At 42.9% G+C, this 260,335-nt stretch overlaps 13 protein-coding genes across 40 annotated transcripts in view; 2 read left to right on the top strand and 11 right to left on the bottom strand.

The window, feature by feature from the left end:
- Positions 1-11,309: 11,309 nt before the first annotated feature.
- On the bottom strand, positions 11,310-15,470 carry LOC309392016 (zinc finger protein 202-like). The gene is made up of 5 exons (XM_081952907.1): positions 15,032-15,470; positions 14,655-14,769; positions 14,499-14,566; positions 13,729-13,858; positions 11,310-12,586 (listed from the first exon to the last, which is right to left on the bottom strand). The coding sequence occupies exons 1-5, from the start codon at positions 15,344-15,346 to the stop codon at positions 11,616-11,618; spliced, it is 1,599 nt and encodes a 532-aa protein (XP_081809033.1). The 5' UTR covers positions 15,347-15,470; the 3' UTR covers positions 11,310-11,615.
- A 3,407-nt stretch (positions 15,471-18,877) lies between these two features.
- On the bottom strand, positions 18,878-30,382 carry LOC309392031 (zinc finger protein 202-like). Of its 2 annotated transcripts, XM_081952928.1 has the most exons (6): positions 30,338-30,382; positions 28,831-29,471; positions 28,454-28,568; positions 28,276-28,343; positions 24,987-25,116; positions 18,878-20,152 (listed from the first exon to the last, which is right to left on the bottom strand). In XM_081952928.1, the coding sequence occupies exons 2-6, from the start codon at positions 29,128-29,130 to the stop codon at positions 19,185-19,187; spliced, it is 1,581 nt and encodes a 526-aa protein (XP_081809054.1). In that variant the 5' UTR covers positions 29,131-29,471; positions 30,338-30,382; the 3' UTR covers positions 18,878-19,184. The 2 variants fall into 2 exon arrangements, 1 of the variants encoding a protein (XP_081809054.1); XR_014175377.1 differs by lacking the exon at positions 28,276-28,343 and having other exon boundaries at positions 28,831-30,339.
- Positions 30,383-31,707: 1,325 nt separating this feature from the next.
- Positions 31,708-60,064, bottom strand: LOC309391850 (zinc finger protein 202-like). 2 transcript variants are annotated; one of them, XM_081952649.1, is made up of 5 exons: positions 59,538-60,064; positions 35,598-35,712; positions 35,420-35,487; positions 34,654-34,783; positions 31,708-32,662 (listed from the first exon to the last, which is right to left on the bottom strand). In XM_081952649.1, the coding sequence occupies exons 1-5, from the start codon at positions 59,916-59,918 to the stop codon at positions 31,947-31,949; spliced, it is 1,410 nt and encodes a 469-aa protein (XP_081808775.1). In that variant the 5' UTR covers positions 59,919-60,064; the 3' UTR covers positions 31,708-31,946. The 2 variants fall into 2 exon arrangements, with proteins under 2 accessions (XP_081808775.1, XP_081808774.1); XM_081952648.1 differs by lacking the exons at positions 31,708-32,662; positions 34,654-34,783; positions 35,420-35,487; positions 35,598-35,712 and adding exons at positions 51,131-53,446; positions 58,283-58,412; positions 59,022-59,089; positions 59,196-59,292.
- Positions 38,764-48,204, bottom strand: LOC309384545 (zinc finger protein 202-like; the record flags this gene model as incomplete). Its single annotated transcript, XM_081938231.1, has 5 exons — positions 38,764-39,953; positions 44,360-44,489; positions 45,121-45,188; positions 45,302-45,416; positions 47,989-48,204. The coding sequence occupies 5 exons, from the start codon at positions 48,202-48,204 to the stop codon at positions 39,070-39,072; spliced, it is 1,413 nt and encodes a 470-aa protein (XP_081794357.1). The 3' UTR covers positions 38,764-39,069.
- A 3,238-nt stretch (positions 60,065-63,302) lies between the features above and the next one.
- Positions 63,303-73,348, bottom strand: LOC309391994 (zinc finger protein 202-like). Its single transcript, XM_081952867.1, has 5 exons — positions 72,803-73,348; positions 68,095-68,209; positions 67,914-67,981; positions 67,153-67,282; positions 63,303-64,531 (listed from the first exon to the last, which is right to left on the bottom strand). The coding sequence occupies exons 1-5, from the start codon at positions 73,118-73,120 to the stop codon at positions 63,315-63,317; spliced, it is 1,848 nt and encodes a 615-aa protein (XP_081808993.1). The 5' UTR covers positions 73,121-73,348; the 3' UTR covers positions 63,303-63,314.
- A 20,148-nt stretch (positions 73,349-93,496) lies between these two features.
- LOC309391609 (zinc finger protein with KRAB and SCAN domains 3-like) lies at positions 93,497-238,696 on the bottom strand. Of its 20 annotated transcripts, none has more exons than XM_081952261.1 (7): positions 220,753-220,885; positions 216,150-216,223; positions 213,981-214,578; positions 120,249-120,363; positions 120,075-120,142; positions 119,329-119,458; positions 112,812-113,987 (listed from the first exon to the last, which is right to left on the bottom strand). In XM_081952261.1, the coding sequence occupies exons 3-7, from the start codon at positions 214,398-214,400 to the stop codon at positions 113,935-113,937; spliced, it is 786 nt and encodes a 261-aa protein (XP_081808387.1). In that variant the 5' UTR covers positions 214,401-214,578; positions 216,150-216,223; positions 220,753-220,885; the 3' UTR covers positions 112,812-113,934. The 20 variants fall into 20 exon arrangements, with proteins under 20 accessions (XP_081808384.1, XP_081808383.1, XP_081808389.1 ...); XM_081952262.1 differs by lacking the exons at positions 112,812-113,987; positions 119,329-119,458; positions 120,075-120,142; positions 120,249-120,363 and adding exons at positions 203,085-205,704; positions 209,108-209,237; positions 213,090-213,157; positions 213,285-213,399 and having other exon boundaries at positions 220,847-220,922; XM_081952251.1 differs by lacking the exons at positions 112,812-113,987; positions 119,329-119,458; positions 120,075-120,142; positions 120,249-120,363 and adding exons at positions 203,085-205,704; positions 209,108-209,237; positions 213,090-213,157; positions 213,285-213,399.
- LOC309385024 (uncharacterized protein) lies at positions 127,267-145,324 on the top strand. Of its 4 annotated transcripts, XM_081939067.1 has the most exons (7): positions 127,267-127,440; positions 128,347-128,947; positions 128,997-129,022; positions 129,191-129,308; positions 129,434-129,516; positions 131,599-131,725; positions 133,468-135,151. In XM_081939067.1, the coding sequence occupies exons 2-7, from the start codon at positions 128,530-128,532 to the stop codon at positions 134,700-134,702; spliced, it is 2,007 nt and encodes a 668-aa protein (XP_081795193.1). In that variant the 5' UTR covers positions 127,267-127,440; positions 128,347-128,529; the 3' UTR covers positions 134,703-135,151. The 4 variants fall into 4 exon arrangements, with proteins under 4 accessions (XP_081795193.1, XP_081795191.1, XP_081795194.1 ...); XM_081939065.1 differs by lacking the exons at positions 128,347-128,947; positions 128,997-129,022; positions 129,191-129,308; ... (1 more) ...; positions 131,599-131,725; positions 133,468-135,151 and adding exons at positions 138,182-138,766; positions 138,962-139,076; positions 139,209-139,291; positions 141,594-141,720; positions 142,898-145,324; XM_081939068.1 differs by lacking the exon at positions 128,997-129,022 and having other exon boundaries at positions 128,347-128,943.
- On the top strand, positions 153,766-164,807 carry LOC309384544 (uncharacterized protein; the record flags this gene model as incomplete). Its single annotated transcript, XM_081938230.1, has 6 exons — positions 153,766-154,166; positions 154,408-154,522; positions 154,635-154,723; positions 157,276-157,405; positions 159,557-160,189; positions 164,749-164,807. Exons 1-6 carry the CDS (start codon positions 153,789-153,791, stop codon positions 164,805-164,807), a joined length of 1,404 nt encoding a protein of 467 aa, XP_081794356.1. The 5' UTR covers positions 153,766-153,788.
- On the bottom strand, positions 165,600-169,029 carry LOC309392054 (uncharacterized protein; the record flags this gene model as incomplete). The annotated part of the gene is made up of 3 exons (XM_081952999.1): positions 168,826-169,029; positions 166,576-166,645; positions 165,600-165,823 (listed from the first exon to the last, which is right to left on the bottom strand). The coding sequence occupies exons 1-3, from the start codon at positions 169,012-169,014 to the stop codon at positions 165,600-165,602; spliced, it is 483 nt and encodes a 160-aa protein (XP_081809125.1). The 5' UTR covers positions 169,015-169,029.
- LOC309391798 (uncharacterized protein) lies at positions 170,477-180,761 on the bottom strand. Of its 4 annotated transcripts, none has more exons than XM_081952549.1 (6): positions 180,733-180,761; positions 178,238-178,834; positions 177,911-178,022; positions 177,409-177,476; positions 175,972-176,101; positions 170,477-172,913 (listed from the first exon to the last, which is right to left on the bottom strand). In XM_081952549.1, the coding sequence occupies exons 2-6, from the start codon at positions 178,655-178,657 to the stop codon at positions 171,289-171,291; spliced, it is 2,355 nt and encodes a 784-aa protein (XP_081808675.1). In that variant the 5' UTR covers positions 178,658-178,834; positions 180,733-180,761; the 3' UTR covers positions 170,477-171,288. The 4 variants fall into 4 exon arrangements, with proteins under 4 accessions (XP_081808675.1, XP_081808673.1, XP_081808676.1 ...); XM_081952547.1 differs by lacking the exon at positions 180,733-180,761 and adding an exon at positions 179,520-179,601; XM_081952550.1 differs by lacking the exon at positions 180,733-180,761 and adding an exon at positions 179,520-179,601 and having other exon boundaries at positions 175,972-176,098.
- LOC309391984 (uncharacterized protein) lies at positions 190,078-192,451 on the bottom strand. Its single transcript, XM_081952857.1, has 2 exons — positions 190,468-192,451; positions 190,078-190,120 (listed from the first exon to the last, which is right to left on the bottom strand). Exon 1 carries the CDS (start codon positions 192,397-192,399, stop codon positions 190,510-190,512), a length of 1,890 nt encoding a protein of 629 aa, XP_081808983.1. The 5' UTR covers positions 192,400-192,451; the 3' UTR covers positions 190,078-190,120; positions 190,468-190,509.
- Positions 195,247-200,950, bottom strand: LOC309384543 (uncharacterized protein; the record flags this gene model as incomplete). Its single annotated transcript, XM_081938229.1, has 5 exons — positions 200,808-200,950; positions 199,834-199,948; positions 199,642-199,706; positions 196,461-196,590; positions 195,247-195,254 (listed from the first exon to the last, which is right to left on the bottom strand). Exons 1-5 carry the CDS (start codon positions 200,919-200,921, stop codon positions 195,247-195,249), a joined length of 432 nt encoding a protein of 143 aa, XP_081794355.1. The 5' UTR covers positions 200,922-200,950.
- Positions 238,697-259,237: 20,541 nt separating the features above from the next.
- The window catches only part of LOC309384788 (uncharacterized protein), a 14,592-nt gene continuing 13,494 nt past the window's right edge, over positions 259,238-260,335 (bottom strand). Inside the window, exon 6 of the mRNA XM_081938571.1 lies at positions 259,238-260,335. This exon is cut by the window's right edge and continues 848 nt beyond it. Within this exon, the coding sequence (XP_081794697.1) occupies positions 259,349-260,335 (987 nt within the window). The 3' untranslated portion in view covers positions 259,238-259,348.

Below are 260,335 nucleotides of genomic sequence, written 5' to 3'. Positions count from 1 at the left end.
TCTGCATACCCCATTTCTGGCCCATTGCAGGCGGTGGGGATTGCCGCCACCACCTATCCCCGCTGCTTGGAATAGCCCAATAACGGGATGCACGAAGGCCAAAAACAGGACATATGGTGGCTTAAAATGGGGGTTGCGGAGGCAGTGATACGTCGCAGCACCAACAGGCAGAAACGGTGATAGGCGGCAACAATCTCCGCGGCCTGGAACAGCTTATCGGAGATATTTCAAGAGGCAGATCCAATCACCAATCAGCTGCTCCTGCTAAATCAGGCTGTGGTGAAACTGACCACACTGTATACTGTTTGCTGCAAGGTGGAAAATTGCTGCAAGGCAGGGTCAGATTTTTTTTCTTGTCTTTCTCCCCCAAAAAAGAGGGTGTTTTATACTTCAGAGCGTCTTATAGTCAAAAAAAATATGGTAAAATATATAGAGACACAGTGGGGGAGTGGTTAGAATGCAGTACTACAAGCTAATTGGCCACAGCTAGGAGCTCGATCCTGAACGGCTCATCATTGATTCAGCCTTTCAGCATTCTGAGGTCAGTGAAATGAGTACCAAGATTGCTGGGGACAATCTGCTGACTTTGTAAACTGCTCAGAGAGTGTTATGAAGCATTGTGGAGTGGTAGAAAAGTCTTAAGTGGAATTGTTATTGCTATATAGTTTCTCCCGGGCGTGAATCCTTTTGTGAGAAGTAAGATGACCATTCAGAGCAAAGCTCTTTCAACATTGCGTGCATTTATATGGCTTCTCTCCTGTGTGAGTTTCGTTATGAGGAGTACTGCTCCGAGCAAATGCCTTTTCACAATTCATGCACTTACATATTTTTTAAACTGTGTGGATCCTTTTGTGGCTTCTAAGTCCATTGCTGTGAGGAAACATCTTTCCACACTCCATGCATTTAAACTATTTCTCCCCTGTGTGCATCTTTTTGTGGGTAGTAAGTCTACTGTTCAGAGCAAAGGTCGTTCCACATGCCATGCATTTATATGGCTTTTCCCCTGTGTGGATCATCTAATGAGGAAGAAGATGACTATTTTGAGCAAAGGTTTTTCCACACTCCATGCATTTATATAGCTTTTCCCCTGTGTGGATCATCTTATGGCGAAGTAGATTACCTTTATGAGCAAAGGTCTTTTCACATCCATGCATTTATACGGCCTCTTATTTATTTATTTATTTTATCAGACTTATTAGTCGCCCCCTCTCCCCACAGGGACTCGGGGCGACGTACACAAGCAACGGTCTACGGACTACAAGGAGGAGGTAAAAATAAATAAATACAATAATCAGAGAAGTTAAAACCCCAATAAGAATAAAAGTTTAAAAGCTAACATTGACAATTAAAATTAACCAAGGGGTGGAACAGTTCTCGAGATTATGCCAGGCCGGCTAGCCGAAACAGGTGGGTCTTCAGTTTACTGCGGAAGGAGCGGAGATCGGTTGTTGTCCTGATGTCTGGGGGGAGGTCGTTCCAAAGGGTGGGACCCGCCACAGAGAAGGACCTACTCCTGGGCACCGCCCTCTGACAGTCTCTAGAGGACGGCACCCGGAGAAGGCCCTCTCTGTGTGAGCGAATGGGCCGCAGGGATGTATGGGGCAGGACACGATCCCGCAGATAACTAGGCCCTATGCCATGGAGCGCTTTAAAGATGGTGACTAACACCTTGAAGCACAGTGTGGATCAACTTATGGGAAATAAGAGTACCCTTTTCAACAAAGGTCTTTCCACACTCCTTATATTTAAATGGTTTTTCTCCTGTATGGATCTTTTTGTGAATAACAAGACTATTGCTGACAGCAAAACTCTTTCCACACTCGATGAATTTATATGGCTTTTCCCCTGTGTGGATCATCTTATGGCAAAGAAGATTACCTTTTCGAGCAAAGGTCTTTCCACACTGTGCATTTATATGGCTTTTCCCCTGTGTGGATCATCTTATGGCGAAGAAGATTACTTTTTCGAACAAAGGTCTTTTCACACTCCAGGCATTTATACGGCCTCTCCCCAGTGTGGATCAACTTGTGGGAAATAAGATTACCACTTTGAGCAAATGTCTTTCCACACTCCATACATTTATATGGCCTCTCCCCTGTGTGGATCATCTTATGGGAAATAAGACTATGATTTCGAGAAAAGGTCTTTCCACACTCCATGCATTTAAACAGTTTCTCCCTTGTGTGTATCTTTTTGTGGGTAGTAAGTCTACTGCTCAGAGCAAAGGTCTTTCCACACGCCATGCATTTATATGGCTTTTCCCCTGTGTGGATCATCTTATGGTGAAGAAGAGGACTTTTTCGAGCAAAGGTCTTTCCACACGCCATGCATTTATATGGCTTTTCCCCTGTATGGATCATCTTATGGCGAAGAAGATCTCCATTTTGAGCAAAGAACATTCCACACTCTTTGCATTTAAATGGTTTCTCCCCTGTGTGCATCTTTTTGTGGGTAGTAAGTCTATTGCTCAGAGCAAAGGTTTTTCCACACTCCATGCATTTAAATGGTTTTTCTCCTGTATGGATCTTTTTGTGAATACCAAGACTATTGCTGAAAGCAAAGGTCTTTCCACACTCCATGCATTTATATGGCTTTTCCCCTGTGTGGATCATCTTATGGCGAACAAGATGACTATTTCGAGCAAAGGTCTTTTCAAACTCCATGCATTTATATGGCTTTTCCCCTGTGTGGATTGTCTTATGGCGAAGAAGATGACTATTTCGAATAAAGGTCTTTCCACACTCTTTGCATTTAAACGGCCTCTCCCCCGTGTGGATCCTATTATGGGAAATAAGACTACGATTTTTAGAAAAGGTCTTTCCACACACCAAGCATTCTTTTGTGTGAATCACTTTTTGAGGTGTACAGAAATTATTTCCAACAGAAGGAATGAATGTCCCATTATAATTTTCTCCATTGTATTTTCTTATAGCACCTTCTCTTTTGTTTTGGGTTAAATAGTGTCCGCTTACATGTAATTTAGCTTTAATTAGCTTCACACTTTTCCCGATATATTTGTTCCTTATTTTCTCTCGTTGGGCAAAAAAGTCATGCATCAGAGCATCGGGGGAAGATGAGCTTTCCTGATTCCAATTGTTTGGCTGGTTTCTTTCATGGCTTTCTAATTCCATTTGAATTCCATCTTCAATATCCGTTCCATCTTGAGCACTGATCACTTGGAACAGTTCACAGGAATCTTGATTCTCCTGCCCGTTATTACCTTCAAAGGAAAAGAGAAATGAAAATGATAAGAAAGTTAAAGAAAAAGATCAAACTGTAGAAAGTCTATGAATTGTCTTCTGAATTTTTCTGAAATTCCATTATGTTATATTTTGCATGACTACAGTGCTGTGATATGGACATGATTTCTATATTCATGAGTTATGAAAGCTTTGAAAATATCTAGAAAATATCTCTTTCCTTACAATTATCTCTATATATGCAAATCTCACTCAGTCAGTTTTGAGTTAAGGAATAATCAGGGAAAACATCTGAAGAGGAATTAGGAGAAAACCTAAGATTTATTGGGATGGGTTAAGGATATTTCACCGCCCAAAGTCTCATCGGCTTTCAAGGGCTTTTCTCAGTTTGCAGAGAAGAGACCCCTAAACTACTTTAGTGCGAGATCACATAAAATCAGTAATGCAATATCTCATGCTAGTACTTTAGGACTGTGTTCTCTACGAACTGAGGACTGGATGAGATCCGGGCAAAAGTGTTTGAAACCAAAGAGGTCTTTCCTCTGTTTGCAAAGTCTATTGCCCTGGATCTAGTGCAGGTCTCAGTTAGCAGAGGCCTAAAGTATATAGTGTGAGATCACGCAGGATTAGTAGTGCGAGATTTCACGCTACTGATCTCGCATGATCTCTCACTACTTTAGGCCTGATCTCTACAAATGCACCAAAGCAAGCAAAAGAACTGATGGCTCGCGACATTGACACACGTTTAGTCTCAGTAGGGTAGGTTGAGGGAATAAGTAGGGTGAATGTTGCAGCGCCTCTGCTGTCATTCATAACTTTGAATGATGGCCATAGTACTGCAACATTCGTAATTTCAGGGCTGTGTCTAAAGTACTTGGGGGGGGGGGATGTAGGTCCTAACTTTAAATAGGCCCTGTGAACAGTCGTAACTCGGTTATTACCTATACCAGTGGTGGGCAACCTTTTTTTTCAACTGAGCCAAATCTCGCCAAAACCACGATTGAAATTTATTTTGAGAGCCACATTTTTAAAACCAAAAATACATAGGATGTTTTTAGTTTCAATAAACTCTGGCATTTGAAGCACACAAGTCTTAAAGCTGTCAAGTTACAAGATCCTTGCATCCCTAACCCTTTAGGAAAAAAACCCCCAGGAGTGTTCAAACCTGACAGCTTGAAGACTTGTGGACTTCAATTCCCAGAATTCTGAGAATTGAAGTCCACCAAGGGCATCAATCATATTAGCCCAGGGATCTGCAAAATTGGCTCTTAAGACTGGTGGACTTCAACTCCCAGAATTCTGAGAATTGAAGTCCACCAGTCTTAAAACAGCCAACTTTGCAGACCCCTGTGTTAGCCCAAAGCCTGGTGCTGGGCCTTGCTCCCCCATTGGTGGAGCCCCAAGAAGCGAGGAGGGAGAAAAAGAGACGGACGCCAAGGAGCTTCCCCCCCCCCCGCCAGCAAAAATCTAACCGGGCAGCCGGGCAGTAGCAAATTAGCCAATCATGCGAGGAAAGCGAGGTCTGACCGGGTGGGCAGCGAAACTCCAGGGCTCTCTGTTCTAATTCACCGTGAAAACTGTTGCCTCTGAAGCGTTTGCTCTACTGTTTGAACCTTTAAGCGCCCCTTTCCCTTTTTTCTTTTCGACCCACAATGATTAGGGAGGATCCTGAAGTCGGGCGGGGACGAGAAGCTAGGAGACAAAAAAAGAAACGGAGGCTAAGGAGCTTCCCCCCGCCCCCTCCCAGCAAAAATCTAACCGGGGAGCCGGGCGGGCAGTAGCAAATTAGCCGATCACACCGCGTGGGCAGTAGCAAATTAACCGATCACGCGGCGTGATTGGCTAATTTGCTACTGCCCGCCCGGCTCCCCGGTTAGATTTTTGCTGGGAGGGGGCGGGGGGGAAGCTCCTTAGCTTCCGTCTCTTTTTCTCCCTCCTCGCTTCTCGTCCCCTCCCGACTTCAGGATCCTCCCTAATCATTGTGGGTTGAAAAGAAAAAAGGGAAAGGGGCGCTTGTTTTGAAGTGCCCGAGAGGAGGGAGGGGAGCGGGCGCCCGGCATACAGAAGAGCCGCATTAAAATGTGTAAAGAGCCGCATGTGGCTCACGAGCCGCGGCTTGCCGACCACTGACCTATACCCAAGGATTCTCTGAGTCACACTGCATGAAGTCTTCATTTTTTATATATATAACGTTTTTCATTTTTTCATAGCAAATAACCACATGTATACTATTACATAACCAACATCGTATTATATTGTTAAATGTTTACATCAATTTGTCTTGCCATCAACTCCCCAAAACAATTATTGGTTCTTCTGCTCTCCATACACCATATTTGTACCTTGTCCATCACTTTATTCTCCCTCTCTCCTCTTCCCCCCTACCTCCTTTCTTCCCTCTGTCGTCTTTCTCTTACAATACAATACAATAGCAGAGTTGGAAGGGACCTTGGAGGTCTTCTATTCCAACCCCATGCCTAGCCAGGAAAACTTATACAGTTTCAGACAAATGGCTATCCAACATCTTCTTAAAGACTTCCAGTGTTGGGGCATTCACAACTTCTGGTGAATGTAAATTAGTCAGAAAGAGTGAAGGAAAGAGTTTTTATTCCTCTTTTTCTTAGTCTATTCAAAATCCTTCTCGCTTACCCCTTCTCTACCTCCATCAGCTCCTCCTTTTCTTCTTGTTTATCCATTGTTCAGAGGAAGTTGCTTCCTCCCGTTTTAGACTCTCTTCTGAATTTGTAAAGACTGGGGGTGGGGGGGTTGTAGGCACAGAAAACTTGCTTGATGCTTAATAGTTGGTGTCTTGAGTATGAGATCCAAACTGAATCACAGAGAATAATAATAATTAATCAGAGAGAATTTCACCAAGGCTGCAGAGTTAAGCCTTGGTGAAATGCTTAACTTGAGGAGTTAATAAAAACAACGACATCACAATCCTCTCACATGACCTCCAGAGGACCCATTAAAGCACACCTCATTCTTTTCAGCCTCCACAGGTAAGTTCAAATAGAAATGGAAAAATACAGATAAGAAATGGTACAGAAAGCATCTAAGCAATTGAGCTCTTTCCTTCCTTGGAGTACGAGAAGGCCAGATCCTTCTCCCTCCCAGGAGACAATATCTGATTAGTGGTTTTTAAATAAAAAACTAACTATAATCTGTCTTCTTGAACTCTCTGATTGGGGACTAGAAAACTCTTACCCAGTGATACCACATTCCTATGATTTTCAAGCATGACTTCAGAATGGAGTACTTTTTGGTTAGGATCCAGTTGAGACCATTCCTCCTCAGAGAAATACACAGCCACCTCCTCGAAGGACACAAGGCTCTCCTGAACATGGAAAAAAGAAAACAACAGGAGGATTCGCAAGATCTGTTCATCTTCAACAATGATTTAGAAAAGGGGATAGAATGGGAAGTCATCACATTTGCAGCCGAGAATAAATTGACAGGAATATCAACACTCCAGAAAATAAACGCGAGATAAAGAAGGATCAACAGCTTGGGCCCTATCTAACAAAATGAAATTCAGTAGCGAGAAATGTAAGGTTCTACATTCAGGAAAGAAAAAACAAATGCACAGGCATAGACCAGGTGATACCTAGCTCAACAGTAGTAAGTGTAACAGGGATTTTGGAGGCCTAGTACAGTGGTCGGCAAGCCGCGGCTCGCGAGCCACACGCGGCTCTTTACACATTTTAATGCGGCTCTTCTGTATGCCGGGCGCCCGCTCCCCTCCCTCCTCTCGGGCACTTCAAAACAAGCTCCCCTTTCCCTTTTTTCTTTTCGACCCACAATGATTAGGGAGGATCCTGAAGTCGGGAGGGGACGAGAAGCGAGGAGGGAGAAAAAGAGACGGAAGCTAAGGAGCTTCCCCCCCGCCCCCTCCCAGCAAAAATCTAACCGGGGAGCCAGGCGGGCAGTATCAAATTAGCCGATCACGCCGCGTGATCGGTTAATTTGCTACTGCCCACGCGGTGTGATCGGCTAATTTGCTACTGCCCGCCCGGCTCCCCGGTTAGATTTTTGCTGGGAGGGGGCAGGGGGGAAGCTCCTTGGCCTCCGTCTCTTTTTCTCCCTCCTCGCTTCTTGGGGCTCCACCAATGGGGGAGCAAGGCCCGCCCAGCGCCAGGCTTTGGGCTAACACAGAGGTCTGCAAAGTTGGCTGTTTTAAGACTGGTGGACTTCAATTCTCAGAATTCTGGGAGTTGAAGTCCACCAGTCTTAAGAGCCAATTTTGCAGATCCCTGGGCTAATATGATTGATGCCCTTGGTGGACTTCAATTCTCAAAATTCTGGGAGTTGAAGTCCACAAGTCTTCAAGCTGTCAGCTTTGAAGACCCTAGGTTTTTTTTTTCTGAAGGGTTGGGGGTGCGAGGGTCTTGCAACCTGACAGCTTTAAGACTTGCATGCTTCAACGCCAGAGTTCCTGAGCCAACATGACTGGAGGAGGAATTCTGGGAGTTGAAGTCCACAAGTCTTAAAGCTGTCAGGTTTGAAGACCCCTGGGTTTTTTTTTCTAAAGGGTTAGGGGTGCGAGGGTCTTGCAACTTGACAACTTTAAGACTTGCATGCTTCAATGCCAGAATTCCTGAGCCAACATGACTGGAGGAGGAATTCTGGGAGTTGAAGTCCACAAGTCTTAAAGCTGTCAGGTTTGAAGACCCTGGGTTTTTTTTTTTCTAAAGGGTTGGGGGTGCGAGGGTCTTGCAACTTGACAGCTTTAAGACTTGCATGCTTCAATGCCAGAGTTCCTGAGCCTACATGACTGGAGGAGGAATTCTGGGAGTTGAAGTCCACAAGTCTTAAAGCTGTCAGGTTTGAAGACCCCTGGGTTTTTTTTTTTTAAAGGGTTAGGGATGCAAGGATCTTGCAACTTGACAGTTTTAAGACTTGCGTGCTTCAAATGCCAGAGTTTATTGAAACTAAAAACAGTGTACCATCCTATGTATTTTCGGTTTTAAAAATGTGGCTCTCAAAATAAATTTCAATCGTGGTTTTGGCGAGATTTGGCTCAGTTGAAAAAAAAGGTTGCCCACCACTGTCCTAGTAGATAATCACTTTTACTTCTTGTAAATTCATAGTTATAGGGGTACCTAGCAGAACAGGTTAACCAGCGGTCTTTAAAAAACATTTCCTAATCAGAATCTGAGGGTAGAAATGACAAACCATCATGTCCCAGTAATATTCTACGGAGGACGCTATGCTGATTGAGAGCAACTTGAACCTACTATTATGCTTTGTATGTCTTTCAGGAACACAAAAATAATCCTGTCCAAACAAGGAAGGGAAATAAAAGGAGAGAGCACTCTGCATCCCCGCTTTACTTCCTGAAGTAAAGGGAGAATACAAAACTAACAATTTCCCCCTTTCTTACTTGATTTGGAGGTTCAACCACTGTTTGAGCTCCATCATAAAAACCCGAAAACTTCACTCCTTGTTTCTCTGTAAGGAATAATTTCAAAATGCATAATTAACAAAATATGAGATTTTCTATAGAAGACAAGAGATAGTGAAGGTAAGACAGATGGGTAATCTCAAGATTCTTCAATTACCTCCTGAGCTGTCCCGACTTGGATCATCCCAAGGGATCCTCCTGATAAATGGCTCCTGAGGGACATTTGATGGATTCTTCTTTCCCGCAGGATCTCTGATCTCCACAGCGCAGCACTTCAAATTGGAGGAAGAAAAAAAGAAGCAGAATTAATGTAGTTCACATAAAATAAAGTGGATTCGTATATTTGGAAGTCAAACTCAAAGCCCCCAGAATCCATCAGTGAGGTTGAGTGAGAAAACAATGGAACAATGTCCTACAGGAATTGGGGGAACATCTCCACCTCTTATGAATGCCAGAAACGTTTGGGAAGGAGGGGTGAAGAATTCAAACACATTCTTTATTCTCTTTTAAGTTCCCTAGACTAAAGTGTCTCACCTGCAACTCAACCTGCTCTTTCTTCCCCTCCACCTGGCTTGAATGTTTGACCGCATGGTGGTTTCGATCGGAGATTGAACAGAGCGGAGGGCTGGGCACGTGTCTCTCTTTCTCCACGGCCTCTCTTCGCTTGGGAAGAGTCCCCACACAACATCAGGTCTCGATGCCTCCCATGCAAATCTCTCCTGCAGCCTTTTCAGTGCCTGCGGAGCTCCAAGGGTTAAGGAGAGCGAATACTGTTTTGTAGAGTGGGAAGCCTCAGGGATGTCCCTCCTTTCACAGGGATGTAGCTTATTTTGGAAAGCCAGCTGAAACCTTCGCCCTCTATTGGCCCCAAAGGGGAAGCGCCTCTTCTTTTCTCACATCCGAGGGCGCCCCCTGGTGCAATCTGAATCATCTAGATCGGAATAGAGCAGGAAGAGTAGAAAGGGATATTTTTCAATGGGGAAAAGCAGGAAGGACGCTGTTCAGTCTCAGGAGGGGTGAGGAATGGAGGGGAGAAAAGGGGAAAGGAAATCAGAGGACAAGGGAGGACAAAGGAGGGAAGGGAAAAAGAAAATGGAAATATATTGAGAAAGAAAAAGGGAAGGAAACATGAAGCAAAAAGAAAAGAAGGTTTTGGTGCAAGAGTGAGGCTCCTGGTAAAAGCAGATGGAGCTGCTCCAAACAGTCAAGAGAAGCTACCAGGTGGTGTCTCTGGGGCCTCTTCCAATGATGAGATTGTCCCTTGATGAAGTGGGCAGGGGGCTTTTGCTGCCCCAATTCTCCCCCACCTGCAAAAACATGTATCTTCACAATGACCTAAAAATGGAAAGTGTGATCGGCTGTGCTGCTGCCTTGTGTTGGAAGGGAGGGCGTCTGGTCTGTGACTGGAATAAAATTGGAATTGCAAAACAAAGGAAGGAAAATAGTGAAAAACGAATATAAATCTCAGATAGATAGATAGATAGATAGATAGATAGATAGATGATAGATAGATAGATAGATAGATAGATAGATAGATAGATAGATAGATGATAGATAGATAGATAGATAGATAGATAGATGATATGGATGGATGGATGGATGGATGGATGGATAGATAGATATAAAGAGATGTTTAATTAGGGATTGAGTAGAGAAAGAAATAAATAGAGAAAAAGAAAATAAAAAAGCAAAAAAGAGAAGAGCTGAAGAATCCACTGGGATGTAAAGATTCGCTCACGTAGTGAGTCCATACACAAAAAGAGATTCGGTACAAAGACGATTTAAATAGTGGAGAAAGTGGTTAAAAATTGATTTAAAAAGACTGGAGTTAACCTGATTTCGGGAAAGACTCGGAAAGAAGAAAATAAACTGGGCTTCCCCAAAGGAATTGGGGAGGGGGGAGGGCTTTGGTTGGAGGCGGTTTCTCCCCCCCCCCACTCCGAAAGGTTTCCCTGCTCCTTCCTTTACAGGAATCCCCCTTTCTCTCCCGCTGAAGGGAAGCCAATCCGGCCCTGGTTTCCCCAACATCATCTGAGGTAAATTTACCTCAGACTTCATTTCTTTGAATCTTTTCTGCCCAAGGAGACTTCTTTGCATCTTGTGTGCTGAGCCTATGCAGCATCACAAAGGAGAGCCTGGCAAAGGGCACCTTTAAGATGCTTATCATCTATTTCTCTCTCTCTCTCATCCATCCATTCATCCATCCATCCATCCCAGGGCAGCCCGTGTTGCTTCCACCCAGTGTACCCAATGTAAAGAGGAGAAATCGGGCCAGCGTGGCTTCGGCCTGGTCTACCTAATGCAAACAGAAGACATACCAGCAGTTTGGGGAGTGGTGTCAAACTAGCCACGCCCACCCAGGCGGCCACACCCACCATCAGCCATGCTCAGAGAGTGGTGTCAAGCTGGCCATGCCCACCCAGTTCACCACGCCCAATCATAACCCCTAAATGTAAGCCGCAATAAACAAATTTAAGAAAAAGATTATCAATCTACATCTACAAGTAGCATTGCTCATCTTCAAATGATAGTACCTTCAAAAATCTGGGGTTCATAAATAAAAATGCTTTTTGTTTTCCTCAGTCATTTCATCTCTCAGGATACCACTTGTGAGGATTTGGGAACCTTTTTTTAACCTTCCCTAGATCATCACACACATACAAGAAATACAAAAGAATTAACCAATAAAGTCTATGCATTCTCACTCAAATATTTTTAATGAAAAATTGGGTCATTACTTTTCCTGAAGCTCTTTCCAATTACTCATAGTTTCTGCTTTGTATAGATCCTTTTATGATATGTAAGAGAACTATTATGACTGAAGCCGTTTCCATACTCCATACATTTTTATATCTTTTCCCATGTGGATCCTTGTATGGGAAGTAAGATGACTGAACTGAGTAAAGGTTTTTCCAAACTCCATCCTTTTATAAGGTTTTTCTACTCTATGGATCCATTTATGTAACATCAATGATCAATTTTTGAAGAAAACCTTTCCACATTCCACAAATTTATATGGCATGTCCCGTGTGAATCCTTTTATGGGAAGTGAGACGATCGCTCCGACTGAAGCTCTTTCCACATTCCATGCATTTATAGGGCCTCTCCCGTGTGTGGACCCATTTATGTAAAATAAGGCCACCAGTCTGAGCAAAGGTCTTTCCACACTCTAAGCATTTATATGGCTTCTCCCCTGTATGGATCCTTTGATGGATCACAAGGTGACTCCTATCAGCAAAGGTGTTTTTACACTCCATGCATTTATATGGCTTTTCCCCTGTGTGGATCATCTTATGGCGAAGAAGATGACTATTTTGAAGAAAGGTCTTTCCACACTCCATGCATTTATATGGCTTTTCCCCTGTGTGGATCATCTTATGGCGAAGAAGATGACTATTTCGAACAAAGGTCTTTCCACATTCCATGCATTTATATGGCTTTTCCCCTGTGTGGATCGTCTTATGGCGAAGAAGATGACTATTTCGAACAAAGGTCTTTCCACACTCCATGCATTTATATGGCCTCTCCCCCGTGTGGATCCTATTATGGGAAATAAGACTACGATTTTGAGAAAAGGTCTTTCCACACACCAAGCATTCTTTTGTGTGAATCACTTTTTGAGATGTACAGAAATTATTTCCAACAGGAGGAATGAATGTCCCATTATAATTTTCTCCATTGTATTTTCTTATAGCATCTTCTCTTTTGTTTTGGGTTAAATAGTGTCCGTTTACATGTAATTTAGCTTTAATTAGCTTCACACTTTTCCCGATATATTTTTTCCTCATTTTCTCTCGTTGGGCAAGAAAGTCATGCATCAGAGCACCGGGGGAAGATGAGCTTTCCTGATTCCAATTGTTTGGCTGGTTTCTTTCATGGCTTTCTAATTCCATTTGAATTCCATCTTCAATATCCGTTCCATCTTGAGCACTGATCACTTGGAACAGTTCACAGGAATCTTGATTCTCCTGCCCGTTATTACCTTCAAAGGAAAAGAGAAATGAAAATGATAAGAAAGTTAAAGAAAAAGATCAAACTGTAGAAAGTCTATGAATTGTCTTCTGAATTTTTCTGAAATTCCATTATGTTATATTTTGCATGACTACAGTGCTGTGATATGGACATGATTTCTATATTCATGAGTTATGAAAGCTTTGAAAATATCTAGAAAATATCTCTTTCCTTACAATTATCTCTCTATATATATTCAAATCTCACGCAGTCACTTTTGAGTTAAGGAATAATCAGGGGAAACATCTAAAGAGGAATTAGGAGAAAACCTAAGATTTATTGGGGTGGGTTAAGGATATTTCACCGCCCAAAGTCTCATCGGCTTTCAAGGGCTTTTCTCAGTTCGCAGAGAAGAGACCCCTAAACTACTTTAGTGCGAGATCACATAAGATCAGTAGTGCAATATCTCATGCTAGTACTTTAGGACTGTGTTCTCTACGAACTGAGGACTGCATGAGATCCGGGCAAAAGTGTTTGAAACCAAAGAGGTCTTTCCTCTGTTTGCAAACCCTATTGCCCTGGATCTAGTGCAGGTCTCAATTAGCAGAGGCCTAAAGTATATAGTGTGAGATCACGCAGGATCAGTAGTGCGAGATTTCACGCTACTGATCTCGCATGATCTCTCACTACTTTAGGCCTGATCTCTCCAAATGCACCAAAGCAAGCAAAAGAACTGATGGCTCGCGACATTGACAAAAGTTTAGTCTCAGCAGGGTAGGGTGAGGGAATAGGTAGGGTGAATGTTGGGGCACCTCTGCTGTCATTTATACGTGTGAATGATGGCCATAGTGCTGCAACATTCGTAATTTCAGGGCTGTGTCTAAAGTACTTGGGGTGGGGGATGTAGGTCCTAACTTCAAATAGGCCCTGTGAACAGTTGTAACTCGGTTATTACCTATACCCGAGGATTCTCTGAGTCACACTGCATGAAGTCTTCATTTTTTATATATATAAAAAGCATCTAAGCAATTGAGCTCTTTCCTTCCTTGGAGTACGAGAAGGCCAGATCCTTCTCCCTCCCAGGAGACAATATCTGATTGTTGATTTTTAAATAAAAAACTAACTATAATCTGCCTTCTTGAACTCTCTGATTGAGGACTAGAAAACTCTTACCCAGAGAGACCACATTCCTATGATTTTCAATCATGACTTCAGAATGGAGTACTTTTTGGTCAGGATGCAGCTGAGACCATTCCTCCTCAGAGAAATACACAGCCACCTCCTCGAAGGACACAAGGCTCTCCTCAACATGGAAAAAAGAACACAACAGGAGGATTCGCAAGATCTGTTCATCTTCGTCAATGATTTAAAAAAGGGGAAAGAGGGGAAGTCATCACATTTGCAGCCAAGACTAAATTGACAGGAATACCAACACTCCAGAAAATAAACGCGAGATAAAGAAGGATCAACAGCTTCGGCCCTATCTAAGAAAATGAAATTCAGTAGCGAGAAATGTAAGGTTCTACATTCAGGAAAGAAAAAACAAATGCACAGGCATAGAACAGGTGATACCTAGCTCAACAGTAGTAAGTGCAACAGGGATTTTGGAGTCCTAGTGGACAAGCACTTTTACTTCTTGTAAATTCATAGTTATAGGGGTACCTAGCAGAACAGGTTAACCAGTGGTCTTTAAAAAACATTTCCTAATCAGAATCTGAGGGTAGAAATGACAAACCATCATGTCCCAGTAATATTCTACGGAGGACGCTATGCTGATTGAGAGCAACTTGAACCTACTATTATGCTTTCTATGTCTTTCAGGAACACAAAAATAATCCTGTCCAAACAAGGAAGGGAAATAAAAGGAGAGAGCACTCTGCACACCCGCTTTACTTCCTGAAGGAAAGGGAGAATACAAAACTAACAATTTCCCCCTTTCTTACTTGATTTGGAAGTTCAACCACTGTTTGAGCTCCATCATAAAAACCCGAAAACGTCACTCCTTGTTTCTCTGTAAGGAATAATTTCAAAATGCATAATTAACAAAATATGAGATTTTCTATAGAAGACAATGGGTAATCTCAAGATTCTTCAATTACCTCCTGAGCTGTCCCGACTTGGATCATCCCAAGGGATCCTCCTGATAAATGGCTCCTGAGGGACATTTGATGGATTCTTCTTTCCCGCAGGATATCTGATCTCCACAGCGCAGCACTTCAAATTGGAGGAAGAAAAAAAGAAGCAGAATTAATGTAGTTCACATAAAATAAAGTGGATTCCTATATTTGGAAGTCAAACTCAAGGCCCCCAGAATCCATCAGTGAGGTTGAGTGAGAAAACAATGGAACAATGTCCTACAGGAATTGGGGGAACATCTCCACCTCTTATGAATGCCAGAAACGTTTGGGAAGGAGGGGTGAAGAATTCAAACACATTCTTTATTCTCTTTTAAGTTCCCTAGACTAAAGTGTCTCACCTGCAACTCAACCTGCTCTTTCTTCCCCTCCACCTGGCTCAGGAGGAAGCCTTCTGCAAGGGCCACCGCCTGGGAGCTGGTCTCTGCTCCACACTCCCGCACCCAGCTCTCCATCTCTGGGGGAAGGGTAGCCAGGAGCTGCTCCAGAACCACCAGGTCCAGTATCTGGGCTTTGGTGTGCTTTTCTGGTCTCAGCCATCGCCTACATAAGCTGTGGAGTTTGCTGCAAAGTCCTCGGGGACCTTCAGCCTCCTGGTATTGGAGGCTCCTGAAGTTCCAGGCTTGAATGTTTGACCGCATGGTGGCTTCTTCCATTATGCATGCAATCCGGGATTCAACTCGGAGGACTGCTGGGCACGTGTCTCTCTTTCTCCACGGCCTCTCTTCGCTTGGGAAGAGTCCCCACACATCAGGTCTCGATGCCTCCCATGCAAATCTCTCCTGCAGCCATTTCAGCTCCTGCGGAGCTCCAAGGGTTAAGGAGAGCGAATAGTGTTTGGTAGAGTGGGAAGCCTCAGGAATGTCCCTCCTTCCATAAGGATGTAGCTTCTTTTGGAAAGCCAGCTGAAACCTTCGCCCTCTATTGGCCCCAAAGGGGAAGCGCCACTTCTTTTCTCACATCCGAGGGCACCTCCTGGTGCAATCTGAATCATCTGGATCGGAATAGAGCAGGAAGAGTAGAAAGGGAGATTTTTCAATGGGGAAAAGCAGGAAAGAGGCTGTTCAGTCTCAGGAGGGGTGAGGAATGGAGGGGAGAAAAGGGGAAAGGAAATGAGAGGACAAGGGAGGGAAGGGAAAAAGAAAAGTGGAAATATATTGAGAAAGAAGGGGGGAAGGAAACATGAAGCAAAAGGAAAAGAAGGTTTGGGTGCAAGAGTGAGGCTGCTGGTAAAAGCAGATGGAGCTGCTCCAAACAGTCAAGAGAAGCTACTGGGGCCTCTTCCAATGGGAAACTGTCAGAGGGTTGGAAACAATACATTGTCCCTTGATGAAGTGGCCAGGGGGCTTTTGCTGCCCCAATTCTCCCCCATCTGCAAAAACACATATCTTCACAACGACCCCAAAATGGAAAGTGTGATCGTCTGTGCTGCTCCCTTGTGTTGGAAGGGAGGGCGTCTGGTCTGTGACTGGAATAAAATTGGAATTGCAAAACAAAGGAAGGAAAATAGTGAAAAACGAATATAAATCTCAAATGTATATGTATGTATGTATATGTGTGTATATAAATATAAATATAAATGTATGTGTATGTATGTATGTATGTATGTATGTATGTATGTATGTAATGTATGTTGTATTTGTGCTGATAAATAAAGGGAGACTAGCATGGATCTATTTCAAGCTATTTAGCTCTCATCAGCTAGCCATACCCTTACTGGGAATCGAACCAGGGCATTTGGGCATACCAGGGGTTGTAACACAAATACATATATACATACATATATATGTTGTATTTGTGCTGATAAATAAATAAATATATATACATATATACATACATACATATACATTTGAGATATATATATACATGTATACATACATACATATACAATATATATATATAAATTTGTTTAATTAGGGATTGAGTAGAGAAATAAATAAATAGAGAAAAAGAAAATAAAAAAGCAAAAAAAAGAGCTGAAGAATCCACTGGGATGTAAAGATCGTCCACATAGGGAGTCCATACACAAAAAGAGATTCGGTACAAAGGGGATTTAAATAGAAGAGAAAGTGGTTAAAAATTGATTTAAAAAGACTGGAGTTAACCTGATTTTTTCCTTTATATATCTACTTCTTTATTTTCCAGTTTGACTCAGAAACTTTAATGAGCGATATTTGAAAAACAGCCTCAGCCCAGCAGAGAAGCCTTTGAAACCCTGACATTTGTCCCCCACCCAAAGACCTCCAAATATTTGTATATATTAGTTATGCGTGGATAGTAACCACAGCACTGATATTTATTGGGATGTATTGAAGCCCAATGTATACTTTGTCCTAGCACTTAGCACACCATAAAAAAGTAAAACATAGCCAGGCTTCTCTCCTCTCCTGCTGGGCCACCGCAAGGTCTCTCCCTCCTCCGCCTCCCTTTGCACGGGAACCTCCCCCTCCCCCGGAGCACGTCTGAACCTCCCCCCGCCAGACTCTCCCGTAGCCTCTCCGCCTCCCTATGGAGCCCAAGGGGTTATGGCGAGCGAGTGCACGGTCCTAGAGCGGCAAGCGTGTGTGATGTCACGCCGCCTCCAATGGGGAAGCGCCCGGCGTTACCTTATCTTGGCCGAGGTCGCCCCCTGGAGGAACCTCCCTAAATTTACAGGATTCCCCGTTAGGGCGGGAAAGAAGCAGAAAATAAACGGGGCTTCCCCGAAGGGATTGGGGAGGGCGGAGGGGTTTGGTTGGAGGCGGTTTCTCCCCCCCCGCCCCGACTCAGAAAGGTTTCCTTTACAGGAATCCCCCTTTCTCTCCCGCTGAAGGGAAGACATTCCCGCCCTGGTTTCCCCAACATAATCTGAGGTAAAATTTACCTCAGACTTCATTTTTTTCAATGTTTTCTGCCCAAGGAGACTTCTTTGCATCTTGTGTGCTGATCCTGTGCCAAGGGCACCTTTAAGATGTTTATCATCCATGCATCCATCCATCTTTCTATCCATCCATCATCCATCCAAAGGCACCTTTATAATGTTTATCATCTATCATCTTTATCATCTATTAGATGATAAGAGAAGCACACCAGCATGCCTAACATCCCTGTCCTACTATCTCGATTTATCTGTACCCATTTCCTGTTTTTATTCATGTTTATTCGTATTCCTGTTATCTTGTACATATGTGACTAAATAAATAAATAATCTATCCATCCATTCATCTCTATTCATTTGTCTATTTATCTGTCTGCTCTCTACATGTATTTATGTATCTATGTATCATACATCTCTAGCAATGTATTAGTTGATCTATCAATATTTATATATGCCTATCTAGGTATATGTCTGCCTTGTCCGTCTATTGATCGATCTAGCTATCATCTCTATCATCTATCAATCATCTAATATCTCTATCCATATTTGACTACCAACATCTTCTGAGGAAAAATTTACCTCAGACTTCTCTTTGAATCTTTTCTGCCCAAGGAGACTTCTTTGCATCTTGTGTGCTGATCCTGTGCAGCATCACAAAGGAGAGCCTGGCAAAGGGCACCTTTAAGATGTTTATCATCTATTTCTCTCTCTCTCTCTCTCTCTCTCATCTATCTATCATCTATCTATCTATCCATTCATCCATCCATCCATCCATCCCAGGGCAGCCCGTGTTGCTTCCACCCAGTGTACCCAATGTAAAGAGGAGAAATCGGGACAGTGTGGCTTCGGCCCGGTCTATCTAATGCAAACAGGAGACATACCAGCAGTTTGGGGAGTGGTGTCAAACTAGCCATGCCCACCCAGTGGCTGCACCCATCATCGGCGATGTCCAATGTGTGGCGGCAAGCTGCCCACGCCCACCCAGGCGGCCACACCCACCATCAGCCATGCTCAGAGAGTGGTGTCAAGCTGGCCATGCCCACGCAGTTCGCCACACCCAATCTTAACCCCCAAATGTAAGCCGCAATAAACAAATTTAAGAAAAAGATTATCAATCTACATCTACAAGTAGCATTGCTCATCTTCAAATGATAGTACCTTCAAAAATCTGGGGTTCATAAATAAAAATGCTTTTTGTTTTCCTCAGTCATTTCATCTCTCAGGATACCACTTGTGAGGATTTGGGAACCTTTTTTTTAACCTTCCCTAGATCATCACACACGTACAAGAAATACAAAAGAATTAACCAATAAAGTCTATGCATTCTCAATCAAATATTTTTAATGAAAAATTGGGTCATTACTTTTCCTGAAGCTCTTTCCAATTACTCAAAGTTTCTGCTTTCTATAGATCCTTTTATGATATGTAAGAGAACTATTATGACTGAAGCCGTTTCCACACTCCATACATTTTTATATTTTCTCCCATGTGGATCCTTGTATGGGAAGTAAGATGACTGATCTGAGTAAAGGTTTTTCCAAACTCCATGCTTTTATAAGGCTTTTCTACTGTATGGATCCTTTTATGTAACATCAATGATCAAATTTTTGAAGAAACCCTTTGCACATTCCGCAAATTTATATGGCATGTCCCGTGTGAATCCTTTTATGGGAAGTGAGACGATCCCTCCGACTGAAGCTCTTTCCACATTCCATGCATTTATAGGGCCTCTCCCCTGTGTGGACCCATTTATGTGAAATAAGGCCACCAGTCTGAGCAAAGGTCTTTCCACACTCTAAGCATTTATATGGCTTCTCCCCTGTATGGATCCTTTGATGGATCACAAGTTGACTCCTATCAGCAAAGGTGTTTTTACACTCCATGCATTTATATGGCTTTTCCCCTGTGTGGATCATCTTATGGCGAAGAAGATGACTATTTCGAACAAAGGTCTTTCCACACACCATGCATTTATATGGCTTTTCCCCTGTGTGGATCATCTTATGGCGAAGAAGATGACTATTTAGAACAAAGGTCTTTCCACACTCCATGCATTTATATGGCTTTTCCCCTGTGTGGATCGTCTTATGGCGAAGAAGATGACTATTTCGAACAAATGTCTTTCCACACTCCATGCATTTATATGGCCTCTCCCCCGTGTGGATTCTATTATGGGAAATAAGACTACGATTTTGAGAAAAGGTCTTTCCACACACCAAGCATTCTTTTGTGTGAATCACTTTTTGAGATGTACAGAAATTATTTCCAACAGGAGGAATGAATGTCCCATTATAATTTTCTCCATTGTATTTTCTTATAGCATCTTCTCCTTTGTTTTGGGTTAAATAGTGTCCGTTTACATGTAATTTAGCTTTAATTAGCTTCACACTTTTCCCGATATATTTGTTCCTTATTTTCTCTTGTTGGGCAAGAAAGTCATGCATCAGAGCATCGGGGGAAGTTGAGCTTTCCTGATTCCAATTGTTTGGCTGGTTTCTTTCATGGCTTTCTAATTCCATTTGAATTCCATCTTCAATATCCGTTCCATCTTGAGCATTGATCACTTGGAACAGTTCACAGGAATCTTGATTCTCCTGCCCATTACCTTCAAAGGAAAAGAGAAATGAAAATGATAAGAAAGTTAAAGAAAAAGATCAAACTGTAGAAAGTCTATGAATTGTCTTCTGAATTTTTCTGAAATTCCATTATGTTATATTTTGCATGACTACAGTGCTGTGATATGGACATGATTTCTATATTCATGAGTCATGAAAGCTTTGAAAATATCTAGAAAATATCTCTTTCCTTGCAATTATCTCTATATTTGGCACCGAGAGAATTCACTGTGTCGCACATATCTGGTTGTGAGTCTCTGGGCGTGAAATGGGGCCCAGGGAGTCAGCTGGGCCTGTTGATAGTATACCTGGCTCCCCGCCATACATCAACGGCCCTGCCCGGGCTCCTCGAGCGGATCGCGGAGATGGCGGTTGAAACCCCCAAGCTATTAGTGAGGGGGGATTTCAACCTGCCATCGACGGGAGAGGCATCCGGGGCAGCCCGGGAATTCATGGCTTCCATGACAGCCATGGATCTGACTCAAGTAGTTCAGGACCCCACGCACGAGGGAGGCCACATACTGGATCTTGTGTTTGTCTCCGACCAGTGGACGAGTGATCTGGGAAGAGGGAATTTAGTCATCACGCCCCTGTCATGGTCAGATCACTCACTTCTCCAGCTGGACTTCCCTGGCGCTGCTCCCCACCGCGGGGAGGCGGAACCAGACTATCCCAGATGGTTCCGCCCCAGGCGTCTGATGGAACCAGATAGGTTCCAGGCGGAGCTTGGGCCACCTCCTGCAGACCTGCCCCGCCCCCGGGCAGAGGACCTGGTAGCCGCGTGGAATAATGCGGCCGCCGGTGCCTTGGACCGTGTGGCGCCTTTGCGGCCTCTCCGACGGCCACGATCGACCCGGGCCCCCTGGTTTAACGGGGAGCTAAGGGCAATGAAACGCCTTAGGAGACGCCTAGAGAGCAAGTGGAGGTCCTCCCGCTCCGAATCCGACCGAGCACAGGTAAGAGCCTACGTAAGGACTTACCTTGTGGCAATAAGAGTGGCCAAACGTCAGTATTGTGCCACCCTTATAGCGTCCGCAGAGAACCGCCCTGCCGCCCTGTTTCGGGTGACCCGCTCCCTTTTGTCACAGGGGCAGCGGGACCCCCCATTGCTGGGCCGGGCAGAGGAATTTGGAGAGTTCCTGCAGGATAAAATCGATCAGATCCGAAGGGGATGGACCCATCTCAGTGTTCCAGTGGGGACGTCCGAGGCTAGTCTTGAGAGACCATGCTGGGAAGAGTTTGACCCTGTTGTCACCGAAGATTTGGACAGGTTGCGCGGGCGACTGCGAGCCACCACATGTTTATTGGACCCGTGTCCCTCCTGGTTGGTACTGGCCTCCTGGGAGGGCTCACGAGGCTGGCTACTGGGGCTGGTGAACGCTTCGCTGGGTGAGGGCCTTTTACCAACCGCCTTGAAAGAGGCGGTGGTGAGGCCCCTGCTCAGGAAGCCTTCTCTGGACCCAACGGAGCTAGCAAATTACCGTCCTGTCTCCAACCTTCCTTTCTTAGCGAAGGTTGTTGAGAGTGTGGTGGCTCAGCAGTTTCCGCGCCACCTGGAGGAAGCTGATTATCTAGACCCGCGCCAGTCCGGTTTCCGACCCGGTCACAGCACGGAGACAGCCTTGGTCGCGTTGGTGGATGATCTCTGGAGGGCAAAGGATGGGGGTTGTTCCTCCATCCTTGTCCTATTAGACCTCTCGGCGGCCTTCGATACCATCGACCATGGTATCCTATTGCGCCGTCTGGAGGGGTTGGGGGTCGGGGGCACCGTATTACGATGGTTCCGCTCCTACCTCTCTGGCCGGACGCAATGTGTGTTGGCAGGAGAGGAGAGGTCGACCGCGAGGCCCCTTATCTGTGGGGTCCCACAGGGGTCGATCCTCTCGCCTCTCCTGTTCAACATATATATGAAGCCGCTGGGCGAGATCATCCGTGGTTTTGGGGTGGGATACCATCTGTACGCTGATGACACTCAGCTGTACATTTCCACCCCAAACCACCCCAATGAGGCTGTTGAAGTGATGTCCCGGTGTCTGGAAGCCGTACGGGTCTGGATGGATGACAACAGGCTCAGGCTCAACCCCTCCAAGACAGAGTGGCTGTGGCTTCCGGCTTCCCGGTTCAACCAGCATATGCCATCGCTGGCCATCGGGGACGATCAATTAGCCCCGGTGGAAGGGGCGCGCAATTTGGGCGTCCTCCTTGATGCCCGGCTGTCTATGGAAGATCACGTGGCAGCCGTGGCAAGGGGGGCGTTCCACCAGGTTCGCCTGGTGCGCCAATTGCGGCCCCTTTTGGACCGGGAGGCCTTGCGCACAGTCACTCACGCGCTGGTGACGTCTCGCCTGGACTACTGTAACGCTCTCTACATGGGGCTCCCCTTGAGGTGCACCCGGAGACTGCAGTTGGTCCAGAATGCAGCCGCGCGGGTAATTATGGGGAGATCGAGGTTCTCCCATATAACACCCATCCTGCGCGAGCTGCACTGGCTTCCTGTGGCCTACCGGGTACGCTTCAAGGTGCTGGTTACCACCTTCAAAGCGCTCCATGGCACAGGGCCTAGTTACCTGCGGGATCGCGTCCTGCCCCATACATCCCTGCGACCCGTCCGCTCACACAGAGAGGGACTACTCCGGGTGCCGTCCCCCAGAGAGTGCCAGAGGGCGGCGCCCAGGAGTAGGGCCTTCTCTGTAGTGGGCCCCACCCTTTGGAATGACCTCCCCCCAGACATCAGGACAACAATCGACCTTCGCTCCTTCCGTATGAAGCTGAAAACCTACCTGTTTCGACTAGCTGACCTGGCATAATAGTACAACCTCTCCATCCCAGGGCATTTTTAATTGGTAATTTTAGTTTTAAGGGTTAATTTCACAGGGGTTTTAACTTTTTTAGGTATTGTAACTTATTTATTTATTTTTACCTCCTCTGTACGCTATATAATACTTTTGTATGTCGCCCCGAGTCCCTGTGGGGAGAGGGGGCGACTAATAAGTTCAAGTAATAAATAAATAAATAATAAATATATATATTCAAATCTCACTCAGTCACTTTTGAGTTAAGGAATAATCAGGGGAAATATCTAAAGAGGAATTAGGAGAAAACCTAAGATTTATTGGGGTGGGTTAAGGATATTTCACCGCCCAAAGTCTCATCGGCTTTCAAGGGCTTTTCTCAGTTCGCAGAGAACAGACCCCTAAACTACTTTAGTGCGAGATCACATAAGATCAGTAATGCAATATCTCATGCTAGTACTTTAGGACTGTGTTCTCTACGAACTGAGGACTGGATGAGATCCGGGCAAAAGTGTTTGAAACCAAAGAGGTCTTTCCTCTGTTTGCAAAGTCTATTGCCCTGGATCTAGTGCAGGTCTCAGTTAGCAGAGGCCTAAAGTATATAGTGTGAGATCACGCAGGATCAGTAGTGCAAGATTTCACGGTACTGATCTCGCATGATCTCTCACTACTTTAGGCCTGATCTCTACAAATGCACCAAAGCAAGCAAAAGAACTGATGGCTGGCGACATTGACACAAGTTTAGTCTCAGCAGGGTAGGGTGAGGGAATAGGTAGGGTGAATGTTGGGGCACCTCTGCTGTCATTTATACGTGTGAATGATGGCCATAGTGCTGCAACATTCGTAATTTCAGGGCTGTGTCTAAAGTACTTGGGAGTGGGGGGGGATGTAGGTCCTAACTTTAAATAGGCGCTGTGAACAGTCGTAACTCGGTTATTATCTATACCCAAGGATTCTCTGAGTCACACTGCATGAAGTCTTCATTTTTTATATATATAACATTTTTCATTTTTTCATAGCAAATAACCACATGTATACTATTACATAACCAACATCGTATTATATTGTTAAATGTTTACATCAATTTGTCTTGCCATCAACTCCCCAAAACAATTATTAGCTCTTCTGCTCTCCATACACCATATTTGTACCTTGTCCATCACTTTATTCTCCCTCTCTCCTCGTCCCCGCTACCTCCTTTCTTCCCTCTGTCGTCTTTCTCTTACAATACAATACAATACAATAGCAGAGTTGGAAGGGACCTTGGAGGTCTTCTATTCCAGCCCATGCCTAGGCAGGAAAACTTATATAATTTCAGACAAATGGCTATCCAACATCTTCTTAAAGACTTCCAGTGTTGGGGCATTCACTACTTCTGGTGAATGTAAATTAGTCAGAAAGAGTGAAGGAAAGAGTTTTTATTCCTCTTTTTCTTAGTCTATTCAAAATCCTTCTCACTTACCCCTTCTCTACCCCCATCAGCTCCTCCTTTTCTTTTTGTTTATCCATTGTTCAGAGGAAGTTGCTTCCTCCCGTTTTAGACTCTCTTCTGAATTTGTAGAGACTGGGGGTGGGGGGGGTGTAGGCACAGAAAACTTGCTTGATGCTTAATAGTTGGTGTCTTGAGTATGAGATCCAAAGTGAATCACAGAGAATAATAATAATTAATCAGAGACCATTTCACCAAGGCTGCAGAGTTAAGCCTTGGTGAAATGCTTAACTTGAGGAATTAAGACACCATGTTGTGGAGTTACTGACATCACAATCCTCTCACATGACCTCCAGAGGACCCATTAAAGCACACCTCATTCTTTTCAGCCTCCACAGGTAAGTTCAAATAGAAATGGAAAAATACAGATAAGAAATGGCACAGAAAGCATCTAAGCAATTGAGCTCTTTCCTTCCTTGGAGTACGAGAAGGCCAGATCCTTCTCCCTCCCAGGAGACAATATCTGATTGTTGATTTTTAAATAAAAAACTAACTATAATCTGTCTTCTTGAACTCTCTGATTGGGGACTAGAAAACTCTTACCCAGTGATACCACATTCCTATGATTTTCAAGCATGACTTCAGAATGGAGTACTTTTTGGTCAGGATGCAGTTGAGACCATTCCTCCTCAGAGAAATACACAGCCACCTCCTCGAAGGACACAAGACTCTCCTGAACATGGAAAAAAGAAAACAACAGGAGGATTCGCAAGATCTGTTCATACAATACAATACAATAATACAATACAATAGTAGAGTTGGAAGGGACCTTGGAGGTCTTCTAGTCCAACCCCCTGCCTAGGCAGGAAACCCTATACCGTTTCAGACAAATAGCTATCCAACATCTTCTTAAAGACTTCCAGTGTTGGGGCATTAACAACTTCTGGAGGCAAGCTGTTCCACTGATTAATTGTTCTCACTGTCAGGAAATTTCTCCTCAGTTCTAAGTTGCTTCTCTCCTTGATTAGTTTCCACCCATTGCTTCTTGTTCTACCCTCAGGTGCTTTGGAGAATAGTTTGACTCCCTCTTCTTTGTGGCAACCTCTGAGATATTGGAATAATGCTATCATGTCTCCCCTAGTCCTTCTTTCTCTTAAGCTAAACATACCCAGTTCCTGCAACCGTTCTTCATATGTTTTAGTCTCCAGTCCCCTAATCATCTTTGTTGCTCTTCTCTGCACTCTTTCTAGAGTCTCCACATCTTTTTTACATCGTGGCGACCAGAACTGAATGCAGTATTCCAAGTGTGGCCTTACCAAGGCATTATAAAGTGGTATTAACACTTCACGTGATCTTGATTCTATCCCTCTGTTGATGCAGCCTAGAACTGTGTTGGCTTTTTTGGCAGCTGCTGCACACTGCTGGCTCATATTTAAATGGTTGTCCACTAGGACTCCAAGATCCCTTTCACAGTTACTACTACTGAGTAAGGTATCACCTATACTGTACCTGTGCATTCCGTTTTTGTTGCCTAAATGTAGAACCTTACTCTTTTCACCATTGAATTTCATTTTATTAGATAGTGCCCAATGTTCAAGTTTGTCAAGATCCTTCTGTATCTTAAGCCTATCTTCTGGAGTGTTGGCTATTCCTGCCAGCTTGGTATCATCTGCAAATTTGATGAGTTCCCCATTTATTCCCTCATCCAAATCATTGATGAAGATGTTGAAGAGTACTGGGCCTAAAACAGAGCCTTGGGGTACTCCACTGCATACTTCCCTCCATGTAGATGCAGTTCCATTGAGAACTACACGTTGAGTGCGGTTGGTCAGCCAGTTACCAATCCATCTGGTGGTGATGCTGTCTAACCCACATTCTTCTACTTTATCTAGTAGTAGGTTATGGTCTACCTTATCAAAAGCCTTACTGAAGTCCAAGTAAACTATATCAACGGCATTCCTCTGGTCCACTAATTTTGTCACATTATCAAAGAATGCAATAAGATTAGTCTGGCATGATCTGTTTTTGACAAATCCATCATCTTCAACAATGATTCAACATCTTCAACAATGATTTAGAAAAGGGGATAGAATGGGAAGTCATCACATTTGCAGCCGAGAATAAATTGACAGGAATATCAACACTCCAGAAAATAAACGCGAGATAAAGAAGGATCAACAGCTTGGGCCCTATCTAACAAAATGAAATTCAGTAGCGAGAAATGTAAGGTTCTACATTCAGGAAAGAAAAAACAAATGCACAGGCATAGACCAGGTGATACCTAGCTCAACAGTAGTAAGTGTAACAGGGATTTTGGAGTCCTAGTACAGTGGTCGGCAAGCCACGGCTCGCGAGCCACACGCGGCTCTTTACATATTTTAATGCGGCTCTTCTGTGTGCCGGGCGCCCACTCCCCTCCCTCCTCTCGGGCACTTCAAAACAAGCGGCCCTTTCCCTTTTTTCTTTTCGACCCACAATGATTAGGGAGGATCCTGAAGTCGGGCGGGGACGAGAAGCGAGGAGGGAGAAAAAGAGACGGAGGCTAAGGAGCTTCCCCCCCGCCCCCTCCCAGCAAAAATCTAACCGGGGAGCCGGGCGGGCAGTATCAAATTAGCCGATCACGCCGCGTGATCGGTTAATTTGCTACTGCCCACGCGGTGTGATCGGCTAATTTGCTACTGCCCGCCCGGCTCCCCGGTTAGATTTTTGCTGGGAGGGGGCAGGGGGGAAGCTCCTTGGCCTCCGTCTCTTTTTCTCCCTCCTCGCTTCTTGGGACTCCACCAATGGGGGAGCAAGGCCCGCCCAGCGCCAGACTTTGGGCTAACACAGAGGTCTGCAAAGTTGGCTGTTTTAAGACTGGTGGACTTCAATTCTCAGAATTCTGGGAGTTGAAGTCCACCAGTCTTAAGAGCCAATTTTGCAGATCCCTGGGCTAATATGATTGATGCCCTTGGTGGACTTCAATTCTCAGAATTCTGGGAGTTGAAGTCCACAAGTCTTCAAGCTGTCAGGTTTGAAGACCCTGGGGTTTTTTTTTCTAAAGGGTTGGGGTTGCGAGGGTCTTGCAACTTGACAGCTTTAAGACTTGCATGCTTCAATGCCAGAGTTCCTGAGCCAATATGACTGGAGGAATTCTGGGAGTTGAAGTCCACAAGCCTTAAAGCTGTCAGGTTTGAAGACCCCTGGGGTTTTTTTTTCTAAAGGGTTAGGGGTGCGAGGGTCTTGCAACTTGACAACTTTAAGACTTGCATGCTTCAATGCCAGAATTCCTGAGCCAACATGACTGGAGGAGGAATTCTGGGAGCTGAAGTCCACAAGTCTTAAAGCTGTCAGGTTTGAAGACCCCTTGGGGTTTTTTTCCTAAAGGGTTAGGGATGCAAGGATCTTGTAACTTGACAGCTTTAAGACTTGCGTGCTTCAAATGCCAGAGTTTATTGAAACTAAAAACAGTGTACCATCCTATGTATTTTCGGTTTTAAAAATGTGGCTCTCAAAATAAATTTCAACCGTGGTTTTGGCGAGATTTGGCTCAGTTGAAAAAAAAGGTTGCCCACCACTGTCCTAGTAGATAATCACTTTTACTTCTTGTAAATTCATAGTTATAGGGGTACCTAGCGGAACAGGTTAACCAGTGGTCTTTAAAAAACATTTCCTAATCAGAATCTGAGGGTAGAAATGACAAACCATCATGTCCCAGTAATATTCTACGGAGGACGCTATGCTGATTGAGAGCAACTTGAACCTACTATTATGCTTTGTATGTCTTTCAGGAGCACAAAAATAATCCTGTCCAAACAAGGAAGGGAAATAGAAGGAGAGAGCACTCTGCACACCCACTTTACTTCCTGAAGGAAAGGGAGAATACAAAACTAACAATTTCCCCCTTTCTTACTTGATTTGGAGGTTCAACCACTGTTTGAGCTCCATCATAAAAACCCGAAAACGTCACTCCTTGTTTCTCTGTAAGGAATAATTTCAAAATGCATAATTAACAAAATATGAGATTTTCTATAGAAGACAAAAGATAGTGAAGGTAAGACAGATGGGTAATCTGAAGATTCTTCAATTACCTCCTGAGCTGTCCCGACTTGGATCATCCCAAGGGATCCTCCTGATAAATGGCTCCTGAGGGACATTTGATGGATTCTTCTTTCCCGCAGGATCTCTGATCTCCACAGCGCAGCACTTCAAATTGGAGGAAGAAAAAAAGAAGCAGAATTAATGTAGTTCACATAAAATAAAGTGGATTCGTATATTTGGAAGTCAAACTCAAGGCCCCCAGAATCCATCAGTGAGGTTGAGTGAGAAAACAATGGAACAATGTCCTACAGGAATTGGGGGAACATCTCCACCTCTTATGAATGCCAGAAACGTTTGGGAAGGAGGGGTGAAGAATTCAAACACATTCTTTATTCTCTTTTAAGTTCCCTAGACTAAAGTGTCTCACCTGCAACTCAACCTGCTCTTTCTTCTCCTCCGCCTGGCTCAGGAGGAAGCCTTCTGCAAGGGCCACCGCCTGGGAGCTGGTCTCTGCTCCACACTCCCGCACCCAGCTCTCCATCTCTGGGGGAAGGGTAGCCAGGAGCTGCTCCAGAACCACCAGGTCCAGCATCTGGGCTTTGGTGTGCTTTTCTGGTCTCAGCCATCGCCTGCAAAAGTCATGTAGTCGGTTGCAAAGTCCTCGGGGACCTTCAGCCTCCTGGTATTGGAGGCTCCTGAAGTTCCAGGCTTGAATGTTTGACCGCATGGTGGTTTCGATCGGAGATTGAACAGAGCGGAGGGCTGGGCACGTGTCTCTCTTTCTCCACGGCCTCTCTTCGCTTGGGAAGAGTCCCCACACAACATCAGGTCTCGATGCCTCCCATGCAAATCTCTCCTGCAGCCTTTTCAGTGCCTGCGGAGCTCCAAGGGTTAAGGAGAGCGAATACTGTTTTGTAGAGTGGGAAGCCTCAGGGATGTCCCTCCTTTCACAGGGATGTAGCCTCTTTCGGAAAGCCAGCTGAAACCTTCGCCCTCTAGTGGCCCCGAAGGGGAAGCGCCTCTTCTTTTCTCACATCCGAGGGCGCCCCCTGGTGCAATCTGAATCATCTAGATCGGAATAGAGCAGGAAGAGTAGAAAGGGATATTTTTCAATGGGGAAAAGCAGGAAGGACGCTGTTCAGTCTCAGGAGGGGTGAGGAATGGAGGGGAGAAAAGGGGAAAGGAAATCAGAGGACAAGGGAGGACAAAGGAGGGAAGGGAAAAAGAAAATGGAAATATATTGAGAAAGAAAAAGGGAAGGAAACATGAAGCAAAAAGAAAAGAAGGTTTGGGTGCAAGAGTGAGGCTCCTGGTAAAAGCAGATGGAGCTGCTCCAAACAGTCAATAGAAGCTACCAGGTGGTGTCTCTGGGGCCTCTTCCAATGATGAGATTGTCCCTTGATGAAGTGGGCAGGGGGCTTTTGCTGCCCCAATTCTCCCCCACCTGCAAAAACACGTATCTTCACAATGACCTCAAAATGGAAAGTGTGATCGGCTGTGCTGCTGCCTTGTGTTGGAAGGGAGGGCGTCTGGTCTGTGACTGGAATAAAATTGGAATTGCAAAACAAAGGAAGGAAAATAGTGAAAAACGAATATAAATCTCAGATAGATAGATAGATAGATAGATAGATAGATAGATAGATAGATAGATAGATGATAGATAGATGATAGATAGATAGATGATATGGATGGATGGATGGATGGATGGATAGATAGATAGATATAAAGAGATGTTTAATTAGGGATTGAGTAGAGAAAGAAATAAATAGAGAAAAAGAAAATAAAAAAGCAAAAAAGAGAAGAGCTGAAGAATCCACTGGGATGTAAAGATTCGCCCACGTAGTGAGTCCATACACAAAAAGAGATTCGGTACAAAGGCGATTTAAATAGTGGAGAAAGTGGTTAAAAATTGATTTAAAAAGACTGGAGTTAACCTGATTTTTGCACGGGAACCTCCCCCTCCCCCGGAGCATGTCTGAACTTCCTCCGCCAGACTCTCCCGTAGCCTCTCCGCCTCCCTATGGAGCTCAAGGGGTTATGGCGAGCGAGTGTACGGTCCTAGAGCGCCGACGTTACCTTATCTTGGCCGAGGACGCCCCCGGGAGGATTTTACCTAACCTTACAGGATTCCTCGTTAGGGCGGGAAAGACTCGGAAAGAAGAAAATAAACTGGGCTTCCCCAAAGGGATTGGGGAGGGGAGAGGGGTTTGGTTGGAGGCGGTTTCTCCCCCCCCCCCCGACTCCGAAAGGTTTCCCTGCTCCTTCCTTTACAGGAATCCCCCTTTCTCTCCCGCTGAAGGGAAGCCATTCCAGCCCTGGTTTCCCCAACATCTTCTGAGGTAAAATTTACCTCAGACTTCGTTTTTTTGAATCTTTTCTGCACAAGGAGACTTCTTTGCATCTTGTATGCTGATCCTGTGCAGCGTCACAAAGGAGAACCTGGCCAAGGGCACCTTTAAGATGTTTATCATCCATCCATCCATCTTTCTATCCATCCATCATCCATCCAAAGGCACCTTTATGATGTTTATCATCTATCATCTTTATCATCTATTAGATGCATGGAGAAGCACACCAGCATGCCTAACATCCCTGTCCTACTATCTCCATTAATTTGTACCCATTTCCTGTGTTTTTATTCATGTTTATTCGTATTCCTGTTATCTTGTACATATGTGACTAAATAAATATCTATCCATCCATTCATCTCTATTCATTTGTCTATTTATCTGTCTGCTCTCTACATGTATTTATGTATCTATGTATCATCTATCTCTAGCAATGTATTAGTTGATCTATCAATATTTATATATGCCTATCTAGGTATATGTCCGTCTTGTCTGTCTATTGATCGATCTAGCTATCATCTCTATCATCTATCAATCATCTAATATCTCTATCCATATTTGACTATCAACATCTTCTGAGGAAAAATTTACCTTAGACTTCATCTCTTTGAATCATTTCTGCCCAAGGAGTCTTCTTTGTATCTTGTATGGTGAGCCTATGCAGCATCACAAAGGAGAGCCTGGCAAAGGGTATCTTTAAGAAGCTTATCATCTATTTATCTCTCTCTCTCTCTCTCTCTCTCTCTCTCTCTCTCTCTCTCATCTATCTCTATCTATCTATCTATTTATCCATTCATCCATCCATCCATCCCAGGGCAGCCTGTCGCTTCCACCCAGTGTACCCAATGTAAAGAGAAATCGAGCCAGTGTGGCTTCAGCCCGGTCTACCTAATGCAAACAGGAGACATACCAGCAGTTTGGGGAGTGGTGTCAAACTAGCCATGCCCACCTAGTTTCTGCTTTGTATAGATCCTTTTATGATATGTAAGGGAACTATTATGACTGAAGCCGTGTCCACACTCCATACATTTTTATATCTTCTCCCATGTGGATCCTTCTATGGGAAGTAAGATGACTGATCTGAGTAAAGGTTTTTCCAAACTCCATGCTTTTATAAGGCTTTTCTACTGTATGGATCCTTTTATGTAACATCAATGATCAATTTTTGAAGAAACCCTTTCCATATTTCACAAATTTATATGGCATGTCCCGTGTGAATCCTTTTATGAGAAGTGAGACGATCCCTCCGAATGAAGCTCTTTCCACATTCCATGCATTTATAGGGCCTCTCCCCTGTGTGGATCCATTTATGTAAAATAAGGCCTTCAGTCCGAGCAAAGGTCTTTCCACACTCTGAGCATTTATACGGCCTCTCCCCTGTGTGGATCATCTTATGGCGAAGAAGATCTGCATTTTGAGCAAAGGACTTTCCACAGTCCTTGCATTTAAACGGCCTCTCCCCTGTGTGGATCCTATTATGGGAAATAAGACTACGATTTTGAGAAAAGGTCTTTCCACACACCAAGCATTCTTTTGTGTGAATCACTTTTTGAGATGTACAGAAATTATTTCCAACAGGAGGAATGAATGTCCCATTATAATTTTCTCCATTGTATTTTCTTATAGCATCTTCTCTTTTGTTTTGGGTTAAATAGTGTCCGTTTACATGTAATTTATCTTTAATTAGCTTCACACTTTTCCCGATATATTTGTTCCTTATTTTCTCTTGTTGGGCAAGAAAGTCATGCATCAGAGCATCGGGGGAAGATGAGCTTTCCTGATTCCAATTGTTTGGCTGGTTTCTTTCATGGCTTTCTAATTCCATTTGAATTCCATCTTCAATATCCGTTCCATCTTGAGCACTGATCACTTGGAACAGTTCACAGGAATCTTGATTCTCCTGCCCATTACCTTCAAAGGAAAAGAGAAATGAAAATGATAAGAAAGCTAAAGAAAAAGATCAAACTGTAGAAAGTCTATGAATTGTCTTCTGAATTTTTCTGAAATTCCATTATGTTATATTTTGCATGACTACAGTGCTGTGATATGGACATGATTTCTATATTCATGAGTTATGAAAGCTTTGAAAATGTCTAGAAAATATCTCTTTCCTTGCAATTAGCTCTCTATATATTCAAATCTCACTCAAAGTCAGTTTTGAGTTAAGGAATAATCAGGGGAAACATCTAAAGAGGAATTAGGAGAAAACCTAAGATTTATTGGGGTGGGTTAAGGATATTTCACCGCCCAAAGTCTCATCGGCTTTCAAGGGCTTTTCTCAGTTTGCAGAGAACAGACCCCTAAACTACTTTAGTGCGAGATCACATAAGATCAGTAATGCAATATCTCATGCTAGTACTTTAGGACTGTGTTCTCTACGAACTGAGGACTGCATGAGATCCAGGCAAAAGTGTTTGAAACCAAAGAGGTCTTTACTCTGTTTGCAAACCCTATTGCCCTGGATCTAGTGCAGGCCTCAGTTAGCAGAGGCCTAAAGTATATAGTGTGAGATCACGCAGGATCAGTAGTGCAAGATTTCACGGTACTGATCTCGCATGATCTCTCACTACTTTAAACTTGTTCTCTGCAAATGCACCAAAGCAGGCAAAGGAACTGATGGCTCGCTGCATTAACGCAAGTTTAGTCTCAGCAGGGTAGGGTGAGGGAATAAGTAGGGTGAATGTTGCAGCACCTCTGCTGTCATTCATAACTGTGAACGATGGCCACAGTCCTGCAACATTCGTAATTTCAGGGCTGTGTCTAAAGTACTTGGGGGGAGGGGGATGTAGGTCCTAACTTTAAATAGGCGCTGTGAACAGTCGTAACTCGGTTATTATCTATACCCAAGGATTCTCTGAGTCACACTGCATGAAGTCTTCATTTTATATATATATAACGTTTTTCATTTTGTCATAGCAAATAACCACATGTATACTATTACATAACCAACATCGTATTATATTGTCAAATGTTTACATCAATTTGTCTTGCCATCAACTCCCCAAAACAATTATTGGCTCTTCTGCTCTCCATACACCATATTTGTACCTTGTCCATCACTTTATTCTCCCTCTCTCCTCTTCCCCCCTACCTCCTTTCTTCCCTCTGTCGTCTTTCTCTTACAATACAATACAATAGCAGAGTTGGAAGGGACCTTGGAGGTCTTCTATTCCAACCCCATGCCTAGCCAGGAAAACTTATACAGTTTCAGACAAATGGCTATCCAACATCTTCTTAAAGACTTCCAGTGTTGGGGCATTCACAACTTCTGGTGAATGTAAATTAGTCAGAAAGAGTGAAGGAAAGAGTTTTTATTCCTCTTTTTCTTAGTCTATTCAAAATCCTTCTCACTTACCCCTTCTCTACCCCCATCAGCTCCTCCTTTTCTTTTTGTTTATCCATTGTTCAGAGGAAGTTGCTTCCTCCCGTTTTAGACTCTCTTCTGAATTTGTAAAGACTGGGGGTGGGGGGGTTGTAGGCACAGAAAACTTGCTTGATGCTTAATAGTTGGTGTCTTGAGTATGAGATCCAAAGTGAATCACAGAGAATAATAATAATTAATCAGAGACCATTTCACCAAGTTAAGCCTTGGTGAAATGCTTAACTTGAGGAATTAAGACACCATGACAGCACAATCCTCTCACATGACCTCCAGAGGACCCATTAAAGCACACCTCATTCTTTTCAGCCTCCACAGATAAGTTCAAATAGAAATGGAAAAATACAGATAAGAAATGGTACAGAAAGCATCTAAGCAATTGAGCTCTTTCCTTCCTTGGAGTACGAGAAGGCCAGATCCTTCTCCCTCCCAGGGGACAATATCTGATTGTTGATTTTTAAATAAAAAACTAACTATAATCTGTCTTCTTGAACTCTCTGATTGGGGACTAGAAAACTCTTACCCAGAGAGACCACATTCCTATGATTTTCAAGCATGACTTCAGAATGGAGTACTTTTTGATCAGGATGCAGCTGAGACCATTCCTCCTCAGAGAAATACACAGCCACCTCCTCGAAGGACACAAGACTCTCCTGAACATGGAAAAAAGAAAACAGGAGGATTCGCAAGATCTGTTCATCTTCAACAATGATTTAGAAAAGGGGATAGAGGGAAAGTCATCACATTTGCAGCCAAGACTAAATTGACAGGAATACCAACACTCCAGAAAATAAACGCGAGATAAAGAAAGATCAACAGCTTGGGCCCTATCTAACAAAATGAAATTCAGTAGCGAGAAATGTAAGGTTCTACATTCAGGAAAGAAAAAACAAATGCACAGGCATAGAACAGGTGATACCTAGCTCAACAGTAGTAAGTGCAACAGGGATTTTGGAGTCCTAGTGGACAAGGACTTTTACTTCTTGTAAATTCATAGTTATAGGGGTACCTAGCAGAACAGGTTAACCAGTGGTCTTTAAAAAACATTTCCTAATCAGAATCTGAGGGTAGAAATGACAAACATCACGTCCCAGTAATATTCTACGGAGGACGCTATGCTGATTGAGAGCAACTTGAACCTACTATTATGCTTTGTATGTCTTTCAGGAACACAAAAATAATCCTGTCCAAACAAGGAAGGGAAATAAAAGGAGAGAGCACTCTGCACACCCGCTTTACTTCCTGAAGGAAAGGGAGAATACAAAACTAACAATTTCCCCCTTTCTTACTTGATTTGGAAGTTCAACCACTGTTTGAGCTCCATCATAAAAACCCGAAAACGTCACTCCTTGTTTCTCTGTAAGGAATAATTTCAAAATGCATAATTAACAAAATATGAGATTTTCTATAGAAGACAAAAGATAGTGAAGGTAAGACAGATGGGTAATCTGAAGATTCTTCAATTACCTCCTGAGCTGTCCCGACTTGGATCTTCCCAAGGGATCCTCCTGATAAATGGCTCCTGAGGGACATTTGATGGATTCTTCTTTCCCGCAGGATCTCTGATCTCCACAGCGCAGCACTTCAAATTGGAGGAAGAAAAAAAGAAGCAGAATTAATGTAGTTCACATAAAATAAAGTGGATTCCTATATTTGGAAGTCAAACTCAAGGCCCCCAGAATCCATCAGTGAGGTTGAGTGAGAAAACAATGGAACAATGTCCTACAGGAATTGGGGGAACATCTCCACCTCTTATGAATGCCAGAAATGTTTGGGAAGGAGGGGTGAAGAATTCAAACACATTCTTTATTCTCTTTTAAGTTCCCTAGACTAAAGTGTCTCACCTGCAACTCAACCTGCTCTTTCTTCCCCTCCACCTGGCTCAGGAGGAAGCCTTCTGCAAGGGCCACCGCCTGGGAGCTGGTCTCTGCTCCACACTCCCGCACCCAGCTCTCCATCTCTGGGGGAAGGGTAGCCAGGAGCTGCTCCAGAACCACCAGGTCCAGTATCTGGGCTTTGGTGTGCTTTTCTGGTCTCAGCCATCGCCTACATAAGCTGTGGAGTTTGCTGCAAAGTCCTCGGGGACCTTCAGCCTCCTGGTATTGGAGGCTCCTGAAGTTCCAGGCTTGAATGTTTGACCGCATGGTGGCTTCTTCCATTATGCATGCAATCCGGGATTCAACTCGGAGGACTGCTGGGCACGTGTCTCTCTTTCTCCACGGCCTCTCTTCGCTTGGGAAGAGTCCCCACACATCAGGTCTCGATGCCTCCGTTGCAAATCTCTCCTGCAGCCATTTCAGCTCCTGCGGAGCTCCAAGGGTTAAGGAGAGCGAATACTGTTTGGTAGAGTGGGAAGCCTCAGGGATGTCCCTCCTTCCACAAGGATGTAGCTTCTTTTGGAAAGCCAGCTGAAACCTTCGCCCTCTATTGGCCCCAAAGGGGAAGCACCACTTCTTTTCTCACATCCGAGGGCACCTCCTGGTGCAATCTGAATCATCTGGATCGGAATAGAGCAGGAAGAGTAGAAAGGGAGATTTTTCAATGGGGAAAAGCAGGAAGGAGGCTGTTCAGTCTCAGGAGGGGTGAGGAATGGAGGGGAGAAAAGGGGAAAGGAAATGAAAAACAGCCTCAGCCCAGCAGAGAAGCCTTTGAAACCCTGACATTTGTCCCCCACCCAAAGACCTCCAAATATTTGTATATATTAGTTATGCGTGGATAGTAACCACAGCACTGATATTTATTGGGATGTATTGAAGCCCAATGTATACTTTGTCCTAGCACTTAGCACACCATAAAAAAGCAAAACATAGCCAGGCTTCTCTCCTCTCCTGCTGGGCCACCGCAAGGTCTCTCCCTCCTCCGCCTCCCTTTGCACGGGAACCTCCCCCTCCCCCGATGCACGTCTGAACCTCCCCCCGCCAGACTCTCCCGTAGCCTCTCCGCCTCCCTATGGAGCCCAAGGGGTTATGGCGAGCGAGTGCACGGTCCTAGAGCGGCAAGCGTGTGTGATGTCACGCCGCCTCCAATGGGGAAGCGCCCGGCGTTACCTTATCTTGGCCGAGGTCGCCTCCTGGAGGAACCTCCCTAAATTTACAGGATTCCCCGTTAGGGCGGGAAAGAAGCAGAAAATAAACGGGGCTTCCCCGAAGGGATTGGGGAGGGCGGAGGGGTTTGGTTGGAGGCGGTTTCTCCACCCCCCGCCCCGACTCAGAAAGGTTTCCTTTACAGGAATCCCCCTTTCTCTCCCGCTGAAGGGAAGACATTCCCGCCCTGGTTTCCCCAACATAATCTGAGGTAAAATTTACCTCAGACTTCATTTTTTTCAATGTTTTCTGCCCAAGGAGACTTCTTTGCATCTTGTGTGCTGATCCTGTGCCAAGGGCACCTTTAAGATGTTTATCATCCATGCATCCATCCATCTTTCTATCCATCCATCATCCATCCAAAGGCACCTTTATAATGTTTATCATCTATCATCTTTATCATCTATTAGATGATAAGAGAAGCACACCAGCATGCCTAACATCCCTGTCCTACTATCTCGATTTATCTGTACCCATTTCCTGTTTTTATTCATGTTTATTCGTATTCCTGTTATCTTGTACATATGTGACTAAATAAATAAATAATCTATCCATCCATTCATCTCTATTCATTTGTCTATTTATCTGTCTGCTCTCTACATGTATTTATGTATCTATGTATCATACATCTCTAGCAATGTATTAGTTGATCTATCAATATTTATATATGCCTATCTAGGTATATGTCTGCCTTGTCCGTCTATTGATCGATCTAGCTATCATCTCTATCATCTATCAATCATCTAATATCTCTATCCATATTTGACTACCAACATCTTCTGAGGAAAAATTTACCTCAGACTTCTCTTTGAATCTTTTCTGCCCAAGGAGACTTCTTTGCATCTTGTGTGCTGATCCTGTGCAGCGTCACAAAGGAGAGCCTGGCAAAGGGCACCTTTAAGATGTTTATCATCTATTTCTCTCTCTCTCTCTCTCTCTCTCTCTCATCTATCTATCATCTATCTATCTATCCATTCATCCATCCATCCATCCATCCCAGGGCAGCCCGTGTTGCTTCCACCCAGTGTACCCAATGTAAAGAGGAGAAATCGGGCCAGTGTGGCTTCGGCCCGGTCTATCTAATGCAAACAGGAGACATACCAGCAGTTTGGGGAGTGGTGTCAAACTAGCCATGCCCACCCAGTGGCTGCACCCATCATCAGCGATGTCCAATGTGTGGCGGCAAGCTGCCCACGCCCACCCAGGCGGCCACACCCACCATCAGCCATGCTCAGAGAGTGGTGTCAAGCTGGCCATGCCCACGCAGTTCGCCACACCCAATCTTAACCCCCAAATGTAAGCCGCAATAAACAAATTTAAGAAAAAGATTATCAATCTACATCTACAAGTAGCATTGCTCATCTTCAAATGATAGTACCTTCAAAAATCTGGGGTTCATAAATAAAAATGCTTTTTGTTTTCCTCAGTCATTTCATCTCTCAGGATACCACTTGTGAGGATTTGGGAACCTTTTTTTTAACCTTCCCTAGATCATCACACACGTACAAGAAATACAAAAGAATTAACCAATAAAGTCTATGCATTCTCAATCAAATATTTTTAATGAAAAATTGGGTCATTACTTTTCCTGAAGCTCTTTTCAATTACTCAAAGTTTCTGCTTTGTATAGATCCTTTTATGATATGTAAGAGAACTATTATGACTGAAGCCGTTTCCACACTCCATACATTTTTATATTTTCTCCCATGTGGATCCTTGTATGGGAAGTAAGATGACTGATCTGAGTAAAGGTTTTTCCAAACTCCATGCTCTTATAAGGCTTTTCTACTGTATGGATCCTTTTATGTAACATCAATGATCAATTTTTGAAGAAACCCTTTGCACATTCCGCAAATTTATATGGCATGTCCCGTGTGAATCCTTTTATGAGAAGTGAGACGATCCCTCCGACTGAAGCTCTTTCCACATTCCATGCATTTATAGGGCCTCTCCCCTGTGTGGACCCATTTATGTAAAATAAGGCCACCAGTCTGAGCAAAGGTCTTTCCACACACTGAGCATTTATATGGCTTCTCCCCTGTATGGATCCTTTGATGGATCACAAGTTGACTCCTATCAGCAAAGGTCTTTTTACACACCATGCATTTATATGGCTTTTCCCCTGTGTGGATCATCTTATGGCGAAGAAGATGACTATTTCGAACAAAGGTCTTTCCACACTCGTTGCATTGATACGGCCTCTCCCCGGTGTGGATCAACGTATGTAAGATAAGAGTACCCTTTTCAACAAAGGTCTTTCCACACTCCATGCATTTATATGGCCTCTCCCCCGTGTGGATCCTATTATGGGAAATAAGACTACGATTTTGAGAAAAGGTCTTTCCACACACCAAGCATTCTTTTGTGTGAATCACTTTTTGAGATGTACAGAAATTATTTCCAACAGAAGGAATGAATGTCCCATTATAATTTTCTCCGTTGTGTTTTCTTATAGCATCTTCTCTTTTGTTTTGGGTTAAATAGTGTCCGTTTACATGTAATTTAGCTTTAATTAGCTTCACACTTTTCCCGATATATTTGTTCCTTATTTTCTCTTGTTGGGCAGGAAAGTCATGGATCAGAGCATCGGTGGAAGATGAGTTTTCCTGATTCCAATTGTTTGGCTGGTTTCTTTCATGGCTTTCTAATTCCATTTGAATTCCAAATTTCTCCGTTCCATCTCCAGCATTGATCACTTGGAACAGTTCATAGGAATCTTGATTCTCCTGCCCATTATTACCTTCAAAGCAAAAGAGAAATGAAAATAATAAGAAGGTTAAAGAAAAAGATCAAACTGTAGAAAGTCAACAAATTGTCTTCTGAATTTTTCTGAAATTACATTATGTTATATATTGCATTATTATAGTCCATATAGTGATATGGACATGATTTCTGAATTAATGAGTCATGAAAGCTTTGAAAATATCTAGAAAATATCTCTTTCCTTACAATTATCTCTATATATGCAAATCTCACTCAAAGTCAGTTCTGTGTTATGAAAAATAGGGGAAACATCTAAAGAGGAATTAGGAGAAAACCTAGGATTTATTGGGGTGGGTTAAGGACATTTCACTGCCCAAAGTCTCATTGGCTTTCAAGGGCTCTTCTCAGTTCGCAGAGACCAGACCCCTAAACTACTGCGAGATCACGTGAGATCAGTAGTGCAATATCTCATGCTAGTACTTTAGGACTGTGTTCTTTACGAACTGAGGACTGCATGAGATCCGGGCAAAAGTGTTTGAAACCAAAGAGGTCTTTCCTCTGTTTGCAAACCCTATTACCCTGGATCTAGTGCAGGCCTCAGTTAGCAGAGGCCTAAAGTATATAGTGTGAGATCACGCAGGATTAGTAGTGCGAGATTTCATGCTACTGATCTCGCATGATCTCTCACTACTTTAGGCCTGATCTCTACAAATGCACCAAAGCAAGCAAAAGAACTGATGGCTCGCGACATTGACACAAGTTTAGTCTCAGCAGGGTAGGGTGAGGGAATAAGTAGGATGAATGTTGCAGCGCCTCTGCTGTCATTTATACGTGTGAATGATGGCCATAGTGCTGCAACATTCGTAATTTCAGGGCTGTGTCTAAAGTACTTGGGGGTGAGGGTAGGTCCAAACTTCAAATAGGCGCTAAGTGAACAATCGTAACTCAGAGATTACCTATACCAAAGGATGCTCTGAGTCAATCTGAATGAGGCCTTTGTTTTTGAAATGGTTTGGCTAAATGCTCTTCCATGACCTGATAATGAAAGTGCTGTACTCACAGAATTTTTGGAGGTTTCAGAGGAAGACCAATGGATAGGATAGGACAAGAACAGGGTAGGATATGGATAGAAGAATAGGAATAGGAATAGGAAGACACGACAAGACAAGACTAGGTTAGACTAGATTAGACTACAATAGAATAGAATAATTTATAGGCCAGGTGTGATTAGACAATATGCATTTGTCTTCAGTGCATAAGTTGTCAGTGTACAAAAAACCTATAAGTGATAAATCATGATCATCGTCATCATAAAAATACATTCATCATAAATCATAGAATACAACACTTAGTGATAGTCATAGGATACTAAATAACTAATCAACATAAATCGTGCTAAGAAACTAAATAAAACAATATAAATCATAAAGATACAAGCAGTAAAATTATAGTCCCAAGTAGAAAAAGAGATAGGTAATACTAAAGATGAGAAGAATAGTAATACAGTCTTACTAAATCGTTTGACAGTGTTGTGAGAATTAGTTATTTAGCACAGTGATAACATGGGGGAAAACTGTCCTTGTGTCTAGATGTTCTAGTGTGCAATGCCCCATAGCATCATGATAGCACTTCTATCACGAGGGTAGAGGTTAAAATAATGTATGTCCAGGATTGTGAGTGGTCTGTAGATATTTTCAAAGCCCTCTTTCTGGCTCATTGAGTATACAGGTCCTCAATGGAAGGCAGGTTGGTAACAATTGTTTTTTCTGAAGTTCTAATTGTCTGTTGAAGTCTTTATCTGTCTTGTTGGGTTGCAGAGCCAAACCAGACAGTTATAGAGGTGCAGACGAGAGCCTCAATAATTCCTCTGTAGAACTGTATCAGCAGCTCTTTGGGTATTTTGAGCTTTCTGTGTTGGCGCAGAAAGAACATTCTTTGCTGTTTTGATGTTAGGTGTCCATTTTAAGTCTTGAGATATCATAGAACCTACAAAGTTGAAAGTTCTATCTATCATAGAGGTATCTATGTTGATACTGTGTGGTCTAGTATTGTAAGAAGTGGTAGTATAGGAGGTTTTCCTAAAATCTACCATCATTTCTATAGTTTTGAGTGTGTTCAGTTTAAGATTGCTCTGGTCACACAACAAGGCTAGTAGTTCCACCTCCCGTTTTCATGCAGATTCTTGTTGTCTCGAATGAGATCAATCACTGTTGTATCATCTGCAAACGTCAGTACTTTAACAGAGAGATCTTTTGAGATGCGTTCATTGGTGTATAGAGAGAAGTGAAGAGAGCACGCAACTCTGAGGGGCCCTGTGCTTATTGTACAGGTGTCTGCTGTGGTTTTGCCTAGCTTCACCTGCTGCTTCTTGTCTCTCAGAAAACGTATAATCCACTTACGAGTGTGGTCAAGCACAGCTAGCTGATTTAGTTTAATTAGAAGAATATCTGGAATGATGGTATTGAATGCCGAGCTGAAGTCTACAAAAAGGACCCTTGCATAGGTCTTTGGAGATTCAAAATGTTGTAGGATGCAGTGAGAGCCGATCTTATGGCTCAGTAGGCAAATTGCAAGGGGTCTAACAGCAGATCCGTGTTGGTTCTCTGGCACCAGCCTTTCAAAAGTTTTCATAATTACAGATGTCAAAGCAACCAGTCTGTAGTCATTCAGTTCTTTGATGGAGGGTTCCTTCGGCTCTGGGATGATAGTAGAGCATTTGAACATCTCTAATGATTTATTAAAGATGCCGGTGAAGATGGGGGCCAGTTGATCAGCACAATTTATTTTATTTATTTTATTCAATTTATAAGTCGCTCCCTCTCCACGAAGGGACTCGGGGCGGCGTACAATTAAATATATAAACATACGGTATGGAGGAGGTATATACATAAAACATTTTTACAATTTCATAAATAAATAGCCATAAAGTTAAAACAGTACAATAAAATTAACAATTAAAATACCCCAAATTTACCATCTAAAATTGCCAGGGGGAATTCGAGAATATAGTTCTTATTTAAGCCAGGCCGGCTAGTTGGAACAGGTGGCTCTTGAGTTTCTTATGGAAGGAGCGGAGATCGGTAGTTGTCCTAATGTCGGGGGGGAGGTCATTCCAAGCTTTTAAGCAAGCAGGAGTTATCTTGTCTGGGCCTGGTGCTTTTCCTCGCTTTTTCCCATGAAATAGACCTTTCATATCATTTTCTATAGTCACCAGGGGTGCAGGGCCTAAAGGAATGGACTCAGTAGTCGGAGGTTTGTCTGTTGTTAGTATGTCCGAGATGGGGATTGTGGAGATAGGTGACCATAGTTTACTCTCAAACCTACAGAAAAACACATTTGGGTCATTTGCCAGTTGTCGATTTCCCTGAGAATGGAAGGGTTTGCTGTACCCCGTGATATTTTCAAGAGTTTTCCACATGTTTGCAGGTTCATTTGTTGAGAACGGATTCCTTAGCTTTTCAGAGTAGCTTCTTTTTGCTGCTCTGATCTCCCTTATTAATACATTTCTGGCCTGATTCTACAAGATTATATCGCCTTTTCTATGGGCTTCTTCTTTGGCACGATGTAGCTGCTTGAGTTTAGCTGTGAACCGAGGTTTGTTGTTACTGTATATTCGCAAATTTCTTGTCGGCACACATAGGTTTTCACAAAAACTAACTATATAAAACTATATGATGTTACAGTATCTCTGAGTTCATCCAAGTCTGCAGAGGTATCTTCAAAACAATTCCAATCAGTCCAGTCAAGGCAAGACTGTAGCTTTATATTGCAAAACCCAACTTATTAGCCGCTTAACGTAAATTAGTCAGAAAGAGTGAAGGAAGGAGTTTTTATTCCACTTTTTCTTAGTCTATTCAAAATCCTCCTCGCTTATCCCTTTTCCGCCTCCATCGGCTCCTCCTTTTCTTTTTGTACATCCATTGTTCAGAAGAAGTTGCTTTTTCCTGCATTAGAATCTCTTCTGCATTTGTAGAGACTGGGGGTGAGGGGGTGTAGGCACAGGAAGCTTGCTTGATGCTTAATAGTTGGTGTCTTGAGTATGAGATCCAAAGTGAATCACAGAGAATAATAATAATTAATCAGAGAGCATTTCACCAAGGCTGCAGAGTTAAGCCTTGGTGAAATATTTAACTTGAGGAGTTAAGACACCATACCGAGGTGTTAATGACAAAAAAATCCTCTCACATGACCTCCAGAGCACACATAAAAGCACACCTCATTCTTTTCAGCCTCCACAGGTAAGTTCAAATAGAAATGGAAAAATACAGATAAGAAATGGCACAGAAAACATCTAAGCAATTGAGCTCTTTCCTTTCTTGGAGTATGAGAAGGCCAGATCCTTCTCCCTCCCAGGAGACAATATCTGATTAGTGGTTTTTAAATAAAAAACTAACTATAATCTGTCTTCTTGAACTCTCTGATTTGGGACTAGAAAACTCTTACCCAGAGAGACCACATTCCTATGATTTTCAAGCATGACTTCAGAATGGAGTACTTTTTGGTCAGGATGCAGTTGAGACCATTCCTCCTCAGAGAAATACACAGCCACCTCCTCGAAGGACACGATACTCTCCTGAACATGGAAAAAAGAACACAACGGGAGGATTCGCAAGGTCTGTTCATCTTCATCAATGATTTACACAAGGGGATAGAAGGGGAAATCATCAAATTGAGAGTAATACCAACACTCCAGAAGATAAACTCGCGATATGAAATGATCAACAGCTTGGGCCCTATCTAACAAAATGAAATTCAGTAGCGAGAAATGTAAGGTTCTACATTCAGGAAAGAAAAAACAAATGCACAGGCATAGAACAGGTGATGCCTAGCTCAACAGTAGTAAGTGCAACAGGGATTTTGGAATGCTAGTGGACAACCACTTCTACTTCTTGTAAACTCATAGTTGAGGTGGGGTGGGGGTACCTAGCAGAACAGGTTAACCAGTAGCCTTTAAAAAACATTTCCTAAACAGAATCTGAGGGTAGATTTGACAAACCATCATGTCCCAGTAATATTCTACGGAGGACGCTATGCTGATTGAGAGCAACTTGAACCTACTATTATGCTTTCTATGTCTCTCAAGAACACAAAAATAATCCAGTCCAAACAAGGAGGGGAAATAGAAGGAGAGAGCACTCTGCACACCCACTTTACTTCCTGAAGGAAAGGGAGAATACAAAACTAACAATTTCCCCCTTTCTTACTTGATTTGGAGGTTCAACCACTGTTTGAGCTCCATCATAAAAACCCGGAAACTTCATTCCTTGTTTCTCTGTAAGAAATAATTTCAAAATGCATAATTAACAAAATAGGAGGAGATATTCTATAGAAGACAAAAGATAGTGAAGGTAAGACAGATGGGTAATCTGAAGATCCTTCGATTACCTCCTGAGGTGTCCTGACTTGGATCTTCCCAAGGGATCCTCCTGATAAATGGCTCCTGATGGGGATTTGATGGATTCTTCTTTCTCTCAGGATCTCTGATCTCCACAGTGCAGCACTTCAAATCGGAGGAAGGAAAGAAGAAGCAGAATTAATGTACATCACATAAAATAAAGTGGATTCCTATATTTGTTTTTTTTTTAAATATATTTTTATTATTTTTACATTTAAAACAATGCCATACCGCAGAGTCGGAGTGACCATACATTCACATTATGTACAGCTAGTTTCAACCATTAACAATTAATCTACTTAATACATTGTCTATCCTTCTGTCCAATCACAATATATACATTTGTTCCAGTCTTGTCATCTTGTCTTATACCGATCATAAAATCTGTTCCATACTTCAAAATATTCTGATTTCCCTTTATTTTTAAGTTCAAGAGTGAGCCTATCTGCTTCTGCACAGGCCAACACTTTTCTGATTATATCAAGCTCTGATGGTGTATTTTCTTTTTTCCCATGCTGTGCATAGGTTATGCGCGCTGCAGTTAGTATATGTATGATTAGATAGAGTGTATCTTTCTTAAACCCCTCCGGTATTATGCCTAGGAGAAAAGTTTCTGGTTTAAACATAATTTGTTCTCCCACTATTTGTTCTAACCATGATTGAATCATTTTCCAATATTTTTTTGCCTCATTGCACGTCCACCACATATGATAGAAAGTGCCTGGTGTTTTTTTACACTTCCAACAGTTTGGGGCCAGATTTTTGAACATTTTGGAAAGCCGTGCTGGGGGGAGATGCCATCTGTAGAACATCTTATAAAGATTTTCTTTATATGCCGTAGCCAATGTTAGTTTCTGATTAAGTATCCAAAGTTTTTCCCACTTAGCCAATTACACATTGTAACCGAAATTTTTCCCCCAGGCGACCATGGTTTCTTTGACATGTTCCTCCTCTAGTTTATATTCCAACAAGAATCTATACATCACTTTGATCAGTCTGTTTTCTGTCTGTATCAAAAGTTTATCTAATATTGTGTAGTCTTTGGCAATACCTTCGTACTTCCTATCCTGTGCATACCTTGATTGTATCTGTAAATAAGACCACCATTTATTATTATTTTATTTTATTTCTTAGATTTTTAGACCGCCCCTCTCCCTAAAAGGGACTCGGGGCGGTGTACAGTCAATATTATAAAACCAGTCATAATAATTAAATACATTTAAACTACATTTAAGATACATTTGGAGGGGGAGATAGGCTGTACTAAGAAATAAATAATTCTAATCTTAAAACATCACAATTAAAACCCCAAACCCCAAACCCTAAAATAAAATAAATCCCTGGGAGGTAAAACTAAGAAAGTGCCACCATTCCACTTGTACTCCTTGTGAGGTCAGTTCTGATCTGGTTTTGATCTCCCCCTAATAAAGAGTTCAATAACTCTTTATATGTGACTATATTTTCCATGTTGATTAAATTTGGGTGTATGTATGCTTCCATCGTAGATAGCCAAAGAGGTATTTTGGTATAGTGGTCATGTTTAATTTTGTTCCATATTAGTAACAGAGATTGTCTGATGTAATGTCTACTAAAATATTTGTGTGCAGATCCTTTTTCATACCAGAGGAAGGCATGCCAGCCTGCTTGGAGGTCATGGCCTTCCAATTTGAGTAATCTTTTATTTCTCAGCATTATCCATTCCCTTAGCCATGTTAGTATGGCCGCAGTATAATAGAGTTCCCAATCTGGTACGCCAAATCCTCCCTTTTCCTTAGTGTCTTGCATAGCCTTAAGTTTTATTCTTGGTTTTCTTCCCTGCCAAATAAATTTCGAAACCAATTGATTCAAATCCTTGAAGACACCTTTTTCTAATTTAATGGGAATATTCTGAAATAGGAAAAGAAATTTTGGTAATATATTCATTTTTATAACTGTGATCCTGCCCATTAGGGACAGTTGTAGGTTTTTCCATCTTTCTAGATCTTTCTTAGTTTTATTAATCAAATTAATATAATTGTCTTCTTTGATGGTCACGCACCTCGCAGATAAATGTATACCAAGATATTTAACTTTTTTGACAATTTGGATACTCAATTTCTTCGTTAACTCCTCTTTTGCTTTTGATGTCATATTTTTAGTCAGCATTTTGGTCTTTGTCATATTTATCTTCAGACCCGCTATTTTCCCATACTCTGTCAATTCCTCAATGAGTTTCGTACCAGACTTTATAGGATCTTGTAGCACAAACACTAGATCGTCCGCAAAGGCCTTAACTTAAATTGCTCCTTTTTAATTTCTAGTCCCTTTATCTGTACCTCTTTACGTACATTCCTGGCTAGTACTTCTAGGGTTAGTATAAACAGCAGGGGGATAGGGAGCTATATTTGGAAGTCAAACTCAATGCCCCCAGAATCCATCAGTGAGGTTGAGTGAGAAAACAATGGAACAATGTCCTACAGGAATTGGTGGAACATCTCCACCTATTATGAATGTCAGAGACGTTTGGGAAGGAGGGGTGAAGTATTCAAACACATTCTTTATTCCCTTTTGAGCTCCCTAGATTAAAGTGTCTTACCTGCAACTCAACCTGCTCTTTCTTCTCCTCCACCTGGCTCAGGAGGAAGCCTTCTGCCAGGGCCACCGCCTGGGAGCTGCTCTCTGCTCCACACTCCCGCACCCAGCTCTCCATCTTCGGGGGAAGGGTAGCCAGGAGCTGCTCCAGAACCACCAGGTCCAGCATCTGGGCTTTGGTGTGCTTTTCTGGTCTCAGCCATCGCCTGCAAAAGTTGTGGAGTTTGCTGAAAAGTCCTCGGGGACCCTCAGCCTCCTGGTATTGGATGGTCCTGAAGTCGCAGGGATGAACTTCTGAATGGAGGATGGTTTCCTCCATCATGCATGCGATCTGGGACTGAACCCGGAGGAGAGCTGGACACGTGTCTCTCTTTCTCCACGGCCTCTCTTTGCATGGGAAGAGTCCCCACACAACATCAGCTCTCGATGCCTCCCATGCAAATCTCTCCTGCAGCCTTTTCAGCCCCTGCGGAGCTCCAAGGGTTAAGGAGAGCAAGTGCTGTGTACTAGAGAGGGAAAGCTCAGTGATGTCCCTCCGTTCGCAGCCTCCTCTGGAAAGCCAGCCGAAACCTTCGCCCTCTAGTGGCCCAAAGGGGAAGCGCCTGTCCCTTCCTCCCATCCGACGGCGCCCCCCCCCCCCCCCCCCTGCAATCTGAATCATTTGAATCGGAATAGAACTGGAAGAGTAGAAAGGGAGATTTTTCAATGGGAAAAAGCAGGAAGGACACTGTAATGTCTTTTTCTTTTCTTCTTCTTTTCTTTTTAATGCTGAAGCTCATCTGAATTGGCTTAAAGGACTCCCATTCCCACGGACCTAGATTCTATTTTAGAATTACAATTCTAGAATAGAATAGAGCTGGCAGGGAGATCTTCCAGTCCAGCCCGCTGCTCAAGCATTTCAGATAAGTTGCTATCCCTTCTCTTCTTATAAACCTCCAGTGATGAAGGTTTCTTTTTCCACTGATTAGCTGTCCTCACTGGCAGGAAGTTTCTCCTTAATTCCAGGTTGCTCCTCTCTTTGATTAGTTTCCATCCATTGTTTCTGGCGGATGGGAAAGAGGAAGGGAGAGGGGTGGGGAGCGTTGAAAGGAGGGGTGAGGAATGGAGGAGAGAAAAGGGGAAATGAGAGGAGAAGGGAAGGGAAAGAGAAAAATGGAAATATAAAGAGAAAGAGGGAAGGGAAGAGGAACGGAAAGAGAAAGAAGGTTTGGGTGCAAGAGATGGCAAAGTGAGGCTGCTGACAAAGACAGATGGAGCTGCTCCAAAGATTCAAGAGAAGCCACCAGGTGGTCTCTCTGGGGCCTCTTTCAATGGGGAAGCTGTCAGAGGGTTGGAAACAATGCATTGCCCCTTGATGAGGTGGGCAGGGGGCTTTTGCTGCCCCAATTCTTCCCCCCTGCAAAACGCGCATCTTCACAATGACCTCAAAATGAAAAGTGTGATTGGCTGTGCTGCTGCCTTGTGTTGGAAGGGAGGGCAGAGGGCGTCCGGTCAAAGCCAAAACAGAAAATAGAGAATGTAAATATAATGGTGATATAAATAATTAATATTATAAGTGTTAGTACTACTCTTATTATATTATTGAAGAAGGTAAAAGCAATAGGAAGGCAATGCAGAATGGAGAACTATAAAGGCTAAACATGAAAGCTGATACAGAAGGCTGTACAATTACTTTATATTGTTATGTATGTTTTGTTTATTGTGTTTTTCTTTCTGTTTTTAAAGATTAAAATGTTTAATAAAAACTATTTTTTTAAAGATAGCATTAGATCATCAATAAACAGAGAAAAATAAAAAAATAAAAATAAAAAAGTTCTGAAGACTCCACTGGGACGTAAAGGCTCGTCCACGATGGACACAAAAATAGATCTGCTACCTTGGCGATTTAAATAGAGGGGAAAGTGGTTAAAATCAATTGTAAAAAACTGCAGTTAACCTGTTTTTTTTCCTTTATATATCTATTTCTTTATTTTCCAGTTTGACTCAGAAACTTTAACGAGCAATATTTGAAAAACAATATTTGAAAATCAGCAATGCCCAATGAGTTGCGTCAAGCTGGCCACGCCCACCCAGGTCACCACACCCAACCCTAACCCTACCCCTCCAAATGGCACCTACAATAAACAAAGTGAAGAAAAAGGTTTTCATTCCTCATGTACAAGCAGCATTTCAAATGATACTACCTTCAACAATCTGGGGTTCACCAATAAAACATCATGTGCTAATTGTTTTTGCTTTTCATTAGTCATTTCATCTCTCAGGCTACCACTTGTGAGGATTTGGGCACCTTTTTTAACCTTCCCTAGATCATTACACACATACAGGAAAAACAAGAGTGAACCAAGAATTGTATATGCGTTTTCACCCAAAAATATTTATGAGGCAGCCAAACTGGTCACTACCACACTGCAGCCCCTGCGTGCTCGCCCCTTCCCTCAAACCTTATCCTCTAATGAACGTGCTCCCCACCCTTCCCATTGCCGAGGCTGTTTTTGGCTACCTCTGCCACCACAGATGGGATGCAACAGGAGGCTGCAAATCAGGCCAGTGCATCTGGCAGGCCTGGTTGGATTCCTCTGCATGCTCCTTGGGGCTTCAGCCCAGCGGTCGCGGGGATTGCACCCACCTGCGCAAAGGTATGCATATTTCCACAACACTAGAACTATTTTGTCTTTGAGCAGATCGAGTTCAAGCAGTGCTTTTTTCACACAACTGTCTGGGCAAAGTTACCATGGCACTGAGAAAAGGATAACTGCAAAATGAGTGAACAGTGTAACCAGGCAGCTGTGAAGGCAAACACAATTCTGGGACGCATCACCAGATTTATCACCATCAGGAAAAAGGAGGTCTTAATCCATCATATAGGGCTTTAGTCAGATCCCATTTGTAATATTGTATCCAGTTCTGGAGACTTCACTTTAAAAAAATATTGATAAGTTAATTGTCCCCACCGTAAGGAAGATTCTTAACTCCGGGTTTTTTTTCTCCTTCATTAGTTCACATCCATTTTTTCTTGTCCTGCGGTGCTTTGGAAAAATAAACTGACTCCCTCCTCTTTGTGGCAGCTTCTCAAATACTGATATACTGTTATGTCATTCCTAATCCTTCTTCTCTGTAGACTAGCCAAATCCAAATCCTGCAACTGTTCTTCATGTTTCGATCTCCAGGCCTTTAATCATTTTAGCAGTTCTTCTTTGGCCTTTTTCAAAGTCTCTTCTTTTTTTGTAATGGGATGACCAAAACTGGATGCAGCATTTCATGTGTAGCCTTAGTGATGTTGCCGAAATCCCGCTTACCCACCAACTGCCACCCTTCGGCCTTTGCCTCCCAGCAATTTACCTCCTTGCAGCAAACAGAAAATACCCTGGGCAGCTTCAGCACAGCCTGATTTAACAGGAGCAGCTGATTGGAGGTTGGATCTACCTTCCAGATTACCTCCAATCAGCTGTTCCAGGCTGCGGGGATAGCCTCCACCCATCACCGCTACCACCTATCGCCGCCTTCACCCGCTCCATTTTAGTCTCCACATGTCCTGTTTTTAGTGTCCGCACACCCCATTTCTGGCCTCTGCATGCCACATCTATCTCCACCGCCTGGAATAGGCCAAAAATTGAGCGTGCGGAGGCAGCGATAGGTGGCAGTGCCAACAGGCAGCAGCGGTGGCAATAGGCGGAAGCGAAACCCGCAGCATGGAACAGCTTATCGGAGATATTCTGAGAGGCAGATCCAACCGCCAATCAGCTGCTCCTGCTAAAGCTGACCAGACTGTATGGTGTTTGCTGCAAGGTGATAGATTGTTGGGAGTGAGAAACAGATTTTTTTTCCCTTGTCTTCCTCCCAATAAGTTGGGAGTGTCTTATATTTCGGCGCGTCTTACAGTCCCAAAAATATTGTAAAAATATATAAAATCATGGTGGGGCAGTGGTTAGAATTCAATACTACAAGCTAATTGGCCACAGCTAGGAGCTGGATCCTGGAGCCTTCTGAGGTCAGTAAAATGGGGACAATATGCTGACTTTCTAGACTGCTCAGAGAGTGCTATGAAGCATTGTGGAGTGGTAGATAACCCTAAGTGGAATTGTTATTGCTATATAGTTTCTCTCGAACATGGATCCTTTTGTGAGAAGTGAGATAACCTTTCAGAGCAAAGCTCTTTCCACATTGCATGCATTTATAGGGCTTTTCTCCTGTGTGGATTTTGTTATGAGAAGAAAGAGTACTTCTCCAAGCAAATGTCTTTCCACACTCCATGCATTTATATGGCTTTTCCCCTGTGTGGATCATCTTATGGCAAAGAAGATGACTATTTTGAGCAAAAGACTTTCCACACTCCATGCATTTGTATGGCCTCCCCCTTGTGTGGATCATCTTATGGGAAATAAGACTATGATTTCGAGAAAAGGTCTTTCCACACTCCATGCATTTAAACACTTTCTCCCTTGTGTGCATCTTTTTGTGAGTAGTAAGTCTACTGCTAAGAGCAAAGGTCTTTCCACATGTCATGCAATTATATGGCTTTTCCCCTGTGTGGATCATCTTATGGTGAAGAAGATGACTATTTCGAGCAAAGGTCTTTCCACACTCCATGCATTTATATGGCTTTTCCCCTGTGTGGATCATTTTATGACGAAGAAGACCTCCATTTTGAGCAAAGGTCTTTCCACACTCCATGCATTTATATGGCTTTTCCCCTGTGTGGATCATCTTATGGCGAAGAAGATTACTATTTCGAACAAAGGTCTTTCCACACTCTTTGCATTTAAATGGTTTCTCCCCTGTGTGCATCTTTTTGTGGTTAGTAAGTCTACTCCTCTGAGCAAAGGTCTTTCCACACGCCATGCATTTAAATGGCTTTTCCCCTGTGTGGATCATCTTATGGCAAAGAAGATGACTATTTTGAGCAAAGGTCTTTCCACAATCCATGCATTTATATGGCTTTTCCCCCGTGTGGATCATCTTATGGCGAAGGAGGTCACATTTTCGAACAAAGGTCTTTCCACACTCCATGCATTTATATGGCTTTTCCCCCGTGTGGATCATCTTATGGTGAAGAAGGTCACATTTTCGAACAAAGGTCTTTCCACACTCGTTGCATTTATACGGCCTCTCCCCTGTGTGGATCATCATATGGGAAATAAGACTATGATTTTGAGAAAAGATCTTTCCACACACCATGCATTCTTTTGTGTGAATCACTTTTTGAGATGTACAGAAGTTATTTCCAAGAGAAAGAATGAATGTCCCATTGTGATTTTCTCCATTGTATCTTCTTATAGCATCTTCTCTTTTGTTTTGGGTTAAATAGTGTCCGTTTACATGTAATTTAGCTTTAATTAGCTTCACACTTTTCCCGATATATTTGTTCCTTATTTTCTCTTGTTGGGCAAGAAAGTCATGCATCAGAGCATCGGGGGAAGATGAGCTTTCCTGATTCCAATTGTTTGGCTGGTTTCTTTCATGGCTTTCTAATTCCATTTGAATTCCATCTTCAATATCCGTTCCATCTTGAGCATTAATCACTTGGAACAGTTCACAGGAATCTTGATTCTCCTGCCCGTTATTACCTTCAAAGGAAAAGAGAAATGAAAATGATAAGAAAGTTAAAGAAAAAGATCAAACTGTAGAAAGTCTACGAATTGTCTTCTGAATTTTTCTGAAATTCCATTATGTTATATTTTGCATGACTACAGTGCTGTGGTATGGACATGATTTCTGTATTCATGAGTTATGAAAGCTTTGAAAATATCTAGAAAATATCTCTTTTCTTGCAATTATCTCTATATATGCAGATCTCACTCAAAGTCAGTTTTGAGTTAAGGAATAATGAGGGGAAACATCTGAAGAGGAATTAGGAGAAAACCTAAGATTTATTGGGGTGGGTTAAGGATATTTCACTGCCCAAAGTCTCATCGGCTTTCAAGGACTTTTCTCAGTTCGCAGAGAAGAGACCCCTAAACTATTTTAGTGCGAGATCACGTGAGATCAGTAGTGCAATATCTCATGCTAGTACTTTAGGACTGTGTTCTCTACGAACTGAAGACTGCATGAGATCCGGGCAAAAGTGTTTGAAACCAAAGAGGTCTTTCCTCTGTTTACAAAGTCTATTGCCCTGGATCTCGTGCAGGCCTGAGTCAGCAGAGGCCTAAACTATATAGTACAAGATCATACAGTAGCGTGAGATTTCATGCTACTCATATCGCATGATGTCTCATTACTTTAGGCCCGTTTTCTGCAAATGCACCAAAGTAGGCAAAGGAACTGATGGCTCGCTACATTGACGCAAGTTTAGTCTCAATGGGGGTAGGGTGTTTATAGGCCAAGTGCGATTAGACAATATGGATTTGTCTTCAGTGCATAAGCTCTCACTCTCAAATAAGCAGGGGATCATGGTCCAAAATGCAGAACTTTCTTTAGAAAGGCGAATTGGGGACCCAGGTATCACACATCAGTCGCACAAGAAGATCAAGGTATGTAAAAAGAGAAGTCACCTTCTGGTTGGTGATTCAATCGTAAGGGATGTAAATTTAGAAAAGGATATGGAGATTTTAAAAGAGGTCAGGTGTCTGCCAGGTGCTACTACCAGCAGAGACACGAGGCGTATTCTTAAGAGTGTCAAGAATGCAAGAAAGAACTGTGATGTTGATGCTATTATACATCTTGGCACAAATGATTTGTCCCAAAAAGATGTACTTTCTCTGAAGAATGATTTCCAGAGCTTGGGGTATGAACTTAGTAGTATAGGTTGTAGGCTTATCTTTTCAGAGGTTTTACCAGTATATAAGGAACAAAAAGGGAAGGGCCAGTGTGTAGCAGAGTTTAATGTGTGGCTAAAGGAGTGGTGTAAAAGGGAAGGCTTTGGTTTTATTACTCATGATGCCTGCAACTGGTCTAATGAAAAACTGTACAAAAGATATGGTTTGCACCCATCCTAGAAAGGGACTGAGTTACATTAAATTCACAGATTTTCTGGATAAACATTTAAACTGAACCGCGGGGACAGATAATTAATTGATACAGAACATTTCTGTCCCCAGCAATCTAAAACTCATAGGGTTATCAGTGCATGTAACATAGATGTTTGTGCAGGTAAGATTATCACTCCCGCTGTCAAGCAAAACCAAGCATTTAATAGTGAGTGCCATACCATGTGCATGAATCAAACAAGTGGCAAGAAAATAGGGGCACTCAGGCATAACACAGGTTATGTAGACAGTAAACACAGGGTCAATAAAATGGACTCAAATGTCTATACACCAATGCACAGAATATGAGGAATAAACAGGGCGAATTAGAAATTCAAGTAAATGAGGGCAGATACGATATTGTTGCCATTACAGAAACTTGGTGGGATGAAACCGACAAATGGAACATACAGCTAGAAGGGTTTAAATTATTTAAAAGAAATAGACCAAATAAAAGAGGATGTAGAGTTGCACTATATATAAGAAATAACTAAGCCTCTACAGAAATAGAGCACAACAATGATGAGAACTATCTTGAATGCATTTGGGTCAATATTAAAGGGGGGAGGGGAATGACATTGCCATAGGTCTATATTACAGGCCACCCAACCAAGCAGAGGAAGTAGATGAACTTTTTGCTAGTCAGCTAACTAAGGTATGTAGGAAGCACACCACAATAGTAATGGGGGATTTTAAGTACACCAACATCAACTGGGAATCAAACTCTGCACCAAGTGGAAGATCCAACAGGTTCCTAACAAACCTAGCAGACAACTTTGTTTCCCAAAAAGTAGAGAAGGGAACAAGGGGATTGGCCATATTGGACTTAGTTCTCACTAGCAGAGAGGAAATGATAGAAGGTGTTGAAGCCACAGGAACCCTGGGGGCAAGTGACCATGCAATATTGGAATTCAACATTATGCAAACACAACTAGTAGAACAAAGTCAAAACTAGAGTCTTGGATTTTGAGAGAGCTAATTTCAATAAACTTAGAGAGAGCTTGGGAAGAATTCCATGGATGAGAATCCTCAAAGGGAAAACAATTCAAGAAGCTTGGGAAATTTTGAAAAATGTGATTACAAAAGCAATACCAATGAAGAAGAAAAATAACAGCTCCCAAAAGAAACCGGCATGGCTGCATAAAGAACTCTCTGACAAATTGAAAGACAAAAAAGTTAAGTATAAAAAGTGGAAAGAGGGGGCAGAACTAAGGCAGAATATCAGCAAATAGCCCGAGCATGTAAAGATGAAGTAAGGAAAGCTAAGGCTCACAATGAAGAAAAGCTTGCCACAAAAGTAAAAAATAACCAAAAAAGCTTCTTTCAACATGTTAAAAACAAGAAAAAGATTAAGGAAACAATTGGTCCATTGCTGGAAGAAAGTGGCAAGAAGGTGACAAGCAACAGGGAGAAAGCAGAACGATTTAACTCATTCTTTGCATCTGTCTTTACACAAAGTGATAAAACAGTCCAACCTATCAAAAACACCACCACAAAAATCAGATTAGGAACCCAAGTTGAAATAGGGAAGAAAATGGTGAGCACCTGTCTACCCTAGATGAGTGAAATCACCAGGACCAGATGGATTACACCCCAGGGTTCTGAAGGAACTGGCAGATGAGATCTCAGAACCACTGAACTATATCTTTTAGAGATCCTGGAGCACCGGGGAACTGCCAGAGGACTGGAAAAGAGCTGATGTGGTTCCCATCTTCAAAAAAGGGGGAAAAAATAGATCCAGGAAACTACAGACCTATCAGCCTGACCTCAATACCAGGAAAGATTCTGGAAAAGATAATCAAGCAATGGGGGGAGCAGATGGAGGTCGTGCGCTGGCATACCACACCCATAATGCTATGCATGTGACCCCCCCCCCCCACATGCTCATTTAGTATATAGGTCCTCAATGGAAGGCAGGTTGGTAACAATTGTTTTTTCTGCAGTTCTAATTGTCAGTTGAAGTCTGTGTCTGTCTTGTTGGGTTGCAGAGCCAAACCAGACAGTTATAGAGGTGCAGACGAGAGCCTCAATAATTCCTCTGTAGAACTGTATCAGCAACTCCTTGAGTAGTTTGAGCTATCTGTGTTGGCGCAGAAAGAACATTCTTTGCTATGCTGTTTTGATGTTAGGTGTCCATTTTAACTCTTAAAATATTATAGAATCTAGAAAGTTGAAAGTTCTATCTATCATAGGGATATCGATGTTGATACTGTGTGGTTTGGTATTGTAGGAAGTGGTCGTATAGGAGGTTTTCCTAATAAGATACCTTATTGTACAGGTATCTGATGTGGTTTTGCCAAGCTTCACCTGCTGCTGCTTGTCTCTCAAAAACGTATAATCCACTTACAAGTGTGGTCAAGCACAGCTAGCTGATTTAGTTTAATTAGAAGAACATCTGGAATGATGGTATTGAATGCCGAGCTGAAGTCTACAAAAAGGAACCTTGCATAGGTCTTTGGAGATTCAAAATGTTGTAGGATGTAGTGAGAGCCATATTAACAGCATCACCTGCTGATCTATTTGCTCGGTAGGCGAATTGCAAGGGGTCTAATAGCAGATCCGTGGTGTTTTTCAGGTGAGCCGGCACCAGGCTTTCAAAAGTTTTCATAACTACGGATATAAGAGCAACCAATCTGTAGTGATTCAGTTACTTGATGGAAGGTTTCTTCGGCACTGGGATGATAGTACAGCATTTGAACATTTCTAATGATGTTGAAGCAGGAGTTATCTAGTCTGGAACTTGTGCTTTTCCTAGGTTTTTCCCGTGAAATAGACCTTTCACATCATTTTATGTAATCATCAGAGGTACAGGGCCCAAAGGGATGAAGTCAGTTGTTGGAGGCTTGTCTGTTGTTGGTGTGTCCAAGATGGGGATTGTGGAGATAGGTGACAATAATTTACTCTCAAACCTATAGAAAAACACATTTGGGTCATCTGCCAGTTGTCGATTTCCTTCAGCATGGAAAGGTTTGCTGTACCCCGTGATATTTTCAAGAGTTTTCCACATGTTTACAGGTTCATTTGTTGAGAACAAATTCCTTAGATTTTCAGAGTAGCTTCTTTTTGCTGTTCTGATCTTCCTTATTAATACATTATGCTTAACTTGAGGAGTTAAGACACCACCTTGAGGAGTTAATTACAACAACAATCTTCTCACATGACTTCCAGAGGACACATAAAAGCACACATTCTTTTCAGCCTCCACAGATAAGTTCAAATAGAAATGGAAAAATACAGATAAGAAATAGCACAGAAAGCATCTAAGCAATTGTGCTCTTTCCTTCCTTGGAGTACGAGAAAGCCAGATCCTTCTCCCTCCCAGGAGACAATATCTGATTATAATAATAAATATTTATTTATTATTAGTGATTTTTAAATAAAAAACTAACTATAATCTGTCTTCTTGAACTCTCTGATTGGGGACTAGAAAACTCTTACCCAGAGAGACCACATTCCTATGATTTTCAACCATGACTTCAGAATGGAGTACTTTTTGGTCAGGATGCAGTTGAGACCATTCCTCCTCAGAGAAATACACAGCCACCTCCTCGAAGGACACAAGACTTTCCTGAACATGGAAAAAAGAAGACAAGAGGAGAATTTGGAACATCTGTTCAAGTTAAACAATGATTTGCACAAGGGGATAGAAGGGGAACTCATCAAATTGACAGGAATATCAACACTCCAGAAGATAAATTCAAGATATGAAATGATCAACAGCTTATCTAACTAATGAAATTCAGCAGCTAGAAATGTAAGGTTCTACAAGGAAAGAAAAAATAAATGCACATAGAACAGATGATATCTAGCTAAGCAGTAGTAAATGCAACACAGATTTTGGAGTCCTAGTGGACAATCACTTCTACTTCTTGTAATTCATTGTTGGGGTGGGGTGGGGTACCTTGCAGAACAAGTTAATCAGTGGTCTTTAAAAACATTCCCTAAACAGAATCAGAGGGTAGAAATGACAAACCGTCATGTCCCAATAATATTCTACAGAGAAAGCTGTATTGAAAGCAACTTGAACCTACTATTATGCTTTCTATGTCTCTCAGGAACACAAAAATTATCCAGCCCAAACAAGGAGGGGAAATAGAAGGAGAGAGCACTCTGCACACCCACTTTACTTACTGAAGGAAAGGGAGACTACAAAAATAACAATTTTTCCCTTTCTTACTTGATTTGGAGGTTCAACCACTGTTTGAGCTTCATTGTAAAAAACAGAAAACTTCATTCTTTGTTTCTCTGTAAGAGAAAAATGCATAATTAACAAAACAGGAGGATATATTCTATAGAAGACAAAAGATAGTGAAGGTAAGACAAATGGGTAATCTGAAGATCCTTCAATTACCTCCTGAGGTGTCCCGACTTGGATTTTCCACAGGAATCCTCCTGCAAAATGGCTCCTGAGGGGGATTCGATGGATTCTTCTTTCCCACAGTGCAGCACTTTAAATAGGAAGAAGGAAAAAAGAAGCAGAATTAATGTACATCACAGTGGATTTCTCTATTTGGAAGTCAACCTCAAAGCTCCCAATATCCATCAGTGAGGTTGAATGAGAAAACAATGTCCTACAGGAATTGGTGGAAAATCTCCACCTGATATGAATGCCAGAGAAGTTTGGGAAGGAGGAGTGATGAGTTCAAACACATTCTTTATTCCCTTTTGAGCTCCCTAGATTAAAGTGTCTCACCTGCAACTCAACCTGCTCTTTCTTCTCCTCCGCCTGGCTCAGGAGGAAGCCTTCTGCCAGGGCAACCGCCTGGGAGCTGGTCTCTGCTCCACACTCCCGCACCCAGCGTTTCATCTTTGGGGGAAGGATAGCCAGGAGTTGCTCCAGAACCACCAGGTCCAGCATCTGGGCTTTGGTGTACTTTTCTGGTCTCAGCCATCCCCTGCATAAGCTGTGGAGCTTGCTGCAAAGTTCTCGGGGACCATCAGCTTCCTGGTATTGGAGGCTCCTGAAGTTGCAGGGATGAACTTCTGAATGGAGGATGGTTTCATCCATCATGCACGCGATCCGGGATTCAACCCGGAGGAGAGCTGGACCCGTGTTTCTCTCTCTTTCCCTCATCCACCATCAAGCCTCCCATGCAACTCTCTCCTGCAGCCTTTTCAGCACCTGCGCAGTTCCAACGGTTAAAGAGAGCGAGTGATGCGTTCTAGAGAGGAAAAGCCTCGAGGCTGTCCCTCCGTTCGCAGCCTCCTCTGGAAAGCCAGCCGAAACCTTCGCCCTCTAGTGAGGCAAAGGGGAGGCGCCTGTTCCTTTCTCACATCCCTCCTTCGCATCCCTTTGCACGGCAAAGAGCCCCCTCACCCTCACCCTCACCCTGGACACGTTCTGGATTTCCCGCCGCCAGAATCTCCTGTAGCCTCTCCGCCTCCCTGTGAAGCCCCAGGGATTAAGGCGAGCGAGTGCACGATCCTAGAGCGGCGGCAAGCACTTGTGATGTCACGACTCCTTCAATGTGGAAGCGCCCGGCGTTACCTTATCTTGGCCGAGGCCGCCCCCTGGAGGATTTTACCTAAACTTACAGGATTCCCCGTAAGGGCGGGAAAGACTCGGAGAGAAGCAGAAAATAAACGGGGTTTTCCCAAAGGGATTGGGGAGTGAAGGGTTGATTGGAGACGGCTTCTCCCCCTCCCCCGACTTCGAAAGGTTTAACTGCTCCTTCCTTTACAGGAATTCACCCTTTCTCTCCCTCTGAAGGGAAGCCATTCCGGCCCTGGTTTCCCCAACATCTTCTGAGGTAAAATTTACCTCAGACTTCATTTCTTTGAATCTTTTCTGCCCAAGGAGACTTCTTTGCATCTTGTGTGCTGATCCTGTGCAGCGTCAGAAAGGAGAACCTGGCCAAGGGAACCTTTAAGATGTTTATCATCCATCCATCTATCTATCTTCCTACCCATCCATCATCCATCCTACGGGACCTTTATGATGTTTATCATCTATCATCTTTATCATTTATTAGGTGCATGGAGAAGGACACCTCCCTGTCCTACTATCCCCATTTATTTGTACCCATTTCCTGTGTTCTTATTCATGCTTATCCTGTTATCTTGTACATATGTGACAAACTAAATAAATAAATAAAATATCTATCTATCCATCCATTCATCTCTATTCATTTGTCTGTTTATCTATCTACTCTCTACATATATTCAGGTATCTATGTATCTTCTATCTCTAGCAATATATTAGTTGATCTATCAGTATTTATATATGCCTATCTAGGTATATGTCTGTCTTGTCTATCTATTGATCGATCTAGCTATCATCAATCTATCATCTATCTATCATCTAATATCTCTATCCGTATTTGACTACCAACATCTTCTGAGGTAAAATTTACCTCAGACTTCATCTCTTTGAATCTTTTCTGCTCAAGGAGTCTTCTTGTGTGCTGAGCCTATGTAGCGTCACAAAGGAGAGCCTGGCAAAAGGCACCTTTAAGATGCCTATCATCTATCTATCATCTATCTATCTATCATCTATCTATCATCTATCCATCCATCCATCCACCCACCCATCCATCCCAGGGCAGCCCGTATCGCTTTGGCCCAATCTACCCAGTGCAAAGAGGAAACATCGAGCCAGTGTGGCTTCCTCCCAGTGTACCCAGTGTGAACAGGAGAAACCAGACCCGTGTGACTTCCACCCGGTGTACCCAATGAAAAAAGAAGAAATCGGGCCAGCGTTGCTTCGGCCAGGTCTACCCAATGCAAACAGGAGGCATACAAGCTAGCCATGCCCACCCAGGTGGACATACCCACCATCAGCCATGCCCAGTGAGTGGTGTCAAGCTGGCCATACCCACCCAGTTCCCCACACCCAACCTTAACCACCAAATGTAAGCTGCAATACCCAAATTTAAGAAAAAGATTATCAATATTTATGTACAAGTAGCATTGCTCATCTTCAAATGATACTACCTTCAAAAATCTGGGGTTCACAAATAAAACATCATGTGCTAATTGCTTTTGCTTTTGATTAGTCATTTCATCTCTCAGGCTACCACTTGTGAGGGTTTGGACACCTTTTTTTAACCTTCCCTAGATCATTACACACATACAGGAAATACAAAAGAGTTAACCAAGAATTGTATATGCATTCTCACCCAAAAATATTTATGAGGCAGCCAAACTGGTCACTACCACACTGCAGCCCCTGCGTGCTCGCCCCCTCCCTCAAACCTCATCCTCTAATGGATGTGCTCCCCGCCCTTCCCATTTCCGGGGCTGTTTTTGGCTACCTCTGCCACCACAGCTGGGATGCAGCAGGAGGCTGCACAGCAACCCAGTGCATCTGGCAGGCCTGATTGCACCCACCTGCGCAAAGGTATGCATATTTCCACAACACTAGAACTATTTTGTCTTTGAGCAGATGAGTCCAAGCAGCGCTTATTTCACACAACTATATGGACAAAGTTACCATGGCACTGAGAAAAGGATAACTGCAAAATGAGTAAACAGTGTAATCAGGCAGCTGTGAAGGCAAACACAAATCAGGGACGCATCACCAAATGTATTACCATTAGGAAAAAGGAGGTCTTAACCCACTACATAGGGCTTTCGTCAGATCCCATTTGGAATATTGTATCCAGTTCTGGAGACCTCACTTAAAAAAAGATATTGATAAGTTAATTGTCCTCACTGTAAGGAAGATTCTTGTTAATTCCAGGCTGTTACACTCCTTGATTAATTCACATCCATTTTTTCTTCTGCCCTGTGGTGCTTTGGAAAATAAATCGACCTCCTGCTCTTTGTGGCAGCCTCTCAAATACTGGAATACTGCTATCATGTCATTCCTAATCTTTCTTCTCTCTAAACTAGCCAAATCCAAATCCTGCAACTGTTCTTCATATGTTTTAATCTTCAGTCCTTTAATCATCTTAGCTGTTCCTCCAGAATAGCTTGCCTCCAGAAGTTGTGAATGCTCCAACACTGGAAGTCTTTAAGAAGATGTTGGATAGCCATTTGTCTGAAACGGTATAGGATTTCCTGCCTAGGCAGCGGGTTGGACTAGAAGACCTCCAAGGTCCCTTCCAACTCTGCTATTGTATTGCATTGTTCTTTCCACTTTTTCCAAACATCATTTTTGTAATGTGATGACTAAAACTGGATGCAGTATTTCAGGTGTAGCCTTACTGAAGCTTTATAAAATGGGTTCTACTACTTCACGTGATTTTGATTCTATGCCTCCATTTATACAACTAAGGATTGTATTAAGGCTTTTTTGGCTGCTGCGGCACACAGGTGACTCATACTTAAGTAATCATCCATGCATGGAGGACAAAAACTTCAACTGCAGTGGCTGAAATTAAGGCAAGCATATGGAGGCAGCAATAGGTGGCGGCACCAACTGGTGGCACTGGTGGCGATAGGTGGCAGCGATCCCTGCAGCCAGAAATAGCTTATCAGAGACGTTCCAGGAGGCAGATCCAACCACCAATCAGCTACTCCTGCTAAATCAGGCTGTGCTGAAGCTGATCAGACTGTATGATGTTTGCTTCTCTCCTGTGTGGATTTTGTTATGAGAAGTAAGATGACTTCTCCGAGCAAATGTCTTTCCACACTCCATGCATTTAAATGGTTTCTCCCCTGTGTGGATCTTTTTGTGGGTAATAAGTCTAATGCTCAGAGCAAAGGTCTTTCCACACTCCATGCATTTAAATGGTTTCTCTCCTGTGTGCATCTTTTTGTGGATAGTAAGTCTATTGCTCAGAGCAAAGGTCTTTCCACACTCCATGCATTTAAACGGTTTCTCCCCTATGTGTATCTTTTTGTGGGTAGTAAGTCTACTGCTCTGAGCAAAGGTCTTTCCACACTCCATGCATTTAAATGGTTTCTCCCCTGTGTGCATCTTTTTGTGGATAGTAAGCCTATTGCTCAGAGCAAAGGTCTTTCCACACTCTAGGCATTTAAATGGTTTCTCCCCTGTGTGGATCTTTTTGTGGATAGTAAGGCTATGGTTCAGAGTAAAGGTTTTTCCACAATTCATGCATTTATATGGCTTTTCCCCTGTGTGGATCATCTTATGGCGAAGAAGATGACTATTTCGAGCAAAGGTCTTTCCACACTCCATGCATTTATATGGCTTTTCCCCTGTGTGGATCATCTTATGGCGAAGAAGATGACTATTTTGAACAAACGTCTTTCCACACTCCATGCATTTGTACGGCCGCTCCCCTGTATGGATCAACTCATGGGAAAAAAGACTACGTTTTCGAGCAAAGGTCTTTCCACACTCCATGCATTTATACGGCCTCTCCTGTGTGTGGATCATCTTATGGGAAATAAGACTACGATTTCGAGAAAAGGTCTTTCCACACACCATGCATTCTTTGGTGTGAATCGCTTTTTGAGATATACAGAAGTTATTTCCAAGAGAAGGAATGAATGTCCGATTGTAATTTTCTCTATTGTAACTTCTTATAGCATCTTCTCTTTTGTTTTGGGTTATATAGTGTTCCTTTACATGTAATTTAGCTTTAATTAGCTTCACATTTTTCCCAATATATTTTTTCCTTATTTTCTCTTGTTGGGCAGGAAAGTCATGCATCCAATTATTTGGCTGGTTTCTTTCATGGCTTTCTAATTCCTTTTGAATTCCAAAGTTCTCCGTTCCACCTCGAGCAGTGATCACTTGGAACAGTTCACAGGAATCTTGATTCTCTTGCCCAATGCCTTCAAAGGAAAAGAGAAATGAAAATGATAAGAAGGTTAAAGAAAAAGATCAAACTGGAGAAAGTCAATGAATTGTCTTCTGAATTTTTCTGAAATTCCATATGTTATATTTTGCATGATTAAAGTGCTGTGATATGGACTTGAGGGAACAGTCGTACCTTGGGGATTACCTATACCCAAGGATGCTTTAGTCACACTGCATGAGGCCTTTTTGTTTTTTTTAAATAAAGTTTTTATTTTCAGACAAACACATAGCACATATAACATAAAAGCCTCTTCAACTACACACAGTGTGTCGATTGTTTACAAGGTCTTTCTGTGTCTGTCTTGTTTGGTTGCAAAGCCAAACCAGACAGTTATAGAGGTGCAGACGAGAGCCTCAATAATTCCTCTGTAGAACTGTATCAGCAGCTCCTTGGGTGGTTTGAGCTTTCTGTGTTGGCGCAGAAAGAACATTCTTTGTTGTGCTTTTTGATGTTAGATGTCCATTTTAAGTCTTGAAATATTATAGAACCTACAAAGTTGAAAGTTCTATCATAAGGGTATCCATGTTGATACTGTGTAGTCTAGTATTGTAAGAAGTGGTAGTATAGGAGGTTTTCCTAAAATCTACCACCATTTCTATAGTTTTGAGTGTGTTCAGTTTAAGATTGTTCTGGTCAGACAACAAGGCTAGTAGTTCCACCTCCCGTTTGTATGCAGATTCTTGTTGTCTCGAATGAGATCAATCACTGTTGTATCATCTGCAAACGTCAGTACTTTAACAGAGAGATCTTTTGAGATGTGTTCATTGGTGTATAGAGAGAAGTGAAGAGAGCACGCAACTCTGAAGGGCCCTGTGCTTATTGTACAGGTATCTGATGAGGTTTTGCCTAGCTTCACCTGCTGCTTCTTGTCTCTTAGAAAACTTATGAAACTTTTACAAGTGTGGTCAGGCAAAGCTAGCTGATTTAGTTTAATTAGAAGAATATCTGGAATGATGGTATTGAATGTCGAGCTGAAGTCTACAAAAAGAACTCTTGCACAGGTTTTGGAGATTCAAGATGTTGTAGGATGTAGTGAGAGCCATATTAACAGCTTCACCTGCCGATCTATTTGCTCGGTACGCAAATTGCAGATCCGTGTTGGTTCTCAGGTGAGCTGGCACCAGCCTTTCAAAGGTTTTCATAATTACAGATGTCAGGGCAACCAATCTGTAGTTATTCATTTCCTTGATGGAGGGTTCCTTCGCCACTGGGATGATAGTAGATCATTTGAACATCTCTAGTGATTTATTAAAGATGCTGGTGAAGATGGGGGCCAGTTGATCAGCACAAGCTTTTAAGCAAGCAGGAGTTATCTTGTCTGGGCCTGGTGCTTTTCCTTGCTTTTTCCCGTGAAATAGACCTTTCATATCATTTTCTATAGTCACCAGGGGTGCAGGGCCCAAAGGGATGGAGTCAGTTGTCGGAGGCTTGTCTTTTGTTGGTGTGTCTGAGATGGGGATTGTGGAGATAGGTGACAGTAGTTTACTCTCAAACCTACAGAAAAACACATTTGGGTCATCTGCCAGTTGTCGATTTCCCTGAGAATGGAAGGGTTTGCTGTATCCTGTGATATATTCAGGAGTTTTCCACATGTTTGCAGGTTCATTTGTTGAGAACGGATTCCTTAGCTTTTCAGAGTAGCTTCTTTTTGCTGCTCTAATCTCCCTTATTAATACATTTCTGGCCTGATTGTACAACATTCTATCGCCTTTTCTATGGGCTTCTTCTTTGGCACGATGTAGCTGCTTGAGTTTAGCTGTGAACCGAGGTTTGCTGTTACCATATATTTGCAGGTTTCTGGTCCGCATACATAGGTCTTCACAAAAACTAACATATGATGTTACAGTATCTCTGAGTTCATCCAAGTCTGCAGAGGTATCTTCAAAACGTTCCAAAGAGTGCAGTCAAGGCAAACCTCTAGTTTTATATTGCTAAACCCAACTTATTAGCCGCTTAACGTAAATTAGTCAGAAAGAGTGAAGGAAGGAGTTTTTATTCCACTTTTTCTTAGTCTATTCAAAATCCTCCCTTTTCCGCCTCCATCGGCTCCTCCTTTTCTTTTTGTACATCCATTGTTCAGAAGAAGTTGCTTTTTCCTGCATTAGAATCTCTTCTGCATTTGTAGAGACTGGGGGTGAGGGGGTGTAGGCACAGGAAGCTTGCTTGATGCTTAATAGTTGGTGTCTTGAGTATGAGATCCAAAGTGAATCACAGAGAATAATAATAATTAATCAGAGAGCATTTCACCAAGGCTGCAGAGTTAAGCCTTAGTGAAATATTTAACTTGAGGAGTTAAGACACCATACCGAGGTGTTAATGACAACACAATCCTCTCACATGACCTCCAGAGCACACATAAAAGCACACTTCATTCTTTTCAGCCTCCACAGGTAAGTTCAAATAGAAATGGAAAAATACAGATAAGAAATGGCACAGAAAGCATCTAAGCAATTGAGCTCTTTCCTTCCTTGGAGTACGAGAAGGCCAGATCCTTCTCCCTCCCAGGAGACAATATCTGATTAGTGGTTTTTAAATAAAAAACTAACTATAATCTGTCTTCTTGAACTCTCTGATTGGGGACTAGAAAACTCTTACCCAGAGAGACCACATTCCTATGATTTTCAAGCATGACTTCAGAATGGAGTACTTTTTGGTCAGGATCCAGTTGAGACCATTCCTCCTCAGAGAAATACACAGACACCTCCTCGAAGGACACAAGGCTCTCCTGAACATGGAAAAAAGAACACAACAGGAGGATTCGCAAGGTCTGTTCATCTTCATCAATGATTTACACAAGGGGATAGAAGGGGAAATCATCAAATTGAGAGTAATACCAAGACTCCAGAAGATAAACTCGCGATATGAAATGATCAACAGCTTGAGCCCTATCTAACAAAATGAAATTCAGTAGCGAGAAATGTAAGGTTCTACATTCAGGAAAGAAAAAACAAATGCACAGGCATAGAACAGGTGATGCCTAGCTCAACAGTAGTAAGTGCAACAGGGATTTTGGAATGCTAGTGGACAACCACTTCTACTTCTTGTAAACTCATAGTTGGGGTGGGGTGGGGGTACCTAGCAGAACAGGTTAACCAGTAGCCTTTAAAAAACATTTCCTAAACAGAATCTGAGGGTAGATTTTACAAACCATCATGTCCCAGTAATATTCTACAGAGGACGCTATGCTAATTGAGAGCAATTTGAACCTACTATTATGCTTTCTATGTCTCTCAAGAACACAAAAATAATCCAGTCCAAACAAGGAGGGGAAATAGAAGGAGAGAGCACTCTGCACACCCACTTTACTTCCTGAAGGAAAGGGAGAATACAAAACTAACAATTTCCCCCTTTCTTACTTGATTTGGAGGTTCAACCACTGTTTGAGCTCCATCATAAAAACCCGGAAACTTCATTCCTTGTTTCTCTGTAAGAAATAATTTCAAAATGCATAATTAACAAAATAGGAGGAGATATTCTATAGAAGACAAAAGATAGTGAAGGTAAGACAGATGGGTAATCTGAAGATCCTTCGATTACCTCCTGAGGTGTCCTGACTTGGATCTTCCCAAGGGATCCTCCTGATAAATGGCTCCTGATGGGGATTTGATGGATTCTTCTTTCTCTCAGGATCTCTGATCTCCACAGTGCAGCACTTCAAATCGGAGGAAGGAAAGAAGAAGCAGAATTAATGTGCATCACATAAAATAAAGTGGATTCCTATATTTGTTTTTTTAAAAATATATTTTTATTATTTTTACATTTAAAACAATGCAATACCGCAGAGTCGGAGTGACCATACATTCACATTATGTACAGCTAGTTTCAACCATTAACAATTAATCTACTTAATACATTGTCTATCCTTCTGTCCAATCACAATATATACATTTGTTCCAGTCTTGTCATCTTGTCTTATACCGATCATAAAATCTGTTCCATACTTCAAAATATTCTGATTTCCCTTTATTTTTAAGTTCAAGAGTGAGCCTATCTGCTTCTGCACAGGCCAACACTCTTCTGATTATATCAAGCTCTGATGGTGTATTTTCTTTTTTCCAATGCTGTGCATAGGTTCTGTGCGCTGCAGTCAGTATATGTATAATTAGATAAAGTGTAACTTTCTTAAACCCCTCCAGTATTATGCCTAGGAGAAAAGTTTCTGGTTTAAACATAATTTGTTCTCCCGCCATTTGTTCTAACCATGATTGAATCATTTTCCAATATTTTTTTGCCTCATTGCACGTCCACCACATATGATAGAAAGTGCCTGGTGTTTTTTTACACTTCCAACAGTTTGGGGCCAGATTTTTGAACATTTTGGAAAGCCGGGCTGGGGGAGATGCCATCTGTAGAACATCTTATAAAGATTTTCTTTATATGCCGTAGCCAATGTTAGTTTCTGATTAAGTATCCAAAGTTTTTCCCACTTAGCCAATTACACATTGTAACCGAAATTTTTCGTCCAGGCAACCATGGTTTCTTTGACATGTTCCTCCTCTAGTTTATATTCCAACAAGAATCTGTACAGCACTTTGATCAGTCTGTTTTCTGTCTGTATCAAAAGTTTATCTAATATTGTGTAGTCTTTGGCAATACCTTCGTACTTCCTATCCTGTGCATACCTTGATTGTATCTGTAAATAAGACCTCCATTCTACTTGTACTCCTTGTGATGTCAGTTCTGATCTGGTTTTGATCTCCCCCTAATAAAGAGTTCAATAACTCTTTATATGTGTGCAGCGTCGCCAGCTGCATTAGGGAGGGCTCATACATGAGATGAAATAACAGGATGACAGCAAAGTTTCCTTGAGATGATATGAGCCCCGAATGTGTTCTGGAGCCTGCTTTTATTAAGTCAGAAGGCATTCAAAAAGTTTCCGTTATACATCGTGTGATTACATGATTGGTTACCTGCTTGTGGCAGGGCAGAACTAAACAGGTTAGCATACAGCCATATAATTGGTTAAAGCTTTCCATAGGATGTGGTTTTTTTCTCTCCTGTCCGGAGTTCTCTGGACAGGCTCTGTGGTTAGCATTTCTTGCATAAACAGCAGGTGTTGAAGCATAGCAAAGGATGTGGTTTTCAATGTCGTAAGGCTACCTTGTCAGGTTGTCTTTCATTTAATGTGAAGCAAAATTATTTGACCATTGCAAAAGATCCCAACATCTCCTCCTTTCTTTTTTTATTTCAATGGAAAGGCTGTGGCAGTTGGAGCCGGAGTGTGGCCCAGGCCCCTCCGGGCCCGAGATTCACTATCACTCACTGACCACTGGATACAAGGTCAAGTCCTCCGACTCAGCCTGTATCGTTGACCTTACCCTGATGTTTTTCTGGGGAGATGTTTGTATGGTTTGCAAAGTGAGCTAAAGGATTGACTCATCCTCTTCACTCACGATGAAATTATTTGACACCTCATCCTGAGGTATGGGTTGGTAGGTCCCTCTGCTTTCAAGGTCCCAGAGGGTATTCTGGGATTGCAACAGCATGGTCTGCAATGAATCTATTCTAGATGTGATAAATGTAGAAAAGCGATTAAATAAGCATGGACCAATTGTGCACGCTAATACAAGCAAAATTAATGGTCCTATAAGAGCACTTAGCAAAGTGTTGAGCCAAGGGGAAAGGTTATACCAGTTTCCAAACCATCCTTGTTGATCTTCCCTCTCCTTTTTTCATTTATTCAGGCCTTCTCTGAGTTTTGTCATAGAGTCCTGCACTATGTCAGAGTGGTCTGCATAAAAACAACATTCTTCCCTTAAGGCCACACATAACCATAAAAACAACATTCTTCCCTTAAGGCCATACATAACCCCCCCCCCCTTTTTTTTTTTTAAAGTAAATCGAGTCCTCTTCTGATTTGCAAAACCACTTCTGAGAGGGAGGTTAAAGATTGTCATGTTAGGCAAAGTATTGTTAGGAATACAGTCATGTGGATGTAACTTGGGATGGAATTGGCAAACATGGCGATCCGGAATTCACAAGATGTAGCCTGGGAGTATAAAGTCACACATCAATGGTTGCAGACTAAGGAGACGAGGAGGCAGGCAGCGGAGATGGGTGGGGTGCTGGTGCAAAGTAAGGCCGGATACAGCGACCAGGAACCCACAAGACTTTGTCAGGCAGTTGGACTGCTGCGTAGCCTCTTCCCCAGGTGATGAGATCAGCGGGCCCTCTCCAGGCAGGATCTGGGAGTTGGCGATACCAAACCTGAGGGCGGGGGAAAGAGAGGGAGGGGGAAGAAAAATGCCTTGTGGCAGCAGAGGAGGCAGGAGTGCCATTCAAGTTTTAAAAATTCAAGGAAAATAAGCATAAGTTCAAAATGTTTTGCACCGTTGGGAGGTTAGGGAGGTTTTTCCCTTTTTTGTCAATGTGTCTGTCTAATGCATGTTTTAAGGTTTGGTTAGCCCTTTCAACCAAGGCTTGACCTTGGCTGTTATAGGGAATGCCAAACTTATGAGTGATTCCCCATTTCGAACAAAAGTCAGCAAAGGCACTGCTGGTATAAGCAGGGCCATTGTCAGTTTTGAGTTCATTTGGACGTCCCAGCGATGCAAAGGTACGAATACAATGAGTAATAACATGCTTGGTGGATTCACCCCTTTGGGGTGAAGCCATGATGAACCCAGAAAAAGTATCAATAGATACGTGAATATACTTCCATGGGGAAAAGGAAGGATATTGGGTAACATCCATTTGCCAAATTTGACAACATTCAGTTCCTCTGGGATTGACACCCATAGGAATGGAATGAGACTGTTTACTACAAGTAGGACATTGTTGTAAAATTGCCGAGGCTTCGGCAGCAGTAATGCCAAATTGTCTAATGAGAGCCTTTTTGTTTTGATGAAAGTATGAATGACTTTCCCAAGGAGTGGGAGAGGTAAGAGGAAAGACAATTGTAGACGCAGAAGCAGCAGTGGCAGCTGCATCAGCACGGTCATTGCCTTCCTGGATGATGCCAGGAAAAGGTTGATGACTTCTAATGTGAGAAACATGAAATGGATTTGACCTAGTATTGATAAAAGATTGTAAAGCTAAAAATAATGACATCAAAGAAAATTCAATAGAGGGAGATAAATAAGACATGTAGACGGAAGAAATAACTTGGAAAACATACAAACTATCTACTATAAGATTAAAGGGTTGATGTTGAAAGTGTTGAAAGGCCAATAAGGAAGCAGCTAATTCAGACCGTTGAGCAGAAGTTTGTTCAGATGTGGTTTTAATTATCCATTCACCATCCTGTTGCCAAGTGCATGCACCAAACTGCTTGCTGCCATCAGCAAAGACAGTGACTGCATTAGCAAGGGGAACAGGTGAGTAGGGGGAGGACCACTGAAAAGGTACAGTTTTTGGTTTGGAGCTTCTTTGTAGATTGTTCCTGTTTGCACCGCCCCCAAGGGCGTGGCACTAAGCCTTGAAATGACCAGGTTTCCCACAATTAAAACAATTTCCAGTAGGGCGGGAAGAAGCAGATGAAGAAGAAGCAGAGGAAGAAGAAGCAGGAAACGCGCCATGTTGTTGCAACGCAGCAGCAAGAGCCCCCATCTTGTGGTCAGTTGTACCCACGATGCAACAAGCCTAAAGGAAATCAGCTAAAGTAACCCTGGGACGATTTGCTATAGGTTGAAGAACCTTTTGACAATCTCTATTAGTATTTTCATAAGCCAATTTCAGAGAAAGTTCCTCATTATCAATTTGTCTTTCTAGATTTCCTTGTAAACTGAGCTGGATTCAAACAAAAATGTTATTCACTCTCTCTGACTACATATTGTAATTTCTAAGTCATCTCTGTAAGAATTCCTAATAGGGCAGCAACTAGCGCTGCCGACAGACAGACAAACAAACAAACAATCAACCGCTATTTTCCCATACTCTGTCAATTCCTCAATGAGTTTCGTACCAGACTTTATAGGACCTTCTAGCACAAACACTAGGCCTGTAACTTAAATTGCTCCTTTTTAATTTCTAGTCCCTTTATCTGTACCTCTTTACGTACATTCCTGGCTAGTACTTCTAGGGTTAGTATAAAAAGCAGGGGGATAGGGAGCTATATTTGGAAGTCAAACTCAATGCCCCCAGAATCCATCAGTGAAGTTGAGTGAAAACAATGGAACAATGTCCTACAGGAATTGGTGGAACATCTCCACCTATTATGAATGTCAGAGACGTTTGGGAAGGAGGGGTGAAGTATTCAAACACATTCTTTATTCCCTTTTGAGCTCCCTAGATTAAAGTGTCTTACCTGCAACTCAACCTGCTCTTTCTTCTCCTCCACCTGGCTCAGGAGGAAGCCTTCTGCAAGGGCAACCGCCTGGGAGCTGGTCTCTGCTCCACACTCCCGCACCCAGCTCTCCATCTCTGGGGGCAGGATAGCCAGGAGCTGCTCCAGAACCACCAGGTCCAGCATCTGGGCTTTGGTGTGCTTTTCTGGTCTCAGCCATCGCCTACAAAAGTTGTGGAGTTTGCTGAAAAGTCCTCGGGGACCTTCAGCCTCCTGGTATTGGGTGGTCCTGAAGTCGCAGGGATGAACTTCTGAATGGAGGATGGCTTCCTCCATCATGCATGCGATCTGGGATTGAACCCGGAGGAGGGCTGGGCATGTGTCTTTCTTTCTCCTTGGCCTCTCTTTGCATGGGAAGAGTCCCCACACAACATCAGGTCTCGATGCCTCCCACGAAAGTCTCTCCTGCAGCCTTTTCAGCCCCTGCGGAGCTCCAAGGGTTAAGGAGAGCAAGCGCTGTGTACTAGAGAGGGAAGGCTCAGAGATGTCCCTCCGTTGGCAGCCTCCTCTGGAAAGCCAGCCGAAACCTTCGCCCTCTAGTGGCCCAAAGGGGAAGCGCCTGTCCCTTCCTCCCATCCGACGGCGCCCCCCCCCCCCCCCCCCCCGGTGCAATCTGAATCATTTGAATCGGAATAGAACTGGAAGAGTAGAAAGGGAGATTTTTCAATGGGAAAAAGCAGGAAGGACACTGTAATGTCTCCTTCTTTTCTTTAATGCTGAAGCTCATCTGAATTGGCTTAAAGGACTCCCATTCCCACGGACCTAGATTCTATTTTAGAATTACAATTCTAGAATAGAATAGAGCTGGCAGGGAGATCTTCCAGTCCAGCCTGCTGCTCAAGCATTTCAGATAAGTTGCTATCACGTCTCTTCTTAAAAAACCCCAGTGATGAAGGTTTCTTTTCCCACTGATTAGCTGTCCTCACTGGCAGGAAGTTTCTCCTTAATTCCAGGTTGCTCCTCTCTTTGATTAGTTTCCATCCATTGTTTTTGGCAGATGGGAAAGAGGGAGAGGGGAGGGGAGGGTTAATAATAATAATTTGAATTTATTAGCCGCTCCCTTTCCAAGTAGGACTCGGGGCGGCGTACAATGGAGCATATAAAACATAGAAGATGTATCAAAACACATAAACGTACATACATACAAAACACACATACAGGAAGGAGGGGTGAGGAATGGAGGAGGGGTGAGGAATGGAGGAGAGAAAAGGGGAAAAGGGAAAGAGAAAAATGGAAATATAAAGAGAAAGAGGGAAGGGAAGAGGAACGGAAAGGGAAAGAAGGTTTGGGTGCAAGAGATGGCAAAGTGAGGCTGCTGGCAAAGAAAGATGGAGCTGCTCCAAAGATTCAAGAGAAGCCACCAGGTGGTCTCTCTGGGGCCTCTTTCAATGGGGAAACTGTCAGAGGGTTGGAAACAATGCATTGCCTCTTGATGAGGTGGGCAGGGGGCTTTTGCTGCCCCAGTTCTTCCCCCCTGCAAAACGCGCATCTTCACAATGACCTCAAAATGGAAAGTGTGATTGGCTGTGCTGCTGCCTTGTGTTGGAAGGGAGGGCAGAGGGCGTCCGGTCAAAGCCAAAACAGAAAATAGAGAATGTAAATATAATGGTGATATAAATAATTAATATTATAAGTGTTAGTACTACTCTTATTATATTATTGGAGAAGGTAAAATCAATAGGAAGGCAATGCAGAATGGAGAACTATAAAGGCTAAACATGAAAGCTGATACAGAAGGCTGTACAATTACTTTATATTGTTATGTATGTTTTGTTTATTGTGTTTTTCTTTCTGTTTTTAAAGATTAAAATGTTTAATAAAAACTATTTTTTTAAAGATAGCATTAGATCATCAATAAACAGAGAAAAATAAAAAAAATAAAATAAAAAAGTTCTGAAGACTCCACTGGGACGTAAAGACTCGTCCACGATGGACACAAAAATAGATCTGCTACCTTGGCGATTTAAATAGAGGGGAAAGTGGTTAAAATCAATTGTAAAAAACTGCAGTTAACCTGTTTTTTTCCCCCTTTATATATCTATTTCTTTATTTTCCAGTTTGACTCAGAAACTTTAACGAGCAATATTTGAAAAACAATATTTGAAAATCAGCAATGCCCAATGAGTTGCGTCAAGCTGGCCACGCCCACCCAGGTCACCACACCCAACCCTAACCCTACCCCTCCAAATGGCACCTACAATAAACAAAGTGAAGAAAAAGGTTTTCATTCCTCATGTACAAGCAGCATTTCAAATGATACTACCTTCAACAATCTGGGGTTCACCAATAAAACATCATGTGCTAATTGTTTTTGATTTTCATTAGTCATTTCATCTCTCAGGCTACCACTTGTGAGGATTTGGGCACCTTTTTTAACCTTCCCTAGATCATTACACACATACAGGAAAAACAAGAGTGAACCAAGAATTGTATATGCATTCTCACCCAAAAATATTTATGAGGCAGCCAAACTGGTCACTACCACACTGCAGCCCCTGCGTGCTCGCCCCTTCCCTCAAACCTTATCCTCTAATGAACGTGCTCCCCGCCCTTCCCATTGCCGAGTCTGTTTTTGGCTACCTCTGCCACCACAGATGGGATGCAACAGGAGGCTGCAAATCAGGCCAGTGCATCTGGCAGGCCTGGTTGGATTCCTCTGCATGCTCCTTGGGGCTTCAGCCCAGCGGTCGCGGGGATTGCACCCACCTGCGCAAAGGAATGCATATTTCTACAACACTATTGAGTTCAAGCAGCGCTTATTTCACACAACTGTATGGACAAAGTTACCATGGCACTGAGAAAAGGATAACTGCAAAATGAGTAAACAGTGTAACCAGGCAGCTGTGCAGGCAAACACAATTCTGGGACGCATCACCAGATTTATCACCATCAGGAAAAAGGTGGTCTTAACCCACTACATAGGGCTTTAGTCAGATCCCATTTGGAATATTGAATTCAGTTCTGGAGACCTCACTTTAAAAAAAAAAGATAAATTAATTGTCTTCATTGTAAGGAAGATTCTTGTTAATTCCAGGTTTTTTCTCTCCTTCATTAGTTCACATCCATGTTTTCTTGTCCTGCCCTCTGGTGCTTTGGAAAAATATACTGACTCCCTCCTCTTTGTGACAGCTTCTCAAATACTGGAATACCGTTATCGTGTCATTCCTAATCCTTCTTCTCTGTAGACTAGCCAAATCCAAATCCTGCAACTGTTCTTCATATGTTTCGATCTCCAGGCCTTTAATCATCTTAGCTGTTCAACTTTGGCCTTTTTCCAAAGTCTCAACTTCTTTTTTTGTATTGTGATAACCAAAACTGGATGCAGCATTTCAGGTGTAGCCTTACTGATGCTTTATGAAATGGGTTCTACTACTTCACGTGATTTTGATTCTATGCCTCCAATAAGGATTGTATTAGGCTTTTTTGGCTGCCGTGGCACACAGGTGACTCATGCTTAAGTAATCATTTGGATTCCAAGATCTCTCTCGTTACGGTTTTTGAACCAGGTTTCATGTAATCTGTTTTTCCAGTCCATGTGTAAAATCTTACTTTTCTCCACATTAAATTTCATTTTGTTGGATTCAACCTTCTTTCATTTGGATCAGAAAGGCACAATGTGCGTACACCCACTGTATTTTTCAGACTATAAGACGCACTTTCCTCTGCCCCCCCAAAAAAGTTAGTGGAAATGTCTTTGTGTCTTAGAGAGCAAATGTTGCCGAAATCCCGCTTACCCACCAGCCACCACCCTTCGGCCTTTGCCTCCCAGCAATTTACCTCCTTGCAGCAAACAGAAAATACCCTGGTCAGCTTCAGCGCAGCCTGATTTAACAGGAGCAGCTGATTGGAGGTTGGATATACCTTCCAGATTACCTCCAATCAGCTGTTCGAGGCTGCGGGGATAGCCTCCACTCATCACAGCTACACCTATCGCCGCCTTCACCCGCCCCATTTTAGTCTCCGCATGTCCCATTTTTAGTGTCCGCACACCCCATTTCTGGCCTCTGCATGCCACATCTATCTCCACCGCCTGGAATAGGCCAAAAATTGAGCGTGCGGAGGCAGCAATAGGTGGCAGTGCCAACAGGGGGCAGCGGCGGCAATAGGCGGAAGCAAAACCCGCAGGATGGAACAGCTTATTGGGAGATATTCTGGGAGACAGATCCAACTGCGAATCAGCTGCTCCTGCTAAAACAGGCTGTGCTGAAGCTGACCAGACTGTATGGTGTTTGCTGCAAGGTGATAGATTGTTGGGAGTGAGAGACAGATTTTTTTTCCTTGTCTTCCTCCCCAAAAGTTGGGAGTGTCTTATATTTCAGCGCATCTTACAGTCCCAAAAATATTGTAAAAATATATAGAATCATGGTGGGGCAGTGGTTAGAATTCAGTACTACAAGTTAATTCGCCACAGCTAGGAGCTGGATCCTGAATAGCTCACAGTTGATTCAGCCATTAAGCCTTCTGAGGTCAGTAAAATGGGGACAATATGCTGACTTTCTAAACTGCTCAGAGAGTTTCATTTAAAACAATAAAATAAAAATAAAAAAATAAAAAATAAACTGCTCAGAGAGTGTTATGAAGCATTGTGGAGTGGTAGATAACCCTAAGTGGAATTGTTATTGCTATATAGTTTCTCCCGAACATGGATCCTTTTGTGAGAAGTAAGATAACCTTTCAGAGCAAAGCTCTTTCCACATTGCATGCATTTATAGGGCTTCTCTCCTGTGTGGATTTTGTTATGAGAAGAAAGAGTACTTCTCCAAGCAAATGTCTTTCCACACTCCATGCATTTATATGGCTTTTCCACTGTGTGGATCATCTTATGGCAAAGAAGACGATTATTTTGAGCAAAAGACTTTCCACACTCCATGCATTTGTATGGCCTCCCCCTTGTGTGGATCATCTTATGGGAAATAAGACTATGATTTTGAGAAAAGGTCTTTCCACACTCCATGCATTTAAACAGTTTCTCCCTTGTGTGCATCTTTTTGTGGGTAGTAAGCCTACTGCTAAGAGCAAAGGTCTTTCCACATGTCATGCACTTATATGGCTTTTCCCCTGTGTGGATCATCTTATGGCGAAGAAGATGACTATTTTGAAGAAAGGTCTTTCCACACTCCATGCATTTATATGGCTTTTCCCCTGTGTGGATCATTTTATGACGAAGAAGACCTCCATTTTGAGCAAAGGTCTTTCCACACTCCATGCATTTATATGGCTTTTCCCCTGTGTGGATCATCTTATGGCGAAGAAGATTACTATTTCGAACAAAGGTCTTTCCACACTCTTTGCATTTAAATGGTTTCTCCCCTGTGTGCATCTTTTTGTGGTTAGTAAGTCTACTCCTCTGAGCAAAGGTCTGTCCACACGCCATGCATTTAAATGGCTTTTCCCCTGTGTGGGTCATCTTATGGCAAAGAAGATGACTATTTTGAGCAAAGGTCTTTCCACAATCCATGCATTTATATGGCTTTTCCCCCGTGTGGATCATCTTATGGCGAAGGATGTCACATTTTCGAACAAAGGTCTTTCCACACTCCATGCATTTATATGGCTTTTCCCCTGTGTGGATCATCTTATGGCGAAGGATGTCACATTTTCGAACAAAGGTCTTTCCACACTCCATGCATTTATATGGCTTTTCCCCTGTGTGGATCATCTTATGGTGAAGAAGGTCACATTTTCGAACAAAGGTCTTTCCACACTCGTTGCATTTATACGGCCTCTCCCCTGTGTGGATCATCATATGGGAAATAAGACTATGATTTTGAGAAAAGATCTTTTCTCCATTGTATCTTCTTATAGCATCTTCTCTTTTGTTTTGGGTTAAATAGTGTCCGTTTACATGTAATTTATATTTAATTAGTTTCACACTTTTCCCGATATATTTTTTCCTTATTTTCTCTCGTTGGGCAAGAAAGTCATGCATCAGAGCATTAGTAGAAGAAGAGCTTTCCTGATTCCAATTGTTTGGCTGGTTTCTTTCATGGCTTTCTAATTCCATTTGAATTCCATCTTCAATATCCATTCCATCTCGAACATTGATCACTTGGAACAGTTCACAGGAATCTTGATTCTCCTGCCCATTACCTTGAAAAGAAAAATGAAATGATAAGGTTAAAGAAAAAGATCAAACTGTAGAAAGTCTACGAATTGTCTTCTGACTTTTTCTGAAACTCCATTATGTTATATTTTGCATGACTACAGTGCTGTGGTATGGACATGATTTCTGTATTCGTGAGTCATGAAAGCTTTGAAAATATCTAGAAAATATCTCTTTTCTTGCAATTATCTCTATATATATTCAAATCTCACTCAAAGTCAGTTTTGAGTTAAGGAATAATCAGGGGAAACATCTAAAGAGGAATTAGGAGAAAACCTAAGATTTATTGGGGTGGGTTAAGGATATTTCACCGCCCAAAGTCTCATCGGCTTTCAAGGACTTTTCTCAGTTCGCAGAGAAGAGACCCCTAAACTATTTTAGTGCGAGATCACGTGAGATCAGTAGTGCAATATCTCATGCTAGTACTTTAGGACTGTGTTCTCTACGAACTGAGGACTGCATGAGATCCAGGCAAAAGTGTTTGAAATCAAAGAGGTCTTTCCTCTGTTTGCAAACCCTATTGCCCTGGATCTAGTGCAGGTCTCTGTCAGCAGAGGCCTAAACTATATAGTACGAGATCATACAGTAGCAGTAGTGCGAGATTTCATGCTACTCATATCGCATGATGTCTCATTACTTTAGGCCTGTTTTCTGCAAATGCACCAAAGTAGGCAAAGGAACTGATGGCTCGCTACATTGACGCAAGTTTAGTCTCAATGGGGGTAGGGTGTTTATAGGCCAAGTGCAATTAGACAATATGGATTTGTCTTCAGTGCATAAGCTCTCACTCTCAAATAAGCAGGGGATCATAGTCCAAAATGCAGAACTTTCTTTAGAAAGGCGAATTGGGGACCCAGGTATCACACATCAGTCGCACAAGAAGATCAAGGTATGTAAAAAGAGAAGTCACCTTCTGGTTGGTGATTCAATCGTAAGGGATGTAAATTTAGAAAAGGATATGGAGGTTTTAAAAGAGGTCAGATGTCTGCCAGGTGCTACTACCAGCAGAGACACGAGGCGTATTCTTAAGAGTGTCAAGAATGCAAGAAAGAACTCTGATGTTGATGCTATTATACATCTTGGCACAAATGATTTGTCCCAAAAAGATGTACTTTCTGTGAAGAATGATTTCCAGAGCTTGGGGTATGAACTTAGTAGTATAGGTTGTAGGCTTATCTTTTCAGAGGTTTTACCAGTATATAAGGAACAAAAAGGGAAGGGCCAGTGTGTAGCAGAGTTTAATGTGTGGCTAAAGGAGTGGTGTAAAAGGGAAGGCTTTGGTTTTATTACTCATGATGCCTGCAACTGGTCTAATGAAAAACTGTACAAAAGAGATGGTTTGCACCCATCCTAGAAAGGGACTGAGTTACATTAAATTCACAGATTTTCTGGATAAACATTTAAACTGAACCGCGGGGACAGATAATTAATTGATACAGAACATTTCTGTCCCCAGCAATCTAAAACTCATAGGGTTATCAGTGCATGTAACATAGATGTTTGTGCAGGTAAGATTATCACTCCCGCTGTCAAGCAAAACCAAGCATTTAATAGTGAGTGCCATACCATGTGCATGAATCACACAAGTGGCAAGAAAATAGGGGCAGTCAGGCATAACACAGGTTATGTAGACAGTAAACACAGGGTCAATCAAAATGGATTCAAATGTCTATACACCAATGCAGAGTATGAGGAATAAACAGGGCGAATTAGAAATTCAAGTAAATGAGGGCAGATACGATATTGTTGCCATTACAGAAACTTGGTGGGATGAAATCGACAAATGGAACATACATTATTATATTAAATTATTTAAAAGAAATAGACCAAATAAAAGAGGATGTAGAGTTGCACTATATATATAAGAAATAACTACCTCTTTGGAAACTTTCCCCCGTTCCCTTACTTGGCTGAAAGGAAAAAAAAAGTTGCCAGCTTTTTAAAAAAGATTTTCAACTTGTTTTGGAGAAGCATGACTGGAGGGAGGGGGATTTTCCCCCCCCTTGGACAAGGGGCTTTAAACGGTTTTGCTCTCTGCCCCCAGAGGAGGAGGAGGGGGGGGGGAGCCATGCAACAAAATCACGCTCATAGCAAAGGCAGATTTTGGACTGCAATTGTGTAAATGAGGTGATGATCTGAAAACTTTGAAAACTTTTGGTCTTTGCCTTCTGATCCCGGAGCTGGCACGGCAAGATGGCACACTTCCATCGTCTTCATAGACACTGAAACGTGACTCCACCCATAGAAGCTTCAGGCATCCTGACTTTGTCTCCGTGACACTCAGACAAATCTCTTGTTACATTGGACTCTTGGCTTGGAACAAAGGACTTTATTACTTTATTGCCAGGAGCTGAATACAGAAAAGGTTCCTATCTGCTTGGACTCTCTGCCTCGTAACCTCCTTGGCAGTTTTCCTCCCTAATTTTTTCCTCTCTGTATTGACATTGTTATCTCTTTGCTCATTATAATGCCACCCAAAAGACCACCCCCGGGGAAGCCGGGCTTTGCAGTCTCTGCCCCGACATCCTCAGCGTCCAGCCCCAGCGGACAACAGACTCTAACCTCCCTGCTTCAGCCCAAGCCTTCTGAGGTGGACTTTCAGCATATGTTTCAACAGATTTTAAAGGGACAGGAGGATCTAAAAAATCAATTTAAGGAGATGAATGAGCAGCTTAGAGAGAACCAAGACCGGGCAATTAATAATTCAGAGAGACTGGATCTTTTGGAGGAGGAGACGGCTGAGATGAGAGGGGAGGTGGGGGAAGTGCAGAAAAGGAACAAGAGCTAGAGAACCACCAGATAAAAATGGAATTTGAAAGAATGTCCTTTTTCCTTAGGTTTCAAAATGTGATTGAGGCAGATGATGAAGATTTAAGGGACATCATGACAAACCTTCTGGCTGAATACATTAAAAAAGACAAACAACAGATGGGGTGGGACATGGACCTGGTTTATAGAGTAAACTCAGCATACGCTATAACACATAATATTCCAAGGAGGTACACATTAAATTCCTTATAAAGACTACAAGAGATGAGATTCTGAGTGCACAAAGGGGGCAAGTACTAAAATACCAGGATAGAGAAATAGCCATTCTGAAACAGATCCCTAAGAAAGTGAGAGAGAGAAGAAAAAACTATTCGCTACTAGCGAAGAAATTATACCAGAAAGGGGTGTGGTTTAGATGGCTGATGCCTGAAGGTATGCTAATTTTCTGGGAGGACACAAGAGTCAGAATTAATACAACCATAGAGGCTCAGGCCTTTATGGAAAAAAATAGAGCCCTCCTAGATAAGCCTGACGACACTACACCAGACACACAAGACACGGGAGGGGCCGGAGCTCTGCTGGCGGGGGGGGGAAAAGGGGCAACATCGAGAAAACTCAGATCACAAAAATGAACAAGAAAATCTGTTTGAAGTAAAGTGATTGAAATTATTTGAAGATAAAAGTTTATATGCTGACAAAATACTATCAATTTGTAATAATCTAATGTATTAATAAATGAAATGTATGAGTACGGGGGGAGGCACCACCTCCTGCATATTGTAACTGCCAAAATTTGTAACTTATTCCACTACCCCTTTCCTTGTTTATTTTTTTAAAAACCAATAAAATTTTGTTTAAAAAAAAAAAGAAATAACTACCTCTCTACAGAAATAGAGCACAACAATGATGAGAACTATCTTGAATGCATTTGGGTCAATATTAAAGGGGGGGGAATGACATTGCCATAGGTCTATATTACAGGCCACCCAACCAAGCAGAGGAAGTAGATGAACTTTTTGCTAGTCAGCTAACTAAGGTATGTAGGAAGCACACCACAATAGTAATGGGGGATTTTAATTACCCTGACATCAACTGGGAAACAAACTCTGCACCAAGTGGAAGATCCAACAGGTTCCTAATGAGCCTAGCAGAGAACTTTGTTTCCCAAAAAGTAGAGAAAGAAACAAGGGGATCGGCCATATTAGACTTAGTTCTCACTAACAGAGAGGAAATGATAGAAGGTGTTGAAACCACAGGAATCCTGGGGGCAAGTGACCATGCAATATTGGAATTCAACATTAAGCAAACACAATTAGTAGAACAAAGTCAAACTAGAGTCTTGGATTTTGAGAGAGCTAATTTCAATAAACTTAGAGAGAGCTTGGGAAGAATTCCATGGATGAGAATCCTCAAGGGGAAAACAACTCAAGAAGCTTGGGAAATTTTGAAAAATGTGATCACAAAAGCTCAGTCTAGCACAATACCAATGAAGAAGAAAAATAACAGCTCCCAAAAGAAACCGGCATGGCTGCATAAAGAACTCTCTGACAAATTGAAAGACAAAAAAGTTAAGTATAAAAAGTGGAAAGAGGGGGCATAACTAAGGCAGAATATCAGCAAATAGCCCGAGCATGTAAAGATGAAGTAAGGAAAGCTAAGGCTCCCAATGAAGAAAGGCTTGCCACAAAAGTAAAAAATAACAAAAAAGCTTCTTTCAACATGTTAAAAACAAGAAAAAGGTTAAGGAAACAATTGGTCCATTGCTGGAAGAAAGTGGCAAGAAGGTGATAAGCAACAGGGAGAAAGCAGAACTATTTAACTCATTTTTTGCATCTGTCTTTACACGAAGCGATAAAACAGTCCAACCTATCAAAAACAGCACCATAAAAATCAGATTAGGAACCCAAGTTGAAATAGGGAAGAAAATGGTAAGTGAGCACCTGTCTACCCTAGACTTCAAATCACCAGGACCAGACGGATTACACCCCAGGGTTCTGAAGGAACTGGCAGATGAGATCTCAGAACCACTGAACTATATCTTTTAGAGATCCTGGAGCACCGGGGAACTGCCAGAGAACTGGAAAAGAGCTGATGTGGTTCCCATCTTCAAAAAAGGAAAAAAAAATAGATCCAGGAAACTATAGACATATCAGCCTGACCTCAATACCAGGAAAGATTCTGGAAAAGATAATCAAGCACCGAATTAGCGAACACCTAGACGTAAATAAAGTAATAGCCCAAAGCCAACATGGGTTTGTCAAAAACAGATCATGCCAGACTAATCTTATTGCATTCTTTGACAAAGTGACAAAATTAGTGGACCAGAGGAATGCCGTCGATATAGTTTACTTGGACTTCAGTAAGACATTTGATGAGGTAGACCATAACCTACTACTAGATAAAGTAGAAGAATGTGGGTTGGACAGCATCACCACCAGATGGATTTGTAACTGGCTGACCAACCGCACTCAACGTGTAGTCCTCAATGGAACTGCATCTACATGGAGGAAAGTATGCAGTGGAGTACCCCAAAGCTCTGTTTTAGGCCCAGTACTCTTCAACATCTTCATCAATGATTTGGATGAGAGAATAAATGGGAAACTCATTAAATTTGCAGATGACACCAAGCTGGCAGGAATAGCCAACACTCCAGAAGACAGGCTTAATATACAGAAGGATCTTGACAAACTTGAACATTGAGCACTATCTAATAAAATGAAATTCAATGGTGAAAAGAGTAAAGTTCTACATTTAGGCAAGAAAAACGAAATGCACAGGTACAGTATAGGTGGTACTTTGCTCAGTAGTAGTAACTGTGAAAGGGATCTTGGAGTCCTAGTGGACAACCATTTAAATAGGAGCCAGCAGTGTGCAGCAGCTGCCAAAAAAGCCAACACAGTCCTAGGCTGCATCAACAGAGGGATAGAATCAAGATCACATGAAGTGTTAATACCACTTTATAATGCCTTGGTAAGGCCACACCTGGAATACAGCATTCAGTTCTGGTCGCCACAATGTAAAAAAGATGTGGAGACTCTAGAAAGAGTGCAGAGAAGAGCAACAAAGAGGATTAGGGGACTGGAGACTAAAACATATGAAGAACGGTTGCAGGAACTGGGTATGTTTAGCTTAAGAGAAAGAAGGACTAGGGGAGACATGATAGCAGTGTTCCAATATCTCAGAGGTTGCCACAAAGAAGAGGGAGTCAAACTATTCTCCAACGCACCTGAGGGTAGAACAAGAAGCAATGGGTGGAAACTAATCAAGGAGAGAAGCAACTTAGAACTGAGGAGAAATTTCCTGACAGTTAGAACAATTAATCAGTGGAACATCTTGCCTCCAGAAGTTGTGAATGCCCCAACACTGGAAGTCTTTAATAAGATGTTGGATAGCTTTTGTCTGAAAAGGTATAGGGTTTCCTGTTGGACTAGAAGACCTCCAGGGTCCCTTCCAACTCTGCTATTGTATTGTATTGTACATAAAAACTATGTGATAAATCATTGTCATCATAAAAATATATTTATCATAAATCATAGGATACATCATTCAGTGATAGTCATAGGATATTAAATAACCAATCAACATAAATTTGCTAGGAACCTGGATCTGGGGGGGGAGGAGGTCCTAACTTTAAATGGGCGCTAAGTGAACAGCCGTAACTCAGGGATTACATATACCCAATGATGCTCTGAGTCACACAGCATGATGTCTTTATTTTTGAAATGGTTTGGCTGAATGCTCTTCAATGGCCGGATAATGAAAGTTCTGTACTCACAGAATTTTTGGAGGTTTCAGAGGAAGGATAATAGATAGGATAGGACAGGAAGAAGAGGGTAGGATAGTGAAAGAAGAATAGACAAGACTTGACTGGACTGGACTGGACTAGAATAGAATAGTTTACAAAATAAATCGTGCTAGGAAACTAAATAAAACGATATAAATAATAAAGATACAAGCAACAAAATTATTGTCCTAAGTAGAAAAAGAGTAGGTAATTGTTGTGGCCCAGCAGGATCCGGCTGAGCTGCTGATGGACTCGGATAGTGAGAAACCATATGAGTCTGCCCTGGACGATGTGGAGGACCCTGTGCAGGGTTCAGACTCAGAGTAGGGACCAGAGAGGCTGGTTGGCCACCAGAAGGCGCCTGAGGCATGGAGCAGTGGGGAGGATCAAAGGCAGTTTGTCCCTGATGCTAGATTGAGAAGGGCTGAGAAACGGAAGATGATTACGCACAGGAGGTTGTGGATTGGCCCCTCCCAAGAGATTATAAGTGAGGCGTTGGGAGGGGACATTTGCAGGAAACAACCGTTCAAATTAGTAGTTAAGAAAATCTATATGTGTTTTCCAGCCGTGTCTGTTCGTGTGGACTATCTGCGTTGCTTCATTTGAATTATCTGGGTTGCTGCAGAGCTACTCTATTGAACGTGAGTTGTCTGGGCCCTCAGCCAAAGGATTCGTTATCTCAGTAATTAAACAGTGGCAAACAGCCAAGCCTATGTTCTGGTTTATTCAAAGGCGTGGGGGTGGGTGGGTCAGAATAGGTAATAGTAAAGATGAGAAGAATAATAGTAATAGTGTCTTACTAAATCGTTTGACAGTGTTGTGGGAATTAGTTGTTTAGCAGAATGATAGCATAGAGGAAAAGTGTCCTTGTGTCTAGTTATTCTGGTGTGCAATGCCCTATGGCAGCGATGGCAAACCTTTTTGCCATCGCGTGCCAAAAATGGGGGGAGGACAGGGGGGTCATGCGCTGGCATGCCACACCCATAATGCTATGCATGTGACCCCCCCCACACACACACATGCGCGACCCCTCCTCCCATGTTTTGCACGCAATGGACATTTTCACCCTCCCAAGGCTCCAGAAGCTTACTAGGAACCTTGGAAGGATGAAAACCGAGAGAGAAAGAGAGAAGGGGGGATGTATGCATGTATATGTATTTGGAGACAAATCAAATCAAGTCAAAAGTAAATGCAAGCAAGAAATATGGTTCAGATCGCTTGAGCCAATTCTGCTTCCCAGAAATCAAGTTCTTCGGAACAAGAATCATACGATTCTCAGCACAGCCATTTCGACTGCCCGTCCCTGTGTCTCTTGGGAGCGGAAAAGTCAGGGAGCAGGTTGAAAAAGGGCGAAAGCTGCCAGGTGTACTTATTTGAGTGGAAGGGAGCAGAGGGATTTCGGAAAGCTGGGGCATCAGGACACTGCCCCTGCATTGAGGAGCTTAACTTGATCTCACCTCCCTAACGGCGGGAGAATATTAACGATGGCAAGCAGTGGATCTCCCCCCCCCACCCAGTATGAAGTTGTTCTGGGATAACGCGGAGTAAGGAGTAAACATCCGAATTGAGGATGAGACAGTCACAAGTGGCCACAGCAATCCCATGCCAAGTTGAAATGGCTGTGCTGAGAATCATATGATTCTTGTTCCAAAGAGCTTGCTTTCCAGGCAGCAGGATTGGCTCTAGCAATCTGAGCCAAATTCCGTATTCCTAAAGGAGCTTTTGCACACACTCTCTTCTGCCGCCTACAAATTCCACCCCCTCACCTCTTCTTCCTCCTGGCCCTGCCAGTCTAGTCTGGAAAGCCCCTCCCCCAACCTTCCACTCCATGCTGCACAGCTCGACAGCCCCCTTAAACGCTGCAGAGCTCCACTTCGTGGCATATTGCAAAGCTCAACCTTTCTCTCTCTCCCCCCTCCCATGCCACTGCGCGCCACATTCCGCACGGCAATCAACGGAAAATTCAGTTTTCCTCCTCCAGTTTAGGGAGGGGTGGGGGGGGAAACCTTCCACTCAGGTGATTCACACCCTGTGGAAAGCTCCTGCACGAGTGAACATGCCGAGCAGTTACATCTGACTGACCTCGCAGATGTAAACTAAACCTCCAGCTGCTCCGCTCACATCTTCAGCCTCACTTCCAAAACCTCCCCATTGATAAAATGTTCTCCCCCTCTATTCCATTTAGCCCTACAGAGGCTCAGTCCAATAATACTGTTACTAATAACTCAGTTCTATGGAGTGTAACTATCTCCCTGAAGCCTCTGGTGGGAGAAAAAACATCCCCAATGTACAAACCGGAAGTCAGTTCCTAAACTTTAGGGAAGCCTCCGCAGAGCGAAAATGAAGGCTAAAAACAGCTGGTCAGCACGTGCATGCGCCTGGAGCTGTAAGGGTAATGCCTCATGTGCCCTAAGAAATGGTTCCTCTGGCACGCGTGCAATAGGTTTGCCATCACGGCCCTATAGCATTATATTAAGGGTAAAAGTTAAAATAATGTATATCCAGGATTGTGAGGGGGTCTGTAGATATTTTTGCAGCCCTCTTTCTGGCTCATTTAGTATACAGGTCCTCAATGGAAAGCAGGTTGGTAACAATTGTTTTTTCTGCAGTTCTAATTGTCTGTTGAAGTCTGTGTCTGTCTTGTTGGGTTGCAGAACCAAACCAGACAGTTATAGAGGTGCAGACGAGAACCTCAATAATTCCTCTGTAGAATTGTATCAGCAGCTCCTTGGGTAGTTTGAGCTTTCTGTGTTGGCGCAGAAAGAACATTCTTTGCTGTGCTATTTTGATGTTAGGTGTCCATTTAAGTCTTGATATATTATAGAATCTAAAAAGTTGAAAGTTCTATCTATCATAGGGATATCGATGTTGATACTGTGTGGTTTGGTATTGTAGGAAGTGGTCGTATAGGAGGTTTTCCTAATAAGATACCTTATTGTACAGGTATCTGATGTGGTTTTGCCAAGCTTCACCTGCTGCTGCTTGTCTCTCAGAAAACATATAATCCACTTACGAGTGTGGTCGGGCACAGCTAGCTGATTTAGTTTAATTAGAAGAATATTTGGAATGATGGTACTGAATGCCGAGCTGAAGTCTACAAAAAGGACTCTTGCATAGGTCTTTGGAGATTCAAAATGTTGTAGGATGTAGTGAGAGCCATATTAACAGCATCACCTGCCGATCTATTTGCTTGGTAGGCAAATTGCAAGGGGCCAAACAGCAGATCCGTGGTGATTCTCAGGTGAGCCGGCACCAACCTTTCAAAAGTTTTAATAACTACGGATATAAGAGCAACCAATCTGTAGTGATTCAGTTACTTGATAGAAGGTTTCTTCGGCACTGGGATGATAGTAGAGCATTTGAACATCTCTAATGATGTTGAAGCAGGAGTTCTCTTGTCTGGGCCTGGTGCTTTTCCTAGCTTTTTCCCCGTGAAATAGACCTTTCATATCATTTTCTATAGTCACCAGGGGTGCAGGGCCCAAAGGGATGGAGTCAGTTGTCGGAGGCTTGTCTGTTGTTGGTGTGTCTGAGATGGGGATTGTGGAGATAGGTGACAGTAATTTACTCTCAAACCTATAGAAAAACACATTTGGGTCATCTGCCAGTTGTCGATTTCCCTGAGAATGGAAGGGTTTGCTGTATCCCGTGATATATTCAGGAGTTTTCCACATGTTTGCAGGTTCATTTGTTGAGAACAAATTCCTTAGATTTTCAGAGTAGCTCCTTTTTGCTGCTCTGATCTTCCCTATTAATACATTATACTTAACTTAAGGATTTAAGACACCACCTTGAGGAGTTAATGACAACAACAAACAATCTTCTCACATGACCTCCAGAGGACACATAAAAGCACACCTCATGCTTTTCAGCCTCCACAGGTAAGTTCATATAGAAATGGAAAAATACAGATAAGAAATGGCACAGAAAGCATCTAAGCAATTAAGCTGTTCGCTACCTTGGGGTACGAAAAGCCAGATCCTTTTCTTTTTCCTCTTAGGAGACAATATCTGATTAGTGGTTTTTAAATAAAAAACTAACTATAATCTGTATTCTTGAACTCTCTGATTTGGGACTAGAAAACTCTTACCCAGAGAGACCACATTCCTATGATTTTCAAGCATGACTCCAGAATGGAGTACTTTTTGGTCAGGATCCAGTTGAGACCATTCCTCCTCAGAGAAATACACAGCCACCTCCTCGAAGGACACAAGGCTCTCCTGAACATGGAAAAAAGAACACAACAGGAGGATTCGCAAAATCTGTTCATCTTCAACAATGATTTAGACAAGGGGATAGAAGGGGAACTCATCAATTTGACAGGAATACCAACACTCCAGAAGATAAATTCGAGATATGGAAGGATCAACAGCTTGAGCCCTATCAAACTAATGAAATTCAGCAGCTAGAAATGTAAGGTTCTACATTTAAGAAAGAAAAAATAAATGCACAGGCATAGAACAGATGATATCAAGCTAAGCAGTAGTAAATGCAACAGGGATTTTATAGAAGGAGAGAGCACTCTGCACACCCACTTTACTTACTGAAGGAAAGGGAGACTACAAAACTAACAATTTTCCCTTTCTTACTTGATTTGGAGGTTCAACCACTGTTTGAGCTCCATCGTAAAAAACAGAAAACTTCATTCTTTGTATCTCTGTAAGAGATAAATGCATAATTAACAAAACAGGAGGATATATTCTATAGAAGACAAAAGATAGTGAAGGTAAGACAAATGGGTAATCTGAAGATCCTTCAATTACCTCCTGAGGTGTCCGGACTTGGATCTTCCACAGGGATCCTCCTGAAAAATGGATCCTGAGCAGGATTTGATTCATTCTGCTTTCCCGCAGGATCTCTGATCTCCACAGTGCAGCACTTCAAATAGGAGGAAGGAAAAAGAATCAGAATTAATGTACATCACATGAAATAAAGTGGATTCCTCTATTTGGAAGTCAACCTCAAAGCTACCAATATCCATCAGTGAGGTTGAATGAGAAAACAATGTCCTACAGGAATTGGAGGAAAATCTCTACCTATTATGAATGCCAGAGAAGTTTAGGAGGGAGGGGTGAAGAATTAAAGCATATTCTCTTTTGAACTCCCTAGACTAAAGTGTCTCACCTGCAACTCAACCTGCTCTTTCTTCTCCTCCGCCTGGCTCAGGAGGAAGCCTTCTGCAAGGGCCACTGCCTGGGAGCTGGTCTCTGCTCCACACTCCCGCACCCAGCCCTCCATCTCTGGGGGCAGGATAGCCAGGAGCTGCTCCAGAACCACCAGGTCCATCATCTGGGCTTTGGTGTGCTTTTCTGGTCTCAACCATCCCCTGCATAAGCTGTGGAGCTTGCTGCAAAGTTCTCGGGGACCTTCAGCTTCCTGGTATTGGAGGCTCCTGAAGTTGCAGGGATGAACTTCTGAATGGAGGATGGTTTCATCCATCATGCACGCGATCCGGGATTCAACCCGGAGGAGAGCTGGACCCGTGTTTCTCTCTCTTTCCAAGAAAGAGCCCCCACCCACCATCAAGCCTCCCATGCAACTCTCCTGCAGCCTTTTCAGCACCTGCGCAGTTCCAACGGTAAAGGAGAGCGAGTGCTGCGTTCTAGAGAGGCTAGACCCACCGTTCGCAGCCTCCTCTGGAAAGCCAGCCGAAATCTTCGCCCTCTAGTGACGCAAAGGGGAGGCGCCTGTTCCTTTCTCACATCTCTCCTTCGCATCCCTTTGCACGGCAAGAGCCCCCTTACCCTCACCCGGGACACGTTCTGGATTTCCCGCCGCCAGAATCTCCTGTAGCCTCTCCACCTCCCTGTGGAGCCCCAGGGATTAAGGCGAGCGAGTGCACGATCCTAGAGCGGCAGCAAGCAGTTGTGATGTCACGCCTCCTTCAATGGGGAAGCGCCCGGCGTTACCTTATCTTGGCCGAGGTTGCCCTCTGGTGGATTTTACCTAAAATTACAGGATTCCCCGTAAGGGCGGGAAAGACTCGGAGAGAAGCAGAAAATAAACGGGGTTTTCCCAAAGGGATTGGGGAGTGAAGGGTTGATTGGAGACGGTTTCTCCCCCTCCCCCCACTCCGAAAGGTTTAACTGCTCCTTCCTTTACAGGAATCCCCCTTTCTCTCCCGCTGAAGGGAAGCCATTCTGGCCCTGGTTTCCCCAACATCTTCTGAGGTAAAATTTACCTCAGACTTCATTTCTTTGAATCTTTTCTGCCCAAGGAGTTTCCTTTGCATCTTGTGTGCTGTTCCTGTGCAGCATCACAAAGGAGAGCTTGGCCAAGGGAACCTTTAAGATGTTTATCATCCATCCATCCATCTATCTTCCTACCCATCCATCATCCATCCATCCATCTATCTTCCTACCCATCCATCATCCATCCATCTATCTATCTTCCTACCCATCCATCATCCATCCTACGGGACCTTTATTATGTTTATCATCTATCATCTTTATCATTTATTAGGTGCATGGAGAAGCACACCTCCCTGTCCTACTATCCCCATTTATTTGTACCCATTTCCTGTGTTCTTATTCATGCTTATCCTGTTATCTTGTACATATGTGACAAACTAAATAAATAAATATCTATCTATCCATCCATTCATCTCTATTCATTTGTCTGTTTATCTATCTACTCTCTACATGTATTCAGGTATCTATGTATCATCTATCTCTAGCAATGTATTAGTTGATCTATCAGTATTTATATACGCCTATCTAGGTATATGCCTATCTTGTCTATCTATTGATCGGTCTAGCTATTGTCAATCTATATTCTATCTATCATCTAATATCACTATCCATATTTGACTACCAACATCTTCTGAGGTAAAATATACATCAGACTTCTCTTTGAATCTTTTCTGCTCAAGGAGTCTTCTTGTGTGCTGAGCCTATGTAGCGTCACAAAGGAGAATCCTGGCAAAAGGCACCTTTAAGATGCTTATCATCATTCTATCTATCTATCTATTTATCTATCCATCCATCCATCCCAGGGCAGCCCGTATCGCTTTGGCCCAATCTACCCAGTGCAAAGAGGAAACATCGGGCCAGTGTGGCTTCCGCCCAGTGTACCCAGTGCCAGACCCGTGTGGCTTCCACCCGGTGTACCCAATGAAAAAAGGAAAAATCGGGCCAGCGTTGCTTCGGCTAGGTCTACCCAATGTGAAGAGGAGACATCAGGCCAGCATGGCTTCGGCCTGGTCTACCCAATGCAAACAGGAGACATACAAGCTAGCCATGCCCACCCAGGTGGCCACACCCACCAACAGCCATGCCCAGTGAGTGGTGTCAAGCTGGCCATGCCCACCCGGTTCGCCACACCCAACCTTAACCACCAAATGTAAGCTGAAATACCCAAACTTAAGAAAAAGATTATCAATATTTATGTACAAATAGCATTGCTCATCTTCAAATGATACTACCATCAAAAATCTGGGGTTCACAAATAAAACATCATGTGCTAATTGCTTTTGCTTTTCATTAGTCATCTCTCAGGCTACCACTTGTGAGGGTTTGGACACCTTTTTTAAACCTTCCCTAGATCATTACACACATACAGGAAATACAAAAGAGTTAACCAAGAATTGTATATGCATTCTCACCCAAAACTATTTATGAGGCAGCCAAACTGGTTACTCCCACACTGCAGCCCCTGCATGCTCGCCCCCTCCCTCAAACCTCATCCTCTAATGGATGTGCTCCCCGCCCTTCCCATTTCCAGGGCTGTTTTTGGCTACCACTGCCACCACAGCTGGGATGCAGCAGGAGGCTGCACAGCAGCCCAGTGCATCTGGCAGGCCTGATTGCACCCACCTGCGCAAAGGTATGCATATTTCCACAACACTAGAACTATTTTGTCTTTGAGCAGATGAGTCCAAGCAGCGCTTATTTCATACAACTGTATGGACAAAGTTACCATGGCGCTGAGAAAAGGATAACTGCAAAATGAGTAAACAGTGTAACCAGGCAGCGGTGAAGGAAAACACAAATCAGGGACGCATCACCAAATGTATTACCATTAGGAAAAAGGAGGTCTTAACCCACTACATAGGGCTTTACTTAGATCCCATTTGGAATATTGTATCCAGTTCTGGAGACCTAACTTAAAAAAAGATATTGATAAGTTAATTGTCTTCACTGTAAGGAAGATTCTTGTTAATTCCAGGTTGTTACTCTCCTTGATTAGTTCACATCCATTTTTTCTTCTGCCCTGTGGTGCTTTGGAAAATAAATCGACCTCCTGCTCTTTGTGGCAGCCTCTCAAATACTGGAATACTGCTATCATGTCATTCCTAATCCTTCTTCTCTCTAAACTAGCCAAATCCAAATCCTGCAACTGTTCTTTGTATGTTTGAATCTTCAGTCCTTTAATCATCTTAGCTGTTCCTCCAGAATAGCTTGCCTCCAGAAGTTGTGAATGCTCCAACACTGGAAGTCTTTAAGAAGATGTTGTCTGAAATGGTATCGGGTTTCCTGCCTAGGCAGCGGGTTGGACTAGAAGACCTCCAAGGTCCCTTCCAACTCTGCTATTGTATTGTATTGTTCTTTCCACTTTTTCCAAACATCATTTTTGTAACGTGATGACTAAAACTGGATGCAGTATTTCAGGTGTAGCCTTACTGAAGCTTTATAAAATGGGTTCTACTACTTCACGTGATTTTGATTCTATGCCTCCATTTATACAACTAAGGATTGTATTAAGGCTTTTTTGGCTGCTGCGGCACACAGGTGACTCATGCTTAAGTAATCATCCATGCATGGAGGACAAAAACTTCAACTGCAGTGGCTGAAATTAACGCAAGCATATGGAGGTAGCAATAGGTGGCGGCACCAACTGGTGGCACTGGTGGCGATAGGTGGCAGCGATCCCTGCAGCCAGAAATAGCTTATCAGAGACATTCCAGGAGGCAGATCCAACCACCAATCAGCTACTCCTGCTAAATCAGGCTGTGCTGAAGCTGATCAGACTGTATGATGTTTGCTTCTCTCCTGTGTGGATTTTGTTATGAGAAGTAAGATGACTTCTCCGAGCAAATGTCTTTCCACACTCCATGCATTTAAACGGTTTCTCTCCTGTGTGGATTTTGTTATGAGAAGTAAGATGACTTCTCCGAGCAAATGTCTTTCCACACTCCATGCATTTAAACGGTTTCTCCCCTGTGTGTACCTTTTTGTGGGTAGTAAGTCTACTGCTCAGAGCAAAGGTCTTTCCACACTCCATGCATTTAAATGGTTTCTCCCCTGTGTGGATCTTTTTGTGGATAGTAAGGCTATGGTTCAGAGCAAAGGTCTTTCCACACTCCATGCATTTAAATGGTTTCTCCCCTGTGTGGATCTTTTTGTGGATAGTAAGGCTACAGTTCAGAGTAAAGGTCTTTCCACACTCCATGCATTTAAACGGTTTCTCCCCTGTGTGGATCTTTTTGTGGGTAGTAAGTGTATTGCTCAGAGCAAAGGTCTTTCCACACTCCATGCATTTAAACGGTTTCTCCCCTGTGTGAACCTTTTTGTGGGTAGTAAGTCTACTGCTCACAGCAAAGGTCTTTCCACACTCCATGCATTTAAAGGGTTTCTCTCCTGTGTGCATCTTTTTGTGGATAGTAAGTCTATTGCTCAGAGCAAAGGTCTTTCCACACTCCATGCATTTAAATGGTTTCTCCCCTGTGTGGATCTTTTTGTGGATAGTAAGGCTACGGTTCAGAGCAAAGGTCTTTCCACACTCCATGCATTTAAATGGTTTCTCCCCTGTGTGGATCTTTTTGTGGGTAGTAAGTCTACTGCTCAGAGCAAAGGTCTTTCCACACTCCATGCATTTAAATGGTTTCTCCCCTGTGTGCATCTTTTTGTGGATAGTAAGTCTATTGCTCAGAGTAAAGGTCTTTCCACACTCCATGCATTTAAATGGTTTCTCCCCTGTGTGGATCCTTTTGTGGATAGTAAGGCTACGGTTCAGAGCAAAGGTCTTTCCACACTCCATGCACTTAAACGGTTTCTCCCCTGTATGGATCTTTTTGTGGGTAGTAAGTCTACTGCTCAGAGCAAAGGTCCTTCCACACTCCATGCATTTAAATTGTTTCTCCCCCGTGTGGATGTTTTTGTGGGTATTAAGTCTACTGCTCAGAGCAAAGGTTTTTCCACAATTCATGCATTTATATGGCTTTTCCCCTATGTGGATCATCTTATGGCGAAGAAGATGACTATTTCGAGCAAAGGTCTTTCCACACTCCATGCATTTATATGGCTTTTCCCCTGTGTGGATCATCTTATGGCGAAGAAGATGACTATTTTGAACAAAGGTCTTTCCACACTCCATGCATTTGTACAGCCGCTCCCCTGTATGGATCAACTCATGGGAAAAAAGACTACGTTTTCGAGCAAAGGTCTTTCCACACTCCATGCATTTATACGGCCTCTCCTGTGTGTGGATCATCTTATGGGAAATAAGACTACGATTTCGAGAAAAGGTCTTTCCACACACCATGCATTCTTTGGTGTGAATCGCTTTTTGAGATATACAGAAGTTATTTCCAAGAGAAGGAATGAATGTCTGATTGTAATTTTCTCTATTGTAACTTCTTATAGCATCTTCTCTTTTGTTTTGGGTTAAATAGTGTTCCTTTACATGTAATTTAGCTTTAATTAGCTTCACATTTTTCCCAATATATTTTTTCCTTATTTTCTCTTGTTGGGCAGGAAAGTCATGCATCCAATTATTTGGCTGGTTTCTTTCATGGCTTTCTAATTCCTTTTGAATTCCAAAGTTCTCCGTTCCATCTCGAGCAGTGATCACTTGGAACAGTTCACAGGAATCTTGATTCTCTTGCCCAATGCCTTCAAAGGAAAAGAGAAATGAAAATGATAAGAAGGTTAAAGAAAAAGATCAAACTGGAGAAAGTCAATGAATTGTTTTCTGAATTTTTCTGAAATTCCATATGTTATATTTTGCATGATTAAAGTGCTGTGATATGGACTTGAGGGAACAGTCGTACTTTGGGGATTACCTATACCCAAGGATGCTTTAGTCACACTGCATGAGGCCTTTCTTTTTGTTTTTTTTAAATAAAGTTTTTATTTTCAGACAAACACATAGCACATATAACATAAAAGCCTCTTCAACTACACACAGTGTGTCGATTGTTTACAAGGTCTTTCTGTGTCTGTCTTGTTTGGTTGCAAAGCCAAACCAGACAGTTATAGAGGTGCAGACGAGAGCCTCAATAATTCCTCTGTAGAACTGTATCAGCAGCTCCTTGGGTGGTTTGAGCTTTCTGTGTTGGCGCAGAAAGAACATTCTTTGTTGTGCTTTTTGATGTTAGATGTCCATTTTAAGTCTTGAAATATTATAGAACCTACAAAGTTGAAAGTTCTATCATAAGGGTATCCATGTTGATACTGTGTAGTCTAGTATTGTAAGAAGTGGTAGTATAGGAGGTTTTCCTAAAATCTACCACCATTTCTATAGTTTTGAGTGTGTTCAGTTTAAGATTGTTCTGGTCACACAACAAGGCTAGTAGTTCCACCTCCCGTTTGTATGCAGATTCTTGTTGTCTCGAATGAGATCAATCACTGTTGTATCATCTGCAAACGTCAGTACTTTAACAGAGAGATCTTTTGAGATGCGTTCATTGGTGTATAGAGAGAAGTGAAGAGAGCACGCAACTCTGAAGGGCCCTGTGCTTATTGTACAGGTATCTGATGAGGTTTTGCCTAGCTTCACCTGCTGCTTCTTGTCTCTTAGAAAACTTATGAAACTTTTACAAGTGTGGTCAGGCAAAGCTAGCTGAATTAGTTTAATTAGAAGAATATCTGGAATGATGGTATTGAATGTCGAGCTGAAGTCTACAAAAAGAACTCTTGCACAGGTTTTGGAGATTCAAGATGTTGTAGGATGTAGTGAGAGCCATATTAACAGCATCACCTGCCGATCTATTTGCTCGGTACGCAAATTGCAGATCCGTGTTGGTTCTCAGGTGAGCTGGCACCAGCCTTTCAAAGGTTTTCATAATTACAGATGTCAGGGCAACCAATCTGTAGTTATTCATTTCCTTGATGGAGGGTTCCTTCGGCACTGGGATGAAAGTAGATCATTTGAACATCTCTAGTGATTTATTAAAGATGCTGGTGAAGATGGGGGCCAGTTGATCAGCACAAGCTTTTAAGCAAGCAGGAGTTCTCTTGTCTGGGCCTGGTGCTTTTCCTTGCTTTTTCCCGTGAAATAGACCTTTCATATCATTTTCTATAGTCACCAGGGGTGCAGGGCCCAAAGGGATGGAGTCAGTTGTCGGAGGCTTGTCTTTTGTTGGTGTGTCTGAGATGGGGATTGTGGAGATAGGTGACAGTAGTTTACTCTCAAACCTACAGAAAAACACATTTGGGTCATCTGCCAGTTGTCGATTTCCCTGAGAATGGAAGGGTTTGCTGTATCCCGTGATATATTCAGGAGTTTTCCACATGTTTGCAGGTTCATTTGTTGAGAACGGATTCCTTAGCTTTTCAGAGTAGCTTCTTTTTGCTGCTCTGATCTCCCTTATTAATACATTTCTGGCCTGATTCTACAAGATTATATCGCCTTTTCTATGGGCTTCTTCTTTGGCACGATGTAGCTGCTTGAGTTTAGCTGTGAACCAAGGTTTGCTGTTACCGTATATTTGCAGGTTTCTGGTCCGCATACATAGGTATTCACAAAAACTAACATATGATGTTACAGTATCTCTGAGTTCATCCAAGTCTGCAGAGGTATCTTCAAAACGTTCCAAAGAGTGCAGTCAAGGCAAACCTCTAGTTTTATATTGCTAAACCCAACTTATTAGCCGGTGAACGTAAATTAGTCAGAAAATGTGAAGGAAGGAGTCTTTATTCCACTTTTTTTATTCAAAATCCTGCTCGCTTACCCCTTCTCCACCTCCATCGGCTCCTCCTTTTCTTTTTGTTTAGCCATTGTTCAGAGGAAGTTGCTTCTCCCTTTATTAGAATCTCTTCTGCATTTGTAAAGATGGACTTGGGGGGGGGGTTGTTACAGAGAGCTTGCTTGATGCTTAATAGTTGGTGTCTTGATTGTGAAATCCAAAGTGAATCACAGAGAATAATAATAATAATTAATCAGAGAGCATTTCACCAAGGCTGCAGAGTTAAGCCTTGGTGAAATGTTTAACTTGAGGAGTTAACAACAATGACATCACAATCCTCTCACATGACCTCCAGAAGACACATAAAAGCACACCTCATTCTTTTCAGCCTCCATAGATAAGTTCAAGTAGAAATGGAAAAATACAGATAAGAAATGGCACAGAAAGCATCTAAGCAATTGAGCTCTTTCCTTCCTTGGAGTACGAGAAGGCCAGATTCTTCTCCCTTCCAGGAGACAATATATGATTAGTGGTTTTTAAATAATAAACTAACTATAATCTGTCTTCTTGAACTCTCTGATTGGGGACTAGAAAACTCTTACCCAGAGAGACCACATTCCTATGATTTTCAAGCATGACTTCAGAATGGAGTACTTTTTGGTCAGGATGCAGCTGAGACCATTCCTCCTCAGAGAAATACACAGCCACCTCCTCGAAGGACACAAGGCTCTCCTGAACATGGAAAAAAGAACACAACAGGAGGATTCGCAAGATCTGTTCATCTTCGTCAATAATTTAGAAAAGGGGATAGGAGGGAAACTCATCACATTTGCAGAGAAGGCCAAATTTACAGGAATACCAATACTCCACAAGATAAACTTGAGATAAAGAAGGATCAACACCTTGAGCTCTATCTAACTAATGTTATTGAGCAGTTAGAAATGTAAGGTTTTAAATTTAGGAAAGAAAAAACAAATGCACAGGCATAGAACAGGTTGATACCTAGCTCAACAGTAGTAAGTGCAACAGGGATTTTGGAGTCCTAGTGGACAAGCACTTCTACTTCTTGTAAGCTCATAGTTGGGGGTGGGGGGGTTACCTAGCAGAAGAAGTTAACCAGTGGTCTTTAAAAAACATTTCCTAATCGGAATCAGAGGATAGAAATGACAAACCATCATGTCCCAGTAATATTTCACAGAGGAAGCTGCATTGAAAGCAACTTGAACCTACTGTTATGCTTTCTATGTCTCTCAGGAACACAAAAATTATCCAGCCCAAACAAGGAGGGGAAATAGAAGGAGAGAGCACTCTGCACACCCACTTTACTTATGGAAGGAAAGGGAGAATACAAAACAAACAATTTTTTCCCTTTCTTACTTGATTTGGAGGTTCAACCACTGTTTGAGCTCCATCGTAAGAAACAGAAAACTTCATTCTTTGTTTCTCTGTAAGGGATAAATGCATAATTAACAAAATAGGAGGAGATATTCTATAGAAGACAAAAGATAGTGAAGGTAAGACAGATGGGTAATCTGAAGATCCTTCAATTACCTCCTGAGCTGTCCTGACTTGGATCTTCCCAAGGGATCCTCCTAAAAAATGGATCCTGAGCAGGATTTGATTGATTCAGCTTTCCCGCAGGATCTCTGATCTCCACAGTGCAGCACTTTAAATAGGAGGAAGGAAAAAAGAAGCAGAATTAATGTACATCACATGAAATAAAGTGGATTCCTCTATTTGGAAGTCAACCTCAAAGCTCCCAATATCAATCAGTGAGGTTGAATGAGAAAACAATGTCCTACAGGAATTGGTGGAAAATCTCCACCTGTTATGAATGCCAGAGAAGTTTGGGAAGGAGGAGTGATGAGTTCAAACATATTCTTCATTCCCTTTTGAGCTCCCTAGATTAAAGTGTCTCACCTGCAACTCAACCTGCTCTTTCTTCTCCTCCGCCTGGCTTAGGAGGAAGCCTTCTGCCAGGGCAACCGCCTGGCAGCTTGTCTCTGCTCCACACTCCCGCACCCAGCGTTTCATCTTTGGGGGAAGGATAGCCAGGAGCTGCTCCAGAACCACCAGGTCCAGCATCTGGGCTTTGGTGTACTTTTCTGGTCTCAGCCATCGCCTGCAAAAGTTGTGGAGTTTGCTGCAAAGTCCTCGGGGACCTTCAGCTTCCTGGTATTGGAGGCTCCTGAAGTTGCAGGGATGAACTTCTGAATGGAGGATGGTTTCCTCCATCATGCACGCGATCCGGGATTCAACCCGGAGGAGAGCTGGACACGTGTCTCTCTCTCTTTCCAAGAAAGAGCCCCCACCCACCATCAAGCCTCCCATGCAACTCTCTCCTGCAGCCTTTTCAGCACCTGCGCAGTTCCAACGGTAAAGGAGAGCGAGTGCTGCGTTCTAGAGAGGCTAGACCCACCGTTCGCAGCCTCCTCTGGAAAGCCAGCCGAAACCTTCGCGCTCTAGTGACGCAAAGGGGAGGCGCCTGTTCCTTTCTCACATCCCTCCTTCGCATCCCTTTGCACGGCAAGAGCCCCCTCACCCGAGACACATTCTGGATTTCCCGCCGCCAGAATCTACTGTAGCCTCTCTGCCTCCCTGTGAATCCCCAGGGATTAAGGCGAGCGAGTGCACGATCCTAGAGCGGCAGCAAGCAGTTGTGATGTCACGACTCCTTCAATGGGGAAGCGCCCGGCGTTACCTTATCTTGGCCGAGGCCGCCCCCTGGAGGCTTTTACCTAAAATCCAGGATTCCCCGTAAGGGCGGGAAAGACTCGGAGAGAAGCAGAAAATAAACGGGGTTTCCCCAAAGGGATTGGGGAGGGGTTTGATTGGAGGCGGTTGCCCCCACACACTCCGAAAGGTTTCCCTGCTCATTCCTTTAAAGGAATCCCCCTTTCTCTCCCGCTGAAGGGAAGCCAATCCGGCCCGATTTCATCAACATCTTCTGAGGTAAAATTTACCTCAGACTTCATTTCTTTGAATCTTTTCTGCCCAAGGAGATTTCTTTGCATCTTGTGAGCTGTGCAGCGTCACAAAGGAGAGCTTGGCTAAGGGTGATGATAAGATGTTTATCATCCATCCATCTATCTATCTTCCTATCCATCCATCATCCATCCTACAGGACCTTTATGATGTTTATCATCTATCATCTTTATCATTTATTAGGTGCATGGAGAAGCACACCTCCCTGTCCTACTATCCCCATTTATTTGTACCCATTTCCTGTGTTCTTATTCATGCTTATCCTGTTATCTTGTACATATGTGACAAATTAAATAAATAAATAAAATATCTGTCTATCCATCCATTCATCTCTATTCTGTCTGTTTTGTCTTTTAACTATCTACTCTACATGTATTCAGGTATCTATGTATCTTCTATCTCTAGAAATATATTAGTTGATCTATCAGTATTTATATATGCCTATCTAGGTATATGTCTGTCTTGTCTTATCTATTGATCGATCTAGCTATCATCAATCTATCGTCTATCTATCATCTAATATCTCTCCATATTTGACTACCAAAATTTACCTCAGACTTCATCTCTTTGAATCTTTTCTGCTCAAGGAGTTTTCTTGTGTGCTGAGCCTATGTAGCGTCACAAAGGAGAGCCTGGCAAAAGGCACCTTTAAGATGCCTATCATCTTTCTATCTATCTATCCATCCATCCATCTATCATCTATCGATCGATCCATCTATCTATCATCTATCATCTATCTATCCATCCATCTATCCATCCATCCATCCACCCATCCCAGGGCAGCCCGTATCGCTTTGGCCCAATCTACCCAGTGCAAAGAGGAAACATCGAGCCAGTGTGGCTTCCTCCCAGTGTACCCAGTGTGAACAGGAGAAACCAGACCCGTGTGGCTTCCACCAGGTGTACCCAATGAAAAAAGGAAAAATTGGGCCAGCGTTGCTTCGGCCAGGTCTACCCAATGCAAACAGGAGGCATACAAGCTAGTCATGCCCACCCAGGTGGCCACACCCACCATCAGCCATGCCCAGTGAGTGGTGTCAAGCTGGCCATGCCCACCCAGTTCGCCACACCCAACCTTAACCATCAAATGTAAGCTGCAATAAACAAATTTAAGAAAAAGATTATCAATCTTTATGTACAAGTAGCATTGCTCATCTTCAAATGATACTACCTTAAAAAATCTGGGGTTCACAAATAAAACATCATGTGCTAATTGCTTTTGCTTTTCATTAGTCATTTCATCTCTCAGGCTACCACTTGTGAGGGTTTGGACACCTTTTTTTAACCTTCCCTAGATCATTACACACATACAGGAAATACAAAAGAGTTAACCAAGAATTGTATATGCATTCTCACCCAAAAATATTTATGAGGCAGCCAAACTGGTCACTACCACACTGCAGCGCCTGCGTGCTTGGCCCCCTCCCTCCAACCTCATCCTCTAATGGATGTGCTCCCCGCCCTTCCCATTTCCGGGGCTGTTTTTGGCTACCACTGCCACCACAGCTGGGATGCAGCAGGAGGCTGCACAGCAGCCCAGTGCATCTGGCAGGCCTGATTGCACCCACCTGCGCAAAGGTATGCATATTTCCACAACACTAGAACTATTTTGTCTTTGAGCAGATGAGTCCAAGCAGCGCTTATTTCACACAACTGTATGGGCAAAGTTACCATGGCACTGAGAAAAGGATAACTGCAAAATGAGTAAACAGTGTAACCAGGCAGCGGTGAAGGAAAACACAAATCAGGGACGCATCACCAAATGTATTACCATTAGGAAAAAGGAGGTCTTAACCAACTACATAGGGCTTTAGTCAGATCCCATTTGGAATATTGTATCCAGTTCTAGAGACCTCACTTAAAAAAAGATATTGATAAGTTAATTGTCCTCACTGTAAGGAAGATTCTTGTTAATTCCAGGTTGTTACACTCCTTGATTAGTTCACATCCATTTTTTCTTCTGTCCTGTGGTGCTTTGGAAAATAAATGACCTCCTGCTCTTTGTGGCAGCCTCTCAAATACTGGAATACTGCTATCATGTCATTCCTAATCCTTCTTCTCTCTAAACTAGCCAAATCCAAATCATACAACTGTTCTTCATATGTTTTAATCTTCAGTACTTTAATCATCTTAGCTGTTCCTCCAGAACAGCTTGCCTCCAGAAGTTGTGAATGCTCCAACACTGGAAGTCTTTAAGAAGATGTTGGATAGCCATTTGTCTGAAATGGTATCGGGTTTCCTGCCTAGGCAGGGGGTTGGACTAGAAGACCTCCAAGCTCCCTTCCAACCCTGCTATTGTATTGTATTGTTCTTTCCACTTTTTCCAAACATCATTTTGGTAATGTGATGACTAAAACTGGATGCAGTATTTCAGGTGTAGCCTTACTGAAGCTTTATAAAATGGGTTCTACTACTTCACGTGATTTTGATTCTATGCCTCCACTTATACAACTAAGGATTGTATTAAGGCTTTTTTGGCTGCTGCGGCACACAGGTGACTAATATTTAAGTAATCATCCATGCATGGAGGCCAAAAACTTCAACTGCAGTGGCTGAAATTAAGGCAAGCATGTGGAGGCAGCAATAGGTGGCGGCACCAACTGGTGGCACTGGTGGCGGTAGGTGGCAGCGATCCCTGCAGCCAGAAATAGCTTATCAGAGACATTCCAGGAGACAGATCCAACCACCAATCAGCTACTCCTGCTAAATCAGGCTGTGCTGAAGCTGATCAGACTGTATGATGTTTGCTTCTCTCCTGTGTGGATTTTGTTATGAGAAGATAGATGACTTCTCCGAGCAAATGTCTTTCCACACTCCATGCATTTAAATGGTTTCTCCCCTGTGTGGATCTTTTCGTGGGTAGTAAGTCTAATGCTCAGAGCAAAGGTCTTTCCACACTCCATGCATTTAAATGGTTTCTCTCCTGTGTGCATCTTTTTGTGGATAGTAAGTCTATTGCTCAGAGCAAAGGTCTTTCCACACTCCATGCATTTAAACGGTTTCTCCCCTGTGTGTATCTTTTTGTGGGTAGTAAGTCTACTGCTCTGAGCAAATGTCTTTCCACACTCCATGCATTTAAATGGTTTCTCCACTGTGTGCATCTTTTTGTGGATAGTAAGCCTATTGCTCAGAGCAAAGGTCTTTCCACACTCCATGCATTTAAATGGTTTCTCCCCTGTGTGGATCTTTTTGTGGATAGTAAGGCTACGGTTCAGAGCAAAGGTCTTTCCACACTCCATGCATTTAAATGGTTTCTCCCCCGTGTGGATCTTTTTGTGGGTAGTAAGTCTACTGCTCAGAGCAAAGGTCTTTCCACACTCCATGCATTTATATGGCTTTTCCCCTGTGTGGATCATCTTATGGCGAAGAAGATGACTATTTTGAACAAAGGTCTTTCCACACTCCATGCATTTGTACGGCCGCTCCCCTGTATGGATCAACTCATGGGGAAAAAGACTACGTTTTCGAGCAAAGGTCTTTCCACACTCCATGCATTTATACGGCCTCTCCTGTGTGTGGATCATCTTATGGGAAATAAGACTACGATTTCGAGAAAAGGTCTTTCCACACACCATGCATTCTTTGGTGTGAATCGCTTTTTGAGATATACAGAAGTTATTTCCAAGAGAAGGAATGAATGTCCGATTGTAATTTTCTCTATTGTAACTTCTTATAGCATCTTCTCTTTTGTTTTGGGTTAAATAGTGTTCCTTTACATGTAATTTAGCTTTAATTAGCTTCACATTTTTCCCAATATATTTTTTCCTTATTTTCTCTTGTTGGGCAGGAAAGTCATGCATCCAATTATTTGGCTGGTTTCTTTCATGGCTTTCTAATTCCTTTTGAATTCCAAAGTTCTCCGTTTCATCTCGAGCAGTGATCACTTGGAACAGTTCACAAGAATCTTGATTCTCTTGCCCAATGCCTTCAAAGGAAAAGAGAAATGAAAATGATAAGAAGGTTAAAGAAAAAGATCAAACTGGAGAAAGTCAATGAATTGTCTTCTGAATTTTTCTGAAATTCCATATGTTATATTTTGCATGATTACAGTGCTGTGATATGGACTTGAGGGAACAGTCGTACCTTGGGGATTACCTATACCCAAGGATGCTTTAGTCACACTGCATGAGGCCTTTCTTTTTGTTTTTTTTAAATAAAGTTTTTATTTTCAGACAAACACAAAGCACATATAACATAAAAGCCTCTTCAACTACACAGAGTGTGTCGATTGGTTACAAGGTCTTTCTGTGTCTGTCTTGTTTCTATCATAAGGGTATCTGTTGTGGCCCAGCCGGTGCCGCTGTCACCAGACTCCGAGAGTGATACTCCATACGAGTCAGCTCCAGAGGAGATGTGCGATCCTGGACAGGATTCGGAGGCTGAGCAGGAATCCGAGAGTCTGGTCAGCCACCAGGTGGCGCCAGAGGCATGGAGCAGCGGTGAGAGCGAGAGGAGGAGGACTCCCGATGCCCTGTCTTGGAGCAGCGGAGAGGATAGTGACTCAGGACTTAGTAGGGCGTTTCGAGATGCTCGTTTCCGGCGCGCCCACAAACGCAAGCAGCGTGGGCGTAATTATAGGCAGTAAAGAGCTCTCAGGTGCTGTTGGGAGACGCCCTTTTTAGGTTATAAAAGGGTTGACTCTGGACAGGCTCTGCGTAGCAATCAACAAAGGACTTTTGACAGCAACTCTAGTCTGGGATCCTGGCAAGCTGGATTGCTGCTTTTGTGTGTTCTGTCTTTGTGAGTTCTGTCTTGGTGGCTTGCTGCCACAAAACCTCTTGTCTGTTGGTGTAATAAACCTTGTTCCCTTGTACTGTTCCGGAGTGTGTGTGCTGTGTGGGCAACGGAGGAAGGGGGGGTCAGAACAGGTATCCATGTTGATACTGTGTAGTATAATATTGTAAGAAGTGGTAGTATAGGAGGTTTTCTTAAAATCTACCATCATTTCTATACTTTTGAGTGTGTTCAGTTTAAGATTGTTCAGGTCACACAACAAGGCTAGTAGTTCCACCTCCCATTTGTATGCAGATTCTTGTTGTCTCGAATGAGATCAATCACTGTTGTATCATCTGCAAACGTCAGAACTTTAACAGAGAGATCTTTTGAGATGTGTTCATTGGTGTATAGAGAGAAGTGAAGAGAGAACGCAACTCTGAAGGGCCCTGTGCTTATTGTACAGGTATCTGATGTGGTTTTGCCTAGCTTCACCTGCTGCTTCTTGTCTCTTAGAAAACTTATGAAACTTTTACAAGTGTGGTCAGGCAAAGCTAGCTGATTTAGTTTAATTAGAAGAATATCTGGAATGATGGTATTGAATGTAGAGCTGAAGTCTACAAAAAGAACTCTTGCACAGGTTTTGGAGATTCAAGATGTTGTAGGATGGTTCCGGTTCCGGCGGCTGACGGCAACAGGCAAGCTTTGCTCCCCCCCGCGCTTCCCCGGTGGGCTCCCCACTCCTTGGGGGGCACAGGACGCCCCGTAGAGGCTCCTGCCGGAGGGGCGGCACCGCAAGGGATCCCCGGGATCGGCGGCGGCCGGTGGGGCCCCCCCCGCCTCGCTCCAGGCACTGGGGAGCATGATGGGGAGACGCTCTGGCGTCTTTGCTGTGAGGCTGTGCGGAGAATGAGCAAGCAGAAGGACGCGGCTGCGCTGCGGTGAGGCGTAGACTCCTTTCCATTCCCTTTACTAACTTGGAGAAACTGCCAGAATTCAAAACTTTTCCTTTCGGCTGATTTGGAGAGGCGCGGCTGGAGGGAGGGGGATTTCCCCCCCCCCTCGGACAGGCGGCTTGGAACAATTTAGCTCTCAGCCCCAGGGGAAGGAGGAGGGGGGAGAGCCAACCAATGATGTCACGCCCTTGCTAAAAGTGATTTTCTTGGACTTAACCTCATGATATATTGATGATCTGGGAACTTTGGGAACTTTGAACTTTGAAAACTTTGTTATGCCTCTAAACCCGAAGCTGGCAGGGCAAGATGGCACACTTCCATTGTCTTTATGAACTGTGAAACCTGACTCCACCTTTAAAACTTCAGGCTTCCGGTCTTTGTCTTCGTGCTACTCAGACAAATCTCTTGTGGATTGCTACCTTTTGAACTCCCTGGAGTGAAAAACCTTGCTCTATTGCCAGTGTGATTAGAGAAATTCTCTTCTGCCTGGACCCTCTACCCCCTGGACTCTTCTGGCTGCTCTGCCGCTCTGACTGACCATTCTCTACACTGACTGAACTCTTTATTCTACAAACAATGTCTCCTAAGAGACCACCTCCTGGAAAGCCTGGCTTTGCTACCTCTGCCCTGACATCTGCAACCTCCAGTCCTAGTACACAATCAACGATAACAGCTTTGATGCAACCTAAAAGTACAGAGACGGAGTTTCAACAAATGTTCCAGCAACTTTTAAAGGGACAAGAGGAAATCAAGAAACAACTAAAGGAGATGAAAGAAGAAATTAAAGAGAATCAGGCTCAAATCAATAAGAACCCACAGAGACTGGATCTTTTGGAGGGTGGGGCGGCTGAGATGAGGGAGGGGGTGGAAGGGGTGCAGAAGGGAAACAAAGAACTTGATACCCAACAGATGAAAATAGAGTTTGAGAGAATGTCCTTTTACCTTAGATTCCAAAACGTGGTGGAGGCAGATGATGAAAACATAAGGGACATCATGACAAGTATTCTGGCTGAATACATTCAGAAAGAAAAACAACAGATGGGGTGGGAGATAGACCTGGTTTATAGAGTGAATTCAGCCTATGCTAGAACACACAACGTGCCCAGGGAGGTACACATTAAATTTCTCAGAAAAAGTACAAGAGATGAAATTCTGAGTGCACAAAGGGGGCAAGCCTTGACATACCAAGATAGGGAAATAACCATTCTGAAGCAGATTCCCAAGAAAGTGAGGGAAAAAAGAAAAAGTTATTCGCAATTAGCAAATAAATTATACCAGAAGGGGGTGTGGTTCAGATGGTTGATGCCTGAAGGTATGTTAATATTCTGGGAGGAGACAAGAGTTAGAATTAATACACCCATAGAGGCACAGGCCTTTATGGAAAAAAACAAAACGCACCTAGAAAAATCAGATGATCCTACAACAGACACGCAGGACACGGGAGGGGGCGGAGCTCTGTCGGCGGGGGGAGATGGGGCAATACCAAGAAAGCTCAGATCACAAAAATGAACAATAAAATCTTTTTGACATAAACTGATCGAAATTACCAATTGAATTAATATGCTGACTATATACTACTATGTATTAATGATTTTTGCTTAGATGTATATTATGAGTATGGAGGGAGGGGGCACCTACCGCACCTTGCAACTGCCAAAATTTGTATACCTTTTCCACTACCTTTTTCCCTGTAAATTTTAAAAAAACCAATAAAACTTTGTTTACAAAAAAAAAAAGATGTTGTAGGATGTAGTGAGAGCCATATTAACAGCATCACCTGCCGATCTATTTGCTCGGTACGCAAATTGCAGATCCGTGTTGGTTCTCAGGTGAGCTGGCACCAGCCTTTCAAAGGTTTTCATAATTACAGATGTCAGGGCAACCAATCTGTAGTTATTCATTTCCTTGATGGAGGGTTCCTTCGGCACTGGGATGATAGTAGATCATTTGAACATCTCTAGTGATTTATTAAAGATGCTGGTGAAGATGGGGGCCAGTTGATCAGCACAAGCTTTTAAGCAAGCAGGAGTTATCTTGTCTGGGCCTGGTGCTTTTCCTTGCTTTTTCCTGTGAAATAGACCTTTCATATCATTTTCTATAGTCACCAGGGGTGCAGGGCCCAAAGGGATGGAGTCAGTTGTCGGAGGCTTGTCTTTTGTTGGTGTGTCTGAGATGGGGATTGTGGAGATAGGTGACAGTAGTTTACTCTCAAACCTACAGAAAAACACATTTGGGTCATCTGCCAGTTGTCGATTTCCCTGAGAATGGAAGGGTTTGCTGTATCCCGTGATATATTCAGGAGTTTTCCCCATGTTTGCAGGTTCATTTGTTGAGAACGGATTCCTTAGCTTTTCAGAGTAGCTTCTTTTTGCTGCTCTGATCTCCCTTATTAATACATTTCTGGCCTGATTGTACAACATTCTATCGCCTTTTCTATGGGCTTCTTCTTTGGCACGATGTAGCTGCTTGAGTTTAGCTGTGAACCGAGGTTTCCTGTTACCGTATATTCGCAAATTTCTTGTCGGCACACATAGGTCTTCACAAAAACTAACATATGATGTTACAGTATCTCTGAGTTCATCCAAGTCTGCAGAGGTATCTTCAAAACGTTCCAAAGAGTGCAGTCAAGGCAAACCTCTAGTTTTATATTGCTAAACCCAACTTATTAGCCGGTGAATGTAAATTAGTTAGAAAAAGTGAAGGAAGGAGTCTTTATTCCACTTTTTTTATTCAAAATCCTTCTCGCTTACCCCTTCTCCACCTCCATCGGCTCCTCCTTTTCTTTTTGTTTAGCCATTGTTCAGAGGAAGTTGTTTCCTCCCTTTATTAGAATCTCTTCTGCATTTGTAAAGATGGACTTGGGGGGGGGGGGGTTTGTTACAGAGAGCTTGCTTGATGCTTAATAGTTGGTGTCTTGATTGTGAAATCCAAAGTGAATCACAGAGAATAATAATAATAATTAATCAGAGAGAATTTCACCAAGGCTGCAGAGTTAAGCCTTGGTGAAATGTTTGAGGAGTTAATGAAAACAATGACATCACAATCCTCTCACATGACCTCCAGAAGACACATAAAAGCATATCTTATTCTTTTCAGCCTCCATAGATAAGTTCAAGTAGAAATGGAAAAATACAGATAAGAAATGGCAGAGAAAGCATCTAAGCAATTGAGCTCTTTCCTTCCTTGGAGTATGAGGAGGCCAGATCGTTCTCCCTTCCAGGAGACAATATATGATTAGTGGTTTTAAAATAATAAACTAACTATAATCTGTCTTCTTGAACTCTCTGATTGGGGACTAGAAAACTCTTACCCAGAGAGACCACATTCCTATGATTTTCAAGCATGACTTCAGAATGGAGTACTTTTTGGTCAGGATGCAGTTGAGACCATTCCTCCTCAGAGAAATACACAGCCACCTCCTCGAAGGACACAAGACTCTCCTGAACATGGAAAAAAGAACAGAACAGGAGGATTCGCAAGATCTGTTCATCTTCGTCAATGATTTAAAAAAGGGGATAGAAGAGGAGCTCATCACATTTGCAGAGAAGACCAAATTTACAGGAATACCAATACTCCACAAGATAAACTTGAGATAAAGAAGGATCAACAGCTTCAGCCCTATCTAACTAATGTAATTGAGCAGTTAGAAATGTAAGGTTTTAAATTTAGGAAAGAAAAAACAAATGCACAGGCATAGAACAGGTGACACCTAGCTCAACAGTAGTAAGTGCAACAGGGATTTTGGAGTCCTAGTGGACAATCACTTCTACTTCTTGTAAACTCATTGTTGGGGGGGGGGTGTTACCTAGCAGAAGAAGTTAACCAGTGGTCTTTAAAAAACATTTCCTAATCGGAATCAGAGGATAGAAATGACAAACCATCATGTCCCAGTAATATTTCACAGAGAAAGCTGTAGTGAAAACAACTTGAACCTACTAGTATGCTTTCTATGTCTCTCAGGAACACAAAAATTATCCAGCCCAAACAAGGAGGGGAAATAGAAGGAAAGAGCACTCTTCACACCCACTTTACTTACTGAAGGAAAGGGAGACTACAAAACTAACAATTTTTCCCTTTCTTACTTGATTTGGAGGTTCAACCACTGTTTGAGCTCCATCGTAAAAATCCGAAAACTTCATTCTTTGTTTCCCTGTAATGGATAAATGCATAATTAACAAAATAGGAGGAGATATTCTATAGAAGACAAAAGATAGTGAAGGTAAGACAGATAGGTAATCTGAAGATCCTTCGATTACCTCCTGAGCTGTCCCGACTTGGATCTTCCCAAGGGATCTTCCTGATAAATGGCTCCTGATGGGGATTTGATGGATTCTTCTTTCTCGCAGGATCTCTGCTCTCCACAGTGCAGCACTTCAAATCGGAGGAAGGAAAAAAGAAGCAGAATTAATGTACATCACATGAAATAAAGTGGATTCCTATATTTGGAAGTCAAACTCAAAGCCCCCAGAATCCATCAGTGTGGTTGAGTGAGAAAACAATGGAACTATGTCCAGAGGAATTGGTGGAACATCTCTACCTATTATGAATGCCAGAGAAGTTTAGGAAGGAGGGGTGAAGAATTAAAACATATTCTCTTTTGAGCTCCCTAGACTAAGGCCTCTCACCTGCAACTCAACCTGCTCTGTCTTCTCCTCCGCCTGACTCAGGAGGAAGCCTTCTGCAAGGGCCACCGCCTGGGAGCTGGTCTCTGCTCCACACTCCCGCACCCAGCCCTCCATCTCTGGGGGAAGGATAGCCAGGAGTTGCTCCAGAACCACCAGGTCCAGGATCTGGGCTTTGGTGTGCTTTTCTGGTCTCAGCCATCGCCTGCAAAAGTTGTGGAGCTTGCTGCAAAGTCCTCGGGGACCTTCAGCTTCCTCATATTGGAGGCTCCTGAAGTTCCAGGCTTGAATGTTTGACCGCATGGTGGCTTCTTCCATTATGCATGCAATCCGGGATTCAACTCGGAGGAGGGCCGGGCATGTGTCTCTCTTTTCTCCTTGGCCTCTCTTCGCGTGGGAAGAATCCCCACACAACATCAGGTCTCGATGCCTCCCATGCAAGTCTCTCCTGCAACCTTTTCAGTTCCTGCGGAGCTCCAAGGGTTAAGGAGAGCGAGTGTTGTGTTCTAGACAGGGAAAGCTGAGAGATGTCCCTCCTTTTGCAGCCTCCTCTAGAAAGCCAACAGAAACCTTCGCCCTCTAGTGGCCCAAAGTGGAAGCGCCTGTTCTTATTATCCCAGGGTGCCCCCTGGTGTAATCTGAATCATTTGAATCAGAGTAGAGCTGGAAGAGTAGAGATTTTTCAATGGGGAAAAGGAGGAAGGACGCTGTCCTTCCTGTCTCCTTCTTTTCCTGTTTTTTAATGCCCCATTCTGAAAGGTTTAACTGCTCCTTCCTTTACAGGAATCCCCCTTTCTCTTCCGCTGGAGGGAAGCCAATCCGGCCCTATTTCATCAACATCTTCTGAGGTAAAATTTACCTCAGACTTCATTTCTTTGAATCTTTTCTGCCCAAGGAGATTTCTTTGCATCTTGTGTGCTGCACCTGTGGAGCGTCGCAAAAAGAACCTGGCCAAGGGCATCTTTAAGATGTTTATCATCCGTCCGTCCATCATCCATCCTAAGGGACCTTTATGATGTTTATCATCATCTTTTTCATCTATTAGGTGCACGGGTAAGCGCACCAGCATGCCTAACGTCCCTGTCCTACTATTCCCATTTATTTGTACCCATTTCCTGTGTTGTTATTCATGTTTATTTATTCCTGCTATCTTGACAAACTAAATAAATAAAATATCTATCTATTCATCCATTCATCTCTTATTCATTTATCTATTTTTTTTCATTATCTATCTACTCTCTGCATGTATTTATGCATCTATGTATCATCTTCCTCTAGCCCTGTATTTGTTGATCTATGAGTATTTATATGTGTATCATCTATCCCTATCTAGGTATTTGCCTGTCTTGTCTATCTGTTGATCTTTCTAGCTATCATCTCTATCAATCTATCATCTATATATCATCTATTATCTCTCTCCATATCTGTCTACCAAGATCTTCATTTATTTGAATCGTTTCTGCCCAAGGATCACATCTTGTGTGCTGAGCCTGTACAGCATCACAAAGGAGAGGCTGACCTTTAAGATGTTTATCATCTATCTATCCATCCATCCTAGAACACATTTAAGATGTTTATCATCCATCCATCCATCCATTTCCATTCATCTATTATTATCTATCATTATCTATCTATTATCTATATGCATATACGTATCTATGTATTTTTCTGTCTATTGATCAATCTAGCTATCATCTCTATCTATCTATAGTCTATCATCTAATATCCCTATCCATATTTGCCTATGTATCATAATTACTTATATCTGGATACATGATTTTCCATCCTATGTAATCTATCTATATCATCTAAACTATATCAATCTATCTCCATATCCCCTCTCCCTCCCTCCCCCACCATCTCTCTCTCTCACACACACACACACTTTAGATGGACTCTGGGTGGCGTTCAGACAAAATGTTAAAAAAATAAAAAATAAGCATAAATATTTAAAATAGAGGTAAGGATTGTTAAAATATGAAAATAAACATTAATTAAAGGGGAGGCATGGGCCTTTGAAGCCTTAACTAACCTCATGCCTATACACTCCTCTAAAGGCCCCAAGCGAAATAGCAGAAAAGGCTTTACATATTTTTGAAAGGCCAGAGGGCCAACACCAGTTCTTTCCTGCCCCTCCAAGATTCCATCTCTTAAGAAGAAATATTTCCAGTAAAAGATGCTGTAGACCAGGGGTGTCAAACACAAGGCCTGTGGGTTGGATCCGTCCCAAGGGCCGTTCTGTAAAATGTAAGGGGGAAGCCCATATCGCTTCAGCCCAGTCTTCCCAAGGCGACGAGGGTGGCTTTGGCCTGGTCTACCCAGTGTGAAGAGGAAACGTCGGGCCAGCAAGGCTTCGGCCAGGTCTACCTAATGTGAAGAAGAGACATTGGGCCAGCATGGATTTAGCCCGGTCTACCGAATGCAAACATTTGGAAAATTGTGTCAAGCTGGCCATACCCATGCAGGTGGCCACACCCACCAGTGACCATGGCCAATGAGTGGTGTCAAGCAGGCGATGCCAAACCAGTGGCCACACCCACCATCAGCAATGCTCAATGAGTGGTGGCAAGCAAGCCATGCCCACCCAGGTGGCCACATCCACCATCAGAAATGGCCAATCAGTGGTGTCAAGCTGGCCATGCCCACCCACTTGGCCACACCCAACCATAACCCTAACCCCCAAGTGGAATCTGCAATAAACAAACTTAAGAAAAAGATTTTCATTCTTCATGTACAAGTAGCATTGCTCATCTTCAAATGATACTACCTTCAAAAATCTGGGGTTCACAAATAAAACATCATGTGCTAATTGCTTTTGCTTTTCATTAGTCATTTCATCTCTCAGCTACCATCTGTGAGGATTTGGGCACCTTTTTTTAATCTTCCCTAGATCATTACACACATACAGGAAATACAAAAGTATTAACCAAGAATTGTATATGCATTCTCACCTAAATATATTTATGAGGCAGCCCAAGTGGTCACTACCACACTGCAGACCCTGGCACTTGGTCTTTGAGCAAATGAGTTCAAGCAGCGCTTTTTTCACATAACCCTATGGACAAAGTTACCATGGCTCTGAGAAAAGGATAACTGCAAAATGAGTAAACAGTGTAACCAGGCAGCTGTGCAGGCAAACACAATTCTGGGACGCATCACCAAATGTATCACCATCAGGAAAAAGGAGGTCTTAACCCACTACATAGAGCTTTACTCAGATCCCATTTGGAATATTGTATCCAGTTCTGGAGACCTCACTTAAAATAAATTGACACCTTCCTCTTTGTGGCAGTCTCTCAAATACTGGAATACTACTATCACGTCATTCCTAATCCGTCTTCTCTCTAGACTAGCGAAACCCAAATTCTGCAACTGTTGTTCATATGTTTCAACCTTGAGGCCTTTAATCATCTTAGCGGCTCTTCTTTCCACTTTTTCTTAGTTTATACAACTAAGGATTGTATTAGGCTTTTTTTGGCTGCTGCGGCACACAGGTGACTCATTCTTAAGTAATCATTTGGACTCCAAGGTCTCTTTCATTGTTACTGTTTTTGAGCCAGGTTCCATGTAATCTATTTTTCCTGCCCATGTATAAAATCTTACTTTTCTCCACATTAAATTTCATTTTGTTTGATTCAACCTTGTTTCATTTCGATCAGAAAGGCACAATGGGCATATACCCACCGTATTTTTCAGACTATAAGACACACTTTTCCCATCCCAAAAAGTTGGTCGAAATGTCTGTACATCATGGACAACGAATGTTGCCGAAACCCCATCCACCCACCAGCTTCCACCCTTTGGCCTCGGCCTCCGAGCAATTTACCTCCTTGCAGCAAACAGCCAGGCAGCTTCAGCACAGCCTGATTTAGCAGGAGCAGCTGACTGGAGGTTGGTTCTACCTTCCAGAATACCTTCAATCAGCTGTTCCAGGGTGTGGGGATCGCCTCCACCCATCACTGCTACCACCTATCACCGCTTTTACAGGCCCAATTTCAGCCTCCGCATGTCCTGTTTTTGGCCTCCACACACTCCATTTCTGGCCTCTTCATGCCCCATTTCTGGCCCGTTGCAGGCGGTGGTGATTGCCGCCACCACCTATCCCCACCGCCTGGAATAGCCCAATAACGGGATATGCGTAGGCCAAAAATGGGACTTATGGTGGCTTAAAATGGGACTTGCGAAGCCAGCGACAGGTGGCAGCATCAACAGGCAGCAACGATCCCTACGGCCTGGAACAGCTTATCGGAGATATTTCAAGAGGCAGATCTTATCACCAATCAGCTGCTCCTGCTAAATCAGGCTCTGCTGAAGCTGACCAGACTTCAAGATTAAGTCTACTGCAACGCTCTCTACATGGGGCTCCCCTTGAGATGTACCCGAAGACTACAGCTAGTTCAGAATGCGGCCGCGCGGGCCATCATGGGGAGTACTAGGTACTCCCACATAACACCTTTCCTGCGCGAGCTGCACTGGCTGCCTGTGGTTTTTCGGGTGCGTTTCAAGGTGTTGATTACCATCTTCAAAGCGCTCCATGGCACAGGGCCTAGTTACCTGCGGGATCGCATTCTACCACATACATCCCTGCGACCAATTCGCTCACACAGGGAAGGACTCCTCCGGGTGCCGTCCACCAAGCAATGCCAATGGGCAGCGCCTAGGAGTAGAGCCTTCTCTGTGATGGGCCCAACCCTCTGGAATGACCTCCCCCCCCCGATATTAGAACTACTACCGACTTCCGCTCCTTCCGACAAAAACTTAAGACTCACCTGTTCCGATTAGCCGGCCTGGCCCACTTATACTTCCACTCTTACCTCCTGGCGGATATTTTATTTGGGATAGCTTTTAAGGTTAATGTTTTTAACTTTTTAAATTTTGTAAAAAAAAATTAATCTAACTTAACTAAATTGTACAGGGAATTTCTACTACCTCCTCCAGTCCTATATTTAATTTATTTATTTTATACTTATAACATGTATATTTACTGTTTAACTATTTTAATATGACTGTACACCGCCCCGAGTCTCTTTTGAGAGTGGGACGGTCTAGAAATCCAATAAAGTTAAGTTATATGCTGTTTGCTGCAAGATGGTAAATTGCTGCGAGGCACAGGCAGATTTTTTTTTCTTGTCTTCCTCCCCAAAAATTGGGGGCATCTTATACTTCGGAGCATCTTATAGACCAAAAAATATGGTAAAAATATATAGAGACATCGTGGGGCAGTGGTTAGAATGCAGTACTACAAGCTAATTGGCCACAGCTAGGAGCTCGATCCTGAACGGTTAATGGTTGATTCAGCCTTTCAGCATTCTGAGGTCAGTAAAATGAGTACCAAGGTTGCTGAGGACAATAGACTGCTTTGTAAACTGCTCAGAGAGTGTTATGAAGCATTGTGGAGTGGTAGAAAAGTGGAATTGTTATTGCTATATAGTTTCTCCTGGGCGTGAATCCTTTTGTGAGAAGTAAGATGACCATTCAGAGCAAAGCTCTTTCCACATTGCGTGCATTTATATGGCTTCTCTCCCGTGTGGATTTTGTTATGAGGAGTACTGCTCCAAGCAAATGTCTTTCCACAATTCATGCACTTATATATTTTTTAAACTGTGTGGATCCTTTTGTGGCTTCTAAGCCCATTGCTCTGAGTAAACATCTTTCCACACTCCACGCATTTATATGGCTTTTCCCCTGTGTGGATCATCTTATGGTGAAGAAGATGACTATTTCGAGCAAAGGTCTTTCCACACTCCATGCATTTATGTGGCTTTTCTCCTGTGTGGATCATCTTATGGCGAAGAACAGCTCCATTTTGAGCAAAGGTCTTTCCACACTCCATGCATTTATATGGCTTTTCCCCTGTGTGGATTATCTTATGGCAAAGAAGATGACTATTTCGAGCAAAGGTCTTTCCACACTCCATGCATTTATATGGCTTTTCCCCTGTGTGGATCATCTTATGGCGAAGAAGATGACTATTTCGAGCAAAGGTCTTTCCACACTCTGTGCATTTATATGGTTTTCCCCCTGTGTGGATCATGTTATGGCAAAAAAGATTTCCTTTTCGAGCAAAGGTCTTTCCACACTCCATGCATTTATATGGCTTTTCCCCTGTGTGGATCATCTTATGGTGAAGAAGATGACTATTTCGAGCAAAGGTCTTTCCACACTCCATGCATTTATGCGGTCTCTCCCCTGTGTGGATCCTCTTATGGGAAATAAGACTACGATTTCGAGAAAATGTCTTTCCACACACCAAGCATTCTTTTGTGTGAATCACTTTTTGAGATGTACAGATGTTATTTTCAAGAGAAAGAATGCACGTTTCAGTGTAATTTTCTCCATTGTATCTTCTTATAGCATCTTCTCTTTTGTTTTGGGCTAAATAGTGTTCGTTTACATGTAATTTAGCTTTAATAAGCTTCACACTTTTCCCAATATATTTTTTCCTTATTTTCTCTTGTTGGGCAAGAAAGTTCTTGGTTCCATCTTCAGCATTGATCACTTGGAACACTTCACAGGAATCTTGATTCTCCTGCCCATTACCTTCAAAGGAAAAGAGAAATGAAAATGATAAGAAGGTTAGAGAAAAAATCAAACTGTAGAAAGTCTATAAATTCCATAATGTTGTATTTTGCCTGATTACAGTGTTGTGATATGGACATGATTTCTGTATTCGTGAGTCATGAAAGCTTTGAAAATATCTAGAAAATATCTCTTTCCTTACAATTATCTCTATATATGCAAATCTCACTCAAAGTCAGTTTTGAGTTAAGGAATAATCAGGGAAAACATCTGAAGAGGAATTAGGAGAAAACCTAAGATTTATTGGGGTGGGTTAAGGATATTTCACTGCCCAAAGTCTCACCGGCTTTCAAGGACTCTTCTCAGTTTGCAGAGAACAGACCACTAAACTACTTTAGTTCGAGATCACGTGAGATCAGTAGTGCAATATCTCATGCTAGTACTTTAGGACTGTGTTCTCTACGAACTGAGGACTGCATGAAATCCGGGAAAAAGTGTTTGAAACCAAAGAGGTCTTTCCTCTGTTTGCAAAGTCTATTGCCCTGGATATTGTGCAGGCCTCAGTCAGCAGAGGCCTAAAGTATATAGTGCGAGATCATACAGTATGGGTAGTACGAGATTTCACGCTACTGATCTCGCATGAGATGGGGATTGTGGAGATAAATGACAGTTGTTTGCTCTCAAACCTACGGAAAAAGACATTTGGGTCATCTGTCAGTTGTCGATTTCCTTCAGCATGGAAAGGTTTTCTGTATCCTGTGATATATTCAAGAGTTTTCCCCATGTTTGCAGATTCATTTGTTGAGAATGGATTCCTTAGATTTTCAGAGTAGCTTCTTTTTGCTGTTCTGATCTCCCTTATTTATACATTATGCTTAACTTGAGGAGTTAAGACGTCATCTTGAGGAGTTAACAACAACGACATAGAATCCTCTCACATGACCTCCACATAAAAGCACACTTCATTCTTTTCAGCCTCCATAGATAAGTTCAAGTAGAAATGGAAAAATACAGATAAGAAATGGCATAGAAAGCATCTAAGCAATTGAGCTCTTTCCTTCCTTGGAGTACGAGAAGGCCAGATTCTTCTCCCTCCCAGGAGACAATATCTGATTGTTGATTTTTAAATAAAAAACTAACTATAATCTGTCTTCTTAAACTCTCTGATTGGGGACTAGAAAACTCTTACCCAGAGAGACCACATTGATATGATTTTCAAGCATGACTTCAGAATGGAGTACTTTTTGGTCAGGATTCAGCTGAGACCATTCCTCCTCAGAGAAATACACAGCCACCTCCTCGAAGGACACAAGACTCTCCTCAACATGGAAAAAAGAACAGAACAGGAGAATTTGGAACATCTGTTCAAGTTAAACAATGATTTGCAAAAGGGGATAGAAGGGGAACTCATCAAATTGACAGGAATACCAACACTCCAGAAGATAAATTCGAGATATGAAATGATCAACAGCTTATCTAACTAATGAAATTCAGCAGCTAGAAATGTAAGGTTCTACATTTTGGAAAGAAAAAATAAATGCACAGGCATAGAACAGATGATATCTAGCTAAGCAGTAGTAAATGCAACACGGATTTTGGAGTCCTAGTGGACAATCACTTCTACTTCTTGTAAACTCATTGTTGGGGTGGGGTGGGGTACCTTGCAGAACATGTTAACCAGTGGCTTTTAAAAATATTTTCTAAACAGAATCTGAGGGTAGATATGACAAACCATCATGTCCCAGCAATATTCTACAGAGGAAGCTGTATTGAAAGCAACTTGAACCTACTGTTATGCTTTCTATGTCTCTCAGGACCACAAAAATTATCCAGTCCAAACAAGGAGGGGAAATAGAAGGAGAGAGCACTCTGCACACCCACTTTACTTACTTAAGGAAAGGGAGAATACAAAACTAACAATTTTCCCTTTCTTACTTGATTTGGAGGTTCAACCACTGTTTGAGCTCTATCGTAAAAACCAGAAAACTTCGTTCTTTGTTTCTCTGTAAGGGATAAATGCATAATTAACAAAATAGGAGGAGATATTCTATAGAAGACAAAAGATAGTGAAGGTAAGACAAATGGGTAATCTGAAGATCCTTCAATTACCTCCTGAGGTGTCCTGACTTGGATCTTCCCAAGGGATCCTCCTGATAAATGGATCCTGAGGGGGATTTGATTTATTCTGCTTTCCCGCAGGATCTCTGATCGCCACAGTGCAGCACTTCAAATAGGAGGAAGGAAAAAAGAAGCAGAATTAATGTACATCACATGAAATAAAGTGGATTTCTCTATTTGGAAGTCAACCTCAAAGCTCCCAATATCCATCAGTGAGGTTGAATGAGAAAACAATGTCCTACAGGAATTGGTGGAAAATCTCCACCTGTTATGAATGCAGAGAATTTTGGGAAAGAGGAGTGATGAGTTCAAACATATTCTTCATTCCCTTTTGAGCTCCCTAGATTAAAGTGTCTCACCTGCAACTCAACCTGCTCTTTCTTCTCCTCCACCTGGCTTAGGAGGAAGCCTTCTGCCAGGGCAACCGCCTGGCAGCTTGTCTCTGCTCCACACTCCCGCACCCAGCGTTTCATCTTTGGGGGAAGGATAGCCAGGAGCTGCTCCAGAACCACCAGGTCCATCATCTGGGCTTTGGTGTGCTTTTCTGGTCTCAGCCATCGCCTACATAAGCTGTGGAGCTTGCTGCAAAGTTCTCGGGGACCTTCAGCTTCCTGGTATTGGAGGCTCCTGAAGTTGCAGGGATGAACTTCTGAATGGAGGATGGTTTCATCCATCATGCACGCGATCCGGGATTCAACCCGGAGGAGAGCTGGACACGTGTCTCTCTCTTTCTTTCCAAGAAAGAGCCCCCACCCACCATCAAGCCTCCCAGGAAACTCTCTCCTGCAGCCTTTTCAGCACCTGCGCAGTTCCAACGGTTAAGGAGAGCGAGTGCTGCGTTCTAGAGAGGAAAAGCCTCGAGGCTGTCCCACCGTTCGCAGCCTCCTCTGGAAAGCCAGCCGAAACCTTCGCCCTCTAGTGACCCAAAGGGGAAGCGCCTGTTCCTTTCTCATATCCCTCCTTCGCATCCCTTTGCACGGGAACAGCCCCCTCACCCTCACCCGGGACACGTTCTGGATTTCCCGCCGCCAGAATCTCCTGTAGCCTCTCTGCCTCCCTGTGGAGCCCCAGTGATTAAGGCGAGCGAGGGCACGGTCCTAGAGCGGCAAGCGTTTGTGATGTCACGCCTCCTCCAATAGGGAAGCGCCTGCCGTTACTTTCTCTTGGCCGAGTTCGCCCCCTGGAGGATTTTACCTAAAAGTACAAGATTCCCTGAAGGGAAGCCATTCCGGCCCTGGTTTCCCCAACATCTTCTGAGGTAAAATTTACCTCAGACTTCATTTCTTTGAATTTTTTCTGCCCAAGGAGACTTCTTTGCATCTTGTGAGCTGTGCAGCGTCACAAAGGAGAGCTTGGCCAAGGACACATTTAAGATGTTTATCATCCGTCCGTCTGTCTGTCCATCATCCATCCAAAGCGACTTTTATGAAGTTTGGCATCTATCATCTTTATCATCTATTAGTTGTATGCATTAACGTTCCAGTCCTACTATCCCCATTTATTTGTACCCATTTCCTGTATTTTTATTCATGTTTATTCTTATTCCTGTTATCTTGTACATACGTCACAAACTAAATAAATAAATAAAATATCTATCCATCCATCCATTCCTCTATTCTTTGTCTATGTATCATTATATATCTACTCTCTACATGTATTTAGCAGTGACATGTGGTCAGGGGAGGCAAGGGAGGTGGAGCCTCACCTCTCTTCATGAAATAATAGTATATAATATTATATACTATATATATATATATAATATTATAATATTATACATCCGCCCGGGAGCTGCGGAGGGCGGAGGCAGAAATGTTGTCGGCGCTCCCAGATGACGAAGGCACAGTCGACAGTCGCTTTTGCGCCTTCGTCATCCTGAAACGCCGACATTCTGCCGGGCGCGCATGGACAGAGGTAGGCAGAATGGCGCCGAGCCGAGCCGGCGGGCGAGCGACCGAAGGTCGGGCTGCCTCGCTCGCTCTTTCGTCCGCCCAGATCGCCTCGGTGTCGCTGTGGCTACCTCTGTCTGTGCGCGCCCGGCAGAATGTCGGCGTTTCCGGATGACGAAGGCACAAAAGCAACTGTCGACTGTCGCTTTTGTGCCTTCGTCATCCAGAAACGCCGACATTCTGCCGGGCGCGCATGGACGGAGGTAGGCAGATCGTCACGCTCTGAATCTGACCGATCACAGGTGAAAACCCATTTACGGACTTACCTTGTGGCGTTAAGAGTGGCCAAGCGTCAGTATTGTGCCACTCTTATTGCGTCTGCAGATAACCGCCCTGCCGCCCTGTTTGGGGTAACCCGCTCCCTCCTTCAACAGAGGCCGCGGGAAGCCCCTTTGCAGGGTAGAGCAGAGGAATTTGGGGAGTATCTGCAGGACAAAATCGCTCAGATTCGAAGCGAGTTAGTCCCTACTAGTGGTCTAGAGGGGACGTCGGAGGTGGGTCTTGAGGCTCCACTCTGGGAGGAGTTTGACTGTTACTTCCGACGATATGGACAGGTTGCGTAGGTGACTGCGAGCCACCACATGTTTACTGGACCCATGTCCCTCCTGGCTTGTGCTGGCATCCTGGGAGGTCACACGAGGCTGGCTCCAGGAGTTAGTCAACACTTCTTTGAGTGAGGGGTTCTTGCCGGCCATCCTGAAAGAGGCGGTGGTGAGGCCTCTACTCAAGAAGCCTTCCCTGGACCCAGCTGTGTTAGCCAACTACCGTCCCGTCTCCAACCTTTGCTTTCTGGTGAAGGTTGTAGAGAGTGTGGTGGCACAACAGTTTCCACGCCACTTGGAGGAAACTGATTATCTGGACCCGCACCAGTCCGGTTTCCGGCCCGGCCACAGCACGGAGACGGCATTGGTCGCGTTGGTGGATGATCTCTGGAGGGCCAGAGATGGGGGTTGCTCCTCCATCCTGGTCCTATTAGACCTCTCGGCGGCTTTTGATACCATCGACCATGGTATCCTATTGCATCGACTGGAGGGGCTGGGGGTGAGGGGCACCGTTCTGCGGTGGTTCTCCTCCTACCTCTCTGGCCGAGTGCAATTTGTGTTGGCAGGAGGGCAGAGGTCGACCTCGAGGCCGCTCACCGTTCGGGGCACCGTTCTGCGGTGGTTCTCCTCCTACCTCTCTGGCCGAGTGCAATTTGTGTTGGCAGGAGGGCAGAGGTCGACCTCGAGGCCGCTCACCTGTGGGGTGCCACAAGGGTCGGTCCTCTCGCCTCTCTTGTTGAACACATATATGAAGCCTCTGGGCGAGATCATTCAAGGGTTCGGGGTAGATTACCATCTGTACGCGGATGATACCCAGCTGTACATCTCTACCCCAAACCACCCCAACGATGCCATCAAAGTGATGTCCCAGTGTCTGGAAGCCGTACAGATCTGGATGGGAAGTAACAGACTCAAGCTCAACCCGTCCAAGACGGAGTGGCTATGGCTACCGGCTGATTCTATCACTGGCCATTGGGGGCAAACATCTGGCCCCCGTGGATCAGGTACGCAATTTGGGCGTCCTCCTAGATGCCTGGCTGTCAATGGACGACCATGTGACAGCCGTGGCAAGGGGGGCGTTTCACCAGGTTTGCCTGGTGCGCCAATTGCGTCCCCTATTGGACCGGAACGCCCTTCGCACAGTCACCCATGCGCTTGTGACATCCCAGCTAGACTACTGTAATGCTCTCTACATGGGGCTCCCCTTGAGATGCACCCGAAGACTGCAGTTGGTTCAGAATGCGGCCGCGTGGGCAGTTTCGGGAGTCGCTAGATACTTCCACGTAACACCTCTCCTGCACGGGCTGCACTGGCTACCTGTAGCTTTTCGGGTGCGTTTCAAGGTGCTGATTATCATCTTCAAAGCGCTCCATGGCACAGGACCTAGTTATTTGCGGGATCGTATCCTGCCCCACACATCCCTTCGGCCGATCCGCTCACACAGAGAGGGACTCCTTCGGGTGCCGTCCACTAGGCTGTGCCAGCGGGCGACACCCAGGAGAAGGGCCTTCTCTGTGATGGGCCCGACCCTCTGGAATGACCTTCTCCCTGATATTAGAACAACCACGGACCTCCGCTCCTTCCGCAAGAAGCTCAAAACCCACCTGTTTAATCTAGCCGTCCTGGCCTAATTCCAGCTCTCCCACCTCAGTCTGTATTTTTAAATTTTACGGGTTGGTCTTAAGGCTGAGTTTTTAATTTTTATACTTGTACAGGGGTTTAAAGTTTAATCCGATTTTAATTATATTTATTATTATTTGTATGATTTTTAATTTGGTACCTGTACACCGCCCTGAGTCCCTTCGGGGAGAGGGGCGGTCTAGAAATCAAATAAAATAAAAATAAATAAATAAATATACTGCTTTGTAAACTGCTCAGAGAGTGTTATGAAGCATTGTGGAGTGGTAGATAAGTCTAAGAGGAATTGTTATTGCTATATAGTTTCTCCCGAGCGTGAATCCTTTTGTGAGAAGTAAGATGACCATTCAGAGCAAAGCTCTTTCAACGTTGTGTGCATCTATATGGCTTCTCTCCTGTGTGAATTTTGTTATGAGAAGTAAGAGTACTGCTCCGAGCAAATGTAAAAAGCCTTATAAAACTTTGACATTTGAAAAAAAAAACCCTTCAGGATGAACAATCCCTGAATTTTCCATATACACATTATTTGAATGAGAATCCATGTAAATCGTAGGCTTAGTTGTTGCAGTACAAATATTTTTTACTTCGACCTAATTTGGAAGGCAAACATTTTTAAAGTTTGACCTTCACAAATATCAGCCCTGGAGAGCTGACTTTACTAACGGCAAACAAACACTGGGCATTTGTTGTTTTAATTATGAAAAGTGTATGTCTGAAATTAATGTTATTTGATCTTTGCCACTTCTATTTCACCTGAATAAGAGAAAATATTTTTTTCTTCACATTTATCCTATTTTCCAACTTCCACAAAAGCATCCACACATGAGAAGCCATATAAATGTGGAATATGGAAAGACCTTTTCTTGGAGCAATGACCTTAATTCCTATAACAAGATCCATATGCAAAAAGCTTTATAAATCTTTGACATTGGGGAGGGGGGGAAGCTTCAGGAGCAACAATGACTGAATTTTCCATATACACATTCATTTGAATAAGACTCCATGTAAATTGTATGCTTAGTTGTTGAACTACAAGTATTTTTTACTTACATATACTTAATTAGGAAAGGATTTATTTGAAACCTGACCTTCACAAATGTCAGCCTCGGAAAGCTGAATTTACCAATGGCAAGCAAATAATGGGAAAGTGGTGTTTCAATTATGAAAAGTGTATGTTTGAAATTAATGTTATGTGATCTTTGCCACTTCTATTTCATCTGAATAAGAGAAAATATTTTTTCTTCACATTTATCCTATTTTTCATCTGATCATTATAGAGGAGGCCCAAATTCCCAATTTAAAAAATCAATAAATGTTTACTTTTTGAGAGCAAGCATCAGCTTAGGTAACAAATTATAACTAGCCATGTTATGGGGCAAGGCATGAATCTGGAAAGACTTGCAGAAATTATAGCTAAATATGAATTACAGATATTCATTTTATGGTAAGGAAGTTTTCTTATGAATTGTCATCAGCAATCATTCAGTTGTGTGAGACCCGTGGCCTTGGATCACGATTCTCCATGCCACTCTGATTCGCAAAGCTTTAGTCAGATTTGCCATTGTCATACCAATGTCATTTTTTATAGCAGGAGTGTTAAACTGAAAGCACATGGACTGGAGCTTGCAACATGGCCAGATTTGGCCCGTAGGGCTGCCCTGGAAATTGTGACAGGTCACCCCAGCACAGCCAGACGCTCTGGGCAGAGTGAGTCAAGGTCTGGCAGAGTGAGGAAAAGCAAGGAGGTGATGAATGGCATTGCAAAGGTGGAAAGGTGGCGAGTGCACATAGACATGGGGGCTGGCATTTATCGGCAGCAGATTCGGCTTGTTGACCCCTCCACCTGGTCTCTCCTCGCCTGGCTTTGCCTCACTCTGCCCTGCCTGACCTTGCCTCATGTGGCACAGACAGTAGCAATACTAACCTCGAGGAGGAAATAAGTGTGGTGGTGGTGGTGGGGGGGGGCTTGGATAAGTGGGGCTGGGCTGGGCTGCAGGGTCCCAGTGCCCAGGGAGCCAAAGCCAACTACGGCCAGCCAGGCACACCCACCTCAGAGTCTTACAGGCAACTGGCCCTTTGAAGGCAACCATAACGCTGGTGTTGCCCTCATTGAAATTGATTTTGACACCCCTGCTTTAAAATCTCCAAAGCTCTTAAGCTTTCTGGTGTCCTGTGGTGAATTCATGTAAAACAGGTTTTATTTTGTCCCTTGTGTTTTCAGCTTTATATTCATTTTTCAGTGTCTGCTTTTCTTCGTCTGTCTTTTGTCCTGATGAGACGCCATGTTCCCCTATTTCATTTCTCCATCAAGGAGCCTTGTTGTGAGGTAAAACCTCTGGAACATCCATCAGTTTCAGCTTTTTCTCCAGTTTGGAATTGGCTTTCTTCTTCAGTATTATTTTCTTTTCATATGCTGCCACTCCGTCTTTCCAATTATTCTTAAGCACCCAGAGGCAAGAATTTGAGAAGGCAGCTGCATATATCGGATTAAAGAAATAAAAACCAATTCAGATCTGTGTTTGCCAGAGAGGCTCCTGGTCCTCATCTTCTGACTGCCTGACTGTTTCTGAGAGGATTTGGCCTCTTGATGCCTCCTTCAATCTGTGGAGCCTTCAGGGCGGTTGTTCTTGAGGGAAATGAGTTTGGATCCTCCAAGAGAGATTGTTCTCCCTCTCTACAGGAAGGAGATGGAGAAAGTGCCGCCTCTGGAGGTGCCCAAGCGCCTTTCTCGGGCAGGGAGGCTTCCCCCCACTACTCCCATGCCCATCACCCCTGCCTTCCTCTTTCCCTCAGACGCTCTCCTCTTTCCCGCCCTTATCACTTTTGCGTAGAATCCACCAGGGGGAGCTCTCCGTTTCAGGGCAGAACTGAGCATGCGCTAGCCTCTTCCGCTAATGCAAGACACGTGATTCCTGGGTCTTTAGTTGGGAGACACTAAAGGCGCATCTAAGCCTCCCCACCACCACCACCCTTCCCGGGGCAGGGGCCATCGCGGAGACCCAGAGGCTGCCGGGAAGCCTTGCAAGGATGCGGATCCAGACGAGATTCCCTTGTTCTGTGAGTTGCTGCTCTGCCCATGCAAAGGAGGCATGCGTGGAACCGGGCCATGTCTTCTTTCGGGGTTGGAGTCCGGGGTCCCATGTTCCCCTGCCGCTCTTCATGGGGGGTGGGGGGTGCTGTCCCGAAGTGTTCCTGCTGGCCCTGGGTGCAAGGTCGGTGTGCGAGGACTGGAACTGGGGTGATGCTTCCCAGCCTTTCCCCTCGACCGCAAAGGGGCTCTGCCTGCAGACAAGGGAAGCATTGCAGGGACGGAGATGCAAGTGGGGCTGAGATGCGCATTCGCACCATGAGCCCAGATGACACCAATGTTTGTCAAAAGCTGGCAGCTTTACACTCTGGGTGTTGGAGTGGAAGCTGGAAAAAGACTGCATTGAGTTAAGAAGTGGGGGAAGGTGTTTATAAGAATTGTGTGAATCATGTTTAATATATGGATTGTTCAGCTATATGCATTGGATGATGGCTTGTTAATTCAGCAAGTTCCCAAATAGAATTGCGCCAGATGGGCTTCTGTTGCTTTTATTATACATTCAAATCTTGATTTATTTACTTAATAAATGGGTTTATATAGCGCTCGTCTCAATTGTGACCTGTGATATTTGCGATGTAAAGAGTCTGGGTCTATTCACAATCACTGAAATCAGTTAAGTAACTCAGAAATAGGAATCCCCCCCAAAATACGTTATGTATTTCTCCAGTATTTTGAATCATTGCAAAAAGTTGGTCCAGAAAGGTTCTCCTGCATTTCCCCCAGACCAAAATAAATTAATTCACCTAATAAGATTCTCCTCCCTCTTTCCAGACTTTGGTAGGTTCGTTAGCCTTTTTATTTTACTTTGGAGAAAGGTGCTCAGTAGTTAAATTAGTTGTGCAATAATTACTGGAAATTTCTGTTTTCCATTTCAGATATGTGAAGTGGAAACCTTTCCTGCTCCATCTGAAAATGAAAGCACCTTGTAAGTGTGGAGCGCTGAATGTCCTTGGGAAACCTGACCAGGATCTCTTCGTGAAATCCAGGTCTTGCGAATAGGAAGACCTCTGGAGATCCATTGGCCCATTTTATAACTGGATTAGAGAAAAAAAGAGAAGATGGAAGGACAACACTTGGCAGATGTAGGAACTGGAAAACTCCCCTTTGTTGCTCGGCCTTGGAGCTGTGAGGAGAATGAGTCACGTCTTAGGCAGAAGATGGAGGAAGTGGGAACTAACACCTTAGAGGTCCAGGGCTGTCCCTTCAGAAAAGTACAGTTTCAAAAGGCAACTGGGCCCCGAGCGGTTTGCAGTCACCTTCACCGCCTTTGTCTTCAGTGGTTGCAGCCAGAAAGACACACGAAGGCTCAGATGCTGGATTTGGTGCTCCTGGAGCAGTTCCTGGTTGTCCTTCCTCCAGAGATGGAGAAATGGGTGCGGGAGTGTGGAGCGGAGACGAGTTCCCAGGCGGTGGCCCTGGCTGAAGGGTTCCTTCTGAGCCAGGAGGAGGAAGAGATGCAAGAAGAGTTGCAGGTGTGAGAATATACCCACGGCAGGTCTAATGATCTCCCTGAATTTGTCAGTGTCTGAGTTTTCTGGGATTATGAACTGTGTAAGGCCAGTTGTTCCATTCTTCTTTTAGAAGATGTGTTTGGGGAATTCATCCACCCTCATTTTCCATCTTCAGTGATATACATTGGGGTCTAGCTTGCGGGTGCAGTATGAGAATTCATTTCTTTCTCTCTGCTCTTCCTTGTTTCTACTGGGACATCATGTCCAGATACCCTTGGAAGCAGCCACTGAGTATGTCAAGGAAAGGAAAGGATCATCCAAACTCTCTCAAGAGCTACTGGTTGGGGAGATCTTTCAGAAAGATCAAAATCAGGATCCCATGTCAGGTAATAGAAGCTGCATCTATACTATGTGAGGTTTGGACATCCAGCTGATTCTTTTGCTCCTCTTGAGTGGAATTTCTCAATTTTTTTTAACAAATCTGCTTTCACACTTTTTTTGCCTTTTGCAGAGAACCAAAAGCAGTCCTTGATATTTTTCAAATCGCCTCTTCTTTGTGATGTAGCTGAAAGAACGACTGAATCGCTGCCTCAGGTAGGAGAAACATTAGAAAAGATCCATGAATCTTGCATACATTTTATTTTGTTCTAATTTTCTTTCAAATCCCTAGCGCTGCATAATGGAGTGAGCTCCCATTACTTGTCCCAGCTTCTGCCAACCTAGCAGTTTGAAAGCATGTAAAAATGCAAGTAGAAAAATAGGGACCATCTTTGGTGGGAAGGTAACAGCGTTCCGTGCACCTTCGGCGTTTAGTCATGCCGGCCACATGACCACGGAGACGTCTTCGGACAGCGCTGGCTCTTCGGCTTTGAAACGGAGCTGAGCACCGCCCCCTAGAGTCGGGAATGACTTAGCACGTATGTGTGAGGGGAACCTTTATAAATTTTCTTAAATAAATAAAGTTTATTAAATTTATACGCCTCTTGTCTCAGTATCCAGTGTGATTCTGGGTGGCTTAGAATGGCATAAAAGCATAAATATAAAACCATTAAAATTAACAATAATTAAATTGAAGGTTAAAGACAAGTAGCTGGACCATTCGTGGGTGGACTATTGTCTCTTACTCAGTCAATCGCCTCCAGCATAGTGCACCCCCATCAGGCCCCGAGCCAACTGGCAGAGCCAGATTTTCAGGCCTTTCTGAACAGACAGAAAAGTGGAGGGAGACGTCATCTCCAGTGGCGGAACGTTTTTTATTTTCGTTCATTATATTTATATGCCAGCCACTTCACTGACATGCAACTCGGCAGCATACAATCTGCTAAAACAATATGAAAGATTAAAACAACAATAGATACAGCATTAAAATTAGCAGAGAAATAGCTAAGGCAGGGAGGTTTATAAAGGAATGGAGGTGGGACCTTCTTTTTCACGCAGTAACCTCCACGATGACACGTCCTCATTCAGGCCCCAGGCCAAACAGCATAGATAACTTTTAAGGAAAGGTAAAAAGGGTGGGGCGCAGTGGTGGGTTTTGGACGGTACACCCCGGTAGGGCCTGCCCACCCACCCTCGTTCCTTACCTGTATTTAAGCCAACTGGCACCTGCGCAATACTCCGCCGAGCAGCTGGAGCGTTGCAGGGTGGTGGGTGTGTATGCACGCGCAGCTCGCGTGCCCGTGGTGGACGCCCGGCCCCGTCGCAGCATACCGGTTGCGACGGGATCTGGAACCCACCACTGGCAGGGCGGATTTCGTGTTGAGGAGTACCATGTTATAAAGGGCAGGGGTGACAATCAAAGCACTTAGAACTTGGTGAGGAATTTCTAACAAGCTGAGTACCTGGATGCCAACCAACACCTCAGTTTTGCAAAATCAGAGAAATGTTTTCTCGGGAATTGCTTTTCACTGCTCTGGTTCAGAAGGTCAGCAGCTTCCTTGGAAACTGAGGAGAACTAGACCTTCAGCTGCATCTCACCCACGTTTTGGTAGTCCTCACACAGATCCCTGTAATAGCTCTGTTAGCTTTTCAAGGTAGTCCAGACAAGAACCAGAACAATGAATTCTAGCTCTACTCGAAGCTCCAAAGATAAATTGCTTCTTACTTAATTTAATGCAGCAACTCTGAAAGAAACAACCCCTTGTTTTTCTCTTCTGAAATTCAGATTTCATTGAGCAGGCCGTTGTCTCCCATATGCAATTACAACTGCTCTTAGCACTTTTATTGCATGAGCATGATTGTCCCTAAGTGGATACAGCAGACAGTTGGAAAATATCAGATGGGTTGCTCCAATATTACCTTCTGCTCAAATAGAAAGAGTTGGAGCTACTGCTCAGACTATTTTAGTTGGCTTCGTTGAAAGTCCTGCAGTAAACCTGATGAAATGTTCTTTACATTGTGTTATCTGCCAAAATTTGTGAGATCTTATTTTGAATTACTTTACTTACTTTACTTTTACTTTATTTCAAATTTCTAGACCGCCCCCTCTCCCAAAAGGGACTCGGGGCGGTGTACAGTCAAGCTAAAATACAAATAAATACATATCAATAAATACATAAAAAAATTCTGTAGCAGATGCCCATTTCACTCATTGCAAATCTCCCTTGGAATGGAGGGAAGTCTCAAAATTCTTCTTGGGGGTTGTCTCTTATCGCGGAAATTTGTTTCCTTGCTTAGGATCTTGTGTCTTTTGAGGAAGTGGCTGTGTATTTCTCTGAGGAGGAGTGGTCTCAGCTGGATCCTGACCAGAAAGCTCTTCATGGGGAGGTCATGCTGGAGAATTCCAGGAATCTGGCTTCTCTAGGTAAGCATCCAACTCGCCTAGTGGTTGGTTGCCAATTTTTTTACTAACAGTTCAGGCGCGCATGCGCAGAAGCGTCCAGGTGGGTGGGCAGAGCCTCCTGGACAGAGCCACTACTATCGGTTCGCCCGATCCGGGCCAAATTGGGAGCAACCCACCTCTGAACTCGCTACAGAACAAGAGTTACACTAATATCAAAGAAACAGTGGAATAAAATTATTAAAGAAATCACTAAAGGAGGGATCAGGTAAAATGCGAATGACAAAAATTAAAATAATTTCGAAAAAACAGTGAAGTATCACTGTTTTATCCTGTGTTGAATTGTCCCGCAGTGAGTTGCCCGTGGTGGATTGCCCCATTCCTGAGAAGTATGACAAGGAATAACAGAATTGGAAGGGATCTTGGAGTCTGAACCCCTGCTCAAGCAGGTGACCCTATACCAATTCAGACAAGTGGCTGTCAGTCTTTTTTTAAAGCCCCCAGTGATTGAGCACACCCAGCTTCTGAAGCCAAGGCATTCTACTGGTTAATTGTTCTATTGCCCCCAAGAATCTGGCCTCTCATTTTACCAACCTCAGAAGGATGGAAGGCTGAGTCAACCTTGAGCCAATGAGAATCAAACTGCTGACTGCTGGCAGTCAGCATAAGTAGCCTGCAGTACTGCATTCTTACCACTGTGCCACCATGGCCATTAGGACTCATCACCACGATGAGAAAAAGGAAAGCTGAGATTAAATTGTAGGCACCATCACAGTCATGTGGTTTTCCACTTACTGTTCAATTTGCCATTCCTGATTGTAGTCACTCAATACAATACAATACAATAGTAGAGTTGGAAAGGACCTTGGAGGTCTTCTAGTCCAACCTCCTGCCTAGGCAGGAAACCCTATACCATTTCAGACAGATGGCTATCCAACATCTTCTTAAAGACTTCCAGTGTTGGGGCATTCACAACTTCTGGAGGCAATTTCTGTTCCACTGATTAATTGTTCTGTCAGGAAATTTCTCCTCAGTTCTAAGTTGCTTTTCTCCTTGATTAGTTTCCACCCATTGCTTCTTGTTCTACCCTCAGGTGCCTTGGAGAATAGTTTGACTCCCTCTTCTTTGTGGCAACCCCTGAGATATTGGAACACTGCTATCATGTCTCCCCTAGTCCTTCTTTCTCTTAAGCTAAACAATGAGTGCCCCAGGTTGATAGTTATTGGGGATTTAATTTGGCCCAAGGTCATAGAGTCATGAGGGCGAACCTGCGGCACGCAGAGCCATATTTGCCAGCACAACAGCCCTCAGCTAATTTCCGGAGCCTGGGGAGGGTGAAAATCCTCTACCACCACCCGCACACGGGGGTCGCTCATGCATGCGTAGTGGGGGGGGGGGAGTCACTCGCACATATACAGGTAAGTGGATATGTATGCCCGCAACAGCATGCACGCACACAGTTTTGGCACACCTTCATAGAACATAAGATGTAGCACAGGAGTTCATGGCAACATGGAACTGACCCATGTTATCAAGGGCCTGGCATATGCTAGTTGCCGAAGATTAGATCAGGGTTTTCTCTGAGGGCAATTATAATCCGAGTTGAAATTCATCTTTCGTAGAAGCTTAGATCAGATTCTTTTGTATAAGCCGGCAAAACACTCAAATTATATTGATGATACTTTGGCAAAATTTCAGGGGGAGGGGGGGAATTGATCATTAAACGTATTCCTAATCTTGCTATAATTTCTTGTTTCTTTTTGAAGAAAATAATGTCAAAGAGGGTAAGAATTACACGGAACAACGCCAAGCAATCCACAGGAAAAAGGAAAAAGGGAAGTTTGCCGATCAGCTGAAACCAAAAAGTGATGAGAGAAACCGATCACAAGGTGGAATTAAAAAAAGCTTTTCTTGGATCAGTCGACCTACTTATCATAGAAAGATCCATACAGAAGAAAGACCCTATAAATGCCTGGAGTGTGGCAAGAGCTTTTCTAAATCCAGTCACCTCATTCGCCATAAAATGACACATTCAAAAGAGAAACCGTACACTTGTATCGAGTGTGGAAAGGCCTTCCGTGATAATTGCTCTCTTAGAAGCCACCAGAGGAATCACAATGGAGAAAGGCCCTATAAATGCATGCAGTGTGGGAAAGCTTTTACTCAAAGCGGTGCTCTTGCTACCCATAAAAGAATCCACACAGGGGAGAAGCCATATAAATGTATGGAATGTGGAAAGAGCTTTACTCAGGGCAGTCATCTTACTTCTCATAAGTTCATCCACACAGGGCAGAAACCATATAAATGCATGGTGTGTGGAAAGAGCTTTACTCAGGGCAGTCGTCTTACTTCTCATAAGTTCATCCACACAGGGGAGAAACCATATGAATGCATGGAGTGTGGAAAGACATTTAGTCAAAACAGTAATCTTAATTCCCATAAAAGAATCCACACAAGGAACAAGCCATATATATGCAGAGAACGTGGAATGGGTTTCTGTGAAAACCCATCTCTTACGGAACATGAAAGGAACCACATCGGGGAGAAACCATGTAAGTGCATGGACTGTGGAAAGGGCTTTTCACTATCCGATCATCTCATTTCCCATAAAATGACCCATTCAGAAGAGAAACCACATACCTGCTTGGAGTGTGGAAAGATTTTCCTTGATAATTATTCTCTTACAAGCCATCAAAGGAATCACAGGGGAGAAAGACCCTATAAATGCATGGAGTGCGGAAAGAGCTTTGCTTGGAGCAGTAATCTTTCTTACCATAAAAGAACCCACACAGGGGAGAAGCCACATAAATGTGTGGAATGTGGGAAGGGTTTTAGTACCAACAGTTATCTTACTGCCCATAAAAGAATTCACACAGGGGAGAAGCCGTATCAATGTATGGAGTGTGGAAAGAGCTTTAGAAGGAGTAATCTTCTTACTTGTCATAAAAAAATCCACACAAGAGTAGCCACATCAGTGCAAGGAGTGTGGGAAGACCTTTAATAGGAATAGTAATCTAAAATGTCATGAAAGGCTCCACTTGGGCAATACTGCATATAAATACTAGACCCATATGTGAGAACATTTTGCCTTTCCAGGCCAAAACAAGTTGAATCCTTAATCCTGATTGTAATTTTTGCTAAGTAGGTGGTTTCAAGGCAAAAATTAAGTGGATGTAAAGTGCATTTATGGTGTCTTAATGGTGTCCAACACATTTCAGACATGTAAACTTCTAGGAATTCCTTTTGATAAATATATCCACTTCAGTAGAACTGCAGGCAGATAACCAACCCTTAATTCCTTGTTAAGATGGCACTATTTCTTCATTTGCTTAATCTTGTTGTAATCTGCCTTTCCATCCTTGCTTCCCATTGTGTAATGCAAAGTAATAGCTGAGAAAGAAAACCATAAGGAGTACAGGGTTAGAAATACAACCTGAGTCTCAACGTACAGCTCTTTGGCTTTGTGTCCTAACTTTGTGGTGATTTTTGTTTTCTTAATTGCAAAGGAAAATAGTAAAAGAGTTTGTGTGTCCTAGCATCACAAACCATGACAGAAATGTATGGAAGACATCTTTCAATTCACAAAAGAGTCACTGGCTTTTGGATATGAAAATAACAAAGTCAGATTTGTTTTCTACTATATGAAATCAGGACATGGGGACTTGTAATAGGAATGAGAAAGCATTATTCAGTCAAAAGTGCCTTTATGACACTGAATCCTCCCCATAATCTCATATAAATGCGCATCATGGAAAGAGCTTCAAAAGGAGGGTTTCCTTTTTATCAAAGGAGTCACAGTGGTGAGAAAGCCTATAAATGTACACAAAAGACTTTTCTATGAAGGTGCTAACAGCCTGCTTTGCTGTTAAGTGACATGGGGTTGGCAAAAGCTAAAATGGATTGTATCACATGTACCTTTAACATGAAATTAAATACAGTCGGCATAGTTTTTTCCATCACGATTAATGTTCTTTGGGCACATTGAAAATTACAAACATGAGATTATTTTTGGAGGGTCCACACTTGAGGGTTTTATCTCACGTCAGATTGAAATCATTTACTCAAAAGACGGCTTAGCAGTACTGTAGTTCCGAGTGTTTGAATCTGTTTCTAGCTTTTTCCATATATGGAGCAGATAAATCAAGTATTTATTAAGAAACAGTTCTCATAGTGAAGATGGATATCCAACAGGAACCTAGATGTGTCAAATACAGATGTGATAATATTACATGAGACGTAACATACATGGAAAATTGTGACAGAACTGAGAATACTGTAGACACAAGGACAATGCTGGTATTGTTATCCAGCCTTATTCAAAGTAAATTGATTATGTGTTGTCAAATTGACTCAACTCTAGATTTTCTGACAGGAGAACTGTATTAAATCTTCGCAACCATAGAAGACAAATGTTATACTTCTTCCTAACTTGAGCAGTCACTAAACGAACTGTTGTAAGTCAAGGACTTCCTGTACTTAACTGATTTTGTCTGGTGAAAGTATTTTTTTTTTAACCCCCTATTCAATATTTTCTTTCCTTCAATTTACAATGTCGCTTTTTCTCCAGTCACAGATGAGCTGCCATGTTCCCCTCTGTTCATTTCTCCACCAAGGAGCCTCCTTGTGAGGTAAAATTTCTCGAACATCCACATGTTTCAGCTTTTCACCAATTTAGAAACTGGTTTTCTTTGTATACTTGTTTTTCTTCAGCATTATTTCTTTTGTCACAAGAAGCCACTCGGTCTTTCCAATTATTCTTAGGCACCCAGAGGGAAAGAATTTGAGAAGGGCAGCTGTACATATTGAATTAAAGATATTAAAAAAAAACCAAAAGATATCTGTGCTTCCCACAAAGGTCAGCTGTTTCAAGGTGGCTGTTCTTTGAGGGAAGCAAGTTCAAATCCGCCGGAGAGATTTTTCTCCATCTCCACAGATAGTTCCTGGGCAGAAAGGAGAGGGAGATGGAGAAGCTGCCCCTTCTGGAGACGACAAACAAAATTCTCGGACAGGGAACTTTCCCTTCCTACTCCCATGCCCATCATCCCTGCCCTCCCCTTCCCCTCAGAGAGGCTCTCCTCCCTCCCGCCGTTTCGGAGAATTCCTGAGAATTCACCAGAGGGCGCTCTCAGCTTCAGGAGGGAACTGAGCATGCGCCAGACTTCCGCTAACACAAGACACGTGTTGCCTGGGGCATTCGTAGGAAGGGGCTGCTCTTTCAGTTCCCTCCCCTCCCTCCTTTGTGAGTGGGAGGCGGGGCTTTGCGGGAGGCCCAGAGGCTGCCGGGAAACCTTTTGGGGGGGGAGGTGGGTGCGGATCCCGACGAGACTCCCGAGTTCCGTGAGTGGCGGCTCAGGTCGTGTAAAAGGGTCCCGCGCTGGAAGGGTGCGTGGAGACGGGCCAAGTCTTCCTCTGGGGTCGGAGTCAGAGGTCCCATGTTCCCCTGCCACTTTTTCCCATGCATGAGCCAGGCCGGAGGGGGGAAAGCAAAGGAGAGAAATGGGGTCGCCAGAAGATGCGGGACCATTTCTCCCCATTCATTGGAGGAGTGGAGGCAGCCTCGAAGCCCTGTTGGCTCGGTGCAAGGACGGGTGTGCGAGGACTGGAACTGGGATGCTGCTTTCCAGCCTTTCCATACGACCGCAAAAGGGGCTCTTCCCGCAGAAAAGAAGGGAGACGTTGCAGGGACGGAGATGCAAGTGGGGCTGAGATGCAGCATTCGCACCGTGTGCCCGATGACACCAGTATTTGTCAAAAGTTGACAACTGCACACTCTTGTCGAAGTTGGAAAAAGACTGGATTAGGATAAAAATTGGGGACTTTTCAGTTTCTAGGAATTGCATGAAAACGGACTATCATGTTAAGTTGCGGCTGGTTTATTTATTTGAGTTTTATCCTTATATATGTATTGGATGGTGGTTTGTTAATTCAGGCTTCTGAAGTTTTCCAAGCCAGGTGGTTAGTGGGGTTCTGCTGTTTTCTGCTAATATGTTCAGATGCTGATTTAATTCTTTATTAAACCGATCTATATAGCACTCGTTTTAATTTCTCTTTCTGACCCGAGACATTCGTGAGAGACGGATCGTTATAAGAGTTTCTCTTATCTCTATTCACAGCCACAGAAATCACTTTTAACAAAAACCTCAGAAATAGAAACCCACATTTTATCTATTTCTCCAGTATTTTAAATCATTGCAAAAAAGTTGATCCAGAAATATTCTACCTAATTTCCACCAGATAAATCAACCTACCTAATAAGATTCTCCCTCTTTCCAAATGTTGTTGTTGTTGTCAGTTGCGAAGTTGCGTCTGACACATCGCAACCCCATGGACAATGTTCCTCCAGGCCCTCCTGTCGTCTACCATTTTCCAAACATCAGTAGATTCATTTGGCATCTTTTGTGTTTATTTTGGAGAAGAAACCTCAGTAGTTAAATTGGTCACCCTGTAATTACTGGAAATTTATGTTGTTTTCCATTTCAGATATGTGAAGTGGAAACCTTTCCTGCTCCATCTGAAAATGAAAGCATCTTGTAAGTGTGGAGCGCTGAACTTCCTTGAGAATCCTGAGCAGCATCTCTTCATGAAATCCAGATCTTGCGAATAGGAGATCCATTAACCCATTTTGCAACTGGATTAGGGAAAAAAGAGAAGATGGAGGGACAACACTTGGCAGATGCAGGAACTGGAAAAAGCCCTCTTGCTCCACAGCCTTGGAGTTATGGGAAGAATGGGTCAAGTCTTAGGCAGAAGATGCAGGAAGTGGGAACTAACACTTTAGAGATCCAGTGCTGTCACTTCAGAAAAGTACAGTTCCAGAAGGTGACTGGGCCCCGAGAGGTTTGCAGTCACCTTCACCGCCTTTGCCTTGAGTGGCTGCAGCCAGAAAGGCACACGAAGGCTCAGATGCTGGACCTGGTGCTCCTGGAGCAGTTCCTGGCTGTCCTTCCCTCAGAGATGGAGAAATGGGTGCGGGAGTGCGGAGCGGAGACAAGTTCCCAGGCGGTGGCCCTGGCTGAAGGGTTCCTTCTGAGCCAGGAGGAGGAAAAGATGCAAGAAGAGTTCCAGGTGTGAGAATATAGTCATGGCAAGTTTAGAGTTGTTCCATTATTCTTTTAGAGGATGTACGTATGTGGGGGAATTCTTCCATTCTCATTTTCCAGCTTCTGTGATGAACATTGGGGTCTGCTATGTTGGGGGTGCGGTATGGGAATTTTATTCCTTTCCCTCTGCTCTTCCTTGTTTCTCCTGTGAAATGTCCAGATATCCTTGGAAGCAGTCACTGAATATGCCAAGGGATGGAAAGAATCATCCAAACTCTCTGAAGAAGTGCTTAAGGAGATCTTCCAGAAAAATGAAAATCAGGATAGCATGTCAGGTAATAGAAGACCCTTCTATGTGGTACAAGGATTGGACATCCGGCTAACTGATTGTTTTGCCCCTCTTGGGTGGAATCTCTTTTTTTTTTTTTAAATCCAATCTGCTTTCACACTTTTTCTTCCTCTCACAGAGAACCAGAACCAGTCTTTGGTATTTTTAGAATCAACTCCCCTTCATGATGTAGCCGAAAGAGGGACTGAACCACTGTCTCAGGTAGGAGAAACTTAGGGGAAAAAAATCCATGAATCTTGGATGGGTTTCATTTTGTTCTGAAGTTCAAAGTAATATATATATATATATTACCAGGTTCAAATCCCAGTAAGGGTATGGCTAGCTGATGAGAGCTAATTAGCTCGAAATAGATCTATACTAGTCTCCCTTTATTTATTTATCAGTACAAATACAACACAAATATAAAAAGGCAACATTAAAAATAAAAATATGGTTTTCTGCCTGGATGGTCCTCTGTAATGAGCCGAAGGACAGAAAGGGGGAGTAGTGAGCTCCCTCCCATATTTGGGTATACCAGGGGTTGTAACACAAATACATACCTATTTCCCTGGCTCAGCTGATAAGGAGGAGAGCCTGTGGCTTAGTGGCTAAGACTCCTGCCTAATATCTAATACAGCCCAGGTTCAAATCCCACTAAGGGTATGGCTAGCTGATGAGAGCTAAATAGCTTGAAATAGATCTATAGTAGTCTCCCTTTATTTATTTATCAGCACAAATACAACACAAATATAAAAAGGCAACATTAAAAATAAAAATATGGTTTTCTGCCTGGATGGTTATCTGTAATGAGCCAAAGGGCAGAAAGGGGGAGTAGTGAGCTCCCTCCCATATTTGGGTATACTAGGGGTTGTAACACAAATACATATATACAGTAATATATATATATAGCCATTCCGAGTCAATGAGAGCAATTTGGGCAGCCATAAAAATTTTCTTAAATAAAATTCATTTAAAATTTATTAAATTTTTATGACTCCTGCTCACTATCCAGAGCAGGACTCTCAAAATCCTGGTCCATGGGCTGGATGCGTCATGCGCTGGCCACACCCACGTCTGGTTTAGCAAAAGGGAAGTCCCGATATGTCACGTGATGCCGCTGTGACGACATGAGTTTGACACCCTTGATCCAGAGTGACTGTGAGTGGCTTATAATGGCATAAAAGCATAAATATGGAAGCATTAAAATCAACGATTAAATGAAGGTTAAAAACCAAAAGCATGTGTGTTCTGGATGGACTTTTGACTCTTATTCAGTCTGCCACCTCCAGCATAGTACACTCCTATCAGGCCCCAACCCAACTGGCAGGGCCAGGTTTTAAGGCCCTGTCCGCTCCCTTGATGTCGTCTCAAGGGCAAGATGTTTTTTATTTTTAACTATTAAAATTTATATGCTGCCATGTTGAAAGAAGGGGGTTTTTTTGTTGTTATTTCTTACTTTTGCTGCAAGCCTTAGTTCATTTTGAGCCTTAGCTTTTCCTGACTTCATCTTTGCAGGTTCAGACTATTTGCTGATATTCTGCCTTACTTATGTGCCTCTTTCCCACTTGTTATACTTGTCCTTTTTATACTTGCTCTTTTCATCTTTCATTTCATCAGAGCGTTCTATGGGTAGTCATGCTGCTTTCTTTTGAGATCTCTTACTTTTTTTCTTCACTGGAATTGCGCTAGACTGGGCTTTTATAATCTCACTTCACGAACTTTTTGGGTTGTTTTCCCTTGAGGATTTTCGTCCGTGGAATTCTTCTCAAGCTCTCTCTAAGTTTGTTGAAATCAGCTGTCTTGAAGTCCAAGAGTCCAGTTTGATTTTGTTCTATTGCTTGTGCTTACATAATGCTGAATTCCAATATTAGAGGAATCTCAAGGTTCCTGTAACTTTAAGGCATTCTAGCTAAATAGGTCCACTACTGTCCAAAAGCTGCCTTGTGGCATTACTAGGTGCTCCCATTCAAGTCCGGAGAGCAGCACAACCAATACCAGGTTTTGCAGCAAAATCAGCAAATCATTGGCAAGAGAGAAAAAGTCTCTTACCGTTCAGCAGCCACCTTGGGGAGGAATGCCTTCTGAAATTAAAATTTCATTTGAGCAGACCATTGTCTCAGCTAAGGGTCATCTTCCAGGATCAATCCCATATACCATTGCAAGCTCTCCTAACACTTTTACTGTGGTGCAGAGGTTTTGAGCATGATGGTCCCTAAGTAGATAAAGCAGGTGATTGCCCAAAACTTCAGATGGGTTTCTCCAGTATTTCCTTCTCCCTTATAGATACTGCTAAGACTATCTTAGTTGGCTACACTGAAAGCCATTAAAAGTCCTGGATTTAAACCTGATAAAATATCCTTCATGCTATGCCATCAGCTAAAAGTTGTGCAATCGTTTTTTTTTTTGTATTCTGTAGCAGTTGCCCATTTCACTCACTACAAATCTCTCCTGGAATTGATGTAAGAGAAGTCTCAAATTCTTTTTGGTGTTGTCTGTTAATGGGGAAATTTGTTTCCTTGTTTAGGATCTTGTGTCTTTTGAGGAAGTGGCTGTGTATTTCTCTGAGGAGGAGTGGTCTCAGCTGGATCATGATCAAAAAGCTCTCCACGGGGAGGTCATGCTGGAGAATTCCAGGAATTTGGCTTCTCTAGGTAAGAACCTGTCTGTGGTCAGAAACTACATTTAGAGGTTAGATGTAACCAGCTACTCTGATAAAACTAACCCTGTTTTATTGAAGAAGGAAATTAATAGATGCCTCCTTAGTTGTGTATGATTTTGCAATAGTGGTGAATATCTATAGCTAAGGTGTAAGATGAGGTTGAAGGTTCATCCTCCGTTTCTGAACATTTTGTTACCAGGCTAGGTAACATCTTCAGTGGAGTTTAGGGGATGTCGGTGTCAGTGTTCTTCTGTTTATAAGGCCTTCGGGTATGGGTGTGTCAAGTGAGGGTCTTGTAATGGGTCAGATGTAAGCCATCAGTGAGAGTCTTGTGATGGGTCTTGGGGAGATTACATCAGGTAAGCGTCATTGAGAGGTGAACTGCTGGTAGGGGGCTTGCATGGGTTGGCTGAGGGACAGTGCTGTCTCTGGATGGTTGTGTGGTTGATTGGATTTTGAGGGGTTCATAGGCCGTTGTAGGTCAATGTTTCTGTTGATGGAATTGCTTGTGGAGTCCCAGACTTCCATGAACTCATGAGCGTGGCAGATGGTAGCGTGGAAGATGATTTTTCTATTGCGCCAATCAATCTGGTGCTGTTTGGTGTTGGTGTGGGACTGTGGGTAGAGATTAAGGATTTGGGATTGTGGCATTTGAATGCCAGCCGGTGTTCATGGATCCTGGTTTTTAATTGATGTGATGTTTGTCCTACGTAGCGTTGCAATGGTTGCAGTTGACTTTGTAGATGACATTGTTTCTTTCACCCTTCTGCAATCTTGTCTTTGGTCCAGAATCAAAGTTATATAGTTATTGAGGATTTAATGTGGCTCAACGTGGTAGAGCATATGATGCAGCATAGGATTTCATGGCAACATGGAACTCACCCATGTCATCAAGGGTCTTGCACTTATTGATTAATAATAATAATAATAATAAATTTGGATTTATTAGATTAGATCAGGGTTTTCTCGGAAGGAAATTGTAATCTGATTTGATGTGGATATATGAACTTGGTAGTAGCCCACTTGGAAGTTCATCTTTCGTAGAAGCTTAGATCAGATTCTTTCATATCAGCGAACAAAATTGATGCTTCTTTGGCAAAATTTCAGGAAAAAGTTCATCTTTAAATATGTCCCTAATCTTGTTAAATTTCTTATGTTTCTTTTTGAAGAAAATAATGTCCAGGAGGATAACTACAAAGAACAGTGCCAAACAATTCATCCAAAAGAGGAAAAAGGGAAGTTTGCCACCCAACTGCAAGCAAAAAGTGATGAGAGAAACCGATCACAAAGTGGAATTTTAAAAGGTTTTTCTTGGATCAGTCGACTTACTTACCATAGAAAGATCCATACAGAAGAAAGACCCTATAAATGCCTGGAGTGTGGCAAGAACTTTTATAAATCCAGTCACCTCATTTCCCATAAAATGACACATTCAAAAGAGAAACCATATACTTGTATCGAGTGTGGAAAGGCCTTCCGGGATAATTGCTCTCTTAGAAGCCACCAGAGGAATCACAATGGTGAAAGGCCCTATAAATGCATGGAGTGTGGAAAGACTTTTACTCAAAGTGGTAATCTTGCTTCCCATAAAAGAATCCACACAGGGGAGAAGCCGCACAAATGTGTACAGTGTGGAAAGGGCTTTAGGAGGAATGCTGATCTTACCTCCCATAAAAGGATCCACACGGGGGAGAAGCCATATAAATGCATGGAATGTGGCAAGAGCTTTACTCAGGGTAGCCATCTTACTTCTCATAAGTTCATCCACACGGGGGAGAAACCATATAAATGCACGGAGTGTGGAAAGACGTTTACTCAAAGCAGTAATCTTACTTCCCATAAAAGAATTCACAAAGACGAGAAGACATACAAATGCAGAGAATGTGGAATGGGGTTCTGTGAAAATACGTCCCTTGTGGAACATGAAAGGATCCACATAGTGGAGAAACCATATAAGTGCATGGACTGTGGAAAGGGCTTTTCACTATCCGATCATCTCATTTCCCATAAAATGACCCATTCAGAAGAGAAACCACATACCTGCTTGGAGTGTGGAAAGATTTTCCTTGATAATTATTCTCTTATAAGCCATCAAAGGAACCACAGGGGAGAAAGACCCTATAAATGCATGGAGTGCGGAAAGACCTTTGCTTGGAGCAGTCATCTTTCTTCCCATAAAAGAATCCACACAGGGGAGAAGCCATATAAATGCATGGAATGTGGGAAGAATTTTAGTACCAACAGTTACCTTATTGCCCATAAACGGATCCACACAGGGGAGAAGCCATATCTATGTATGGAGTGTGGAAAGAGCTTTAGAAGGAGTAGCCTTCTGACTTGCCATAAAAAGATCCATACAGGAGAGAAGCCATATCAATGCAAAGAGTGTGGGAAGAGTTTCAACAGGAATAGTAATCTAAAATGTCATGAAAGAGTCCACTTGGGTAATACTCCATATAAATACTAGACCTATACAAATATGTGAGAACATTTTGTCTTTCCAGTCCAACACAGACAAGTTGACACTACAATCCTAGTTGTGGTTTTTACTAAGTACATTTCAAGGCAAAAAATCAGGATGAATGGAAATAAAGGGCATTGATTGCCTAATGTAGTTATAATCTGCCTTTCCACTTTGCTTCTCATTATGTAATGCAAATAATACCTGAGAAAGAAAACTATAAGGAGCATAAAGGTAAAGGTTCCCCTCGCACATATGTGCTAGTCGTTCCTGACTTTAGGGGGCAGTGCTCATCTCTGTTTTAAAGCTGAAGAGCCAGCGCTGTCCGAAGATGTCTCCGTGGTCATGTGGCCGGCATGATTAAACGCCGAAGGCGCACGGAACACTTCCCTTCCCATCAAGGTGGTCTCTATTTTTGTACTTGTGTTTTTTTACGTGCTTTCGAACTGCTAGGTTGGCAGAAGCTGGGACAAGTAACGGGAGCTCACTCCATTACGTGGCACTAGGGATTCAAACCGCTGAACCACCGAACTTTCTGATTGACAAGCTCAGTGTGTTAGCCACTGAGGCACAGCGTCTCACATAAGGAGTATAGGGTTAGAAAATACAACCTGAATTAGAAAATACAACTCATTGCATTTTTTTTCTCAGTGGTGAGAAGGCCTATAAATGCACAGCAAAGACTTTTCATGTGCGAAGGTGCCAAAAGTCCTAGTTGCTGTGGCATGAAAAGGGGCTGCCAAAAACTGAACTAGATTCGATATATTTTCCTTGGAAATTGCATTAAACTCAATGCAGTTGCTATGGGGTGGTGTGTTTTTTTGGGGGGTGTGTGTGTGTGATATAGTTAATTAACTTTGGGCACAATTACAACATGGGATTATTTTTGGAGGGTCCATACTTAAGGATTTTAGAGTCTTATGTCAGGTTGAAATCATTTACTCAAAAGTGGCTTAGAAGTAGTTCCTACTGTTGTGAAAATATCCCACCCCTTTGAATCTGTTTCTAGAAGCTTCGGTATATGAAGCTGTTAAAACAAGTAGTTTTATAAAGGGAAAATTCTTGTAGGGAAGATGAATATCTAGCTAATCATCCAAGAGGAACCTAGATGGGTAATATATACAGATGTGATAATATTACACATCCCTGCGACCAATCCGCTCTCACAGAGAGGGACTCCTCCGGGTACCGTCCGCTAAGCAGTGCGGGCGGGCGGTGCCTAGGAATAGGGCCTTCTCTGTGATGGGCCCAACCCTCTGGAACGACCTCCCCCCCCCCCCCCCCCCCCGATATTAGAACCACCTTGCATCTCCGCTCCTTCCGCAAGAAACTCAAGACCCACCTGTTTCGATTAGCTGGCCTGGCCTAATTGTAACTGTAATTGTATTTACAGGGAACACCCACTACTGACCTTCCTGGATGGCTTTTTAAATTTTAAATTTTGGGGTTTTAAATTGGTTTTAGAATTGTTTTTAATTATTTAATTAGTTTGGGTTGTATATACAGATGGTATGTTTGCGTTGTTTTGTCTGATGTTTTATGTTATGTTTTGTTGTTTTATACACAAACGGTCTGTACACCGCCCCGAGTCCCTACGGGGAGAGGGGGCAGTCTATAAATTTAATAAAACCTAAACCTAAACATTACATGGCAAGTAGCACACGTGGGAAGTCCTGACAAAAATGAGAATAGAGATAAAAGGACAATGTTATCCAGCATTATTGAAAATAAGTAGTAAGTAAATTGACTATGTGTCATCAAGATGGCTGGACCACAAATCTTAGCAACAACGCAAGGCAAATTTTATAATGGAGGACTTCTTCCTTACTTGGTCCTTCAACATTTCCAGTTACGCACTCAATTGGTTTCATCCACTTCTTCCTGGTTGTCCTCTTTCAGCTTTCCATTGATGATAATTTTACTGCAATTTCAACAAGGATAAAAAAAAGTTTATCAAAACAAAGTTTATAAAAGAAATAAAAGGGAGCTTTTATATAAATAAATGCATAAATACCCAGGGTACACAGCACATGCAGCTTTCCAGATACCAACCTGCTAAGCTAAAGCATATAATCTTGCCAGGTTCTGCAGAGCAGCCCTAAAAATTGGTCAGAACTATAATACAATACAATAGTAGAGTTGGAAGGGACCTTGGAGGTCTTCTAGTCCAACCCCCTGCCTAGGCAGGAAACTATACCGTTTCAGACAAATGGCTATCCAACATCTTCTTAAAGACTTCCAGTGTTGGGGCATTCACTACTTCTGGAGGCAAGCTGTTCCACTGATTAATTGTTCTAACTGTCAGGAAATTGCTCCTCAGTTCTAAGTTGCTTCTCTCCTTGATTAGTTTCCACCCATTGCTTCTTGTTCTACCCTCAGGTGCCTTGGAGAATAGTTTGACCCCCTCTTCTTTGTGGCAACCCCCGAGATATTGGAACACTGCTATCATGTCTCCCCTAGTCCTTCTTTCTCTTAAGCTAAACATACCTAGTTCCTGCAACGGTTCTTCATATGTTTTAGTCTCCAGTCCCCTAATCCTCTTTGTTGCTCTTCTCTGCACTCTTTCTAGAGTCTCCACACCTTTTTTACATCGTGGCGACCAGAACTGAATGCAGTATTCCAAGTGTGGCCTCACCAAGGCATTATAAAGTGGTATTAACACTTCACGTGATCTTGATTCTATCCCTCTGTTGATGCAGCCTAGAACTGTGTTGGCTTTTTTGGCAGCTGCTGCACACTGCTGGCTCATATTTAAATGGTTGTCCACTAGAACTCCAAGATCCCTCTCACAGTTACTAATAAACTGGTTTGAGTACCTAGTTCATCTTTCTAGAATGCTGTTTTGTGAGCAATGAAGTTTGCCAGGCTCCTTATACAGTACCTATAGTAAGGTTCCTATACCACCTTAATATTATTTTTAATTCTTTTTGGATTTTTAAAAAAAAACTTAGCAATGGGATGTAACTTTTTATTCTATCCTGTGCCCCACTCTTATGTTGATCTTTAGCCATAAGAAAAAATTAATGTGATTGTCAAAAATACAACTCTTAAAAGTGAATTCTTGACTTATACTTTTGGTGAAAGTTTGACCGTTGCTGTCTTCGATCGCACTGATTTTTTGTCCTTAGCTGGTTTTTAAATTTGATTACCAGTAATCAGGAATTTATTATTTTATGTTCATAGTATTTTTGTTTGACAAAGATAATTTGAGGAGAAACGAGATCTTTTTCCAATTACCTCCTTTTTTCAGTATGTTTATAAATACACTTTAATCAAATTCTATTCTTATCAATAGATTCACTAATAAACCATTGATTTCTAAATTAAGAACACTTGCCTCTGAATTGTGGGTTAATAAAGCCTCTTCGATTGACACCTTGAGAAGATTACAAAATTAAAATAAACAGGAACCACAATTTTTATCAAGCTTGGATTAATGTTATGGTTTGTCTCAATAACAATAGATTATAATCTCTATATTTTATATATGGAAGATTTTCAAATCTATAGTACCTATCTATTTACACTGAAATATATCTTGGTATTTTTAATACTTTCCCCCCTATACCTATTGACACTGAAGTAGATCTTGATATTTGTAATGTTTATTTTTTGTTTTCTTTTTCTCTCTACCTATCTTGGATTTATGTAAATATGCTTAAGCGATTTTCTTGGGTGAAACTAATAATTTTTTTTTCAAAATCCCCTATTTTCCTCCCTTTATTTTATAAGTCCCAATTTTCTCCAGTCACAAATGAGGCGCTATTTTCCCTGCCTCATTTCTCCATCAAGGAGCCTCGTCGTGGGGTAAAATTTTGGGAAGCTCCACCAGTTTGAGCTTTTTCCTCCCATTTTGGGAAAGGTTTTCTTTTGCTATTTCTTTTCTTTCTTTTTTTCAGCATTGCTTCCGATGTCACAAGCTGCCACTCGGTTATTCTTTCGCACACAGAACCATGAATGTGAGAATGGCAGCCTGTATGTATTGAATTAAAGAAGTAAAAACCTATAGAAATCTCTTGATTTTCCTGACAGGAGAAATTTCCTCTCAGAAAACACTGCCATATTTCTCCTGAGAGGCTACCTTTCCTTTTATTCTCATGTCCATCATCCCTGCCCCCCCCCATCCCCAAATATGTCCTCTTTCCCGCCCTTTTTTTGGCGGGTGGGGGGGATCCTGGTATTGCGCGCAGGATCTACAGAGGGCGCCCTCCGCCAAGAATGGAACACCAGACGTTTCTCCATTGATCCAATAGAGGGCGAGCGTTACAGCTGGTTTTTCAGAGGAGGCGTGACGCCATAAACTCTTACTCGCTCTCCTCAATGTCTGGGGCTCCGCAGGAACCGGGCGGGGATCCAGACCTGCCCCGGTGAGGGGGGGGGGGGGCTCTTCCCGTGCAGAGGGAGGGGAGACCCGCGCCCGGCCCTCCTCCGGCTTCAACTCTAGGTCCCATGCTTCCCAGCCGCTCGCTCCATGCAGGGGGAAGCGGAGCTCCAGAGCAGCAGCAAAAGAAGAAGCGGGGATGCCTGGAAGGCGACTTACCGCCCCTCCAGCTGTCCCCTTCCTGGCCCACATTGGGGGAGCCTCAGCCCAGCGCTTGGATGACCCAGTTGGGACTCCAGGCAGGTTGTGTGAATCTGCCTGGTGTCAGAGGGAGACTCGGTTCTTCTCCAAAGGACACCCTGACCAGGGATTTCTTTTCATGTGAACTGAAGTTTCATGGTTTATTATTATCTTGGAGTTTGGCAGGTTGTGTCCATCCTGCTTGGAGGTATAAGTAGATCTAGGTTTTTAAAAAGGAAGCCTTTCCTTGTGGGGAAAAAAAGGTTCTTACTTCCCATAAATCCACACAGTGGCAAAACCTTATAAATGCATGGAGTGTGGAAAGAATGCTGCTCATAGCAGTCACCTTATGTCCCATAAAATACCCATATGTGACGCCACATAGTTGCAAGGAATGTGGAAAGGCTCAGAATAGAATAGAATAGAACAGAATAGAATAGAATAGAATAGAATAGAATAACAGGGTTGGAAGGGACCTTGGAGGTCTTCTAGTCCAATGCCCTGCCTAGGCAGGAAACCCTACACCACATCAGACAAATGGTTATCCAACTTCTTAAAGGCTTCCAGTGTTGGGGCATTCACAACTTCCAGAGACAAGTTGTTCCACTGATTAATTGTTCTAACTGTCAAGAAGTTTCTCCTTAGTTCTAGGTTGCTTCTCTCCTTGATTAGTTTCCATCCATTGCTTCTTGTCCTGCCCTCAGGTGCTTTGGAGAATAGACTCCCTCTTCTTTGTGGCAGCCCCTGAGATATTGGTGCACTGCTATTACGCCTCCCCAGTACAAAGAGTTTCCCTCCTTCCCATGAAATGATCCATACTTGGCAGAAGGCATATATGAGTGTGGAGTCTGGAAAGAGCTTTCAGAGGAATTGTGATCTTGCCATCTACAATACAATACAATACAATACAATAGTAGAGTTGGAAGGGACCTTGGAGGTCTTCTAGTCCAACCCCCTGCCTAGGCAGGAAACCCTATACCGTTTCAGACAAATAGCTATCCAACATCTTCTTAAAGACTTCCAGTGTTGGGGCATTCACAACTTCTGGAGGCAATCTGTTCCACTGATTAATTGTTCTCACTGTCAGGAAATGATTTTTCTGTGAAGAAAAATCATGCAAAGGAGAAACCATAGAATGCTTAGAGTGTGGAAAGGGCTTCTGTGAAAATGGTTTCCTTGTGAGTCAAAATTGGATTCACACGGGTGTGGGTGGGACTGCATAGATGTAGATTGTGTGGAAAGAGCTTCAGGGGGGGGAAAAGTGCTATTACTTCCCATAAAAGATTTCATAAGCCATCTAAATGCAAAGAATGTGCAAGAGGCTTTAGGTGAAAGGTTGATTTTATTTATTATGAAAGGATCCACATAGGAGAAACTGCATAAATTCATGGTGTGTGTAGAAATCTTTCCTTAGAGGAATCATTTTACAGTCCATAAAGGGATCCACATGGGAGAAGCAATATAGATGCAGAGAATGTTATGTATGTAGGTACGTACGTATTTCATATGGCGTAACAGAATGCAGTATTAACGCATTAAAAACTCACAAAAGCATATAAAATGTCTTTATTTTATGTAAAATAAACATCAGATAAGTTATTTTAAAAACACACAGCATAGTGATGAATTAAACTTCAGCAGCTGTTTCCCAAATTCCATGCTTTGTGTATAGAATGGGTGACAAACTCGTGGCAGCACGTTGCCATCATGTAACGTATCACGACATTTACCCTGCGCGGAGGTGGAGTGGACATCGCTTGCATGTGACACATCTGGCCCTGAAGCTGCCAGTTTGACAACCCCGCAGAGGTGGGCTGCACATACTTTAACAACCGGTTCGCTGAAAATGTGAGCTCACACGCAGCACCAAAAACAAGGCTTTTCCAATGGGGGAGGCTTCTTATACACCTGCTAGGTCAGCCATGGTTAATAGAACGGACAAGGTGCACAAATCAGCAGGGCTGCGGGCGGGGTGAGTGAACCGGAAAGTGAGATATTTAGGACTGGATAGCGTCGGAGTGGGTGGACGGGGTCAACCAGTGCTCCGAACTACCAATTCAGCAAGAACCAGTAGCAGCCCACCACTTTAGCCCTGGTATATAGTTAACTTGTCTGTTCAAGTGAAAACAGGTGACCCCCGTTTTGCTGATGCCGGGTTTTCTCCAAATTTCCAAAAACGTTATCAATTTCCTTTAAATCGTTTTCAAGGGCTTTTCCAGCATTGAAATCTTCAGACTGCTTGATCAGCACAATGCCATCAGCGTATATAAACTTTCTTGCAGCATTGCCTGGTAAAACTGATGTGTAAATATTAAAAAGTAGTGGAGCTTGCCCAGAACTTGGTGGCAGTTTGTTATTTAATCCATACTTCTGACTAACTTGGCCATCTAGATGTACTTCCAGGGGTGAAATCCAGCAGGTTCTGACAGGTTCTGGAGAACCGGTAGCGGAAATTTTGAGTAGTTCGGAGAACCGGCAAATGCCACCTCTGGCTGGCCCCAGTGAGGTGGGAATGGAGATTTTACAGTATCCTTCCTCTCGAATGGGGTGGGAATGGAGATTTTGCAGTATCCTTCCCCTGCCATGCCCACCAAGCCACACCCACCAAGCCACGCCCACAGAACCGGTAGTTTAAAAAAATGAATCTCACCACTGTGTACTTCAATATATACACTATATTGCCAAAAGTATTCACTCACCCAGCCACATAATCAGAATCAGTTGTGAACGAATACTTTTGGCAATATAGTGTGTGTTTGAAAGCAGTGTAGTGACTGCTTTCTTACAAGAAACGATACATACAAATTTCTTCAACCAGCGCTTTAATACTCTTTAAAATGAGTCTAAAATGAATGATAAAATCAGGGAAAGCAGCTAGCTTAGACGAAGTATGTCCTGAGTTCTTGAAGCACTGTGTGGGACATATGTTATTCTGTGGTTCACACAATTTTACAATGATATTCAATTAACAGAGAGACTGGATACAATGTTCAAAAGAACAAAAAACTGGTAAAGGGAAAATCTGTGGAAGATTTTAGACGCCTATTTCTCTTTAGCATTTCTTACAAATTACTGAAACAGTTCACTTATATAGAATAGAATAGAATAGAATAGGATAGGGATAGGGATAGGGATAGGGATAGGGATAGGGATAGAATAGAATAGAATAGAATAGAATAGAATAGAATAGAATAGAATAGAATAGAACAGAATAGAATAGAGTCAGCATATTGCCCCCAAAAATCTGGTTCTTCATTTTACCCATCTTGGAAGGATGGAAGGCTGAGTCAACCTTCAGCCGGTGAGATTTGAACTGCTGAACTGCAGCTAGTAATCAGCTGAAGTAGCCTGCAGTACTGCACTCTAACCACTGCGCCACCTCGTTTCCAGCAACTGTTCTTCATATGTTTTAGCGTCCAGTCTCCTAGAAAGAATGCAGAGAGGAGCAACAAAGATGTCTGCATTCTTTCTAGGGTCTCAACATTTTTTCCACATTGTGGCAACCGAAACTGGATGCATTATTCTAAGTGTGGCCTCACCAAGGCCTTAAAAAGTGGTTTTAACACCACGTGATTCTATCCTTCTGTTTATGCAGCCTAGAACTATGTTGGCTTTTTTTGGGGGGGGGGGGATTGCAGCACACTGCTGGCTCATATTTAAATGATTATCCACTAGGACTCCAAGATCCCTCTGACAGTTACTACTATTGAGTGAGGTACCACCTGTACTGTACCTGTGCATTTTGCTTTTCTTGCCTAAATATACTAAATCTGTACCAGATCTGGCCAAAGAGTGCTTGAAAGCCATCTTTTTAAAACCTTCTAAGACCACACCTAGAATACTGCATCCAGTTTTGGTCCTCACATTATAAAAGAGACATTGGGAAAAGTGCAGAGAAGAGCAACTAGGATGGTTAGAAAGGCTTGGAGACTAAAACATGAAGAACAGTTAATACAATAATACAACAGCAGAGTTGGACGGGACCTTGGAGGTCTTCTAGTCCAACCCCCTGCCTAGGCAGGAAACCCTATACCGTTTCAGACAAATAGCTATCCAACATCTTCTTAAAGACTTCCAGTGTTGGGGCATTCACAACTTCTGGAGGCAACTTCTGTTCCACTGATTAATTGTTCTAACTGTCAGGAAATTTCTCCTCAGTTCTAAGTTGCTTCTCTCCTTGATTAGTTTCCACCCATTGCTTCTTGTTCTACCTCAGGTGCCTTGGAGAATAGTTTGACTCCCTCTTCTTTATGGAGGGTTTGGGTTTTGCTATTCTAGAGAGAAGAAGGACTAGGGGAGACATGATAGCAGTATTCCAATATTTGAAGGGTTATCACAAAGAAGAGGAGCTCAAATTATTCTCCAATGCACCCGAGGGCAAGAATTAATGTATGGAGACTAATCAAGGAGAGAAGCAACCTTGAATTGAGGAGAAGATTCCTGCCAGTGAGGACAATTAATCTGTGGAACAGCTTTCCCTCCAGAAGTTGTGGGTGCTTCACCACTGGAGGTGTTTAAGAAGAGACTGGATAGCAACTTATCTGAAATGGTACAGGGTCTACTGCTTGAGCAGCGGGTTGGACTAGAAGATCTCCCTTCCAGCTCTATTCTATTCTAGCATTCTAGAACGGGAATGGGACCTCCCAGGGGAGTCCTTTAAGCCCATTCAGAAGAGGTTCAATATTTAAAAAAAAAACAAGAAAAGAGACAGAACAGCGTCCTTCCTCCTTTTCCCCATTGAAAAATCTCCCTTTCTTCTCTTCCAGTTCTATTCCGATCCAGACGATTCAGATTGCACCGGGGGCGCCGTCGGATGTGAGAAAGGAAGAGGCGCTTCCCCTTTGGGCCACTAGAGGGCGAAGGTTTCGGCTGGCTTTCCAGAGGAGGCTGCGAACGGAGGGACAACCTCGAGCCTTTTCCTCTCTAGAACGCAGCGCTCGCACTCCTTAAACCGTTGGGAATGCGCAGGTGCTGAAAAGGCTGCAGGGGAGATTTGCAAGGACGGATCCAGACGTGATGGTGGGTGGGGGCTCTTCCCATGCAAAGAGAGAAAGACAGGTGTCCAGCCCTCCTCCGGGTTGAATCCCGGGTCGCATGCATGATGGAGGAAACCATCCTCCATTCAGAAGTTCATCCCTGCAACTTCAGGAGCCTCCAATACCGGGAGGCTGAAGGTCCCCGAGGACTTTGCAGCAAGCTCCACAGCTTATGTAGGCGATGGCTGAGACCAGAAAAGCACACCAAAGCCCAGATGCTGGACCTGGTTGTTCTGGAGCAACTCCTGGCTATCCTTCCCCCAGAGATGGAGGGCTGGGTGCGGGAGTGTGGAGCAGAGAGCAGCTCCCAGGCGGTGGCCCTTGCAGAAGGCTTCCTCCTGAGCCAGACGGAGGAGAAGAAAGAGCAAGTTGAGTTGCAGGTGAGACACTTTAGGGAGCTCAAAAGAGAATATGTTTGAATTCTTCACCCCTCCTTCCCAAACTTCTGACATTCATAGTACCTGATGATGTCCCACCAATTCTTGCAGGACTTTGTTCCATTGTTTTCTCGCTCATCCTCACTGATGGATATTGGGGGCTTTGAAGTGGTGCTCAAAGAAAAATAATCCATTTTATGTTCTGTGATGTCTGTTGGTTCTTCTTTTTTTCTTCTATTTAAAGTCCTCCCCTGCGGAGATCAGAGACCCTGCGGGAAAGAGGATTCCATTCAGTCCCCCTCAGGAGCTGTTTTTCTGGAGGATCCCTCAAGAAGATCAAAGTCAGGACATCTCGGGAGGTAACTGAAGGCTCTCCCATCGCCCAGAGAGATCCCGATGCTCTCATCTTCTGAGGAATACCCTCCTCCTCTTTTGTTAATTATGCATTTTAAAATTCTGTCTTCCTCACAGGGAAACATAGAGTGATGTTTTCTGGTCTGTATGACGGAGCTGGAACTGTAGTTGAGCCTTCAAATCAGGCAAGTTGGGGAAGTAAACAAGTAAGACTTGTTTTTCCTTTAGAAGATGAAATTGGTATGCAGAGCAGTCTCTCCTTCAGTTTTTTTCCTCCCTTGTTTGTACTAGATTGTTTTGTGTTCTTAAGCAACGTAGAAAAGAGAATCGTAGTTTCAACTAGGTTAGCTTCCCCTGAAGGATACTTTTAGTGTGTCATTTCTACCCTCAGAATCTGTTTAGTGAATATTTTTGAAAGTCGACTAGCTAACAGGTTCTGCTGGGTACGCTTCCAAATATGAGTTTATAAGAAATTTTTTTTTGAGAAAAATAGTCCTTCAAGAAACAGGAATAAATATACAAAAGTAAGGTTCTACATTTAGGCAAGAAAAACGAAATGCACAGTTACAGAATATGTAGTACCTTGTTCAATAGTAGTAACTGTGAGGGGGATCTTGGAGTCCTAGTGGACAACCATTTAAATAGGAGCCAGCCGTGTGCAGCAGCTGCCAAAAAAGCCAACACAGTTCTAGGCTGCATAAACAGAGGGATAGAATCAAGATCACATGAAGTGTTAATACCACTTTATAATGCCTTGGTAAAGCCACACTTGGAATACAGCGTTCAGTTTTGGTCGCCACGATGTAAAAAAGATGTGGAGACTCTAGAAAGAGTGCAGAGAAGAGCAACAAAGATGATTAGGGGACTGGAGACTAAAACATATGAAGAACGGTTGCAGGAACTGGGTATGTCTAGTTTAATGAAAAGAAGGACTAGGGGAGACATGATAGCATTGTTCCAATATCTCAGGGGTTGCCACAAAGAAGAGGGAGTCAAGCTATTCCCCAAGGCACCTGAGGGTAGAACAAGAAGCAATGGGTAGACACTAATCAAGGAGAGAAGCAACTTAGAACTGAGGAGAAATTTCCTGACAGTTAGAACAATTAATCAGGGGAACAGCTTGCCTCCAGAAGTTGTGAATGCCCCAACACTGGAAGTCTTTAAGAAGATGTTGGATAGCCATCTGTCTGAAACGGTATAGGGTTTCCTGCCTAGGCAGGGGGTTGGACTAGAAGACCTCCAAGGTCCCTTCCAACTCTGTTATTCTATTCTATTCTACTCCGCGGTAGCAATAGCTAAACAAAGACCCTTTATTTATTTATTTTTTAAACTTGGAATTGTGCAAGGGTAATAAAAAATAATTAAAATTCACATTGCCACATTATCATTTTTAAAAAGCCTTTTTTATAACCAGTAACCAATCCGCTCGCACAGAGAGGGCCTCCTCCAGGTGCCGTCCACAAGACAGTGTCGGGGGGCGGCGCCTAGGAGTAGAGCCTTCTCTGTGGCGGGCCCAGCCCTGTGGAATGACCTCCCTCCGGATATTAGGAATACCTCTGACCTCCGCTCCTTTCGTATTAAGCTTAAGACCCACCTATTCCAAGCAGCTGGCCTGGCTCAACTTTGATCTAACCATATCGCTCCTGACGGGCTTTTACTGGGTATTTTAATTATATTTAATTTAATTATCTAGGGGTTTTTAAAGACTGTATTTTAATTGTTTTATTTATCAGCCGACCTCCTCCTTGTGTATGTCTCGGTATATGTCTCTGTTATATGTTTGTTTTGTCCATATTTATTTCATATGTTTCATTGTACGCCGCCCCGAGTCCTTCGGGAGAGGGTGCGGCTAAGAAATAAATATTTATTATTATTATTATTTATAGTAGTTTAAAAGGGCTAATTAGACTACTACTGGAAGAGCTGAGGTAGCGCAGTCATTAGCGTACAGTACTGCAGGATATTTCAGCTGACTGCTAGCTGCAGTTCGGCAGTTCAAATCTCACCGGCTCAAGGTTGACTCAGCCTTCCATCTTTCCGAGGTGGGTAAAATGAGGACTCAGATTGTTAGGGAAAATTATGCTAACTATAAACCGCTTAGAGAGGGCTGTAAAAGCACTGTGAAGTGGTATATAAGTCTAAGAGCTATTGGTATTGCTATTATAATCCAAAGAGAGTGGCCAGACAGAGCACATAATCAAGGCACTTTTAGCCGGCAAAATAATTTCTAATCTGATTTGCGCCTATAATACAATACAATACAATACAATACAATACAATACAATACAATACAATACAATAGTAGAGTTGGAAGGGACCTTGGAGGTCTTCTAGTCCAACCCCCTGCCTAGGCAGGAAACCCTATACCATTTCAGGCAAATGGCTATCCAACATCTTCTTAAAGACTTAGATTTGACTATGAAACAATCCAGCTTTACAAAGCCTGAGAAATGCCCTTCCCACGGAATTTTCTTTTTCTTTTTTCCTCCCGTTCAGCCAGCGGGAGAAAAAAATGGGATTACTTTACTGAAAGGCACTGAAAGTTCTGCAGAATCAGTCAAGTTGATAACGCTGCCCCAAATATTCCTTCAATATCAAAGGATTTCAGTCCTGTTTATTTTCTCACCTAAACCTTGGAATCCAACCAAGCACAGCCATTCAACTTGGTGCATAACTGTACTTTAGGAATTTGTGAACAAATGGAACACATCTAGCAAATTCTCGTTGGCCTTTTCTGTCCTTCATTTTCCATGTTCAGGGGGACCTTGTGACGTTCAAGGAAGTAGCTGTGAATTTTTCCGAGGAGGAGTGGTCTCAGTTGGATCCTGACCAAAAATTTCTACATTGGGAAGTCATGCTGGAAAATCATAGAAACTTGGCCTCTCTGGGTAAGGGTTGCTACTCAGAATGGGAAGATGTTCTGTAGTTAGATGCCATCAGTTATTTCTTATTTTTTTTAAAAAAACTCCAACCAGGTGTCATAACTCCTCAGATAGAGAAGGAAAACATCTGGCCTTGTCTGAGGACGGAAAGAAGTCAGTGGTTTATCAGTGACAAATTAGCTTCTTGACTTGAAGAGATACTCAACATCACAACGATTTCGGCTTTTTCGAATTGTCATGTCTTCTGGCTCTTGGGTTAATGGCTTTTCTTTCTTTTCATTTCTAGCTTGAACCTTGGGATTAGGGGCTAAAGTCAGTGATAGCGACTCTATGACTCATGTGTCAAAGATGACGTGCCACAAAATTTGGGGAACATGCCAGCCATCCAGGGAGCACCAGGCTCCGGGGCAATCACACCATTCCCCAAGCATTGCATACATTGTGGGATTATGCAAGGCGGCCTTTTTGAGTGAAAATGATAGGAGTAGGGCAGACGTTGAGACCCAGGCCTCTTCTTCAAGCACAGCCTGGGGTGCTGCTATTGAGTACCCCTATTCAGGGTGGCCTAGATGGGAGAGAGATGAATTGTTTCTCTTTTGATGGGGGTGGGTGGGAGGGCATATATGTTTCATAAGCAGGGTCAAGCATTTTCTGAATTTTTGACATACAAAGTCCAGAATAGAATAGAATAACAGAGTTGGAAGGGTCTTCTATCATGTTTTCCCGAAAATATGACCCAGCCAAAAAGAAGCCCTATCATGTTTTTGAATACGTGCGCTAAAATTAAGCCCTAACCCCAAAATTAGTCCTAATGCTGCAGGGTGTGGTGTGAGGCACAGAGGTAAAAATTAAGTTACAATGGGGATGGAGGGTGGAGCTGCCTTACTTGCTAGGCGTCACACACTCCGACACCTGCCTCGCCTTGCAGGCTCACTTCTCCTATGGCTGCTTACCGCCACTTGCATGCATCATCCCTGGCTTCCGTTTTGCTGTCAGAGCCTTCCGAAAGCCCTCTGCAGCCAAGAAACGAGGTCCGGATTCATGCATGCATCCCCCCACCCCCCCGGGGCTTCTGTTTCGCCATCAGAGTTTTCCGGAAAGCTCTCTGCAGCTGAGAAACAGTCTCCGGATTGATGCACATGGAACCCCTTGGCTTCTGTTTTGCCTTCAGATGCTTCTGGAAAGCTCTCTGTAGCACATGAAAGAGCTCTGGATCGATCTATATTACTGATTCGTTGCTTGATTATCTTTTCCAGAATCACCGTCATTACTATTTTCTTCTCTATTTTAACTTGGGTTCCTAATCTGTTTTTTGTGGTGCTGTTTTTGATAGGTTAGGGTTCACAAGCCTTTGTTCATTGCGAATCTTTGCTTTCCTCACTTCATCTTTGCAGGCTCAGACTATTTGCTGATATTCTGCTGATATTGTGCCCCTCTTTCCAATTTTTCTACTTGCCCTTTTTGTCTTTCAATTTGTCAGAGAGCTCTTTATGCAGCCATGCTGAGGGTTTTTTGTTTTTTTTTGAGGGCTGTTATTTTTCTTCTTCATTTGTACTGTGCTAGACTGGGCTTTTATAATCTCACTTTTCAAAATTTCCCAAGCTTCTTGAATTGTTTTCCCCTTGAGGATTCTGATCCATGGAATCCTTCCCAAGCTCTAAGTTTATTGAAATTAGCTATCTTAAAGTCCAAGGCTCTAGTTTGACTTTGTTCTATTGCTTGTACTTGCATAATGTTGAATTTCAATATTGCATGATCACTCCCACCAAAATTCCTGTAGTTTCAACAAGTCCAAATATTTCATCCTCACAGGGCTTAAATGATGCTATTATCCCATTGGAAACATTGTGTTGAGGGTTAATAGAACGACTCCTGTTTTTTTCTTTCTGCAGCTGTGCGATTTTGGCAAGAGAAAATGAATAGTACTGGGAAATTCATTTAGATAGAGGGGAAAAGGACTTTCCATTCTAATAGGTCTCTGCTACAATTAGCCTGCTCCAATGTATCTTAGGTTACCTCATAATATGGATTATTCCTTAACTCAAACACGCACGCACACACACACACACACACACACACACACACACACACGAATTCCTACAATTTGATCTTTATTACTAATACTGCTACCATTTTCATTTTTCTTTTCCTTTGAAGATGATAATGGGCAGGAAAGTCAAGATTCCTGTGAACTGTTCCAAGAGATCAATGCTGGGGAAGGAATGGAGAAGTCTGCAATTCAAATGGAAGCAGAAGGCCATGAGAGAAAGCAATCAAATAATCGGAGTCAGGAAAGCTCATCTTCCATTGATGCTCTAACGCAAGACCTTCTTGCCCCAAAAGTGAAAAGAAGGAAAAAAGCTTTTAGGAAAAGTATGAAGCGAATGAAAACAAGGAAAAAAGATTTTGAAAAAAGTATGAAGCAAATCAAAGCTAACTTACATGGAAACGAACGCTATCCCGTCCAAAACGAAGGAGAAGATGCTACAAGAAGACCTAACGGGAAAAATTACATGGGGACTTTCCTGCTTTTTCCTGGAAATAGGTCCCTTACGTCTCAAAAAGGGATCCACGCAGAAGAGAAGCCACATAAAAGTGTGGAGTGTGGAAAGGGCTTTACTTGTAAAAGTAATCTTGCTATCCATAAAAGTATCCACAGAGGGGAGAAGCCCCACATATGCATGGAAAGCAAAAAGAGGTTCACCTATAGTAGTTCTCTTACTTCCCATTACTGGATCAACACAGTGGAGAAACCACATAAATGTGCGGAGTGTGGAAAGGGCTTTACTCGTAAATCTAATCTTGCTAGCCATAAAAGGATCCACACAGGGGAAAAGCCACATAAATGTCTGGAGTGTGGAAAGAATTTTGCTGCTAAAAGTAATCTTACTCGCCATTACAAGATCCACACTAAGCCATACAAATGTATGCAATGTGGAAAGAGTTTCCATGAAAGTGGATCATTTATGCTACATAAAAAGACCCACACAGGAGAAAAGCCTTACAAATGCATGGATTGTGGAAAGGCCTTTGCTCATAGTAGTCATCTTACTTCCCATTCAAGGATTCACACACAGGAGAAGCCATATAAATGTGTGGCGTATGGAAAGAGTTTTTGCAAAAATGGAACCCTTATGTTACGTAACAAGATCCATGCAGGAGAAAAGCCTTATAAATGTATGGAGTGTGGAAGGGGCTTTGGCCGAAAGGGCAATCTTACTTGCCATCTAAGGATACACACAGAAGAAGCCTTATAAATGTGTGGAGTGTAGAAAGAGCTTCAATCATTATGGTTCTCTTACATCTCATAAAAGGATTCATAACAGAAGAGAAGTCATATAAACCTGAGGAGCGTGGAAAGAGCATCTCGTGTTTTGCAATAAAATATATATATATATATATATTTTGTGAGAATCCATATACAGTATCTTTTTCTGCAAATATTTCTCCGTAAGAGAGACAATCTTCAGGGAAAGAGAGCGGGCATTATTCTGCTGGCTTTCGGAAATATCTAAAATCCTGGCTCTGCCATTTTGCTTGGGGTGTTCAGAAAAAAACATGCAGCTGTGAAGCTGGTTAGTGCCCTAAAGGACCTTGCCTCCCTTTTAAATAAATATTAATATCAAAAATTAACTATCCTTCCCTCTATTTAAAGTTTTATATTCAGTTTTTTATGTTTTTAACATTTAATCTCTCTACTGCCCAGCATCCCTCTGTGTAGGAGAGCGGTAGTTTCTAAATTGTGATAGACAGACCGACATACAGATAGAGCTGGGTAGATAGATCAAGAAAGAGAGATTATATAGATAGATGATATATAGATGATACATAGGTGATGACAGACACACATGGATGGAGAGAGAAATAAGATAGGGATAGATAGACCCAGAGATAATACCTTATAGGTGCCCTTTGCCAATCTCTCCTTTGTAAAGTCAGAATAACAGAGTTGGTAAGGGACCTTGGAGGTCTTCTAGCCCAACTCCCTGCTCAGACAGGAAACCCTATACCATTTCAGGCAAATGGTTGTCCAATCTCATAAAAACTTACACTTTTGGAGCATCCACAGCAGGGGTGTCAAACTCACATCATCACGTCACATCATGTGACATATTACAACTCTTCCCACCTTCGCTAATCCGGGAGTGGACATGGCCAATGCATGATGAATCCAGCCCACAGGCCGTGAGTTTGACACCCCTGTTCCATAATTTCTGGAGGCAATTTGTTCCACTGATTGATTGTTCTAACTGTCAGGAAATATCTCCTTAGTTCTAGGTTGGTTCTCTCCTTGATTAGTTTTCACCCATTGCTTCTTGTCCTGTCCTCAGGTGCTTTGGAGACTAGGTTGACCCCTCTCCTCTTTGTGGCAATCTCTGAAATATTCGAACACTGCTATCATGTCACTCCTAGTCCTTTTAATTCAGTGGTGGGATTCAAAAGTGTTTACTTTTGGTTCAATGGACATGGCATGGCTTGGTGGGTATGGCATGGCTTGGTGGGTTTGGCAGGGAAAGGGTACTACAAAATCCCCATTTCCTCCCAATCAGCTGGAGCTCGGGAGGCAGAGAATAGATGGGGGCGGGGCCAGTCAGAGGTGATATTTACTGGTTCTCCGAACTACTCAAATTTTCTGCTACCAATTCCCCAGAACTGGTCAGAACCTGCTCCAATACCACCTCTGTTTTAATTAAACTACAGATGCCTAATTCCAGTAACCATTCTTTATATGCCTCCAGTCCCCTAATCATCTTTGTTGCTCTTCTCTGCACTCTTTCTAGAGTCTCAACATCTTTTTTTACATCATGGTGACCAAAACTGGATTCAGTATTCCAAGTGTGGCCTTACTAAGGCCTTATAAATCAATGCTAACACTTCATGTGATCTTTATTCTATGTAATGCAGCCTTGAGCTGTGTTGGCTTTTTTGGCAACTGCTGCACTTCAAGTGATGTCCACTAGGACTGCTAGTTCCCTCTCACAATTACTACAATTACATTGGGCCTCAACTCTCCTCATCCTAGGATTCAGAAGCCTGAGCAGGATAATGATTTTGGAGGGCTCCTTCCTTTGAAACCCTTTGCTTCCCTTTGCCTGAGAGTCTTACCCACCCTTGCAAGATGTGTTGAAATTGCACACAGAATCCTCCAGGGGACACCAGGCTAAGAGAAAGTAATGTCAGGCGCTTCCCCAATGGGCCACTGGAGAGCAAAGGTCACAATTGGCTTTTCAGAGGAAGCGTGACATCACAAGCACCTCTCTCACAAACACTTGCATTTGCTCTCCTTAACCCTATTGGCTCAGCAGAAGACAGAGAGGCTGCGGGAGAATCTGGCGGGAGGGGAGGGGAAAAACATACATGCCCCGGGTAAGGGGGGGAGGCTCTTCCAATGTAAAGGGAGGCGGAGGGCGGAGAGACCCGTGCCCAGCCCTCCTCCGGGATCAACACGGGCAGAGTAACCTGTGGTGCTCAGTCCTGCAACAACAGAAAGCATCCTATGAATGAAAAGTGATTGGAGATCCACAAGAATCCTGGGGCCCATTTAGAGTTGCCTTGCAGGACAGAGAAAGAATGGAGGCACAAATTTCAAAGATTTGTAAGATGTGGATCTTGTTACAAGAGTTAAAATGATTGGTCCAAGAAAAGATCTTTCCACATTCCATGCTTTTATATGGCTTCTCACATGTGGATCCTTCAGGATGAACAATGACTGAATTTTCTAGATACACATTATTTAAATATGAATCCACGTGAATCGTAGGCTTAGTTGTTGGAATAGAAATTTTTTTTTTACTTAGACCTAATTTAGAAATGAAGTTTTTTTTAAAAAAAAGTCTGACCTTAGAGTAGCCTCTTCTCCTTTTTTCCCAATGATCGTGCACAGGAGAGGAACGGTTCAAATGCATGGAGTGTAGAAAGGACTTCTGTCAAATGTCAACTTGGTAGCAGAGGATGGTTTCGATCCATCGACCTCTGCTACCAAGTTGTCACATCCGTTATGAGATACAATACAATAGTAGAGTTGGAAGGGACCTTGGAGGTCTTGTAGTCCAACCCCCTGCCTAGGCAGGAAACCCTATACCATTTCAGACAAATGGCTATCCAACATCTTCTTAAAGATTTCCAGTGTTGGGGCATTCACAACTTCTGGAGTCAAGCTGTTCCACTGATTAATTGTTCTGTCAGGAAATTTCTCCTCAGTTCTAAGTTGCTTCTCTCCTTGATTAGTTTCCACCCATTGCTTCTTGTCCTGCCCTCAGGTGCCTTGGAGAATAGCTTGACTCCCTCTTCTTTGTGGCAACCCCTGAGATATTGGAACAATGCTATCATGTCTCCCCTAGTCCTTCTTTCTCTTAAGCTAAACATACCCATAAAAGAATCCATTCAGGGGAAAAGTCATAAATGTATGGATTGGGAAAATGGCCTAATTTTCCATTTCGGTGCAAATCCATTTAAATTTCAGATTTAGTTGCTGACATCTATGCGTTTCCTATTTGGGTATCCTGAACTAGGAAGAGTTTGTCTGAGTCTGCGCTCATAAATGGAAACTCGAGATAAAATTACCAGTGGAAACAAACAATGGGCACAAATATTTTAATTCTGGATTTTTGATGTTACTATCATTTGAAGGTGGTCAACACTATATTAGTAATGAAAATCGTTTTTCTTTATGTTTAACTAACTTCCAGTTGTAGTCATTTTCAAGAAAACATCTGTTTTAATAATATGAGTGTCAGAATTCCGAACAATCTATATAAATAAAAATGTAATGTTTGTTTGTTCAAAATCTCAAATCTCCAAAAGTTCTTTACTGATTGCTTTGAAATTTTGACACAACGTTGCATTCGACTACGCGCATGTTTTTATATATGTATATTATATAGATGTCACACCTGTGACAGGTAAAAACATGGTTTTTTGTAAAAACATGCTTTTTTGAAAACCAGCGCCATCTGCTGGATGTAAAAGCAACACACACTATACCATAGTGTTCATTTCTTGAGTATAGTACATTCGGAACAGTTCGGCCTCTCTCCAGCTTCGTCCCGAAGGTCCCTTTATATGTGTGGCTGGGCTGCGGCTGCACCCTTTCCCCTTTCCGCCCCTCCTCCAACGAGCTTTGCCATTTCCACCAAGGGGAACTGAAGCCTTTCGGCCTCCCCCTCCCCTCTCTCCTCCCCTCCCGCCAGGCCTTTGCTGTCTGCGGTGGGGCGGGGCCTGCCCCATCCCTCGGCCGCCTCCTCCCACCCTTAAGCCGGCCTCCCCCCACCCAGCGGAGCTCCAGAGGAGGTGGAGGCGGAGTGTCTCCTCAGCCCGGCCGACTGTGCATGCTCTCCCTCCCCTCACAGGGAGCCAGCTATGGCCTCGCCAAGGCAGCTCCGACGGGGCGGCGGCGGTGTCAGCCTGAGGCGCAGCGGGGCTGGGGCAGCCGCTGGGTGCCCCGTTAGGTGGCGACTGCAGTGGCAATGGTGTCTCTGGATGGGGCCGTGGCCAGCAGGGGCTGCCTCGCGTCCGCGTTGCCAGAGGCGGCTCCTTCCTCCTCCTCCTGCTCCACAGGAGACTCTGGCCTCCTCCTCTCGCCGCCACCGCTGAGGGAAGCCAGGTCGGGGGCAGCGGCCACCTCCTCCTCCTCTCTTCCTCAGCTTAGCCAGGCCAGGGCCTGTGGGAGCGTCCTCTGTGGCGGGTCTTGCAGGGGCCACTATGGCTCACTTCCATGCGGGGGCCACCTCTGCTGGGGGACTTGCGCTTTCTTTTTTCTTTCTTTTCCATTTAATCAGACTGGGCCACAGCAACGCGTGGCCGGGTACAGCTAGTGCTCTAATAAAAGCAGAAGCCCCAAGCCATTTAGCAGGAAAAATCCACTTGTTTATTAGGAGCGACATGTCGGTACAACTAGAAACATTTTATTTTTAGAAAAAGCAAGGCAGTACAGGTACAAGGCACGCACATCCAACATCCCGCCCACCAAGCCCTCCTAAGGTGATACATCACTACTAGACAGGCAACAACAGTATACAGACAGGCATCAATACAGGAAAACTTTAATCAGTAATCGTCCCTTGCATGTATAGTTTGCAGCCCTCGCCTGACAGTTGGAAAAAGAGCCCTCTGTGGGCACGATGACGGGAGGTTGGTAGACCGAGGTGGTGTCCGGTTCCTCAGCCTAGTGCAAGATGTCAGCAGTATGGTCAGGATGGCCTTACTTCGTGGATTTGATATCCCATGTGTCCTGCACTCGGTAGCCAGCCACTACGGAAACGTCGAGGACCCACATCTCGTTCGCGATCCTCATGATCAGGTCCGGCTTGATGAACGAGGCTCCGGAGGGAATCACTAGTTCCACGCTCATCATGGCATCCGCTCTGCGCAACAGCTTGTCCAGGCATCTTAGTACTCGGTTGTGTCGGGCGCATCTGAATCCCGCTATGGTAAATAAGTTGACTTTTCTTAGTGAAGATCTTTCCACACTTGGTGCACTTGGAGTCCCTCCGGGGAGAGGGGGCGGTCTAGAAATCGAATAAATAAATAAATAAATAAATAAATAAATAAATAAATAAATAAATAAATAAATAAATAAATAAATAAATAAATAAATAAAACTTATATGGATTCCCTCCTGTATGAATCCCGCTATGGTAAATAAGTTCACTGTTCTTACTAAAGCTCTTTCCACCCTTGGTGCACTACTAGCTACTATCTAGTCCTCTTTGTCTCTCTGACTCCCCACTTGTAGCCAGCAGCTCCAATCACCAGCCTCAGGAAAGTTCAAATGAATCATGTGGCCAACATGGTTGAAGCACACAGAATGCTATCACTTTCTAACCAAAGTGGTACCTATTTATCTACTCACATTGGCATGCTTTCAAACTCCTAGGTGGGCAAGAATTGGGACAAGTAATGGGAGATCACCCTAGCAATGGGTCTAAAACTTGGGCTTTCTGGCTGAGAAGCCAGGTGTCTTTAGCCACTCCCTTAATATTAGTATTTTTTATTATACTTTTTTCTTATTTATTGATCAGCTAACTGAATCTTCTTTATTTCTAGATTAAAACTTGTACTGTTTTTAATCTGATAAAATTTATTTAATGAAATAATAATAAAAACAGAAAGGGCCGATATGTTTAATTACAAAATGTCTTCCCGAACACTCTGCCCTGGGAGAAGCAAACCCTTACCAAGAAAGGCCACGTTCCTATGATTTTCCAGCATGACTTCCCAATGCAGCAATTTTTGGTCAGGATCCAGCTGAGGGAAAAGAATCTTGAAAGAACAACATCCAAAGTGGCTCTCTACATGGGGCTCCCCTTGAGATACACCCGAAGACTGCAGTTGGTTCAGAATGCGGCTGCGCGGGCAGTTTCGGGAGTCGTTAGATACTCCCACGTAACACCTCTCCTGCGCGGGCTGCACTGGCTACCTGTAGTTTTTCGGGTGCGCTTCAAGGTGCTGACTATTATCTTCAAAGCGCTCCATGGCACAGGACCTAGTTATTTGCGGGATCGTATCCTGCCCCACACATCCCTTCGGCCGATCCGCTCACACAGAGAGGGACTCCTCCGGGTGCCGTCCACTAGGCTGTGCCAGCGGGCGACGCCCAGGGGAAGGGCCTTCACTGTGATGGGCCCGACCCTCTGGAATGACCTCCCTCCTGATATTAGAACAACCACGGACCTCCGCTCCTTCCGCCAGAAGCTTAAAACCCACCTGTTTAATCTAGCCGGCCTGGCCTAATTCCAGCTCTCCCACCCCAGTCTGTATTTTTAAATTTCACGGGTTGGTCTTAAGGCTAAGTTTTTAATTTTTACAAATTTGTACAGGGGTCTAAAGTTTAATCCGATTTTTATTATATTTAATTATATTTATTATTGTTTGTATGGTTTTAATTTGGTACCTGTACACCGCCCCGAGTCCCTCCGGGGAGAGGGGGCGGTCTAGAAATCAAATAAAATAAAAAATAAAATAAAACCAATCCCTGGGGACACAATCACATAAAACACAGGGCTTGAAAGAACCATTAGATGATGTCTGGTTCAGTCTCTCACATAAGACAGGTTGGACTGTGGAGGACCAGACCTGGCTTTGTCTCCAGAGGGATTTCCTGCTTAGATACATAAAATGGAAAACCAAAGACATTTCCAAAAACAAGGGGTGACCAGTTTAAACTACTGAGCATCAATCCTTCCCCAAAGAAGAAAAGGAAAATATTCCCTGCCACAGGGGGAAATTCAGGAGAATCCTTCTAGATCAACTTCCATAAAAAATACTAAAGAAATACATTTAATATCTGTTGTTATAAAATCTATTGATCTCTATGGCCAAGTAGATATTTAAATGCCCCAGGTCACAAACAGCAATTGAGATGAGTGATATTTAAATCTATTTCATAAGTAAATATAATCAAACTTTGAACTTACACTAAGACTTTAGGCAGCAGAAACCCATATTGCCTTCCTGGCCCCAAACTCCAGAAACCCAAATTAAGAAACCATCATCCAATATAAAACTAATACCTAATACAATACAATACAATACAATAGTAGAGTTGGAAGGGACCTTGGAGGTCTTCTAGTCCAACCCCCTGCCTAGGCAGGAAACCCTATACTGTTTCAGACAAATGGCTATCCAACATCTTCTTAAAGACTTCCAGTGTTGGGGCATTCACAACTTCTGGAGGCAAGCTGTTCCACTGATTAATTGTTCTCACTGTCAGGAAGTTTCTCCTCAGTTCTAAGTTGCTTCTCTCCTTGATTAGTTTCCACCCATTGCTTCTTGTTCTACCCTCAAGTGCCTTGGAGAATAGTTTGACTCCCTCTTCTTTGTGGCAACTCCTGAGATATTGGAACACTTGTTCTGTTTTCATGCAATTCTTAGGAACGGAGTGCCCGTTTCTAAAAGCCCAATCCTGTCTTTTTCCAACTTTAAATCCCAGACTTTAAAGAAGCCAATATGAAAAACACTATGAGGCACACAGTGTAAATGCTGCGTCTCAGCCCCACTGTTGCACCTCCATCCCTGCAACGTTTCCCTTCTTTTATCTGCGGGCTTTGCGGTCGTGGGGAAAGGCTGGGAAGCATCACCCCAGTTCCAGTCCTTGCACCCAGGGCCAGCAAGAGGACTTCGGGCCAGCCTGCCCTTCCGCCCACGGAGAGGCGACCCCCATTTCTCTCCTTCCCCCCACCCCTCGCCTGGCTCCTGCATGGGAATGGGCGGCAGTGGAGCATGGAGCCCCGGACTCCATGCACCCCTCCAGCTGGGAACCCCTTTGCACAGGCAGAGGCGCCACTCACGCAACTCGGAAGTCTCGTCGGGATCCGTGTCCAAGCAAGGCTTCCCGGCAGCATCTGGAGCCTCACGCAAACGCCCCGCCCCAGCCTCACAGCGGGGGTTTAGGGGTGGGCAGAAAGAGCAGAGGGCGCCTCCAGTACCTTCCGACGAACGACCCGGGCAGCACGTGCCTTGTTCCCGCGGAAGACTCCGCGCATGCTCAGTTCCCTCCTGAAGATGACCGCGCCCCCTGGTGGAATTTGAGCGCAACGAGACCTTTTAAGGGCGGGAAAGAGAAGAGAGCCTGAGGGGATGAAAGAGTCTGAGGGAATGAGAGGGATGATGGGCATGGGAGAAGGAACAATGGCTCTCTGTCAGAAGAGAAAGTCATCTACAGAGGCGGCACTTTCTCCATCTTCTTTCTCCTTCCTGTCCAAGAGCCATCTGTGGAGATGGAGAAAAATCTCTCTGGGAGATCTGAAATCGTTTCCCTCAAGAACAGCGGCCCTGAAGGCTCCACAGCGATTGGAGGAGGCCTCAAAAGGGGCCAAATCCTGTCAGAAGACGAGGACCAGGAGTTTCTCTGGGAAACACAGCTTGTTGTGAACTTCAGCCTGAGGTGAATGAAGATGGGATGCAGGCAGGCAAGCCATAATCAGGAAAATGGAAATTTCTGTCAGTTATTTCTGTAGTTGTGTACACGCAACTGTCCTTCTCAAATTCTTGGCACTGTGTGCCTAAAAATAACTGAAAAGACTGAGTGGCTGCTTCTGACAAAGGAAATAAGGCTGAAGGGGAAAAATGAGGAGAATATAAAGCTCAATTACCATGAAAGTAATTGGGGAAAGGTGTTGTGTGTCAAGGAATTTGCCTTAGGATAGCTAAAGAATTGAAATGGTGGAGGAAAAGTGGTGAAAAATATATTTCAAAGCAATGTTGTTTTCACTCGATTTCTTTCCCTGTCCAGATTCCTTCAAATTACTGTCTAATTTTGTAACTCTGCCTGTGCGGAAGTGGAGCCGGAGTTGTTGCCTGCAGTTGGGAAGAGCGTATTCAACCAGGCAGCACCACTTTTGCCTCCACAGCCCCTGCTCTTCCCTAAAGGTCTGTGCATGTTTCCAGCCCCAGAATCCAGAGAGATCGGCTCTGGTCATAAGCATCCACAGTGATGTTCCACCTGTCTGGCCTATGGAATCACAGTCAAAAGTACAGAGGCTGCTATACCCATTCTGCTCCTTAACTCAGATAAGCAGATACCAAGACGGAGAGTGGCTAAGTGTATGAGAAAAGGAGATCAGAAAACGGCAAGCAGAAGGGAACTGTTTATGGAGATTGGCAGCTATTTCATGTAGGCAAGAGGGATGTTGGTCAACTGCCAGAACCAGAAGCTACGATGAGCAGCATATCTCGGTGGATTCTTGCCTGGAGTTGGGCCACAATCAGAAAAGCAACCACGTTGAAACAGCCCTTCATCCCAACCAGTTGTTGAAGGGTTGTGCCTCAATAAATCATTGCATATAGATCTGCTATGCTGTGGTATATCCAATTCTGGAAAGCAAAATCCCTTCACATTACCAGTCTGATTTCCATGTGTAATGAGAAATGACACATTTCCCTTCCTTTATTAACAGTCTCCAGTGAAGGGGAGACTGAGGCTCTTGTAACCCTCCTCTCATGCAGCACCAAAACTCTGCATTCCAGTAGAAAAAATGCCTACTCACTTTCAGGTGCTTATTTAAATAGAGTGAAGGGAAAAAGGATTTAATACATCACTGGAAAGTAACCACACCAATTATATTTAATTAATTTTATTTTAAAAATTTCTTAGCCCTTATGACACAATAAAAAAGGTATAATATGACCCCGATGCTTGAAAAGTCTTTTGCACAGGCATGAGAGGATTCTTATCTTTTTTATTCCTTTTTTGTGAGGGAATTCGACATCCTGTATCTCTTTCCACAATCTACATCAACATGTATGCGAGGATTCGATTCTCCAAATGGTCATTTGGGAGGACACCGAAGTGTCTGTCTGCTGATAAACTGTGAGCATATTAAGAAATGAGAAAGGAAGGGGAAAAAGTTTGAATTATGGGAAGTGGCTATGGATCAAGTGAACTTCCACCTGCATGTATCCCATAGTGGAAGGAAGAATAAAGCATTTTGAAGAAATGCCTCAGGGGGATTTTACTGCTTTTATTGCTGGGGAGAGAGTACCTATAAAATGTCTACCTGTTGATAACCCCCCCCACACACACACACACACAACAAGGATCAAGTAAAAAGAACAAACAATTTGTGTAAAATTCCCTTGCGAGACCACAATGTTGCCATCTTATTATAAAATTGCATAGTCCAGAATCTGAGATGATTAAAACCGACATTTTCTTGGAATTGACCCAAATTGGAAACTAGACAAACCTACAGGGAAAAAAAATATTTTCATTATTGATATAAAATAGTGTTGGCCACCATCAAATTGACACCAACATCAAAAATCCACACCAAACAGCTGTGTCCATTGTTTGCTTTTCCATTTTATCTCTGGGATTTCCAGTTGTGAGCGCAGACTCAAACCTCCACCCTCTTCCTATACATAAATAGAAAATGCATAGATTTTACCAACTAAATCTGGAATTCAAATGGATTTGCACCAAAATGGATCTCTGTATGGAAAATTAGGTCATTTTCCCACTCCACACATTTATATGCCTTTTCCCCTGAATGGATTCTTTTATGTCTCATAAGTGATGAAATTTGACAGAAGCCTTTTCCACACTCTATGCACTTGAACAGATCCTCTCCTGTGTGGATCCTTTTATGAGAGTTAAGATAACCGGCTGTAGTAAAGTCCTTTCCACACTCTGCACATTTATATGGCTTCTCCCCTGTGTGGATCCTTTTATGGGAAGTAAAGGAACTCCTTTGACTGAATCCCTTTCCACACTCCATGCATTTGTACGGCTTCTCCCCTGTGTGGATCCTTTTATGGGAAGTAAAGGAACTATTATGACTGAAGCTCTTTCCACACTCCATGCATTGATATGGCTTCTCCCCTGTGTGTTTCCTTTTATGTGAAGTAAGTTGACTGCTCTGAATAAAGCTCTTTCCACACTCCATGCACTGATATGGCTTTTCTCCTGTGTGGATCATTTTATGAGATATAAGGGAACGGCTCTCTCTGAAACTCTTTCCACATTCTGTGCACTTATATGGCTTTTCCTCTGTGTGGATTCTTTTATGGGAGGTAAGATGACTGCTCTTAATAAAGCCCTTTCCACACTCCATGCATTTATAAGGCTTCTCCCCTGTGTGGATCCAGTTATGGGAAATAAAGGAACTCCTTTGACTGAATCCCTTTCCACACTCCATACAGTTATATGGCTTCTCCCCCGTGTGGATCCATTTATGGGAAGTAAGATGACTGCTTTGAATAAAGGTCTTTCCACACTCCATGCATTGATATGGTTTCTCTCCTGTGTGGATCCTTTTATGAGATGTAAGGGAACGGCTCTCTCTGAAACTCTTTCCACACTCCGTGCACTTGTATGGCTTTTCCTCTGTGTGAATCCGTGCATGGGAAGTAAGATGACTGTTCTTAATAAAGGCTTTTCCACACTCCATGCATTTATAAGGCTTCTCCCCTGTGTGGATCCAGTTATGGTAAGTAAGATGACTGCTTGTTCTGAAGCTCTTCCCACATTCCAAACACTTATATGGCTTTTCCCCCGTGTGGATCCTTTTATGAACACTAAGAGAGATGTTTTCACAGAAGCTCTTTCCACACTCCAGACATTTATAAGGCTTCTCCCCTATGTGGATCCAGTTATGGGAAGTAAGATGACTGCTTCTTCTGAAGCTCTTTCCACATTCTGAACATGTATATGGCTTCTCTCCTACCTGGATGTTTTTCTGATTTTTACGGGACCCATTTTCACAAGAAAGAGTGGAATTTTTTCCATTGTCTCTGCATATTTTGTTTCCGCCTTTGGTTTGGGTTGGATAGCATTTATTCACAACTAATTTGTGATTTACATTTTTTGTAATGTATTTTTTCTTTATTTTTCCTTGTTGGGCAAGAAAGTCTTGCATTGGAACATCAATGGAAGATGAACTTTTCTGATTCCAATTATTTGACTGGTTTCTCTCATGCATCTCTACTTTTTGATTTGCAGGCTTCTCCATTCTGTCTTTATGAGTGATCACTCGGAATGGTTCTGCGGAATTTTCATTTTCCTGCTCATTATTACCTTCAAAAAAAGGAGAAATAAAAATGATATAAAGTTAGGGACAAAGATCAAACTTTAGGAAGTTTGAACATAATAAAAAAAGCTACACCAATCTTCTTAGATGCAGAGCTTTGAGAATATGAACTGGACAGTGTTGATTTAAATTTTCGGAAGACATGAACTTTGAAGAGAATTTCCTGAAACGGGTAAAATCGATTTAATCTTCGCATGAAGCACAACTAATGAGAAATTTAACAATCCTTGTGCAATACAAAAATAGAAGATAAGGATGCCCTCTTATTTTTTTCTTGCTGAGTTTTGAACTTGGGAGATCTTGTGGAGGGAATATGTGGACAAATTTAAGAAATTTGGCATTTTAATGAGCTTTAATAATTAAAACATATGAAGAACGGTTGCAGGAACTGGGTATGTTTAGCTTAAGAGAAAGAAGGACTAGGGGAGACATGATAGCATTGTTCCAATATCTCAGGGGCTGCCACAAAGAAGAGGGAGTCAAACTATTCTCCGAGGCACCTGAGGGTAGAACAAGAAGCAATGGGTGGAAACTAATCAAGGAGAGAAGCAACTTAGAACTGAGGAGAAACTTCCTGACCGTTAGAACAATTAATCAGTGGAACAGCTTGCCTCCAGAAGTTGTGAATGCCCCAACACTGGAAGTCTTTAAGAAGATGTTGGATAGCCATCTGTCTGAAACGGTATAGGGTTTCCTGCCTAGGCAGGGGGTTGGACTAGAAGACCTCCAAGGTCCCCTTCCAACCCTACTATTGTATTATGTATTGTAAAGATGCTGTTGATGAAAAATAGTAAAATGGAAGATGAAATAAAATTGATGGGAAAAATTGATTTTAAAACTGGGATAAAACGAAACAACGTCAGTATTATGACCAATATGAACTGATAAAGGAGAATATTTGTTGTAACACTGGTGCTGATGATGTCACGTAGTATGGGTAATGAAGCATTTGCAGAAAAAGAACCAAGTTCAGACAGCATCGAAGACCCCCTCCCCATGAACTCTATTTCAAAACTATTCTTTTAAACATGGAGTGAAAGAATATGTTAAGCTAGGAGAAAATATGTATGCCATTGGAATGAATTTTCATGATAAAAATTAACATTGTCCTAGAATGATGTTTTTCTTTCAAACATCTTTTTAGGCTACCGATTTACCATTTATGCCAGATGTGTCCAACCTGGGCCTCGCAGGCTACATGTGGGCGCGGACAGCTAGTAATACAGCCGCATAAGATAAATAAAATAAAATAAGTTTTCTATTTATATACATTGATTATATATCATATTATGATTACATAATAAAGCTAAGGGTAATGTAGATATTTTAAATGATGGTTTTAGAAGTGCCATATTGAGAATATGCAATAGGTACAAACCCAGACTGTTGCCATTACAGCTCTCAACATAATAAGCATTTTACAGAAGAGAAACAGCTGGTGAAGACAATGAATAACATGTCAAGAGGCATTAGAACTTGAGCAAGGGGAGTATCAAATGAAATCAAGAGAGCAATTGATGGCAGAAGGATATAGTTGTCGCTGCTTTTCATACTCTCATCAGAGAGAAAGATTCGCGGTAGGTAAAAGGACCTATGATATTCAACAGTGTAAGATAGAATTTGAATCTTAGTTGTGTAGAAAAGAGGATTGACATGTAATTGCTTAAAGCTGTAAACAGGTTAAAGAATGTATGACAAAATTGGCAAATAATGTTTTCATAATATACAGATGTAACAAAATATGTGGTTGAAAGGAGTGAAACTTACATTATGTTATAATCTAAAAGCCAACTTTTATAAACTGATGTAGCACACAATTTTCAGAACTGTATAAAGGTAGCTCAAACATATTGGAAATGTGGACAATACCAAGACTGGCACATTTTGGTGGAAAGGTAAAAAGGTAGAAAATTTTGGATTCAAATACATTAATACAGAGAACTTTAAAAATAAATATCCAACTGGAACCAGAACCCTCTACATGGGCCCTAATGAACAGCTGGAAAACAGTAATAGAAGATTGTTTCTGACTTCATATGATAATTGCAGTGAGACTATTATACCCCCAAAGCTGGAAGGGCTGTACTATAAATACAATAGTAGAATGGTTGATGAAGACGACAGAATTGTCAAAGATGATTTGATAAAAGAGACTCTAGAAAGAGTGCAGAGAGGAGCAACAAAGATGATTAGGGGACTGGAGGCTAAAACATAAAGAACGGTTGCAGGAACTGGGTATGTCTAGTTTAAAGAAAAGAAGGACTAGGGCTGACATGATAGCAGTCTTCCAATATCTCAGGGGCTGCCACAAAGAAGAGGGAGTCAAGCTATTCTCCAAGGCACCTGAGGGCAGAGCAAGAAACAATGGGTGGAAACTAATCAAGGAGAGAAGCAACCTAGAATTAAGAAGAAAATGCCTGACAATTAGAACAATTAACCAGTGGAACAACTTGCCTCCAGAAGTTTTGAATGCTCCAACACTGAAAGTTTTTAAGAAGAGATTAGACAACCATTTTTCTGAAATGATATAGAAATCATATTTCTGCAAAAGTGGGGGGTTAGACTAGAAGACTGCCAAGGTCCCTTTCAACTCTGTTATTCTCTTCTCTTCTCTCTATTCTTCTCTTCTCTTCTATTCTATTCTATTCTATGATTTTTTGATTAGAGGAAACACAGTATATTGATTAGTGATTGGAAAACCCTGTTGGAATTCTTGCTTAAAAAAATAGAAAAAACGAATGTGATCTGTAAGTTTGAAGGTTAGAAAGGATCCATTACACAAAAGAGAAAATAATTGTGTAACCTTAGAGAAAGAAGCTTAATTTTAACATTTAAAATGGTTTCTATTCTTCTGCTTCCTTTTTTATTTTATTATACTTTTTCCTTACTCATTTATCACCTTACTCTACCTTCATTTCCTCTTCAAAACTTGCTTTTATTCTGATAAAAGTTCTTTAATAGAATTATAATAAAAAGATACAGTTGACGCCGTTTAATTACAGAACGCCTTCCTGAACACTCTGCCTGGAAGAAGCAAATCCTTACCCAGAGAGGCCACGTTCCTATGATTTTCCAGCATGACTTCCCAATGCAGCTCTTTCTGATGAGGATCCAGCCGTGACCATTCCTCCTCAGAGAAATACACAGCCACCTCCTCAAAGGATACATGGCCCTCCTCAACAAGAAAAAAGAGAACAGAATAAAAACAGGGGAGTTTACATGATCTGTCCTATTGTCTGAATCACTACAAGTACTGATACACACTTTTAGTGCCATTCAATGAAAGGAACCATAGTTTCCTTCTAGATTGATCTATCATCTATCTGTCTGTCTATCTATCATCTATCTATCTATCTATCTATCTATCTATCCATCCATCCATCCATCCCTATCTATCTATCTATCTATCTATCCATCCATCCATCCATCTCTATCTATATTATCATCTATCTATCTCTATCTCTATATCTATCTCTATCTTATCATCTATCTATCATCTATCTATCTATCATCTATCTATCTATCTATCTATCTATCTATCTATCTATCTATCATCTATCTATCTATCTATCTATCCATCCATCCATCCACCCATCCATCTCTATCTATCTATATTATCATCTATCTATCTCTATCTCTGTATCTATCTCTATCTTATCATCTATCTATCATCTATCTATCTATCTATCTATCATCTATCTATCTATCTATCTATCTATCTATCTATCTATCTATCTATCTATCATCTATCTATCTATCTCTATATCTATCTATATCTATCTCTATATCTATCTATATCTCTATATCTCTCTATCTCTATCTATCTATCTATCTATCTATCTATCTATCTTATCATCTATCATCCATCTATCTCTATCTATCTCTATCTCTATCTATCTATCTATCTCTATATCTATCTATCTTATCATCTATCTATCTATCATCTATCTCTATCATCTATCTATCTATCTATCTATCTATCTATCTATCTATCTATCTATCTATCTATCTTATCATCTATCTATCATCTATCTATCTATCTATCTCTATATCTATCTCTATCTATCTATCTATCTATCTATCTATCTATCTCTATATCTATCTCTATCTATCTATCTCTATCTATCTCTATATCTATCTATCTATCATCTATCTATCTATCTATCTATCTATCCATCCATCCATCCATCCATCCATCCATCCATCCATCCATCATCTATCTGTCTTCTATATCTATCTATATCTATCATTAAGACTTTTTCCATCTTGCCTTTGCAGAAGAAAATGAATGAGATTCTTTTTAGCACTTCATTAAAAAGCTTAATCTAAGGCTTTTGTAAAATGTTGATATGCTAATGTGATTAGTGCAGTTATTAATGAGCAGTGTTGCACACTTGCATGTCAAAGAATTATTAAATTATTATCATTCTCTACTTAACAGATGCTAACACTGATAGTCTTATTTTTTTATGCTTTTCTTACTTGAGTTATAGGTTCAAAGATTGTTTCAGTTCCATCATAAGCAGGCGTTATCTTCATTCGATTCTTCACTGTGTGGGAGACAGAAATTTAAAATCCATAATTAACAAAATAAGGTAAAGGTTCCCCTTGCACATATGTGCTAGTTGTTCCTGACTCTAGTGGCGGTGCTCAGCTCTGTTTCAAAGCCGAAGAGCCAGCGCTGTCCGAAGACGTCTCTGTAGTCATGTGGCCGGCATGACTCAACACTGAAGACACATGGAGCGCTGTTCCCTTCCCACCAAAGGTGGTCCCTATTTTTCTACTTGCATTTTTATATGCTTTCGAACTGCTAGGTTGGCAGAAGCTGGGACAAGTAGCAGGAGTTCACCCCGTTACGCAGCGCTAGGGATTTGAACCGCTGAACTACATTAACAAAATAGGACTAGGTATTCTACAGAAGACAAGATGAAATGAAAATGAGTTCGCTGGGATTTCTCTTGGGGGTGGGAGAACCTTCCATTACCTCCTGAGATGTCCTGACTTGGATCTTCTTGAGAGATCCCCCTCCAAAACATCTCCTGAAGAGGATTTGATGGATTTCTGCATCCCTCATCATCTCTGATCTTCACAACAGACTTGAAATAGGAGGAAGGAGAAAAGAAAAAGTTAATGAACACTCCAGAACATTAGGTTGATTCTTGTTCTCTGAACACAAACCAAAAAACCTCCAATATCCATCAGTGAGGCTGAATGAGAAATGAACGGATGTAGCTTGGATGGCAGAGAAGTCTTGGAGGGAGGGGTGCAGAATTCAAACACATTCTTTATTCCCTAAATGAAGGTGTCCCACCTGCAACTCAACCTGCTCCTTTTGTTCCTCCGCCTGACTCAAGAGGAAGCCTTCCACCAGAGCCACTGCCTGGGAGCTGGTCTCTGCTCCACACTCCCGCACCCAGCTCTCCATCTCTAGGGGCAGAAGGACAAGGAGCTGCTCCAGAACCACCAGGTCCAGCATCTGGGCTTTGGTGTGCTTGTCTGGTCTCAGCCATCGCCTGCAAAAGTTGTGTAGTCGGCTGCAAATTCCTCGGGGATCCTCAGCCTCCTGGTATTGGAGGCTCCTGAAGTTCCAGGGCTGAACTTCTGAATGGAGGATGGTTTCCTCCTCCAGGATCTTCTGCCCGCTTTTTGTCCAGATCTCTCCACAGCTGCCAGGCTGAACAGCAAAACGGCCTTTTCCATTTCCCTCACTTCCTAAAAGCGGTGTCTCCATCCTTGTCTCTGTCCTGTAAGGCAACTTCAAATGGTTACAAGGAATCTTCTCGATCTCCTAAAGACGTTTCGTTCATAGGTCTGTTTCTTCAAATTTTGTTTTTCCCCCGTCTGTCTTTAGCCAAGAAATATTATGGTCTCCATGTGAAGATGTAGAAATTACTTCCAATTGGTGCACCTAAGATGGAAAAGAACATAAAGTCCAAGAATTAAATGTGGAGGATTTAAACACGGAACAAGAAATCATCCCCACGGAAGGATTTTTCTGAGCTGGTTAATGATCCAAATGGCATTCTCTTCTGGAGGTGGGAGGGTGCATTTTGGGGCACTTTATATTTTTTTGGGGGGGGGGGGGTCACCTGCATTTCCCCTCTTAAGGATTCACACAACCTGCCAAACCCAAAACTGGGTGAAACCATGCAAGTTTGGATCACATCCAATAAAACGCCAGGGAATGACTCTGGTTGAGGATGCCCTGTTCCCCTTCTTTGGAGAATCTAGTCTCCCTCTGACACGCAGGCAGATTCACACAACCTGCCCGAAGACACAAGCGGGTCATCCCAGCACAGGGCCGAGGTCCCACCACCTCCACCACTCCGAGCAAGGACGGGAAGGAGGCAGCTGGAGAGGCCGCCCCGCTTCTCTCTCCCTCTTCCCCGATACGGGGCGGGAAGAGACCCCCGCCACCTTCCTGGGATCCCCGGTTCTTCTGCTGCTCCTGCTGCTCTGCAGCTCAGCTTCCCCCTGCAGGGAGAGGGCGGCTGGGGAGCATGGGACCCCGGGTTGCAGCTGGAGGGGGGCCGGGCGCAGGTCTCTCCCTCGTCCGCCCCCCTTTGCACCGGGAAAGCCCCCCCGCTCCTCACCCGGGGCGCGTCTGGATCTGCCCCCGCCAGCCTCTCCGCCTCCTGCGGAGCCCCAGGGGTTAAGGAGAGCGAGTGTCTAGAGAGGCACGGCTGTGATGTCACTTCCTTCATTTCCCCCTGGCAAAGCACACGCCCTCCCGTGGCTCCCATGGGGAAGCGCTTGGTGTTCCCTTCTCTTGCTAGAGGGCGCCACCTGAAGGAGTCTGTGTGAAATGCAGAGGGTAGGAAAGGGAGCATTAATTGCCAGCGGGGGTCCAAATGAAGTCACAATGCTTACACTAACGTGTAGCTTTATACAAAAAAAAAAAGGACTCGCTGCTTTAGCAGAGTAAGGAGATACTCAGAGATGATTCACAGCCTGGTCAGTGTCTCTTTGCACTTCTACCATCCAGCAGAAGACATCAAAGCCTAGCCACCTGAACAAATAGGTCTAAAAATAGTGTCTGTCCTTGGGCTGTCAGATTCTTAAACACTACCTCAATCACGCACCTGCGGAAACGTATGACTGGTGTCTTTTTCTTTTCCGCTATAATTTTGCACCAGTGAGGCTAAAACCAATTTCGTTGTATTTATTTTGTACAATGACAATAAAGGCTATACTATACTATTACTACTATACTATGTAAATATATATTAGAATTAGAATTCTTTATTGGCCAATAGCTATCTATCATCGTGTTAGATATCCACACAAGCTGCTGTGGTTTTCACTCCAGTCCTCTGTTTAGGCGGGAACAGAGGTTCAATCTGATTGGTTGAGAGGTCTGACAGCTCCCTATAAAAGGAGACCTGTCCGACCTAACAGTTGCTGGATTGTACATACTTGTCTGATGAATAAAGAGCTGATGTTGCCTTGAACCTGAGTCTGTCCTCTCATTGCCCTATCTAACACATCGTCTCTCTGAAATGTGCTTGGTAGTGTAGGAAGTTAGCGCCCACCCCTCTCCTAGAAGAATGAAATATCCTGGGAAATATTTAAAAGGCAGAATATTATATTTCCCTGGGTTAAAAATGGAGAAACATGTTTTTAGGCAGGAAGCAGATTCATTCTTAATAGCCTCCACTCTTTAATGGGCCATTAAAATGCCTGAGCCAGTCTATGCTACATAACACAGATCTCTCTCCTTCAGGGTGATGAGATTAAGGCATGATGGTATTAGCTCTTTGCCCATCTCACCACAGGGCACCTGGAAGGAGCAATGCTTAACCAAACCTGGACTTAAAACAGCCTGGAGAGTTGCCCCTTCATGGCCCTATGGGAGCCTGACAACCAATCAGAATACATTTCTTACACAGGAACAGGAAACAGAGAGGTAGGGCTGAACAGAGAGTATAAAAAAACCAGCAAGCGCCTTCTCTTTTCTCTTTTCTTCTTCACCCAACATCTGGAAGCATGTGATCAACCTCAAGCCATGTGATCCTGTCCACCATTAAACCATCTTTCCAAGCAGCCTCCATGTTTCCAGTGTCTTTCCCCCCACTTGGAACTGAAAGCAGAACATTTCTTCCAGGAGTAGATGGTCTATTGGTTTCAGCCCCAAGCTTGGCAATTTGGTTGCAAACGTTTCATCTGTCTGTCTGTATGTCTGTCCATCCATCATCCATCCATCATACGTCCATCATCCGTCTATCATCTATCATCCATCTATCATCCATCCATCCATCCATCCATCCATCCATCCATCCATCCATCCATCCATCCATCCATCTATCTATCTATCTATCTATCTATCTATCTATCTATCTATCTATCTAGGCAAGCATCATCAGGCAAATCATAGAGCACACAGAAGAAAAAGGCAGGGCGGGAGGGAAAATTTTCTCTCCACAACCATAGCAACCAATCAAAGTGCAGATTGCCTCACACAGCACTCTCCAGCCAATCAATTATAACTGTGTGTTCTGACTTACAACCCCAATGCTCCAGCTATTCAATGCAAATATAAATACAATAGCAGAGTTGGAAGGGACCTTGGAGGTCTTCTAGTCCAACCCCCTGCCTAGGCAGGAAACCCTATACCGTTTCAGTCAAATGGCTATCCAACATCTTCTTAAAGATTTCCAGTGTTGGGGCATTCACAACCTCTGGAGGCAACTTCTGTTCCCCTGATTAATTGTTCTAACTGTCAGGAAATTTCTCCTCAGTTCTAAGTTGCTCCTCTCCTTGATCAATACAATACAATAGTAGAGTTGGAAGGGACCTTGGAGGTCTTCTAGTGCAACCCTCTGCCTAGGCAGGAAACCCTATACTGTAGGGTTATACCCTATCAGTTTCCACCCATTGCTTCTTGTTCTACCCTCAGGTGCCTTGGAGAATAGCTTGACTCCCTCTTCTTTGTGGCAACCCCTGAGATATTGGAAGACTGCTATCATCTCTCCACTAGTCCTTCTTTCTATTAAACTAGACCTACCCAGTTCTTGCAACCGTTCATGTTTTAGCCTCCAGTCCCCTAATCCTCTTTGTTGCTCTTCTCTGCTCTCTTTCTAGAGTCTCCACATCTTTTCTACATCGTGGCAACCAGAACTGAATGCCGTATTCCAAGTGTGGCCTTACCAAGGCATTATAAAGCGGTATTAACACTTCACGTGATCTTGATTCTATCCCTCTGTTTATACAGCCTAGAAATGTGTTGGCTTTTTTGGCAGCTGCTGCATATGGCTGGCTCATATTTAAATGGTTGTCCACTAGGACTCCAAGATCCCTCTCACAGTTACTACTATTGAGCAAGGTACCACCTATACTGTACCTTGTTTTTCTTCCCTAAATGTAGAATGTTACTCTTAACATCCCTCCAATTTATAGCTGGACAGCAGTTTCACAAGAGTTTCTATATACCCAATGGCTTTGTCATGAGATCAGCCAAATTATCTTCCTCAGGGCAATAAATTACATTTTCTTTCACTGCTTCGCTGACATTACAATGCTTTATGGCATCATATTGGCTTCCAGTTTTTACTCTCTCACCTGTTGCCATTTGTATACATGTTGTGTTATTTTCAAATACTGGTATAGCTCTTTTCACTTCAATATCCAGATCTTTTAACAACTGTATATACCAAGTGTCAGAAGAAAAATCTGATCTGGTTCCAAGATGGGGAAAAAGGCATTGGAAATAAAATAGAGGCTGATTGGAAAGGACTGTTTACTGGTGAGCAAAACCAACAACAGCATGTAGTTCTGGGATAGCTGACCCCTTGGATTGGGTGGATTTTTATAGGGTTCTGAGATGCTGCAGGGGGTTGTGCAATTTAGTGAGCCTTGTGCCTTTTGTTATTCTAATGGTGGTGGTTTAATCCCACTATGTCCTAAAGGTGGTGACCTGTTCTTAGAATTTGGGTGGGAGGTGTAATTTTTAAGAAAATAATTTTTATTGAATGTTTTAATCTTTAAAAGTAAAGAAGGCACAAGGAAAACAAAAACAGGTTTTGAAGGGGAGGTGTAGATTTTAATCCCATCAGGTCCAACCTTCTATTTGTTGTGTTTGTGAAGGCCCAGTCTTTCTTAATGGCCACAAAATATCCATCTCTAAAGACTTCAGGCATGTGCTGGAGGCTATTGAGAAAGGGACTGGGGCTGCTTTCTGCCTTTAAGAACGTGTCTCTCCATTTCTCCTCTGGGGAAATATATTCTGCCTTTTAATATTCCCCAAAATATTTCAATCTCTAGGATGGGGTGTTTGTTTTGTGTTTTTTGTTTTTATTGGATTTATATGCCGCCCTTCTCCCAAAGGACTCAGGGCAGCGTACAACATTAAAAAACACACATCCCAAAAGTTAAAAAGAAATTAAATATATATCCAAAAAATGTCAGTGGCCTGACATTCCAAACCTCTCCCCCTTGCCATAATGTGTATGATTACTTCTTACACATTATCTCTGAACACAACTGTCGACTTCGAAATGGACCAGGCCTGCCGCAGCCATCATTCCATTTTTCAGCTGCCACACATCATGGCAAGGGGGAGTGTTTTGGAATGTCAGGTCACTCAGTAACAGCACATCATCCCATGGGAACCAAGCAGAGGTGGGCTGCTGCTGGTTCCGCCCACCCACCCAGACGCTTCTGCACTTGTGCATAGTCGGCGCGCGCAAGTGCACCCAAACCGGTGGTAGGAAAATTGGCAACCCACCTCTGGAACCAAGGTAATCTCAACAGGTGCTGGCCAGAGACTGAGGGGAGTTTAACTAGAGAAACACCAGAATGCCTAATTAGACAATGTGACCGGTGATAATAGGAGACGGAACCATATATTTTTTAATTATGGTTGAAACCGCAAGAAATATTACTCCACTGCTCCAGCTACTTTATCTTATCTGTCATCTATCGATTATTAATTTATCAATGTAGGTACTCATGCCGAGGGTAGGAAAGTAAGCTGTCATATACCCTCCCCTCATCACAAACTTTCTCAACCCAGCTACTTTTGAAAATTTTATGAAGTCTTCAGCCTTCCATCTTCAGGATTTCTAGCGAATGTCACATCCCTGTGTAGAGGGAGTGATTAATATTGACTTTTTCCCAATATGTGTAGCATTACAGAGGCATTGATCAAATAGCGCAAAATGGAAAAAGTTCCCCCTTCAGTTCAAAAAATGTACATAGAAAGGTTAAATGCAAAAAATGTTTGATTATTTAGCTACACTATACATAAGATAAAGTCCTTAGCATAAAACCAATTTAGGCAATACATACTTGGGTATAATTTTGGCAAGTCCTTCCTGATGTTAGAAATCTGCTCCAGATTTCATGAAGCAAAAAGAAAAGACGCTGCTTGTGCTACTTGAAAGAAGGGGATTTATTTTGTGTATGGAACCAGTAAAGGGAAGTAAGAGAACTAATATAAATGAAGCTCTTTCCACTTGCATGTGTGTCTTTGTATTTTTGTATGTTTATGTGTTTGTACACATGTTTCTATGTTCTATATGCCCATTGTACGCCGCCCCGAGTCCTGCCTGGAAAGGGAGCGGCTAATAAATTTAAATTTATTATTATTATTATTATTATTATTATTATTATTATAAGGTCTTTGCTCTGTGTGGATCCTTTTATAGTTAGTAAGAGTTTTCTGTTCATTGACGCTCTTTCCACATTCCATGCATTCATAGGGCTTTTCTCCCGTGTGGATCCTCTTATGATTTATAAGTTGACTGTTCTTAGTAAAGCTTTTCCCACACTCCAAGCATTTGTATACCTTCTCCCCTCCATGGGTCCTTTTAAAAGATGTATGGGACCCATGTATGGAGAAGTGGCAAAGTCCATTTGTAATTTCTTCCATTGTTTCTACATATATAATCTACTTTGGTTTGGATTTGAGTGTTCATTTACATCTAATTTGTCCTTGAATAGTTTTATACATCTTCCAATATATTCATTCTTTGTTTTTCCTTGTTGGGCCACAGAGGCTTCCGTTGGTGCATGAACAGAAGATGAACTTTCCTGACTCCAATTATTTGGCTGGTTTCTCTCATGGCTTTCTGTACTGTATTCACGACTGATCATTTGGAATAGTTCCTCGGAATCTTCATTTTTCTCCCCATTATTACCTTCACAGGAAATGAACAATGAAAATAACTTCAGGGGAAAAGTGCAAACTGCAGGAAGCTTGAATATAATGAAAAACAAGTTTCATGTTTCAACATCTTGCAATTTGTTATATAACTTCTAATGACAGCTATACAAAGCTTAACTGCAAAACAGTTGCTACTTAAACTGATCTATTCATAAGGTATCCCGCGTCACTTCTACTTTGGCAATTCATATTTAGCTTTAACTCCTACAAGTCTTTCCTGATTTATAGCTTTCCTGTATAACGCCTCGAATTATATTTTACTAGATAAACCCTATGCTTGCTCTCAAAAAAATAAACATTTATTGGGGATTTGAGCTTTCTTTATGATCCAATCGAAAATGGGACAAACATCAAAATGTTCTTATTTATGTGAAATGGCATTGCTGACCTTCAAATGACAGTAGCTACTGTTCATAATTAAACCACCAAATGGCTAGCCTTTGATTTCCATTAGTAACTGTTAGTCCCATGTCTCTGGGACTAACAGTTATGAAGATCAGACTGAAAGAAACCCCTTTCCTAATTCAGTAAATACGTTTCAATTTATTTATTTATTTATTATTTATTATTCATGCTTCTAGACCGCCCCCTCTCCCAAAAGGGACTCGGGGCGGTGTACAGTCCATGCAAAATATATCAAAATACAATAAAAATTGAATATGTACAGTTGGAATGGAGGAGGTTAAAAATGGAATTAAAAGAACTGTACAAAGCAATATATATAAATATAGGATTTTGAACCCCTAAAACACACACAATAAGTTAAAAACAATACCCCTAAAATAACCAGTTAATACATTTGCCAGGGGGGACAGTTGTAATTATGCCAGGCCTGCTAATCGGAACAGGTGAGTCTTCAATTTTTGCCGGAAGGAGCGGAGGTCAGTAGTGGTTCTAATGTCGGGGGGGAGGTCATTCCAGAGGGTTGGGCCCATCACAGAGAAGGCCCTACTCCTTGGTGTCGCCCGTTGGCATTGCCTAGTGGACGGCACCAGGAGAAGTCCCTCTCTGTGTGAGCGAATTGGCCGCAGGGATGTATGTGGGAGGATGCGATCCCGCAAGTAACTAGGTCCCGTGCCATGGAGCGCTTTAAAGATGGTAATCAGCACCTTGAAACGCACCCGAAAAACCACAGGTAGCCAGTGCAGCTCGCGCAGGAGAGGTGTTACGTGGGAGTACCTTGTACTCCCCATCACAGCCCGCGCGGCTGCGTTCTGAACTAACTGCAGTCTCCGGGCAGCCCCATGTAGAGAGCGTTGCAGTAATCCAGGCGGGACGTCACCAACGCGTGAGTGACCGTGCGTAGGGCATCCCGGTCCAGTAGGGGGCGCAATTGGCGCACCAGGCGAACCTGGTGGAACGCCCCCCTCGCCACGGCTGCCACATGGTCATCCATTGACAGCCGGGCATCAAGGAGGACGCCCAAATTGCGCGCCCGTTCCACAGGGGGCAATTGTTCGCCCCCTATGGCCAGCGATGGAATCAGCTGGCTGAACCGAGGTGCCGGTAGCCACAGCCACTCAGTCTTGGAGGGGTTGAGTTTAAGTCTGTTGTCCCCCATCCAGACCCCGACGGCTTCCAAACACCGGGACATCACTTCGACAGCCTCGTTGGGGTGGTTTGGGGTTGAAATATACAGCTGGGTATCATCAGCGTAGAAGTGACACTCAACCCCAAAACCACGGATGATCTCACCCAGCGGCTTCACTTATGTGTTGAACAGGAGAGGCGAGAGGACCGACCCCTGTGGCACTCCACAAGTGAGTGGCCTCGGGGTCGACCTCTGTCCCCCTGTCAACACACATTGCTTCCGGTCGGAGAGGTAGGAGCCGAACCACCGCAGAACGGTACCTCCGACTCCTATCCCCTCCAACCGGCGCAATAGGATACCATGGTCGATGGTATCAAAAGCCGCCGAGAGGTCTAATAGGACCAGGATAGAGGAACAACCTCTATCTCTGGCCCTCCAGAGATCATCGACCAACGCGACCAAGGCTGTCTCTGTGCTGTGCCCGGGTCGGAAGCCGGACTGGCGTGAGTCTAGATACTCGGATTCGTCAAGGTGTTGTGGAAACTGCTGCGCCACCACATTCTCGACAACCTTCGCTAAAAACGGAAGGTTGGAGACTGGACGATAGTTAGCTAGCTCCATTGGGTCGAGTGCAGGCCTCTTAAGTAAGGGTCTCACCACCGCCTCCTTCAAGGCGGCTGGTAAGGATCCCTCACCCAATGAGGCATTCACCAGGCCCAGAAGCCAGCCTCGGGTCACCTCCCAAGATGCCAGTACCAACCAGGAGGGACACGGGTCCATTAAACATGTGGTGGGTCGTAGCCGTCCACGCAACCTATCCAAATCCTCGGGGGCAACAGAATCAAACTCCTCCCAGGATGGTCTCACAAGACTCGCTGTTGGCGGCCCGTCTGGTCCACTGAGGGGGGCCCATCCGCTCCGGATCTGAGCGACTTTATCCTGCAGATATTCCCCAAACTCCTCTGCTCTGCCCTGCAAGGGTGCCCCCTGCGTCCTCTGTGACAAGAGGGAGCGGGTCACCCTAAACAGGGCGGCAGGGCGGTTATCCGCGGACGCAATAAGAGCAGCGCAATATCTACGTTTGGCCGCCCTTAATGCCACAAGGTAGGTCCGTAAATAGGCTCTTACCTGTGTTCGATCAGATTCGGAGCGTGAGGACCTCCACCTGCTCTCTAGACGTCTCCTATGGCGCTTCATCACCCTCAGCTCCTCGGTATACCAAGGAGCCCGGGTGGGTCGCTGCCGCAGGAGAGGTCGCAAAGGCGCAACCCGGTCCAAGGCCCCAGCCGCCGCCCTATTCCAGGCGGCCGCTAGGTCCTCCGACCGAGCGCGGGTCAGGGCTACAGGTAATGGCCCAAGCTCCGTCTGGAACCTATCCGGCTCCATCAGGTGCTTGGGGCGGTACCAGCTTGGACCATCTGGTCCCGCCTCCTCGCGGTGGGGGGGTAGCGCCAGGGAAGTCCAGCCGGAGACATGAGTGATCCGACCATGACAGGGGTGTAACAACAAAGTCCCCTATACCCAGATCACTCGTCCACTGCTCAGATACAAAAACAAGGTCCAATGTGTGGCCACCTTCGTGTGTGGGGCCCTGAATTAACTGAGTCAGGCCCATGGCTGTCATGGAAGCCATGAACTCCCGAGCCACCTCAGACGCTGCTCCCGTCGACGGCAGGTTGAAATCCCCCATAACCACAAGCCTGGGGATCTCAACCGCCGTCTCCGAGATCAGCTCGAGGAGCTCGGGCAGGGCCGCTGATGTATAGCGAGGAGCCAAGTATACAATCAGCAAACCCAACTGCCTCCCTGGGCCCCATTTCACACCAAGGGACTCACACCCGGATATCTGAGGAACAGTGAACTCCCTCGGCTCTAGACCTTCCCGTATAACTACCGCCACCCCACCACCCTTACCCAGGGCCCGAGGCTGATGGAATGCGCGGAAACCTGGTGGGCACATTTCCACGAGGGGTAAACCACCCTCGTGGCCCAACCAGGTCTCCGTTATCCCTGCAAGGTCCAGCTCCCCCTCAGAGATCAGCTCATTAATGAGGGGGGCCTTGTTGGTTACGGACCTTGCATTGCAAAGCATCAGCCGTAGGCCCGGGCTCTGTAGTTCCTGGCCACCTAGATTGCGGGGGTTGGTACAAACGACCGGGCGTAGCCAACAGCCACGGTCTCCCAACCGACCTTGTAATCTTCTTTTGTCCTCGCATCCCCCCCTCCCCGCGACCGTTGTAATCAAACAACCCTCTATTGGAATTACTTGTTCCCTCTCCCCCCCCACTCCGCTCACTTCCCTCCTGGACTCACCTGTTCGTCTGGCACTGGCTTCCCTCCTGGCCTGGTTATCCCCCCCTCCCTTCCCAGAACCCCCTAAAAACAATATAAAACATTTAGCTAAAAAACCCCTCAGCTTCCTCTTCTTCCACCTCTCGGGGTTCACAAACCCGTCATCAAGGCTGGCCCCTGAGAGAGCCAAGGGCCATACCTGCGAAAGAGGGGCCTCCCGCAGGCGGAGCAGATCAGACCTCGAATAAATTAAAACGTTGTAATAGTCCCAGTAGGGTAGGGGTGCAGATAATGCAAAGTTAGTAATTAATAGAGTCTCGGTGGAATGGAGGGTAGAAAGTTAATAAATAGAAGAGTCTCAATGGAGGGTAGGGGATATTCCAGTGACCAGGTGGTACTTGGTACTTGGAGGCAGGAGGGGGGAGGGCGAGAAATGATTAAATATCCCAGGTGGTAGGGGGAAGGCAAAGGTAGCAAAAATAGTGGAGGGTAGATGAAAGTTCAGCTTAGCTGTTTCCAGGTGGATACAGCCCCCCCCCCCCCGATGGATGGGGGGGCCTGGAGGGGTATGGGAGCAGCCAGGAAAGATAAAATAACCCAGGAGTCCCTGGCTGCGGCTCCCTCCCTTCGTCTGCCGCCGCAGGCATCTCCCTTTGATCCTCCGACTGCCTCTGCCTCTGGCTGCTTCCCAGCCCTTCTCACCTATCAGCTGATTATTCCAATGTCCTGTTGCATCCCGTTGCTCCCCCTTAAGCCCTTTGATGTCTCTGGGTCTCTGGGGGCCTCCAGAGCCTCTCACCCCCTCTTCCTTACTCCTCTTCTGGCATTTCTGGCTTTTCAGCTTCTCCTTTCGGTGTTTTCGGCGCCAGCACCAGCGCCATCTGCGCAATCGCACCACGCCATCGCCATTGCTCTCTCCTTGCTGTTTACAGCCCTCCGAGCCTCTTTCCTCTCCGCTCTTCACCGACCACCCTGTCGGGCTAATATCAGCCTGAAACATGCCTGGGTGGTCGGGCTGTCCAACTCTCGACCCCCTTCGATGGTATGGGGGCCGGCAGCAGTCCCTACCCGGTCGGGAGCTCCATGGTGTTCCTGGAGCTCAGAGGACGATCGCCATTCGTAGGAAGCTCCTCCATCCTTTTATCAATGCAGGTAAACAGATTCCCACCCAAATGTATTTGTATATGGAACATTTGGCCATTCATCCTCTTTGTCAGGGGAAATTTCACCCTGAGCTAATGAGGTGTAGACCGTCGGCTTTCCTAAAAAGCATATCTTCAGAAAAAGCGAAAATAAGACCCGATAACAAGTTCTAATTAAAAACAAAACTTTAATATGAAAATAAAAATAAACAAATCTATCTAATTGTTACATTTTGGCAAGAGCAATTGTCGTCCACATTCTTGGCAGACGAACAGAAGATCAAAAGTCTCTGGAATGTGTGATGTATTAAGAAACGTGCTAAGAAGCATGCGCAGTAAATCATTGCTCATAAGGCCTATGACCTGCGCAGTAAATCTTCAGCTCGGCTAGCAAACAATTAACACTGTGACACTCTTGAAGTTTTTTTTCCTTATTTCAAAGACTTATAGGGCTTCTACACTGTGTGGGTCCATTTATGGGAGTTAAGATTACTGCTCGTAATAAAACCTTTTCCACACATGATACATTTATAAGGCTTATCCCCTGTGTGGATTCTCTTATGGATTCTAAGATACGGCTTTGTAGAAAAACTCTTTCCACATTCCATACATTTATGCTTCTCCCCTGTGTGGGTCTTTTTATGGGTAATAAGATTACTACAGCCAGTAAAGGATTTTCCACACTCCATGCATTTATACGGCTTCTCCCCTGTATGGATCCTACTATGGTAAATAAGTTGACAGTTCTTCATAAAGCTCTTTCCACACTCCATGCATTTATGCGGCCTCTCCCCTGTGTGGATCTTTTTATGGAAAATAAGGTCACTGTTGTTAGGGTAACTCTTTCCACATTCCATGCATTTATAGGGCTTCTCTCCTGTGTGGATTCGTTTATGAACAGTAAGAGAAGAACTTTGACGGAAGCTCTTTCCACACTCTGTGCACTTGTATGGCTTCTCCCCTGTATGGATCAAGTAATGGGAAGTAAGAGCATTATTATATAAAAAGCTCTTTCCACATTCCATGCATTTATAGGGCTTCTCTCCTGTGTGGATCCTTATATGTAAATTAAGTTGACTTCTCTGAATAAAAGTCTTTCCACACTCCATGCATTTATAAGGCCTTTTCCCTGTGTGGATAATTTCATGTAAATAAAGACTTTTGAGTGAGCTGAGGCTCTTTCCACACTCCATGCATTTGTAGGGCTTCTCTCTTGTGTGAATGCTTTTATGGAAAGTAAGGTCACTAGCCGTAGGAAAGATCTTTCCACACTCAATGCACTTGTAGGGCTTCTCTCTTGTGTGGATCCTTTTATGTGAAGTAAGTTGACTACTCTTCGTAAAGCTATTTCCACACTCCTTGCATTTAAAAGGCCTTTCCCCTGTGTGTATCATTTTATGGGTACTAAGAGTACTCCGTTCATTGAAGATTTGTCCACATTCCATACATTCATAGGACTTCTGTTCTATGTGGATCTTCTTACGACTTGTAAGTTGACACTTGGCTGTAAAGATATTTCCACAGTCCTTGCACTTACACATCTTCTCCCCTGTGTGGATCCTTTTATGGGAAAGCAGACCACGGGTCTTAAAAAAGGTCTTTCCACATTCCATGCATTTACAAGGCTTATCTCCTATGTGAATTTTCTTATGAGAAGTAAGATTCTTGCTCTGACTAAAGGTCTTTCCACACTGCATGCATTTATAGGGCTTCTCCCCCATATGGATCCTTTTATGGGAAGTAAGAGAAGTACTAGAAGTGAAGCTCTTGCCACACTGCATGCATTTATATGGCTTCTTCCCTGTATGGTTCCAGAAATGCAAAGTAAGAGAAATACTAAAGGTGAAGCTCATTCCACACTGCGTGCATTTATATGGCTTCTCTCCTGTGTGGATCCTCTTATGACGTGTAAGTTGGCAATTCTTAGTAAAGCTTTTCCCACACTGGATATATTTATGAGGCTTCTCGCCTGTGTGGATCTTTTTATGGGAAGCAAGATTGCTGCTCTGAGTAAAGGTCTTTCTACATTCTGTGCATTTATATGGCTTCTTCCCTGTATGGATCTGGTAACGTGAAGTAAGAGCAGCACTAGAACTGAAACTCTTTCCACATTCCATGCATTTATGTGGCTCCTCTCCTGCATGGTTTTTTTTGGGAGATATATGGCATCCATTTTTATGAGTCAAGGTCCATTTATAGTTTTTTACATTGTCTCTACATATATCATTTCCTTTGATTTGGGTTTGATAGTGTTTATCTACATCTAATTTGTTTATGAATACTTTCATACATTTTCCAATATATTTCTTCTTTATTTTTCCTTCCTCGGCCACAGAGGCTTTCATTGATGCATGGACAGAAGATGAACTTCCCTGATTGCAATTATTTGACTGGTTTCTATCAATACAATACAATACAATAGTAGAGTTGGAAGGGACCTTGGAGGTCTTCTAGTCCAACCCCCTGCCCAGGCAGGAAACCCTATACCGTTTCAGACAAATAGCTATCCAACATCTTCTTGAAGACTTCCAGTGTTGGGGCATTCACAACTTCTGGAGGCAAGCTGTTCCACTGATTAACTGTTCTCACTGTCAGGAAATTCCTCCTCAGTTCTAAATTGCTTCTCTCCTTGATTAGTTTCCACCCATTGCTTCTTGTTCTACCCTCAGGTGCTTTGGAGAATAGTTTGACTCCCTCTTCTTTGTGGCAACCTCTGAGATATTGGAATAATGCTATCATGTCTCCCCTAGTCCTTCTTTCTCTTAAGCTAAACATACCCAGTTCCTGCAACCGTTCTTCATATGTTTTAGTCTCCAGTCCCCTAATCATCTTTGTTGCTCTTCTCTGCACTCTTTCTAGAGTCTCCACATCTTTTTTACATCGTGGCGACCAGAACTGAATGCAGTATTCCAAGTGTGGCCTTACCAAGGCATTATAAAGTAGTATTAACACTTCACGTGATCTTGATTCTATCCCTCTGTTGATGCAGCCTAGAACTGTGTTGGCTTTTTTGGCAGCTGCTGCACACTGCTGGCTCATATTTAAATGGTTGTCCACTAGGACTCCAAGATCCCTTTCACAGTTACTACTACTGAGTATGGTATCACCTATACTGTACCTGTGCATTCCGTTTTTGTTGCCTAAATGTAGAACCTTACTCTTTTCACCATTGAATTTCATTTTATTAGATAGTGCCCAATGTTCAAGTTTGTCAAGATCCTTCTGTATCTTAAGCCTATCTTCTGGAGTGTTGGCTATTCCTGCCAGCTTGGTATCATCTGCAAATTTGATGAGTTCCCCATTTATTCCCTCATCCAAATCATTGATGAAGATGTTGAAGAGTACTGGGCCTAAAACAGAGCCTTGGGGTACTCCACTGCATACTTCCCTCCATGTAGAATTCTCTCCGCGGTGCCATTTCGTTTCATGGCTTTCTACTTCCACTAGAATTGTAGGGTTCTTCATAGTGTATCCATGACTAATCATTTGGTATAGTACTCCGGAATCTTCATCTTCCTCCCAATTATTTCCTTCACAGAAAAAGAAAAATGAAAATTTTGGAAGATGAATTTAGGTTTTTTTGGCAAGGGAAAAACCACAGATTAAATATCAAATTCTCCAAGATTCAAAGGAAAGGGGAGGATTTGGTTTGTCGGATTTGAAATTGGACTTTGTAGCCTGCTGTGCAATTTAGATAAGTAATAGGAGTTGTTCAGAAATAAGAAAGGTTTAGAACTAGAAGGGAATTACAGAGGGCTGGATGTCATGGATATTGGTGGTATGATAAATTTAAGATAAATCTAACCCTTCATTTAATACTTTGTTAAAGCAATTTTGGCATCAGTTACAGCCTCAAGTCTTTTGGGGTATGAGGAAACAACTTGTGCGCATCTGACCCTTTGCAACGACATATGAAATTTAGCTCAGGTGCCTCCCATTTCTCTAGACAGTTGCTTACATGTTTCTATAACTTACTTAATTGGAGTCCACCTGTGGTAAATTAAATTGATTGGAGATGATTTGGAAAGACACACACCTCTTGATAGAATGCTTCACAGCTGAGAATGAATATTGTAGCAGAGGAAAAACCATTAGGTGAAAGGAACTGCCTGCAGAGCTGAGAGACAGGATTATTGCAAGACACAGATCAGGAGAAGGCTACAATAAAATTTCTGCTGCACCGCACCAAGAGCACAGTGGCCTCTATAATTCTGAAATGGAAACATTTGCACAACCAGGGATCTTCCAAGAGCTGGTCGCCCGGTCAAATTGAGCAAATCAGGGTGTCAGGCCTGTAGTTATGTTTCTTTTAGGATCTTTGGCCTGCCACACTTTCTATTATTTTCCTATGCTGTTTCATTAGTGTAGTAGTTGGGAGGGGGGAATAGAAAGGAGTAGGATAGTGGAATGTTTTGTTGTCATTCTTTCTAGAAGCTCAAGCTCATCTTTTGTCTCCACACCTCGACACCTAACCGGAGGGGTGTAGATGCCAGCGTGGAAGTTGATGATTGGAACATGTGATGGATTTGTGGGTGCGGGGATAAGATCATGAACTTTCAACTGGGTGGAATTCCAGGAAGAAGATCAGAGTTGGAATTCCATAGACGTGCTGTATGATTAAATTGGAACTTTAAGGATGATTCTGCCTTGGTCTCTGATTGATTTCATACATGGTATTTAGAACGCTGACACAGGGGAGAAGAGAGGTGACCAAGAACTTGATGGTCCCTCTGACCGTATGGATATGGGACAGAGTTCCAAAAGGACAACCATCACTACAGCCTTCCACTGATCTAGGCTTCATGGCAGAGTTGGCTAGATGGAAGCCTCTCCTCAGTGTAAAACACATGAAAGTCCGCTTGGAGTTTGCAAAAAAGCACTTGGAAGGTCTCTCAGTCTCTGAGGAAAAAGATTCTCTGGACTGATGAAACCAAGATTGAATTGTTTGGCCTTGATTCTAAATATTAGGTCTGGAGGAAACAAGCACTGCTCATCACCTCCCCAATGCCATCCCAATAAGGAAACATGATGTCGGCCGGGCCATGGCGTGGGCGTGTTTTTCAGCAGCAGAGACTGAGAGACTGGTCAGGATTGAGAGAAAGCTGAATAGAGTACAAGAATATCCTCAATGAAAACCCGTTCCACAGCTCTCAGTATCTCAGACTAGGCTGAAAATTCACTTTCCAACACAACTACAATCCTAAGCAAAAAGCCAAGAAAATTCAGGAGCGGTTTAAGGACAATTCTGTGCCTGTCCTAGAGTGGCCCACCCACAATCCTCACTTGAACCCTAATGATCATCTCTGGAAGGATCCGGAAATGGCTACCCAGCGACGGTCGTCATCTAACCCTGACTGAGATTGAGAGGATTTGCAATTAAGTATAGCAGAAAATCCCCCAATCCAGGTGAATGTTGCGTCATAACCCAAAAAGACTCAAGGCTGCAGTTGCTGCCAAAGGTGCTTCAACAAAATACTGAATGAAGGGTCTGAATACTTATGCCAATGTGATATTTAAGTTTTTTTTTAACACATTTACAGACATTTCTAAAATCCTGTTTTCACTTTGTCATTACGGGGTATCGAGTGTATGTTAATGAGACAAAATTGTATAATCATGCTACAGCAAAACAAAAGTGAAAAGTGAAGGAGATCTGAATACTTTCTGAATGTACTCAAATTGTATTATTATTGTATATTATCAACAAATGTAGGTCAGGGGTGTCAAACTCAATCGCGAAGGAAAACAATGATGTAACCTTAGAAAGAGGGGACAAATTATAATTTTATTACTTTGTCTTTAATACAATAGTAGAGTTGGAAGGGACCTTGGAGGTCTTCTAGTCCAACCCCCCCTGCCTAGGCAGGAAACCCTGTACCGTTTCAGACAAATTGCTATCCAACATCTTCTTAAAGACTTCCAGTGTTGGGACATTCACAACTTCTGGAGGCAAGCTGTTCCACTGATTAATTGTTCCAACTGTCAAGAAATTTCTCCTCAGTTCTAAGTTGCTTCTCTCCTTGATCAGTTTCCACCCATTGCTTCTTGTTCTGCCCTTGGGTGCCTTGGAGAATAGTTTGACTCCCTCTTCTTTGTGGCAACCCCTGAGATATTGGAACACTGCTATCATGTTTCCCCTAGTCCTTCTTTCTCTTAAGCTAAACATACCCAGTTCCTGCAACCGTTCTTCATATGTTTTAGTCTCCAGTCCCCTAATCATCTTTGTTGCTGCACACTGCTGGCTCATATTTAAATGGTTGTCCACTAGGACTCCAAACTTTCCACTAGGACTCCAACTTTCTTTATTTCAATTTCACCACTTTTTTTCTAATTCATTAATCCCCTTCGTCATCTTTCTTTTTCCAAATTTGTAGTTTTTAGTATAAAATTCCTTGCATATTCTTACCCAAAGAGGCTACGATCCTATGATTTTCCACCATGACTTCCCGATATAGTGCTTTTTGGTCAGCATCCAGCTGACACCACTCCTCTTCGGAGAAATACACAGCCACCTCCTTAAAGGACACCAGACCTTCCTGAACGAGATGAAAACAGAACAAAAATCAGGAGGATTTCCAAGATCTATCCTTATTATTTAAGTGATTCCAAACATACATTTCAGGCAACTCAGTGAAAGAAATCCCATGTTTCATCTGGGTTGGTTTCACGTCACCTGGAGGAAAATGATTATCTAGACCCGCGCCAGTCCGGCTTCCGACCCGGGCACAGCACGGAGACGGCCTTGGTCGCATTGGTTGATGATCTCTGGAGGGCCAGAGATAGGGGTTGTTCCTCTATCCTGGTCCTATTAGATCTCTCGGCGGCGTTCGATACCATCGACCATGGTATCCTGTTGCACCGGCTAGAGGGGCTGGGAGTCAGGGGCACCGTTTTACGGTGGTTTGGCTCCTACCTCTCTGATCGGACGCAACGTGTGTTGACAGGGGAGCAGAGTTCGACCCGGAGGCCACTCACATGTGGAGTGCCACAGGGATCGGTGCTCTCGCCTCTCCTGTTCAACACATATATGAAACCGCTGGGCGAGATCATCCGTGGTTTTGGGGTGGGATATCATCTGTATGCTGATGATACTCAGCTATACATTTCCACTCCGAACCACCCCAATGAGGCCGTCGAAATGATGTCCCGGTGTCTGGAGGCCGTACGGGTCTGGATGGATGGCAACCGACTAAAACTCAACCCTTCCAAGACGGAGTGGCTGTGGCTTCCGGCCTCCCGGTTCAACCAGGTGCTTCCATCTCTGGCCATCGGGGGCATCCAACTAGCCCCCATGGAACAGGTGCGCAATTTGGGCGTCCTCCTGGATGCCCGGCTGTCCATGGATAACCATGTAACAGCCGTGGCAAGGGGGGCGTTCCATCAGGTCCGCCTGATGCGCCAATTGCGCCCCTTATTGGACCGGGATGCCCTACGCACAGTCACCCATGCGCTAGTGACGTCTCGCCTGGATTACTGCAATGCTCTCTACATGGGGCTTCCCTTGAGATGCACTCGGAGACTACAGTTGGTCCAGAACGCGGCCGCGCGGGTGATTATGGGGAGGACTAGATACTCCCCTGTAACACCTCTCCTGCGCGAGCTGCACTGGCTTCCTGTGGTCTACCGAGTGCGTTTCAAGGTTTTGACTATGATCTTTAAAGCGCTTCATGGCACAGGGCCTAGTTATATGCAGGATCGCATCCTGCCCCACACATCCCTACGACCAATTCGCTCACACAGAGAGGGACTTCTCCGGGTGCCGTCCGCCAAACAGTGCCGGGGGGCGACACCCAGGAGCAGAGCCTTCTCTGTGATGGGCCCAGCCCTGTGGAATGACCTCCCCCGTGACATCAGGATTACTTCCGATCTCCGCTCCTTCCGTGTACAGCTGAAGACCCACCTCTTTCAATTATCTGGCCTGGCTCAATCGCAATCGTAATTTTCTCATTCCTCCTAACTGTTTTTTAAATTGTCCTTAATATTAGTTTTAACTGCATATTGGGTTTTTACAATTGGGGTATTTTAAAGCTGATTTTTAACTGTCTAATGATGTAATTTGTTTCCTCCTCCGTGTATGTATGAGTGTTGTGTATGTATGTACGTTTTTGTGTTGTTATATATTTTTTATGTTTATGCTCCATTGTACGCCGCCCCGAGTCCTACTTGGAAAGGGAGCGGCTAATAAATCCAAATTTATTATTATTATTATTATTATTATTAGGGGTGGGTTCCGGCTGCTGCTATTGCTGGTTTGCTCAGGGACCCGCCGTGCGAGCGCTTCGCACGCATGCGCGGTACTTCAAAAAACGAAATGGCACCGCGGAGAGAATTAGTTTGGGGGCGTGGCAGACCGAGTTACTACCTACTTGGTCGAACCAGTTCGAACCGTCATAACCTAGCTACCTGCGGGATCGCATCCTGCCCCATACACCCCTGCGGCCGATTCGCTCTCACAGGGAGGGACTCCTCCGGGTGCCGTCCACTAGGCAGTGCCAGCGGGCGACGCCCAGGAGTAGGGCATTCTCTGTGATGGGCCCGACCCTCTGGAATGACCTCCCCCCCCCCGACATTAGAATAACGACCGATCTCCACTCCTTCCGTAAAAAACTTAAGACCCACCTGTTTAACTTAGCTGGCCTGGCCTAACTGTAGCTTTTGTGTCCCTCTAGCCTATATTTTAAATTTAAAATGTTTAGGGATAGATTTTTTAGGTTGTTTTAATTTTTAACTATAACTGTACAGCCTATCATATTATTTGTTTTAATGGGTATTTATAATTATCTAAGTTTGCATATTGTTTTATTGTGGTCTGTACACCGCCCCGAGTCCCTTTGGGGAGAGGGGGCGGTCTATAAATTTAATAAATTAAATTAAATTAACCCACCTCTGATCGGTCTGTCTGTCCCGATCCAGAGGTGGGTTCCTACTGGTTCGAACTGGTTCGGCCAGTTCCATCAGCAAGACTTTCAGCATCTGGAGAGAATCAACTGGTTTGGGCCTTGGAAATCCCACCCATCACTCACTCCAATCCACCCAAAAATGTGTGTGTGTGTGTTCTTTTTACCATTTACGTAAAAGGCTTGTGGTGTCCCCGAACAAATAATCCATACTCAAAACCTTCCTTAATGTGTTTGAGCGGCACTCAGGGATTTACATGGGTGTCATCAATGGACAAAGACACACTATATCTCTTTCTGCTGCTCCTCAGATTACAATGAATCCACTCCTTGTACTCCAGCTCAAAAGCTGAAGAAGAGAAACCTGCTTAGAAATATAACTTATCATCCGTTCCAAAGCGGGATTGTTTGGCCCAAAATTCCAGGCACAAATCGGAGTGTAAGAAATTGCTTTAAAGGCTGAAGGGCCTTGATCCGGCCACCCTCTTTGGATTTTAACAGTCTGCTTTATCTTTTAACCTGGTGCCATTATTTTTTTTTACCGCTAGTTATAAACAAGGTGTTTTAGAAACTGTAAGGGAACCATGAAATTATTTCAATTATTATTGAGTCACCTTGTACAATTCCATGTCAAAGAATTACCAATACTCACATTGTGTAAATTTTATTTTTTTATTATCCCACTCTTACTTTTGGAGCTTCACTCAATCTTTCATCACCACCATAAAAAGGAGTCAAATTTGTTCTGTCCTTCCCTGCCAGGGAGACAGAAAGTTTAAATGGGTAATTAATAAAATAGCAGGAGGAATTCTACAGAAGGGAAGAGACAGAGAAGGTAAGACAGCTGGAATCTCTCTCGGGAATGGATGGACTTTTGATTACCATTTGACATGTCCTGACTTGAGGATTCATGAAACATCCTCGTGGAACACAGCTCCCGAGGGGGATTGGATGGAATCCTCTTTCTCATAGGTTCTCTGGTCTGCAGAGGGAAAGGCTTGAAATAGGAGGGAGGAGAAAAGAAAAATACATCACACAAAATGAAGTGGATTCTTGCTATCTAAAAACAACTTAGATCCAAAATCTATCAATGAGCCTAGAATGTAAGAAAGGAACAGTTGTCTCCAGTCTGTTCTAGAATGGATAACGGAATAATGTCCTGCAACAATTAGTGAAACATCTCCTCCACATATCATGAACACACATCCCTTCGGCCGATCCTCCGAGTGCCGTCCACTAGGCTGTGCCAGCGGGCGACGCCCAGGGGAAGGGCCTTCTCTGTGATGGGCCCGACCCTCCGGAATGACCTTCCCCCTGATATTAGAACAACCACGGACCTCCGCTCCTTCTGCCAGAAGCTCAAAACCCACCTGTTTAAGCTAGCCGGCCTGACCTAATTCCAGCTCTCCCACCCCAGTCTGCATTTTTAAATTTCATGGGCTGGTCTTAAGGCTAAGTTTTTAATTTTTATAAATTTGTACAGGGTTCTAAAGTCTAATCCGATTTTAATTATATTTATTACTGTTTGTATGGTTTTAATTTGGTACCTGTACACCGCCCCGAGTCCCTTCGGGGAGAGGGGGCGGTCTAGAAATCAAATCAAATCAAATAAATAAATAAATAAATAAATAAATGAAGACCAGAGAAGTAGTGTCATACGAAAATTCCAATAGGAAACAAAGGCAACAACACAAGCAATAATTCTTACTTTAAGATCAGAGGTTTATTGTTTCTAATAATTTGGAACATTAGAAATGAATAGATATTTTAAAAATAATAATAGCAGTAATTCACTTGCATTAATAAGTCATTGCAGTGGGCCAATGATAAACAGCAAGTCCTACAAGGTCTCTCACCTCCAACTCGACCTGCTCCTTCTGCTCCTCCGCCTGACTCAGGAGGAAGCCTTCCGCCAGGGCCACCACCTGGGAGCTGGTCTCTGCTCCACACTCTCGCACCCAGCTCTTCATCGGCAGGGGCAGAAGGGCCAGGAGCTGCTCCAGAATAACCAGGTCCAACGTTTGGATTTCAGTGTGGAAGGGACCTTGGAGGTCTTCTACTCCAACCCTCTGCCTAGGCAGGAAACCCTGTACCATTTCAGACAGATGGCTATCCAACATCTTCTTAAAGACTTCCAATGCTGGGACATTCACAACTTCTGGAGGCAACTTCTGTTCCCCTGATTAATTGTTCTCACTGTCAGGAAGTTTCTCCTCAGTTCTAAGTTGCTTCTCTCCTTGATCAGTTTCCACCCATTGCTTCTTGTTCTACCCTCAGGTGCCTTGGAGAATAGCTTGACTCCCTCTTCTTTGTGGCAACCCCTAAGATATCAGAACACTGCTATCATGTCTCCCCTAGTCCTTCTTTCTCTTAAACTAGACATACTCAGTTCCTGCAACCGTTCTGCTGCCGTAAAGCATATTGTAATATGTTAATAAAATCAGATATGGCTCAGTAGCCTTCTGCCTGATATTAGAGAAAGTTTGCTGAGGCTTGCCAGAAACAGGCACTTTTCCAAATGCTTGGTAGATGCATTCAGAAGAAACCTGTAAAGTGGCAGCTGGTAAAACAATCTGAGCATCAACTGGAGCAAAGGGCCCAGACCAGTACAATTGATCAGGAATGAAGGAACACCGCCCCCCTGAGTGAAGAGCATGCAAAGCACATCGGTGTTTAAATTCGCTGTCCCAAACTACATATTGCACTGGAATAAGCAACATGCGAAAGGTAGTTTTCCAATCTTCAGGTACCAAAATATGTTTTCTCATAGTGGCTTCCAGCATTCCCTGCACATAGGTACTACCCAACCCCGTATCTCTAAAACCTTTTCTAAGTTCCGTTAAAATTGCATACGACAGAGGACGATATTCTACTATCTGAGCTCCATTCTGATCTACTTGTCCCGTCGCGTGTACTGGACAAACAGACAACATATCAGCAATTTCTTCTATATTCTCCCCCCCCCCCATTGCTAATTGTTCCTCTAAAATTTGCCTCATGGGGGTATACAATGGCCGTGGAGAAGCAGAATTATTAACCTCTTCATGAGGAGCTGAGGGCCCAATTGAAGATGATTTCGGGGGGAATAATTTTTATTTGATCATAATCAGGTGGAGGTTTTGTGGTCAATTGTTGTTCTGGCAAAGCATCAGAGCCAAATTTTTCCACTGCTTGACGGCATTGAAACCATAGATGTAATATCTGTACTGGAGCCCGGGGTTCAAGATGTAAAGTATTCCCTACTTTGTCCAATCCGGTAAACGGAGCGTCCCGCTGTAACACCTGACTTTTGTAACAGGAATCGAAGTTCCCGTACATGTTGTTGCTGTTGTTGAGATAGATTGCAACCCATACTTACCACTGAGGGGTCCCAGAGGATGAAGGTGCACCTTGGGGTCTATTCCAGATGGAGGTAAGTATGTTGGCTGTTGCTTCCCCCACAAGGATGTCCCTGTTTGGGCGCCAGACGATGAATTCAGAAATCAGTCTTAGCAAGGTATACAAAATGTCTGTCTGCCTCTGCAGAGTTTATTGCTTTTTGTACAGTTTTAACAAGCAGCAAAAAGAATATATAGCAACAGCATCGTTATTAGTTTATTCTTCTTGTCAATCTTTAAGAACATCCCAGCCAGGGTAGAGTCTCGTATATCTTGATGGTGCCTGGTGGTTCTAATTAGGTGAGCTCATAGACATTTGAGGTAAACAGTTACTGAGGCATGGCAGTTTGCTGCACACGGCCTCTACGTAACCTTTATATGACCTCTATCTCTACATTTAATATGTCCTAGGTGGACAGTGACGGGCACCAAGAAAGAATTACAATACAATAGCAGAGTTGGAAGGGACCTTGGAGGTCTTTTAGCCCAACCCCCTGCCTAGGCAGGAAACCCTACACCGTTGTGAACCAAAGACTTCTGCTAGGATGATTTCATAATGTAAAAGAACTATTTGTAGTTTGCCAAGCAGCAGCAATTTGTGCAATATGATTTTGCAAAGTAAATAGTTTCATGAGTATATTTGGAACTAGAAAGATTAAACCGTGAGAAATAAGGAACCAAACGTAACATATGGATGGAGGTTTCAGTTGTACACGAATATATGTAGAAACTGGTGGTCAGCAAGAAAGAACAACATTGGGGAATTGAGGTTTTATTATGATCCTATTGAGAATGGGATAAATATGAAGAAAGAAGATGTATTTCTCTTGAGCACCAAAACCTCTTTCCTTATTCAGTAAATGTGATTAGGAAATGCATATATTTCAAGAACTAAAACATAACATTTTAAAAGATTTTCCAAATGTATTTGCATATGGAAATACAGCCATGGGTGCTCTTGAAGCTTTTTCTAGATTTCACAATTTATATGGCTTCTAGATAGTGTGGTTCCTTTTATGGTAATTAAGAGAACTGTTCGTAATAAAACCTTTTCCACACAGCATGCATTTATACGGATTCTCCCCAGTGTGGATCCTTGCGTGGGCCTTAAGATACATCTTTGTAGAATAACTCTTGCCACATTCCATGCATTTATACTTTTGCCCTGTGTGGCTCTTTTTATGGCCAATAAGACCACTACAGTCAGTAAAGCATTTTCCACACTCCGTGCATTTATATGGCTTCTCCCCTGTATGGATCCTAGTATGATAAATAAGTTGACAGTTCTTAATAAAGCTCTTTCCACACTCCATGCATTTATAAGGCTTCTCCCCTGTGTGGATCTTTGTATGTTGAAGAAGTCCACTGCTTTTAGGGAAGCTCTTTCCACATTCAGGGCATTTATAAGGCTTCTCTCCTGTGTGGATTCGCTTATGAACAGTAAGAGAAGTATTTTGACGGAAGCTCTTTCCACATTCCATACATTTATAGGGCTTCTCTCCAGTGTGGATCCTTTTATGAAGAGTAAGAGAGTTTGTATGAGAGAAGCCCTTTCCACACTCCATGCATTTATAGGGCTTCTCTCCTGAATGGATCCGAGAATGGGAAGTAAGATAGTGACTAAAAGTGAAGCTTTTTCCGCACTCCATGCATTTATAGGGCTTCTCTCCTGTGTGGATCTGTTTATGAAGAGCAAGATAAGAATTGTGAGAGAAGCTATTTCCACACACTTTGCACTTATATGGCTTCTCCCCTGCATGGACCGAGTAATGGGAAGCAAGATAATCACTACGAGAGAAGCTCTTTCCACATTCCATGCATTTATAGGGCTTCACTCCTGAATGGAGCTGAGAATGTGAAGTAAGGTATCGACTACAAGTGAAGCTTTTTCCACACTCCATGCATTTATAGGGCTTCTCCCCTGTGTGGATTCTTTTATGAAGAGTAAGGGCACCACTTTGAGAAAAGCTCTTTCCACACTGTTCGCACTTATATGGCTTCTCCCCTGTATGGATCGAGTAATGGGAAGTGAGAGAATGACTATATAAGAAGCTCCTTCCGCACTCCATGCATTTATAGGGCTTCTCTCCAGTGTGGATCCTTTTATGAAGAGTAAGGGAAGAATTGTGAGAGAAACTCTTTTCACACTCTGTGCACTTATATGGCTTCTCCCCTGTATGGATTGAGTAATGGGAAGTAAGAGAAGTACTACGAGAGAAGCTCTTTCCACACTGCATGCATTTATAGGGCTTCTCTCCTGAATGGATCTGAGAATGGGAAGTAAGATGATGACTAAAAGTGAAGCTCTTTCCGCACTCCATGCATTTATAGGGTTTCTCTCCTGTGTGGATCCTTTTATGAAGAGTAAGGGCACCACATTGAGTAAAGCTCTTTCCACACTCTTCGCACTTATATGGCTTTTCCCCTGTATGGATTGAGTAATGGGAAGTGAGAGAATGACTATATAAGAAGCTCCTTCCACACTGTATGCATTTATAGGGCTTCTCTCCTGTATGGATCCGGGAATGGGAATTAAGATTTTGACTACAAGTGAAGCTCTTTCCACACTCCATGCATTTATAGGGCTTCTCCCCCGTGTGGATCTTTATATGTACAATAAGATCACTTTTCTGAGGGAAGCTCTTTCCACATTCCATGCATTTATAGGGCTTCTCCCCCGTGTGGATCTTTATATGTACAATAAGATCACTTTTCTGAGGGAAGCTCTTTCCACATTCCATGCATTTATAGGGCTCCCCTGTGTGGATCTTTATATGTACAATAAGTTCACTTTTCTGAGGGAAGCTCTTTCCACATTCCATGCACTTATAGCGCTTCTGTTGTGTGTGGATCATTTTATGCCGTGTAAGTTTTCTGTTTTCAGGAAAACCTTTACCACACTCCATGCATTTATATCTTTTCTCCACTTCATGGATCCTTTCATGGTAAATAGGTTGACTGTCCTTAATAAAACTGTTTCCACACTCCATGGATTCATGTGTCTTCTCTCTTGCGTGGGTCCTTTTTTGAGCTGTACAGGACTCATTTTTAGGAGGAAGAGGCAGGGTCCATTTATAGTTTTTTCCATTGTCTCTACATATATAATCTCCTTTGATTTGAATTTGATCGTGTTTATCAATATCTAATTTGTTTATGAATACTTTCATAAATTTTCCAATATATTTCTTTTTTATTTTTCCTTGCTGGGCCACAGAGGCTTTCATTTGGAAATTGGCACAAGACAAACTTTCCTGATTGCGATTATTTGACTCACGGCTTTCTACTTCCATTAGAATTGTAGGGTTCTTCATACTGTATCCACGACTGATCATTTCGAATAGTTCTCTGGAATCTTCATCTTCCTCCCCATTATTACCTTCACAAGAAAAGTAAAATGAAAATAACTAAAAGAGCGAAACATAGGAAGACTGAATATAATGAAAAACAAACTGCTTCAAATTTCTTAAATGCAAAGAAGCCCTTCAAGAATATGATTGGAATTTTCTTGATTACAATTTTGGAAGATACATTTACGTTTGTATGGCAAGAGAAAAACTATGGATTAAATATCGCATTCTACAAATTTCAAAGGAAATGGAAAGATCTGGTTTTCCCAATTTGAAATTGGACTTTGTATTCTGCTGTAAGGTTTGTATAAGAAGTGGGAGTTGCTCGGATAATAAAGAGAATTTTAGAAAATTCAAACAAGCACAAGGCAAGGGTGACCTTTATCACCACTATTATTTATATTTACATTGGAGGTCTTGACCAGGATAATTTTTTAAAAATGAGCAAATTAAGGGTCTAGAAATTTAAAAGGAAGTATTTAAGCTCCAAGCGTTTGCAGACGACCTGGTGTTTATTATGGAGAAACCATTGGGGTCTGGCATGAGGCTAATGGAAGTACTGGTAGAATATGGGGAAGCAACCAGTTTGAGGGTAAATAAAGAAAAAACTAAGCTATTAGTGAAAATTATGACAAATGGGCAGAAAAATGAATTGCCTGAGAGAATAAACATTTAAATAGCAAAGAAAGTGAGATATTTAGGAATGCAATTAGCGGCGAGATGCATAACACTTAAAGCAGATAATTACAATAAACTATTTGACCCAATTAAGGCAGATCTAGAACGGTGGAAAAATTTACAGCCCTCCTTCATGGGGAGAATAGCAACAGTCAAAATGAACATCTTACCCAAAATACTTTTTTTTTATAACTCTACCAATAAGATTGGAGAAAGAATATTTCAGAAATTTAAACAAAATGGTATTTAAATTTATTTGCAAGGGAAGAGGCTCAGAATTAAACTGAAATTCTTACAGGATTCCAAGGAGAGAAGAGGATTCTGACTGCCCAATTGGGAAAGATACTATACTGTTGTGGCCCAGCAGGAGCCGTTGGAGTTGCCACCGGACTCCGACGGCGAGGGTCCCTCTGAGTCGGCTCAGGAAGATGTGGAGGACCCTGGACAGGGTTCCGACTCTGAGCAGGGCGCAGAGAGGCTGGTTGGCCACCAGGAGGCGCCTGAGGCATGGAGCAGTGGTGAAAGCCAAAGGAAGGGGGCTCCTGATGTCATGCCTTGGAGCAGTGGGGAGGAGTCACAGGACAGTGAGTCAGACATCAGCAGTGAGCTATTAGATGCTTGGTACAGGCGTGCTACCCGGCGTAAGGAGCAATTGAGCAATTACAGGAGGTAATGGCTCTCAGCTGCTGATCATTAGACTCCTCTCCAGACTATAAAGGGACTGCTTGTGGACACGCCCTTTGCAGGAATCAACTGATCATTGGAGTTGGAGAATCTCTCAGATCTGTGTCGTACTTTGGCAGGCTGGATTGCTGCCAAAGGGTTTAGCTGGATTGCTGCCCAGAGTGCTATCTTGACCTTGGCAGGCTGGATTGCTGCCAAGGTTGAACCTGTATGTCAATAAACATCTGGAAGTGACTTTGTGTCGGAGTGACTTGTTATACAAGAGGAGGGGGTCAGAACACTATACTATTGGGCTGCACTATCATGGGTAAAAGATTGGATAGGACTTAAAAATAGAAGACTATTAGCGTTGGAAGGTCATGGTATGCAAATAGGGTGGCATGCCTTCATATGGGATGGCAAACATAAAGCCCATCAGTACTTCCATAGGCACCATATAAGACGAGCTCTACTTGATGTGTGGTGAAGGATTAAACAACAAAACTACATGGAAACGCCAAACTGGTTATCAACGTTGGAGATGTTTGTCCATCCGAATTTTATTAATTTAGGAAAAGTAATTATTTATAACGAGATACTAAACAAAAGAGGTGAACTAAAATTAGAAGAGAATTGTATAAGGAAGGAATAGAACTGAAATGGTGGGCTTACTTACAAGTCCAATCTCGATACGTAAAAGACAAAAAAGAAAGGGGTATTAGGAAAGAACCTACAGAATTAGATAAAAATTTTCTAGGTGAAGAGGTTAAAATGATTAAAAAATTATATCAATATGAATTGGATTATACAATGGCGGAAAAGCAGGTAAAGGAAACGATGTTAGCATGGAATAGGAACTTTGGTTATAGCATAGATTTGGACAATTGGCAAGATTTATGGGAAAGAAACAAAGTTAACTTTAGCCACCTCGTATAAGGAAAACTTATACAAGATGTTCTAACATCCCACCCACAAGATTAGCTAAAATTCACAAAAATTTATCGCCACGATGTTGGAAATGTAATGGTGCACTAGGGACCTTCTACCATATGTGGTGGGAGTGCATGAAGGCTAGGGCTTTTTGAGACCAGATAAGAAAGCATTTGGAAGATATGCTAAATCAAAGGATGGAGTTGAGGCCAGAATTATTTCTACTAGGAGAAAAGAAAAACATGGCAAAGATGGACTATATTTAACGCTGCATATTTTAACGGCGGCAAGACTGATCTTTGCACAGAAATGGAAGAATAAGAAGACTCTCTCAGAACAAGAAATAATAAATAAGATACTGACGTGCACAGAGATGGACAGACTGACTCTAGAGCTCAAAGACAAGGGTGAGATGGAATATCACGAAATCTGGGACAAATTGTACCAATGGTTAGAAATGAGGGAAAAAGACCAGGACAGAAAAACACAGATAAGAATTGGAAAATATGGTATTAATTATGTTTGTTATGTAAAAATTGAATATGTATTTGTAGGATTAGTAATTATATAAAAGAAAGGATCAATGGACAGGTAATCTGACTGGCTATGTACACATATGTAATGGATATAAAATGTAATTGTTATAAGATCTAATTACTATATGGAAATGTTTATGCCAGAAATGTCATACTATGTAAAATGTTTTTAATGTTTATCAAATTAAAAACTTTATTTTTTTTTAAAGAGAATTTTAGAAATAGGAAGGCATGACAGTGCTTTGGACGTCATGGATATTTGTGGTACGATAAATTTAGGAACAATCTAGGTTTCAAAACCATGATGTTACAAATGCCACATTAAGAATATGAAACAGATATAAACTCAGGCTGTGAAAACATCTTAATGGCTTTCAGAAGAATAAAAGATGCAAGGAAAGACAATGGATAACATATAGAGAGCGATTAGAACTTGAGCTGTGGAAATACCAAATGAAGTCAAGATGTAACCTTAGAAAGAGGGAGGAAAATATAACTATTACTTGCTCTTTTCTCTTTTATCATACTTTTTTCTTATTCATTAATCACATTAAACTATCATCTTTATTTTATTTTCAAAATTTGTAGTTTTTTATTCTGACAAAAAAGTCTTGTATGTTCTCACCCAAAGAGGCCACGTTCCTATGATTTTCCAGCATGACTTCCTGATATAGTGCTCTTTGGTCAGCATCCAGCTGTGACCACTCCCCTTCGGAGAAATACACAGCCACCTCCTTAAAGGACACAAGACCTTCCTGAATGAGAAGAAAACAGAACAAAAATCAGCAGTGAAAGAAAGGAATCGCACTTTTTGTCTGGATCTGTCTGTCTGCTCGCAAATCTATCTATCCCCATGCATCAACAAGACTCAGCATCTGGAGAATCAACTGGTATGGGACATGGAATTCCCACCTATCACTCACTCCAATCCACTCAGTTGTTTGCAGAACAAAGTGTGTGTGTGTGTGTTAGTATAGGTGATACCTTGCTATAGTATACCTTGCTGTACTATACCTATACCTATAGCTATAGCTATAGCTATAGCTATAGTATAGTATAGTATAGTATAGTATAGTATAGTATAGTATAGTACAGTATAGGCGATACCTTGCTCAGTAGTAGTAACTGTGAAAGGGATCTTGGAGTCCTAGTGGACAACCATTTAAATATGAGCCAGCAGTGTGCAGCAGCTGCCAAAAAAGCCAACACAGTCCTAGGCTGCATCAACAGAGGGATAGAATCAAGATCACGTGAAGTGTTAATACCACTTTATAATGCCTTGGTAAGGCCACACTTGGAATACTGCATTCAGTTCTGGTCGCCACGATGTAGAAAAGATGTGGAGACTCTAGAAAGAGTGCAGAGAAGAGCAACAAAGAGGATTAGGGGACCGGAGACTAAAACATATGAAGAACGGTTGCAGGAACTAGGTATGTTTAGCTTAAGAGAAAGAAGGACTAGGGGAGACATGATAGCAGTGTTCCAATATCTCAGAGGTTGCCACAAAGAAGAGGGAGTCAAACTATTCTCCAAGGCACCTGAGGGTAGAACAAGAAGCAATGGATGGAAACTAATCAAGGAGAGAAGCAACTTAGAACTGAGGGGAAATTTCCTGACAGTTAGAACAATTAATCAGTGGAACAGCTTGCCTCCAGAAGTTGTGAATGCCCCAACACTGGAAGTCTTTAAGAAGATGTTGGATAGCCATTTGTCTGAAACGGTATAGGGTTTCCTGCCTAGGCAGGGGGTTAGACTAGAAGACCTCCAAGGTCCCTTCCAACTCTACTATTGTATTGTATTGTATTCTTTTTACCATTTAAGTAAAAGGCTTGTTGTATTCCCAGAACAAATAATCCATGCTCAAAACCTTCATTAAAGAGAGGCACTCAGATAAAAAAGTACTTTGGAAAATTGGATAAAATGACATCAGATTACATTTGGCAAGGATTAAATTCAAACGTCTGCAAGATGTAAAAGAAAGAGGAGGATTCGCTATACCAGAATGGGAATTATATCATAAAGCAACAACGCTTACCTGGATAAAAGAATGGATAGATTTTAAAAAATAATAGATTGCTGACGCCAGAGGGCCACAATTTACATTTAGGATGGTATGCCTGCCTGTGGTACGGGAAGCAGGTAGCACATCAATATTTTCAGAGGCACTTTATAAGACAGGCGTTATTAGAAACATGGAACAAACTCAAGAAGAAAGTTTACGGCAAGGTACCAATTTCGCTATCAACGTTAGAAACGGTAGTACATCCAAACTTTATCAACCAAGGAAAAGAGGTCACCTATAAAGATATATTAGATAAGGAAGGGAGATTAAGATCGAGGCAAGAGTTAAAAGAGCAAGAAACAGAATTGGAATGTTGGGCCTATCTCCAAATTCAATCACGTTACTCGAAAGATATGAAAGAGTGGGGCATCAATGGGGAGCTGATGGTAATACATAAGATCCTTTTGGGGACAAATGACAAATTGATAAACAAGATTTACAAATTTTTACTGGAATACAAGATGGAAGAAGAACAGTTTAAGGAGACAATGATTGCATGAACGATAAACTTTATAATATACCTCTGTTGCATGGACGATAAACTTTCCCTGTAAGATACATCTGGATAAATGGGAAGAAAAATGGGATATAAATGTTTTATAGATGGCATCTGCTACCTGCGAGAATAGCCAAAATGTTTAGAAATTTAGTGCCAAAATGTTGGAAATGTGATTGTGAATTAGGCACGTACTACCATATGTGGTGGTCGTGCCAGAAAACAAAAGAATATTGGTGGAAAATTCAAAGGTGGCTGATAAGAGATAACCGAAGAGGAAATAGAATTCACAGCAGAACTATTTCTCTTGGGAATCATAAACAATAAATATAACAAGGAGGTAATTTATTTAACAATGCATATTATTACAGCAGCAAGAATGGCCTTTGCCCAAAGCTGGAAAAACAGGGAAGATGGGGAAATAATTAGGAAAATTCTGACTTGTGCTGAAATTGATAAATTGACATGGGAATTGAAGAATAAAGATGAATCAATAATACAATAATACAATAGTAGAGTTGGAAGGGATCTTGGAGGTCTTCTAGTCCAACCCCCTGCCTAGGCAGGAAACCCTATACCGTTTCAGACAGATGGCTATCCAACATCTTCTTAAAAACTTTCAGTGTTGGGGCATTCACAACTTCTGGAGGCAACTTCTGTTCCACTGATTAATTGTTCTAACTGTCAGGAAGTTTCTCCTCAGTTCTAAGTTGCTTCTCTCCTTGATTAGTTTCCACCCATTGCTTCTTGTTCTACCCTCAGGTGCCTTGGAGAATAGCTTGACTCCCTCTTCTTTGTGGCAACCCCTGAGATATTGGAACACTGCTATCATGTCTCCCCTAGTCCTTCTTTCTCTTAAGCTAAACATACCCAGTTCCTGCAACCGTTCTTCATATGTTTTAGTCTCCAGTCCCCTAATCATCAGAATAATCATCAGAATCCTAATCCCCTAATCATCAGAATCCCCCAAATCAGAATATTATAGGATCTGGGACAAATGTTATCAATGGTTGGAACAAAAAAAGAAAGACCCCAAATAAACAAAGACAAAGATTTATAGAATGGAGATTAGAATTATGTATGAAACTATAATAGCGAAAATGAATAAGAACAAAGCAATATGGTTGGAAAGATGGTATTTTTATATTTGTAAATACGGAATAGATCGAAGGTTAAAAAGCAGGGTAGTTATAATGTGCACATTTATATCTTAGTATGTATGACATTGATCTTGCCAGGATAGTTACACTGTGTTCAATGCTTTAATTTGTGTTTAATAAAAAACTTTTTATAAAAAATATAAATAATCAGCAGTGAAAGGAAGGATTCCCACTTTTTGTCTGGGTCTGTCTGTCTGTCTGCCCACCTATCTGTCTATCCCCATGTATCAACAAGACTTTCAGCATCTGGAGAGAATCAACTGGCATGGGCCATAAAAATCCCACCCATTACTCACTCAAATCCACCCAAAGTTTGCAGAACAAAATGTGTATATGCGTGTGTGTGTGTGTGTGTTCTTTTTTTACCATTTAAGTAAAAGGCTTGTGGTGTTCCCAGAACAAATAATCCATGCTCCAAACCTTTATTAAAGAGAGGCACTCAGGGATTTACATGGGTGTCATCAATGGACAAAAACACACAAGATCTGTTTCTTTTGTTCCTCAGATTACAAGGAATCCACTCCTTGTGCTCCAACCCAAAGGCTGAAGAAGAGAAATCTGCTTAGAAAGATAATTTCTCATCCTTTCCAAAGGCGGATTGTTGGCCCAAAATTCCAGGTACAAATTAAGAGTATTAGAAATTGCTTTAAAGATCTGGCCACCCTCTTTGGATTTTAAGAGTTTGCTTCATCTTTTAACCTGGTGCCATTATTTTTCTTATCCCTGGTTATAAACAAGGCACTTTGAAAACTATAAGGGGACCATGTGATTATTCCAGTTATTATTGAGTAGTCTTCCACAATTCCATGTCAAAAGAATTACTAATAGGATCCCTATTCAGCAAAAATTCACATTGTGAACATTTTATGTTTTATTATCCCTCTCTTACTTGAGTTGGAGCTTCAACCAGTCTTTCAGCATCACCATAAAGGGGACTCAAATTTGTTCTATTCTTCCCTGAGAGGGAGACAGAAAGTTTAAATGGATAATTAATAAAATAGCAGGACGCATTCTACAGAAGAGACGAGACAGAGAAGGTAAGACAGCTGGAATCTCTCTCTGGAATGGGTGGACTTTTGATTACCATTTGACATGTCCTGACTTGAGGATTCAGGAAACATCCTCGTGGAACACAGCTCCCGAGGGGGATTGGATGGAATCCTCTTTCTCATAGGTTCTCTGCTCTGCAGAGGGAAAGACTTGGAGAAAAGAGAATAGAAAAATACATCACACAACATGAAGTGGATTCTAGTTCTCAATAAACAACTTCAATTCCCCAGTATGGGAACCACATCAGCTATTTTCCAGTCCTCTGGCACCGGGGAATTGCCAGAGGACTGGAAAAGAGCTGATGGGGTTCCCATCTTCAAAAACGGAAATAAAATAGATTCAGGAAACTATAGACCTATCAGCCTGACCTCAATACCAGGAAAGATTCTGGAAAAGATCATCAAGCAACGAATTAGCGAACACCTAGAAGTAAACAAAGTAATAGCCAAAAGCTTGGAGAAAAGAGAAAAGAGAAATACATCACACAACAGGAACTGGATTCTAATCCTCAAAAAACAACTTCATTGTATCTGTCAATGAGCCTAGAATGTGCAAGAACAGCTGTCTCCAGTCTACGCTCTAGAATGGATAATGGAACAATGTCCTGCAATAACTAGTGAAACATCTCCTTCCACGTGTTATGAAGACAAGAGAAGTATAGAAGGTAGGGGTGAAATATTCAAAGACATTCTCTATTCTCTTCTGGACTTCCAAGGCGAAGGTCTCTCACCTGCAATTCGACTTGCTCCTTCAGCTCCTCTGCCTGGCTCAGGAGGAAGCCTTCCGCCAAGGCCACCGCTTGGCAGCTGGTCTCTGTTCCACACTCCCGCACCCAGCTCTTCATCGGCAGGGGCAGAAGGGCCAGGAGCTGCTCCAGAACAATCAGGTCCAACATTTGGGTTTTAGTGTGCTTTTCTAACTTCAGCCATTGACTATAAAAGTTGTGGAGTTGGCTGCAAAGTCCTCGGGGACCTTCAGCCTCCTGGTATTGGATGTTTCTGAAGTTACAAGGCTGAATCTCTGAAGGGATGATGGTCTTCTTCTCCAGGATCTTCTGCCCAGTTCTTGCCCAGCTCTTCTTACAGCTGCCTGGCTGAACATCCAATGCTCCTTTTCCAATTCCCCCATTTGCTAACGGTTGTTTCTGCATTCTTTCTCGGTCTGGTAAGGAAATTCCAGATAGTTCTGAGGAATCATATGGATCTCCAAACACCTTTCAATTCATAGGGCTATTCCTGGAGCTTCAGGATTGGTCACAAAGGCTATCCAGGATTTTCACTCAAGAGTACTTTTTGTTGTTAGGAAGGTTGTTGTGATGACTCGAGTTTCTGCATCGGAGATGGAAAAGAAAATACATTCAAAGAATAAGAAGGTGATGGACGTAAGCTCTGAACAACATTAATCTTCATGATTGAGAAGATCATAAAGGATGCAATGGTATTGAGCAGATGGATCCTGCGGGTATTGTATGTGTGTCCATCAAGAGTGGTGCAAAATATGGTAGCAGCTTTCAGCAAGACATGGCATATATTATATTGGAATATAAACAAATACAATAGCAGAGTTGGAAGGGACCTTGGAGGTCTTCTAGTCCAACCCCCTGCCTAGGCAGGAAACCCTATACCGTTTCAGGCAAATGGCTATCCAACATCTTCTTAAGGACTTCCAGTGTTGGGGCATTCACAACTTCTGGAGGCAAATTCTCTTCCTCACTGATTAATTGTTCTAACTGTCAGGAAATTTATCCTCAGTTCTAAGTTGCTTCTCCCCTTGATTAGTTTCCACCCATTGCTTCTTGTGCTACCCTCAGGTGCCTTGGGAAATAGTTCTTTGTGGCAACCCCTGAGATATTGGAACAATGCTATCATGTCTCCCCTAGTCCTTCTTTTCATTAGACTAGACATAATGCAATTCCTGCAACCGTTCTTCATATGTTTTAGTCTCCAGTCCCCTAATCATCTTTGTTGCTCTTCTCTGCTCTGTTTCTAGAGTCTCCACATCTTTTCTATATTGTGGCAACCAAAACTGAATGCAGTATTCCAAGTGTGGCCTTACCAAGGCCTTGTAAAGTGGTATTAACCCTTCACGTGATCTTGATTCTATCCCTCTGTTGATGCAGCCTAGAACTGTGTTGGCTTCTTTGGCAGCTGCTGCACACTGCTGGCTCATATTTAAATGGTTGTCCACTAGGACTCCAAGATCCCTTTCACAGTTACTACTATTGAGCAACGTACCACCTATACTGTACCTGTGCCTTTCGTTTTTCTTGCCTAAATGTAGAACCTTACTCTTTTCACCATTGAATTTCATTTTGTTCAAGTTTGTCAAGATCCTTCTGTATCTTAAGCCTATCTTCTGGAGTGTTGGCTATTCCTGCCAGCTTGGTGTCATCTGCAAATTTGATGAGTTCCCCATTTATTCCCTCATCCAAATCATTGATGAAGATGTTGAAGAGTACTGGGCCTAAAACAGAGCCTTGGGGTACTCCACTGCATACCTCCCTCCATGTAAATGCAGCAAATGTTTTATATTTGGATAATTTTCTATTTATTTCCCCCCCCCCAAAGGGTGGGCTTATTTTTTTTAAAAAAATTAAAGTTAGATTTGAGTTAGAGTTGAGTTGAGTTAATTTAAAGTTAGAGTGTCACCATAGATTATGTTAGGTTGCGGTGGGATAGGATAAATTTATTGTCACTTTGAATGTACACTAATCGGCATACATTAAATTGAAATTTCATTGCATACAGATCTCAGAGTGTCACCATCTCCAATATACAATATTAAAACCTAACAAACTAAATACATAAATACATAATTATGCATATACTCACGTACATTATATGACACACTGGAGCAACAATTCTATTTCCAATGAGAAAAATGAATCTTGCAACTTCACCCGGTGGAAGGCATGGGGAACAAAGCTTTTCACAGAATCCGCTTGTCCTGCGAGAAACACCTCAAAACCTCCTCCTAGAAGGGAGAAACAGAAACAGACCGTAAAGTGGAGTTGTGGGGCCTCTAACAATGCTTTGAGCTTCCTGTTATGCAGCAGTATCCTGAATAACAGGATGCTAGCTTCCTATAATCTTCTTGGCTATCCGTATCACTCTATGGACTTTCCATCCAGATTTAGCCTACGTTTAGAGTTCATACAAGATGTCAAAATTTAAGGACCTCATCTCAAAAACTGGTTAACTCACCCCACCCCATTACTCTTGTCACATTTCCTATTACCTATTGTAAGGTTCCAACAGTTTCCCCGAGCCATTGAAATGCCAAAGAGAGTGAGGCTCCAGACCAGGCTTACAAAAAAATATCAACTTTTATTTATGGCCATAGCAAAAGCTGGATGACAAAACTATACCCGAAACATACAAACAAATGCATGTAAGGAATAGCCACACTCTGCAAGAGTGGCTCAGAGTGTTATATACTCATTTTAGGCAGATAGAAACAAAGTTTATCCAATCAGAGACAAAGAGTCGTTACCAACTTATTGCATCCTTTTGTTCAAGCTCCTGTCTTACCTATGGAGGATTCCTATAGCCTTGGGTAGGGGGTGGCAGCCAATGTTCCCTCTAATTTTTTTTCAGTGTGAGCAGAAAAGTATAGTGTTTGAGTGGCACATTTTCATGCCTGAGCACCTGAATTTTTTTCACAAATGTCACCTAAGACAACAACGAAATCAGTATTATTTGAAACTCAAAGTTATGTTTCTTCAAGGTACTCGCTTAATTAAAAGTGTTATATAATGTCAGTATCACTTAACAACGCTCCTGCTTAGCAACCAAAATGTTTGCTCAGGAACTCTGGCATTTGAAGCACGCAAGTCTTAAAGCTGTCAAGTTACAAGACCCTTGCACCCCTAACCCTTTAGGAAAAAAAAACCCCAGGGGTCTTCAAACCTGACAGCTTTAAGACTTGTGGACTTCAACTCCCAGAATTCCTCCTCCAGTCATGTTGGCTCAGGAACTCTGACATTGAAGCGTGCAAGTCTTAAAGCTGTCAAGTTGCAAGATCCTTGCACCCCTAACCCTTTAGAAAAAAAAAACCCAGGGTCTTCAAACCTGACAGCTTGAAGACTTGTGGACTTCAACTCCCAGAATTCCTCCTCCAGTCATGTTGCGGTGACGTCATCTGCGTGGATCCATCTTCGGCTTTTTTCACAGGGGGCAGGGCTGCTGCTGAAGACGCCGACGACGAGCCCCTGCCGCCACCAGAATAACAGCTGCCTCCTCCTCCTCCTCCAACAGCACCACTACATTTGGAGTGAAGCCGCCAAAGCTCCCGCTGGCGCCCCCCTCCACTCGGAGCACCGCATTACCCCTGCTGCCTTCTCCGCCGCCACCATGCTTTTGAGAAGCCATGAGGCCTTTTTCCCCTGCTCCCGCCCCCTCCGCCGCCTTCCTACTGGCTCCCGCGGCCTCATGGCTCCTCAAAAGCACAGCAGAGGAGGAGGGGGAAGGGTAACGCGGGGCCCAGCTCAGGTGCTCCGAACGGAGGGGGAGGCGCCGCTGCCATGGGCGGGGGCGCCGGCGGGAGCTTTGGCGGCTTCATCTCTGCCGCAGTGTCGGGTGCTGTTAGAGGAGGAGGAGGCGGCAGCAGATATTCCGGTAGCGGCAGGGGCTTTACTTTAGCTGCAGCTCCGGGCGCAAGCAGCTAGGATTGGCCGCCCACAAAGGACCTCCTCCCTGGGCTTGCTTTCCTGGCGTCAGTCGCCCCGCGCTCACCAAAACAAGTCCGGGGAGGTCCTTTGCGGGCGGCCAGTTCTAGCCGTCTGCAAAGGACCTCCCCAGCCTCCGGCGCCTGTGACAGCAGAAAGCACTGCGCGGCAGTTGGAAACTGCTGCGCGGTGTTTTCTTGCCACCTGCGCGGGCGCGCAGCCACACACCTTAGAGGGAACAGTGGTGGCAGCCCCCCTTTGCCAAGTTGTTCTTCAGCAGAATGCTTTAAGGATTTATGAGCCAGGAAAACTCCCTGGTTTGGTTCCTTTATCCATGGGACCTGATATTCCCGTGTAACAATTTCTTCTATGTTTTCAAGAATGTGCCTAGCTTTGAAGCCAAGAATAGAAGGGAGATGCAGCAGGGAGATAACATTTGGAGTAATGCCATCCAGTATTAAGGTTACAATTTGCTAGGCTAGAAAACAACTAATTTCTGACAGTATACAATAATATAAGCAGAAGCCAATATTGAGTCATATATTCCTACACCATCTTCTTATGAACTTATGATTATAATTTTGCTGCTTGTATTTTACGATTTATACTATTATATCCTTGTATGATTTATGTGCATTGCTTAACTAGTATCCTATGACTATCACCAACGGTTGTATCTTATGATGGATATATTTTTTACGATTACTATGGTCAAGATTTATCACTTATTGCTTGTATCTACACTTAGGCACTTGAGACAAATTTCTTGCGTGTCCAATCACACTTGGCCAATAAGGAATTATATTCCAAAACAAAAAACGGCTTGAAAGAACACAACTTAAAATGATGTTCACCCACCCTCTTAAGCACGGAGGAATTGAGCCTAGCTTATTCTCTGTCTCCAGAAAAAGCATGCATGGTTTTAAGCTTAAATGTCCAAAATGGAAAACCAAAGAAAGTACCAAGGAAAAAGGTTGACTAATTTAAGTAGCGAGAATCCATCCCCAAAGAGAAAATAACCCAAATAAAACCTTTTGAAACCACTAATGTCAGAGGAGAAAGTGGAGAATCCTATTAGGTACTTTCACTTCTCTGCAACTGGGGCATCTACTGACCAATCCTTCTTGATCACTTTCTAATAAAATGAAATTCAATGGTGAAAAGAGTCAGGTTCTACATTTAGGCAACAAAAACGAAACGGAATGCACAGGTACAGTGTAGGTGGTACCTTGCTCAGTAGTAGTAACTGTGAAAGGGATCTTGGAGTCCTAGTGGACAACCATTTAAATAGGAGCCAGCCGTGTGCAGCAGCTGCCAAAAAAGCCAACACAGTTCTAGGCTGCATCAACAGAGGGATAGAATCAAGATCACGTGAAGTGTTAATACCACTTTATAAGGCCTTGGTAAGGCCACACTTGGAATACTGCATTCAGTTTTGGTTGCCACGATGTACAAAAGATGTGGAGACTCTGGAGAGAGTACAGAGAAGAGCAACAAAGATGATTAGGGGACTGGAGACTAAAACATATGAAGAACGGTTGCAGGAACTGGGTATGTTTAGCTTAAGAGAAAGAAGGACTAGGGGAGACATGATAGCATTGTTCCAATATCTCAGGGGTTGCCACAAAGAGGGAGCCAAACTATTCTCCAAGGCACCTGAGGGTAGAACAAGAAGCAATGGGTGAAAACTAACCAAGGAGAGAAGCAACTTAGAACTGAGGAGAAATTTCCTGACAGTTAGAACAATTAATCAGTGGAGCAGAAGTTGCCTCCAGAAGTTGTGAATGCCCCAACACTGGAAGTCTTTAAGAAGATGTTGGATAGCCATTTGTCTGGAACAGTATAGGGTTTCCTGGTATAGGGTTTCCTGCCGAGGCAGGGGGTTGGACTAGATGACCTCCAAGGTCCCTTCCAACTCTACTATTGTATTATTGTATCGACTTCTATCAAAGACTCAAAAGACTGGATTCATACATTAAAAACATGCTTTTTTGATGTCCATTTCCTACTTCTTTATTCTAATGATCTAAGAGAGGGAGAGTTAAAAACAGTCCTTTAATTAAGTTGGAGAAACACCACTCATCGGGCACACGGTGTGAATGCTTTTGCACCTCGGTCCCTGCAAGGTCTCCCTTCTTTCCAGCGGGAAGAGCCCCTTTTGCGGTCTGTTTGTTTATTGGATTTATATGCCTCCCTTCTCCCAAAGGACTCAGGGCGGCGTACAACATTAAAAAAACACATATCACAAAAGTTAAAAAGGGAATTAAATAAAGTATCCAATACTTTATCGTGGGAAAAAAGTCGTGGGAAAAAAGTCGTGGGAAAAGGCTGGGAAGCAGCACCCCCGTTCCAGTCCTCGCACATCCGTCCTTGCATTCAGAGTCAGCATTTATTTATTATTTATTTAATTTGACTTCTTAGTCGCCCCCTCTCCCCCCAGGGACTCGGGGCGACGTACAACAGCAACATCATAACAATATAATATGGAGGAGGTAGAAAATAAATAAATAAATTACAGTACTTTGAAGCAATTAAAATCCCAATAACAGTTAAAATTTAAAATTAAAATTAACAATTAAAAATGCCCAAGAGGTGGAGAAGATCTAAATTTAAGCAGCAGAATCTCTGCCTCCACTCCCCCCAATAAAAGGGGAGAAACGCCCCCGCCCCTTCTGGGGAGCCCCATATCTCTCCCCCACCCCCTCCTGGCTCCTGCATGGGTAATGGTGGCAGGGGAAGATGGGACTCCGGACTCCCATCCCGCAGGAAGACTTGTCCCGTCTCCACGCGCCCCTCCAGCGCGCGACCCTTTTGCACGGGCAGAGCCGCCACTCACGCAAGTCTCGGGAGTGTCTCGTCGGGATCCGCATCTTTGCAAAGGCATCCGGGCAGCCTCTCCGCCTCGCGCGAAGGCACCGCTTCCCACTCACGCCTAAAGACACTCCCGGCGAACTTCTGGGAACACACATCCCTTGGGTTGGAGGAAGAGCCCGGCGCATGCTCTGTTTCCTCCCGAATGTGAGATCGCCCCCTGGTGGACTCTGCAAAGTGCCAGGATACCCTGAAAGAGCGGGAAAGATGCGCCTATCTGGTTTGAGGGGAAAATAGGCATGGGAGTAGGGGAAGGGATGATGGGCATGGGAGTAGGGGAAGGGATGATGGGCATGGGAGTAGGAGGAAAGGCTGTCGGAGAAGAGCTCAGGCGTCCCCAGAGTTGGCAGCTTCTCCAATCTCCCTCTCCTTCCCGTCCGTCTGTGGTGATGGAGAAAAATCTCTCTGGAGGAGTTGGACTCACTTCCCTCAAAGAACAGGCGCTGGCGGCTCAGCTGGGGTTGGATGAGGCCGCAAAAGGGAGTTGTGGGATTCATTGTCTAGTTGAAAATCAACAATCAGCAGCCAAAACTTCCAAGAGAGAACCATGGTCATTTTATTCACTGCTTTGCAACCAGGGTGGACCACATCGCACAGGCAGGTACACTGGACACGCCCAAAATCATCCATACATTTGCCTTATATTCTCTAGATACAAATTTACTTCCCACCTTTCCCTCATTGGCTTAGTCATTATGATGTTGCAACCTATCCAAATCGTCTACCCCGATCTCCACCTCGATTACATCTCCGATGACTCATAATTCTATTGCCCCCTGCTCTTATTTAATTTCCTTTAATGGTCCTAGTTCCTAGGCATTGTCTCTAGAACACCGGGGACCAATCTCAAGGCCTGTGGACCGGATGGCTGCGGGGTGCTTAAATCTAGGCGAGAAGGCCTGCCTGGAAAAGCAATTTACTATAAAACAGTGGGGTATTCATTTAGAAATAAAAGGTTTAGTGGGGTATGAAGAATAAGTAATAAGTGTTTGCCAGTAATATCTGGTAGAAGAGATAAGAAAATGGTTATAGTAAACAACTGTGGAAAGAAATAAGGGGGGGAAATGCATCTTGACCCTGTGTGACTCCACCGTGGCCACCCCCAGTCATACACACCCCTGACCCTCCGAGTTCAGAGACAACCCTGATGTACCCTCAATGAATTCGAGTTTCACACCCCTGCTCTAGAGTAACTATCATATCAGTAAATTCTGTTTAAGGCAGGCTTGTAGCATAAGAGAGGTCTTCCTATATACAATTTACAAACTTCAGCCTAGTTCATGAAATTAAAAATGTATACAATGTAGTTTCTTCACAGATCAACAGGTCTTCTTACAATTCTGTAAAAACAATAGGGTTTTTTCCACACAGGCCAAACCCTGTCAGAAATGGCCAGGTGGGCAGAAGATGAGGACCAGGAGGCTCTCTGAGAAATACATTTTGTGTCTTGTGGTTGCTGCAAAGTCCAGCTTGAAAGGGAAGAAGATGGGGCAAGGAAGCCACAATCAGGAAAACGGGAGATTTTTCACCGTTTTTGTTCTCTACTTCTGCACATACACTTGCACTTGTCAAATGTTTGGCTCCAGGAGAAGCCAAGAATTATCCAAAAGAACGAGGGGCTGCTTGTGAGAAAGGAAATAATACTGAGGAAAAAGAAAACCAGTCCCAAAAGGGGGGGGGGGGGAGTTGAAACTGCTGGAGGTTTCAGAAATTTTACCTCAGGAGCCTCCTTGGAGGACAAATGAAGAGGGGTCAATTGTGTCTCAACTCTGACTGTAAAAAAAGGGGAAACTACAAAATGATGGAAACAGATTATGGAAAAGAAAATATAAACTTAAAATATCATGAGGGGCAAAAAAAGTCAAAACCCCTTTCCTAATTCAGTAAATATAATTAGGAAATGCATACGTATATTTCAACAATTAAAACCTAACATTTCAAAAGATTCCCACGCAAATGTATTTGTATACGGAAATACAGCCATTGGTCCTCTTGAAGTTTTTTCCAGATTTCAGATTTATATGGCTTCTACATTGTGTGGATCCTTTTATGGTAGTTAAGATAACTGTTCATAATAAAACCTTTTCCACACAACATACATTTATAAGGCTTCTCCCCTGTGTGAATCCTTGCATGGGTGTTCAGATACGTCTTCGTAGAAAAACTCTTTCCACATTCCATACATTTATAAGGCGTCTCCCCTTTGTGGATCATTTCATGGGTCTTAAGATACATCTTTGTAGAAAAACACTTTCCACATTCCATACATTTATACTTTTGCCCTGTGTGGCTCTTTTTATGGCCAATAAGACCACTACAGTCAGTAAAGCATTTTCCACACTCCATGCATTTATATGGCTTCTCCCCTGTATGGATCCTAGTATGATAAATAAGTTGACAGTTCTTAATAAAACTCTTTCCACACAGCATACATTTATAAGGCTTCTCCCCTGTGTGGATCCTTTCGTGGGTCTTAAGATATGCCTTCCTAGAAAAACTCTTTCCACATTCCATACATTTATAAGGCTTCTCCCCTGTGTGGATCGTTTCATGGGTCTTAAGATACGTCTTCGTAGAAAAACTCTTTCCACATTCCATGCATTTATACTTTTGCTCTGTGTGGCTTTTTTTATGTCCAATAAGACGACTACAGTCAGTAAAGCATTTTCCACACTCCATGCATTTATATGGCTTCTCCCCTGTATGGATCCTAGTATGATAAATAAGTTGACAGTTCTTAATAAAGCTCTTTCCACACTCCATGCATTTATAAGGCTTCTCCCCTGTGTGGATCCTTTCATGGGTCTTAAGATATGTCTTCGTAGAAAAACTATTTCCACATTCCATACATTTATAAGGCTTCTCTCCTGTGTGGATCCAGTAATGGGAAGTAAGAGATGTAGTAGATAAGAAGCTCTTTCCACACTCCATGCATTTATAGGGCTTCTCTCCTGTGTGGATCCGGGAATGGGAAGTAAGAGAATTACTTTGAGAGAAGCTCTTTCCACACTCCATGCATTTATAGGGCTTCTCTCTCGTATGGATCCGGAAATGCAAAGAAAGAGAACTCTTAAAAGTGAAGCTCTTTCCACACTCCATGCATTTATATCTTTTCTCCGCTTCGTGGATCCTTTTATGGTGAATAGGTTGATTGTCCTTAATAAAATGCTTTCTGCACTCCATGGATTCATATGTCTTCTCTCCTGCATGGGTCCTTTCTGGAGATATACAGGACCCATTATTATGGGGAACAGACAGGGTCCATTTATAGCTTTTTCCATTATCTCTACATATATAATCTTCTTTGATTTGGATTTGACCGTGTTTATCTGTATCTAATTTGTTTATCAATAGTTTTGGACATTCTTCATTATATTTCGTTTTTATTTTTCCTTGCTGGGCCACAGAGGCTTTCATTGCTTCAAGGACAGAAGATGAACTTTCCTGCTTGCAATTATTTGACTTGTTTCTCTCATGGCTTTCTACTTCCATTAAAATTGTAGGGTTCTTCAAACTGTATCTACGACTGATCATTTTGAATAGTTCTCTGGAATCGTCATCTTCCTCCCCATTATTACCTTCAAAGAAAAGTAAAATGAAAATAAGTTTAAAAGAGCAAAACATAGGAAGATTGAAAATAATGAAAAACAACCTGCTTCAAACTTTTTAGATACAGAGAAGCTCTTCAAGAATTTGATCGGGACTTTCTTGATTAAAATTTTGGAAGATACATTTACGTTTATGTGGCAAGAGAAAACCATGGATTAAATATCAAATTCTCCAAATTTCAAAGGAAATGGAAAGATTTGGTTTCCCAATTTAAAATTGTACTTTGTATTCTGCACTTTGTATAAGAAATGGGAGTTGCTCTGATATAAAAAGAATTTATATATATACAGTGCTTTAGACGTCAAGGATATTTGTGGTATGATACATTTAGGATCAATCTAGGTTTCAAAACCGTAATGTTACAAATGCCACATTGAGAATATGAAGCAGATAGAAACTCAGACTGTGCCCAAAAACATCCTTAATGGCTTTCAGAAGAAAAAAAAGCTGCAAGGAAAGACAATGGATAACATATAGAGAGCAATTGGAACTTGAGCTATGGAAATACCAAATGAGGTTAAGAATGAAAAAATAGTATAGTTCTCAAATATTGTTCAACAACATAAAGCATAAATGTTAATATCCAACTGAAATCAGAACACTTTATTTTGGCACTAATCAACTTTCATAGAAGATTGTTTCCAAGTATGATAATCATAGTGAGAGTATTAAAGAAAAAAAACTAGAAGCGCTCTACAATAATTAGATGACGGAATGGTTGAAGATCACTGAATTATCAATGATGACTAATGATGACTCTGATCAGGGAAAGGATAGTATCTATATTTATTAGTGATTGGAAACCCCGATGGACTTTTGGCTAAAAAGAAAAAGAAAAAATGAACTTGTGATCAAATTTACGTTTGAAGATTAAAAAGGATAAATTATGTAAAGGAGGAAAAAAATGATGTAACCTTATTAAAGAGGGGAAAATATAACTATTACTTTCTCTTTTCTCTTTTTAAAATTTTATCCTACTTCTTTCTTATTCATTAATCATATTACTGCATCTTCTTTATTTTCTTTTCAAAATTTGTAGTTTTTATTCTGCTAAAAAGTCTTGTATATTCTCACCCAAAGAGGCCACGATCCTATAGTTTTCCAGCATGACTTCCCGATATAGTTCTTTTTGATGATCATCCAGCTGAGACCACTCCTCTTCGGAGAAATACACAGCCACCTCCTTAAAGGACACAAGACCTTCCTGAATGAGAAGAAAACAGAACAAAAATCAGCAGTGAAAGGAAGGAATCCCACTTTTTGCCTGTGTGTCTGTCCACAAGTCTGTCTATCCCGGTGCATCAAAAAGACTCAGCATCTGGAGAGAATCAACTGGTATGGGCCATGGAATTTCCACCTCTCACTCACTCCAATCCACCCAATGTTTGCCGAAAAAAGTGTGTGTGTGTGTGTGTGTGTGTTCTTTTTACCATTTAAGTGAAAGGCTTCTGGTGTTCCCAGAACAAATAATCCATGCTCAAAACGGTCATTAAAGAGAGGCATTCAGGAACTTATATGGGTGTCATCAATGGACAAAGACACAGAAGCTCTATTTCTGCTGCTCCTCAGATTACAAGGAATCCACTCCTTGTGCTCCAACCCAAAGGCTGAAGAAGAGAAATCTGCTTAGAAAGATAATTTCTCATCCTTTCCAATGGTGGATTGTTGGTCCAAAACTCCAGGCCCAAATCAGAGTGCTAGAAATTCCTTTAAAAGCTGAAGAACCTTAATCCGGATTTTAAGAATCTGCTTTATCTTTTAACCTGGTTTCATTATATCACTGGTTATAAACAAGGCATGTTAGAAACTGTAAGGGGACCATGTGATTATTCCCGTTATTATTGAGTAGTCTTCCACAATTCCATGTCGAAAGAATTTCTAATAGGATCCCTATTCAGCAAACATTCACATTATGAACATTTTATGTCTTACTATCCCTTTCTTACTTCAGTTGGTGCTTCAACCAGTCTTTCAGTACCACCATAAAAAGGAGTCAAATTCGTCCTATTCTTCCCTGTGAAGGAGACATAAATGTTAAATGGATAATTAGTAAAATAGCAGGAGGCATTCTACAGAAGGGAAGAGACAGAGAAGGTAAGACAGCTGGAATCTCTCTTGGGAATGGGTGGTCTTTTGATTACCATTTGACATGTCCTGACTTGCGGATTCATGAAACATCCTTGTGGAACACAGCTCCCGAGGGAGAATTGATGGAATCCTCTTTCTCATAGGTTCTCTGGTCTGCAGAGGGAAAGGCTTGGAGAAAAGAGAATAGAAAAATACATCACACAACATGAAGTGGATTCTAGTTCTTCAATTCCCCAGTATGGGAACCACATCAGCTCTTTTCCAGTCCTCTGGCACTGGGGAACTGCCAGAGGACTGGAAAAGAGCTGATGTGGTTCCCATCTTCAAAAAAGGGAAAAAAATAGATCCAGTAAATTATAGACCTATCAGCCTGACCTCAATACCAGGAAAGATTCTGGAAAAAATAATCAAGCAACGAATTTGCGAACACCTAGAAGTAAACAAAGTAATAGCCAAAAGCCAACACGGGTTTGTCAAAAACAGATCATGCCAGACTAATCTTATTGCATTCTTTGACAAAGTGACAAAATTAGTGGACCAGAGGAATGCCATCGATATAGTTTACTTGGGTTTCAGTAAGGCTTTTGATAAGGTAGACCATAACCTACTACTAGATAAAATAGAAGAATGTGGGTTAGACAGCATCACCACCAGATGGATTCGTAACTGGCTGACCAACCGCACTCAACGTGTGGTCCTCAATGGAACTGCATCTACATGGAGGGAAGTATGCAGTGGAGTATCCCAAGGCTCTGTTTTAGGCCCAGTATTCTTCAACATCTGATGAGGGAATAAATGGGTAACTCATAAAATTTGCAGATGACACCAAGCTGGCAGGAATAGCCAACACTCCAGAAGACAGATAGAGAAGGATCCTGACAAACTTTAACATTGGGCACTATCTAATAAAATGAAATTAATGATGAAGAGAGTAAGGTTCTACATTTAGGCAACAAAAACGAAATGCACAGGTACAGTATAGGTGATACCTTGCTCAGTAGTAGTAACTGTGAAAGGGATCTTGGAATCCTAGTGGACAACCATTTAAATATGAGCTAGCCGTGTGCAGCAGCTGCCAAAAAAGCCAACACAGTTCTACGCTGCATAAACAGAGGGATAGAATCAAGATCACGTGACAGGTTAATACCACTTTATAATGCCTTGGTAAGGCCACACTTGGAATACTACATTCAGTTTTGGTCGCCACAATATAGAAAAGATGTGGAGATTCTAGAAAGAGAGCAGAGAAGAGCAATAAAGATGATTAGGGAACTGGGTAAAACATATGAAGAACGGTTGCAGGAACTGGGTATGCCCAGTTTAATGAAAAGAAGGGCTAGGGAACACATGATAGCAGTGTTCCAATATCTCAGGGGTTGCCACAAAGAAGAGGGAATCAAACTATTATCCAAGGCACCTGAGGGTAGAACAAGAAGCAATGGGTGGAAACTAATCAAGGAGAGAAGCAACTTAGAAATGAGGAGAAATTTCCTGACAGTGAGAACAATTAATCAGTGGAACAGCTTGCCTCTAGAAGTTGTGAATGCCCCAAAACTGGAAGTCTTTAAGAAGATGTTGGATAGCTATTTGTCTGGAACGGTATAGGGTTTCCTGCCTAGGCAGGGGGTTGGACTAGAAGACCTCCAAGGTCCCTTCCAACTCTCCTATTGTATTGTATTGTATTTAAACATGAAGGACAGATCTTGAAATCCTCCCTATTTTTGTTCTTTTTTCTTCTCATTCAGGAAGGTCTTGTGCCTTTTAAGGAGGTGGCTTTAAGACAATGCTGGCTGCCGGACACTCCTAATTGGCTGAGACACAAGCCGCCAGCTGGCAGGAGGACACAGCCTCCCTATAGGTCCGCCCTCTGACAGCTCCATACAAAGCAGAAGCGTGATGTGATTAATGAATAAGAAAAAAGTATGATTAAAATAGAGAGAAAAGGCAAATCCTATTAGATACTTTCACTTCTCTGCAGCTGAGGCATCTTCTGACCAATCCTTCTTGATCGACTTCTGTCAAAGACGCAAAGGACTGGACTGATAGATTTTAAAATATGCTTTTTTGATATCCATTTCCTACTTCTTCATTCTAATGATTTAAAGATAGAGAGTTAATAACAACCCTTTGATTAAGTGTGAGAAACACCACACTCATCGGGCACACGGTGCGAATTCTGCGTATCAGTCCCATATTTGCACCTCCGTCCCTTGCAAGGTCTCCCTTCTTTTTTTGCGGGAAGAGACCCTTTGCGATCGTGGGAAAAGGCTGGGAGGCAGCATCCCAGTTCCAGTCCTTGCACCCAGAGTCAGCAGGAGGACTTCGATCCTGCCTCCACTCCCCCAATAAATGGGGAGAAACGCCCCCTCCCCTTTTGGGAGCCCCCATTTCTCTCCTTTGTTGGGAGAACTCCCGGATGGAACCTGCGCTGGAGATGGCGGCAGGGGAACATGGGACCCCGGAATCCGACCCCGCAAGAAGACTTGGCACGGCTCCACGCACCCCTCCAAAGCGGGACCCCTTTGCAAGGGCAGAGACGCCACTCACGGAACTCGGGAGTTTCATCGGGATTCGCGTCTCTGCAAAGGCATCCCGGCAGCCTCTTCGCCTCCCGCAAACGGCCCCGCCTCCCACTCACACCTAAAGTCCCTCCCAATGATCTACCTGGAAAACACGTCTCTCGTGCTAAAGGAAGAGCCGGGCGCATGCTCAGTTTCCTCCTGAATCTGAGAGCGCCCCCTGGTGGACTCTGCAAAGTGCCAGGATTCACTGAAACAGCGGGAAGGGAAGCTAGACATGGGAGGAGGTGGAAAGGATCCCTGTCCGAGAAAAGGCTCTCCAGTGGTGGTAGCTTTTCCATCTTCCTCTCCTTCCTGTCCAGGAACCGGTTGTGGAGAGGGAGAAAAATCTCTCTGAAGGATTTGAACTCCATTCCCTCAAGAATAGTTGGCCTAAAAGCTCTGCAGATTGGACGCCGCAAAAGGGCCCAAATCCTGTCAGGAACAGCCAGAAGATGACCACAAGGCTCTTTAGGAAACACAATTTGTATCTTGTGCTAATTGCGAACGTCAGCCTGAAAGGGAAGATGGAGCAGGGAAGCCACAATGAAGAAAATGGAGATTTTTAAAAAAACCTTGTTTTTGTCCTCTAGTCGTGTATACATACCTGCACGGGTGAAGACAAGAATTATTGGAAAGACCAAGTGACTGTGAAAAAACTAAATAATGCTCATGAAAAAGAAAACCAGTCTCAAAATGGGGGAAAAGTTGAAACTGGTGGACGTTCCAGAAATTTCACCTCACAACGAGCCTCCTTGGAGGGCAAATGGAGGGGAGAAATGGCGTCTCCTCTGCAACAGGAGAAAACGGAGAACGGCAAAATGATGGAAACAAGATGATGGAAAAGGGAATATAAAATTAAAATACCACGAGGTGCAAAAAAAGAGGAAGCATGTTTTATTTAGGGGTTGAATACCAAACACCCTCAGGAAATACAAGTAGGAATTTAAGACCTTTCTAGAATTTAAGGCATCTAGGATATCTCTAGATGAAAAGTACAATTGTCGTCTAATTTTGTATGGCTCCCAGTCTGATTTCCATTTTTGCAATGCAACATTGGACAATAACTGGCAGAAAATTCAAATTAGTGCCTTTTCCCCATTTTGAGATTCATCCAGGGTTACTATTTGAATAAACAGCTTCAATCCAGCAGGAGCCTCTGAAACTCAGATGTTTGTCCCCCCACCCAAATGCTTCCCCCACATTTTTGCCAATAAACAATTGTTAGGACTTTTCTCATTATGGTATAATAAACAGATACAAAGACAGGATTTGTTTTTTCCCACAAAAATTTTATTAGACATACTTAAAACTCCCACTCCTTACTTGCAAAGTTCATGCTAACCACACTTTATTTTACTCTCTTCCTATTACTATAGGTTAGCAACTATTTCTATCTTACTGGATATATCTATTTCTATCTTCTTTCTCTATGTTTATATACAAAAACTTTTTTCGCTCTTGTGTGGATTTGTCAAAGGCTCCCACGGGTACTTTTTCAAAAGGCAACTGGAATTTCTATTTTCTTGAAGATGTTTCGCTTATTCAAGGAGATACTTCTTCAGAGAAAAAGATGCTGCTTGGATGAGAAGTGAAAGGTTTTCAAGAAAACACATTGGAAGTCCTGTTGCAGTTTGAAAAAGTACCTTTGGGACAACAAAGATCTGGATGTATGAGAATCTCCATAGACATTTGTCAGGCTTTCTTCTCTACTCCCCAATCATAATCCTCTATTACTGGAGCTGCTTTGGAGGATTCTGCACCCTGGCCAATTGCATGAAGGGCTGTTCCCTGGATTTTTAGACAGGGAGATCTCATTTTTATCTGGCGGTTCTCTCCGCTGTCTCTTAGCCACTCTTGGAGCTCCACAAATTGCATTTCCCCCTCATTTCCAGCTTTCTCCTTCTGTACAACAGACTCTCCAGTGAATAAGGGGCTACAGTTGTTGTATAAAGAACCATTGATATGAGAATCTCCCTAGGCATTTGTCAAGGGGATTTCTGCCACTTCTCATCTTGAAGCTTTTTCCAGATTTCACAAATATATATGGCTTCTACACTATGTGGGTCCTTATATGGGAGTTAAGAGATCGGTTCATCATAAAGCTTTTTCCACACACCATACATTTATAAGGCTTCTCCCCCGTGTGAATCCTTTTATGAGTGTTAAGATTACTGTTTGAGGAAAAACTCTTTCCACATTCAATGCATTTATAAGGTTTCTCCCCTGAGTGGATTTTTTTATGGGAGGTAAGGTTACTACTGGCAGCAAAGCATTTTCCACACTCCGTGCATTTATACGGCTTTTCCCCTGTGTGGATCCTACTATGGTAAATAAGTTGACTGTTCTTAATGAAGCTCTTTCCACACTCCATGCATTTATGTGGTTTCTCCCCTGTGTGGATCTTTGTATGTGCAATAAGATCACTGTTCTTACGGAAGCTCTTTCCACACTCCATGCATTTATAGGGCTTCTCTCCTGTATGAATCCTACTATGGCAAATAAGTTGAGAGTTCTTAATAAAGCTCTTTCCACATTCCATGCATTTGTAGGGCTTCTCCCCTGTATGGATACTACTATGGTAAATAAGTTGACTGTTCTTAATAAAGCTCTTTCCACACTCATTGCATTTATGTGGTTTCTCCCCTGTGTGCATATTTATATGTACAATAAGATCAGTGTTCCTAGGGAAGCTCTTTCCACATTCCATGCATTTATATGGCTTCTCTCCTGTGTGGATTCGTTTATGAAGAGAAAGAGAAGAATTTTGACAGAAGCTCTTTCCACATTCTGTACACTTATACGGCCTTTCCCCTGTATGGACTGAGTAATGGGAAATAAGAGAATTACTAGATAAGAAGGTCTTTCCACATTCCTTGCATTTATAGGGCTTCTCTGCTGTGTGGATTCTTGTATGTGAACTTAGATGAATTCTCTGTATAAATGACTTTCCACACTCCATGCATTTATAAGGCCTTTCCCCTTTGTGGACCATTTTATGTAAAAAAAGATTTTTGAGTGAGCTGAAGCTCTTCGCATATTCCATACATTCATAGGGCTTCTCTCCTGTGTGGATCTTCTTATGATCGTTAAGTTGACAGTGTGTAGGAAAGTTCTTTCCACAGTCCTTGCAGTTATACATCTTATTCTGTTTGTTCATCCTTTTATGGGAAGTAAGACTCCTTCTCCGAGTAAAAGTATTTCCACACTCCATGCAATTATAGGGCTTCTCCCCTGTATGGATCCAGTAATGAGAAGTTAGAGAACTACTAAGAGAGAAGCTCTTTCCACACTCCATGCATTTATAGGGCTTCTCCCCTGTATGGATCCGGTAATGCGAAGTAAGAGAACTACTAAGAGAGAAGCTCTTTCCACACTCCATGCATTTATAGGGTTTCTCTCCTGTGTGGATCCTTTTATGGGAAGCAAGACTGTTGCCCCATGTAAAGCTCTTTCCACACTCCATGCATTTATAGGGCTTCTCTGTTGTATGAATCCGGGAATGCAAAGTAAGAGAAGTACTAAAAGTGAAGCTCTTTCCACACTCCATGCATTTATAGGGCTTCTCTCCTGTGTGGATCCTCATATGACATGTAAGGTAAGTATTCCTACTAAAGCTCTTTCCACACTCCATGCATTTATATGGATTCTCTCCTGTGTGGGTTCTTTTTTGAGATGTACAGGACCCATTTTTATGAGGAAGAGACTGGGTCCATTTACAAGTTTTTCCATTGTCTCTACATAAATAATCTTCTCCTTTCGTTTGGGTTTGATTATGTTTATCTATATCTAATTTGTTTATGAATAGTTTTGAACATTTTCCAATATGTTTGGTCATTATTTTTTGTTGCTGGACCACAGAGGCTTTCACTGATTCAAGAACAGAAGATGAACTTTCCTGATTGCAATTATTTGACTGGTTTCTATCATCGCTTTCTACTTCCATTAAAATTATAGGGTTCTTTGTATTGTATCCACAACTGACCATTTGCAATAGTTTCCTGAAATCTTCATCTTCTTCTCCGCCATAACCTTCACAGGAAAAGAAAAATAACTTTAGGGAAAAAGAATAAAGCATCGGAAGTTTGAATATAATGAATAACTAACCGCTTCAAACTTAGAGCAAATCCTTCAAGAATGAAGGACTAGAATAGTGAGACTATTATAAACAAAAAAGTGGAAGGACTCTACAATAACTAGAATGGTGGGATGGTTGGGGAAGATGAAAGAATCCTCAATGATGACTAAATTATCTCCGATTAGGCAGAGGATAGTATTAATATTTATTAGAGATTGAAAACCACTGACTGGCTTTTGACTGAAAAAAAAAATTGTGATCACAGTTGTGTTTGAAGATTAGAAAGGATAAATTATGTAAAGGTGGGCACTATAATGTAACATTAAAAGGGGGAATTTGCCTTTTCTCTCTAATTTCATCATACTTTTTTCTTATTCATTAATCACATTACTCTTCTGCTCTGTATGGAGCTGTCAGAGGGCGGACCAATAAGAAGGCTGCGTTCTCCTACCAGTTGGCTGCTTGTGTCTCAGCCAATTAGGAGTGTCTGGAAGCCAGCAATGTCTTTAGGTGGTATTGTAACACCTTCTTTATTTCCTTTTCCAAATTTGTACTTTTTATTCTGATAAAATGTCTGGCATATTCTTACCCAAAGAAGCCACGTTCCTATGATTTTCCAGCATGACTTCCCAATAAAGTGCTTTTTGATCAACACTCAGGTGAGACCACTCCTCTTCGGAGAAATACACAGCCACCTCCTTAAAGGACACAAGACCTTCCTGAATGAGAAGAAAAAAGAACAAAAATAGGGAGGATTTCAAGATCTGTCCTTCTTGTTCAAATACAATACAATAGCAGAGTTGGAAGGGACCTTGGAGGTCTTCTAGTCCAACCCCCTGTCTAGGCAGGAAACCCTATACCGTTTCAGACAAATGGCTATCCAACATTTTAAAGATTTCCAGTGTTGGGGCATTCACAACTTCTGGAGGCAAGCTGTTCCACTGATTAATTGTTCTAACTGTCAGGAAATTTCTCCTCATTTCTAAGTTGCTTCTCTCCTTGATTAGTTTCCACCCATTGCTTCTTGTTCTACCCTCAGGTGCCTTGGAGAATAGCTTGACTCCCTCTTCTTTGTGGCAACCCCTGAGATATTGGAAGACTGCTATCATGTCTCCCCTAGTTCTTCTTTTCATTAAACTAGACATACCCAGTTCCTGCAACCGTTCTTCATATGTTTTAGCCTCAGGTCCCTTAATCATTTTTTTCCGCTGCTATCACTTCAAAAGTGCCTCTTTTCTGTTTCAATGGACTCGGGGGATTTCTTTCATGGGATTTGAACGGAGGCAGGCCTGACAACTAGGACTATCTGTCTTTCTAGAATAGATAATGGAACAATGTCCTACAATGTCCTGCAACAACTAGTAGAATATATCCACATGTTATGAGGAACAATTATTGAAGGGAAGAGTGAAGAATTCAAACACATTCTTTACTCCCTTCTGAACTTCCAAGATGAAGGTCTCTCACCTGCAATTCGACTTGCTCCTTCCGCTCCTCTGCCTGACTCAGGAGGAAGCCATCCACCAGGGCCACCACTTGGGAGCTGGTCTCTGCTCCACACTCTCGCACCCAGCTCTCCATCGGCAGGGGTAGAAGGGCCAGGAGCTGCTCCAGAATAACCAGGTCCAATGTTTGGGTTTTAGTGTGCTTTTCTAACCTCAGCCATTGACTATAAAAGTTGTAGAATTGGCTGCAAAGTCCTCAGGGACCTTCAGTCTCTTGGTATTGGATGTTTCTGAAGTTACAAGGCTGAATCTCTGAAGGGATGATGGTTTTTTTCTCCATGATCTTCTGCCCAGTTCTTCCCACAGCTGCCAGACTGAATAGCCGAGGGACCTTTTCCAGTTCTGTCACTTGCTAATTGTTTCTGCATCCTTTGTGTGTCCTGTAAGGAAATTCCAAATAGGTCTGAGGAATCTTGTGGACACCTTTCAATCCATAAGACTATTCCTGTTGTTGCACAGCTGGCCACAAAGGCTATCCAGGCCTCTTCACCCAAGAGTTAACTTTTTGCCGTTAGTAAGTTTGTCGTGATGACTCTAGTTTCTGCATTTGAGATGGAAAAGAAAATAAGTTCAACAAATGAGAAAGTCATGGACTTAACCAGTGAATAACATTCAACCTCATGGAATGGAGTCTTTTCCTAAGCTGGTAAAAGTTTGGAGTGGCATTGCACAAATGGATGTTGTGTATGCCTGTCTGTCCATCAAGTGTGGTGCAAAAAATGGTCTTAGTTTCCATCAAGAACTTGTCATATCAAATCAATTTCATTTTGGGCAGAATTTCTATTTCTTTTTCCTCCAAATGAAAAATGGCTTTAAAAAAAAATTTTTTTTTAATCTACATTTACCCTACACTTAGGGTTCATGCAAGATGCCAAAACTTAAAGAGCCTAAGAAACTGGAACGGAATACAGAAATCTTACAAACGTTTCTTGTGCATCATATCGAGACATTTAGCCATTAGACATTCATTAAGGATATTTCTTGCTCTGGTCAAGTTTGTATATTTGTAATTAACTGGAGCCATAGAGAAGAGATAGGGAGGAAGTTCAAAAAATGCCATATCCCAAGAAAGAAAAGTTTACCCTTCTGTCAGGGGTCTCAGTGAGGGAATGTAAGAAAACCCCTAACAAGGAATAATACTGAGTGAAATGATCCTGGGAAGGGACAAGATTCTAACAATGCCATGCAGGTTGAGTTCACATCAAATGAAATGGCAAGGAAATTGTTAAATAAGTAAGCTCCCCGTTAGGAGAGGGAGTGTGCAGAGAAGCGTAATGAGAGTGGTATGCAAGAACACGCACAAACCAGCATACAGGGACACTGAATAGTATAAAATATAGTAGTTTACTATGTGAAAATATAGAGGTATTCAGAGTTCAATTTACAGTCCAAGTCATACAGGGTGCAGTCAGTCTGTTATCAATGTTCTCAGTTAAGGAATGATCCTTTGAACACAGTCCAATATCAAATAATCAATTTAGCACACAAAGTAGCTAACAGTAGCAAAAACACAGTACTCACAATACACCGATCAGCGTCTAACAAACAGAGAGCTAACAGTCATTCTGGCTCTCTCTTATGGCTGCTTGAGGTAACAGCAACCATTCACATTACAGTAGTACTTAAAGCTACAGTACTACCATCCTGGTTTATATATTGCTGACCCAACTGTTAGCTTACATTTCTAACAGAAATGACTCCAGCATATGATGCTCATTTTCTATTTTTCACAGTTTGCTTTTTGGGAACAAAGTCATACTATAAGACAAAGGCTGCTTCACACAATTTGCCCTGAATCCAAACTGGTTAATCAACTGTATGGGCAAGGTTCCTATGAAACAGAGGACTTGAAAGAACCTTAAAATGATGTTCACCCACCCACCTAATCCTGGATGATCTTACGCTAGTTTAGTCTTTGTCTCTAGAAGAAGCACTAAAGATTTGCCACTTACATGTCCCAAATGGAAAACCAAAGAACATATCAGGAAAACAGGGTGACTAATTTAACTAGTAAGGATCCATTCCCAAAGAAAAAATAACAAGAAAATCTCTACTAATATCAGGGAAGAAAATGGGGAACCTTATTAGCTATTTTGACTGCTCTGTAGATGGGGCAAAATCTTCTCGATCAGCTTGTAACAAAGACTCAAAATACTGAATAAGTGCATTCAAAATATATTCTGGATTTCTATTTCCTAGTTATTTATTCTAATGTTTTCAAAAGAATTGGGAGTTAAGAACATTCCATTAAACAAAAAAATGTCAAAGGTCGCAAACAGGGAATATTAAAGAGGAAGAGTGGAATGCTTCCCCTAAAGGAGAAATTTAGAAACATGCTTTTGTGGGAAGCCCCCACCTCAAAAGAATGATGTATTTTGGGAAATATTTTAAAAGGGCGAATCTTAAATTTTCCTAAAGGAGAAATGGGAAAAAATCTCAAAAGAAGCAGAAGCCAGTCTCCCTGGCCCCAAGCAATACAATACAATACAATAGTAGAGTTGGAAGGGACCTTGGAGGTCTTCTAGTCCAACCCCCTGCCTAGGCAGGAAACCCTATACCATTTCAGACAAATAGCTATCCAACATCTTCTTAAAGACTTCCAGTGTTGGGGCATTCACAACTTCTGGAGGCAATTTCTGTTCCTCTGATTAATTGTTCTCACTGTCAGGAAATTTCTCCTCAGTTCTAAGTTGCTTCTCTCCTTGATCAGTTTCCACCCATAGCTTCTTGTTCTACCCTCAGGTGCCTTGGAGAATAGTTTGACTTTCTCTTCTTTGTGGCAACCCCTGAGATATTGGAACACTGCTATCATGTCTCCCCTAGTCCTTCTTCTCATTAAACTAGACATACCCAGTTCCTGCAACCGTTCTTCATATGTTTTAGTCTCCAGTCCCCTAATCATCTTTGCTGCTCTTCTCTGCACTCTTTCTAGAGTCTCTGCGTCTTTTCTACATCGTGGCGACCAGAACTGAATGCAGTATTCCAAGTGTGGCCTTACCAAGGCATTATAAGCAGAAACTGAGGAGGCCAGTTTTTAGAAATGCAGATTTGGTCATCCATTCAAGACAGGATATTTCAAAAGCAGCAAAGTCTGGCTGCTAACAAAGACGGTGTGATAGGATTACAAAGTAACCCCTCACCCAAGACAGGAGGAAAGCCACAATAGGAATTGCCCAACACTAGAACACAAGCGCCTTCATTGCATCACCCCCAAGAACAATACAGACTTCAAAGGCACAGAAACCTGTAAAGATCCATCCATACTCCAACCGCTTTTGTTCACCTGACCCAGACAGAACTGCATACTGTCTTTGTGGTTCTGTTCCGATAAACCTTCTTTCCAATTAGCCTACATGCTGTTTCCAGGGTCTTTCTCCCTGCTTGGAACTGGACCAGATGGATTTTCCTTCCAACAGCAGCACCCCGGTCAACTCCCAGACTTTTAACGAAGTTTGAGAAACACCGGCCTCTTTGGGCACACAGTGCACTTCCGTCCCTGTAACGTTTCCCTCCTTTTCTGCGGGAAGAGCCCTTTTGCGATCGTGGGAAAAGGCTGGGAAGCAGCACCCAAGTTCCAGTCCTTGCACCCAGAGCCTCCCCCTAGCCCCACGCCTAGGCTACAAAGAAAATGGGGGGGAAACGCCCCTCCTGGCGACTCCCATTTATCTCCCCCACCCCACCCCGCGTCTAGCTCCTGCAAAGGAAAGGGCAGCTGGGGAACATGGGATCCCGGACTCCGACCCCGGAGGAAGAACTTGGCCCCTCTCCAAGCAACCCTTCCACTGCGGGACTACTTTGCACGGGTACAGCGGGCACTCACGGAACTCGGCAGCCACGTCGGGATCCGCGTCTCTGCAAAGACTTCCCGGCAGCCTCTGCGCCTCCGGGAAAGACCCCGTCTCCCACTTACAGCGGGGGAGGGGACGTGGGGGGTGGGAGGGGCGGACTCGCCTCCAGCCTCTTCAGAGGAGCGGGAACAATTGTCACATGCGAGTGGAACAGAGCGGCGCATGCTCAGTTCTCTCCAGAAGCTGAGAGCGCCTCCTGATGGACTCTTCGCAAAGTGCCAGCATTCCCTGAAAAGGCGGGAAAGTGGAGCCTATCTGAGGGCAGTGGGTGGAGGAGGAGAAGGATGATGGGTATGGGAGTAGGATGAAAGGCTCCCTGTGGGAGGAACGCGTTGGCGTCCCCAGCGGTGGAAGCTTCTGTGGAGATGGGGGAAAAAAATCTCTCTGGAGGATTTGAACTCACTTCCCTCAAGAACAGCCACCCTGAAGGGTCAGCAGAGATTGAAGGGGGATTCAAAAGGAGCCAAATCCTATCATAAATGGCCAGGCGGGCGGAAGATGAGGACCAGGACTCTTTACTTAACATATTTCGTATCTTGTGGTTGTTGCAAACTCCAGCCTGAAGGGGAGGAAGATGAGGCTGGGGTAGGGAAGCCACAATCAGGAAAATGAAGATTTCTATGGTGTTTTTGTTCTCTAGTTCTGTATATACACCTGTACTTGTCAAATTCTTGGCTCTGGGTGAAGCCAAAAATAATCAGAAAGACCGAGTGGCTGTTTGTGAGAAAAGAAGTAATACTGAAGAAAAAGAAAACCAGTCCCAAAATGGGGAAACCCTTATACCGGTAGATGTTCCATAAATGTTACCTCACAAGGCTCCTTGGAGGGCAAATGAAGAGAAGAGAAATGGCGTCTCATCTATGACTGGAGAAAAGGGGGAACTGCAAAATGATGGAAACAGATTATGGGAAGGGAATATAAAATTAAAATATTATGAGGGGCAGAAAAGAAGAAACGTGTTTTACTTATGGGTTGAATACCAAATACCCTCAGGAAACATGAGTAGGAAACTTAAGACCTTTCTAGAATTTAACGCAATTGGGATATCTCTAGATCAGGGGTGTCAAACAGGATTTCTCCGAGGGCCGGGTAGGAGACAGGATGGATGCTTCTTGCAGCAATCTGCCTGTGGAAAAGAGGCCATGGAGGGGGTGGGACAGAAGCCCCCCCCCCCCGTGGTCTCTTGGGTGGCAGAGGCACTGTGAGCCAATTCTTTCATATTTTCAGGCCGGCTCCGCAGGCCAGATCTAAGCACCTCATAGGTCAGATGTGGCCCATGAGCCTTCAGTTTGACATTGCTGCTCTAGATCATGAATAAAAAGAAAAATACAATTGTGGTCTAATTTTGTATGGTTCCCAGTTTGATTTCCATTTCTCTAACGAAACATTGGACAATAACTGGCAGAAAACTGGAATTAGCGCCTTTTCCCCATTTTGATAGATTCATCCAGGGTTACTATTTGAATAAACAGCTTCAATCCAGCAGGAGCCTCTGAAACTCAGATGTTTGTCCCCCACCCAAATGCTTCCCCCAAATTTTTGCCAATTAACAATTATTAGGGATTTTCTCATTATGGTAAACAGGTACAAAGACAGCATTTGTTTTTCCCACAAAAATTTTATTAAGACACTTAAAGCTCCCACACCTTACTTGTAATGCTAACCACACCTTATTTTACTCTCTTCCCATTACTATAGGCTAACAACTATTTCTATCTTACTGGATATACAGGTGAAACTCGAAAAATTAGAATATCGTGCAAAAGTTCATTTATTTCAGTAATGCAACTTAAAAGGTGAAACCAATATATGAGATAAGGCTCATTACATGCAAAGCAAGATAGTTCAAGCAGTGATTTGTCCTAATTGTGATGTGAAAACCCCAAATCCACCATCTCAGAAAATTAGAATATTACATGCAATCAATAAAACAAGGATTGTACATAGAACAATATAGGATCTCTGAAAAGTATAAGCATGCATATGTACTCAGTACTTGGTTTGGGCCCCTTTTGCAGCAATTACTGCCTCAATGTGGCATGGCACAGAAGCTATCAGCCTGTGGCACTGCTGAGGTGTTATGGAAGACCAGGATGCTTCAATAGCAGCCTTCAGTTCTTCTGCATTGTTCGGTCTCATGTCTCTCATCTTTCTCTTGGCAATGCCCCTTAGATTCTCTATGGGGTTCAGGTCAGGCGAGTTTGCTGGCCAATCAAGCACAGTAATCCCACAGTCACTGAACCAGGTTTTGGTGCTTTTGGCAGTGTGGGCAGCTGGAAAATGAAGTCAGCATCTCCATAAAGCTCGTCTGTGGAACGAAGCATGAAGTGCTCAAAAATCTCCTGGTAAATGTCTGTGTTGACCCTGGTCTTAATGAAGCACAATGGTCCAAAGTCTTGTTGCTCAGTGGTCCAAAGTCCTCTTTTCTGATGAGAGCAACTTTTGCCAAAAGCACCAAAAACTGGTTCAATGACCGTGGGATTACTGTGCTTGATTGGCCTCCCCATTCTTCCTCCATACTCTGGGTCCTTGGTTTCCAAATGAGATGCAAAAGTTGCTCTCATCAGAAAAGAGGACTTTGGACCACTGAGCAGCAAGACAGCCTGGCGACTAGATGGATTCATAAGAGGCTGATAAACCACACTCAATGTCTAGTCCTTAATGGAACTACAATTACATCAGAGGTGTCAAACTCACAGCCTGCTGGTTGGATGCGTCATGCGCTGGCCACACCCACCTGTTTTATAAAGGGGAAAATCACTACATCACATGACGACGTGATGCGAGTTTGACACCTCTGATCTACATGGAGGGAAGCAAGCAGTGGTCTTCATCCCATTATTCAAAATATTCATAAACAATTTAGATGAGGAGACAGAAGGGGAATTCATCAAATTTGCAGATGATGCTAAGCTCACATCCCAGAAGGAAGGCTCAAAATTCAAAACCTTAACACATTTGAACACTGGGTCGTATCTAGCAAAATGTTATTTAATTTTAAACGTAGGCAAGAAAAAAAATACCCAGATATAAAGTACCGTAGGTAGTGCCTAGTTTGAGCCCAGTAACTATGAAAAGGATTTTGGAGTCCTGGTGGACAACTATCAGTACTTAAATAGGAGACAGCCCTGTGCTGCAGCTGCTGGGTGCCTTTTGGGTCATTGCAAATGATAAATCTGTTTCTTCTGCTGACTGCAATTTGGCAGTTCGAATCTCACCAGGCTCAAGGATGACTCAGCCTTCCATCCTTCCAAGGTGGGTAAAATGAGAATTGTTGGGGGCAATATGCTGACTCTGTAAGATGTAAAGCACCGTGAAGCGGCATATAAGTCTAATTGCTACTCAAACAAAGGGAAAGAGTGGCATGCACTTACAGTGCCTTATATCTTCCTTTCTGCAAAGAACAATGCATTGAAAACCATCCTGCATTAAATAATACAATAATACAATAGTAGAGTTGGAAGGGACCTTGGAGGTCTTCTAGTCCAACCCCCTGCCTAGGCAGGAAACCCTATACCATTTCAGACAGATGGCTATCCAACATCTTCTTAAAGACTTCCAGTGTTGGGGCATTCACAACTTCTGGAGGCAACTTCTGTTCCACTGATTAATTGTTCTGTCAGGAAGTTTCTCCTCAGTTCTAAGTTGCTTCTCTCCTTGATTAGTTTCCACCCATTGCTTCTTGTTCTGCCCTCAGGTGCCTTGGAGAATAGTTTGACTCCCTCTTCTTTGTGGCAACCCCTGAGATATTGGAACAATGCTATCATGTCTCCCCTGGTCCTTCTTTATCTTAAGCTAAACATCCCCAGTTCCTGCAACCGTTCCTCATATGTTTTAGTCTCCAGTCCCCTAATCATCTTTGTTGCTCTTCTCTGCACTCTTTCTAGAGTCTCCACATCTTTTTTACATCGTGGCGACCAGAACTGAATGCAGTATTCCAAGAATCAAAGCCAGTCATTTCTAGGACTACCTGTGCTTGCCGTATTTCCACAAGATACACAGCACATTCATAGAATCAAAATCACGTGAAGCATGAGTACCTAAGGCTTTATAAAGCCTTAGTAAGACCACACCTGGAATATTGCATCCAGTTTTGGTCACCTCATTAGAAAAAAGATGTTGAGACTTTGGAAAAAATGCAAAGAAGAGCAATTACGATGATTAAAGGCCTGGAAGCTAAACCACGAAGAAAAGTTGTAGGATTTAGGTTTGGCTAGAGAAAAGAAGGAATAGGGGTGACATCTTAGCAGTATTCCAGTATTTGAGAGGGTGCCACAAAGAGGAGTGGGTCAATTTATTTTCCAAAGCACCAAAAGATAAGGCAAAAAACAATGGAAACTAATCAAACAACCTGGAATTAAGGAGAAATTTCCTAACAGTGAGGACAATTAACCAGTGGAACAGAAGTTGCCTTCAGAAGTTGTGGGTGCTTCATTACTGGAGGGTTTTAAGAAGAGACTGGATAGTCACTTGTCTGAAATGGTATAGGATCCCCTGCTTGAGCAGGGAGTTGGACTAGAAGACTTCCAAAGTCCCTTCCAGCTCTATTGTGATTCTGAAATAAATTTACCGTAGCTAAATGTTATCAATTTTCTGCCCTAGTGACTAGAGATTAGCAGTAGTAATGTGTACTAATTTAGTACACAGGTAGATAATGTGCGTTGGGCCATCATCCAAGATGGGCATTATGTTAGTTTGGCCATCTATTTCCACACACTTGTAAACTTGAAATGGGCATGCAAATTGTGACATGGAGAAAATCTTGCCACAATATATGTATATGTATATGTGCATGTGTGTGTGTGTATATGTGTGTGTGTGTGTGTGTGTGTATATGTATTTGTGTTACAACCCCTGGTATGGCCAAATATGGGAGGAAGCTCACTACTCCCTCTTTCTGCTCTTCGGTTCATTACAGAAAACTATCCAGGCAGAAAACCATATTTTTATTTTTAATGTTGCCTTTTTATATTTGTGTTGTATTTGTGCTGATAAATAAATAGTGGCTAAGACTCCTGCCTAATATGTAATACAGCCCAGGTTCAAATCCCAGTAAGGGTATGGCTAGCTGATGAGAGCTAAATAGCTTGAAATGGATCTATACTAGTCTCCCTTTTATTTATTTATCAGCACAAATACCACACACACACACACATATATACATACATACACACACACACACACACACACACACATACATATACATGTATATTGTGGCAAGATTTTCTCCATGTCACCATTTGCATGCCCATTTCAAGTTTACAAGTGTGTGGAAACATGGTAGATGGATTTGTCAAAAACAGATCATGCCAGACTAATCTTATTGCATTCTTTGATAATGTGACAAAATTAGTGGACCAGAGGAATGCCGTTGATATAGTTTACTTGGACTTGGACTTCAGTAAGGCTTTTGATAAGGTAGACCATAACCTACTACTAGATAAAGTAGAAGAATGTGGGTTAGACAGCATCACCACCAGATGGATTCATAACTGGCTGACCAACCGCACTCAACATGTAGTTCTCAATGGAACTGCATCTACATGGAGGGAAGTATGCAGTGGAGTACCCCAAGGCTCTGTTTTAGGCCCAGTACTCTTCAACATCTTCATCAATGATTTGGATGAGGGAATAAATGGGGAACTCATCAAATTTGCAGATGACATCAAGATGGCAGGAATAGCCAACACTCCAGAAGATAGGCTTAAGATACAGAAGGATCTTGACAAACTTGAACATTGGGCACTATCTAATAAAATGAAATTCAATGGTGAAAAGAGTAAGGTTCTACATTTAGGCAACAAAAATGGAATGCACAGGTACAGTATAGGTGATACCTTGCTCAGTAGTAGTAACTGTGAAAGGGATCTTGGAGTCCTAGTGGACAACCATTTAAATATGAGCCAGCAGTGTGCAGCAGCTGCCAAAAAAGCCAACACAGTTCTAGGCTGCATCAACAGAGGGATAGAATCAAGATCACGTGAAGTGTTAATACCACTTTATAATGCCTTGGTAAGGCCACACTTGGAATACTGCATTCAGTTCTGGTCGCCACGATGTAAAAAAGATGTGGAGACTCTAGAAAGAGTGCAGAGAAGAGCAACAAAGATGATTAGGGGACTGGAGACTAAAACATATGAAGAACGATTGCAAGAACTGGGTATGTTTAGCTTAAGAGAAAGAAGGACTAGGGGAGACATGATAGCATTGTTCCAATATCTCAGAGGTTGCCACAAAGAAGAGGGAGTCAAACTATTCTCCAAAGCACCTGAGGGTAGAACAAGAAGCAATGGGTGGAAACTAATCAAGGAGAGAAGCAACTTAGAACTGAGGAGAAATTTCCTGACAGTTAGAACAATTAATCAATGGAACAGCTTGCCTCCAGAAGTTGTGAATGCCCCAACACTGGAAGTCTTTAAGAAGATGTTGGATAGCTATTTGTCTGAAACGGTATAGGGTTTCCTGCCTAGGCAGGGGGTTGGACTAGAAGACCTCCAAGGTCCCTTCCAACTCTACTATTGTATTATTGTATTATTGAAACAGATGGCCAAACTAACATAATATATAATAATATATACATATATTATTATATACATATTATATATATATATATATATATATATATATATATGTGTTGTATTTGTGCTGACATTAAAGGGAACATTAAAGGCAACATTAAAAATAACAATATGGGTTTCTGCCTGGATGGTTTTCTGTGATGAGCCGAAAGGACAGAAAGAGGGAGGAGTGAGCTCCCTCCCATATTTGGTCATACCAGGGGTTGTAACACAAACACATATATATATATATATATATATATATATATATATATATATATATATATATATATATATATATATATATATATATATATATATATATATATATATATATATATATATATATATATATATATATATATACATACATACATACATACATACATACATACACATATGTGTATAAGTATATGCTGTCATACTGAATTGGTAAATTCACAGCTCCCCATGAAATGAAATACTTCCTATGATCTATGTATATTTCTGCATTAGACAGTGGGATTTGCATCTGATTAGATTGGCTTAACTCTGTATATGCTGCAATAATGTGACAAAATTTATAACACTCAGTGTTGCAGTCAACAGTGAATGTTAGATGCATAATATGAAGCACCATTTCATCACGGTCCTAGATGTTTGTACCCACTGCTACAACACTGCTAGAACAGTGGCATCAAAATCAAAGCTCCTTTCGATCAGTAGCTTTCCTAAGCCGAAAACATTACTCGCTTTGAATGAACTCTTTAACAGCTGAGAACTGTGGGTGTCGTTTTTTATTTGGGCTGATTATCGGATGCATGCTTACAGAGAAACCCAAATTATATGTCTGCTTCCCAAAAAGAAAGGTATATCGCACCACTGTTGGTACATCAATTGTTCCATGCAGGTCTCAGTCTTTAATGTTCTGAACACAGTCCTGGATAAACTACCCAATTGGAAAAATACGTTCAATGTTCCTGTAAGCTTCCCACATTGTTCAATGTACGTTCAACACACGGTGGGTTTTGGTTGCAGCATTCACTGACAATCCTGGCAACGCGATCATCTGCCATGCAATGTTTCTTCAGTTTCAGTGGAGGACCGTGTTCTGAAAGGAGCTGTTCATAAATTGCACCTCTGTCTTTCTAGAACTTTCCGCAGACCATCAATAAACTTCCAAATAGTTGGACGGCGCAATCCCAATTGAGTACGCAGTCGTCGTTGAGCAACTTCAGAGATTGTTTATACAATCCTCTCCACTTTACGTTCAGTCAAACAGATTCCACGGGGCTGTTGCAAACAAAGGTAGTCATCCTCCTTGCCCTCTCCCGCCTGGATAACCTATGTAACTGTCCTTGAACCAGAGTTCCATAGAGGTTGCAGTTCTCCTGGCAGATATTTTCCTAGAGCGGCAACATATTCTTCCAAGTCCAGGACGGGCACTAATGCCAAAGCTGAAACTATTTTTGCTTTCGCAGCAAACTGCATTGGTGTTGAATTCATGGGCAGCTGCAATTTTTACCAAGTGCTTCCTCATGTTGAGTGAGATGGAACAAGCAACCTTTTAGAGCCACTTCTGGGAAGGATTCCCTAATGGCATTCATGCAGCCATTTCAAAATCACAGAGAATGGTCCGCGGCTGGGTGTTAGCCCCCAGGATTTTCACGAACTTGAAAAACAGTGTGTATGTAGCACACTGTTTGTTTGGCAGAAGTGCATACAACACAGCCTTCATACTTCTTTGTTAGAATCACATAAACCTCAGCAAACAGTTTGGGAGCAATAGCAAAAGTGCCATCCACATACCAGGTTTTAGATGAATTAGAATATACAATCAACTACTTCAACCAAATATTAGGATCCTGCTCAATCACTCTCCGAAATTACGAAGTTAGAATGGCTCTTCTACACCTGAAGTTGGTGAATGGATTTGTATTCCTCGGGTAATAGAAGGTCATCCAGGCTCACTGGGTCCAACGGGGCTGCCTGGATTTGTTTTCATCAGCTGGATAGTTTTGTTTAATAACACTGAAACTCTAAGTAGTGCAGCATGGACCACTGGGCTCATGTTGGCCAGAGAGGTATTAATAACTTGGGATATCCCTTCCATTGTCTCTTCAGCTCAGTGCTTCAACCTGGTCACAGATGTTGCCATTTCTACATTCGCTTCTTGAAGGCCGGTGGGAATAACCATTGATTATTTTTCTGTTTCTGGTATGAATTCTGGCCTCGCATTTCGTACACTGCTCACAGTGCCAAAATGAAATTGAAGAATCAACTTCACTCAGCTTACGGAGTATGTAGAGGTACCCATCGGAAGCAAACTTTTCTCTTTCTCTCTTGCTTATAACAGTAACATCCATCTCACATGTGGCAATGGGACAACCAGCCACGGGCGATTCTCCACAACCAACGTGCCGTGACCCTCTCAGCGCAGTCAATTCGCTATATTTTGCTAAAAAAGAAAAGAAAAAAGAAACTTGTAATGAAACTTGTATTGAAAGATTAAAAAGGACAAATTATGTAAAGCAGGAGTGTCAAACTCAAGGCCCATGGGTGAAATCAACGTCTTTATATTTTGAGGATTTTCTCTTTCTTTTCCCCCCAAAGGGGAAAAGTTTTGAAGAGGCAAATTAAAAAGTTTTTGCACTCTGCAGACATCCCAAAAACAGCCCGTTTTTTTCAAAAACGGGCTCGTTTCCCCCGCCCCAAAAGGGCATGAATAGCCTTTAGGAGGCTTGTAGAGTGTTCCTGTGGGGTGGGGTGCGAAAAACGAGCAAAAAATGGGCCGTTTTTCGCAAAAACGGGTCTGCTTTTTGTCAAAAAAAGGGCATGCATAGCCTTTAGGAGGCTTGTAGAGTGCTCCTGGGGGCTGGGGCAAAATTGGGCAAAAAAATGTTCCGTTTTTCACTCATTTCTGCCTTCCTGGGGAATTCTGGGAGTTGAAGTCCACAAGTCTTAAAGTTCCCAAGTTTGGACACCCCTGGACTAGGGGGTGACACGACAACTGTATTTGAGAGGAGAGGATCAATTTATTTTCCAAAGCATCAGAAGGCAAGACAATAAACAATGGATAGAAAATAATCAAGGGGGGGAAAGCAACCTGGAATTAAGGAGAAACTTCCTGCTGCTGAGGACAATTAACCAGTAGAACAGCTGGGTGCTTCATCACTGGGTTTTTTTTTTTAAAGAAAAGTCTGGATAGTCACTTGTCTGAAATGGTAGAGTCTCCTACTTGAGCAGGGGGCTGGACTAGAATATCAATGCAATTGATAATTATATTCCCAACGAAAGAAGGGGGAAAAACGTTTTCCATATTGCTAGTTTTTCTTTTAAAGGTATACCTTTATACTATTCCAATTGTTTCCTCCCCCCCCCCAATAACAACCTCTTTTTTTGACTCAGTGCAAGACGGATTCAAACTTCCTGCTATCTTCATCGTGCTGTTACATATTTTTACATCATTAAGAGCCCCTATTTTGTTTCACCTTGTAATTTTAATTATACATTATTAGATGTAATACAATACTATAACAGAGTTGGAAGGGATCTTGGAGGTCTTCTAGTCCAACCCCCTGCCTAGGCAGGAAACCCTTTCAGACAGATGGCTATCTAACATCTTCTTAAAGACTTCCAGTGTTGGGGCATTCACAACTTCTGGAGGCAACTTCTGTTCCACTGATTAATTGTTCTAACTGTCAGGAAATTTCTCCTCAGTTCTAAGTTGCTTCTCTCCTTGATTAGTTTCCACCCATTGCTTCTTGTTCTACCCTCAGGTGCCTTGGAGAATAGTTTGACTCCCTCTTTTTTGAGATATTGGAACACTGCTATCATGTCTCCCCTAGTCCTTCTTTTTCTTAAGCTAAACATACCCAGTTCCTGCAACCGTTCTTCATATGTTTTAGTCTCCAGTCCCCTAATCATCTTTGTTGCTCTTCTCTGCACTCTTTCTAGAGTCTCCACATCTTTTTTACATCGTGGCGACCAGAACTGAATGCAGTATTCCAAGTGTGGCCTTACCAAGGCATTATAAAGTGGTATTAACACTTCACCTGATCTTGAATACATGAAATGGATATGAATAAAAGGGAACATTAGGACAGGAATAGTAGGTACTTTGGTGCGCTTATGCTCGCCCCTTACGGACCTCTTAGGAATGGGGTGAGGTGGACAGTAGATATCAGTAGACAGTAGGCATATAAATCCAATAAACAAACAAACAAACAACATTTACATCAACTTATAGTAAAACTTTAGACAGCAGAGCCCCATTCATCATTCTGGCTCAAACCTCTTGAGAAGCCTGACTGAACAAGCCACCATCCAATACACAGAGGACTACCAACCCCAATGAATAAACCATTTACAGCCTAACATGATCTCCTGATTGATTGATTGATGTTTGATGCAACTCCTACAAACACCTTTCCCGCTTTTTAACCTAACGCACACGTTTTCAAACACGGAGAAACCTGTTCCTAACTCCTAGACTTTCAAGAGGTTTAGGAAACACCAGCCCAATGGGGCACACGGTGCGAATACTGCGTCTCAGCTCCACTTTGGGGGAAACGGCCCCGCCTTTCTGGAGACCCCTATTTCTGCTTCGCACCCTTCCCCCTCCCCCTTGCCTGGACCCTGCATGGAGAAGGGCGGCAGGGGACCATGGGACCTTAGCAGTGGTGGGTTTCAAAATTTTTTGGAACCTACTCTGTGGGTGTGGCCTCCTTTATGGGAGTGGCTTGCCAGCCATGTGACCTGGTGGGAGTGGCTTGCCGGCCATGTGACCGGGTGGGAGTGGCTTGCCGGCCATGTGACCGGGTGGGAGTGGCTTGGCAGTCATGTGACCGGATGGGAGTGGCCAAGACAATGTCACTGAATTTTTTGCCCCAATGAATGATCTACAAAAAGAAAATATAAAAAAGGAAATTTATTATTTTGTGCACTTACTACTTAAATAAGATTAAAATAAGTACACAAAACAATAAAAGAGCTACTTACAGAAGGGAATAAATACATATTTAATTTTACACATGTTAACAGCTGTTGGAATTGTGTTTGCACAACAGTGGAAAAAACAAAGATATGAAAATGAATAAATATTAGAATGTGCAAGAATGAATAAATTGACAATTAAAACCAAGAAGGCTTTGAATACTTTTTCACGTGGAATTTGTTTTATCAATTGCTAACTAACAGAAACAGCAATTAGAAATCTAAAAGTATGAAAGAAAACACCAATTATGAAAGGAAAGGTCATTAAAATGTATAAGGAAATATTATTAGTACTTGATCATTATTAATGTGTAGATAACTGCAGGACATTACATACCCACAAACACAAACTATGACAGTGCCAGGAAAACACACACACACACACACAAAAAAAAAACAATTCCCCCCCAAAAGACTGCAGATGAAACCAGTTTTTTTCCCTAACCCTAAGAACAGGAAAGACAAAGCCACAGGAATAAAAACCATCAAGGCATTGTGGGAAATTATAAAGGACAGTGCCAGGAAGCTCACAGAACCAGCAACCACCTCACAATTACCTAAACAACCAGGTATCACACAGAAACACACAAAATCTGGCAAAGCTGCCTTGCACCAACCTGGCCTGCCCATAGAAAAGAAGCCACCTTGAGACACATACCATACACCAACCTGTACACTTAAAAGCAACATATTGCATCACAAATAAAACATTTGCAAAAAGGAATAACATTTCTTGTAATAAACATTCTATAAACAATAAATAAATAAAAATTCCCTAAAAATAATTAAAAACCACCAGGTTCAGAGAACACCAAAGGACCCCACAATCCTCTCCCTCCTTATCTTTTTCCTTTTTGTCCTTCGACTTCTCCTCCTCCTCCTTTCCCCACAACCCCATCTAGCACTGATGATGTTACCTAGTTTGGTAGTGAAATGTCTGTAAAAAAAACCACCAAGCTCAGAAAGCAGCAAGGATCCCACTTTCCCCCACCTCCTCCCTCTTTCTCCTTTTTGTCCCCCCCCCCCAAAGACTGCAAATGAAACCAGTGTTTTTTTCCCCCCTAACCCTAAGGACAGGAAAGACAAAGCCACTGGAATAAAAACCATCAAGGCATTGTGGGAAATTATAAAGGACAGTGCCAGGAAGCTCACAGAACCAGCAACCACCTCACAATTACCTAAACAACCAGGTATCACATAGAAACACACAAAATCTGGCAAAGCTGCCTTGCACCAACCTGGCCTGCCCATAGAAAAGCACCCACTTTGAGATATATAAACCTGGTCTGAACACTTTTAAGCAACATATTGCACCACAAAGAAAACATTTGCAAAAAGGAATAATATTTCTTGTAGTAAATATATTTTATAAACAATTAAAACATAAAAATTCCCAAACAATAATTTAAAAAAGATATTCTATAAATAAAAAAAATCCTTAAAAACCATTGTTAAGTATTCCACCAGCAATAATTTATACTATAACTATTTTAAGGTATTGTACCAACTGTAACCATTATTCCACCAGCAATAATTTATACTGTACCATTTCAAACTACTCCACACACAATAATTTAAAATGAAACCATTAAAAACATTCAATACACAATAAATTACAATAAAACAATTTAAAACAATTCTATACACAATACATTTTAAAGTATTGAGTATAGAATATTTTAAAATTGTTTATTTTAATTTATTTTGGATAGAATCTTTTTTAAAATAGTCTGAGACAATTTTAAAAAAGAATCCATACACAATAAATTGAAGTAAACCATTTTAAAATATTCTACACTCAATACTTTTAAGTAAAAATATTTTAAAAAATTCTATGCACAATAAATAAAATATTATTTTAAAATACATTAAAAAAATAAAAGAAAAAAAACCAGGTTACTTACCAGCAGGCAGAATCAGCAGCTCTCCGATGCAACAGGCAGCAGACAGGCAGAGAGGCAGGAGGACAGGTAAGACTGTTTAAGACTCTTAGGGCTTAGCCAGCCAGGCGAGGCTGGAGAGGGGAGGGTGGGGGGCTTTTGGCCTAGCCTCGCGGAGGCTTGCCGCCCACGCCAGCCTGGTGCTTTGTCCCGGAAAGGCCCAGCGGCCTTTCCCGGGCGCAGCTAGCTTCCCGGCGGCCGCGCGTCCCACGCGACGCCGGTGCTTCGCCCCGGAAAGGCCCAGCGGCCTTTCCCGGGCGCAGCTAGCTTCCCGGCGGCCGCGCGTCCCACGCGACGCCGGTGCTTCGCCCCGGAAAGGCCCAGCGGCCTTTCCCGGGCGCAGCTAGCTTCCCGGCGGCCGCGCGTCCCACGCGACGCCGGTGCTTCGCCCCGGAAAGGCCCAGCGGCCTTTCCCGGGCGCAGCTAGCTTCCCGGCGGCCGCGCGTCCCACGCGACGCCGGTGCTTCGCCCCGGAAAGGCCCAGCGGCCTTTCCCGGGCGCAGCTAGCTTCCCGGCGGCCGCGCGTCCCACGCGACGCCGGTGCTTCGCCCCGGAAAGGCCCAGCGGCCTTTCCCGGGCGCAGCTAGCTTCCCGGCGGCCGCGCGTCCCACGCGACGCCGGTGCTTCGCCCCGGAAAGGCCCAGCGGCCTTTCCCGGGCGCAGCTAGCTTCCCGGCGGCCGCGCGTCCCACGCGACGCCGGTGCTTCGCCCCGGAAAGGCCCAGCGGCCTTTCCCGGGCGCAGCTAGCTTCCCGGCGGCCGCGCGTCCCACGCGACGCCGGTGCTTCGCCCCGGAAAGGCCCAGCGGCCTTTCCCGGGCGCAGCTAGCTTCCCGGCGGCCGCGCGTCCCACGCGACGCCGGTGCTTCGCCCCGGAAAGGCCCAGCGGCCTTTCCCGGGCGCAGCTAGCTTCCCGGCGGCCGCGCGTCCCACGCGACGCCGGTGCTTCGCCCCGGAAAGGCCCAGCGGCCTTTCCCGGGCGCAGCTAGCTTCCCGGCGGCCGCGCGTCCCACGCGACGCCGGTGCTTCGCCCCGGAAAGGCCCAGCGGCCTTTCCCGGGCGCAGCTAGCTGCCCACCGCCCGCACGGCCCACGCCAGCCCGCCGCTTCAGCGAGGGAAGGCCTAGAGGCCTTTCCTCGCCGAAGCTAGCCTCCCGCCCCCCCTCGCGCTTAGTTGCTTACCTGAAGGAAGCAGCAAGCTCCCAGCGAAGAGAAGGGAGTTTTGAAATGGAGGACAACCCGCTTTTAAACGGGTCGCCTCCAGCCCGCTCACTGATTGGCTGAACTCCAGCCAATCAATGAGCGGCTAGCTGGGCTAGCTAGCTTAGTGCGGACGGGCGGGGGAGCGAGCGAGCTCCGTTGGGATGGCAAGGGGGATAAAGTGACAGGACCGGTGCCGGTTCCCGGTTACTTCCGGGTCCGGTTACTTCCGGGTTCGGTCTGGAACCGGTTCGCGCGATCCGGTGCGAACCGGTAGGAACCCACCACTGGACCTTAGACTCCGATCCCGTCTCCATGCGTGACTCCAGTGCGGGTCCCCTTTTACACGGGCAGAGCCGCCACTCACACAACTTGGGAAACTCGTTCGGGATCCCAGTCCCAGCACAGTTTCCCGGCAGCCTCTGCGCCTCCCGCAAAGTCCTCGCTCCGGGCTCGCAGATGGAGGGCAGAAGGGCTCCTAGCCTCTCCCGACGAAGACCCCGGGCAACACGTTCCCTGAGATAGGGGAAGAATCCGGCGCATGCCCAGTTCCCTCCTGCAGCCAAGAGCGCCCTCCTAGTGGACTCTGCGTGAAGTGCCAGGATTCCCCGAAAGGGCGGGAAAGAGGAGCGTGCCTGAGGGGAGGCGGAGGGCAGGGATGATGGGCATGGGAGTAAGGCGGAATCGCCCCTCTCCCTGGTTCCCTGTTCGAGAAAAGTTTTGGCGTCTCCGCAGGTGACAGATTTACGCATTCAGCTGCCCCTCTCAGATTTCTTGGCTTGAAATTCCTAAGAACCACTTGAAGCACAGAGTGGCAGCCCCATCTTAAAGGAAATAACACTGAAGAAAAAGAAAGACGACTAGTAAACCCATTCCAAAAGGCAGAAAAAGCTGAAACTGGTCGTTGTTTTTTTTTTTTTTAACCTCACAACGAGATTCCTTGGTGGAGGGATGGAGGAAATGCCGTCTCATCCGCGACCTGCAGAAAAGGTGGAACTGCAAAACGAAGGAAAGAAAGTAGCAGAAAGGGAAGACAAAGCTCAAAATGCCATGAGAGAAAAATGAAGAGGGGGGGGGGGGAAATCTGTTTGGTTTATAGGCAGAGTAGGGGATTCACCTTGTGAAAAGAGACCAGGAAGCTTACAACATTGTTTTTGCATCGGACCATGTATTACACTTTTTAAGAGCGAATACTTGGAAATGAAGATGGTTTAGAATAACAAGAAAAAGCAAAGACAAGAAAAACAGGAAGTATTTGTGGTCCTAAACCCAAGTCAAGTGTTGGAAACAAGCTAGCTGACAGTTTGAACCACACGAGCTTCTACACAATAAAGAAACTAACTGCTTATTTCCATTTCTTATGCCTATGCAGGTGGTTCCCAAGAAAACAGGGCCTGTGGCTGCACGCATATACTGCTAATCGAGAAACTAACTTAAAAATCCAAAATCAAAATCCAAAAATGCCAGGGAATTTCTGGAGGTCTGGCACTCTGACAAATCAGCCATCAATAGACACATAGATCACTGCTAAAACCTATGATAACCACAGAACGTTCAATATCTCTCCTATTGTTTAAGTCATCCCAAACAAATGTTGTCCCCAAAACTGGGCTCTTGCTTGGTGTCGAAGCCTATAAGTCACCGGACAAAAGGTGTGATACAGAATTACACTTTTATTTTGGTACCAAGATATAAGGACCCTGGTTTGAAAAGCTAACCAAGGGCCAAGATTAGGATCTTACAGCAGTTTTTATAGTCAAAGGATGGTTGCATTCAACCCTTTGTCCTTCCCCTAATAATGAATGCATAACAGATAATATTGATTGGTTATTTGGATTTCAGCCCCCCCTAAACCCTTACACTTGCTATGTTAAATAGCTAAATGTCACATCACCTGTTTTTCACCCCAGGTCACGGGTAACTTGCAAAATGTGCCAGCTATGTGGCTTATGCAAGCCTTTTAAAACGAATGGATTAAGTTTTCTTCTATCTTTTTTATTATTATTTTTGCAACCTATGGACTAAAATTCGCCTTCTTCATTACTACGTGTGTTTTCCTCTTTTTCACTCAAGAATTTGATTTTTATTTTTTTAACTTGGAATATAAAAATAAAGAAGGAAACAAAGCGAATTCTAACAACAGAAGTGGTCCAGAATGCGGCCGCGCGGGTGATTATGGGGAGTACAAGGTACTCCCATGTGACACCTCTCCTGCGCGAGCTGCACTGGCTTCCTGTGGTCTATCGGGTGCGTTTCAAGGTTTTGATAGCAATCTTTAAAGCGCTCCATGGCACAGGACCTAGCTACTTGCGGGATCGTATCCTGCCCCATACATCCCTGCGACCAATTCGCTCGCACAGAGAGGGACTTCTCCAGGTGCCGTCCACCAGACAGTGCCGGGGGGCGGCGCCTAGGAGCAGAGCCTTCTCTGTGGCGGGCCCAGCCCTGTGGAATAACCTCCCCCCGGATATTAGGACTACCTCTGACCTCCGCTCCTTCCGTGCAAAGCTCAAGACCCACCTTTTCCAAGTAGCTGGCCTGGCTCAACCATAGTTTGATCATATCGCTCCTGACGGGTTTTTAATCTTGTAATTTTACTTAGGGGATTTTAAATTGTAATTTTAATTCTATCTCCATTTATCTGTCTACCTCCTCCACGTATACGTCTATATTTTTGTGTATGTATTGTCTATATTTGTATTTTAAGTGTTTTTATTGTACGCCGCCCCGAGTCCTTCGGGAGAGGGTGCGGCTAACAAATAAAATTTTATTATTATTATTATTATTATTAACAGAGGGAAAGTTAGTGCTGCTGCTCGGAGGCTGGAGGCTTGTGTATTGGGAACAAAGCACTTTCACTTTCCTCACTGAACAGTCTGGCTTGGCAATTCAAAGTCTCAGAGTTTGTTTAATTGTTTACACAGGTGTCCTTTTGAACTATATCTCTAACCAGAGAAAGTGAAAAGAAGATTTTACTGTGAATTTATGTTTAACCTTGTAAAAATCCTTCAAGCCAGAGCAGCAGTATTTGTCAGCTGGAAATTATGGCACAACTTCAACAGCAGAAAGAAGCTTTAAGTTTGCAAAAGATAATGTTTGAAATTCAGAAATTATCAACCACATTTGAGAGGACGGAGAAGAAGTTGGAAAATCTAGAGCATCTAACAGAAAAATTTGATGAAGAAGTTGGAGATGTTTATCAAGTGGAAAAAGTGGAGGTTAGAGTCCTAAAAACCGAAGAGAAAAATGACCACAAAGAAATCAAATCTGCTGATATCTATGGTGATAGGTTTGTGTCTGGAAATGGAAAGAGTGGAATACGGATAGAGGACTTAAATGGAGGGGAACTCTACCCCAGATGGCAAGATACAGAAGAAGAAGAAACAAAAGAATTTATGGATTTAAAGAGAGAAATTTTATTAGCAACATCATTGATAACACCAATGACAATTAAAGATAAGCTGATCAAGGAAACGGAGAAACGGAGGAGAAAATTGCCTAGGAAGAACATTTCTCATCCTCTCCAAAGCTGGATTGTTTGGCTCCAAACTCCAGGCACAAATCAGAGTATTAGAAAATAGTTTGCAGCCCCAAAGTCCAAGAAGACTTTGCAGAAGACAAAGAGAAAGTAAGACAGCTATGATCTCCCTTGGGAATGGGAAGACCCTTGGTTACTATCTGAGGTATCCTGAGTTGAGTCTTCCTGAAAAACAGCAATTGGAGTGGCAAAAGGATATAATTGTATCAAGAAAGAAATTTTGTATCATAGAATTGAAATGAGGGGTCTTTGGTACTCTCTGAGCTTGCTTGTTTTTTCCCCAGAAATACCATTATCCAAACCAGTGGTGAAATTCAATTTTTTTTACTATGGGTTCTATGGGCATGGCTTGGTAGGCGTGGTGTGGCTTGGTGGGTGAGTGGCAGGGGAAGGATACTGCAAAGTCCCCATTCCCTCCCCACTCTGGACCAGCATGAGGTGGCATTTGCTGGTTCTCCGAACTACTCAAAATTTCTGCTACTGGTTCTCCAGAATGTGTCAGAACCTACTGGATTTCACCCCTGACCCAAACTAAGCAAGATAATCAGGGCTAGTAAGAAGTGAGAGCAAACCCCACTCCTTACTTGCACTGATGAGGTTACCTAGTTTGGATAAGGAAATATTTGCAAGAAAACAAACAAGCTCAGAGAGCACCAAGGAAATAATTATACCACAGGAAAAAGAGAGAATATTGATTGCACATGTATAAGTTTCTGAAGAAACTTACCATGTACAAAATGTATTTCTGCAAGCCAAATGCTGGAGGTTCTGCATATCAGATTCTGCAACTGGTGTAAAAGCTGCAAGCTTTTCCTATGGACTTCTCATTTCTAGAATACCCTTGAATCTACAAATTATAATAATACAATACAATACAATAGTAGAGTTGGAAGGGACCTTGGAGGTCTTCTAGTCCAACCCCCTGCCTAGGCAGGAAACCCTATACCGTTCCAGACAAATGGCTATCCAACATCTTCTTCAAGACTTCCAGTGTTGGGGCATTCACAACTTCTGGAGGCAACTTCTGTTCCACTGATTCATTGTTCTAACTGTCAGGAAGTTTCTCCTCAGTTCTAAGTTGCTTCTCTCCTTGATTAGTTTCCACCCATTGCTTCTTGTTCTACCTTCAGGTGCCTTGGAGAATAGTTTGACTCCCTCTTCTTTGTGGCAACCTCTGAGATATTGGAACACAGCTATCATGTCTCCCCTAGTCCTTCTTTCTCTTAAGCTAAACATACCCAGTTCCTGCAACCGTTCTTCATGTGTTTTAGTCTCCAGTCCCCTAATCATCTTTGTTGCTCTTCTCTGCACTCTTTCTAGAGTCTCCACATCTTTTTTACATCGTGGCGACCAGAACTGAATGCAGTATTCCAAGTGTGGCCTTACCAAGGCATTATAAAGCGGCATCAACACTTCACGTGATCTTGATTCTATCCCTCTGTTGATGCAGCCTAGGACTGTGTTGGCTTTTTTGGCAGCTGCTGCACACTGCTGGCTCATATTTAAATGGTTGTCCACTTCAATACATGCTTATAATCAGTGTAGGAATTCACATTGTTTCATGTACCCAGTTAAGGCACACAAGAGAGCCTTTTGGGTGGTTGCAGATGCCCCTGCAGCCTTCGGATAAATACGTTTTTCAGCAGGATTCGCTATGGGACCCCTCGTTTTGATGTGTTTCTTTCATGATCATAGAATTCAATGACTAACAAATATATGTTTGTGCTGATATAGCTTTGCACACCACAATTTCTTTTTCCTGAAGAATGAAGCTTGGAAAGTTACCTTGCATTAAGTTCAAAGAAAATCATTCCTGCAACTATCAGGTTTGTTCTTTATTATCTTTATTTTTTTGTTGTCCGGTTTGACCTGGAATTATTAAGGAGCAATATTTGAATAAACATCTTCAACCCAGGAATCTGAAAAATGTCCCCAATCAAAGCTTCCAAACATATTAATGTGTTAATTTTTAAGGCAACCAAGAAAATGTTTTATCTGTCTACCCCACTATCAAATGTAGACTTTTTCTTAGCCCTTGTCACATCATAGAAAGGAAAAGGGGGCCTTATGCTTGAGAATAAAACAATCTCATCAATTTCAGGGGCTTCTCATCATCCCTAACTTGGGAGAAAAAGAAAAACGAAAAAGGAAAGAATTTTAAGATTATGAAAAAGAAGGAAAGGAAACCATGGCAAGTGTCTTTGGATCGGTTGAATTTCTACCTGCATATCTGCTATAGTGGAAGAAAGACCAATCAAGCTTTATCTGGAAGAGATACATCCAATAAAAACAGTCCCTTCTGCACTTGTTAAAAGTGTATCCAACTAAGAATTATGATCAACTGGAAACTGGGATAAATGTAAACTTAAGGGGAAAAAAATCTTTTGTTGATGTGCAATAGCAATAGCCCTTAAAAATGGCACTTTCAAAAATCTGGTTCATAATAATGAAATCAATTCTTTCTTAGTCAAAGACCAGCATAAAAAGGGTTGGATATTATCAATTAGGCATAATAATTATCTAAAAGTTAATATAATTAAAACAGACATACCCATGTTTTTCCCATTGGTAAATTCATCTCCCTGGTACTGTCAGCTTTGAGGGTCGGACTTAAAAAATGTCCCTTCATTAGTTCAGTATACACAAATAGGAAATGCAGATTTAATCAATTAAATCAAAAATTTCCATAGATTCTCACCCAAATGGATCTGTGTATGGGAAATTAGGTCATTCCTTGTCCTGAAACTCTTTCCACATTCCGAACATTTATTTGGCTTGTCCTCTGCGTGGATCTTTTTATGTCTCATAAGTGATGACTTTTGACAGAAACCCTTTCCACACTCCATGCATTTATATGGCTTCTCTTCTGTATGGATCCTTTTATGTCTCATAAGAAGTGCATTTTCACAAAAGCTCTTTCCACACTCCATGCATTTATATGGTTTATCGCCCGTGTGGATTCTTTTATGAGAAGTGAGATTACTGCTCTGAGTAAAAGTCTTTCCACACTCCATGCATTTATATGGCTTCTCCCCTGCATGGATTCTTTTATGGGAATGAAGATTACTACTGGTAGTAAAACCCTTTCCACACTCTAAGCAGTTGTATGGTTTTTCCCCAGTGTGGATCCTTATATGTTTCGTAAGGGATGCATTTTCGGAAAAGCTCTTTCCACATTCTGGGCACTTATAAGGCCTCTCTCCACTGTGTACCCTTTCATGGGATGTAAGATTGCCCTGTTGACTGAAGGCCTTTCCACACTTCACACATTTATATGGCTTCTCCCCTGTGTGGATCCAGTTATGGGAAGTAAGCTGGCTACTATTAATGAAGGTCTTTCCACACTCCATACATTTATATGGCTTTTCCCCGGCATGGATTCTTTTATGGGAATTAAGATTACTACTAGTACCAAAGCCTTTCCCACACTCCAAACAATTATATGGTTTTCCCCCCGTGTGGGTCCTTTTATGCTTTGTAAGCGATGCATTTTCAGAGAAGCTCTTTCCACATTCTCGACACTTGTAAGGCCTCTCTCCACTGTGCATCCTTTCATGGGAAGTAAGATTACCCTGTTGACTGAAGGCCTTTCCACACTCCAAGCATTTATATGGCTTCTCTCCTGTGTGAATCCTTTTATGGGAAGTAAGTACACT

The sequence above is a fragment of the Natrix helvetica genome (assembly GCF_964273705.1).
Source record: "Natrix helvetica genome assembly, chromosome: 1".
Taxonomy (NCBI): domain Eukaryota; kingdom Metazoa; phylum Chordata; class Lepidosauria; order Squamata; family Natricidae; genus Natrix; species Natrix helvetica.
The sequence above is the reverse complement of the archived record's forward strand: the minus strand, read 5'-3'. Positions and strand labels throughout refer to the sequence as shown.

Coding starts and splice junctions, on each gene's coding strand:
- LOC309391609 (XM_081952265.1), bottom strand. CDS start 214,400: ATGCAGAAACAACCGTTAGCAAATGGGGGAATTGGAAAAGGAGCATTG. Junction 213,158..213,284: donor AAGTCAGGACATGTCAAATG/GTAATCAAAAGT, acceptor TCTCCCTCTCAG/GGAAGAATAGAACAAATTTG. Junction 209,238..213,089: donor TGGTTGAAGCTCCAACTCAA/GTAAGAGAGGGA, acceptor CTTCTCATTCAG/GAAGGTCTTGTGTCCTTTAA.
- LOC309391850 (XM_081952648.1), bottom strand. CDS start 59,918: ATGAGGGAAAGAGAGAGAAACACGGGTCCAGCTCTCCTCCGGGTTGAA. Junction 59,293..59,537: donor AAGAGCAGGTTGAGTTGCAG/GTGAGACACTTT, acceptor TCCTATTTAAAG/TGCTGCACTGTGGGAAAGAA. Junction 58,413..59,021: donor TGGTTGAACCTCCAAATCAA/GTAAGAAAGGGA, acceptor TTCCATGTTCAG/GAAAGTCTTGTGTCCTTCGA.
- LOC309391994 (XM_081952867.1), bottom strand. CDS start 73,120: ATGATGGAGGAAGCCATCCTCCATTCAGAAGTTCATCCCTGCGACTTC. Junction 67,982..68,094: donor AAGTCAGGACACCTCAGGAG/GTAATCGAAGGA, acceptor TATTTCTTACAG/AGAAACAAGGAATGAAGTTT. Junction 64,532..67,152: donor TAGGAATGTGGTCTCTCTGG/GTAAGAGTTTTC, acceptor TTTCCTTTGAAG/GCATTGGGCAAGAGAATCAA.
- LOC309392016 (XM_081952907.1), bottom strand. CDS start 15,346: ATGGAAGAAGCCACCATGCGGTCAAACATTCAAGCCTGGAACTTCAGG. Junction 13,859..14,498: donor TGGTTGAACTTCCAAATCAA/GTAAGAAAGGGG, acceptor TTCCATGTTGAG/GAGAGCCTTGTGTCCTTCGA. Junction 12,587..13,728: donor TAGGAATGTGGTCTCTCTGG/GTAAGAGTTTTC, acceptor TTTCCTTTGAAG/GTAATAACGGGCAGGAGAAT.
- LOC309391798 (XM_081952549.1), bottom strand. CDS start 178,657: ATGGAGACACCGCTTTTAGGAAGTGAGGGAAATGGAAAAGGCCGTTTT. Junction 177,477..177,910: donor AAGTCAGGACATCTCAGGAG/GTAATGGAAGGT, acceptor TCTCCCACACAG/TGAAGAATCGAATGAAGATA. Junction 172,914..175,971: donor TAGGAACGTGGCCTCTCTGG/GTAAGGATTTGC, acceptor CTTTTTTTGAAG/GTAATAATGAGCAGGAAAAT.
- LOC309391984 (XM_081952857.1), bottom strand. CDS start 192,399: ATGAAAGCCTCTGTGGCCGAGGAAGGAAAAATAAAGAAGAAATATATT.
- LOC309392031 (XM_081952928.1), bottom strand. CDS start 29,130: ATGCGGTCAAACATTCAAGCCTGGAACTTCAGGAGCCTCCAATACCAG. Junction 28,344..28,453: donor AAGTCGGGACAGCTCAGGAG/GTAATTGAAGAA, acceptor TATTCCTTACAG/AGAAACAAGGAGTGACGTTT. Junction 20,153..24,986: donor TAGGAATGTGGTATCACTGG/GTAAGAGTTTTC, acceptor TTTCCTTTGAAG/GTAATGGGCAGGAGAATCAA.
- LOC309385024 (XM_081939065.1), top strand. CDS start 138,353: ATGGAGGGACAACACTTGGCAGATGCAGGAACTGGAAAAAGCCCTCTT. Junction 139,077..139,208: donor AAATCAGGATAGCATGTCAG/GTAATAGAAGAC, acceptor TTCCTCTCACAG/AGAACCAGAACCAGTCTTTG. Junction 139,292..141,593: donor GGACTGAACCACTGTCTCAG/GTAGGAGAAACT, acceptor TTCCTTGTTTAG/GATCTTGTGTCTTTTGAGGA.